We start from the raw sequence: 288,358 nt of genomic DNA on the forward strand, positions 1-288,358 counted from the left end.
ACACAAGCAAGTGATTGGTTTGGAAGGACAAAGACTGGAATATTGAATATAGAAAGCCACAATCTTGAATTTATTTATTTATTTATTTATTCAAATTTCTATACCACCCTTCTCCTTTCGGACTCAGGGCGGTGAACAGCCAGATAAAAAACATCTATACAAACATCACAGTTAAAAAATAAAGTTAAAATAATTTATAAATTTGGCCCATAATTTAAAACTTGTCAATTAAAATAAATATTAAAATTTTAAAACTAACCCTAAAATCAGGAATTTGGTTGGCACGCATATTTATTTTATGAAAACAAGGTTGATAAAGTATTTAATAGTCATATACTTAGAAGCTCCTTGATGAGAGTATGGAAGAAGCACCGATTCAAATGGGATTATAAAATACCGTTGTGGTTGGATCTTGGTCATATTATATGGAATATAAATATAAAGTCACTTGGGGGGTTTTCATATAAAGAAGTACTTTTTAATGATGGGGGCAGATGGCAACTAAAGACATTGAATACACTGTTGGAAGAGGGGATTAATTTAACTTGGTTACAGTATAATCAACTTCAATTGAGATGGAGAGAAGATCAAAAAACTGGTTTAATGCTGCATGAAGAAGAATTGGTTAGACAGATAAAAGAGAAAGGCCCAATGCATATTAAGAGGATTTATAATGTTTTGTTAGAGAGAGATTCAGAAAATGAATTGGTTAAAGATTGTATGATAAAATGGGCGCAAAATTTTGGAGAACCAGTTATGATGGAAACATGGGAAAAAATATGGGTTCAGAATGTTAGGTTTACACAGTCGCAGAATTTAAGGGAAAATTTTTATAAAATGTTTTATAGGTGGCATTTAGATCCTAAGAAATTGTCATGTATGTATCCTAATGTTCAACCGAAGTGTTGGAGATGCGATTGTTTAGATGCTACATATTATCATATATGGTGGACATGCAAGAAAGTTAAGGCTTTTTGGATAAAAATTTGGTGGGTTATGCAAAATGTTTTAAAGAAAAAAATTCAATTTTCTCCTCATTTGTTCTTATTGGGTATAGTCAAGGGTTTTTCAGTGGGTGAAACAAAACTGATATTGTATATGGTGACAGCAGCCAGGTTTTTGATTGGTCAATATTGGAAAAGGGTTGATGTGCCTACAATTCAAGAATGGACCTTGAAGATAGCCAGTTTCACAGAAATGGAGAAGATATCAGCATACTTAAAAGACCAGACTCAAGAGAGTTATGTATGGGAGTGGAAAACTGGATAGATTATGTGCAGAATAAATACCAAACCAGGAAGTACCAGATAGTTTTTAGCTAAATGTTGTGTAGAAATATATAGTTTATAAGGGGCGAAATAGTTTATTGTGATGTAAAAATTTATAGTCCACAGGGAGGGGAATAGAGGGGTGGTAAAGTATGACATAATATAATATGGATGGATTTCACCTTGGGGAAGTCATGGGGAGGGAGGGTTTGGGGGGGTTGGGGAGGGATGGGGGGGGAAAATGGGGGAAAAATTTGTTGTTTGTAAAACTTTTCCAATAAAAAAAAAAAAAGAAGCCCTCTCTGGATCTGGCTGTTTTGGCTAACTACTGTCCAGTCTCCAACCTTCGCTTTGTGGTGAAGGTTGTTGAGAGTGTGGTGGCGCGACAGCTTCTGCAGTACCTGGATGAAGCTGTCTATCTAAATCCGCTCCAGTCCGGCTTCAGGCCTGGGCACAGCATGGAAACGGCATTGGTCGCATTGGTGGATGATCTCTGGAGGGCTCGGGATAGGGGTTGTTCCTCTATCCTAGTCCTGTTAGATCTGTCAGTGGCTTTTGATACCATCGACCATGGTATCATGCTGCACGGGTTGGAGGGGTTGGGGATGGCGGGCACCGTTTTACGGTGGTTCTCCTCCTATCTCTCTGACCGGTCGCAGTTGGTGTTGGCAGGGGGGCAGAGGTCGACCCCGAGGCGCCTTGTTTGTGGGGTGCCGCAGGGGTTGGTCCTCTCACCCCTCCTGTTCAACATTTATGTGATGCCGCTGGGTGAGATCATCCGTGGTTTTGGGATGGAGTTCCATCAGTACGCTGATGATACTCAGCTGTACATCTCCACCCCAGGCCATCGCAATGATGCCCTTGAAGTGATGTCCCGGTGCCTAGAGGCGGTGCGGGTCTGGATGGGGAGAAACAGGCTCCGACTCAACCCTTCCAAGACCGAGTGGCTGTGGCTTCCGGCGTCCCGATATAGCCAGCTGGTGCCATCACTGGCTATTGGGGGTGAGTTACTGGCCCCCACGGAGAGGGATTGCAACTTGGGTGTCCTCCTGGACGCACGGCTGTCTTTAGAAGAGCATATGACGGCCGTGGCCAGGGGGGCTTTTTATCAGGTTCGCCTGATTCACCAGTTGCGTCTCTTTCTGGATCGGGACTCCTTACGCACGGTCACTCAGGCACTCGTCACTTCCCGCCTGGACTACTGTAATGCTCTCTACATGGGGCTCCCCTTGAGGAGCACCTGGAGGCTCCAACTGGTCCAGAATGCGGCCGCGCGGGGGATTATGGGAGCGATGGGGCGCTCCCATGTGACACCCCTACTGCACGAGCTGCATTGGCTTCCGGTGGTCTTCCGGGTGCGCTTCAAGGTGTTGGTTACCACCTTTAAAGCGCTCCATGGCTTAGGGCCTGGGTACTTACGGGACCGTCTTCTGCCACCGATAGCCTCCCACTGGCCAGTACGCTCCCACAGAGAGGGACTCCTCAGGGTGCCGTCGGCCAGACAATGTCGGCTGGCGACCCCCAGGGGGAGGGCCTTCTCTGTGGCAGCACCTGCCCTCTGGAACGACCTGCCCCCGGAGATACGTAGGATACCAGATCTCCGTGCTTCTCGCCGTGCCCTTAAAACTTTTTTATTTCATCAAGCTGGGCTGGCGTAATCCCCCCTTAGATATTTTTAGATATTTTTAACTGTAAATTGATTTTAGTTGGGGTGTTTTAAATTTATTGGGCCAAAATCTGTTTAATTCTTTTAAAAATTTTAAATTTTGTATGTGATGTTTTTATTCTTGGCTGTTCACCGCCCTGAGTCCAGCAGGAGAAGGGCAGTATAAAAATTTAATAAAATAAAATAAATAAATAAATAAAGCCTGAACCAAATTGCTGGGACCTTGGTTGAGGTCCAAGACCAAATAGATTCTTTGGCAGAAGTGGTCTTACAAAACCGGCGTGCCATAGACCTTTTAACAGCTGAGAAAGGTGGTTTGTGTGTATTCCTGGGAGAAGACTGTTGTTTCTACATGAATAAGTCAGGTGTGGTCAGAGAGATTGCCAAGGAATTGCAGGACCGGGCATCCAAGACGGGTCAGAGGTTACAAGCAACGGACATGTGGTTTTCTTGGTTGCCTGGGACCGGCTGGATTAAACAGATGTTATTCCTGTTGTTATGTGCCATGGCAGGCCTGGCCTTTATTCCTTGCGCAATACCTCTGCTCAGACAGTTAGCTATGAGGTCAATAAAGGAGATAAGGGTTGAGAAAGAGTTGGTTTTGATGGAAAGCCTTATTGACCGTAAGATTGGCTCTGATCCCTTTGATGAAGATGAAGATTCTGATACAGGCACATATGTACAACTTGCAACTGGGGGAACTGGAGAAAGTGCCTTCAGAGATTGAGATTTGAAAGACATATGTATATGACTTTCAAATATACCATATATACATATATATATATACATATATCCAGTGGTGGGATTCAATTTTTTTAACAACCGGTTCTGTGGGCGTGGCTTAGTTAGGGGTGTGGCTTGGTGGTCATGTTACCGGGTGGGCGTGGCTAGCTGGTCATGTGACCGGTGGGCGTGGCTATCTGCATAGGGACTACAGAGGGCTGAAAAAAGTCATTTCTGACTGGTCCTCGCACTTTTGACCGGTCCTCGCACTTATGACCATCCTCACATTTATGCCCGTTGCGGCATTCTTAACAACTGTGTCACTCATTTCACAACTGCTTCTCTTCATCATGGTGACAAGATAGGGCAAAAACATAAAATGTGAGGACAGTCGTAAGTTCGAGGACTGGTCAAAAGTGCGAGGACCAGTCAGAAATAATTTTTTCAGCCCTCTGAGTAGTCCATATGCATAAAAGGATACAGCAATAGAGAGGGATGAAGGAAGGGAAGGGAAATTAGAGTAGGAGTGAGGGTAAGAGAGGGAGGAAGAGAGGAGGAGAAGGAGAAAGGAAGAGGAAGTAGGGAGGAGAAGAAGAAGGGGAGGAAGAGAAAGTAAGAAGGAAAGAAAAGAGAGAGGTGGTAGGTTTGAGGAGAAAGATTGCTGTACAATAAAAAAGATGAAAGGGAAGAAAGCCAACCCCAAACAAATATAAAGATATTAAGATAAAGAATGAATTGTTAAACTTTAAAGAATAAAAGAGAACAAATATGAATAAATAACAATAATTAGAAACACACATACAAACATACAATGTATTTTCTTTGAACAGTATTTGGCTGGTTCACAAATTTAAACAGTGTTTAGTCATTTCAATTAAATTTACAATTTCTATATTTCCTTTTTGCCATATTTATTCCTCATCTATTTTTGTAAAAAACCAATATTACCCTTCATCTTCATCTCTAATCTTAATCGAATTCAATTTTTCCCTTCTATTCTATATTATACCCCTTCCCATTGTCATCTATTTTTATAACCATCCTCACATTGGTTAATTATGTAATATTACAGTTGTTTAATATAAATTCAACATTTTAATATAAATCAATTAGTTATATAACTACCTTTTTGTATATTAATCAATATGAACATGAATATTCCAATTATTTCCATGCAATCCAATTTCTTACAAATCAATTAATTATATTTACCAATAATAAGAAACCAAATAATTTCCCCCATATATTCCTCCAAACCACAACTTAACCATTTCTGCTTTCAACACAATATACAATTAATAGTATCTCAATTATTACAATTCCCTAGTTAAATAGAGCTTTTTTTCTTTTGTGTTTTAAAATCTTGAACTCTCCTCTTTTTCCCTAAATTTCCCATTGTTTGCACCTACCTTTTTTGGTGAGGAAAAAGAAAAAGAAATCTCTCTCTGCTTCATTTTGCCACGTTGCAACAACAGCAAAGCCAACATCCTGCTTTACTTTCTGTTTCGTTTTTCAGCATAGCTAGGGGAAAAAAAATCAGCACTCTTTGCAAGGAAGCAGCAGAGCCCTGAGCAAAACAGCTGAGAGCAAATCAGCTGAGAGTCGGGAGCTGATCTAAGCAAGGGCTAATTAGCCTATGCTGAAGCTCCGTGGGCCAATAAAATTACAAAAAAACACCGAACCCTTTGTTAAATTGCTGGTTCACCCGCCCCTCGCCCACCACTATTTATTGGCAATAAATAGTGGTGCAGAGGGGCGGGGCAAGGGGCGGGGTGAGCCAGCAATTTAACAAAGGGTTCGGCCGAACCCCCTAGAACTGGCAGAATCCCACCACTGCACATATCCCATATGTATTACTTGTCTTTTTCCTTCTCACTACTATATATCTTTATCCTGAATTGATTATGTTATGCCAAATAATATATGCTTGCATTGCTGATTTAAGCTTTGTAATAGGTAAGACTCAATTGTAGCCAAAGAAAATAGAGTCTTAAAAGGGGGGGGGGTGTAAAGTAGGATGTAAAGTGAGATTTGAACATAAGAGTGAAATGATACGGGGTGTGGATTGGATGACCTCTAAAGGTCCCTTCACCTAGCTATTGTAAGAGACATTTTCTGAGTTCAAACTGTCAAACCACAGAGTTAGCTAGCTTTCTCACTTCTGTGTCTAAGCGCAGAACTAAAACCACATAAGTCAATATGAAACTAGTATTTCCTGCATGATACCTGCGTCTCAGACGCAAGATATAATCAGCTTTTCTGCTTAGCAATAGGGGGCCTAGCCAATAGGAATGATCTAACATATTTCCGTATTTTACTGCTTTTGAAGACTATAAGAATGCGTGTCTTAATCAGAAAGTTGTTCAGATGTTAGATGGTTATCTTTTCTGTTTGAACCTTTGGCCAAAATAAAGCTTCTCTTGATCTCGAAGTCCGAGTCCTTTGATTTTCTGCAACAGGGGGTCAGAGGAAGAGTCACATGTGAAGATAGGACCCAGGTGTGGATGTAATGGACATGAGTGTGAGGAATATGAATTCTGAAAAAACATTTTCTCTTGTCTTCATTTCTTTGCCTTAGATTAGAACAAACAATTAAGCAGCTTTGCTCCTCTCTCTCTCTCTCTCTCTCTCTCTCTCTCTCTCTCTCTCTCTCTCTCTCTCTCTCTCTCTCTCTCTCTCTTTCTCTCTCCAATAGTAGGAGGGGGGAGGGGGGCAGCACAGTTTGCTTCAGCTTTGTTCCTTTCTGCTTCTCTACAACAGTATTGCGGGCAGTGGTGAAATCCAGTTTGCTGCCCGTGCATGCATGCTGTGCGCCAAATGTGTGCATACGTGCACATGTGCAGTGCATGCCAAACGCACACTGCATGCACACGTAGTGCAACCGAACACACGCTCTGCACACATGCGCAATGTGTGCCAAATGCACACTGCACGCACACATGCACAGTGCACACCGTGCGCTTCGTGTGGAAAAATCAGCTGTTTGAAGGTAAGTAGAACAGTGAGGTGGAGGGAACAGCTGTGCCGCACGATTTAGATTCGCTAGGAAGCAGGATTTCCTGCTTACTAGTGAATATAAATTGCATGGCACAGCTGATCGTTGGAAATACCGGTTCAGACGAACCGGTAGCTTTTATTACTACTGGTTTGCCTGAACCTGTGCAAACTGGTAGCATTTCACCCCTGATTGGGGGGGAGAAAGGGGGAGTGGGGGGGCTGCCTTGAGACAAAGAAACTGCTTTTCTTCTTCTGTGCTTCTCTGCAATAGTACGGGGGAGGAATGGGGGGGGCTGCACAGTCATAGCAAGGCAAGAAACAAGCAACTTACCTGTCAAACCACTAAGCCAAACAAGAATAGCTCACTTATAAGAAAAACCCCAAAACCACATAGCCGGCACATGAAACTAGGACACTTTGCAAGATACCCGTGACCTGGGGTGAGTGACAGGTGACGTGTCATTTAGCTACTTTGCATAGCAAAGTAATTTCTTGGCCAAGATGGGCTGCAGGGCCCTCTTTATATACTGGCTGCTTAATACCATGTTTCCCCGAAAATAGGACATGTCCCGAAAATAAGGCCAAGCCTGATTTTTTGGGTGGGCCTAAATATACACCCTCCCCCGAAAATAAGCCCCCCCTCCCACACACACACATGCACACACAGGTCCCTCACCCCCCAACCCTCCCAAGGCACCCACATCCCTGTGAACTCCTGTGCCCCCTCCCCTTTCGCCGCCCGTGGCACTGACTGTAGGCCTCGAGTGCCTGCTCCTGTGCCATGGTGGTGGCCCGCCCGCTCTTGCCCCTGCACAAAGTTTGCATAGCCTGCGCTAGTGAGCCCCTGCCATAGCAGCCCCAGTGCAAGCATCGTCGCCCCGGGGCTTCCAGAGAGGCTTCCATGCGCGGCAGGCAGTCACAGAGGCCTGGCGCATCCCGCAGCTGGGATGGCTGAGGCACTGCAGGTGTTGCTGCTGCCGCCGCCGCCACCTGCAGAGGCCCGGTGGCCCCCTGCAGCCAAGCTCAGCCGCAGGTGAGGAGCATTGGCCATGGCTGGGCCAGCCGAGCTGTGTCTGTCGGGGCTGGCCTCGGTGCGGCTGCCTGGCATCTCACTGCCAGGTGCCTGGAAAGAGTAAACTGGACCTGCGATCGGAGCGGAGAGGAGCAGGGGGGATGGGGAGGTCTCCGGCGACCGTCACCATAGAATGGGAAGCACACTCCCAGAGCGGCCACTTTCCTGGCTGGGGTTTGGAAGCCGCAGAGGCAGAGTTTGGGGGAGAAAAATAAAGACTTCTGCTGCTTCTGCTGCTTTCCTTGCATGCAGCCAAAAGCAGAAGCAGCAGAAATCTTTCTTTCTCTCCCTCAAACTCTGCCTCTGCAACTTCCAAACCCCAGCCAGGGCATCGGCCGCTCTGGGAGTGTGCTTCCCACTCTATGGTGATGGCTGGAGCTGGACCCTGCAGAGAGAGCTCACCCAGGCCGTGGCTTCCACGCGGGTGCTGTTGATGGGCACCGATGGCATTGGCTACGAGCTCCTCAAGGACCTAGTGCTCACCAGCTTTGCCCACATCGATGTGATGAGGCCTGGGAGCCGCGTGAGCAGGGGACAGGCACTTGCGCGTCTTGGTGCCTTCAGGCCACTCATGTTCTACACACACACCCCGCGGGAGGGGAGGAGCCCACTCTAAGAGAGTGACCAGAGTGACCAAGTCTTCCAGAGGGCGTGACGTTCGCACCAGAATCATGTCCTCTTTAAATAAGTAAACTATCCCTTCTTCGAGACCCCCCCCCCTCCATACTCTTCACTTGAGGAAGAGGGGAAAGTGTCGAGGGAAGAAAGCCGGTGCTCCGGCAGCCTCGGGAAAAACGTTTAACAGAGTAACAGACTGCCAGAGCTCCAGCTTTCTTCCCTCAATCCTTTCCCCTCCTCCTCGAGCGTAGCAGCTGCTCTGAGCCATTGGCTGAAACTGGGTTGTGTGAACCGATCCAGCTCCGAGTGTTTATCCTGCCTCACTAGGACCGAGGGAAGAAAGCCGGAGCTCTGGCAGTCTGTTACTCTGTTAAATGTTTTTCTCCTCCTCCTCAAGTGAAGAGTATGGAGGGGGGTCTCAACGAAGGGATAAAGTTTGCTTATTTAAAGAGGACACGCTTCTGGTGTGAACGTCATGCCCCCTGGAAGGCTTGGTCGCTCTGGTCGCTCTCTTAGAGTAGGCTGCCTGCGAGCAGTTGAGATAATTTTGAAAAGATCTTTGAAGCCTGCCCTTCAGTTGCTTTCGAGTTTGGAAAAACGTTTAACAGAGTAACAGACTGCCAGAGCTCCGGCTTTCTTCCCTCGATCCTTTCCTCTCCTCCTCAAGCAAAGCAGCTGCCCTGAGCCATTGGCTGAAACTGGGTGTTAGGAAATTGTTATTGCCCAACTGGTTGGTCAGGAAATATATAAACCAACATTGTGTGTTTGTAGCTAAAAGTATTATGTAGCTTTAAAAACTGTGTTGCATCATCATGCATTCTGATTGGCTGAGCTCTGTAGCCAATGTACTTAAGGAGAGCTGAATTATGGTTTGCGTGGACACTACACCATTTTACCTGCTGATATGCTTTAACTCTATATTTGATTTCTCTGCATGATCATTGCTTGATCATGGCTATGTAGGAAGAAATATCCTTCTGGGTTCTGCTCCAAGTGGGGAAAAAGACACTGGAAACATGGAGACTGCTTGGAAAGATGGTTTAATGGTGGACAGGATCACATGGCTTGAGTTCCTGAACAGAAAAAGGGCAGATACAGCGAGTCTCCGGGTTTTATGCTCTCTCTGGCTTTGAACTTCCTGGGGCCCAGAAAGAGTATCCTGATTGGTTGTCAGACTCCCAGGGGGTGGGGGTCTTAGCTAGCCTTGCTGGCTGATGTAATCTTCCCAGGTGCCATGTGGTGAGTTTCTGTCCTAGATGGGTCCCATTGTCTTGCAGATGAGGTCCATTGACAAAGATTGAGTTTCTGCCTCTGGCCCATTAACAAAAGGGTGGGGGCAGGAAGGTGGGAGCTGCTTTGTCTTTAAAACATGCTTCTCCATTTCTCATCCAGGGAAACATAATATTCTGCCTTTTTAATATTTCCCAAAATATTTCATTCTTCTAGGAAAGGAGTGGGTGCTAACTTCCTACAATCCCTACTTTTTTTTTTTTCAAAATGTGAGTTTTGAAACAAGTTCTTGGCAAAAGATTAAAATTTATCAGGTCAGGGAGCCTTAATGTGTGTTTTTAATTGTTCTAATGCAAAGGGGAAGGCATTGATAGGGGCAACAGAAAAGGATTCCTTCAGTGGCTTCCAAAAGCTTTCAACCATGGAGGTCTAGCAGCCAGGGGAAAACTTCTGGTAAGAATTTTACAGTATCCAATTTCTATGCCAATTAATTTCAGATTTCAGATACCACTTTCTGTGAGCTTCCAGTCAGGTTTCAAGCAAACACATGTCCCAAAATTTTCCACAGCCATAGTTTTCCTTTAAATTACAGGCTGCCCATTTCCAAGGGTTGGTTACTGAACCTGCCCTAGCTCTTACTTTAGTGCATCCAGGATTTGTGAGTCCAAATTGAGGTTAGCCAGTGTACAATCCAGGCTTTTTTTTTTTTTTTTTGTATTATTACACACAATGAGCCCTGGGACTTCGACTCATGAGACCACCTGCACAACATATCTTTCTTTATTGGGCAACTGGGTAGCATCATTTGTGAGTCACAGTCAGGGCTTGGGTTTTGGATATCACTTTTCTGCTATCTCTTCAAGTGAGGGAATTGCCTGAGGGGGATGCCCCCTCCCCCATGGAATTAGCAGGGAGATATGACTACTTGAGCTTTTAGTGCCACAGAGCAAAAATCAACCTAGGAGAAGCTTTGTGTGGAGGTAGGTGAAGGGAATAATTTCAGTCTAATTCTGAATGGTGTGTCTCTCTGTGTGTGCATGTGTGTGCAGCTACTTCTAAAATACAAGCAATACAGGCATTTTTTGACAAATTTCCCACCCACCAGACAGAAATTTAAGGTGTACATAACTTGCAGTGGCAACCACTCCCAAATACAATTCTTATAATAAACTGATTACAATATAAATGAGACAAGAAAGAAAACCTTACAATGAATTTCCACCCTCCCCCATAGTCTCTCCAGATTGTCTTCTGGGGATTGAAAAGAGTCTTTTGGTCTTTACTTATACATCTCAGGGTCTTTTCTTTCATGTCTGCTGGGTAGCATGCTTGGTGGTAAGGCTGGTCAGTCAGGCTTGGCAAGGTCTGCTCCACTCTGGTTGCTGTGATGACTTTCAGTGGAGGCTGGATTCAAACCCAATTCCTGGTTCAAACAGATGGAGGGTCTCCTCTTGAGGCAGCATCTGGATCCATGTGCTCTGCTTCCACAGTTGCAGAGTCATCTGTGCAGGGCTGAAAGACATGAGAAGAGGGTCCCCTCCCCCCATGTGTGGGTAATCTTCCCAGGAAAGGCATTGTAACAGGATTAGAGATGGGGGGGGGGTTAGATAACTTGCATGCAGAGTTCAAAAAGAAACAACACAACAGTATTGCAATTACTAAACAGATAATGCAGTTTCAGCAAAATGGAGACACAACAGATGAGAAAGAAAAACTGGATTCACATACTTCGGGAAAGAGATGAACAGGTAAAACCATTTAAACACATACAGTAAATGCAAGACTGAATTTTTTCTTTTCTTGTAAATGAACGTAAAACATTTCCTCATAAACTTGAGTTGTTACTTTAAGATACAGAGAGGGAAGGAGAAAAAAAATAGAAATAAAATGAAAAGTTCTCTTTACTCTGTTCTTGTTGGTCAGACAAATACAGGGCAAATGCTCTTTGTTTCTTTTTTCTCTCTCCCCCCCATTTTTCATTGCTTTCAATCTTTTTTCTTTTTTTTCCTCTAACAATTTCAAATTCTTGTCTCTAGGGATCAGATACATTTTACAGTTACAATTACCTCGACAGTGCACAAAGACTTAGACATACACACATAAAAACGAGGAGGACAAAAAGAAGAAAACAGAACTCTGAGATTTACACACATACTTGTTGAGGGTAAAACTGCCCTCTGCAAAGTGGTGCAACGGACCAGACAGCGAATAGATACGTTGCTTAGCAAAACACACAGATACTCACAGACTCTGAACATTTAAAGAAAAATAAAAAGTCTTTACTTGTAGTAGAAAAACAAACTTGGCTTCTCAAAACAAAGATAATACTTCTTCAAATAATCACGGTTCAACACAAAAACATAGTTTGCTTACAATTCCAGTTCTCTTCAGTAACACAGACACAGTTCCTTTCAGCAGTTCAACCTTCTAATAGCAGGATCAGAAGTGAATGAACTTCCTGCCTTCTTTTATGTCTGCTTAGCACAGCCAATTAGTAATCTTGTAGCAGTTAAAGTTACAGAACATAGTTTTCTATATATTACCTACCCAACCGTAGGATAAGCATCCAACAATACTGATCATTCCTGCTATAAATCTCAGTTAAATTAGGGAAGGCACAAATCTTAACAAATATACCACGTGTCGAGACTCACGTTCGCTCGACACATCTGAGGATAGGAAATCGCTGGGGTGAGATTTATTGTGGTGGATTGGATGATAGAGCTCCTTATTCTAGGTCTAGCGTGGCTGGATCAATGGAAACCCCATATACGGTGGAAGGAGGGTTTCCGAAAGCTACGGCTCATTGTAGGGCCAGAACCAGAGCCTACTACCAGGGCCAGAACCTATTACCTACCCAACCGTAGGATAAGCATCCAACAATACTGATCATTCCTGCTATAAATCTCAGTTAAATTAGGGAAGGCACAAATCTTAACAAATATACCACGTGTCGAGACTCACGTTCGCTCGACACATCTGAGGATAGGAAATCGCTGGGGTGAGATTTATTGTGGTGGATTGGATGATAGAGCTCCTTATTCTAGGTCTAGCGTGGCTGGATCAATGGAAACCCCATATACGGTGGAAGGAGGGTTTCCGAAAGCTACGGCTCATTGTAGGGCCAGAACCAGAGCCGGAAGAACATGTCAAACACATTAGAGGAAAGGTGAAGGGGGATTTGGGGTACCCGGAAGTGTATAAGGACCTTAGTCAAGTCTTCAATGAGGAGGAATGTGAGATGTTACCCCCCCCGCCATAGACCAACTGATTGCGCGATAGAACTGATTCCAGGGGCCAGGCTGCCGAAATCCCGAATGTATGCCATGACGCAGAAAGAACTGGATGAACTCCGATGATATATAGACAAGAACCTGGCATGAGGGTTCATCCAACCCAGTAGATTGAGCATGGCTGCCCCTGTCTTATTTCGGGAAAAGAAAGATGGGGGTCTACGCCTTTGTGTCGACTTTCGAGAATTGAATGCTGTGTGTATTGAGCATCTGTACCTGTTACCGTTACTTAAGGACCTGCTGGCCATGTTATCCACAGGCCAGATCTTTACGAAACTGGATCTCCGTGAGGCGTACTACAGAATACGCATAAAGGCAGGTGACGAGTGGAAGACCACCTTTAATTGTCCTCTCGGCAGCTATAAGTTCAGGGTGATGCCTTTCGGGTTACAAGGCGCTCCGGCTGTGTTCATGCAGGTCATCAATGAAGTGTTGTATGAGCATTTGTACCAGGGTGTGCTTGTGTATCTCGATGATATTCTGATATATACACAGACGATGGAAGAACATGTACAGCTGGTCCGTTCAGTATTAACCAAATTGTTACAAGCTAAACTCTTTATTAAACTGTCAAAATGCGAGTTTCATTGTACACAGTTGGATTATCTAGGATATCGTATTTCGGGTGACGGAATAGAGATGGACCCTAAAAAAGTGAAAACAGTTCTGGAGTGGCAAGCACCTACAACAAGGAAGCAGTTGCAAAGTTTCCTTGGCTTTGCCAATTTTTATAGACAATTTATTCCGGCTTTTGCTCAGGTGGCCCTACCCCTAACCGATTTGTTACGGACTAAACATACTGGATTGAAGGCAAGGCCTGGCCAAGCACTAACGTGGACAAGCGAATGTCAACATGCATTTGAATGCTTGAAATCTCTCTTTTCATGCGAACCAATACTGAAACATCCTGATCCAACTCTAACATTCATTGTGCAAGCTGATGCCAGTGATGTGGCTGTTGGAGCCGTATTGTTACAGAGAGCTAAAGATGGTGTCTTACATCCTTGTGCTTACACATCTCGGAAATTAACATCAACGGAACGAGGGTGGGCCATCTGGGAAAAGGAGGCATTCGCAGTAAGGTGGGAACTACTTACGTGGCCACACCGCCTAGAAGGAATTGGCACCAAGTTTGAAGTATGGACCGATCATAAAAACTTGGAGGCCCTGCAAACTCCATGGAAGTTGTCACCAAAGCAAGTTCGATAGGCGCAGTACTTCCAACGTTTTAATTTCGATCTGAAGTATGTACCAGGGGGAAAAAACTTCCTGGCGGATGCCTTATCGCAAATGCCTCAATTCCACAGCAAGAGAGAGGAGGTTGTCCAGGCTATGATACCTGGTCATGGAGGAGACCAAGTATCTCCTCATGGAGGAGAGGCGTGTTCACGAACCAAGGAACCCCAGCAATCATGGCACAGTGACCTACGCTTAGCGTCAAGCAAGGACCCTTGGCTTAATGGACACAAAATGTTATTAACTCATCGGGACGGGATTGCATGGATGGGGTCCCGCATATATGTACCTGCTACGTTACGAGTACCTGTATTACGACGCTGTCACGACTCGAAAGCAGCAGGCCATTTCGGGTTCTTTTTTTTTTTTTTTTATTGAAAAAGTTTTAAAAACAAACATATTTTCCCCACAACCCCCCACAACCCCCCCAACCCCCCCCTCCCCCCCCGACTTCCCAGAGCAGAACACAAGGTATTTCTATTGATCTTTAACAATAATCTAAATTGCATAACCAATCATTAAACTAACATCCCTATAAAAAAAAATTCTTAACCCCCCATATATAAAATCCTATTTCTTAAACATAATACTTCTAATGTCACTTATATAACGCTTATACAAATTAAAAAAATCATTCATAAGCTATTTGATATTTTTTGGTCTGATACTTATTTTGTATATAATCAATCCATCTTCTCCAGTCCTGTATGTACCTTTCTTGTGTGTGATCCTTCAGATATGCTGAAATTTTAGCCATTTCAGCTAAATTAGTTACTTTCAATATCCAGTCATCAATAGTAGGCAAAAAGTCCTTCTTCCAGTATTGTGCTACCAACAATCTTGCTGCTGTTATCAAGTTCAAAATCAATTTAGTCTCTGCAACTGTACAGTCCGTAGTTATACCCAGTAAGAACAACTGTGGAGTAAATTTCAGTCTCTTTTTAAGAATATTCTGCATCACCCACCAAATCTTTATCCAAAATGCTTTGATTTTTCTACAAGTCCACCATATATGATAATAAGTTGCATCATCACAGTCACATCTCCAACATTTAGCTTGCACATTAGAATACATACATGATAATTTTTTAGGATCTAAATGCCATCTATAAAACATTTTATAAAAATTTTCTCTTAAATTTTGTGCTTGTGTAAATTTCACATTTCTAATCCAAATCTTTTCCCAAGTTTCCATCATTACTGGCTCTTGAAAATTTTGTGCCCATTTAATCATACAGTCTTTAACCAATTCCGTCTCAGAATCTATTTCCAATAAAGCATTATACAACCTTTTAATATGCATTTGTTTTTGATCTCTAATTTGTTTTACCAAATTCTCCTCATTTTGCACAAAGCCAATTTTTTGATCTTCCTTCCATCTAGCTTGAAGTTGACCATACTGAAACCATGTATAAATTATACCTTCTTCTCTCAGTATATCTAAAGATTTCAAATACATTACCCCCCTTTCCATAATAAGAAGCTCTTTATAAGTAATCACCTCCTGTTTTTGTTCTATACTTATATTTTCTATTGCATGTCTAGGATTTGCCCATAAAGGTATCTTATAATTTAACTTATATTGATATTTTTTCCAAACCCTTAACAAAGCATTTCTTAATATATGAACCTTAAATACTTTATCCACTTTTTTGTCATATAGCAAATAGGCATGCCATCCATATAACAAATCATAACCTTCTAAATTCAAAATTCTCCCCTCAGTTAAATTAAACCAATCACTGATTTGTGATAAAACCGCTGCTTCATAATATAATCTTAAATTAGGCATTTTGAGACCCCCTCTTTCACGTGTATCTTGTATAATTTTCATTTTTATTCTGGGTTTTTTCCCAGCCCAAATAAAAGTATTAACACCTTTCTGCCATTCTCTCAGATTTTCATCTTTCTTAAGCACAGGTATCATTTGGAACAGAAATAAAAATCTAGGTAAAACATTCATTTTAATTGCTGCAATTCTTCCCAATAAAGACAACTGTAATTTTTTCCAATTTTCCATATCCTTCTGTACCTTCTGCCAAAGTACCTCGTAATTGTTTTTGTATAATTTTGTATTTGAAGCTGCTATATATACCCCTAGATATTTAACCTTTTTAACTATTTCAAAATCTGTTAATCTTGCTAATTTGTCTCTTTCAAATGTAGTCATATTTTTAACTATCATCTTTGTCTTATGTGAATTAACTTTAAATCCTGATACTTTCCCATATTGATTAATTATATCCAATATGTATGGAGCCGACTCTATAGGTTGAGATAAGGTAATAACCAAATCATCTGCAAAGGCTCTTAATCTGTAATCTTGTTGTCTAATTACAATACCCTTCAATTTTTGTGAATCACGTATCTTATTCAGTAATACCTCCAAAGTCAGCCATTTCGGGTTCTTAAAGACTTTACATTTGGCATGGCATCAGTTTTGGTGGCCACAGTTGCATAGCAACGTGAAATAATATGTGAAGAGCTGTACAGTATGCGCTACAAATAAGTCTAGACCTGGGCGGCCTCTGGGGTTATTACAAACCGTTGCAGACCCCATGCAACCTTGGGAAGAGATCGCTATGGACTTTATCATAGACCTTCCTGACAGTCACGGAAACACTGTCATATGGACTGTGGTCGATCTCTTCTCCAAACAGGCCCATTTCATCCCTTGTAGTGGATTGCTATCGGCCCGGAAACTGTCCAAGATGTTTGTACAACATGTCTACCGATTGCATGGAGTCTCTCACCATATCATTTCTGATAGGGGTGTTCAGTTTATGGCGAGGTTTTGGCGCAGTTTCATTACGTTGATAGGCTCATCGCAGGGGTTGAGTACAGGTTTCCATCCCTGTACCAACGGAGCTGCTGAATGCGCGAACGCTATGGTAGAGTGTTACTTGCGGTGTTACGCGTCCTACCAACAAACTGATTGGTCGGACCTACTGCCCTTTGCCGAGGTAGTTTATAATAACACCGTACATCGGAGTACCGGGATGACTCCCTTTAGAGTGGTGACGGGCAAGGAGTTCAACGCTATTCCTGAACTGGATGTACAGAGTCAGGGACAAACGTCCCCAGAGGAATGGAGTGTACAAATAAAGGAATTATGGCCACAAGTGAAAGCTGCACTGACCAAAGCAGCCGAGGAATATAAAAAACAAGCTGACCGCAAGAGAGCAGACCATAAACTGTTCCAAGTGGGGGATCGGGTTTACTTATCCACCAAATACATTAAACTAAAGGTCCCATGCAAAAAGTTGGGTCCCCAATATCTGGGTCCATTTACGATTACTAAAGTAATCAATCCGGTGGCCGTAGTTCTCAAATTACCACCCTTCATGGGTAAAATCCATCCTGTTTTCCATAGTAGCTTACTAAAACTTGTGGACGGCACTATGGAACCAGAACCTCCTCCTGGTCCAATACAGGATGAACATTATGAAATTGATGATATCCTTGACTCCCGGTATTGTAGGGGTGAACTGAGATACCTTGTAAAATGGAAGGGGTACCCTCTATCGGAGGCCTCCTTGGTACCCAGGGCTGACCTCCATGCCACAAGGTTACTGAAAAGATATCATGTCAGAAATCCTCAAAAACCCGGTTCTGCTACCGGGACAACAGTATGAACAACACTCTAACTCCCTTCTTTTGTGTTTTGCAGGTGGACTCCTGGTAGAGGGGGCCGCCTGTCAAGACTCATGTTCGCTCGACACATCTGAGGATAGGAAATCGCTGGGGTGTTGGAGATGACAGCCATGGGAATGCTGGGGCGTCGGAGAAGACAGCCATGCACGGAGATGCACGGAGGCTGTTACCGGCTGGAGATGGGGGGGTATGGGGCTGCATGTTGGTGGTGGGGGTGCTATGGTAAGTTAGGCGGTCGGTCACCCCGCGGCTGGGATAGACATTCGCGGTGGGATTCCCATTGCTTTGGTGGGAAAGGCGAGGCGAGGAGCAGATGACGCTGCCCTTGCCTGATATAGAAATCAGGAAGTACGCCCGATTGGCTGCAAGGGTGTCGCGGGATATTTAAAGGGCGTTGGGAGGTGGCGGGTTCCAATGCCGACTTCATGTTTGTTAACAACACTTGAGCTTGACTCTACCCAACTGGACTCGAAGATTAAACCTGGTTTGGACTGTAACCCTGTTTTGAACTCGTTATTCTCGACTGAGTATTCCAGTTTGGTGAGCAAGCTGAGACCTCGTGGTTACATAGAAGACAGAGAGACAAACAAAACAAACAAAACCCCCAACATTCCTATTTATATATTTCCCTTTTCTTTCAAGTACCTTTATTTAGCCAAATTTGTCTCCTGGTGTTATCTCTTAGCAGAGCCCACTTTTTTACACAATTTTCTCAATTTCTTTATTCTCATGCCAGCTAAAACTGGCACCCGCCTGGCGTCCCAGGCCTCAAGCAATGCTTCCAGGGGGCTACCCTCCACCTGCGAGCTACCACTTCCCATGACCCTTGGAATGTACGGTTCACTTTGGCTTAGCCGGGTGGGTCACCTGCAGTTTTCAGAACACAAAAAAATTCTGGGAAGGACTTTGATTCCCTCACAAAGTATGTGCCCCTTCCTACCGAGGGAATTCACCTGGATTTTTGGATCAAAAAGGTAATCCGTGAGGACCAACTGCCCCCTGCAGTGGTACTGGCACCTCCTTACTCTATTTGCAACTAACAGGGCTATGCTTTCTTGAAAACACTGGAGATTCCCTTTACTTTTTATTACCCTTTTCACTTTCACTTGACATTCGCTCGGCTTCCGTTCCTTTTAAACACAAAGTCCCACATTCAGCGACCCACCCACCCCACTTTCTCTATCCCACCGGTCATGGCTTGGTGGAGCTAGTGGTAGGCAGAGGTGCGGCTAGAGGTCGCTCAAAGAGGTGGAACCAGACTGTTGTCCAGGTGGAATCCCACACACACACTTCCTTCTTCCCTAACAGAAGGTCCTGTGCTCTGGCAAAACCCCCATGCTCTCCAGACTGTTGGTCTTTCTGCGGTTAGGAAATGCACAGAGGAAGCAAGATCCAGCTGTGATTGGGAGAAGGGCCTTCACTCACACACATGTAGGCATACACACATTTCCCATGCTTTTCCATGCTTTAAAATTAAAATTTAGAGGTACTCACCTTCTTTCCAAGTAGCCTTTGAGCTCAACACTCAAAACCCCTTTAAAACCTAGTTCCAAATGGCCAAGGTCCATGAAAACTTACCCACAGACTCAATGGGTCTGCTGCTAGCAAGGGAGGCTTGCCTGGGCCTGGTCCATTGGTTAGGTTAGCTTGGAGTCCCTATTATATATAAATGCCTAACGTTGCTTCCCCATGGCAGAGTAAGGGTTAACCCCACCCATCCACCTAGACCTTCCCCTGATCCCTCCTTATCTTGGCCCCGCCTCCCAGGTATATAAGGTGTGGTCCAGGGATCCAGATGTACTTCCAGACATATACCTGTAACAGAAACATCTGATTAATAAAGAACTCTGATTCAATTGCATTTCGTGTTGGAGTCATTGGGTAAGATCCTTGGAAACACTTCACAGATTGGTAGCAGAGGATGGTTTACCCACAACTCACAGAAATGGCAGAATCAGGAACCCAATCCAAAGCAGAAAACAGGATGTTCACCAGAGCCTACACAAAACAGATGGAGGAGCTGCAGGCTCTCAAAAGCACCACAGCGAGAATCGACCCAAACGAGCGTGAGCAGGAACATGACCCGAACCTACTGCTCTGGGACGAGGAACTGAGAGAGGAAACCTGCAGCAGCGAGAGAACAGAGCCACCGGGCAGAGATGACTTCCGATCGACCATTCTGAAGATGCTGGAAGCGCCCGCCAGCAAAGAGGAGCTCATCGCGAAACTCCAAGGCCTTCTGGAAAGCCATGGAGCAGTGATGAGCACCCAGGAACCAGAAAATGAAGTCGCCAGTCTGGCAAGGGAAAGGCTTTCCCAAGCTGAAGCTCCGGACTTGGAGGATTTCATTTCTGCGCCATGCTCCCGGTGGCCATCTTGGAATGGCCGACAACCAATGGGGAGCCGAGATTCAAAAGAAATGGCGCGAACCTGCAGGGACTACAACACGAGTGGGGAAGAACCCGAAAACCACACAGAGACAACAACGCAGGCCTGCAAGGGCCCACCTACTGGGCCCAAAGTGGAAAAAGCGATCGAGACTCTTGCGGCAGCACTCGGCTCCGCATTCAAGCCTCCCGCGCCTGCAAAGAAACACCCCGAGGCACACCAAAGCCAGAGGGACAACAGGGTGGCCACCGGAACCCATGCAGCGACCCAGCCGACACTCCGCGAGACAATGCGCTCAGAAAGCGACCACCGGAACCCGATCACCTGCAGGATCGATCAACCGCAGGATTCGCACTCGCCACCCGCTGCACCAACTACACAGGACCCGGAAATAAGAAGGCAAAGCAGCTACTCACCAGCCGTGCGACCCCCGCCAGGCTTCTCCACTCGTCCAGAGACCACCCAGCATCGTCCAGGATCCACCGCCACCACCACTGCCGTCACCGCCACCGCACCACTGAATCCAGGGGATCCTCGACTTATGTCCATCGCTGCCGCCGTGCCGCCAAGCTCCAGAAGTCCTCGACCTGCGACCGCTTCGCCTCCTCACCTCTTCCCGTTCTTCGCCGGAGACCCAGGGGCCCAGCCATGGCATCCGTCATCCAGGGAGGGCTACGGGCCCGCCAGGGGTGAGTCCAGCCTTCCACCGGCAAGCCTAGGCCTAGGCCTGAGAGCAGCAGCAGAGAGCTCCTCACCCGACGACCTCCGGCGCGAAATGAGCTTCGCGCATGCCCAGTTGCCGCCTGTAAAAAGAGAGAGGAACATAGAGATAAATGCAAGGAACATAGAGATAAATCCATACAGACTAGCAACTAGCATTCCCCCGGCATATTGCGAGTTCCCTCACCTACAAAACCATGGACAGCTCCAGACTGTGAGTAATTTACCATACAGCTCAATGACTTTGCCAGCTGATTTCCACAAACTAAAACTAGATGGGACTAATTTCTTAGAATGGAATCATCAGCTCCAAATTATCTTTCTAAGGGAAAATATGTTATTTTTACTTAATGATCCACCTAGAAAACCCTGGACCTTTGATATAGATTGCCTGCACCACAGGGCTTATTACTTGTTAATGGCAAGCCTATCACCCAGCCTCTACCCCAGCCTTGGCCACTACTTGACTGTGGCTGAGATATTGCAAAAAATATTTAACTTATTCTATAGCAAGAGTGCAGCCACAACCACCAAGATCTCTAGAGAGTTCTACTCAGCCAGGCACAAGGCTGGAACTCCCATGGGCAGAACTTATACAAGGGGGGAAACTATCTCTGAAGATAGTATGAAATAATAATAATAATAATAATAATAATAATAATAATAATAATAATAATAATAATAATAATAATAACAACAACAACAACAACAACAACAATAATAATAATAATAATAATAATAATAATAATAATAATAATAATAATAATAATAATAATAATAATAATAATAATAATAATTTTATTTCTATACCGCCCTTCTCCCGAAGGACTCAGGGCGGTGTACAGCCTATTTAAAAACACAAGACAAAACATCAATTTAAAATTTAAAATTATTAAATAAATTTGGCTCCATTTAAAACCCCAGAAATTTAAAATACCCCAATTTAAAATTATCATGTCGATAGCCCAGCCTGGCGGAACAACAGGGTAATATAATTATAAATTCCCTGGACTCTAGTTGGGAGAACTTCATAATGCAACTGGATAGCCTCAACATAGAGCACCTCTCTTTAGAAACACTTACCAACAGGCTGATAGTGGAGGATAGCTTAAGAAGGGACCGCTCCACGAGCCGCAGAGAGAGTAGACCAATAAAAAGGGTAGAGTTTCAAACCAGGGATCACAACACCCCCGAATGCTTCACCTGCGGCTCCAGAAATCATTATAAGAGAGATTGCCCCAGAAACCAAAGGGACAGAGACTACAATCACCGCAGGGAAAGGCAAGGCCGGAAGTCAGGGTTCCCAGACAGGCACTCACCAGACAGCAGATTCAGGCGCAGGGACTCCCCCAACCCCAGAGACAGGAGGGGACATAGGGACAGTTCCAGGGATAGTCAACCAGGGTCACTGTATGGCCTTGAGGACCATCAACCCACACACACACAGCCAGGGAAAGGGAACACGTGGCTCATCGATTCAGGAGCCACCAACCACACCACCAACAACAGGAACATACTAACATCATTCACACCAAAGACGTACCACATTAAGGTAGCTAATCGGGACAAGGTATTGGTAACGGGAGAAGGGAACACACACATAAATGGGATAGGGAGAATAGAGGGGGTACTGCTCATACCCGAGATACCTCACAATATACTGGCTACACTCAAGCTCAGCAAAGACTTGGGCATTGAGACGACTTTTAAGGGAGGAAAGACATACATGACAAAAGGCAATAAGGACATAGGCAAAATCATCATCGAAGGGGGGCTCACATACTTACAACCCCAAGATTACCCAAACACAAATGCACAACCAGAAAATAGGGAAGGCAAAACAAGTACCCCCGGGGAGACAAAAGAGGATAAGGCTGGGCACACCACTGAGGACAAACACACTTCTGACACAGCACACAAGGGGAGGCCATCTATTGGCAAACCCATCCATGATGAATGCGCCCATCTACTTCATAGGAAGTTGGGCCACGCCAGTTTCCCAATTGTACAAAAAATGACTGAATGTTCAAACGGTTTGCAAGTAAAGAACTGTAACAATCACCTAGAGTGTTCTGTGTGCAAATGTTCTAAGCTAAAAACAAAACCTAAACCAAAAAAGGCCTCTCGCACCACCAATTCGACCTTTCAATTAGTACACATGGATTTGGTAGGTCCCATGAAACCCTCTATTAAGTATAAAAAGAGGTTTTTTCTAACTATAGTTGATGACTTCAGTCGTTACGGGTTCGTATACTCACTCAATCACAAAAATGAGGTGTTCCAAAAGTTCAAAGAATTTTACAGGAGGGTAGAAACACAACACAACACCAAAATAAAACAAATAATGACAGATAGAGGGTCAGAGTTCCTATCAAGGGACTTCTCCAATTGGATAAAGAAACATGGAATACTACATTTTACTTCTTCGCCGTTTTCCGCATTCCAGAACGGAGTGTCGGAACGAAGGAATGGCGTATTACAAATTATGGTAAGATGCCTATTAGAAGACGCAGGGCTGGGGCAACACTTCTGGGCAGAGGCACTCACATACTCAAACTACACCCTGAACAGGCTATGGTCAAGTGTGGTAAACAAAACTCCCTATGAGGTTATGTACAACAGGAAACCCCAAATAGCTCACCTACACATATTTGGGGTCACAGCGGATGTACATATACCGAAACAATTAAGGCGAAAGGGGGACAAGGTATCAAGGAGACTAAGATTTATGGGATACGAGTCCGGGACAAAAGGGTACAGGTTTATTGACAAGGAAAATAAATTTATCGTATCCAGAACAGCAGTGTTTCATGAAAACACAAACTGGTCAAAAATACATCTCAACGAAGTGTTGTCCAGGCAGGAAGTCACAGACAATGTAAGGGTCACGAGTAGACTAGACACAGCTGTAACAGAGGCACACGGGAAACACAAATCCAAACACCAAGGGGTAGCCACCAAGGGATGGAAAGAGGACCACCCCGTCATAAAGGTAGATGCACTCACAGAAAAGGAAGCCAAATACATGCATGACACAGAAACACTACCCAACAGGCCCGTCAGACACAACAGGAACAAAATGCCAAAAAGGTTTGAAGATTACGTACTTTCAATACACACAAACACCACGACACCCAACTCTTATGAAGACATTCTTAGGTTGCCACGGGAAGAAAGGATTAGGTGGGAGGAGGCCATGGAGAAAGAGATGAACAGCCTGAGAGAGCTAAATGTGTATACTCCATCCAAGGTACCAGACAACAAGGTACCCATTGGGACAAGGTGGGTTTTTAAAATCAAGGAGCTTGAGGACAATAAGACACTGTACAAGGCTAGGTTAGTAGCACAGGGGTTTGCACAAAAATACCCAGAGGACTACACCGATACATATTCACCCACGGTCAGGGCCGAGAGTGTCAAGAGCGCCCTGGTGATAGCAACAATTCTAGGACTAGAAGTTTACCAATTCAACGTGCAGACAGCCTATCTTCACATGAAACTAGACAAAGAGATCTTTGTCAGGGCACCCCCCGGAAGAAACACACAGAAGGGGGATACCTGGTTGTTAAACAAGAGTCTGTATGGGCTGAAGCAATCTGGTAAGAGGTGGTATGAGTGCCTAGCAAAAATTCTCAGGGACATGGGATTCACAGCCACCTCCGCTGACCTATGCTTCTTCACCAAAAGGGAGGGCACATTCATTGAATATGTGCTTGTTTATGTGGACGATATTTTATACTGTGGCCAGCACAAACAGAAATGTGATGATTTCACTGATTAGTTGGGGAAGCATTTTGCACTAAAAACTCTGGGGAAGGTAAACAAGTACTTGGGTGTCCAGATCGACAGAACACAGAAAGGGTTCAGAATCTCCCAAAAGGAGAAGATATTGGAACTATTACACAAGTGCAACATGAAGGATGCAAATTGACTTTTTAAAACACATGAACGAAGAAGGTGAGACATTTAAGGACAATACCCTCTATAGGTCTGTCATTGGGTCCCTTCTATATATAGCCAACTGGACTAGGCCAGATATCCTCCTAGCGGTCAACCTCTTGTCTAGGCACATCAGCGATCCAAAAACGTACCACTGGGAAGGTGTAAAACGCGTGCTCAGATACCTAAAGTACAGCATGGATGCCTACCTAAGCCTAGAGCCAGTGAGCTCCAAAGAGCCCATATTAACCTGCTATGCTGATGCTGACTGGGCAGGCGACACGAAGAGCAGGAAGAGCACATCTGGCTATGTATTCCTCATCAACGGCTGCCCAGTGCACTGGTACACCGGGAAACAAAACCTGGTGGCCACATCTACAGCAGAAGCAGAATACATCTACCTCTCCAAGGCAGCCAACAACCTGACGTGGTTCGATGACCTGCTCTCCAACATCTGGACTGAACCAGCCTACCCGATAGTAATACATGAGGACAACAAGGCAGCAATAGATATATCCATGGCAGATGCAGTGGGCCAGAGATCAAGGGATATAGACATTAAGCACAAGCACGTCAGACAGTTAACGAACATTGGCTTTATCAAGGCCATACACTGCGAGACTGTTGAGCAAATCACTGACATCCTGACCAAACCTTTGCAGAATAAACAGCACGTCTACCTAACTTCAAGACTAGGTGTACACACACAAAATACACACACAGCTCCAACTGTTAGGCATTTAGAGGGGGATTTGTTACATATAAATGCCTAACGTTGCTTCCCCATGGCAGAGTAAGGGTTAACCCCACCCATCCACCTAGACCTTCCCCTGATCCCTCCTTACCTTGGCCCCGCCTCCCAGGTATATAAGGTGTGGTCCAGGGATCCAGATGTACTTCCAGACGTATACCTGTAACAGAAACATCTGATTAATAAAGAACTCTGATTCAATTGCATTTCGTGTTGGAGTCATTGGGTAAGATCCTTGGAAACACTTCACAGTCCCATCTGGGTCACCAAATTGTAGGAAGAAATATCCTTCTGGGTTCTGCTCCAAGTGGGGAAAAAGACACTGGAAACATGGAGACTGCTTGGAAAGATGGTTTAATGGTGGACAGGATCACATGGCTTGAGTTCCTGAACAGAAAAAGGGCAGATACAGCGAGTCTCCGGGTTTTATGCTCTCTCTGGCTTTGAACTTCCTGGGGCCCAGAAAGAGTATCCTGATTGGTTGTCAGACTCCCAGGGGGTGGGGGTCTTAGCTAGCCTTGCTGGCTGATGTAATCTTCCCAGGTGCCATGTGGTGAGTTTCTGTCCTAGATGGGTCCCATTGTCTTGCAGATGAGGTCCATTGACAAAGATTGAGTTTCTGCCTCTGGCCCATTAACAAAAGGGTGGGGGCAGGAAGGTGGAAGCTGCTTTGTCTTTAAAACATGCTTCTCCATTTCTCATCCAGGGAAACATAATATTCTGCCTTTTTAATATTTCCCAAAATATTTCATTCTTCTAGGAAAGGGGTGGGTGCTAACTTCCTACAGATATTTATTGCTTTTCTAATATTTATTGACTGTTTTTATATTGAACTTTGTTCCTGATTGAAACTAAAGAAGATTTGTTTTATTGTATTTTTCTACAACTGGTAAGAAGACTTTATATTGGAAAAATATCCCTGGACTAATCTTTATCTCACTTTATATGTGTATGACTTGGATTGTTTTTGGACTATGATTTGGCTTTTTCCCTAAAAGTAAGATATTATCAAAACCCAGTTTGTTTGTATGTTAACTGTTATTATCCACAATCATTCTCAGTCGCTTTCGTGCATAAACTCAAAGGGTACTCTGCTCAATAACCCACAACATCGGTTATTCAGTCAATTCAGTGATGCGGTGGATGTGATGGGCCGGTGCCTGGAGGCTGTGAGGGTCTGGATGGGAGTCAACAGGCTCAGACTTAACCCAGACAAGACCGAGTGGCTGTGGGTATTGCCTCCTAAAGACTATGTTGACTGTCCATCCTTGGTTCTGGGGGGGGGGAGAAATTGTCCCCCTCAGAATGGGTTCGCAATTTGGGTGTCCTCCTAGACTCACAGCCAAGATTAGAGCAACATCTGACTAGGGGGACCTTTGCACAGGTTCGCCTGGTGCACCAATTGCGACCCTACTTGGATCGGGAGGCTCTCCTCACAGTCACTCATGCCCTTGTCACCTCATGGTTAGATTATTGCAACACGCTTTACATGGGGCTACCCTTGAAAAGTGTTCGGAGACTACAGTTGGTCCAGAACGCAGCCGCACGAGCTGTCGTGGGTGTACCTAGGTACACCCACATTACACCAATTCTCCGCGTGCTGCACTGGCTCCCTATTGGTCTCCGGTCACAATTCAAGGTGTTGGTTATTACCTTTAAAGCCCTACATGGCTCAGGGCCAGGGTATCTTCGAGACCGCCTTCTACCGCATAACTCCCAATGACCGGTAAGATCCCACAGAGTTGTTCTCCTCTGGGTCCCGTCAGCTAAACAATGCCGGCTGGCAGGCCCGCAGGGGAGGACCTTCTCTGTGACTGCCCCAGCTCTCTGGAACCAGTTACCTCCTGAGGTCCGGACCATCCCCACCCTATTGGCCTTCCGAAAAGCAGTGAAGACCTGGCTTTTCCGGCAAGCCTGGGGCCGTTGATCTCGCTCTTGCGATCCGGCGAGATCCGGCCATGAATGGTGTGAATGAGTTTTAATGTTTTTAATGTTTTTAATTCTTAAATGTTTTTTATAATGATTTTAAATGCATTGTGAGCTGCCCTGAGTCTTCGGAGAGGGGCGGCATACAAATTGAATTAATAAATAATAAATAAATAAATAAATTAGCCAAGAATATCCTTAACACAGGGTTGAGTGAACCAATCCAGCTGAGTGTTTATCCTGCCTCACTAGGGGTAAACTAAGAGTGGCTGGTGGGGTTGGGAGAAAGAAGGGGGAAGGAAGAGAGTTTGGATCGGTTTCCTGCCCCCCTTCCAGCCCTCCCATCTTTTCCCTTGGAAAAACGTTTGCCTCGTCGATTCCCCCACCCCAGGAGCAGGGAAGTACATACTCCCAACCCTCCCAGCATCCTTGTGAGAGGAGAGGAGCTCCCCGATCGCTCACACACGCGGCTTTGGCTGCTGCCCGCCTCTCGTCTGGCACCCACAGTGAGGCAACTGGGGAGACGCCCATATCTTTTGCGGCAGCAGCAGTGGCAGTAAAGCCGTTGCCCCCCCTCCCCCAGGACTGCTGCTCCCAACTTTGTCCTCTCGGCCTTGGTGCTTTTACCTTACATGGCAGCAGTGGTGCCTCTTCCTGGCTGCACCTTGCAAGCCAAAAGTGCAGCCCGGCAACACCCAAGTGGGGGCTGCACGCTTTTGCCCCGGCAACACCAGTGGAGCCACAATCTGCTAACTGCCACGTGAGCACCAATGTGTGGGCCTGCCGCCCAGCCAGTGCAGCCCGTCCCTCTCGGGGACTGCAAGCTGGCTTGCCCCAGTCGGCCTGGCTCCCAACCCCGCCAGCCACTCTTACATTACATGGTGGCAGCGCCTTCTCCTCCTCCTCCTGGCCATGCCTTGCAGGCCAAAAGCACAGCCCTACTCCCCTGAGCGCCCAAGCCGGCCAGTTGCTCTTGCCTTTCCCCCTGCAGTTGCCACTGTTGCTGCTTTTCTGGAGCAGAGGAGCTGCGCAGGAGAAATGCCGGAGACAGCGCGCCGGCCATTGCCATTGGTAGTCTTTGCATGCGCATGCGCGCCAAAAACCAGGCGACCCAGTGGCCGATGCGCATGCGCATTCCTGAAACAGGAAGATCATGCACTGCTCTTCCAGTTTTGGGCGCTCAGGTGCACATGAATACAAGCTGGCTGGCATGCCAGAACCCAGAAGACCAACAGGTGACGGCTCCGCGTGCCCAGAAAGATGGCTCTGCATGCCACTTCTGGCATGTCTGCCATAGGTTCGCCATCATGGGATTAGGGCATACCGAGCTCCTCCTAAAGAGGGCGCCATAGGGCCAATCAATTCAGCATGCACTAACTGCAATACTCTGTTTGCTTGCCTTGGGCTTTTCTTACTTACAGGATACACCCTGGACTTTGACTCCTTACAAACAGTGCAATCTAAATACACATTGCATTTCTTTATCCTAAGTCCCTCAGCTAGGCATCTTTTGCAGTACTCTAACACTTGCATGCCCCAATCTTCTGTGCAACAAATGTACACAATTGTCATGTGTGGGAGCGTTTGTAAGTGTTCGTGCACAACTATTCTTCTGCCTTCCTAGTATGTACAGACCATCCTGCTTAATTCCTCATGCACGGATCCTTCCACCTTTCCTGATGGAGTACTGTCCTCCTGTAAACAGTATTTCATAACTCTGACTGTCTAACTACATCGTATAACGTTTCTTCTATCTCAGGTACATAGACTTTACCTTCCCCTTTAACAGCAGATCGTTGACCATTAGCCAAACTAACAAATGTTTGCTTAGCTGGTCTCAAACCAGAAAACACTTGTGGGTCATTTGCAATATGCTGACTCGCCCCACTGTCCAACAACCAAGTGTTCCTGGTGTTTTCAGACGCTGTTGCTGCCAGGGAAAATGACGATGAAGAACCACTCCTCATGTGTTGAATAGCCCTACGCCCTTGTCTCGCTGCTCCTCTGTTTCTCCTCTCAGGACAGCGTCTCTGGAGATGCTCTGTAGAACCACATGTGTAGCACCACTTCACTGTGTAAACTGTCTCAGCTGCTCTACCGGCATCCTGGGATATTGCAGATGTTGGCCTGTGCTGAGTGTCTCTTCACTTTCCTGGTCACCTCTCCAGCCGTTTCTGTTCTTCCTTCAATAATCAGCCAGTCAAATATGTCATGATTAAGTCCCTCTCTTGCATGGACTCTAGGCTAGTCACAAGAACGTCCCATGAACTGTCCAATGAACTGAGCACCACATACACCTTGTGTGCCTCAGTAAACATCATTCCTCTTTCCTCTAATGCCAGAAATGTCTTTCTCATAGCCTGCAGATGTGTGGGCATGCTCTCCCCTGGCTTCAGTTGTGCTTTATACAGTCTCCTTGTCAGCAACACTTTACTGCCCACAGTCTCTCTAACATACACACTGCACAAAGCCTCCCAGCACTCTTTCACAGACTGGAGACCCCTCACGTGTATCAGCTGACTGTCCTCTAAAGCTGTTCTGACCTAGGCTTCCTTAGAAAGTAAACAGCACAAACGTAGTCCTGGCAAACCTCTTTACTTCATGCGGCTGTAAATTACTTTCATTTACAGTCCGCAAGGCCTTTCAGAGGAAGGTTATCAACACCCACCTATCTCACGTGGAACGCTGCCAAAGAGCTAATTTCCAGACGCAGGGTAAGGCCAACTTGGCACAGAGTTACAAACAGAAGTTTCAAATCTTGAATCAGCCAGATGAACTACAGTAATTGCTTCCTGCAAAAGCTCACATCCTGTTCACTTCTCTTTTATGTCTTATGGGAGGGGGCAATCATCTCCAATCCTTACTCCCAAGTTGACCCTGTTTCCTTAATTGTTCCTGTCTCCTGGCAGCTCTGCGCATGCACACGCTAGGAACAGGCTCACGCTGTTCTTCTGCCTCACTGATGTCAGATTCTGGAGACTCCGGAGGCAGCAAAGAATTACCAGCTGGCCTTGGCCCCCTCTCTGCCTCCAACTCAGAGCCATCGTCCTAGCCTTCCCCAGACTCCAGGACTGGCCCACGATCCTCCCCAACCTCTTCACTGTCCGAATCTGCTGCCAGCTGTGCTGGCTGCTGGCAGGCCACAACAAAAGCCAGTATTATGCTGGCTAATGCCTTTTCATTTCTTTTTTTTTATTATTTGATTTATATGCCGCCCTTCTCTGGAGACTCAGGGCGGCTTACAATGCGTTAAGCAATAGCCTTCATACTTTTGTATATTTTTATACAAAGTCATCTTATTGCCCCCACAATCTGGGTCCTCATTTCACCTACCTTAGAAAGGATGGAAGGCTGAGTCAACCTTGAGCCTGGTGAGATTTGAACTTGCAGTAATTGCAGGCAGCTGATGTTAATAACTGTTAATAACAGTGCTTTAGTCTGCCGCGCCACCAGGCTCTTCCTTTCTTCTCTGGTCCCCATCATCCAGGAATGCTGGTGGATCAGTAACTATTGTCCACAATTCCTCCCTTCTGTTGTGACTCCGACCCCCAAGCCCGTCTTATCAGAGGGAGAAGACTCCGAAAGTGAAGGAGAGGAGTTGGCAAGGCCTCTCTCTCCAGGACCCTCCTTTCTGGCAATGCCTCAAGTGTCCTCCGAAGGCCAAGAGATAGGCCTGGAGCCAGACACTTCCAAGCAGCCGCAGTTAGACAGCGACGGAGATGAGTCTTGGCTGGATCCCCGACAGTGTCGGAAAGACAAGCGTGCACAGCAGAGAAGGAGGCGTGCCAGAGATTAAGCTGAGTCACTGGACCACACCCCACAGGGGATAAAAGGGGGTGTGGTGGCCATTCAGGCCTTGTGACGGACAAAACTGAAAAGCTAGCAAGTCATACTGCGTTTCTGGAACTTCGTTATATGCCCTCCTTGGATTTATTATGGACTGGACTTGACAATTCTTTGGCTTTGTGGACTTATTTTGGTTTATTGGAGGAGAAAAACCTCCCTTTGTGAGTAAAGTCTTTGGCAGGCAGCTCCTGGGTTGCTGCCAATTCTGTTTAGTTTAGTTTTAGTTTTAGTTTATTATATTTGTATACCGCCCTTCTCCTGAAGGACTCAGGGTGGTGAACAGCCATGGTAAAAACAATGTACAACAAAAATTAAAAGCTTATTAAAATAATTAAATCATTCGGCCAAATTTTAAACATCCAACTAAGATCATTTTAAAACCCCTATCAAAACCCGATTTAAAAACCTTTATCCTGTCAGTCCAGCTTGCTGGAATAATAGGGTCTTCAGAGCGCGCCAGAAGGCACGGAGGTCGGGGATCCTTCGTATGTCTGTGGGCAGTTCATTCCATAGGGCTGGGGCCCCCACAGAGAAGGCTCTCCCCCTGGTTGTCGCCAGCCTACACTGTTTGGCTGACGGCACCCTGAGGAGGCCCTCTCTGTGGGAGCGTATTGGTCGGTGGGAGGCAATCGGTGGCAGAATGCGGTCCTGTAGATAACCAGGTCCTAAGCCATGGAGCGCTTTAAAGGTGGTAACCAACACCTTGAAGCACACCCGGAAGACCACCGGGAGCCAGTGCAGCTCGCGCAAGATGGGTGTTACATGGGAGCGATGAGTCGCCCCCATTATTACTCACGCGGCTGTGTTCTGGACCAGCTGGAGCCTCCGGGTGCTCCTCAAGGGGAGCCCCATGTAGAGAGCATTACAATAGTCCAGCCGGGAAGTGACGAGGGCGTGAGTGACCGTGCGCAGGGCGTCCCGATCCAGAAAGGGATGCAACTGGGAGATCAGGTGAACCTGATAAAAGGCCCTCCTGGCCACGGCCGTCATATGATCCTCCAAGGACAGCCGTGAGTCCAAGAGGACGCCCAATTTGCGAGCCCTCTCTGAGGGGGGTAAGATCTCATCCCCAATAGCCAGCGATGGTGTCAGCTGGCTATATCGGGCCGTCGGGAGCCACAGCCACTCAGTCTTGGAGGGATTGAGTCTGAGCCTGTTCCTCCCCATCCAGATCCGCACGGCCTCCAGGCAGTGGGACATCACATCAAGGGCATCATTGGGGTGGCCTTGTACATTGTAGCAATGTACAACTGCGTGTCATCAGCATACAGTTGACACTTCACCCCAAAGCCACAGATGATCTCGCCCAGCGGCTTCACATAAATGTTAAACAGAAGAGGTGAGAGGACTGACCCTTGTGGCACCCCACAAGTGAGGAACCTCGAGGTTGACCTCTGCCCCCCCGTCAACACAAACTGCGTACGGTCAGAGAGGAAGGAGGAGAACCACCGTAGCACAGTGCCCCCACTCCCACCCCCTCTAGCCGACACAGCATGATACCATGATCGATGGTATCAAAAGCCGCTGAGAGATCTAGGAGGACCAGGACAGAGGAGCAACCCCTGTCCCAGGCCCTCCAGAGATCATCGACCAATGCGATCAATGCCGTTTCCGTGCTGTAACCCGCCCTGAAGCCCGACTGGCACGGATCTAGATAGACAGCTTCATCCAGGAATCGAGGAAGTTGTCGCGCCACCACACTCTCAACAACCTTCACCGCGAAGCGGTGGTTGGAGACAGGATGATAATTAGCTAATACAGCCGGGTCCAGGGAAGGCTTCTTGAGGAGGGGCCTCACCACCGCCTCTTTCAGCAGTCAGGAATTCCTTTGTTATCTCAAAGGAATTCCTGACTGCTGGTTTTATTAACTCCTGGCTGACTGTTTGTGTGCGTGTGTGAGATGGGGACAGAACACCTTCACAGGTACATTTATTTATTTATTTATTTATTTATTTATTTATTTATTTATTTATTTGTCACATTTCTATGCCGCCCAACTCCCTAGGGACTCTCCATCTTTACACTCCAGGAGAGGTAGTTTGTCTCATTCAGCCGAGACACCAAGAAACCTCCTCCCATTACGCCGACAGAGGCCATGTTGCCTGCTTTCTTTCACAAGCACTAACTACTAACAAACCACAATGCACAACCCCTCTGGCTCTGGTACAAGCTCTCACTGGGTTTCTCTTTTCTCTGGTCTCTCTAGTCACTCTGGCCTTCTCTCTGGACTGGGCCCATAACCTGTCAGAGTATGCTAATTGTCTTGTATTTCTTAATTCAACCCATTCCTTCATCCAAGTTAATGCTGCTGCATGGTAATACAATTCCCAATTGGGTAACCCAAATCCTCCACGTAATCTCGTGTCCTGAAGCATTTTTATGCTTGCCATATAAATTTCCTTATTATCTTATTAAGCTGTTGAAAATAAGTCTTTTCAATTTTTATCGGCACTGTCTGAAATATGAATAATAATCTTGGTAATATATTCATCTTTATTTTTGCAATCCTTCCCATTAGTGACAATTGAAGATTCTTCCACTTCTCCATGTCTTTCTTGATTTGTTGTTTTAATCTATAATAATTATCCTCTTTTATCGTTACACATCTTGAAGTTAGATAGACTCCTAAGTATTTAACTTTTTTCACCACTTGTATATCTAAATTCTCTTCTATCTCTCTTTTGTGTTTTTATGTAATATTTTTCACCAAAATTTTCGTTTTATCTTTATTTTTAGACCAGACATCTTTCCATAATTCTCTATTTGTTCTAGTAATTTAGGACCTGTTGTTTGTGGTTCCTCTAAGATGAATACTAAGTCATCCGCGAAAGCTTGCAGTTTATACTCTTCTTTTTTTATTTTCATCCCTTTTATCTCTTCATTTTGCCTGATATTTCTATTTAAAACTTCTAAGGTCAAAATAAACAGCAATGGTGATAGAGGACATCCTTGTCTAGTGCCCTTCATAATGCTAACATTTTCTGTCATTTCTCCATTCATCATTATCTTAGCAGATTGTCTGTGATAATTCATTTTTATAGTGTTTATAAATCTGTCCCCGAAGTCCATTCTCTGCAGCTGTTCTATCATAAATTGCCAGTTCACATTGTCAAAGGCTTTTTGGGCATCTAGAAACATCATCACCATTTGTTTTTCTGAATGTGTCTCATAATACTCCAAAGTATTCAAAATTATCCTCATATTGTCTCTGATTTTCCTTTTAGGTAAAAATCCATTTTGGTCTATATGAATAAATTCATTTAACAGTTTTTTTAATCTATTTGCCATTATTGAGGCAAAAATCTGATAATCCACATTTAACAACGACATTGGTCTATAGTTTTTTATCAATTGTGAATCTGTGTCTTCTTTAGGTATAAGTGTTACATAAGCCTCCCTCCATGAGTCTGGCATTCTTGCCTTCATTAAAAGTTCATTAAATAATTCCAACATTACATTGCTCATCACTTCTTGTAGTGTTTTATATAGTTCAGCTGGTAACCCATCCGGTCCTGGTGCTTTCCCATTTTTTGTCCTTTTATCGCTTCTGTTAATTCAACAATGATGATTGTTATTCTTTCTTCTAACATTCCCTTATATTGTTCTGGTATTTTAGGTAAATCTGATTTTTCCAAATATTTTATTATCTCTTCCTCTGAAATCTTTTCTTGATAATAGAGTTTTTCATAGTATTTTTGAGTTACTATCTTCTTTTCTTCATTTCTATAGTGTAATTTCCCCTCTTCATCTTGTAGATATTTTATTATTTTCTTCTCCTTCTCTTTTTTTAAGTTATATGCTGGTTTGTTTGCATTTTCAAAAAAAATCTGTTTAGATGCTCTTAATTTATTTGCTAATGATTCCTGTTCATTTAAATTTATTTCATGTTTTTTCAGTTCCATCAGCTTCTTAATTTTTTTATTTTGGATATCTTTTTGGAATTCTTTCTCTAAGTTCTTATACTCCTCTTCCAATCTTATCTGTTTTTGCCTTTTCTTTTTTATTCTTTTTATTTCTTTTTTCTTTTTTTCTTTTTTCTTATTTCTTTTTATTTCCCAAATATGTTATTGCCAAACCTCTAATATAAGCTTTCACCATATCCCATATGTTCTGAAGTGATGTATCTTCTTATTTATTTTAAAGAAAAATTATAGTTCTTTTTCCATAAAGTGCTGAAAGTCCTTTTCATTTAATATTGTTGCATTCAAAGTCCATCTTGTCTTTGTCACAGATAAATGCCTGATCTCAGATCCAGGACTGGAGGTAGGGGGGCTGGGCAAGCCGATCCCCAGGGTCCACCCTAACCCATTGACCCCTCCTTACCTTAGCCACGCCCCGGGGGTACTTAAGGTCCAGCCATGTGGTCCAGCCTCAGTTCCAGAGATGTACCTGCAAGAATGAGATGCCTGTGAATAAAGATTACTATTTCAAAGAGTAGCTGTGTGATGGAGTTATTGGGCTCGATCCTTGAACACCTATAACAAAATGGTAGCAGAGGATGGTTAAATAGCCCAACCAAACTACTCCAGGACATGCCAGGGGACTCCAAGCAAACGACCACAACGAACAGGGTGAATACCAGGGCATTCACCAGGAAGATGGCAGAATGGCCTGCCCAGACAGAAGCCACGCAAGGAGAGGCACCTGAGATGAACGGCCTACTCTCCCACCTGTGCACACTGACCAGACATGACGAGGGAAGCAAGGAACCCGAGAGCCCAGCAAGCGAGAGGAACAACCTAAAAGGAAGACTCCTAAAACTAATAGACTCGGCACAAAGCAACACCGACCTCATCGCGGAACTTCGGAGCCTGGTCGAGGGCTGCGAAGCAGCGAGTGAGGAAGATGAAGGCGAGTCAGACTACAGCGATGAAGACGCGGTAAGAAAAAACTGCCCCTGCCAGAAGCCCACCGAAAAGGCCGAAAAAGAATTCGTGCCCTTTTCGCGGCGGGCATCTTGGACGGTGACGTCACCAAAGATGGCCGACCAACCACCAATAGATTCCCGAGATTTAAATCTCATGGCGGGAATCGGGGCCTACTCGAAGGTGACCACCCAGAACCACAGCGGTGACTGGAATGGCCCAAAATCAAAACCCACAAGGTCGCCTACCGAGCTCGAGATCGATGGGGCAATAGAACTAATCACTGCAGCCCTCGGTTACCGGACATGTCCTCCGACACCACGTGAAGACCCAGAGGGATCACCAACCCGAGGGGAGCCAGCACCGACACCAACCCAGAGGGACCAACCACCACCGCGCAGGCCCAATACCACCCGCGACTCCCAGAAGGCCCACCCATGGGGACACCGGAGCCGGGGACAGAGCACCGAGGGCGATGGGACTACTCACCCAACCGGTGACCAGGACCAGGACCCGCGGGACCATCGACGGGCAGGGGACGACTATCGGCGGGCAGAGGACTCAGCCCGACACCAGGATACAGCCTCCACGCCAGGCCGGGCCATCTGGGACCATTCGCCGCCCCAACAGGACTCCCGACCTTCGCCGATGATCCATGCCGCTTTCCGGGGATCCAGACGACGACCCAAAGCCACTTTGACCAAGCGAGGCCAGCTAAAGAGGAACCGAAGGTCCATTCGGAAGATTGGGGCCTCCACCCGGGAGCTACAGGAACGAGCTCCTCACTCCACGGCTGCTGGACTGGAATGAACTTCAGGCATGCGCAGAGCCTACCTACAAGAGAAACGGAACGGAACATAGAGATAGACCGACGCAAGAACATAGAGGCAAGTCAGTACAGACTTGCAACAGTCATCCCTCTGCCTTATTGTGAGTATCCATACGTGCAAAACCATGGACAGCGACACAATGTAAGTAATTTAACTTACAATTCAGGGACTTTGCCAAATGACTTTCCTAAACTGAGACTAGATGGGGATAACTTTTTGGAATGGAACCAACAGCTCCAAGTCATCCTCCTGGGGGAAGACCTGTTGTTCCTAGTTACTGATCCCCCAGAAAAACCCTGGACTTTTGAATTAGACTGTGCTCACCACAAGGCTTACTACATAGTAATTGCTAGTATTACCCCCAGCATTTACCCCAGCATTAATCACCATCTAACAGCTTCAGAGATAATACAGAAAATGCACAGCCTGTTCCATAGCCAGAGTGTAGCAAGCACCACCAGGCTTTCCAGGGAGTTTTACTCAACCAAACTCAAGGCAGGGGCCCCCATGAGCGAACACTTATTGTCATTAAATGCCACCAGGGCTGAACTGATGCAGAGGGGGGAGATCATAAGTGAGAGAACCATGATTAGCATTATTGTGAATTCTCTAGACCCCAGCTGGGACACATTTATCACACAGATAGATAACCTCAGCTCAGAAAAACTCACACTGGAATCACTGACTAACAAACTCATTGCTGAGGATAGCATAAGGAAGGACCGCTCACTAAGCCATAGAGAACAGAGACCCAGCAGGAGGGTGGAACCACAGGGTAGGAGCCACAACAACACAGAATGTTACACATGTGGCTCAAAAAATCATTACAAGAGGGATTGCCCTAGGAACATTAAGGACAGAGATAGGCCACACTGGAGGGACAGGCCAGAGCAAAGGGCGAGATTCAATGACAGGCATTCGCCAGATAATAGACACAGGCATAGGGACTCCCCTAGCCCGAAGGACAGAAGAAGTTACAGGGACAGCTCCAGGGAGAGCCAAACCGGGTCACTGTATGGACTGGGGGACCAAGAACCATACACCGATCAGGACAAGGAAGAGGGCATGTGGTTACTAGACTCAGGAGCCACCAACCACACCACATACGATCAGAGCTCGCTAACTTCATTCATCAAAGAAAACTTTATAATAAAGGTGGCCAACCAAAATAACGTACAGGTGACAGGGAAAGGTAACACATACGTACCAGGGATTGGAGTAATTGAGGGAGTATTATTAGTACCAAACATACCCTACAACATTCTTGCCACCCTGAAGCTGAGTAGGGACAACAACATTGAGGTGACATTCAAAGAAGGGAAAGCACACATAACTAGAGGGGGCAAGAGCGTAGGGAAAACAGTAGTCAGAGGGGGTCTGCCATACTTTCACCCAGACAGAGACACACACCCAAAGGTAAACACCCACCTAAGAGCTAAGCCCAACACCGCACGCAACGGAAACGAAGAAAGCAACAGCGAGGAAATAGAGGGGGTTAGTCACACACACACAACAAATGGGCCAAAAGAGCAAGGGTCACCTGGGAAGGGGAAGCCATCAATAGGAAAGTTAGTACATGACAACTGTGCACACCTATTACATAGGAAACTAGGGCATATCAGCTTTCCCGTGGTACAAAAAATGATGGAATGCTCTGAAGGTATAAAAATAAAAAACTGTGAGAACTATCTCGAGTGTTCTGTTTGCAAAAGCTCTAAACTAAAAACCAAGCCCAGGCCCAAAAAATCAGTGCGCACCACCAACTCCATTTTCCAACTCATACACATGGACCTAGTGGGACCACTAAGGCCCTCCATTAAATACAGAAAAAGGTTTTTCTTAACCATAGTTGACGATTTCAGCTGCTATGGCTTCGTATACACCCTGAAACACAAAAATGAGGTGTTCCAAAAATTTAAGGAATTCTATGCAAGGGTAGAAACACAACATAACACTAAGATCAAACAGATAATGACAGACCGGGGGTCTGAATTTTTGTCAAGCGATTTCTCACACTGGCTGAAAACACGTGGGATACTACACTACACATCTTCTCTGTTCTCCGCCTTCCAGAATGGCGTCGTAGAATGAAAAAATGGAACGCTACAGAACATGATGAGGTGCGCACTAGAGGATGCAGGCCTAGGACAACACTTCTAGTCAGAGGCGCTCATTTATTCAAATTATACGCTAAACAGACTGTGGTCCAGTGTACTGAACAAAACTCCATATGAGTTGATGTACCAGAGGAAACCACAGGTGTCACACCTACATGTATTTGGAGTCATGGCTGATGTACACATCCCCAGGCAATTACGACATAAGGGAGACAAGGTATCCAGGAGATTGAGGTTTATGGGATACGAGCCAGGGACAAAGGGGTTCAAGTTCATAGACAGCAACAACAGATTCGTAGTATCACGAACAGCTGTCTTCCACGAGAACGCCAACTGGTCCAAGATACACCTCAATGAGGTGTTCCCTAACAAGGATGGACCAAAAGACAGCCAGGGGGAGGAGGAACACAACACAGGAGAGACCATAGAGCAGGGGAAGGACAAACCTAAAAGAAAGGGGATACAAGTTAAGGAGTGGAAGGAGAATCATCCCAGCATTAAGATAGACTCGCTCACAGAGAAGGAGGCTAAGTACCTACACGACACCGAAACGCCACCTGCCAGACCAGTCAGGGCAAACAGGGGTAAGGCACCAAAAAAGCTAGAGGATTATGTCTTATCTCTACACACTAACCAACTAATCCCCAACACATACGAAGACGTGCTGAGGTTACCGGAGGGAGAGAGGGCAAAATGGGAACAGGCTATGGAAAAGGAGATGAGTAGCCTAAGGGAACTAAAGGTATACACCCCCTCTGAAGTCCCAAAAGACAAGACACCCATAGGCACCAGGTGGGTCTACAAAATTAAGGCATTAGAGGGAAACAAAGTCCTCTATAAAGCCAGACTAGTGGCACAAGGGTTCGCCCAGAAGTACCCAGAGGACTACACAGAGACATATTCCCCTACCGTCAGAGCCGAAAGCGTGAAATGCGCACTGGTGATCGCATCATTACTTGGCCTAGAAGTACATCAATTCGATGTACAAACCGCTTACCTACATGCTGAACTCAACAAGGAGATCTATGTAAGAGCGCCACCCAGCCAAAGTACCAAAAAGGGGGAAACTTGGGTCCTGAACAGAAGTCTATACAGACTAAAACAATCAGGAAAACGTTGGTACGAGTGCCTGTCCAAAACCTTGAAATCCATGGGGTTCTCAGCCACCTCAGCAGACAACTGCTTCTTCATTAAGAAGGTAGGCAACTCCATTGAATATGTTTTGATATATGTAGACGATATATTGTACATTAGTGACCAGACCAGCAAATGCAATGACTTTGCTAATGAGTTAGGGAGACACTTCTCGCTAAAAATACTAGGTAAGGTGGACAAATACCTGGGGGTACAGATCACAAAGACAGACAAAGGTTTCCAGCTCTCACAAAAGGACAAAATATTGGAACTCTTGCAGAAATGCAACATGGCTAATGCCAAAACGTGTGAGACACCAATGCAGTCGGACTTTATAAAGGACATGTATAATGAGGCTGAAACATTCAAGGACAATACACTATATAGGTCCACCATAGGTTCACTATTATACATTGCGAACTGGACAAGGCCCGACATCACCCTGCCAGTTAACTTATTATCTCGGCACGTAGGTAACCCCACCGCATACCATTGGGAGGCAATCAAGAGGGTGCTAAGATATCTAAAACATAGTGCTGACGCCTGCCTATCCCTAGAACCTGAAACAGCCGCAAGACCTACACTCACTTGCTACGCTGACGCTGACTGGGCTGGGGACGTGAAAAGTAGGAAGAGCACCTCAGGCTATATATTCTTCCTAAACAACAGCCCAGTTCATTGGTACACAGGCAAACAGAACCTGGTTGCCACATCCACGACAGAGGCCGAATACATATGCCTATCCAAGGCCGCCAACAACCTGGTCTGGTTTGATGACCTGCTCACAAATGTTTGGACTGAACCAACCTACCCAATCACTATCCACGAGGACAATAAGGCTGCAGTTGAAATATCGAAGGCTGAAGCAGTAGGCCAGAGGTCGAGGCATATCGACATAAAACACAAGCATGTCAGACAGTTTTCAAACATCGGGTTCATAAAGGTCATACATTGTGATACTGAAGAGCAGACAGTGGACATATTAACAAAACCCTTACAAAACAAACAGCATACGTATCTAACATCCAAACTGGGCGTTCTCCCAAGGACAACCTCTCAGGTGCACACAATCCAAGGGCATCCAGATCAGGCATTTAGAGGGGGTTTTGTCACAGATAAATGCCTGATCTCAGATCCAGGGCTGGAGGTAGGGGGGCTGGGCAAGCCGATCCCCAGGGTCCACCCTAACCCATTGACCCCTCCTTACCTTAGCCACGCCCCGGGGGTACTTAAGGTCCAGCCATGCGGTCCAGCCTCAGTTCCAGAGATGTACCTGCAAGAATGAGATGCCTGTGAATAAAGATTACTATTTCAAAGAGTACCTGTGTGATGGAGTTATTGGGCTTGATCCTTGAACACCTATAACAGTCTTTTCCTTCTTTCCTTTCCATATTATTGTCATTGGGCTATGGTCCGCCCAAATATTTGAACCAATATTTACTTCTTGTTTATTATCTATAAGTTCTGTTGAGATCCATATCATATCTGTCAGCCTTGGAAGCCATATTAGGCCAGAAGCTTCAATGCTGCTACCTCCTCATGTGTGGGAAAGTAGGAGGGGGGATTTAGGAGAGAGGAGTTAGTAGACATAATAGCATTTTTCCTATCGGTCAAGGTCAGGGCGGTCTAGCATCTTGAGGAGGAGTGGTCAGGGGCTGGGCCGAGGCGAAACCGATGGTGATTGGAGCATGTGACCGAAAGGGGAGAAAGGGGTTGGTTTTGGGAGCTTTGTATTATTGAAGGAAAGCCCGGGTTTTTCAGATTCGGGATTTCCCAGATATGCCAGTTTTGTCGAGTGTCAAACAACCCCTTGACACAATATCCTGGGGAATATGAAACACCTGAACATGAGCATCTGTGCAGATCCAGAATGAGATGGAACAGACCCAGAAGAACACACACGGTGGAGGGGGTGTTATAGCGTGTAGGATGGCACGGTGATATTAGGTGATGGACGGTATAAGGGAAAAGGGGGGGGGAATAAATCCATCAACGTCAAACAGATCCCAGTGACAGGAGAAGATAGTAAAAACCCGGAAGTAAGGGCGACCTGTAGGTAGCCAGAATGGGATAAGCAGCACGGTTACTTTAAATTTGTAATAGAGCAAAGGAGGGGCGCTTGAAGGGCGTAGCCAGAATGGGATAAGCAGTGCGGTTACTTTAAATTTGTAATAGAGCAAAGGAGGGGCGCTTGAAGGGCGTTCTATAAAGCCGGAGGCACGGGAGAAACAGCCGTCTCCGACTTTGCTTCTCACCAAAGAACTTCAGCGCTTACTGTTTGACCATCGTGTAAGCTATGATTAAACCAGATAGAGTCCTCTTCTGAGCATGAGTGTGTGTGTGTTTATCCGGTGCAGCACAGGTGGTTCCAAGTGGGGCTGACAGAAAGTCGGAGACCCTTTTTCTTTTCTTGTACTGAGAACGGGAGCAGCTGCAATGGCAGAAGGAACGGTGGATGATGCTTTGGTGTTGGACTTGGGGGCGGAGATGGAGGCAGAGGTGGAGGAGAGCGCGGTGCCTGAGGCATGTTGCAAACAACAAGTAGTACGCCCCAAACAGAGAGTGGTGTTGCCAGTGCCAGAAAGCAAGCAAGAAAGCCAGGACTCATTGGGGACAGAGGCTGTTCAAACATCGTCTGGGAACTGGTGGCAAAGTAACCGCACTGCTTATCCCATTCTGGCTACGCCCTTCAAGCGTTCTATAAAGCCGGAGGCACGGGAGAAACAGCTGTCTCCGACTTTGCTTCTCACCAAAGAACTTCAGCGCTTACCGTTTGACCATTGTGTAAGCTATGATTAAACTGGATAGAGTCCTCTTCTGAGCGTGAGTGTGTGTGTTTATCCGGTGCAGCACAGGTGGTTCCAAGTGGGGCTGACAAGTTTACCTATTGCTAGTAAAGAGAACTTTGGAAAATGCCTGCTTCCGCGTCTTTACTGAGAGTCGGGGGTTTTCTGGAACGCTGACATTATCCCGAATCTCTTTAATCTATCCTTGACCACGATAAATGTCTAGTTGAATAGAAGGTATATTGATTTTCTTTCAAGTGTTTTTGTCTCCAAATATCTTGAATACTGAACTCTTCTATCATTGTAAAAAAAGATTTCGGCAATATTATTCTGGATTTTTTGTTTGTCTTCATTGTTTTATAGTCCAGATCCACATTTGTTACAGCATTAAAATCACCCATTATACATATATATTCATAGTCCAATTCTAAATTTTTTCTGTGTAATCTCTGATAAAATTCTTCTTGTTTTTCATTTGGTGCATATATTGCTATCAAAAGTATTCATTTAAAGTTCATTTTTATTTCCACCATCAGAATCCTGCCATCTTCATCCTCAAAAAGTAATTTAGGTTCTAATTTTTCTTTGAGATACAACACCACTCCTCTTTTGCTTTGTTGTATCAATGATGTAAATAAAACTCCTAACTTTGGATATTGTAATAATTTTAAATGTTGTTTTCTAATATGTACTTCTTGTAGACATATAATGTCCATCTTCAAGCTATTTAATTTAGATAAAGTTCTGTTTCTTTTTATCACCGCATTCAGTCCATTTACATTTAAAGATATTGCTTTAATTTCTTCTTCCATGTTTTACTTGTTACTAGTTTTTGACTTCATCGCCCTTGTCTCTCTTTGTTCCATTGGATCTTTGGATCTCGCTCCTTCTCTTAGGGCTCTTTCTTCCTTTGCTTTTTCATCTTTGTCTTTCTCTTCACCTTTTTGCTTTGTCTCTCCTACTGCACCCAAATCTTCTAGTGGTCCACAAAATTGTTGATAAAATAATTTTGCTTTTTCAATGGAGTCAAGTCTATGTCTTTGTTCTTGCCATGTCACCAAAATTCCTTCAGGTATTAACCATCTAAAACTCACTCCTTTGAGTATTAGAAACTTTGTTAGAAACTGATATTCTCTCCTCAAATCTCTAACTCTTCTAGGTATTTGTCTTAATACCACAATTTCTTTATCTTTGTGTTTCAGTGCTTTATTTCTTGCTGCTTGTAATATCTCTGTTTTCACTGCCTTCTTCGTAAATCTTACATGTACTTCTCTCGGTAGTTTGTTCCTCATTGCATATCTTGTGTATACTCTAAAAGCTTCATCAATCTCATTTAAGATCTTTTCCTTGGATTGTTCCAAAACTTCTGATAATATCTCAGCAATCATCTCAGGTAAATTTTCTCCTTTTTCTTCCTCTATATTTTGAAATCTTAAGTAAAACTCAGAATGCTCCATCTCCAACAGGATAATTGTCTTCTCTTGCAATTTGTCAGTTGATACCAATTTTTCTTCTAATTCCTCAACTTTCTTTTCTGTCATTTCCGCTTTTTCTTCTACTTTCTGGATTCTCTCTTCATTTTTCCCAATCATGGCTTTCATTTCTTTTAATTCCTGTTTTAAATCATCATGAAGCGATTGCATATTTTTTTTTAATTCCATCATCTCCGAAGTTTTCTGTGTTTCTGTCGATGAGGGACTTGCTGTTGAGTGTAGATGTGATATAAATTTCTTCATATTTATAATCCTAATCCTCCTCAATGGTTGGATTAGCCCCCCCCAAAAAAAACAACTAAAAATAAAATACAAAAATTAGAAAACAAAAATTCCAATCAACCACCTCCCTCAAAAATCACATTTCCGGACTTCCGGTGGCTCCGCCGATGCCGAAAGACGCTCCCTTGTGAGCGCCAGACCCAGGACTCCGTTAGAGCCGCTAGAACAGCAAAAATCAGCTGTTCAGCGGCTTGAAAACTTTCCCCCTGGGAGAAGGGGGAAAGAGAACTGACGGGGTGGGTAGAGCTCCCCAAAAGCCCCAGGTTTCTTTTTAAATCTGGGGCTTAAAGGGTGAGAGCTCCCCGGGAAGCCCGTCATTGCTCCGGACCTGGGACGTTTCTGCTTCAAGCAGAACTAGGCGTCGCGACCACCCCAGCAACTCAACTTTAAGGGAAAAAAAAATTTGGACTTGAATGCTGGCAGAGCAAATACAGGAGAAACTAAAATGGCAAGTACTGAACTTTAACTCCGAAAAATCTATCACTTCCCTCTGATTTTCTATGGGAGAAAGGGAAAGTAAGATGGCGTTTGATTCTAACAAGGGCATGGAGAAGTGAAAGTTAGTTACAAAGTATCATGTGGTGCTGAAAGCCCCTGTTTAAAAGAAGAGGATTTTATTTTAAAAGAACTTTTATTTAAAAAGACTGGTACCATTTAAGTACTGGAATAATTGATTTAGTTGTTGGAAAAGTATAAAGTGAAAATCTTATTAGGGAAAAAAAATGGCTGGCTTTTTTGAAAGTGATGAAGGCTCACCATTACATACATCAGTAAATACACAAATACTGACTGTGGATCTCTTTGAAGAAATTTTAGAATCATTTACCTCCACGTTTGTGGAAAGAATGGAAGGGCTTTTCAAGAAGGACTTTACACAAATTCAAAACAAAGATACAAGTGAAGATATTGTATTGTTCCAGTTGCCAAACAACAAGGAGTTGCTGAAGGAGGAGGTGGACGAAATAACTCAGTTTAATGTGCCTTTGGAAAATGAAATGGAGGTTTTTCAAATTAAGAAGGAAAGGCAGAGAGGCTTGAAGGAGCACAACCAGGAAACAATGAGAGACATTTCTTCAGAGGCTTTGACACAGACAACTGGAAAATTGTCAGGAGGCGTTGGGATTTCTTATATAAAAAGGAAGATTCGAAGTGGAACTTTACAACTTTTTTACAAAAATGGATTCCCAATCGCAGTTAAAGAGGTGTTTTTACTGAAAGGAATTACTTTGCGAAGAGAACAGGATTGTAAGGTTCAGCAACTTCAGTTAAAAATCCAAGAATTTATAAAAATAAAAGAAGGCGGAGGAAAAAGACTGAAGCAAAAGGTTCGCAAAAAAGTCAGGAAAAATGGAGAAGGAAAAATTACAATCCTCTTTTTTAGGGAGGATAATAATAGTGAAAAAGAATGATTATACCTGTATAAGTTATATTATAGGGAAAATGAATGATTTACCTATATTTAGGGACATGATTTGTTTTGAAAAGTTACATTAAATAATGTTATGGCTGAATTGTTATGAATTGGTGAAGAATTTATATAAATTTATGGGTTAAAAGAAAAATATTGTGGATGTAAAAATTATGGACAGTGTAGATCATTCAATATAAATTTATGGGTTAGAAGAAGGATATTACTTAAACTTTTATATGTTGTTTTAACTTACATTAATACCATATTAAAGAATGCTTTGTTGAAGAATAAATATAAACTTGTGGGGTATAAGGAAAATATAAATGGTGCAAGGGTTGAGGGAAGGTTTTTGACAATATTTTTTATGGATATTAAACAGTGAAGATGTTATTTGATTATACGTAGAGGATTTGTAGAGAATAAGATGAATAAGTTTATGTAAAGCTACTAAGCAAGGAATGTTTTCAAGAAGAATTAATATAAGTTTATGGGGTAAAAAGTAAAAATAAGGTTTCTACAATATATTTTATTTGAGATTGGTTAAAATATTTTGTTAAGGTGTTAATATATGTAAGGGTTGGAGATCTGATGTTTAACTGTAACTGAGAAAAGTAAAAATAAGGTTTTTACAATATATTTTATTTGAGATTGGTTAAAATATTTTGTTAAGGTATTAATGTATGTAAGGGTTGGAGATCTGATGTTTAACTGTAGAAGAAAGAAGACTTGCTTATTATTGAAGAATGGACAAGAATGAAGTTGGATTGATTACTTTCAAGCAATAATTGGCTTAAATAGTTATATTTAGATATGAACAAGGGGAGTTAAAGTGCGAGAGGGAGATAAATCTATAGATAGTTAGCTTATGTTTTTTTTTTATGTTTGTTAAATGCTATACCCTGTATTTGCTCTGGGAAGTCAAGGGGGTGGGAGGGTTGGGGCGGGGGGGGGGGGGAGGAGAGGGGGAAAAATACGTGTAAACTTCTTAAAAAACTTTTCAATAAAAAAAAACCACATTTCCAAATACCCCAACAGAGAGAGAAAAAAAGAGAGAAAAAATTCAACTGCCAAAAGTAAAAGATAAAAATACAAATACAAACAACCAAAAAGGAAAAATTTTGTTCTGACTCTTCCAGTCTTAATCCAATTTCTTGTCAATCTAGGTCTTTTTTTAAAAAGGCATAGAAAAAAAGTCCCTAAAAAAAATAGAAAACACAAAACACAAAATAGAGTGCCTTTCATCCACCAGCAAAGATCAAAACAAGGAACTTCAAAGCAGTCACCAGTCAGTGAGTAATAATAATAAAAGATTAAAAGCCAAAAGGAAAGTCCAAAATCCAATCTTCTCTCTTGCACATCTGTTTTATTTATCAGTCAACCAGAATGTCAAGATCAACTATAGTCAAATTTTCTTCCAAGTCAAAATATTTTTCCCTTCTGCCACTAGGTGGCACCCGCAGACTAGCTTTCAATAGAACACAGTACTTTCAATCTTTTAAACTCTTTAAGAAAGATATTCAAAGTTCCTCTTGTCAATTACCACCATTCCACCATTTCAATAGAATGGGATTCAATCATTAATTCATTTATTTATTTATTTTTAGAAACTTTATTGAGATTTTTTAAAGAACAAAAAAGAAATAAAAAGAAAAAACAAACAAACATTCAAACAATAACGTAGAACACATAAATATAATATACATTTTCAATTTGTATCGGATGTGCAGTGTTTTAACTATTTACATAAATAATACTTGGTGACATTTTAACTCACTTTTAACCAATATTTAACACACCTTTAGGTCTTTCTTTCATTTTATCATGAAACCACTTGTACCACCTTTCCCACACCATATAGTAAACTGACTTTTCATCATTTAATTCATAAGTTAATTTAGTCATCTCTGCGCACTCGAGCATTTTCTTAATTGTAAACTCTTCTGGTGGTTGAATTTTCTCTTTCCAGTACTGTGCGTATGCCAATCTAGCAGCTGTAATTATATGGATCATTAAATGTGTCATTTCCTTTCTATATGGCTTCTTTATTATTCCCAGGAGGAAAATCTCTGGTGTTAATTCAATATCTTCATCAGTTATTTCATATAACCACCTCCTAATTTTATTCCAGTATCCTTTTGCTTCCGGGCATGTCCACCACATGTGAAAGAAGGTGCCTTGACCGTGGCCACATTTCCAACAATTGGGATGTATATTGGGATATATCTTCGCTAGTCTGGCCAGGGCTAGGTACCATCTATGAAACATTTTGTAATGGTTTTCCTTATATGCCACCGCTCTAGTCAATTTAAGATTTCTGTTTCATGCCTCCTCCCATTCCCCAAAATTTATATTACGCCCTATATTTTTCTCCCATGCAATTATTTGATTCTTCGTGACGTCTTCGAACTTATCATCGCTTAATAAATAATTATATAGTTTTGCCAGAATCTTTTTATTTGTTCCCATCAAGACTTTATCCAATCCATTTGGTCCCAGTTCTAGACCGTATTGTTCTTTGTCTCTCTGATATCTGGATTTTACTTGTGAATAGATCCACCAATCTAAAGTTATTCCTTGCTCTCGTAAAGTATCATTTGGTTTAAGTCTCCCTCCTTTGTCTAGAATATCTTTATATCTGCCCATTTTCTCCCTCTCCCACCTATTTGGGTTTCTCCATCGTTGAGAGCCAATTTGGGATTTTTTTGTAATGTTTTTGCCTAATCTGGGTCCATGTTTGTATCAAGGAATCTCTAATTTTATGTCTATGGAAATGTGTCTTCCTTTTCTTCTCCGTTTCCCAGATGTGGGCGTGCCAGCCTTTTTGCAAGTCATGGCCTTCTAAGATAAGAATTCTCTTATTTTCCAGGGTGATCCAATCTCTTATCCAAACTAGCTTGGCTGACCTGTAGTATGTTTCCCAATCCGGGAGTCCAAATCCACCTATATCTCTTTTGCCCCTTAAAATTTTAATGGAAAATCTCAGTTTTTTCCCCTCCCATATAAATTCTCTAATGATTTTGTCTAATTCTAGAAAGAATTTTTTATCTAAATTTATCGGTATATTTTGGAATAGAAATAATATTCTGGGGAGGATGTTCATCTTAATTGTGGCTATCTTGCCCAAAAGTGATAATCTTATTTTTTTCCAGCTATCTAGGTCTTGTTTTATTTTTCTAATTAGGGGGATATAATTATCGTCTTTCAGGGTCGAACATCTTGATGTAATCCAAATTCCTAGGTATTTAATTTTTTTGGCAACCTGTAATCCTAGTACTTCTATCTCATTTTTCTGGCTCTCAGTTGCGTTCTTGATCAATACTTTGGTTTTAGTTTTGTTCAGTATGAAGCCTGCCACCTCTCCATATTTACTTAATTCCTCCAATACTTTAGGTCCCGACTCTATAGGGTCTTCAAGGATTAGGGCTACATCGTCCGCAAATGCTTGTGTCTTATAAGTCTCCTTCCTGATCTTCAATCCTTTTATTTCGTCGTTAGATCTAATTTTCCGTAGAAGGACTTCTAGGGCCAGAATAAACAGTAAAGGGGATAGGGGACAACCTTGCCTTACTCCCTTGCTAATTTGGAATGTTTTAGTCCTATCCTCATTAATTCATTTAATCCCAATTTCTTATTTTTTAAGGGATTACTTTTCTTTTCTCAATCACAAAAAAAATATATAAGGAAAAAAAGGCTTTTCCTTTCTCTTTTCCGCTGCCAGATTGCCGGATGTGAGAGCAAATACACACCCGCTCTCACTCCTCACTCTCAGCCAGTCTATTTCATCTTATTTAATTTCCAGGTGGATTAAAAGGGAAACGTCTTTTATAAAAAATCAGAGTCTCTCTCACCTTGATGTCTCACGTTATTTTTCTTTCTTCCTCTTTCATTGCAGCTGCCCCAGCTTCCTAGCGACTTCTATGGTCACTTTCGCAGCAGTCCGGTTTGAGGAGCTTCTTCTGGTTCAGCCAGGGAGTTTGTGATCCCCCTGTGCTGACCAGTCCATGCTCCTCTTGTTTGTCGTCCCTACAGGATGACTTAGGTCACTTAGGACCCCTGGACTGCAGAGAAATCGATGGGTCTTCAAGAGACCTTAAAGAGCCCATCTTGCCACCGCGACATTGGCCACGCCTCCAACAGTCATAATTATTGTGTGTATAAGATTTATTATATGTTTTTAAAAGAGATTGTACCCAGACCAGAGGTGGGTGTCACATAATGTAACAACCGGTTCACCCAGAACCAAAAATGTGAGCGTGCGGCATCAAACACACGGTGATTATATAGGATGGGATAGTGCCGGGGCGGGTAGGTGGGCCCAGCTGCTGGTTGGAACTACCGGTTCACTCAAACCGGTCCAAACTGCCAGCAGCCCACCTCTGACCCAGACAGTACACTGCTGTTGTGAATATGGAAATTTTATATATAACAAAGAAAATTGCATAATAAATAATAATAAAAAAGGAATGCTTGACCGTTAAAGTGATGGGTAATGTTGGAAGTAAAACCTGGTCCGGTTCCTAGCCAGGAGAAAGATGCTGGAAAAATGAATTGGAAGCAAGCTGCAGGAAAGAAGGTCTCCATTTATTTAGGAATCAGAAGCGAAGTGACATAGCAGCCAGTTCTGGGACAGCTGACAACCTGGTCTGGTGAGTGGATGGATTTTTGTATTATTTTGGGGCTGTGTGATTAAGATTTCTGGGTTGTTGGGCAATAGCTTCAAGTTTGTGTCTTTGGTTATTCTATTTGTGGTGGCTTGGTTTCTATTGTGGCTGAGAGGTCATGCCCTGTCCTTGAGGTCGGGTGGGGGAATGCAAATTTGAGTGGCATTGTCTTTATATGCTTAATCTATTAGTTTTCCACTCTCTGTGCTAGCTGTAGCCAGCAGCACTTTGCCTATGAATAGGCTGCAGCTGGCAATGCTTTTGTTTATGAATGGAGCCATCCAGCAACTAAGTATCCATTCACAGAAAACGTTCCACTTTTATGAATGGATACAAGTTTTCCATTCACAGGCCCTTTGGCTTATTGTGAAAACTGCTCCAGGCGATTTCCTATTAGTGGGAGGATACAAGTCAGCTCTTGTCAAGGGGAAGCCCTCATAAGTGGGTTGGGCTGAGGGAGAGTGACTGGCCCAAAGTCCCTTTTCAAAACACCTTAATACCCCTATCAAAACTCTAACACTACAGAAGTGTTTCTGTAGCTTTTATCCATCAATACATTAAAAAGCACATCATATCATCCTTGTCTTATTCCCTACTCAGGTCTGAACCATCTGCTAAGCATGCCATTTACTCTCATACATGCTCTACTTCTGTCACATACTACTTTTACCACATTCAGAAACCAACTTCCAGCTGCAGCCTATTTATTTTATTATTTTCTTCTTTCCTCATCCATACCCTTCTCAGTTATCTGCTGAAGAGCAAAAGATTTGCAAGTCCCAATTTTTTCTTGCTGTCATTTTTTGTATGCTTCAGATCAGAATTCTGCCAAACACATTAATCCCTCTGCATTTTTAAATCCACTCTTGTTATCTTTCCCTTTGTACATGGAGTATTAGTGGCAGTCTTCCAATTGTCAAGCCCAAATATGGTTTTTACACCCTTATTAATATTTCTCTAATTACCGCAGATATACCTTCAGGCTTACTATTTTTCAACATGTGAATAACATGTATTACTTTCTTTTCATCATTTTTGGTTTTGGACACAAAGATTTATAGCATTTCTTTCAGTTTCCCTCTGACATATCATTTGAGAGCCATGCTGGTATAGGGGTTAGAATGCAGTATTGCAGGCTAATTCTGCTGACTGCCGACTGCCAGCAGTTCAGCAGTTCAAATCTCACCGGCTCAAGATTGACTCAGCCTTCCATCCTTCTGAGGTCGGTAAAATGAGTACCCAGATTGTTGGGGGCAATATGCTGACACTGTAAACCACTTAGAGAGGGCAGTAAAGCACTGTGAAGTGGTATATAATTCTAAGTGCTATTGCTATTATTCCTATAGAGTAGTGATGGCTAACCTTTTTGCCATCGTGTGCCAGGAGCGGGGGGAAGGTGGGGGGGGTTGCGCACGCATGTGCCCACACCCATAATTCTATGCGGCCCGCACCTGCGCATGTGCATGCGACCCCCCCGCTCCCCCTGCTCCTAGTACGTGATGGCACAGTGGGCCCATTTTTTGCTCTCCCCAGGCTCCAGAGCCTTTCTAGGAGTCTGGGGAGGGCGAAAATGGCCTTCCCCACCCCCCCACCTGGAGGCCCCCTGGAGGCCAGAAACGGAGGGCCTCCGGGGGGGGGGAGGCTGTTTTCGCCCTCCCCAGGTTCCTAGAAAGGCTCTGGAGCCTGGGGAGAGCAAAAAATGCCCCCCTCCGAGGCCCTCCAGAGGCAGGAAACAGCCTGTTTCCCTACTTCTGGTGGGCCCAGAAGGCCTGAAAATCAGCTGGCGTGTGCTGGAGCTGAGCTCGTGTGCCCACCGATATGGCTACACGTGCCACCTGTGGCATGTGTGCCATAGGCTCACCATCACAGCTATAGAGTCTCTACAATACTCCTTGAAGCATTCTCCTTCTAGTTTTCGATCATCACGTTTTGATCCATTCCCTTTCCATGTTATGTATAAATAGATGTGCATTAAATCACATATTTGAAACATATTTTTTTATAAGCAGATGCTCATGAAAGAGCCAATATTTGCATTCTTTCTTGGGTCTCTGAATGACACAATCACTTCTATCCTGTCTCATCCTGCATCTACCCATCCATTCATTTCGCATAACAGAATATTTTTCTCTTGCCTAAATTCATCCTTGGTTCTTCCATTATCACTATTCATTGGAATATAACAAGCAGTTTTGTTTGTACCCACAATCTAAATGACACAAGTTCAAACCTTATGATAAACATTTTAGAACCTTCATTCATAATTAAATCTACACTTTCGCAAGTTTTGCATCTTTGCATGTATTTGTCAAGTCAACTCTACACAATCAGATCACTTTTATTCAAATCTACTAATACTCCCCCTTTCTTAGTTTCAAAGATCTACAACATGTATTTTTTTCTTTCCTTAATTCATTTAATTTTATGCTATTTACCATTTATACATTTTACATTTTAGTCACAATTTTCCATATGCTATGGTCATCACCACATTGGCCCACAGATACTATTCTCAACCATCCATCATGGCATTGGTCAATCAAGGCTTTCATATAATGTTTTATACTGAGATGAAGAATAGGTTATCAGTCTTAGCTGCACCTATGTCATACATATAGGACATGGGTTGGGAAAAGCTCTAATGGAGTAATATAGCTAGCGGATGCTTGGTTATTTCTTTAGGGAAGGATGGAAATCTGAATCAACTATGACCAAAATTTATGAAAACAAGGAGAAGGAATATCTTGAGCCACACCAATTTAATAACCAGGTACACACATTTGGTTATAGCAGTAGAAATAGTGTAGTAAATTCCTTGCTTTCAAAATTTTCCCCTCCCCTACTTCTCTATCCATATGGGAATAGGAAAGAGAAATGAGGTGGGAGTTGAGAGCCTAAGTTTCTTCTGACAGAGACATCAGTAACCTTGCTCCAAACTAGAAAGTACAGAACAAGAATTGTGTTTAATAATAGAAAGGGTGGCTGGAACCTTTGCCTACCTTTGGCTGGAGCTTCAATAGTATGTTTAGAACTGGAGACAGAGTCATATTTTAACCAGCTGCACATTCCTTTGTTATCAGTTTAGAGCTGGGGTCTGCAACCTTAAACACTCAAAGAGCCATTTGGACCCGTTTCCCACAGAAAACAAGGAGCCACAAAACCGGGATGGGCAACTCGCCCTCCCTCCCTTTCTCTCTCATCTCTCTCTCTCTCTCACCTTTCTCTCTCTCTCTCTCTCTCTTTCTCTCTCTCTCTTTCTCTCTCTCGCTCTCTTCCATCTCTTTCTCTCTCTCTTTGTTTCTCTGTTTCTCTCTCTCTCTCTTTCTTTTTCTTTCTCTTTCTCTCTTTCATTCTCTCCCTCCCTCTCCCATCTCTCTCTTTCTCCCTCTCTTTCTCCCCCTCCCTCCCTCCCTTCCTCCCTCTCCCCAGTGAATAACTGTAAGGAAATTCGGCCACGTTGTCAGCATCAGCTTTCCTGCTTTAGCTGCCATAAGAAACGGGGAGGGATTAGGTATGGAGCAAAGGGGGGGAAGAGAGCAGGAGGGGGTTTGTCTTTGGGTGTTTCCAATTTAGAGTACTCCCTTTTGGACTACAGGGGGCCCCGGCCGTATTCATGCAGTTGATCAACGAAGTGTTGCATGAGCATCTATATAAGGGGGTGTTGGTCTATTTGGACGATATTCTAATTTATTCTGACAACATGGCCGACCATATAAGATTGGTTCGAGCGGTCTTGAATAAACTCAGAGCAGCTGAACTCTATGCTAAACTTTCTAAATGTGAATTCCATCAAGACAAAATCGACTATCTTGGATATCGTATATCGCATGAGGGAATAGAGATGGACCCGGAAAAGGTCCGGGCAGTAATGGAATGGGCCGCACCACGCACCCGTAAACAGTTACAGAGTTTCTTAGGGTTTGCTAACTTTTATAGACAATTTATCCCCTCTTTCGCAAAAATCGCACTGCCAATTACAAACTTGCTCAAAACCAAAGGGGAAATAAAACCCAAACCCTCGAAACCACTAGAATGGACTATGGACTGTCAGGCCGCTTTCGAAAAACTGAAACGGTTGTTTGCAGCTGAACCTGTGCTCAAACACCCCGACATAGAACAACCTTTTGTAATACAAGCGGATGCTAGCGACGTTGCCGTAGGAGCGATACTCTTGCAAAAGAATGAGAATGGAATATTACAACCTTGTGCTTACACATCCCGTAAACTATTTGAAACAGAAAGGAGATGGGCCATATGGGAGAAGGAAGCGTTTGCAGTTAGATGGGCGCTGTTAACATGGAGACAATTTTTAGAAGGGGCAAAACATCCTTTCGAGGTGTGGACTGACCATAAGAATCTAGAAGCATTAAAAACACCACGCAAATTGTCACCCAAACAGGCACGCTGGGCCCAACATTTCAAGCGTTTCAATTTCACTTTACGTTACCTTCCTGGGGGAAAAAATTTCATGGCAGACGCACTTTCCAGATTACCACAGTACAACAGCATAAAGAAGGAACTGGTTCAACCAATGCTCCCCTTAACGCAATTGGCAACACCTGTCACTACCAGAGCGCAGAGTAAAACCGATCCAGAACTCTCAGGGGATTTACTCGAAAAGTTACGAGAAGCACTAAAAGCTGACGAGTGGTTTAAAATCCACTCGAATGAATGCACACTTCGCGATGGACTAGCTTGGGTTGGATCAAAATTGTATGTTCCGGCCACATTAAGACCAACCGTATTGCAATATGCGCACGATGCCAAAGCCGCAGGACACTTTGCGTTTGTCAAAACTTTACATCTTGTTAAGAGGCAGTTTTGGTGGCCTGCACTAAAAAAGGACATACAGGCATATGTGGCTAGCTGTCCAGTATGTGCCTCGGCTAAAAGACCTCCAGGAAAATCCCCTGGATTACTGCAAAGTGTGGCTAGACCGAACGCCCCATGGAAGGAAATATCTATGGATTTTGTGGTGGACTTACCCGACAGTGAGGGCTGCACTGTCATTTGGGTAGTAACTGATTTGTTTTCCAAACAAGTACATTTCATACCTTGCTCAAAGATCCCTTCAGCAAAAACCCTCGCAAAATTATTTATTCGGCAGATTTACCGACTACATGGGTCTCCGAAAAGAATAATTTCTGATAGGGGTGTGCAATTTACTTCCAGGTTCTGGAGAGAATTTTTAAGATTGATAGGCTCCGCACAGGGGTTGAGTTCCAGTCACCACCCTCAGACAAATGGTGCTTGTGAAAGAACCAATGGGGTGCTCGAACAATACCTTAGGTGTTACGTGAATTACCAGCAGGACAATTGGGTAGACTTGTTGCCATTTGCAGAAGTGGCGTATAACAATTCTGTGCATAGTAGCACCGGATTCACCCCTTTTAAGGTTGCATCGGGCCAGGATTTTGTACCCATTCCCGAGTTACCTCAAGATGATCCCCAAAATCCCTCTTTGATAGATTGGATGGAACAATTAAGGAGCACCTGGACAGTGACTCGGAAGGCATTAGATGAGGCACACCGAGCTCATAAGGCACAAGCCGATAAGAAAAGGTCCCCAGCTCACATTTACAAAGTGGGGGATAAAGTCTATTTGTCTACCAAATACTTACAAACCACCCAGAGGTCAAAAAAGCTGGGGCCTAAGTATGTAGGACCATTCCGGGTGATTAGACTGATAAATCCAGTGACAGTTGAATTAGAATTACCAAAAACCTTGAGACGGATACATCCGGTATTTCATGTTAGTTTATTGAAACCTGAACACTCATCTCCCCTAAGGGTTGATCATAGCAACCCCCCAATTCCCATCCTCATAGAAGGGGAGCAACATTTTGAGGTTAAGGAAATCTTGGACTCTAGAAAACACCATGGTAAAGTCCAATATCTGATTGCCTGGAAACATTTTCCACTATCTCAGGCTGAATGGGTGAATAAACGGGATGTCCGAGCTCCCAAGAAAGTACAACAGTTCTATGCCAAATACCCTGATAAACCTTGATCATTGTATATATTCTGTTTCTCTTTCTCTTTTTCCTTTTAATTAGGACTAACGTCTCTTCTGCAAGAGGGGCCGAATGTCAGCATCAGCTTTCCTGCTTTAGCTGCCATAAGAAACGGGGAGGGATTAGGTATGGAGCAAAGGGGGGGAAGAGAGCAGGAGGGGGTTTGTCTTTGTAGGAGGGGACTTCGTGGGAATCGAAACTGGATTTCAGAAGGGGATGAGCGACCAACTGTCTCGACATTCCTGATGGATGACGCTGCCAGACGTGTTGCCACCTGACCTTTGGAAGACCTTTAGATTGGCTGAGAAAATATAAACACAAGGGGGGGAAGAAGCTTAGTAGATGCATTTCGCGCGTTTTGGTCACTTCCAGCTTTTCACTGGGATGTTAATCTTTTCATATTCAGTAAAAGTACCAAATTCTTCAAAATGCTTGAGTTTGGGGTTTTCTTTCCTGGATACTGAAGGAAGCATACCTGACACACGTTCTCTTTGTCTCTGGAAAGATACAAAAATAAACCTTGCATTGCAAAAGGAGTGACTGTCAAGCTGTTACATCACAGCACCATGAGGTTTCCACCTTAGATCGCCGCACGCACTTCAGAGAAGCATCATCCCAAGCAGCAGCACACTCACACAGGCACGCATACGTTGTGGTCTACCAGCAGCCTGCAGAGCTGGTGGACCTCAAAGTCACGGTGCATTTCAAAGGCAGCAACTCATGTCTGGAGGTGCTGAACAGTGTCCCACTGTGAGAGCCAGGCCAGGCCTCCTCCACCATCCGACTCACCAATGGGGGTGCTTCTGCTGGGCCAGCAGCCCCCCCTCCCACTGGGCTTTTGTGCTTGGCACTCAGCCAGGGGAGGGGAGTGCTTCCCCATGCCACCCCCTTCTTTCTCTTGGTCCTGATGAGGGAGGAAGGCCAGGCTTGGGGGATGGCCCCCACCCCACAAGATCCGCCCCCACCATTCTCTCCCAGCCCTCTTTGCTGGCAGCAACAGCAAATGTACCACGACGAAGGCAGAATCCTGTTGATGCACAAAGGCAAGTACAGGGGTGCTTTGCTCCCGCACTAAGGCTCTGCCCATTGCCACCGCCACGACAGGGCGACAGCTCTTTTATCCTTCTGCTGCGACAGGGCCACAGGGAGCCACAGCAGAGGGGTGAAAGAGCCGCATGCGGCTCTGGAGCCGTGGGTTGCCGACACCCAGTTTACAGAAACATTTAGTTTAGTGTTCACATAAGAGCCATGAGTACAAGACTAGTAAAATCTCTGCAATAGGAACTTGTGCGATTTTTTATTTATTTTATTTTATTTTATTTATTTGATTTGTATACCGCCCTACTCCCGAAGGACTCAGGGCGGTGAACAGCCAACAATAAAATACATAAATACACAAAATTTAAAAACCCGATAAAATCAAATTAAACTTTTTGGCCCAGACAAATTAAAATACCCCAATAATTTAAAAACAGATTAAAATTTACATATTTAAAAAGGGAAGAGATCAGGCCAAGCCCGCTTGATGGAATAAAAAGGTCTTCACAGCACGGCGGAAGGAGCGCAGATCCGGGATCCTCCGTATCTCCGGGGGGAGCTCATTCCAGATAGTAGGTGCCCCCACAGAGAAGGCTCTCCCCCTAGGGGCCGCCAGTCGACACTGTTTGGCTGACGGCACCCGGAGGAGTCCCTCTGTATGAGAGCGTACTGGCCGGTGGGAGGCTATTGGTGGTAGTAGGCGGTCCCGTAAATAACCAGGCCCTAAGCCATGGAGCGCTTTAAAGGTGGTAACCAAAAACTTGAAGCGCACCCGGAAGACCACCGGGAGCCAGTGCAGCTCGCGCAGGAGAGGTGTTACATGGGAGCGCCATGTCGCTCCCATTACCACCCGCGCGGCCGCACTCTGCGCCAGTTGGAGCCTCCGGGTGCTCCTCAAGGGGAGCCCCATGTAGAGAGCATTACAATAGTCCAGGCGGGAGGTGACAAGGGCATGAGTGACCGTGCGTAACGAGTCCCGATCCAGAAAGGGACGCAACTGGCGAATCAGGCGGACCTGATAAAAAATCCTCCCGGTCACGGCCGTCAAGTGCTCTTCTAAAGACAGCCGTGAATCCAGGAGGACGCCCAAGTTGCGAGCCCTCTCTGTGGGGGCCAATGATTCGCCCCCAATAGTCAGTGATGGCGTCAACTGGCTATATCGGGACGTCGGAAACCACAGCCACTCGGTCTTGGATGGGTTGAGCCTGAGCCTGTTCCTCCCCATCCAGATCCGTACGGCCTCCAGGCACCGGGACATCACTTCAAGGGCATCGTTGGGGTGATCCGGGGTGGAGATGTACAGCTGGGTGTCATCAGCGTACTGATGGTACTCCACCCCGAAACCACGGATGATCTCGCCCAGCTGCTTCACATAAATGTTGAACAGGAGAGGTGAGAGGACCGACCCTTGTGGCACCCCACATATGAGGGGCCTCGGGGTCGACCTCTGTCCCCCTGTCAACACAGACTGCGACCGGTCAGAGAGAAAGGAGGAGAACCACCGCAACACAGTGCCTCCCACCCCTAACTCTTCCAACCGGTGCAGCATGATACCATGGTCGATGGTATCAAAAGCCGCTGAGAGATCTAACAGGACCAGGACAGAGGAGCACCCCCTGTCCCGAGCCCTCCAGAGATCATCAACCAACGCGACCAATGCCGTTTCCGTGCTGTACCCGGGCCTGAAGCCCGACTGGAACGGATCCAGATACGTCGTTTCATCCAGGTGCCGGGGAAGCTGTTGCGCAACCACACTCTCAACAACCTTCGCCACAAAACGAAGGTTGGAGACCGGACGATAATTTACCAACATTGCCGGGTCCAGGGAAGGCTTCTTGAGGAGAGGCCTCACCACCACCTCTTTCAAGGCGGCAGGAAAGACACCCTCACCCAGCGAAGCATTTATAATCCCCTGGAACCAGCCTCGTGTCACCTCCCGAGAAGCCAGCACTAACCAGGAGGGACACGGGTCCAATAAACAAGTGGTCGCGTTCAGTCTACCAAGAATCCTGTCCACATCCTCAGGGGTCATAGGATCAAACTCATCCCAGATAACATTCTCAAGACCTGCCCCAGTCCCTCCCCCTGAGACTATCCAGTCGGAGTCCAGATCTTCCCGAATCTGAGCGATTTTGTCATACAGATATTGGACAAAATCCTTGGCTCTACCCTCCAAGGGGTCCTCCCGCGCTTCCTGGTGGAGCAGGGAGCGGGTCACCCTAAACAGGGCGGCCGGGCGATTATCTGATGACGCAATAAGAGCAGCAAAATAGCTACATTTCGCTGCTTTTATCGCCACTAGGTAATTCCTAATATGAGCTCTTACCAGTGTCCGGTCAGATTCAGAAAGACTGGCCCTCCAACTACTCTCTAGGCGTCTTTTCCGGCGCTTCAACTCCCTCAGCTCCTCAGTGAACCAAGGAGCTAAATGAGATCGGCGCCGGGTCAGAGGCCGCAAAGGCACGACCCGATCCAGAGCTCCAGCGGCCGCCCTATCCCAGGCGGCCACTAGGTCTCCAGTCGAGGCGTGTGCCAGAGCCTCAGGGAATGGCCCAAGCTCCATCTGGAACCTATTCGGTTCCATCAGGCGCCTGGGGCGGAACCATCTTACCGGCTCTGCCTCCCTGCGGCGGGGTGTAGCGGTTTGAAGGTCGAGACGAAGGAGAGAGTGATCAGACCATGACAAGGGCTCGGTGACTATATCCCCTATCTCGAGATCACTCAACCACTGTCCAGAGACAAAAACCAGATCCAGCGTGTTTCCCCCCGTGTGGGTAGGGCCATGAATTAACTGGGTCAGGTCCATGGCTGTCATGGAAGCCATGAACTCCCGAGCCACCTCAGATGCCTCACCAACGGACGGCAAGTTGAAATCCCCCATGACCATAAGCCTAGGGGTCTCAACCGCCACCGTGGCGATGACACTGAGTAGCTCGGGCAGGGCTGCTGCCACATGGCAGGGAGCCAGGTATGTGATCAGCAAACCCATCTGAACCCCGTGGCCCCATTTCACAAGGAGGGATTCACAGCCGGCCGTCTGAGGAACAGTGGCCTCCCTCGGTCTCAGACCTTCGTTAATAATAACCGCTACCCCCCCCGCCCCTACCCTGCAACCTCGGCTGATGGAATGCGCGGAAACCTGGTGGGCACATTTCAACAAGAGGGACCCCCCCCCTCTTGGCCCAACCAGGTTTCCGTAATACCTGCCAGGTCCGCTCCCCCCTCCTGAACAAGATCACAAATGAGGGGGGCTTTATTTACTACAGACCTGGCATTGCATAACATCAGACGGAGGCCAGGGCCCTGAGGATCTGCGCCACCTGGAAAATGAGTGAAGCTTTGTGGGCCGGAGCGCACCACCGCTCGAAGACAGCGGGCGCGCGCTCCCCTAACACGATATGGCCCCTTGCTCCCGCCATATCTACCCCTCCCACCCACAGTACTGATGGTAAAAACCTTATCTGGATGAACTTTATCCCCCCTCTTGACCCCGGGCCCCCCACCCCCCATGCCGTGCTCCACAGCCTTACCTGGCCCTCCCCTTAGTGGGTTATCCCCCATACCCACGGCCTTACTTCTGATCCAACCCTCCCCCCCCCGGAACCCCTTAAGACATTTGCTAAAACTTTATCTAAAAAAACCCTCAACCCCCTCTTCGTGACATGCCACCTCTCTGGGTTCCAAAGCCCTTCATCGAGGTAGGCCTTCGATAACATGGAAGGCCAGGCTTGCGAGAGGGGGGAGTCTCGCAAGGCAAAGAGCTCAGCCGGTGAATACATTCCTGCAAGTTCGCTTGGGGAAATAGAGTCAGGCTAAGGATTCAATGATGGTACATTTAAAAGTCCAGGAGAGACAGTTCACCATTTTGGCGCTGATCAGAACCGGGGCTCCACTGTCCTCTCACGGCAGTGGAGAGGAGTCTCAAGCCGATGCCCTGAAAAGCAATGACCAAGCCACCCTCTCACGGCAGCTGGTATCGACAGGTCTAATTCAGTGGCAATAACAGCAAGGTGACTCCCTCGGTGACCACACCCAGGCTTAAGCCTCTCCTCACAGCAAGGCATTGTAAATGTGACTGGGACTGATGATATAGCCGGAAACCGGGGGTCAATTATAGTCAGGTCAGGTCAGGGGTCCAATAAGTCCAATGCAGTCCAGTGCCGGTGCAGATAAGGTCCAGATCAAATGGCCACGGCCCCGCCCACGCCCATAACCAGGCCGCGGCGGGGATGATGATGATGATGATGATGATAATGATGATATCCATTCAGTCATGTCCTACTGTTGGCGATTCCATGGGCCTGGTCTCTCCCCATCTTCCGATTTTGCACTACTTCTTTCAGTTTTTCTAGGCTCTGGCTGGTGTCAGAGAACCATGTTCTTTGATGGCCTGGTTTTCTTGAGATGAATCTATATACTGTACTATTAAAAATCTTGTGTCAGTACCCTTAAATTGGGCGAAACAGTGCACCATAGGGTAAAACTTAGGTCAACAAAGGTACCTCAAATGGGCTATGTTACGGAATGTTGGGACCATTTACTCCCAAGGGAATGAAATTTGGAAAAGTTGTGGCTGCTTCCAGGCCTGAGGAGAGGGGGGTGCAGCCAGTACATTGTTCTGGGGCCCATGGAGCTCAAAGGGGGCCCATGAAAGGGATTTTTTTTAAAAAAATTACAAAACCAAATTTTTAAAAAGAAAAACAATATTGGATATATACTTCATACTGTATACTTTGTGTGTATAGCAAAACCGCCTTGCAGCCTTGTTTGACATAACCTTTATTAATCTGAAACTCAGTGAACAGTTATTTATGTAATTTATTGAATTTTAATTTCATTACTTATTTATTTAAGTTTGCAAGTTTAGTTTCATTTTGTTTTATCTTTACCTTTATCTTTTATTAGATTTATATACTGCCCTACTCCCGAAGGACTCAGAGCGGTGAACAGCCATAAATAAAACAAATATAATATAAAATTTAAAAACAGTTAAAAAACATATTAAATAGATTTGGCCCGCTAATTAAAACACCCCTATTTTTAAGAACAGATTCAAATTAAAATTAAACCATTAAAAGGGTTAGGCCAGCCCCGCTTGCTGGAATAAAAAGGTCTTGAGGGCACGGCGGAAAGTGCGCAAATCCGGGATCCTCCGTATCTCTGGGGGGAGTTCGTTCCAAAAGGCAGATGCCCCCACAGAAAAGGCTCTCCCCCTGGGGGCCGCCAGTCGACAATGTTTGGCCGACGGCACCCTGAGGAGCCCCTCTCTGTGGGAGCGTACTGGCCGGTGAGAGGCTACCAGTGGCAGAAGGCAGTCTCGTAAATAACCAGGTCCTGAGCCATGGAGCGCTCTAAAGGTGGTAACCAATACCTTGAAGCGCACCTGGAAGACCACCAGGAGCCAGTGCAGCTCGCACAGGAAAGGTGTTACGTGGGAGCGCCATGTCGCTCCCATAACCACCCGCGCGGCCGCATTCTGGACCAGCTGGAGCCTCCGGGTACTCCTCAAGGGGAGCCCCATGCAGAGAGCATTACAGTAGTCCAGGCGGGAAGTGACAAGGGCATGAGTGACCATGTATAAGGAGTCCTGATCCAGAAAGGGATGCAACTGGCGGATCAGGCGAACCTGATAAAAAGTCCCCCTGGCCACAGCCGTCAGATGTTCTAAGGACAGCTGTGTATCCAGGAGGATGCCCAAGTTGCGAGCCCTCTCCATGGGGGCCAACGACTCGCCCCCAATAGCCAGCGATGGCGTCAACTGGCTATATCGGGACGCCGGAAACCACAGCCACTCGGTCTTGGATGGGTTGAGCCTGAGTCTGTTTCTCCCCATCCAGATCCGTACGGCCTCCAGGCACTGGGACATCACTTCAAGGGCATCATTGGGGTGGCCCGGGGTGGAGATGTACAGCTGAGTATCATCAGCGTACTGATGGTACTTCACCCCGAAACCACGGATGATCTCACCCAGCGGCTTCATATAAATGTTGAACAGAAGGGACAAGAGGACTGACCCTTGTGGCACCCCACACACAAGGGGCCTCGGGGTCGACCTCTGCCCCCCTGCCAACACAGATTGCGACCGGTCAGAGAGAAAGGAGGAGAACCACCACAAAACGGTGCCCCCCACCCCCAGCTCTTCCAACCAGCGCAGCATGATACCATGGTCATGTTCTGTCCCCGTCCCACACGCACACACACCAACAGACGTCCAAGAGTTAAAAACCAAACCAGCCAACAAAATCCTTTTCCTTATGATAACGGAACTTGGCAGCAACCTAGTGGCTGCCTGCCAAGAGTTTATTACTTACGAAGGGAAGAGATAACTTCTCTCCGCTTCTGGTACATCAAAGTAAAATGCTCAATAATTACAGAGTAATTCAAGTCCAAATATAATCCAGCAAAGTCTATAGCAAAAGTCCGGCAATGCAGAATGGCGTGGAAGTTTTCAGCTTTGTTCGTCACAAGGCTTGACTGGCCACCACGCTCCCTTTTATACCCTGTGGGGTGTGGTCCAGTGACTCAGCCTAATCTCGGGCACGCCTTTTCTTCTGTTGCGCGCGCTTATCTCTGCGATGCTGGCGTGGATCCAGCCAAGACTCATTACTCTCATCACTGTCCACCTGTGGCTGCTTGGACGTGCTTGGCCCCGGCCCTATCTCTTGCCCTTCGGTGGACACCTAAGGCATTGCCAAAGAGGAGGGTCCTGGAGAGGGAGGCCTTGCCAACTCCTCTCCTTCACTCTCGGATTCCTCTCCTGCTGATGACACAGGCTCAGGTAACGGAGCCACAACAGGTCGATGGTATCGAAAGCCACTGAGAGGTCTAATAGGACCAGGACAGAGGAACAACCCTTGTCCCGAGCCCTCCAGAGATCATCAACCAACGCGACCAATGCCATTTCCGTGCTGTACCCAGTCCTGAAACCCGACTGGAATGGATCTAGGTAAACCGTTTCATCCAGGTACCAGGGAAGCTGCCGCGCCACCACACTCTCAACAACCTTCGCCACAAAGCGAAGGTTGGAGACTGGACGATAATTTACTAACACTGCTGGGTCCAGGGAAGGCTTCTTGAGGAGAGGCCTCACCACCGCCTCTTTATTATGAATTTATTATGAATATATGTTATATTTCATTTCAGTTTATGAATGGTTATGAAATGTCATCTCAAAAATCTGGAGCTCAAAAGCACAAGGAAAAACAGAAACATGATGAGATTAATAAAAAGGGGCGACAAACACTTTTTCAATTTAAATGCAAAAGAAGCGAAACTAACCAAAATGAAACTTTAAATTCAGAACAATGTGAGACAAGTGCAGAACTGAAACAAAGGTTGAAATCTCATGAGGCCAAGTTTGGATTTTCAAGAAACATCAGATCAAGTAAATTCTCAATTTAAAAATTTAGAGAAACAATTGAATGTTAGTGATGAGAGTACTTCACTGTCTACAGAATCTGGGCATGGCAGACATAGTGAAGAGAAGAGTAGGTCAAATACTGGAATTGATATTGGACTTCTTATAACAGATGTGCCTTCTCAATGTCATTTATTTTGAGATAGCATCGAAGTCTGACACTCAATTGGATATAGAAAACTATGTTATTAAAGGTCATACTGGCTTTCCTAAAACATTTCCCAAAGATATAGATAACCAGTTTTCTCCCAAGAGTATTCTAACATTTCAAAGTTTAAATGGTGAAAAACATGACCAAGATTGGCTTGTCTGGAGTGAAGTTAAGCAAGCATTATTTTGCTTTCCTTGTTGATTATTTTGGAACAAGATTTGTTGCAGCATTAGCTCAGCATCTAAGTCTATGGTTGCATCAACAAAAGGATGGTCAGCAGCTAAAAAGTGGCGAAAATTATGTATTCACATCCCAGAACATGAGAGAAGCAATAGTCATAGGCAGTGCTATCTGGCTTGGCAAGAACTAGAAAGACGGTTGTCATCTGGCAAGTGCATTGGCAGTCTATTGTAGGCATCAATTGAAACAGAATCTGTCAAGTGGTATAACATTATGAAAGGAATCATTGATGTTGTACTATTCCTTGGTGAACGGTCATGTTCACCAAGGAATAGAGGCTATTGCTATAGTGCATTGTAAGCCGCCCTGAGTCTTCAGAGAAGGGTGGCATATAAATTGAAATAAATAAATAAATAAATAAATAAATAAATAAATAAATAAATAAATAAATAAATGTTTTTCACCATTTAAACTTTGAAATGTTAGAATATTTTCGGGAGAAAACTGGTTATCTATATCTTTGGGAAATGTTTTAGGAAACCAGTATGACCTTTAATAACATAGTTTTCTATATCCAATTGCTTGCTTTGCGTGGCAGTTCCCAGCACATTGGTGAAAAAGACAATGGAAATTTTCTGGGAGTCATAGAGTTGTTGTCTCATTGGCATCAAATTCTAAAAGAACAGATGTTGCAAGTTAAAGAGTCACAAGAAAAGGAAGAACAACTTCAAGTACATTATCTCAGTGCCGATTCCCAAAATGAGTTAATTGCTGAATGTTCCTCACTTTTAAAGCAATGCATGTTGGAGGACAGAAAAACAGCAAAGTACTTTGCTGTTATTGTTGATTCCATGCCAGATTCATCCCATATTGAACAAACAGCATTTCTTTTGCGTTATGTAATACCATATGAAAACCAGTATGAAATTGTAGAAAGATTTTTACAGTTTGTTGACACAAGCCATAAAACAGGATGTGACATAGCACAGATGATAGTAGAAACATTGAAAGAACACGATATACCACTGTCGGATTGTCGTGTATTGGCTGTTCTCTTCACGGCATGTCTAACACACGATGGTCAGACCGTGTTGAAAGTATAAAGCCCTTTGTGGCCCACCTGCCAGGCATCAAATTAGCATTAAAAAACCTCTTGAAGTTGAACCTACAGTAACTGTGAAAACAAGAACAGAGATTAATGGAGCTTTATTTGTGTGATAATGTCTGTTGTATGGTACAGAGTATGTTCCGTTTCAAGTGGCAGACTGCTTGGCACAGACAGATAAACTCCACGGAAAGGGTATCAAGCAGATTACTCTTATTCATCAGGCATTCTCTAAACAATAACTCACAGTCACTGAAGAGATTTTTCTGAGGTACACATAATCTGTTCCCAATTCACGTAGGTGAAACGAGGTAGTTTGTCCCTGTGTTGAGGGAGCAAAGAGCTCCCAGTAGGGCTGAAATTAAAAAACCCCGCTAGTCTACATGTAGCAAGTTAGCCCCGCAGCCAATCAGAAGTCTGACCCAGTGGCCAATCAGAAACACAAATGTGACCACGTGACATAAAACTACATTTCCTAAAACCAATCCCTTAAGGGGATGGTTCTTAATTCCTAAACTAACTACTTACTCTAACCAGCACAGAGTATTAGTTCCAGTTGATATCTGTAACAAGGTTATTCAGTCCAGAAATGCAACACTGGATATCAAAGTATCCAACTTAAAAAGCCTAATTTCAGAACTGACAAGTCTTCGGAACAGCTGGCAAAGTATGTGGAGCGAAGCTAAGCATGTTGCTTCTAATTTGTACATAGAAGTGAAACTCTCTGGAACACGGGATGAAGCAAAATGCAAGAGAAAGAGGTTCCATGATGAAGGTTGTCCGATGGCTCGGGGCTGCTACTACAGTGGGGTGGCGATGGGAATGGCGTGCGTGACGGCTGCTGTAGCAACCCACCTCCATGAACTGTCTGCCTTGGCGTTGGACCCACTGTCACCTCCACGACTCAGCTGTGAGGCGCTCTCACTGCAGCACGCCCAGATGGAAGGCAGAGGCCTCAGAATGATGTGGACAGGCTCGCCATGGCTTCCTCAGCTCAGCTGTGAGGCGCCCTCGCTGCAGCGCTCCTGGATGGGCGGCAGGCATGTCCGAATGGACATTGCGGCCCGGTTGCAAGAAGGACCACAACCACGTTTGTAGGCACCTGGGAGCCAAAGTGGGGGTGTGGGGATGTGGCTGGCCTAACCATCCGGACTTCCGGACCATGGAGCAGGGGATCACATGTGGGGGTGTGGCTGCTTGCCGGGATCGCATATGAGGGTGGGGCTGGGCTAATTGCTACATGGTTTGATTGCTTTATAAAGTGGTGGGGAGCACAGAGCGGTAGCTCTAACCATATTCTCCTTTCATTGATTGTGGTTGTCAGTATGTGCTGGTGTGGGTAAACAAGGTTCTAACATCTTCAGTGTTTGGAGTCCTTCATTTCTGATCAGAACCTGACAGTTTGTTAGAGCTCAAAGGCAAACAACATGGCTGAAGGTATAATACCGGGGTCGGAGGCTGCAGACTTAGAAGAGTCTGTAGCTACAATGGAGGTGACTGTACTGGAGGCTGTGAACCCAGCAGAGGGCATATCCCCAGCAGTCAGGCTGAAGGAATGCCAGGTTATAGGGCTAGGGCCTCTGAAAGGCCAGGAGGGTCTGGACGCTGGCCAGTGTGGAGCAAAGTAATGGTGGCTGGGGCCTTTGGGGATTGTGGATTATAGGGCCCCACCACCCAGAGGTCTTGTGCTCACCCCTTCTGGGGCCCATTTCTCCCAGTGGAGAGAGAGAAGAATATCGGATGATGACTGGAGCTATTCTACAGCTGTTGGCAGTCAGACAATAGAAGTCTTGCAAGAAATGTTTGGGGCTGTTGGGTTCAGAGGCCCAGGCCAGAGCAGGAGTTGGCAGGACTCCAAGATGGTGAGCCACCCTCCACAGTAGCCACACCATCCAGGGGCCATGCCTGGCCATCTCCAGGACCCCAGTGAGATCCAACAATATGCAGCCCAAGGGGCCTTGGGAGCGCAAGCCCATAGGACACAACCAGGGACGTCACAGACTGCCCGCATCCTTTATGGCTTGAGGGAGGAGGAGGAGAGACCTTGGGGTTACAAGGACCATGTTCCCATTCCCCATATCATGGCAGGGGCTGGGAAAGGCCCGCCAGTGGTAAGACGTTGGGACCCGCCAGTGGTAAGGGCAACTGTCAGGTATGCTTCCTTCAATATCCAGGAAAGAATGACCCAAACTCCATATTTTAAAGAGATTAGTACTTTTACTGAATATGAAATGATCGCAACCCTGGTAAAGCTGGAAGTGAGCAAAACGCGCAAAATAGCATCTAGTAAGCCTTCCCCCCCCCCCGTGTCCATTGATCATCATCCAATCCAAAGGTCTCCCAAAGGTCAGGTGGAATCATGTCTGGCAACGTCATTCATCAGGAATGTAGGGCAGTTGGTCAGCCGGCCCCTTTGGAGATTCAGTTTCGTTTCTTGGAAAGACACCTCCTGCATTGGAAAGACACCTCCTGCAATCTTCCCTCCCCTCGCCCCCTTAACTGGTCCCTCCCCTCCCGTTTCTTATGGCAGCTGAAGCAGGCAAAGCGGAGGCTGACAGCAACATTTAACGAGAGCCCGGAGAAGGTTGTCACTGCGTTTTTTATTTACCAGCTGAGCTTCATATTTCTGGACTATCTGACTCTCCGTACCTTGCCAAGAATTGTTATCAGTAAGCTACGTGCTTCCGCATTCCTTCACTTGCTTCACTCACTCTTTCCTTTGTTCTCCTGCCAGCAAGGTCCGGCTTGGACCGGCAGGAGACCTCGCTTGCCAAAATGTAACAATTACTTTTCTTAGTTAGTGAAGTGTTTTATTTTCTTTATAACAAATAAATGAGTTTTATTAGAAACCTTTCTCGCGTTTCTTTTCAGATTATTGCAACAAGGAATAAGCCTCGATTCATCTCCTCTAATCTAAACCAGGGTAATTAGTCCCAGAGCCAAACATGGGATTAATAAATGCCCTGACAAAGGTAGCCCTGTTCATTGGCCATGTATTAAACCATATGGACAGATATAGACACCTATATACCTCACAATGGGATCAGGTAATGGCTGTGACCTCAGGTGAGGTGGTGGTCAGCCCAACCGAAGGACCAAACACCAACGGCAGTGAGGAGGACGCAGAGTCTGACCCGATGGTGAGTATGCCAGTTAAGCCTTTCGTGATCCTGATAGTGGTAGAATCATGGAGACAAAGGAATTGCACAGCTTTGGTAGATACATGGTGCACCTGCTGCTTGATGAGCATGGGGGTCGCCACTAGTCTGGGGGTGGGACTCCAGAAGCTTTCCCGACCCATAAGACTTGAGCAGATGGATGGGTCATTGCTAGGAGGTCAGCCAGCCACCCACGTTATGGATGAGGTAGTCCTGGAGATGGGCACCAACCGGGAGGTTCTGTGGTTCGTGGTAGTACCGAAAATAACTGAGGACATAGTGTTGGGCCTAGCATGGCTGGACAAATGGGGCCAGATGATTTAGTGGTGGTGGTGGTGGGTTTGCCGACACCTACCCTGCCACTGCATGAGGGGTGGCCTCATGCCCCAACCCTAGGCCAGGGTGGAGTGGAGGCCATAGCGCAGTCACAGGAAAACGGGGGTTAAGCTACCCCAGGGTGTACGCAGATTTGAAGGAGGTATTCAGTGAAAAAGAATGCAACACTTTGCCTCCCCACTGCCCCACCAATTGCAGGATAGAGATCCTCCCTGGGCCACATTGCCGAAGCCCAAGATGTATTCCATGACCCCATAAGAGCTGAAGGAGATGAGGGGGTACATTGAAAAGAACCTGAAACGGGGGTTTATCCAGCCCGCAAGATCCCGGGTGGCCGCACCCATCCTATTTAGGGAAAAGAAAGATGGTGGCTTATGATTAGGGGGATCAACGCAGTATGCATGGAACACCTGTACCCCCTTCCGCTAATGAAAGACATGTTGGCCTGTTTGGCAGAGGGACGAGTGGAAAACCACCTTTAATTACCCCCTTGGGAGCTACCAGTTTAGAGTAATGCCATTTGGCCTGCAAGGCGCTCCAGCTGTGTTAATGCAGCTTATCACTGAGGTCCTGCATGAACACCTGTATAACGGGGTACTAGTCTACCTAGACGATATACTTATATACACAAAGACCATGGAGGAACACATCACCCTAGTACGCCAGGTCCTCAAGAAGTTGTTAGCTGCTCACTTGTACGTGAAACTGTCCAAGTGCGAGTTTCACCAGACTCGATTGGACTACCTAGGGTTCCGCATCTCACCAAATGGACCCCTCTAAAGTCAAAGCAGTAATAGACTGGCAGGCACCCAAAACCCGAAAGCAGTTACAAAGCTTTCTGGGTTTCTCCAACTTCTATCACCAATTCATCTCGTCGTTTGCCCAAGTGGCTCTGCCACTCACTGACCTCCTGAAAATGAAACACTTCACTAGGAAACCCCATCCAGGTTGCCCGATACAATGGACCATCAAGTGCCAGCCAGTGTTCGAGCGCCTAAAGGCACTGATCACGAAAGAACCAGTTCTCCAACACCCAGATCTGACTAAGCCTTTCATGGTGCAGGCTGACGCCAGTGATGTGGCAGTGGCTGCAGTCCTCCTACAGAGGATCAGGGAGGGGGCACTGCAGCCATGTGCCTATACGTCGCAAAAGTCAATGGAGACCGAGTGTAACTGGCCGATCTGGGAGAAGGAGGCCTTTGCGGTTTGATTGGTAACCTGGCGACACCTACTGGAGGGGGGGGTTTGCCCTTTGAAGTATGGACGGACCACAAGAACCTGGAGGCCCTTGGGAGATGGGAACTGTATTTCAGGTGGTTTAATTTCACCCTGAAATACATACCAGCTGGAAAGAACTTCTTGGCGGATGCCCTATCCAGGAAGCTGCAATATGACAGTGCTTGGGAGGAACTGGTGCAGGCGATCATACCGACAGAGCAGTCCCAAGTACTAGACTCCCAACATCCTCCGTCTGCATCCCAGCAGTGCATTAGAGGCCCCATTTCGCAGGCCATCCAGACCGCGCTTCTGGTAGACCAGTGGTACAAGGAGAACCGATCCCTACTTACCTAGAGAGATGGTTTTGCTTGGAAGGGGTCCAAGCTATATGTTCCCCAGACTGTTCGGTTAGAAGTACTCCAGTGCTGCCATGACGCCCACCCAGCTGGCCATTTTGGGTTCCTAAAAACCTTGCATCTAACCAACTGCCAGTTCTGGTGGCCCCATATGAAAAGAGATATAGAGGAATATGTAAGGAGCTGTGTGGTGTGTGCTACCATGAAACCCCAACCAGGTAAATCTCCAGGCCTGTTACAAACAGTGGCAGCCCCAGTGCACCCGTGGGATAGCCATGGATTTTATCGTGGAGTTACTGGAAAGTCGTGGCAATACAGTCATCTGGACCGTAATAGATTTATTTTCAAAGCAGGCCCATTTTATAGCCTGCTCCGGCCTTCCCACTGCCAGGAAACTGGCCAAGTTGTTTATTGTCCATATATATCGCCTCCATGGCATTCCTCAGAGGGTGTTATCGGATAGAGGGGTACAGTTCACCGCCAGATTCTGGCGGGACTTCTTGACTAGAGTCGGGTCATTACAAGGCCTGAGTTCAGCATTCCACCCCGCGACCAATGGGACCTCTGAAAGAGCCAATGCCATGATGAAGCGTTACTTGCGGTGCTATGTAAGACATCAGCAAACTGATTGGGCTGACCTGCTCCCGTTTCCTGAAGTAGCATACAATAACGCAGTCCATAGTAGTACGGGGTTTACCCCGTTCCAGGTGGCAATGGGCTGGGAGTTTGTGCCAATACCGGAGTGTGCTAGGGTGGCCTCAGCCAACGTGGGTATCCAGGGATGGATGGAACAGACAAGGAGCGTGTGGAGGGTGGTGAAAGAGGCATTAAGCCAGGCAGCCACAGAATATAAACAGCAGGCAGATAAAAAGCGATGGACACAACCAGTGGTGGGTTCCTCCCAGTTTGGCCCAGTTCGTGAAAGCCGGTAGCGGTGATGATATGATGTCACCGAACCGGTTCTCTGTCTTTGGGAGCTGGGCCCTCCCTCCTGCCCCTGCGTTATTCTGACCTTATATTTCTTCTTTTTTTGCCCAGCTGAGAGGTGCGGCAGAGCGGATTGCCGCACCTCAGCTGGGCAGATTCGCAACGTGCTTGCGCGAAGCGCTCGTTTGGTGTGCCTGCGAGCGAACTGAGCATGTGCGCGGAGATCGCGCGCAAAGTGTGCAACCGAAGAGGCGATTGCGTGCGAAGCGCGCACACAAAGAGAACCGGTAGTAAAGCCAGTTAGAACCCACCCCTGGACACAACCCCCATTCCATGTGGGGCAGCTGATGTATCTATCCATCAAATATCTGAAACTGAACCTGCCTTGCAAGAAACTCAGCCCTAAGTACATAGGGCCCTTCCCCATTGTATGGGTCATTAACCCTGTAACGGTACAATGCCATCTTCCCCAACCAGCCGCGACTCCAGGGGAAGGGCAGAGGTGTGGCGGTAGTCATTAAGGAAAGTCTTAGTCCTAAGGAGGTCACTGTTCCTCAGATAGGCGGGTGTGAATCCCTCCTTTTGAAATGGGACCCTGGAGTTCAGTCAGGGCTGTTGGTCACGTACCTCTCCCCCAGCTGCGTGGCCTCAGCCCTGCCTGCACTACTAGATGTCTTGGCCGAACTGGCGGTGGAACTCCCCAACCTTTTGGTTGTGGGAGATTTCAACCTGCCATTGGCTGGTGAGACATCTGAGTTGGTGCAGGAGTTCATGGCCTCCATGACGGCCATGGACCTAACTCAGATTGTACAGGACCCAACTCATATTGGAGGACACACACTCGACCTGATTTTTCTCTCTGGACAGTGGATAAATGATTGTTGCGAGGGGACTTTATCCATCGACCCTCTGTCATGGACCGATCATTCCCTCCTCAGGCTGGAGTTTCCCACGGCCATCCCCCGCCGCAGGGGTGCGGAGCCGGTAAGATGGTTCCACCCCAGGCGCCTGATGGAACCCGAAAGGTTCTTGAGGGAGCTTGGGTTATTTCCCGCCTCCTTAGCCCAAGATTCATCCGAGGCCCTTGTCGCAGCCTGGGAACAGGCTGTGGTGGGGGCCCTGGATTGAATCGCACCTTTGCGGCCTCTGATCTGACGCAGATCCCTGGCGGCTTCATGGTTCACCACAGAGCTCAGGGAAATGAAGCGTCAGAAAAGATGCCTAGAGGGTGGTTGGAGGTCCTCCCGATCCGAATCTGAACGAACACAACTAAGAACCTATATTAGGTCTTATCTTGTGGCGATGGAAGTGGCAAAACGTAATTATTTCACCACTCTCATTGCATCTGCAGAAAACTGCCCAGCCGCCCTGTTTAGAGTGACCCGCTCTCTCCTTAACCAGGGAGCGAGGGACTTGCAGGGCCGAGCTGAGGACTTTGCACAGTTTCTGCAAGATAAAATTGCTCAGATCCAGGCCGGGTTGGACTCTGACTGGACAGAATCCGTTGAGGAGATGGGAGCTAGTCTTGATGGGAACATCTGGGTTGAGTTTGAGCCTGTTTCGCTGGATGACGTGGACAGGATTATGGGTCAGCTGGGGTCCTCCACGTGTTTATTGGACCCTTGTCCCTCCTGGCTTGTTTCTGCAGCCAGAGAGGTGACTGGAGACTGGATCCAGGCTGTTGCCAACGCTTGAGTGGCAACTCAAAGAGGTGGTGGTTCAGCCCCTCCTTAAGAAGCCTAGCCTGGACCCTGACGTTCTTAACAACTACCATCCAGTCTCCAACCTTCACTTTTTAGCGAAGGTTGTTGAGTCCATGGTGGCACAGCAATTCCCTCAATTCCTGGAGGAAACAGACTACCTCGATCCTTACCAATCTGGTTTCAGGCGTGGTCACAGCACGGAAACGGCATTGGTCGCTCTAGTAAATGATCCCTGGCAGGCCAGGGATGGGGGTTGCTCCTCCATCCTGGTCCTTCTTGACCTCTCAGCGGCTTTTGATACCATCGACCATAGTATCCTGCTGCAGCGGCTCAGAGAGATAGGGATAGGAGGCACTGTTTTGCAGTGGTTCTCCTCCTACCTCTCTGGTCGCTTGCAGTCTGTTTGTGCGGGGGGGTCAGGGATCCTCCCAGAGGCCCCTCACCTGTGGGGTGCCTCAGGGATCGGTTCTCTCTCCCCTGCTCTTTAACATCTATATGAAAACGCTGTGTGAGATCATTCATGGTTTTGGGGTGAGGTATCATCAATATGCTGATGATACCCAGCTTTACATCTCCACCCCTGACCACCCTAGTGATGCCCTTTCCGTGATGTCCCATTGCCTGGAAGCGGTGCGGGTTTGGATGGGGCGGAACAGACTCAGACTCAACCCTTCCAAGACTGAGTGGCTGTGGATGCCGGCATCTCGGGATCTGGAGGTTCCAACTTTAATGATCGGGGGGAGACTCTTACTCCCTCCGATAGGGTTCGCAATCTGGGTGTCCTCCTGGATTCTCAGCTGTCCTTGGATGACCATCTGACGGCCGTAACCAGGAGGGCCTTTGCACAGGTCCGTCTTGTGTGCCAGTTGCGCCCTTTTCTAGACCGGGATGCCCTCGCCACGGTCACTCACACCCTCGTTACCTCTAGGTTGGACTACTGTAACACCCTCTACATGGGGCTGCCCTTGGGATGCATCTGGAGGCTCCAGCTAGTCCAGAATGCGGCCGCGCAGGTAATTACAGGGGCTTCTCGATACTCCCATGTAACACCTCTCCTGTGCGAGCTGCACTGGCTGCCGGTGGCGTTCCGGATTTGTTTCAAGATGCTGGTGCTTACCTATAAAGCCCTTCATGGCTTAGGCTCGGGGTACTTGCAGGACCATCTCCAGCTGCTCTCCCACCATCCTGTGCACTCTCACAGAGTGGGCCTCCTCAGGGTGCCTTCAGCCTAACAATGTCGGCTGATGGCCCCCAGGAGGAGAGCGTTCTCTGTGGGAGCCCCAACCCTCTGGAATGATTTGCCCACCGAGCTCAGGACAGCCCCCGACCTCCTTTCCTTCTGTCGTGAGTTGAAGACGTGGCTCTTTTGTGAACTTAACTGATCCGTTATGGTTGTACATTGTTATAATTTTAAATTGTTTTAATTGGGTTGTTGATTTTAATTTTATTGTGATTTGTATTGGATATTGTTTTTGTAAGCTGCCCTGAGTCCCTCGGGAGAATGGCAGCATATAAATTGCAATAATAAATAAATAAATAAATAAATAAATAAATAAATAAATAATAACTGCTAGGGAAAACCCATCCAGTTTTCCATCACAGCCTGCTCTGACCGACTCACATAGCTCAGATCAGAGGACCCATTGTTATCCCACCACCTCCTGTCATGGTGGGAGGGGACCAGCACTATGAGGTGAAAGAAATACTGGACACCCGGTGACACAGGGGAAGACTGCAGTATTTGATAATATGGAAAGGGTATCCACTATCAGAAGCCTCCTGGGTACCTAGCAAGGAAGTCAGGGCCCCTCGACTGACTGCCAAATTCCATTGGAAGCATCCAGGGAAACCAGGGGGGGTTGGCCTGGGGGACCACTCACTGATCTTTTTATTCCAGGTCCTGTCTCCATGGTAGGGGGGCCGCATGTCAGCCCCGGCGCGTCCCACGGCTCGGGGCTGCCACTATGGCGGGGTGGCGATGGGAACAGCGTGCATGACAGCTGCTGCAGCAACCCACCTCCACAAACTGTCTGCCTTGGCGCTGGGCCTGCCGCTGCCTCCATGACTCAGCTGTGAGGCGCTCTCACCGCAGTGCGCCCGGATGGGCGGCAGATGGCTCCGAATGGACATTGCAGCCCAGTTGTGAGAAGGACCATGACTGCATTTGCAGGCACCTGGGAGCCGAAGTGGGGTTGTGGGGATGTGGCTGGCCTAACCATCCGGACTTCCGGACCATGGAGCAGGGGATCGCATGTGGGGGTGAGGCTGCTTGTCGGGATCACGTATGGGGGTGGGGCTGGGCTAATTTCTATATGGGTTGATTGCTTTATAAGGTGGTGGGGAACACAGAGCGGTAGCAATAACAATATTCTCCTCTTGTTGATTGTGGTTGTCAGTATGTGCCGGTCAGGGGTGGGTTCTAAATTTTTTTACTACCGGTTCTGTGGCCGTGGCTTATTTTGTGGGCGTGGCTTGATGGTCATGTGACAATTATTTAAGATTTAGCAGAGGTACTGGTCTACCAGGCTTTTAACTGCTTGCAGAGCTGTACCGATCTACCCATTTATTTTTGCAGGCACTGATCTACTCATGTATTTTTGCAGGCACTGGTCTATCCATTTATTTTTGCAGGCACCGGTCTACTCATTTGTTTTCTTTTAACACTGATCAGCTGTAGGGCGGCCCTTTGAAGCCCCGCGGCAAGAGTTTAAACAGGTTTTTTCCCTCTAGCCATCAGCTGGGACTCAGGAGGCAGCAATAGATTGGGGTGGGGCCAAATAAAAGGTAAGAATAATGTGGGGGGGGGGGTGGGGGGGCAGAACCGGTTTGGTGACATCATATCATCACCGCTACTGGCTCGGTGGAACCGGGCCGAACCGGGAGGAACCCACCACTGGTGCCGGTATGGATAAACAAGGTTCTAACCATCTTCTGTTTTTGGAGTCCTTCATTTCCAATCGGAACCTGACAGCTACAGAAGAAGCAGATTTTTCAAAACAAGATGAAATGGATGAATCACCCGAGGAAGCATGTTTCAGAAACTGTCTTCTATGTAATATTGGATAATGTTATTGGTGGACTGACTGTTCGTTTCAATGCTGCAGTGAACATTTCTGAGAAGTTCAGCTTCCTCTGGAAGTACCTATCAATTCCTCAAGATGAACAGAAAGAAAAATCAAAATTATTGGCAGATCAATATCCTGCTGATATCAGTGAAGATCTTGTAATGGAGATAAGTCATTTGCCATCTGTTCATCAAGCAAATTTTGGAGAGGGCCAACTGAGTCCATTGGAGCTACTGAATTGCTTGAAAAGATACAAGCTGGAAGGACTCTTTCCAAATATATGTGTCTGCCTCCGTATTCTGTTAACAATTCCTGCCACTGTCGTCTCTGCAGAGTGCTCATTCAGCAAACTAAAGCTGATAAAAAATTATCTAAGATCGACTATGTCACAGGGGCGACTGGTAGATTTGGCAAGACTCAGTATTGAGTCTGATCTTGCAAAAACAATTGATTTTGATGATGTGATTCGCAATTTTGCCAGGAAAAAGGTTAGGAAAGCACCTTTGTTTAGCAGAATATGAATGCCATTACATCTCAACTATAATAACTGTTATGAGCTTGTAATAAATCTAGTATTAAATTCATTGCTTATGTATATTGTTTCATTATTGTTTATATACTAATATGTATTATTGTTTTTATTTTCTTTTACAGAAGTACCTGTCCTCTTTTTAATATATTTGCAAGTATGTCTGAATGTAATTAATAAATGTACAATTATGACATCATTGATTTATGTGTCCATGTGTAGGTGAGGGGGCCCATATTAGTCTTGTTCCAGCACTTAATAATCCTGACTTCCGGTTTGCCTCCCAACGCCGAAAGACGGTCCCGTTTCTGGACCGCCAGCCCCGCTGCCTGTTAGAGCCGCTTCAATCAAGAGAAGCGGCTTGGAAGTTCCAGAATCCTGCAGAAATCTTGGAAGAGAGTGGGTGAGAAGCAGGTTGAGCCCCTGTGAGCCCCCAGATAGCTATCGTTTGCTTCTGGGGAGGAAACAGGTGTGGCTCCCTTCCAGCTTGCCGAGACTCCGGACACCATGGGACGAGTCTGCCTAGCGCAGAACAAGGTGTCAGGAGCAACCTTTCTTTACTGAAAATAAAGCAATTCAAATTGCCAGGGTGGAAGAACAACTTGAACCTTAAAAACTGCAAGTATTACTAGCCCTGTGACTTATTTTAAAAACGGAAGAGTGAGTGAGTGAGTGAACGTCCCTTGAAAATGGTGCCTGGCTTCAGCGTTAACGAGCTGAAAGCGAGAGTGGATTTCAACTAGTTACAAAGTTGCATTGTCTGTAACAAGTGGAGGAAGAGAAAAGAAAACTCTTTTTAAAATAAGTCTGATTTTGCTTCAACCTCACCCTTACTCTGATTAAACCTGGGGGAATTTTTTAGAGGACTTTGTGGTGGAGGAAAGGGAAAAAGAATTTCTTTTTTTGGAAAAGCCAGCTTACGTGGCAGGATGGCTTCTAAGCAGACTAAACAGGAAGGAAAGGCGGCGGGGGGGGGGGATCCCCCACACGTAAGCCTGAACAGCAGCCTCCCAGCCAGCAGAGCCAGAAAAAAGAGTTTGATTTTGAAAGCTTAAAGGATTTTATTACCCAGGTTTTGGATGAAAAATTTAAAGAATCACAACAGGAAATTAAGCAGGAGATTAAAGAAATTAAAGAGGTGGTGCAAGAAAAGTATGATAAGGTGACTAACAAATTAATGACAGTGGTGACTGGACTATCAGAAGCAATTATTAAAACGGATGCTAAGGTGGAAGAATTTAAATCAGAAATGGATGTCAAAATGAAGGAGACTGATTATAAAATTTATGATGTTGACAATAAAATGCAGAGATTTGAAAATGAAATTACAATGATGCAGTTCAGGTCAATGGAATTTGCCATAAGGCTGAGAGGCATAAAAGAGAATGATAGACAAGATTTGAGACAGATTTGTTCTGATGCCCTTGTTGTGTTTTTAAAGATTAGCCCTGAAGAGATTTTTTGCAAAATTGATAAAATCTACAGAGTGAATTCGTGGGTGGCCAGACAAAGACAATTGCCTAGAGATGTGGTAATATATTTTACAGACAGAAGAATGAGAAATGATATTTTGCAAAAGTCTTTTCTCTCTACTGTCCAAGTGGAGGGAAGAGAGATAGGAGTTTATAAAGAACTATCACCTAAGATGTTAAAAGATAGAAAGGACTTTGGATTTTTGGTGAATGAACTAAAAAAACAACAAATTCCATTTCGGTGGGATGCCCCAACTGGTATAATCCTGAGGTATAATGGAGAAAGATATCGATTAAACACTGTTGAAAAGGCTGAAGAATTTTATTCTAATGTTTTTAAAAGGAGCTCGCCATCCCCACGTACATCTACTGTGTTGGAGATAAAGGAGAGTGATAAGGAGAAACAACTTCAGCAAGAGATGGAAGAGCAGCTTAAACAGGTGGAACCAGAGGTAATGGAAATGCAGGGAGCTACAGGAGGTTTTCTGGAGGAGCCCCTGCTAGACCTTCCTTCGAAAATTGTGATTGAACCACTTAAGACTACAAGAGATGTGGCTTTGGACCTAGCCCGGATGGCTGAAGCTAAAGATCAGTGTGTAACTCGAGCAATTTCTAAGCAACTTAAAGAAAGACAACAACAGGAAAGGCCCAAGCCACAACAATATAAGAAAGGAGCCAAGAGCAACATACAAGAATGTGAAGCCATGGGGGGAGCAAAGCCAAAGACTACCGATTCGGAAGATCTTCGGCAATTCTGCTCGTCGCTTCAAAAAAGTGTACATGACGATTAAGATCTTATCTTGGAATGTGAATGGACTGAACTCACCACAGAAAAGGAAGAAATTATTTACATATCTGAGACAATTTAATAATGATATAATTTGTTTACAAGAAACTCATGTTAGAACAAAAGATCAAAAATATTTGATAAATTCAAGATTAGGAATACATTTCATAGCCTCAAGTGTGGAAAAAAAGAATGGTGTGGTTATTTATATAAATAAAAGATTGTCAGCTAAAATTATAGAAGCAGATGAAGGTGGCAGGTTTATAGCAATTGAACTGTACACAGCAACTGCTCCAATTTTAGTGATTGGAATTTATGCTCCTAACCAACAACAGGATAATTTTTACAAACCTTTGCATTCTAAAATATTGCAATGGGACTATAGATCTATTTTAATCATGGGAGATTGGAATGGAGTAATTGATTTAAAAATAGATAAAAAGAGTTCGGCGAAGTCAAGGATTAAACTGCCACAGACTTTTTTTGATATGAAAGAAGATTTGGAATTAAAAGACATTTGGAGAATACATAATCCAAAAGAATTGGACTTTACTTTCTTCTCAGATAGACATAGGTCTTTCTCTAGGATTGATTTTGTTTTACTATCAACTGATTTACATGTAAAAACAAAAAGAACAAAGATTTTTCCAAGGACTTTAACTGACCATAGCCCGGTATGGATAGAAATTGAGCTGGAAAAGAGTGAGAGAAGATCATGGAGACTAAATGAAAATCTGTTTAGATATGAAAAAAATATAATAGAACTTAAAAAGCAGATGAAAGAATTTTTTGAAATGAATTTGAATAAGGGTACCCCTATTGAAATCGTGTGGGATGCGAGTAAAGCGTATATGAGAGGGGTACTCATTCATATGAACTCTAAACACAAACTGAATAGACAAAAGAAAAGATCTGAAATCGAAGCAGAAATAAAGAATAAAGAACAGCTACTTATAAAAAATCCAACAGATGAAAGAATACGAGGAGCTATAAAACTTCTGAAAGATCAATTTCAAATGCTTATGGCGGAACAAACAGCAACAAATTTACAATTTGCGAAACATAACACATTTTGCAACACTAACAAACTGGGCAGATGGTTGGCTTATACACTAAGGAAGAAGCAGAGTACACGGATTATTGATAGTATTGATATTGGAGGGAAGGAAATTTCTCAACAAAAATTAATTAAAGAAGTTTTTGTAGATTATTACACTAAATTATATGCCAAAGATGACACACAGAATGGACTTATAGAAGAATATTTAGAAAATAAAAGAGTTACAAAAATTACCAATCAACAAAAGGAGAGAATGAATTATCCTATAACAACCGAGGAGATTATTGCCACAATTAAACAATTGAAAACAGCTAAAGCTCCTGGGACGGATGGTTTAACTGCAGTGTACTATAAAACTTTACAAGCAGAAATGATTGAGCATCTTAAAGATTTATTTTGTAGTATACAACAAGGGGGTAAAATACCCCCATCATGGAAAACAGCTTATATTTCATTGATACCAAAAGAGCAAACAGGTCCTAAAAAACCTGAGAATTTTAGACCAATATCTCTTCTGAATAATGACTATAAAATATTTGCAAAAGTATTAACCAACAGGTTGATGCCAGTTATTCAAGAGGTGATTCATTGTGACCAAGCGGAATTTATAGAAGGCAGATACATGAAGGACAACGTAAGGCAAGTTATAGATTTATTGGAATATCTTGAGAAGAACACAGATCCCTGCAGTGCTGGTTTTCTTGGATGCGGAGAAGGCCTTTGATAGAGTGGATTGGAATTTTCTATTAAAGACTTTAAAAAAGATGGACTTTGGGGATCAATTTATACAGGCGGTTTCAGCAATTTATCAAGAACAAAAGGCACAGATTATTATTAATGGAAGTTTGACAACAGATTTTAATATTGAAAAAGGAACAAGACAAGGTTGTCCGTTATCCCCATTGTTATCTATTTTAACATTAGAAGTCTTGTTGAATACAATACGGGACTCGAGTATCTTGAAAGGAATAGTGATAAGGCAAGAGGATTACAGAATAAGGGCATTTGCAGATGATCTGGTTGTTACCCTAACACAGCCAATGGAATCAATAATCCAGATGAAAGACATTATAAAAGATTATGGTACAGTATCAGGATTTAGATTGAACCAGAAAAAAACTAAGATGATAGTTAAAAATATGACACAAGATCGAAAACACGAACTTGAAAGCAAGGCAGGTTTTGAGATAGTACCAAAGGTTAAATATCTAGGAGTTCAGGTTTTTTTTTTTTTTTTTATTTTTAATTTGATTTATATGCCGCCCTTCTCCGGAGACTCAGGGCGGCTTACAATGTGCTCAGCAATAGCCTTCATACTTTTGTATATTTTTATACAAAGTCAGCTTATTGCCCCCACAAACTGGGTCCTCATTTAACCTACCTTAGAAAGGATGGAAGGCTGAGTCAACCTTGAGCCTTGGAGAGATTCGAACCAGCAGTAAATTGCAGGCAGCTGTGTTAATAACAGGGTGCTTTAAACCACTGTAGTACCAAGGTTGAAGAATCTAATACGAAATTGTTTCAAAATAATTATGAGGTGTTGTGGCGAGACGTACAGAAAGATATGGAGACTTGGAAAAAACTGCAACTGTCTTTACTTGGAAGAATAGCAGCAGTTAAGATGAACATTTTGCCAAGATTTCTTTTTTTGTTTCAAATGATTCCGGTGCTTAAAAGTGATAAACAATTGAAAGAATGGCAAAGTGGATTGAATAAGTTTGTCTGGAACGGAAAAAAACCGAGAGTGAAACTGAAAATTATGCAAGATGTTCCAGAAAGGGGAGGTCTTAAACTTCCAAACCTACAATTATATTATGAAGCAGCAGCTTTGACCCAAGCAAGTGACTGGTTTGGAAGGAAAAAGACTGGAATATTGAATATAGAAAGTTTTGATCTTGAATTCGGTTGGCATGCTTACTTATTTTATGAGAACAAAGTGGATAAAGTATTTAAAAGCCATATACTTAGAGATTCTTTTTTTTTTTTTTTTTATTGAAAAAGTTTTCAAATACAAATTTTTCCCCCTTTTTCCCCCCCCCTCCCCCCCCCTCCCTAACCCCCCCTCCCCACCCTTCCCCCCCTGTGACTTCTTCGTAACAAAAAAAAAAACCCTAATTCATAACAGATTACTTACTCCCTCCTCAAAATACTGACCTTTACTTACTAAAAGTATTATAAATCCCCCTTTATCCATACATCTCAGAAAAGAAGAAGAGAAAAAAACAAAACAAAAAACAAACACATTATACTATAACTATTATAAAATAACTTCTAATTTAGCATAATAGTGTTTTATATCTATACATTATTGCAACAATTCAAAACCACCTTCCACTTTAAAACTATACGATAAGTCCTACTTTAATAACATTTCAAAGCGGGCTCCCCATAAAATCTAATTTAACATTTATTCCACTCTATCCATTTCCTCCACTCCCCTAAATGTATCACTTAAAAATCCCTTTTCTTAAACTAATCAATCTGTAGCTAGCTTATTCACCCACTGTCTTACAAATTTACCATACACAACAATTCTTGATATCTTTAATTCACTGCCCACACTACTTAAAAATATATATATATATATATTCCATTATATCTAGATAAAAAAAGAAAAGACAATAACTTTAAATTTATAGTCCATATAATATCTTCTTGAAGTCTTTCCACTGGATTGTTAGAACCAACATCCATAATAGGGTAACATAGCTTGCTGATGCAACAGTTTATTCAAGGTCTCCAATCATATCTGCCCCCATCAGTAGTAAACATCTTCTTATATATATAAAAGTAAAAACAACCACCCGAGTGACATTATAATTATATTCCATATAATAATAATTGTGGGTTTCATCAGGATTATTAATTTCCATCATCGTATTGGGTAACAACCCGATCTTCTGCATGTCCCAATGTGATTCTCTTGCCTTATAATTCAAAATAATTATAATATATTTATCAACACAAAAAGAAGTTTCAAAGTAGATAATTCAAAACCATCAATTTGAGGCTCTTTCCATGTCCCAAAATTACGGCAATGCAGAGATCTGCCACTATCCTCAGGATGATATTGACCAATGTGTCGCCTCCTCTATGTTTTCACATAATCATTCATATTTTAAAATCACTGGCTTCACTGTTGCTTGGGTTAGAAATTTCTATTTTTGCACAACCTATTTCTTTTTTGTTTTCTTTTTGTGGGTTTGACTTCCATCCTAATTTTTTGTGTCTCGCGTTTCTTTTTTATCCCTTGTATATCCTCTAATTGGTTTCCATGCTTGTCCTTGCCTTGATAAGTCATCACATTAAAATCAGATGGCACTTCTCTCGAATTTGTAGATAATCCAGCTGGGGTATCCGATAAATCCAAAGGCAATTTATCTGGTACAGTCTCTGTCTTTAGTTCCAGCTCCTTCTGCTTATCCTGTATTATATCTGAAGACGTTAAATTCATTTTCAACCTATTTTGATAAAATTCTTCCGCTCTTTCAACAGTATTTAACTGGTATCTTTCTCCTTGATATCTCAATATAATACCAACTGGGACGTCCCACCGGAATTGAATATTTCTCCTTTTTAACTCAGACACCAGAAAGCCAAATTTCTTCCTTTCCATTAATATCTTAGGTGGGAGCTCCTTGTAAATCCAAATCTTTCTTCCATACAATTGCAAATTAGAATTGAAGGAATTTTGCACAATTTTATTCCTAATTTCTTTATCTGAAAAATAGATTACCACATCTCTAGGCAATTGCCTTTGCTTGGCAGTCCAGGAGTTTATTCGATAAGCTCTGTCAATCCTACAAAACACTTCCTCAGGTTGAATCTTTAAAATCCCAGCTAGAAATTCAGAAGATATTTTCCTTAAGTCATCTCTGTTATTTTCCTGCAAACCTCTAAGTCTTATTGCATATTCTGTAAAATTATATTGTATCTTTAGAACCTCTTTTTCAATCCTCTGTTGCAGAGTTTCTACATTACCAGACTTTTGATCAGCATCCATTTTAAATTTTTCTTCTGAACTATAATCCTGAATATTTAACAAATCATTTTCAATTTTTTGAATTCTATTGTCCAATTTGTCTTGAATTTCATCCATTTTTGACTCTAGTAAATTAGCATTTGTTTCCAACCGAATCATGAATTCTGACATTTTTAAAATTTTTTGCTGCAAAAAGTCAAACTTGGATTTCACCAATTCCTTAGTTTCCTGCTTAAATTTTTCAAGTTGCTGATTCACAATCTCATCCCTTCTTTCAATCTCCTCTAAGAGAAATTCTATTATATTAAAATCAGGTTTCTGGGACTGAAGAGTTAAAACTTGTTCCTTTAAATTCTTAGTGGGGGAATCCCCCCCACCTATTTTTTTGTCTGACTTCACAAGCCTCAGTGCCATGTTTCCGCCTAAGCAGGCTTTGTTAGAAGAAAAAAAAAAACAAGACAAAAGACTTCCAGCCAGCAACAATCAGGCCTCCAGGGGAAAAAGAGAAAAACAAAAACAGGAGCGGAGTTTTGTCTACAAATGTAGCCAGTGGTATTTATTCCGCTACATTGTAATAATAAAAAACGGAAGAACTTTCCCTCTCAAACTCTTCTCCAGCCGCGGCAGACGCCATTTTAAAAAAAACCTTTTTTCCTCTTTCTCTTCCTCTATTCTCTTAAGTAATTTTTAAAAGATAAGTAAAATACTTGCGCTTCAGTATTACAGGTCCAGCTCACATTTTCTTTGAGTAATCTGTCAAATTCGCAGGCTTGCTTTTGACGCCTAGCTCTGCATAAGCAGAGGTCTCCCAAAGCCCGGAGCAGCGGCTGGGGATATGGGGCATCTCATCCGCTCCATCCCAAAAGTAAAAGAAAAACTTTTGGGACTCTGCAGAGAGTTCTACCCACCCCTGCCGGCTCTATCTCCGTTTCCTCATGGGAACGGAGTTTTTTCGAGCCGCCGTTCCGTTGTGAAGGCGGCTCTGACAGGCTATGGAAGCTGACGATCCCAAAGGAACGTCTGGCGGCGGCCAGCAGCAAACAGGAAGTCACTTAGAGATTCTTTAATGAGAGTTTGGAAGAAGCACCGATTCAAATGGGATTACAAAATACCGCTATGGCTGGATCTTGGTCATATCATGTGGAATACAAATATAATGTCACTCGGGGGGTTTTTATATAAAGAAGTTCTTTTTACAGATGCGGGCAGATGGCAACTGAAGACTTTAGAAACGCTGTTGGAAGAAGGGATTAATTTAACTTGGTTACAGTATAATCAACTTCAATTCAGATGGAAAGAGGACCAAAAAATTGGTATAATGATGCATGAGGAAGAACTGGTTAGACATATAAAAGAGAAAGGTCCAATGCATATTAAAAGGCTTTATAATGTTTTGTTAGAAAGGGATTCAGAAACTGAATTGGTTAAAGATTGCATGATTAAGTGGGCACAAAATTTTGCAGAACCAGTGATGTTGGAAACATGGGAAAAAATTTGGGTCCAGAATGTTAAATTTACACAGTCGCAGAATTTGAGGGAAAATTTTTATAAAATGTTTTATAGGTGGCATTTAGATCCTAAGAAATTGTCGTGCATGTACCCTAATGTTCAACCAAAATGCTGGAGATGTGATTGCCTAGATGCCACATATTATCATGTGTGGTGGACTTGTAAGAAAGTGAAGGCTTTTTGGATAAAAATCTGGTGGGTTATGCCCACCAGATTTTGATTTTATGAAAAAAATTCAGTTTTCTCCACAACTGTTTCTACTGGGTATAGTTAAGGGTTTTACATTGGGTGAAACAAAGTTGATATTGTATATGATAACAGCAGCGAGATTACTGATAGGTCAATATTGGAAAAATGAAGCTACGCCTACTATTGAGGAATGGACTTTGAAGATGGCCAGCTTTGCAGAGATGGCGAAGATTTCAGCATATTTAAAAGATCGCTCACAAGAGACTTATGAATGGGAGTGGAAAAAGTGGATAGATTATGTGCAGAATAAATATCAAACTAGTAAATATCAGATAGCTTTTAACTGAAAGTATTATATAAAGATAGAATATTTAAATTTGGTGAATGTGAAAAATATGCAGGGGTTGGAGGGGTTCAAGTTTTATAACAAGGGGATTTTGACTTGGATTATATTCTGTGGAAGTCCGGGGGGGAGGGGCGGGTTAGGGAGGGTTAGGGAGGTTAGGGAGGGTTGGGAGGGGGAAACTGGGGGGAAAAATGTAATTGTAAAACTTTTTCAATAAAAAATAATAATAATAATAATCCTCTCGGCAGCCCTGGCTGCTTCAGTGCTGCTGGGCTGCTGTGGTCACATGATCGTAATTTTCAATATTCTGTGACAGTTTCCCAGCCACTCGTGTAATTCCTTGCTCCCTCCCTCACCCAGCAGCAGCCACTTACCTGCCTGCTGGGAAGGGAAGGTGTACCTCTTGCACACCCTTACACACTCTCCCTGACTTATGCCACTTCCACGTGTCTTCTGTGACCCATGTGGAACATTTTGCACACTTCAGAGCACCCTCCCCAACAGTGCACCACCTCTTGCACATCCCCGCCCCCCATGTGCCCTCACTAACTCACATGGTACCTCTTGCACACTACCAGGCTCCCGTCCCAACCCATACCACCCACCCACGTGCCCTCCCTGACCAGCACAGCACCCTTTGCACATCCCTGTACTCCCCACACACCCTTGACCCATGCTGCCCCATGTGCCCTATTCAACCCCTGTGGCACCTCTTATGCACACCTGCGAACCCTTTCTGACACACACCCTCTCACTCCTTCCCCCACCTGGCAGCAGCCACTGACCTGCCTGCTGGCCTTGGACGTGCAACTTCTTGCTGGCTTTCCCACTGACTTTCTCCCTGCAAGCTTCCCACAAGCAAAGTAAGTGAGGAAGCTGGCATGAATTGGAGGGAGGGTCTCAGAAGTTCCAAGCAAGATGCAATCAAAACACAGCAGACTTTGTTCAGCTCTTTGAAGCACGCTGGTTTATTCACGTCGGCTTCCGGATACACACTGTGATTCGTAAAGACGAACGAAATCGGCGCTATGTTTCTCTAGGACCGGGCGTTTATATAGCCCGCCCGTTCATTACCTCCTTTAATACCACACCCCTGTTTATTACCACACCCCTCTTCATAACGTAGCAGCTCATCAGCGTGTTCTGGAACTTACTTCCATAGTGTCGTTTAGGAAAAGGCCCTAAGCCTTCCGCACCTGATACCGCCACCCCTCACCCCGCACACAGCTGCCTGCACCCAGTGCCACCGTCACCACGTATGTACATGTCCCCTGATGCTGTCATCGCGCGGTAGCATTGTCGAGTGTGCTGCGAGGCTCAACAGGCGGCTCCCCTTTCACCATGGGTCCCTCTGTAAGAGATAAATGAAAACCATTAGCACTCAACTGAGGTTTCTGAGGATTTGTTCTATGAAATCGCCGAACCAGTCGTTTGGCGTTTACGTCACTGTATGGTATCCAGGACGCCTCCTCCAATGGATACCCCTTCCACTTAACCAGGTAATGGAGCTTTCCCCTTTGTACCTTAGAGTCTAGGACTTCATCAATTTCATATTGACCCTCTGTGATCGGACCGGGACGATCAAAATGTTCTTGGGTTTGTTTAGCTGGTTTGAGAAGACTACTATGAAACACGGGGTGGATTTTCCCCAATAACGGAGGCAGTTTTAGTGCCACGGTGACAGGATTAATCACCCTTACCACTGGGAAGGGTCCTAGGTATTTCAGTCCTAGTTTCTGACTAGGGAGCCTCAGTTTGATGTATTTGGTAGATAGATATACCATGTCCCCCACCTGTAAGGGTTGAAATGAGGCTCGTTTTTTGTCTGCCTGGGATTTACAGTCAGGTCCAGAAATATTGGGACATCGACACAATTCTAACATCTTTGGCTCTATACACCACCACAATGGAGTTGGAATGAAACAAACACAATGTGTGTTAACTGCAGACTGTCAGCTTTAATTTGAGGGTATGTACATCCAACTCAGGTGAACGGTGTAGGACTTACAGCAGTTTGCATATGTGCCTCCCACTTGTTAAGGGACCAAAAGTAATGGGACAGAATAATAATCATAAATCAAACTTTCCCTTCTTAATACTTGGTTGCAAATCCTTTGCAGTCAATCACAGTCTGAAGTCTGGAACGCATAGACATCACCAGAAGCTGGGTTTCATCCCTGGTGATGCTCTGCCAGGTCTCTACTGCAACTGTCTTCAGTTCCTGCTTGTTCTTGGGGCATTTTCCCTTCAGTTTTGTCTTCAGAAAGTGAAATGCATGCTCAATGGGATTCAGGTCAGGTGATTGACTTGGCCATTGCATAACATTCCACTTCTGTCCCTTCAAAAACTCTTTGGTTGCTTTTGCAGTATGCTTTGGGTCATTGTCCATCTACACTGTGAAGTGCCGTCCAATGAGTTCTGCAGCATTTGGCTGAATGTGAGCAGATAATATTGCCCAAAACACTTCAGAATTCATCCTGCTGCTTTTGTCAGCAGTCACATCATCAATAAATACAAGAGAACCAGTTCCATTGGCAGCCATACATGCCCACGCCATGACACTACCACCACCATGCTTCACTGATGAGGTGGTATGCTTAGGATCATGAGCAATTCCTTTCCTTCTCCATACTCTTCTCTTCCCATCACTCTGGTACAAGTTGATCTTGGTCTCATCTGTCCATAGGATCTTGTTCCAGAACTGTGAAGGCTTTGTTAGATGTTTTGGCAAACTCTAATCTGGCCTTCCTGTTTTTGAAACTCACCAATGGTTTACATCTTGTGGTGAACCCTCTGTATTCACCCTGGTGAAGTCTTCTCTTGATTGTTGACTTTGACACACATACACCTACCTCCTGGAGAGTGTTCTTGATCTGGCCAACTGTTGTGAAGGGTGTTTTCTTCACCAGGGAAAGAATTCTTCGGTCATCCACCACACTTGTTTTCCATGGTCTCCCAGGTCTTTTGGTGTTGCTGAGCTCACCGGTGCATTCCTTCTTTTTGAGAATGTTTCAAACAGTTGTTTTGGCCATGCCTAATGTTCTTGCTATCTCTCTGATGGGTTTGTTTTGTTTCTTCAGCCTAATGATGGCTTGCTTCACTGATAGTGACAGCTCTTTGGATCTCATCTTGAGAGTTGACAGCAACAGATTCCAAATGCAAATAGCACACTTGAAATGAACTCTGGGCCTTTTATCTGCACATTGTAATTGGGGTAATGAGGGAATATCACACACCTGGCCATGGAACAGCTGAGAAGCCAATTGTCCCATTACTTTTGGTGCCTTAACAAGTGGGGGGCACATATATAAACTGCTGTAAATCCTACACCGTTCACCTGAGTTGGATGTACATACCGTCAAATTAAAGCTGACAGTCTGCAGTTAACGCACATTGTGTTTGTTTCATTCCAACTCCATTGTGGTGGTGTATAGAGCCAAAGATGTTAGAATTGTGTCGATGTCCCAATATTTTTGGACCTGACTGTATATGCGAGGGCTGCTTTATCTAAGGCCTCTCTGACCTGGTGCCATACCATATTCATTCTATCGGCCCACTCATGGGGCATGTGTGAGGTTGTCGGTGATTGGTCTAATTCCAGTATAACTACGAAGTCTCGTCCCATCGCTACCCAAAAAGGGGTGAGTCCCGTACTACTATGGACTGCATTGTTATAGGTGACCTCCGCAAACGGTAGTAAGGAGGACCAATCGGTCTGTTGATACGAGATGTAACAACGGAGATAGCGCTCTATCATTGCATTTGTCCTCTCTACAGCTCTATTGGTGCTGGGGTGAAATGCAGAACTGAGGCCTTGCATTGACCAAATAGCAGAGAGGAAGTTCCTCCAAAACCGAGCTGTAAATTGTACCCCTCTATTGGAAATGATGCGACGGGGTACCCCGTGTAACCTATAGATATGTAGTATAAAAAGTCTAGCCAGTCTACGAGCTGATGGCAACCCTCGGCAAGGAATAAAATGAGCTTGTTTGGAGAACAAGTCAATAACAGTCCATATAACCGTGTTCCCATTACTTTCCGGTAGATTGACTATAAAGTCCATTCCTATCTCCTCCCAAGGGTAAGTAGGCCTGGCTACGGTCTGTAATAATCCCAAGGGTTTTCCAGGCTGGGATTTGGCCTTCGCACATACAGAACAGTTTTGTGTGTATGTCTCTATGTCTTTCCTCATGTGTGGCCACCAGAACTGACGTCAGGTTAGGTGAAGTGTCTTAAGGAAACCGTAATGCCCGGCTGGTTTATTATCATGACATCGTTGTAACACCATTCCCCGGACCCCCTCAGGAACATACAACCTGTCCCCCTTCCACGGGAGGCCGTCCCTATGCGTGAGCAGGTGGTTATTTTCTTTAAACCACACATCAGTTTTCAGGTCCCTTCGTAACAACTCTTTCCATTCCGTCTGTTTCTCAGTTGTTGTTGCTGCTACAGTCTTACCACCATTGGGCACCATAGCTTGCACTACCTCATCCCGTTTGCTATGGAACTGCGGCATACGGGATAGAGCATCGGCCAGGAAGTTCTTGCCCCCAAGCATGTGTTTCAATGTAAAGCGGAAACGTTGAAAGTAATGTGCCCACCGAACCTGTTTAGGGGACAACCGTCTGGGGGTTTGTAACGCTATGAGATTGCAGTGATCCGTCCACACCTCGAACGGCACCTGGGCTCCTTCCAAGAGATGTCGCCAGGTGAGGAGAGCCCAACGAACGGCGAATGCCTCCTTTTCCCAGATAGCCCAGCCCCTTTCCGTGGGAGTAAACTTCTTGGATGTGTATGCACAAGGGTGTAACTGACCTTGAATATCGGCTTGTAATAACACAGCCCCTACTGCGACGTCACTCGCATCTACCTGTACTATGAATGTCGAGATCCCCTCGACACTCAGCACTATGGCGGTAGCTGTGGATCCTGGCGCCGTTAATGTGGAGTTGGTTCCTGGAGCTGCACAGACCTGGATCGGCGGAAGGGGCGTTGGGCGGGGTTGTCATTTGCACAGGTGATGGTAGGTGATTAGTATAAGTGATAGGCGGTCGGTCACGATGCGGTCGGAGCCAGGGTTTATTTTGACCGCCCTTCATCTGTTTTGCTGGATTCGCTGACTCACGCAGGGGCTGGGCTACGCTAAACCGGAAGGGCGTGTGAGCTGTTGTGATTATTGGGCGCGTTATTTAAAGGCGTTGGGAGGCAACCGCTCCCAACGCCGACTTTGTATGCCTTTGCATTGATTGTTTTCTTTGACGCTGACGGTGCTGACGACCGTTTGGAATAAACCGCTTACAACTATCAAGCCTTTGCAGCGTTTTTCCTTCCCGACGTCTCCAGACACGCAGCAGGAAGCTAGACAGAAAGTCGGCGTTTTGCATCCTTTTTTGCTGGTCTATCCCGTCGGGGCTGCGCCTGGGATGGCGGAAGGCACGACGGTCGGGTCACTGACGATAGAGGAAGAAACGGCGGATGACACCATGGTGGAGGCTGCTCCAGGTGTTCAGGTAGCTGAGGAGGGGGAGCTGCCAGTGGTCCGCCCTAAGGAGAAACTGGTGCAGGGAGAGGCAGCCTCTGTAGAAGACAGGGCTTCCGGCTCTAGTGGAATGAAACCTGATATGGGGGAATGGTGGCAGAGCTCTGCTCTCACCGGTTCGAAGCCCCTCTCTCCCCAGACGGGGGAAACGTCCTTTCAGGGGTGGAGGGAGCGAAGATGGTTGGACAACGAGGAATGTGATTGGAGCCATTCCACGGGACTAGGAGCTTCCACCCTGGATGTTTTACGTGAAAAGTTTGGAGAGGGGAGCTTCAGAGATGCTCCCTCCTGGCAACCGTGGGTGCCAACTCAAGAATCATGGCTGAGTCATGGGGAGGCCCGCAGCAGTTCCGGAACCCGTTTCCAGTTGGCAAGTCCGAAGCTCCGCATTGAAAGAGGGGTGTACAGACCCGGCAAGAGAGACCCCCTCCCCTCTGGTCCCACACCCTCGGTAGGGGGGTCCTTGCGAGGGGTGGATCAGGACCATGATGCCTTGCGACGGTCTGGGTCTCAACAGGGCCAAGGGGGACCCCGTGGTCCTACCCCTCAGCAAAGAGAGGTTTTCCAGGATGCCCGGCCGGGGCCCCCAGCCCCGCTTTGGATGCCGGGGGTAGGCGCCCCTCAACAACAATACTGGGGCCCTCCCACCATACAGGCCACATTTGATGGTAGTGCAGACAGGGTCTCTTTATTTTTGAGCCAAATACTAAGTTACATGGATCTTTACGGCCGTCTCTATCCGTCCCAGTGGGCTATGGTGGTTGCTATCACCACTGTCTTGACAGGTGAGGCAGCAGATTGGGTCGCTGATCTGCATAGCGACCATGCAAAAGAACTGGCCAGTGTGGGACTTTTCCTAGAGGCATTACACTGCCGGTTTGAAGACCAGTCCAGAACACAGTTGCTTGAAAGCGATTTGGTAGCCATTAAACAGGGGGGTCGACCGGCGAGACAGTATGTGAAAGAATTCCGCACTGTGGCTGGTCGGCTCCGTACATGGCCTGAACGTCTCCTAGTGCACCAATTCCGTCTAGGATTGGATAGAGAATTACGGCAAGCATGTGTTTATCGAGGACTGCCACCTAAGCTGTCAGAGTGGTTCAGCGCAGCGGTAGATTTAGATGTCGGCCTACGAGAATTCCGTACCCGGGGAGTGAGTAGTCTTTCTTTTCCCCCTCGTCGGCCCATGGAACGACCAGTGAGCCCAAAAGGAGTGAACACCTCCACACCTCGTTCTCTAGTCCCTGTGGGGAGGGGGACGATTCGTTGTTTCAGGTGTAACCAGTTGGGCCATCGTGTAGCCGACTGTCCCATACCTCCTGTTCCACTCACCACTACCCGAGGTCCACCACAGTCAACTGGGAGAGGCCGTGAACGGGCACGTTTGTCGTCAGAGAGGTCCAGAGTGGTTACCCCCATGGCGTCACGAGGTACCCGAGGGACGAATGGAGAGTCAGACGGGCCCCTCCACCAAGACAGTGTCCCACTGTTTCCGGATAGCAGCGATGATGAGGCGCCAGTTGATCCTATGGTAAGTGATCCTGTACATCCGTTTGTCATTCCAGTTACTCTGAGACACCTTCAGACTAAAAGGGCAATCCAATGAGATGCCCTGATAGATTCAGGGTGTACCCGGTGTCTCATCCGGAAAAGTGTAGCCAGAGAGTTAGGGTTGCAGTCAGCAAAATTACAAAATCCCATTCGTTTTGAGCAGATGGATGGCTCTCTCCTGGGTGGCACGGCTGCAACTCGGGTTACCGAGTTAGTGCGCCTGGAAATTGGGGAACATTGGGAGAACATTTGTTTTGTCATCGTGGATACAATAGTGGAACCTATTATTTTAGGTCTAGCGTGGTTAGATAAATGGAGGCCCATTGTGCCCATTGGGCACATCTTGAAATATGTATGCTAGGGGATTTTAATGGAATTGTAGATCCAAAGCTTGATTATAAGTGCGATATAACCAAAAAGAATAAAAGATCTCCCTTACCAAAGACTTTCTTTGATTTGGTGGATGAGATAAATCTAATTGACATGTGGCGTACCTTACACCCCCAGGACAGACAATTTACATTTTATTCCATCCCACAGAACTCCTGGTCCAGAATCGACATGGTTTGGGTTACTAGAAAATTGGCGTTAGAAATTAAGAAAGTTAACATGGGCACCAATACTTGGGCAGATCATAAGCTCCTTGAAATCAGTTGGTCCCATGATACGAAGAAAATACAACAGAGATGGAGCTTAAGGACCAATCTCCTAAATGAAAAGAGTTCACACTCAAATTGAATGAAGAAATCAAATGCTTCTTCTTAGAAAACGGGAATCGAGGGACAGCCAAAGAAATTGTGTGGGACACCATGAAGGCCTATGTCAGAGGAGTAGCTATTTCATATACTGCCTTTAAAAATAAGGAAAAAAGAAAGAGTAGAGAAGAACTTACTCAAAAATTATTACAAACTGAGGTTGAACTACAGCAACGACCGGGAGATGAGGCGACGAAACAACAGTGGTTGATGATGAGACATAGATTGAATCTATTGGACCAGGAGGAGATAGCTCAAAAAATAAGAAGATCTAAGCAGTATTGTTTCGAGAACGCTAACAAGTCGGGGAGATGGTTGGCATATAAATTAAAAAAAGAGAAGGAAAAAAACCAAATACTAGCTTTAGAAGACCCACAGGGCATCCTGTTGATGAAGGAAGAAGACAAATTAGAAAGCATAAGAAAATTTTATGAATGTCTTTACAAAAATGAAGGAATTGAGTTAAACAAGGTAGAACAGTATTTGTTGGAAGCCAACCTTCCTCAAATTTCGGAAGAAGAAAAGGAAATGTTAAATGAAAAGATCACCATAGGGGAGTTAAGAACCGCCTTATCCAAAATAAAGAAGAATAAAACTCCAGGCCCTGATGGTCTCCCCGGGGAACTATACCAAAAATTTGATGATGCCCTGAAACTGGAACTGTTAGAAATTCTAAATGATGTTATTGCTGGCATAACAATCCCAGACTCCTGGAGGGAAGCGTATTTGACGATCATTCTGAAAGAAGGTGCCGACCCGAAGCAGATCTCCAACTATAGACCTATCTCACTGCTTAACGCAGATTACAAATTATTTATGACTATAATAGCGGAGAGATTCAAGAAAATTCTAAACCGATGGATACATAAGGATCAAAATGGTTTTCTCCCAGGGAGACAGATTAGAGACAACTTGAGAACAGTCCTAAATACCATTGAATATTATGAACAACACCCTGGAAAACAGATGGCTTTAATGTTTGTCGATGCCCAAAAGGCATTCGACAATTTGAATTGGACCTTCATGATAAACCAAATAGATTTAATGGGATTTGGGACTAATTTTAGGAGGATGATAGAGAATATCTACCAAAATCAGAGGGCAAATATATTAGTAAACGGAGACAGAACCCAGACATTTCAGATCCAAAGAGGAGTCAGGCAGGGATGTCCCCTATCCCCCTTACTTTACATTCTAGCATTAGAGGTCTTACTTAGAAGGATTAGAGCAAATGAAGATATCAAAGGCTTGAAGATTAGGAAGGAAATATTTAAAACACAGGCTTTTGCGGACGACGTTGCCTTCATAATAGAAGACCCATTAGACACCGGCTCAAAATTAATGCAGGAAGTACAGAATTATGGAGAAGTCGCGGGCCTTAAACTTAATAAGAACAAAACTAAAATAATTGTGAAAAATATGAGAAACCTACAAATGAAAGAATTAGAAGATTTATTAGGCCTCCAGGCAGTTAAGAAGATAAAATATCTGGGAATATGGATTACGGCGAGACTCTCTTCATTAAAAGATGATAACTATATCCCCTTATTGCAGAAAATTAATCAAGACCTCGATAGGTGGAGGAGGCTTAAATTGTCCCTGACTGGTAAAATTGCGGCGATCAAAATGAATATCTTACCGAAATTTCTATTTCTATTTCAAAATATACCGATATCACTAGATAAAAAATTTTTTTTGGATTTGAATAAACATATCAGGAATTTTTTGTGGGAGGGCAAGAAATCGAGGATTTCTCTCAAGACACTTCAAGGGAAAAGAAATTTGGGAGGGTTCGGGCTCCCTGACTGGGAATTATATCAAAAGGCGGCAAAAATAATTTGGATAAAGGAGTGGATCAAATTACAAGAAGGTAGAATTTTGACACTAGAAGGACACGATCTCCTTGAAGGATGGCACGCTTACCTCTGGGATACAAAGGATAGGAGGAAAACTCATTTTTATAAACATAAAATTAGAGAGACATTGATTCGTACGTGGCTGGAAATTAGACAGAAGATATATACCAAGGTTCCTAGCTGGTTGTCGATTATGGATGCTCTAGTGGCCCCAAATAGAAGAGGGAACTATAAATTGGGCACATATAAGGATATCTTGGATGAAGAAGGGAAGCTCAAACCCTTGGAAGTATTGAGGGACCAGGGGTTTAATCTGGATTGGTGGAAATATCTCCAGATTAAGTCTAGATTTCAAGAAGATAGAGATAAATGTGGTATTGAAATGAAATATGGATATTTTGATAAAATTATTTGGGGACCAGTTAAGAAAATGTTATCGAAAATCTATAACTTTATATTAGATGAGGATAGAGCCGAGACGATATCTAAAAATCAGCTAAGCATTTGGGAGAAAAACTTAGGATATGGCCTTAATTTCAATGACTGGGAGATAGCTTGGAACAGGAATTTCAAAATAACGAAATCGGTAACATTCAGGGAAAATCACTACAAAATGTTGCATAGGTGGTACCTAGCCCCGGACAGGCTGGCCAAAATATTTCCAAATTCCTCTGCTTTATGTTGGAAATGTGGAAAGACGGTCGGCACCTTTTATCATCTGTGGTGGACTTGCCCTGAGACCAAAAAGTTTTGGTTAAAGATTCGACTCTGGCTCTCTGAAATAACGGGACAGGAGATAGCCCTGGCCCCGGAATCTTTCCTCTTAGGTATGACTGAAGATGGTCTCGACAACAATAAAACCCAACTGGCAATTCAAATTATTACTGCGGCTAGATTAGCCTTTGCGAAACTCTGGAAATCTAACTCTACCCCCTCTGAGGAAACATTAATAAATAAAATTCTAGAGTGTGCAGAGATGGCTAAATTGACGAGCGAGCTAAAAAATGAAGAGAACTCTAAGTACTACGAAGTATGGGGAATTTGGTATAACTGGTTAAAGAATAGGATAAAAATATGATAATAGGCTATGATTTGTTAGACACCCGAAATGGACTTAATTGTATAGAAATGTAGAGAATTGTATAGAATTGTATATCGTATAGTTATGGATGGAATTCACCTAATATTTGATCTATGAAATGTGTAAACACTGCACCTCGGATCAAGATTGTGATTGTACATTGTCTTTTTAAAATTGGAAAATTCAATAAAGTATTTTTTTTTAAAAAAAAAAAAGATAAATGGAGGCCCAACATATGGTGGGAAGGCGGTTACCAACACCTTAGATTAAGTGTCGGACCAGAACCAGAACCTGAAACCAGGGTTGGGCATGCGGGGTTGCAGAGAGATACTTCAGCTGACTCATCACAACTAGGATATCCTGCCATATATAAAGACCTAGCAGAGGTGTTTAACGAAGAGGAGTGTGAGGTATTACCCCCTCACAGAGCGACTGATTGCGCTATAGAACTAAAGCCGGGTGTTAGGTTGCCAAAGCCAAGAATGTATGCTATGACAAAACCAGAGTTGGATGAACTCAGACGATATATTGATAAAAACTTAGCCAGGGGCTTCATCCAACCCAGTCGGTCACACATGGCCGCCCCCGTTTTATTCTGCGAAAAGAAGGACGGCGGTTTACGTTTGTGTGTGGACTTTCGGGGGTTGAATGCTGTATGTGTCGAACACCTGTACCCTCTTCCATTAATGACAGATCTACTGGCTACCCTGTCAACCGGACGAGTGTTCACAAAGTTAGACCTACGGGAGGCGTACTACAGAGTACGTATAAAGCCAGGCGATGAGTGGAAGACCACGTTCAACTGCCCTTTAGGTAGCTATAAATTTAAGGTGATGCCGTTTGGTCTGCAAGGGGCTCCCGCTGTTTTCATGCAAGTGATAAACGAGGTATTGCATGAGCACTTATATCGAGGTGTCCTGGTATATCTGGACGATATTCTCATTTATACCAGGACGATGGAAGAACATACAGCGTTGGTGAGACAAGTACTGAGTAAATTGTTACAGGCAAAACTTTTCGTCGAACTATCTAAATGCGAGTTCCACTGCACAAAGTTGGACTACTTGGGCTATCGTATCTCAGAGAACAGGTTGGAGATGGATCCCAAGAAAGTGAGTACAGTACTAAAATGGCAGGCGCCTACAACACGGAAACAGCTGCAAAGCTTCCTTGGCTTTGCAAATTTTTATAGACAATTCATCCCCGCATTTGCGCAGATAGCTCTTCCTTTGACCGACTTACTTCGTACAAAAGAACTAGGTCTGAAAGCAAGACCAGGACAAATATTAGTGTGGACCCCCGCCTGTCAAAGAGCTTTTGACAGTTTAAAGACTCTGTTTTCCCAGGCACCAATATTACGACATCCTGACTCGACCTTACCATTTATTGTACAAGCCGACGCTAGTGACGTTGCCGTGGGGGCTGTGTTGTTACAAAGAACTAGTGACGGGGTGTTGCACTCATGCGCTTATACGTCCCGCAAACTGACAACTACAGAACGACGGTGGGCTATTTGGGAAAAAGAGGCATTTGCTGTGCGCTGGGCGTTGCTTACCTGGAGGCATTTGTTGGAGGGCAGTGGTACCAAATTCGAAGTATGGACGGATCATAAAAATCTAGAGGCACTTCAAAGCCCCAGACGCCTGTCACCAAAACAAGTACGTTGGGCACAGTATTTCCAAAGGTTCGATTTTGAGTTAAAATATGTGCCAGGAGGGAAAAACTTCCTAGCAGATGCTCTATCGCGACTTCCTCAGTTTGACAGTAAAAGGGAAGAGGTCGTACAAGCAATGATCCCTGATCATCAGCAGTGGGCTCGAACGGCGCATACCAGGTCCTCACCTTCATGGGAAGATGATCTACGTCGAGAAGTGATTACGGATGCCTGGCTGAAAGAACATGGATCGAAAGTGACCCACCGAAACGGTTTTGCTTGGATAGGAACCAAGCTGTATATCCCTGAATCATTAAGGCAGTCAGTGTTACAGAGGTGTCACGATGCAAAAACAGCAGGGCACTTCGGGTTTCTGAAAACATTACACTTAGTAAGACGCCAATTTTGGTGGCCGCGTATAAGGAAAGAAGTTGAACATTATGTAAAAGGGTGTAAGGTGTGTGCAATGACTAAACCTCGACTGGGAAAGCCTCTCGGCCTTTTACAGTCGGTAGCAGAACCAAATAGTCCCTGGGAAGAGATAGGTATGGATTTTATTGTAGACCTCCCGGAGAGTAGTGGCAATACGGTGATATGGACTGTAGTTGATCTTTTCTCCAAGCAGGCTTATTTTATCCCGTGTCATGGTTTGCCGTCAGCTAGGAAGTTGGCGAAACTTTTTATATGGCACATATACCGGCTACATGGTGCACCCCGGCGCATTATTTCCGACAGGGGTGTACAGTTTACCTCAATGTTTTGGCGCAATTTTGTAAAGATGTTAGGCTCATCACAAGGTCTAAGTTCTGGGTTCCATCCTAGTACCAATGGAGCAGCAGAAAGAACAAACGCCATGGTGGAAAGGTACTTACGCTGTTACGTATCGTACCAACAATCAGATTGGTCTGAATTACTCCCTTTTGCGGAAATGGCGTATAATAATACTGTTCATGGGAGTACAGGGGTCACGCCATTCCAGGTTGTTTCGGGTAAGGACTTTCCTGCGATCCCCGAATTGGCTCTCCAGGACCAGGATAGTGTGTCACCAGATAGTTGGGCTGCTCGTATTAAAGGTCTATGGCCCCAAATAAAAGAGGCGTTGGACAAAGCAACTGAAACCTATAAATACCAAGCCAACAAGAGAAGAGCAGACCACAAACCATTCGTAGTTGGGGATTTAGTCTATTTGTTTACGAAATATCTAAAACTACGAACCCCCAGTCGTAAATTGGGGCCCAAATACCTAGGGCCCTTTCCTGTTGTAAAAGTGATTAACCCCGTTACAGTGGAATTAAAACTACCGCCACTATTGGGGAAAGTCCATCCTGTGTTCCATAGTAGTCTCCTAAAACCAATAGATGTCATTCGGGAACAAACAATAAGACCAGGCCCAGTGGAAGGAGACCACTATGAAGTCGAAAATGTATTAGACTCAAAACTTAGCAGGGGAATACTGAAGTATTTAATCAAGTGGAAGGGGTATCCATTCGAGGAATCCTCATGGGTTACGGCTACGAATTTGAGGGCTAGTCGACTACTTGATCGGTTTCATAAAAAGTATCCACATAAACCTGGGCCCCGGGGTACTGATATACAACCCTAATATGAGGTTAACATCAATGTCGTTGTGTATTCCAGGAGGACACCTGGTAGGGGGAGCCGCCTGTCGAGATCCCCTCGACACTCAGCGCTATGGTGGTAGCCACGGATCCTGGCGCCGTGAATGTGGAGTTGGTTCCCGGCGCTGCACAGACCTGGATCGGCGGAAGGGGCGTTGGGCGGGGTTGTCATTTGCACAGGTGATGGTAGGTGATTAGTATAAGTGATAGGCGGTCGGTTTATTTTGACCGCCCTTCATCTGTTTTGCTGGATTCGCTGACTCACGCAGGGGCTGGGCTACGCTAAGCCGGAAGGGCGTGTGAGCTGTTGTGATTATTGGGCGCGTTATTTAAAGGCGTTGGGAGGCGACCGCTCCCAACGCCGACTTTGTATGCCTTTGCATTGATTGTTTTCTTTGACGCTGACGGTGCTGACGACCGTTTGGAATAAACCGCTTACAACTATCAAGCCTTTGCAGCGTTTTTCCTTCCTGACGTCTCCAGACACGCAGCAGGAAGCTAGACAATGAATGGTTTTGTTTGATCAGGATGTTGTAGTACCGGCGCCCCAGCAAAACAACGTTTCAAGGTCTCAAAAGCCGTTTGGCATTCCATCGTCCAGTCTAGGCACCGTCCCGGTCGCAGAGGCCCTTCCCCTTTCGTACGTAGGAGGTTTGTCAATGGCAGAGCAATATGGGCGAATGTTGGAATAAATTGACGATAGAAGTTGGCGAACCCGAGAAAGCTTTGTAACTGTCGCCTAGTCGTGGGGGCCTGCCATTCTAACAGTGTTTACTTTCATTGGATCCATCGCTATGCCATCTTTCAATATCCGATATCCAAGATAGTCTAGTTCTGTGCGATGGAATTCGCACTTAGATACCTTAACATACAAGTGTGCTTTTAGTAACCATTCCAGTACCTGACGGACAAGGCTGACATGTTCCTCCATAGACCTGGTATATATTAAGATGTCGTCCAGATACACTAAGACCCCTTGGTACAGATAATCGTGTAACACCTCATTAATTAATTGCATAAAGACTGCAGGAGTGCCCTGCAAGCCAAAAGGCATAACACAAAACTTATAACTACCCAACGGGCAGTTAAAGGTGGTTTTCCACTCATCTCCTTGCTTCACACGCACCCTATAATAGGCTTCCTGCAAGTCTAGTTTTGTAAAATACTTCCCGGTTGCTAATGCATCCAGTAAGTCCTTCATTAACGGTAGCGGGTATAGGGGTTCTATGCTAACCGCGTTTAAACCTGATAGTCCACACATAAACGAAGACCCCCATCCTTCTTCTCCCTGAACAATACCGGAGCGGCCATACGTGAACAACTGGGTTGTATAAACCCCCTGGCCAGGTTTTTGTAGATGTATTTACGTAATTCTTCTACTTCCCTTGGGGTCATGGCATACATGCGTGGTTTTGGCAACTTCACACCAGGTATCAATTCAATAGCGCAATCCATTGGCCGGTGTGGTGGTAATGTATCACATTCCTACTCATCAAAGACTTCTGCTAAATCTGCATATACTGCAGGTACTCCACTGGGACATACAGTATTGTCTAGCCCTAATGACACCCCCTGCCCCTTTGGCACCTCCTGTATAGTACCTGGCTCTGGGCCAATCGGTAACTGAAGTTTCTGGAAACCCCCCTCCCACCATATCGTGGGCGTCCATTTGTCCAACCAAGCCAAACCCAGGATTACGGGTTCAATCGTGTCCACCACCATGAAACGTATGTATTCCCAATGAGCCCCTATCTCCATTTTCACTAATTCAGTCACCTGGGTTGCTGGAGCTCCCCCTAGGGTAGACCCGTCCATCTGTTCAAATGTTATTGGGGGTTTTAAGGACCGTAACTGTATACCGAAACGGGTGGCTACAGATCACCTTATCAAACACCATGTACACCCAGAATCAATAAGGGCTTTGTGCTGTACCCGTATAAGTCCCTGTAGCGGGGTCAAGGTTATTGGGATAAGGAAGGGATGGATGGGATCACTTACCATCGGGTCGTTGGTCTCCTCCTCCTCATCACTATCCACTAGAACCACGGGGACTATCCCAGGATGTATAGCAGGACCCGTCTCCTTCGTTGTAGCTCCATTGGGGTTTTGTCCCAGCTGCGATAACCCCCTGGTCTTCTCTGGGGTTGGTCATCCTCGAGGTTTCCCACTAGATGTCAGAGTGTTTGGTCCGGTCGGTTGAGCTGGCGGTAGTGGGCACTCTAGAGCCCTATGGCCCGTTTGGTTACAACGGAAACAGCGTAATGGCCGCCGTGTAGAGTCGGTTACACGGGGATCAGGCTCTCCCCTTCCTGCTGTTCTGATAGGACCTGGCCTGTCTGGTTGTCGGCGGATGGGAATTGAGCCCACACTGCCCTTAATCTGGAATTCCCTTAGGCCAACATCCAAGTCAATAGCTGCCTTACACCACTCGGACAGACGGGGTGGCATACCCCGATATACACAAGCCTGCCTCAAATCGCGGTCCAATCCAAGATGGAACTGGTGAACAAGCATGCATTCGGGCCACCCCCACACCCTCCCTGCTAACCAACGGAACTTCTTTACGGATTCCTTCGCCGGGCGACCCCGTTGCTTCAGGGCTACTAGCTCCCCCTCGGCTACCTGGGTTCGAGTATCATCTTCAAATCGTGCTCTAAGGCCCTCCAAGAACAGCCCAACATCAGTGAGCTCCCGAGCATGATCATTATGCAAGTCCACCACCCAATCAGCGGCCTCCCCGGTTAGAGTCGTCGTAATGGCCACTACCATAGACCATTGGGTGGGATATAGACGGCCATATAGGTCAATATAGCTGAGTACTTGGCTCAGAAAGAGAGCCACCCGGTCGGGGTTGCCGTCAAAAGTGGTCTGCAAGGGGGGCAGTCCCCATACTGGTTGGGCCCCCCATACCCTGGGCTGTCCAACCGGGCCTGAAGGATAAGGCACCTGACTGGTTACACCCGGGCCTCTGGGACCTGCACCCCCCTGTCCTGGAGCTGGGCGAAGTGGGCCAGGTGCCATTCCCATAGCCATGCCTGCTGACAGTCCGACCGGTTGAGTTGCCGGATATGTGGCCGGCGGTTGGGAACTACTTAGAGAAGGGCCCACCCGCAACTTGGGGCTAGCCAAGTGGAACCGGGTCTCTTGTCCTGCGGAAGAGGTGTGCCAGCCGGTGCTAGGTTCTGTCCCCGTCATCCAAGGCTGCCACGATTGTGCATCCCGGAAGCTTGCTTTCCCAAACTGCTCCCAAAGAACCTCTATGGTGGATTGGCTTAAACCCGTTGAATAACTCCACTCTCCGTCGTCGTCTTCCACCCAACGCTGCTCTCTCCATCGATGAAACCATTCGCTGTAGGGAGGCGACGTTAGGTCTTTTGGGGCACCCGTCAGAGCGGCCAAAGCAGGGCTCTGCCACCACTCTCCCGATACTGCTTGGTTGGCCACGCCCCTCGCTGCTCCGACGTCCTTAGCATCCTTGCCCTGGCTGCGGCTTTGATAGCGTTCTTTCGGCTGAACCGAAGGTTTAGCCTCAGCTGGGCTTTCCTCTGATGCCGGTAGTCCTTCCTCCTCCTGGGGCGGTGGTGCAACAGTCGTATCCACCCCCTCTGCCATCCCGTAAGCCAGAGGTAGCGCCGATTTCCTCTCAGAAGTTCCGAGCAAGATGCAATCAAAACACAGCAGACTTTGTTCAGCTCTTTGAAGCATGCTGGTTTATTCACGTCGGCTTCCGGATACACACTGTGATTCGTAAAGACGAACGAAATCGGCGCTATGTTTCTCTAGGACCGGGCGTTTATATAGCTCGCCCGTTCATTACCTCCTTTAATACCACGCCCCTGTTTATTACCACACCCCTCTTCATAACGTAGCAGCTCATCAGCGTGTTCTGGAACGTACTTCCGTAGCATCGTTTAGGAAAAGGCCCTAAGCCCACCGCACCCGATACCGCCACCCCTCACCCCACACACGGCCGCCTGCACCCAGTGCCACCGTCACCACGTATGTACATGTCCCCTGATGCTGTCATCATGCGGTAGCGTTGTCGAGCATGTTGCGAGGCTCAACAGAGGGAGGGAAGGAGGGAAGGAAGGAAGGAAGGAAGGAAGGAAGGAAGGAAGGAAGGAAGGAAGGAAAGAAGGAAGGAAGGAAGGAAGATAGATTTCTGATGCTCCTTGTCAGCTTCCCACAAGGAAACTCAATGGGAAAGCTGGCAGGAATTTGGAAGTTGCTCCTGCTCCCATTGCTTTTTTGCCCACCTGTGGTCATTCTGTTTCTCTGTTTAGGTAAGGAAATATCTCTGAAACGATGACCTAACAGGGATGGATTGTCTAGTTGAATTCTAAAGGGGAAAAACAATCCAGTTATTGAGATTTCTGTAACTCTACCCTCTCCTCTCCTCTTCATTTTTTAAAAATGTTTGTTTTCTGTAGAGGTAAGTGCCATCAGCTCAATAGATGCCCAGGTGTGGCCCTTTTTGGAATGGAAAGCCTATACAGTGGGGACACATGTCCTGAGTTGTGTGCCAAGTTGGGTGGCTATATACTGAATAAATAAATAAATAAATATTTAGACAACTATAATTTACTCTATGAATCATCTCTGAAGATGATTTGGAAATTGCAGCTTGTCCAGAATGCAGCAGCCTGGTTTCTGACAGGGTATAATAGAATTTAGAGTTGACCTTGCAGAAGGTATGAAAGAGCCATTAAAGAAGGGTGAGATGAGAGATTGCACAGAGATGGAACAAAGCATAAGAAAGAAATAACCACACTTTGATACGTCACGTGATGCTGCTGTGACACCGTGAGTTTGACACCCTTGCCCTACAACAATGAAATTGCATTCTTGGAATCCCTGTAGTATCTGTTTCTTGCCTTGGCCTACCTTGAAGGGCTGACACTAAGCCTAAGGTGATTCAGCAGTGTAACATCCATGGTGAAATAGCTGCACTAGCTGCTAGTAGGTTTCTGGATCCAATTCAAAGTGTTAGTAGTCTTATTCTATAAATTGTCAGGCCTGGAAGCCATCTTTTGCATTGGGCCTTCAGGCCTGCCACATTTAGTACTGTGGGAAACTGGGAGGGGGGATTGTATGGAGCAGGGGTGATATATAGTCATAATAACATTCCTTTCTCAGAGAGTCAAGGACATCTTGCCCTGCACTTGGAGGGGTGTGACTGGGAGGCATCTCCAGTTGGGACGGTGCTGTGATTGGACCATGTGATGGACATGTGGGTGCTGGGCAGGGACCTGGACTTTCCTTTGGGTAAGGCAAACCTGGAAGCTTTCCAATTCAGGTTTTCCCAGATGTGCCAATATGACATCTCTAATAAAATGGAACTTTGAGGAACTTCAAGCCTCGGAGTCTTCTTTTGTTGGGGGTGTTACTTGGAAACCTGACATAAATCCTTACATGGCTTGGCTTCCAGGCTCTCAGGTATTTTCATGAAGACCATCTGTCCCACATGGAATCCACCTGTACTGGATACTCAACCCAAGAGGGGATGCTTCATGTCCCTTCTTCCATAAAATTTTTGAGTAGTACTTTGGAACAGGGCTTCTCAGGAGCTGCTCTAATGTAGATAATAAGGAAGATGACCTTGAAAGAGATATGCAGCAGCCATTGCCTAGACCAGGGCTATCAAACTCCCAGCCCACGGGCCGGATGCATCACGCACTGGCCACGCCCACACCCGGTTTACTGAAGGGGGAAAAAGTCCCAATATGTCACATGACGCTGCTGTGACAATGTGAGTTTGACACCCCTAGCCTAGACAAAAGGGACTGAACATTTTTAAAGTCCAGAACAGGGAAATAACATTTGGAAGTAGTCCAGGCAGACATACCGTATTTTTCAGAGTATAAAACACAGCAGAGTATAAGACGCACCTTAGTTTTTGGGGAGGAAAATAAGAAAAAAGCTGATTGGTGGGTGGATTGGCCTCCCGGAATACCCCCAATCAGCTGTTTCCAGAGGTGAATTTTAGCAACAGGTTCGTTGGTTGTGAGCTCTGTGCCTTGCTTTTTTTTTTCTGCCTCTGAAACTTCTGAAACTCTCTTTCAGAAAAAAACTTTTTTTTCTGCCTCTGAAAGCCTCCGAAAGAGACCTTCAGAAAAAAAAGGCTTTTTTTCTGAAGCTTCTTTCAGAGGCTTTTATTCTGAAGGACTACCTGTACTCTGTTCAATCTCCTTTCTTTGGTATTGGTATGTAGATTAACCTCTTCTGATCTGTTGGTCATTGTGTCATTCTCCAGATTTGTTAACATAGTTTGGTTAGAACCTTTACTGATTCTTCTTTTGTTGCTTGCCATATTATTTTAGATAAAAGCCTTTCACAGGCTTTTTTTTCTGAAGCTTCTTTCAGAAGTTTCTTTCAGCCTCTGAAATCTCCGTTTGCGAGGCTGGGCGGGGCTACATTCGGAGTATAAGATGCACCCAGATTTTCACCCTCTTTTTTTGGGGAAAAAGGTGCGTCTTATACTCAAAAAAATACGGCAGATGGAGAATTGGGCTCTGCTCAATTCAGCTGCAGCATACAATTACTGCATACAGTAATTGTTAGTCTCCATCTGTTATGTCCGTGCAGGCGTGAGCAGAGACTTTTCTTCTGCCACGCAGATGTGGGACATATTTTAATGTTATTGGTTAAAGGCTGATAGTTTTCCTTTAAAAGGGGTTATCAGCCGGAAATTGCATGTTGGTTTTTACTGAGTCATTGTCTGCAATAAACATGGCTGTTTGAAGTTTGGCTTCTCATCTGTATTCCTACTCCCACACATTCCATTGGCGATGAAGGAGGAATTGTTGGGCCCTGAGCCAACATAGAGATAAAAGAGGCACGCGTGAGTGGAGACTGTTTGTTTTGGAAAGAGAATGGCTAACTCACTACAGTTTGTTCCGTTTGATCCTGAAACACAGACGTGGGATTCTTATCTAATCCTTTTTGACTGTATATTGGAAGCTAATGACTATACAAATATCACAGACAATTGTAAACGAGCACTTTTTTTGAGCATTTGTGGAAAAGAAGTATTTGAGACAGTGAGGGCCCTCATTGTGCCCCAACCCCTGCAGACAGTTCCTTGGGACATATTATTAAGCAAATTGAGGGAACATTATGCTCCTCGACCATCTTGTATTGCTAGAAGACATGCTTTTTACCATAGGGACCAGGCGGAGGGTGAGTCTATCAGTTGTTATATGGCAGCCCTCAGGAAAGCAGCTATCTATTGTGAATTTAGCAACTTAGATGAAGCCCTTCGAGACAGATTGGTCTGTGGGGTTCAGGATGTTCGGTGACAGAGGCGATTATTGGCGAAACCAACATTAACGCTACAGACAGCAGTAGAGGAGGCGCAAGCCACTGAATCATCGAATAGATCGACGGAAGAGATACAGAAGTTGGGCAGCCCCCTGGTGGCTAGAAGGGGGGAAACCCTCCATCGGGGAGAGGTGGAATTATGGGAGGACACTGAAGATGAGGGAAATAATCATGATGATGTCCATCGGTTGAGAGCGGCTAGCAAGGAGTGTAGATGGAGAGAGGATCAAAAGTTGTTCTCCTCATATATAGGGTGAGGCGGAAACCATCCAAGAGCTATGTCTCGCCATAAAAACACCATTTGTAGATGGTGTGGGAAGAAGGGTCAGTTAGCACAAGTTTGCTGTGCCGCGTTGCTTGCCCCCCCCCCAACTGGACAGACTTCAATTAGAAATGGGGGGAAGCATGGCCCACCGATATTAAGAACCCCAAAGGATGAGTGTTTTACTATTAATACGGATGCTTGTCGTTCAGAGAGGGTGAGCAATCAAACCAGGATTCTGGGAAGTAGTAAAATTTACATTACTGTCCTTATTGCGGGATCTCCCTGCCAGATGGAAGTGGATACAGGATTGGCAACAACAATTGTATCCTGGCAGACTCTACAGAAATTGGTGCCACACGGAGCTGAGCGGAAGTTTATACGTTTATATTATCTGGGAGGAGTTTGATCCTGTGGCTCCCGAGGATGTGGACAGGGTTCTGGGTAGGATTAGTGCCGCCACATGTTTATTGGACCCGTGTCCCTCCTGGTTGGTACTGGCCTCCCGGGAGGTTACACGAGGCTGGCTCCAGGGGATTATAACTGCTTCTCTGAGTGAGGGTGCCTTTCCCGCCGCCTTGAAAGAGGCGGTGGTGAGACCCCTCCTCAAGAAGCCCTCCCTGGACCCGGCTGAATTATCTAACTACCGTCCGGTCTCCAACCTTCGTTTTGTGGCGAAGGTTGTTGAGAGTGTGGTGGCACGACAACTGCCCGGGCACCTGGATGAAGCTATCTATCTAGACCCGTGCCAGTCGGGCTTCAGGCGGGGGCACAGCACAGAAACGGCATTGGTCGCGTTGGTGGATGATCTCTGGAGGGCTTGGGACAGGGGTTGCTCCTCTGTCCTAGTCCTATTAGATCTCTCAGCGGCTTTTGATACCATCGACCATGGTATCATGCTGCAGCGGTTGAGAGGGTTAGGAATAGGGGGCACCGTTCTGCGGTGGTTCTCCTCCTTCCTCTCCAACCGCTCGCAGTTCGTGTTGGCAGGGGGGCAGAGGTCGACCTCGAGGCGTCTCGCATGGGGAGTGCCACAAGGGTCGGTCCTCTCGCCCCTTCTGTTCAACATTTATGTGAAGCCGCTGGGTGAGATCATCCGTGGTTTTGGGGTGAAGTGTCATCTGTACGCTGACGACACTCAGCTGTACATCTCCACCCCAGACCACCCCAACGATGCCCTTGATGTGATGTCTCGCTGCCTGGAGGCCGTGCGGGTCTGGATGGGGAGGAACAGGCTCAGACTCAACCCGTCCAAGACCGAGTGGCTGTGGCTGCCGGCGTCCCGATATAGTCAGCAGGTGCCATCGCTGACTATTGGGGGTGAATCTTTGCCCCCCACAGAGAGGGCTTGCAATCTGGGTGTCCTCCTGGATGCACAGCTGTATTTAGAACAGCATATGACGGCCGTGGCCAGGGGGGCCTTTTATCAGGTTCGCCTGATCCGCCAGTTGCAGCCCTTTCTGGACCGGGACGCCTTGCGCATGGTCACTCACGCCCTTGTCACCTCCCGGCTGGACTATTGTAATGCTCTCTACATGGGGCTCCCCTTGAAGAGCACTCGGAGGCTCCAACTGGTCCAGAATGCGGCCGCGCGGGTGGTTATGGGCGCAACTCGTTGTGCCTGTGTGACACCCCTCCTGCGCGAGCTGCACTGGCTCCCAGTGGTCTTCCGAGTGCGATTCAAGGTGCTGGTTACCACCTTTAAAGCGCTCCATGGCATAGGACCCGGGTACCTTCGAGACCGACTTCTGCCACCAATAGCCTCCCACCGGCCAGTTCGCTCCCACAGAGAGGGTCTCCTCAGGGTGCCATCGGCCAAGTTATGTCGGCTGGCGACACCCAGGGGGAGGGCCTTCTCTGTGGGAGCCCCAGCCCTGTGGAATGAACTGTCCCCGGAAATACGTAAGATCTCCAACCTCCGGGTGTTTCGTTGCGCATTGAAGACCCTGTTGTTCCGCCAGGCCGGGCTATCAACATAATGATTTTAAATTGGGGTATTCTAAATTTTTTGGGGTTTTAAACCAGCCAAATCTATTTAATTATTTTAAATTTTAATCATTGTTGTGCCTTGTGTTTTTAAATTGGCTGTACACCACCCTGAGTCCTTCGGGAGAAGGGCGGTATAGAAATAAAATTATCATCATTATTATTATTATTATTATTATTATTATTATTATTATTATTATTATTATTATACGTAGTCGTATTCGTTTGAGAGATTATCAAGGAAATAACATCCCCATTAAGGGTAGTGGAACATTCCACGTAGAATATAAAGACTTCTCCAGGCCACTTAAATTGGTTATTGTTGAAAGTGCACTGCCTAACCTCCTGGGACTGGATTGGTTTGCAGCATTGGGGTTAGAGATTACCGGGGTTCATAAAATCCAGGGAGAAACCATCGAAGAGTTGAGTAAAGAGTTCGTCGATGTGTTTGATGGAAAGTTGGGAGAATATAGGGGTACCCCGATATCCTTCAGTTTGGACCCCAAGGTGGCACCAATAAGAATGAAACCGAGGAGGGTGCCATTTGCACTAAATTTATTTATTTATTTATTTATTTATTTATTTATTTATTTATTTAATTAATTAATTTATATACCGCCCTTCTCCCGAAGGACTCAGGGCGGTGAACAGCCATAATAAAACAGTGTACAAAATAGAATTTAAAGGCAGATTAAAATAATTAAATCATAGCCCAAAGTTGACGAACAACTAGATAAATTGATTCAGCAAGGCGTACTGGAACCAGTGGACCACGCCAAGTGGGAGACCCCTATCGTGACGCCAGTGAAACCAGACGGGTCGGTCCGAATTTGTGCGGATTATAAATGTACGTTGAATAGGGCTCTTCAATATAATGCTTATCCGTTACCAGTGGTGCAATACTTGTTACATTTGTTGTGGGGGGGGGGTAAGATCTTCACAAAGTTAGATCTTGCTCAAGCATATCAGCAGCACCCTGTAGATGACGCCACTGCTGAAGCCCAAACAATCATAATGCATCGGGGGGTGTTCTGTTGTCGCCGCCTACAGTTTGGGGTGAGCGTGGCACCAGGGTTGTTTCAAAGCCTGATGGAACATTTGTTATATGGCATCCCTGGGGTTGTGCCCTATTTTGATGACGTGCTCATCTCCGCTACCAATAAAATGGAATTATTTGAATGACTATGACTAGTGCTACAAAGATTTCAAGAGGCTGGACTAAAGGTAAAGGAAGAAAAGTGTAAAGTAGCAGTAAATGAAGTTGAGTTCCTGGGATACCTGGTCGATGCATCCGGATTGCACCCCACCAAGGAGAAAGTACAAGCAATACAGGCTGCGCCAACACCAAGGAATAAGATGGAACTCCAGGCCTTTTTAGGGCTCCTCAATTTCTATAGTGTGTTTTTGCAACAAAAGGCATCTGTTGCTGAACCACTACATCGACTATTGGGGAAAAAGGTGCCGTGGGTATGGGGGCACAGAGAAGCAGCTGCATTTGTGGGGGTAAAAAGATTAATTTCCTCAGATAGCATCTTAGTTCAGTTTAATGAACGTCTGCCATTAGTCCTGACATGTGATGCATCCCCGTTTGGAGTCAGGGGAGTTTTGAGTCATCGCCTTCCAGACAATCGTGAGGCTCCAATAGCTTTTTTTTTCCAGGACATTATCAACTGCTGAGAGAAACTACAGCCAACTTGATAAAGAGGCATTGGCTGCGGTGGCTGGAATTAAGAAATTTCATGAGTATGTTTATGGAAGGAGATTTGATTTAGTGACAGATCATAAGCCACTTTTGGGACTAATTGCGGGGGACCGGCAAATGCCGCAGGTCCTGTCCCCAAGAATGACGCATTGGACAGAGTTCTTAGCAGCATATAGTTATTGACTTATACATTGACCCGGCATAGAACTGGGCCATGCTGACAGCCTAAGCCGATGTCCGCTACCTAATCTAGTGGAGGATCCAGCTCCAGCAGCATCAGTACTGCTGATTGAAACCATGCTGTGAAGTGGCAACCCAGTCGAGAAAAGATCGAACGATCATGCAAGTGTTAAACTGGGTGTGGAGGGGATGGCCTAAAGAGACAGGGAGTGTAGAGTTTAAGCCATTCTGGGCAAGGCAATACGAACTTTCAGTGCAAAACGGTTGCCTATTGTGGGGGAATCGGGTAATGATACCCTCAAGGCTAAGGAAATCATTATTAGAGACTCTACATGAAGGCCACCCCGGAATTGTAAGGATGAAGGCGTTGGCCCGTAGTTATCTTTGGTGGCCAAATATAGATAGAGATATTGCGGAGTGGGTGGCGTTGTGTCAAGCATGCCAGGAATCGAGACTGGCACCTCCTGCAGCACCACCACGGGACTGGAAAACACTGAAAGGCCCCTGGTCTAGAATACATCTCGATTTTTCAGGGCCAATAAAGGGGTTGTCCTTCTTAATTGTTGTGGATGCCTATTCCAAATGGCTGGAGGTGGCCATAATGAGGTCAACCACGATGGACGCTGTTCTGAGAGTATTAGACAAAATGTTTGTGACACATGGGTTGCCGGACGTGTTGGTATCGGACAATGGCCGCAATTTACGGCAACTGCATTCGAGGTATTCCTAGTAAACCGAGGAATACGTCACGCCCTGGTCGCGCCATTTCACCCCGTGAGTAACGGGCAGGTAGAGCGAATGGTGCGAACGATGAAAGAGGCCTTGACTAGAATGGGTCCAGGGGACTATCAGGAGAAACTTGATAAGTATTTGTTCAACCAACACATCACTCCCTGTGTAGCCACCGGAAAGAGCCCAGCTGAATTACTTATGGGTCGCCGGCTGAGAACAAATTTAGATAGAATACACCCCGATTATTCAACAGAAACCCTCACAGACTGGGAAAGTACAGTCAGGACCTTTGAGCAAGGTGATCTAGTATACGCCTGGAATTATACTGGTCAACCCATATGGGTGCCGGCACAGATTACAGATGTTACGGGTCCCTGTTTGTACCGGGTGGAGCTCGAGGATGGGTGCCTGTGGCGCCGACATATCGATCAGCTTTGGAGCCGAGTGAGGGGGACAGCCGTTAGGGAGCTGGAAGAAATAAACTGGGGTGGGAATCCACAAGAGTGAGAGGGACAACAACACAGTGAAAGGGTATCTGAAGGGCTGAGGCCAGTGCAGAATGAAACACCTGTTATTGAGGGTCCAGTGTCACAGAGCTCATCTCATTTTTCCCCATCTCCAACTGAGGGATATGTCCGGGGGGGCAGAGAGTATTTGTAAGCCATCTGATGTAGTTGAAGAATTGTCGAGAATGCAGTCGATGTGTGAGGGCCCGACAGAAATACAGGAGAGCCGCCAGTCGATGCACAGCCACTGTAGACCAATGTATCTGGATGATTATGTTTGTGGTATACGAAGTTTCCTCGAGGAAGGGGGAAGGGGTGTTATGTCCACGCAAGCGTGAGCAGAGACTTTTCTTCTTCCATGCAGGTGTGGGACATATTTTAATGTTATTGGTTAAAGGCTGATAGTTTTCCTTTAAAAGGGGCTATCAGCCGGAAATTGCATGTTGGTTTTTACTGAGTCATTGTCTGCAATAAAAATGGCTGTTTGAAGTTTGGCTTCTCATCTGTATTCCTACTCCCACACATTCCACCATCTGTAATATGAAACAATATATTGGAGAGTTTATGTCTCTGTTCTCTCTGTAGTATGCATTTGCATGGAAATATTTAACATTTATTTAATTTCCAACAAACCGCCCCCCCCCCCCGCATGTTAGTGTCAGGAAGAAAACCTTTCATTCTTCTGTAGTGTTCTTCTTTCCTTAACCTATAGCAGAGGTGAGCAAGTCACATAATCATGTGAAATCATTATAAGAATTACTTTCTGGATTTCTCTGTTGTCTTCCATAAGCATTTGTCACTTTTAACACTAAAAACAATCACAGCATCAAATGTAACCAGGAAATTGCTCTAGTTGTCTAATGCTTCTTTTTTGTATTGAGAAAATAGTTGGGAACAATTGTCATCTTGGATGTTCATGGCAGGAAATTAGTGATTAATCAATTGCTATCCAATTGTCCAGAAGTACAGGTTGTAAGAGAAACATTTAGAGCAGGGGTGTCAAACTCAAGGCCCATGGGCCAATCTGGCCTGCGGGGTCCTGAAATTCGGCTCATGCAGTAGGCCTGGAACTATGAAAGGACTGGCCCATGGTGCCTCTGCCAACGAAAACGGGCCACGTGCTGCCCCTATGCGGCCCGTTTTCGGCCTCCCTGGCCTCCTGCAGTACTCTGCTGGCCAAAAATGGAGGGGGTGGGGGGGGGAGGGGGGGGGGCGGGGAGGTGCTGGAGGCCGGATAGGCCTCCATGCAGCCTGTTTTTGCCTGGCAGAGTGCTGTTGGAGGGCATGGAGGGCGAAAACAAGGTGTAGGGGGGCCGTGCCCCCCGCCCCCTGTTTTGGCTGGCAGGGTGCTGTAGGAGGCATCTGACTCATCTCCCCCGCTGCTCCCTGCCCCCCCCCCAGCCCACAGAGAACTACAATGCTGATCCAGTCCTCAAAGAAATCCAGTTTGACACCGCTGATTTAGAGGCTTCATATTACACCTTGGATGTTCTGACTTCATTATCCTGCTTAAATCAACTCTTTTCAGTAAGTACACATCATGTTACAATGTTAAAGAGAGCAAGTCATCAGTCCACAGTAGGTGTCAAAATAATCTTTATTAGCAAAGTAACTAACAGCTTGGGGATGGGGTGGGGGTGGGGAATGCTTACATTTCCCCCCCTGCTACTTAACATGGGGTTTTAATAGTATGTTATTCTATGTATGTTATTCTATGTCACCCTAGAACAGGTGTCAGCAACCCGTGGCTCCATAGCCGCAAGAGGCTCTTTCACCCCTCTGTGGCCCTGTGGCCCTGTTGCAGCAAAGGGATGAAAGAGCTGTCGCCCTGTTGCAGCGGTGGTGATGGGCGGAACCTTAGTGTGGGAGTGAAGCACCCCGTATTTGTCTTTGCGCAGCAACAGGATTCTGCCTTTGTTGTGGTACATTTGCTGTTGCCGCCAGCAAAGAGGGCTGGGAGAGAATGGCGGAGGCGGATCTTGCGAGGTGGGGGCCAAGAGAAAGAAGGGGGTGGTGTGGGGAAGCGCTCCCCTCCCCTGGAGGAGTGCTGAGCACAAAAGCCCAGATGGAGGGGTGAGGCTGGCCCAGCAAAAGCGACCACATTGGTGAGTTTGACAGTGAAGGAGGCCTGGCCCAGCTCTCGCAGTGAGACACTGTTCGGCATCTCCAGATGTGAGCTGCCACCTTTGAAATGTGCCGCGCCTTTGAGGAAGCCAGGCAGCGATGGCTGGGGCTGTGGGGGAGGGACAGCAGAGGCATCAGGGCTGCTCTCTCCCCCCCTCAGCAAGCCAGGCATGGAGGAGCGCAGAGAGTTGCAGGCCGAGCGCTGGAGGGTCAGAAGGCGTGCTCCTCCTCCTGGAGCCGATTATGAGGCAGATCCACAATGAGACCTTGCCCCACTCGCCCCTGGCAACTCACTCGGGGCAGAGAGCAAGTCACGCGTCCAGCACCAACCAAGGCCGGAAGTAGCTGCCCGCCGTTCCCTGCTGCAGTCAGGCAGCAAGAGAAAGACAGAGACAGAGAGACAGATTTGGCTCGATTTGACTCTGTCTGCTCCCCTCTCTCCGCCTTTGCCCAGTTTTGCAAGGACTCAGCAGACGCTGCCTTGGTGATAGGGGGTGGGTGGGTCGTCCTGTACTTTGCCTGCCAAGTGTCTTCAGGGGCACCCAGGGACTATATTTTCTGCCCACTTTGGACCAAGTTGCAGGATGTGTATGCGTGCCTGTGTGAGTGTGCTGCTGCTTGGGATGATGCTTCTCTGAAGTGTGTGCAGTGATCTAAGGTGGAAACATCATGGTGCTGTGATGTAACAGCCTGACAGCCTCTCCTTTTGCAATGCAAGGATTACTTTTGTATCCTTACAGAGACAGAGACAATGTGGCCGAATTTCCTTACAGTTATTCCCTGGGTGTGTGGGTTGGGAAGTGGGGGAGAGGGAGGGAGGGAGGGAGAGAGAGAGAAAGAAAAAGAGAGAAAGAAAGAAAGAAAAAGACAGAAAGAGAGACACATAGAGAGAGAGATGAGAGAGAAAGAGAGATGAGAGGGAGAGGGAGAGAGGGAGAAAGAGAGAGAGAAAGAGAGAAAGAAAAAGAGAGAAAAAGAGAAAGAGAGATGAGAGAGAAAGAAATGAGAGGGAGAGAGGGAGGGAGAGAAAAAGAGAGAGAGAGAAAGAAAAAGAAAGACAGAGAGAAAGACAGAGACAGAGAAAGAGAGAGAGAGAGAGAGAAAAAGAGAGGGAGGGAGAAGGAGATATAGAGGGAGAAAGAGATGGAAGAGAGGGAGGGAGGGAGAGAGAGAAAGAGAGAGAGATTCCTGTTTCCCATAGAGAAGAAAACACTGGGAGGCACAAAACCTGAGTAGGCGTGGCTGGGGGGGGTCATATGACTGGGTGGGAGTGAGTGATGTCGAGTGCCCACACCCAGGAGAAGCAATCCTTAGATCCATTTGCACCACTTAAAGATACCAGCTGGTCTCACTCCCCTCATAAGATATCCTAAGGAAAGCATCCAGATTTAAGGAAAGATCACATGCCCCCAGAAAGGCAGTAAAAAAATCAGTGCCAAGCTTGCATCCTGACTCTTGGAAGTACACCCCAAAAGGACAGTGCCAGGAACCACTAAAGCAGTGAAGGAAGACCGCCTCCCCAGATAGAAAAAGAAACCATGAGGCAGGAAAAAATTTAAACACAATAGAAATAATTAAATCACAACAGTTTAAATCCTTTTAAAACCAAAACACAAGCCTTGTCTGGCTCAATGTCAGGGCATTTATTAATCCCATGTTTCGCTCTGGGACTAATTACCCTGGTTTAATTAGAAGAGATAAATCGAGGCTCCTTCTTGTTTGCAATATTCTGAAAAAGAAACGTGAAGAAAGGTTTCTAATAAAACTCATTTATTTGTTATAAAGAAAATAAAACACCTCACTAACTAAGAAAAGTTAATTGCTACATTTTTGAAAATAATTCTTGCCGGCTATCTCAGCCGGACCTTGCTGGAAAGAGAACAAAGGAAAAAAAGTGTGAAGGAATGTGGGTGGATACGGAAACACGTAGCTTACTGATAAGAAGTTGGCAAGCTACGGAGAGTCTGACAGTCCAGAAATGATGAGCTCAGCTGGTAAATAAAATAACGGAGTGACATTCCCCTTCTTTGCCAGTTGAGCGAATATCAGTACATCATCAAATAAGGCACATCTTTATACGCAGATACTCGTGTTGAGCTGCTGGAAGTGGTTTGTTGAGCATATCAGCAATTTGATCATGTGTAGATACATATTGCATTTTGACAAAACCTTTTTTCACTAAATGTTTTATGTTTTGATAACGGATGTCAATGTGTCTGGACCTAGAACCTGTGAAATGAGATTCAGAAATATAAACCACCGATTCATTGTCTTCCATCACGGTGATCGGTCGGATCGGGTGTGTCCAGATATCTGTGACTAAAGCATCAAACCAAGTAAGAGAATTACATGCATCTGAAACACAAGCATATTCAGCTTCAGTAGATGAACAAGAAACAAAATTCTGTTTACGTACTTGCCAATAAACAGGACATCCATTTAAGAACATCATATAACCTGAAGTACTTTTACGTGATTTCTTATCACTTGCCCAATCAGAATCTGCATAACAACTTAATTCTGCATAATCAGTATGTGTTGGTTCTAACAATAATTTCATGTGTTTGGTGTATTTTAGGTATCTCAATAATTTCTTAATACATGTCCAATGAAACTGTTTTGCCTTACCTACATGTCGAGATAAGAGATTAACACTAAGTGCAATGTCGGGTCTGGTCCAACTACTAATGTATAACAGTGACCCAATGACTGAACGATAAAGTGTTTGATCCTCGAACTCAGGACTTGCTTCTTGTGTCAAGTTGTGAAAATCTGTTTGCATGGGTGTCTTTGTTGTGTTAGCATCTTTCATGTTGCAATGATGCAAAACTTGTTCAATTTTATCCTCTTGTGAAAGACTAAACCCCTTCTGTGTTTTTTCAATCTGAACACTTAAATAAGTGCTAATGTGACCTAATGATTTCAATGTGAAGTATCTCTGCAAAGCTTTGGCAAAAATTTCACTCATTTGCTTATTTGGACCAATATAAACAATATCATCAACATAAACAAGAACTATCTCATATGCATTGTTAGATCTTTTTGTGAACACGCACTCATCAGTTTCGGACTTAATAAAGCCCATTGAATTTAGTTTGTCAGTAAGACATAAATACCACATTAAACCAGATTGTTTCAGACCATAGAGACTTTTGTTTAGGAACCAGGTATCCCCTTCTTGCTGTCGGAATCCTGGAGGACTTCTCACGTAGATCTCTTCGTCTAGGTCTGCATGTAGATAAGCCGTGTCAACATCAAACTGGAAAACTTCTAAACCAAGGATAGTTGCAGTTGCTAAAGCAATTTTTACACTCTCAGTTCTAACTGTCGGTGAGTAGGTATTTGTGTAGTCCTCAGGATAACGTTGAGCGAAACCCTGAGCTACGAGTCTGGCCTTGTATAGTGACTCACCATTTGGTTTCCTTTTGATTCTGTAGACCCATCGAGTGCCAATGACCTTTTTGTTTGCTGGAGGTTTTGCAGGTGTAAATACTTTAAGTTTCTTTAGACTGTCCATTTCAACCTGCATTGCTTCATACCATTTGTCTTGCTCTGAATCAGGGAGCTGCTTGATTTGTGTGAAATTATCAGGTGGAAGTGTAACATTGCAAATCAAAGGCAAGGGTGCTTTTGTCAGTTGCCAAGAATATCGTTGTGGAGGGATTCCTTTAGTGACCCTCTTGGAACGTCTCGGGACAACTGTCCAGTCTTCTTCTGCTTTGTCCTCGTCCTCACTTTCGTCGCTAGCGTCAGCATCCGCGGCTTGCAAAGATGGAACATCGGGTTGAGAAGAACCAGTGGAATCTTGATCATCAATCTGCGTAGCATCAGCAGTATCATCTCTAGGGAAAATAAACTCCAGGATCATTGGAATGAATCCTGGACCAGTCAATGTCTTCCTCAAAATTAGCAGATTGGGAAATCACAATTGAATGTTTAGAGTCAATAAATCTGCTCCATTTTGAGTTATCATCAATACCCATAAATCTCAGTCTCTTTGCTGTTGGACCTCCTTTTCTTCTTTGAGCTAAGGGAATGTTCACCATAGCGTATGAACCAAAAGTATGAATGTTTTTAAGATCGGGCTTGTAGCCATACAACATGAAGAAAGGAGTTTGATTTGTTACACTGCTCCAAGTACGGTTGACAATGTAATTTGCATATTTTATAGCTTCACCCCAGTATATCTTACCAAGGTTGGCGTCTTCTAGGAGACAACGCATCATGGTTTGCAGGACCCCTTGTCTTCGTTCTACGACTCCATTGTGAGCCGGTGTGTAAGGGGCCGAAGTCTGATGAATAATTCCATTCTTACGCATCCAGTCCTGGAAACGCTGAGACATGAATTCGGCACCATGATCACTCTGGATTCTGGCGATGCGAACTTGGTGTTGGGTAGAAACAAGGGTTGCAAAGTCTTTAAAGATCTGAAAGGTCTCTGATTTTTCTTTCATAGGATATACATATCCATATCTAGAGTAATTATCAACAATTGTTAGAAAATATTTTCTACCACCAAATGATGGCGGGAAAGGACCAACTATGTCAATGTGAACCAAATCAAAAATGCGTGTTGAAGAAGATAATTATACCCCATTAATTAATAAACTAAAACAAGATTTGGATAGATGGAAAAAGATTAAATTGTCACTTATAGGCAAAATTGCGGCAATTAAGATGAACATCCTCCCCAAGATGCTATTCCTATATCAAAACTTACCAGTGACCTTAGAGAAAAAAAATTTTTTAGAATTAAATAAGAACATCAGGGAATTCGTTTGGGAGGGAAAAAAATCGAGGATCTCACTCAAAATCTTATAGGAAAAAAGGAATGTGGGAGGATTTGGACTCCCGAATTGGGAAACGTATTACAGAGCAGCAAAACTGATATGGATAAGGGAATGGATCACTTTGGAGAATAAGAGAATCCTAACGTTAGAAGGCCATGACTTACAGAGAGGGTGGCATGCGTACCTATGGGACAAAGACAAGAAAAAGAAAACCTACTTCCACAGGCATAAAATTAGGGATTCCTTAATACAAACATGGGCGGGGATTAGGCAGAGATACTACTCAAAAGTCCCAAATTGGCTCTCAACGGCAGAGGCATTGATTTACCCCAACAGGTGGGGAATGGAGAAACTGTGCAGATATAAAGACATTGTCGACAGAGGGGGAAACCTCAAATCAAATGATACCCTGAGAGACCAAGGTATAACCCTAGACTGGTGGACTTACCTACAAATAAAATCAAGATACCAGAAAGATAAGGATGAATATGGCTTAGAACTAGGAAACAACGGATTAGACAAAATTTTGATGGGACCAGAAAAAAAAGCATTGGCCAAGTTATATAACTACTTATTAGATGAAGAAAGAGATGAGGATACAATCAGAAACCAATTGAGAGCATGGGAGAGCAACATTGGGCACAGTTTGAACTTTAACGAATGGGAAGAAGCCTGGAATAAAAACTATAAATTAACTAGAGCAGCCACATACAAGGAAAACCATTATAAAATGCTCCATAGGTGGCATTTAGCACCTGCGAGATTAGCAAAGATGTTCCCCAATGTACACCCAAATTGTTGGAAATGTGGCCATGGTCAGGGCACCTTCTTTCATATGTGGTGGACATGCCCCGAAGCAAAAAGATACTGGAGCAAAATTCAGAGATGGTTGAAAGACATAATTAAAGAAGAAATCGATTTGAATCCAGAAATATTTCTCCTGGGAATGGCAAAGAAAGGGTATGGAAAGGAAAAGGTCCACCTCCTAATACACATAGCTACAGCTGCCAGACTGGCGTATGCTCAATACTGGAAAAAGAAAGACCCACCACCAGATGACCTTATAATTAGCAAAATATTAGAGTGTGCAGAGATAAGTAAATTAACACATGAGATAAATGATGATGAAAATTCAGACTATGATACTGTGTGGGGAAGATGGTACGAATGGATAAATGATAGAATCAAAGAAGGAGAAAAAGGTGTAGAAATCAATCAGATTAAGGAAGGAGTAAAAGGCACAGAAATTAATTAGAAATTAATTAGAAATGTATAGTATAAATGACACCAGATAATTTTTCATGTATATATGTATAAACACTGCAAATCCGATGTCAAACAGAATTGTTATTATATTTTATTTGTGTAAAAAAAAATTCAATAAAGTATTATAAAAAAAAAAATGCGTGTTGACAGGCGTGTAGCGTGTTTGGGAATGGCTGCTGCTTTGGATTTGGCCTTCTTGCATACAGCACAATCCAAAAACACCTTACACCCCTTTAGATCCAAACCTTTTGCGAACTCCGGCATCTTCCTAAGAACACGGAAACTGGCATGCCCCAATCTTCTATGCCATTTGTGGATACACCTGGAATGCAAAGGTTTACCAGTTAGTGAATTCTCAACATTGACATTTTTATGAGGAACCTCAGGCTTGCTCTGAGCAACCTGTTTACCAATTCTCTTTTTGTTGGCTTTAGGACCCTTTGGAATAGCAACAGGATCTCTCTCTGGAGCATCTCTATCTGGGCCTGTGCTTTCCCTTTTTGGAGTTTGCATACTTGCCTGTGTTTGTGTTTTAGGCTTTGGCTTTAAGTAATAAACACCACCAATTAACATGGTTTCAGCAACAATATCTCCATCTTTAACTATGTAAGTTGCTTTTTCAAGGTGGTGAACCTGGAACTTTAACATTCTAGACAAGTGACACTGACTAAGCAAATTACTGGTTGCTGTTGGTATGTAATAAACATCAGGAATGAATGCATCGAGCTCTTCAACATAAACAGTTCCTTTTCCTTTGACCTGACAAGGATGATTTGAAAAAGAATAAAGTTCACGTAGTTCTGGTTCAGGCTCGTGCATCTCTGTAAAAAGTTCCTTTCTGTAGGTAACATGCAATGCTGCACCACTGTCCAAAGTCCACAGGAGTCGTCTGTCGTACTCTGGTTGAGGTTGTGGATCATTGGTTAAAGCCAATGTGGCGAGTGGAGTTTGTGGATCACGCCGGGGACCACGACGACCTTGTCTTCTGCCTCTGCCTCTGGAATCTGTTCCTCTGGGCTGGTGCGTGACGGGAGCTGGAACTCGTTGGGGACAATCCCGGGTGGCATGTCCCATACGGTTGCAGGTGTTGCATCTTGGCATCCTTGGAACGTAGGTCCTTCCTCGGAAGGGGCGTCTAGCTGGAGCTCTTGATGCGGGTGGTCCTCTCAAGTGTGGCGTGGCCAACATGAATGCCTCTTCTTCAATTAAAAGTCTACAGACATTGTCCACTGTGCGTTGAGCAATTGGGACTTGGTTAATTTTTGTAACAGCATCTTTCCATTCATAATTCAAAGAGTTAATAATGATGCTGATCATTTGAATATCTTCAATGTTATGGCCTCTTTCTCTCAATTCTGTTCTCAGACCTTTCAGTTTGGTCAAATGTCCTCCAATTTGTTCACCAGGTTTCAATCTCGAACCGTGGAGTTCAGACATGAGTAAACATGAAGATTCAATTGAGATAGGCCTGTAGCAATTTTCCAATTCAACCCAAATTTGACAGGCTGTTGTATTTGGTGGAAAAGTGACCTGCAGTTCAGTATCCATGGACATCAATAATGTTGTGCGAGCCCTTATCTCTAAATCTCGTATTGCAAAATTCCAAGGTTGAGCAGGAGGATTAAAAACCATAAAATGAGTGCCTTCTCTAAGAAGCAATAGTGTAATCTCACTGACCCAGGCTTTGTAATTATGTCCTGACATTTTTAGTTTTGACTCACCAGTTAGTGGAGAGACAGAAAATGCCTGGTGAGGAGCCTGCATTTGGTATGCTGGCTGTGCTGGCAGAAATGCCTGTGGTATTTGCTGTGCCTGTTGTGGACCTAAAAATGGTCTTGGTTGTGCCATTGGAGGTGGGCCAGGAGCTGGCCCTATTTGCACTTGTGGCTGGGGCACATATGCAGGCATTTGTAGCTGCTGTGGCTGATGCACTGGAATCTGCTGTATTCCAGTTGCCATTTGTGCTTGATCTGCAATATTGGCATGACCTGCTGGAGATGCAGTCATTTTCCTTTGCTGCATAAAGTTTGCCTGTGTTCCATCTAAAAGGACACCAACACCATCAGGGGGTGTTTGAGTTTGGGCCTGTGGAAACACTTGTGGCATTTCAGCTTCCTGTAGTAAATTACTTTCGCCAGCAGATGGTGCTGCACCTTTAGCTTTGGGCAGCTTTGCAGTTACAAGAAATGATTGTGTGGCAGGTTTATATGTAACTTGATCAGGGAGACTTTCATGTGACGTATGCAGTGCTCTTTGCCTTAATTGGCCTGACACAGAATCCACCAGGGGGAGTGTCTTTGGCTCTGGAGAAGAAGGCAATATGGCGCTTTTTGAAAATCTTAAGTTATCTCCCTTATCTTGCTCAAGCATAGATATAGCCATTTTTGCCTGGGATAGCTCCTGTTCATAGAATTTTATACGGTCACGAAAGGCTTTCATAGCCAGCTCATCCAGGGTGAGCTTAGAGCTTCGAGGAGAATAATGAATTGTTTCTCTTTCTGCGTGGGAGTAATTTTGCTCAGCAGTTTGCTTTAGCCTTGCACCGAGCGTTACAAATTCAGAAGGTTCTGGGGAGACAGTTTGAGAGCTGGCATAATTAGAAGGGGGAGTTACTGACCTCAGTCGTAGTGCTTCTCCTTCAAAAACAGCTTCTGTGTTATCTCCCTCCATTTCTGTTCCCACGGCTTTTTCTTGTTCCAGGCGTGTGGCTGTAGTAAGGGGCTGGAAATCTGAAAATCTCCTGTCTGCCACCTCTTCGTTGGAAAGATCAATCAAATCATTTACGAAGAGTGATCTTAGTTTCATTTTGCCTTTTTTCTTCTGTTTTGGCATTTTAGCAAAAATAATTAGCGTACCTCAGTAGCTAAAAACTAATTGCCTATGCGCTCTTATCAGAAATAACAAAACAAGGAAAAAGCCATAAATCAACCGTCCGAGTGCTACCAGATGTCAGGGCATTTATTAATCCCATGTTTCGCTCTGGGACTAATTACCCTGGTTTAATTAGAAGAGATGAATTGAGGCTCCTCCTTGTTTGCAATATTCTGAAAAAGAAACGCGAAGAAAGGTTTCTAATAAAACTCATTTATTTGTTATAAAGAAAATAAAACACCTCACTAACTAAGAAAAGTTAATTGCTACATTTTTGAAAGTAATTCTTGCCGGCTATCTCAGCCGGACCTTGCTAGAAAGAGAACAAAGGAAAAAAAGTGTGAAGGAATGTGGGTGGATACAGAAACACGTAGCTTACTGATAAGAAGTTGGCAAGCTACGGAGAGTCTGACAGTCCAGAAATGATGAGCTCAGCTGGTAAATAAAATAACGGAGTGACACTCATTGCCAGAGCTCACACCCCAGGCAAGCTCAAATGTAAACACTTGAGATAAGCCTAACTACAAAGAATGCAATTAGCGCTAGAATGTAGCAAAAGAGCAAACACAGTAGCTGTTGCTTGTTAAACCAATTACCAGAACAAATTGACACAGGAACTAGCCAGATTTCTGAAACTGCTTCTTTTCAGGAACAGAGATTAAGCTTTTTCCTTCCAACTGAAACTGAATAGGGGAAATTATCCCATCAATAAACACAGGATTAAACGTCACCAAGCACAGAATTAAACTTCACCAAAAACCAGTTTTAGACCAAAAGTCAGAAAGGGTATGTAAACTCACATTTGAATGTCAATCTTTCTAGCTAGCCAAGAAGCCTTGCTGAATGTGACTCATCTTGGTTCCTTGTCATTAAAAGCTTCTTTCGAAGCTTTGCTTCGTTATTCAATTATTTCTTCAAAGTGCTGATCGTTGCATCCCAGCTGGAAGCTCAGGCGACAGTAAGTCTGGGTGTACTGCCAAGAACCTTTAGCTGTTACAATGTAATAAGGGTTAACTGGAGAGGCAGTTTCTGTAAGCAGGGCAATAAAGATTAGGCTAGAAACAACACCAGAATGTTTCCTTCCTGCCTTCCTTACAGGATTAGCCCTGTAAAGTGGAAAAAAACAAAAGATTTCTTCCAACAACTGGTTCGCCGAACTCTGAAAGTTAACAAATGGTTCTCTCGAATAGGTGCGAAACGGTGCGAACCGGCTGAATCACACCACTGAACTGCACTGCATATTTTATACTTTCATTGAATAGTCTTCCGCCTTAGATTTACATCACAATAAAAATATAACTTATAATATAGTCTCACTTTATTTTTGGGACAAGTCATAATATGCAAAAAAGATACCATTCTCCCTAGGGTCACACATAATTAATTAATAAAATCCTAAAATAGACATTGTAACTATTAACAAAAGAATTCCAGTCTTGGTACCCTATAACCCAGTTATATTTTGTGAAGTTCTTTTTTAAAAAAAATAATATTTTATTATTACGCAATATGACAATCACATAACATACAACATACAACATATAAATATCTCCTCTTTTTTAAACAGTGTTTCTTCGTGGTCTTCTTTCCATTTTATATTCTTCTTCCCATCTCTCTCTTACTGTTTCATTTTTTTTTCTTTCCCCCATTATCCTTTTTCCTTTGGTTACATTGTATTTTCCAACTCTGATAATCTTAATTTTATACATTTCTATGCACTTGTTAAATACGTATTTTATACTTTTAATTATAGGCTTAATTTTATACATTTCTATATATTTGTTATATACATATTTTATACTTTTAACTTCTTCTCTGTAGTTATTATTCTTTATTTTTGGACTCAAGCCATTCATACCATTTGTTCCAAATTATATAGTAATCTGTCTCTTCTTTTTTCTTTAATTTCTTTTGTTAATTTGTCCATCTCGGCACATTCTAAAACTTTTTCTATCGCTTCTTCATCTGTTGGAGTCCTTTCCTGTTTCCAGTTTTGTGCATATGTTATTTGTGCAGCCATTATAATATGTAGAATCAGATATTTTATTTCTTTGGTGTATGTTCTCGTAAATATTCCTAACAAAAGTGTTTCCGGCTTTCTTTCAATTGGTTGATCTATTATTTTTTCTATCCATTTCTTTATATTTGTCCAAAAATTTTTTGCCGCTGGGCACGTCCACCATAGATGGTAATATGTTCCATGGGTTTTCTTACACTTCCAACAGGTTGATGTATTATTTGGGAACATCTTTGCAAGTCTTGTCGGTGGAAGGTGCCATCTATAAAACATCTTCAACTGGTTTTCCTTGTATGCCGCGGATAGTGTTAATTTTGAATTTACTTGCCACATTGTTTCCCACTTCTCCAAATCTATTGTATAATTAAAGTTTTCCGCCCATTTAATCATTGTGTCCTTCACTATCTCCTCCTCCATTTTGTATCGTAATAGAAATGTATAAATCTTACTTATTAGTTTCTCCTCTGTGCCTAATATAATTTTATCTAGTTCATGTTGTTCTCTTTGTATTTCATATGTTTTTGTGTCTTCCTTACATTTAGATTGGATTTGTGTGTATATCCACCAATCAATATCTCTGTTTAAATCCCATTCCAATTCTTGTTTTGATTTCAATTTTCCTTGTTGTTCTATTACATCTTTATACCTTATTATTTTTTTTTAGTTCTATTAAATTTGGATGTTTTAATGCTTCTGTCGGTGAAAGCCAGATTGGTATTTTTGTATAATGCTGTTTCTTAATTTTCAACCAAATTTGTAACAACACATTCCTTTATATATGTCTTTTGAAGTAAGTATGTATTTTATATTTTCCATCCCAAAGGAATGCGTGCCAACCCATTTATAACTCATGCCCTTCAATTGCTAATATTCTTTTATCCTTTAGTTCTATCCATTCTTTTAGCCATGTTATGCCAGCAGCTTGATAATATAATTCCCAGTCTGGGAGTGCTACTCCTCCTCTGTCTTTTGTATCCTGTAAAAATTTAAGTTTAATTCGCGGTCGCCCTCCCTGCCATATAAATTTGGATGTTATTTTATTTAGTGTTTCAAAAAACTTTTTTTCCAGTTTAATTGGTATGAACTGAAATAAGAATAAGAGTTTTGGCAAAATATTCATTTCAATGGTGGAGATCCTTCCCAGTAATGATATCTATAAATTTCTCCAATTATCCAAATCTTTCTTTATCTGTATTACTATTTTATCATAATTATCTTCTTTGATTGAGAAGCCTTTTCCCAATAGCCAAATCCCTAGGTATTTTATTTTCTTGGTTACTTGAATTTGTATAATGTTTTCCAAATCTTTTTCCTGTTTCTTTGTAAGATTTTTAGTTATTAATTTTGATTTATTTTTATTAATTTTAAGTCCCGCCACTTCTCTGAATTCTTTTAATTTCTTAAGTAATTTTAGTCCTGATTCTAGCAGTTCTTCTACTATAAACACCAAATCGTCAGCAAAGGCCTGAACCTTGTATTCTTCTTTCTTTATCTTTAAACCTTTAATATCTTGATCTTCTCTGACCTTTTTCAAAAGCACCTCCAGTGTTAATATATACAGAAGTGGAGAGAGTGGACATCCCTGCCTTACCCCTTTTGTTATGCCAAATTGTTCTGTAATGTCATCGTTCATAATTGCTCTTGCCGTTTGTTTTGTATAAATTTCTCCTATCATTTTTTCAAATTTTGTCCCGAATTGCATAAATTTTGTGAAGTTCTTAGTAATCTCTCCTTCAGGCCACACTTTCCATTATTTCTTTTTAATTTTACATAAATGTTCATCTTTTCATCATTATTAGGTATCACAAGTACTGGTAGATAAAACTTCCATCATTCATAGGATGTGTGGGATCCTTGGTGCTCTCTGAGCTTAGTTGTTTTCTTGCAGATGTTTCAGTATCAAACTAGGTAACATCATTAGTGCTTCTCTGCAAGAAGCAACCAAGCTCAGAAAGCACCAAGGACCCCACAGTTCACTCCTGAGCTACAAATATTCTATCAGTATTCATAGAAGGGGGGCGGCGTGGAGTGGTGGTGTTGCAGCCAGCTGGGCCCAAGATTGGCAGTGACAGCAGTGCACAGCTGATCTGCGCTCATCAGCTGGGTGGCAGCCAGCTATGGGTGTCCCGGAGCAGCAGCGATCAGTTGATGACCGGTTGCAGGTGTCCACCCAGCCACCCTGGGCAAGGTGTCCCGGGATGACCACCGGGTGGAGGGAATCACTGGAAATGAGGGGGAAAGAGGCAGCATGGGACAGAGGAGGATAAAAGGAGGAGGTTTGGCGGGAAACGGAGGAGAACAAAGATGGACGGAGGAGAGAGAGAGAGAGAGAGGTGTGAGAATACAGCATGGGACCAGGAAGGAAGGGGAGGAGAGACTGTATAATGAAGGGAGAGAGAGGAAAAAGGGGAAAAAGGGCTTACTGGCCTGGCCTGCCATCACCCCACTGTGTGGTCTCTGCTTGGTGAGACTGCATGAGGAGCGAGCGATGCACGAAGGAGAGACAGAGGGAGAGAACAAAGCCAGCAGGCAAGCCAGTGACCAGAGGGGGCACCAGAAGCACCAGAGGACAGCAGAGGTGAACTGAAGTGGGCGAGTGGAGGTGCATGGGCGAGCAACCAGAGGGGGCTAATTGCCAAGGCTAGGAACAGAGTGGGAGACATTGAGAAACCAGGCCAGTGCCTGAGAGCAAGGAAGAACCTAATTGCCTGGGGGAAAGGGACAGAGGGATCCGAATTCTAGTGGCCCTTTTGAGGCTAGTGCTATAAGAGGGGGATCATCCAGGATTTTCTCTAGTCTTTCCCCATAGGAGGGGTGATCAAACTCAGAGACATGAGCCAAATGGGAAAAATGGACTCCACTACCATCACTAAGTGGTGCGAAGAACAAAATAGCCCAGTAGAGTCCAGTGTAGTGATTGACATTCCTAGGAATGGTTGGACAGAGGATCAAATTTTACAAGTGCTGAGGGTCCTATAACCCAGACTAAGTGGTATTTTGTCAGGTACTGTAGATTTAATATCTGTAAGCTGATGTAAGGTTGTAAGTGGAGGCAACTGAAAGCTGATGCAATGAGAATGAGTCAGCATTTGGAATTGCCGGTTTAAGACTCTGATGGGGTCCACACAAGACTGTTACTGTTTTAAGAGGTGTTTATATATAGGAGACCATTAGAGGGCGTATCTCTCTCGTCGTGTATCTCATTGATCTCCTTGTGTCCGTAGCTGTATGATAAGGTATCTACCACATATATGTATGTATATATTTAGTTGTATATAAACCACTGTTAATTATCTAAAAGGCTCTGTGTGCTGTGTTTTTGCTCCTGGGTTTATCTCATAATACTAGTCACTCTGCAAAACTCTGACATATTTGTTGTAGATGCAAAGGTGGACCAGGACTCCTCCCACTCTTATGTGTTATTGGAGTGGAAGAGAATGATCCCAGCCTGCTTTGGGGGCGAGAGCCTCCAGTTAACAAAGGCATTAACGTACACATGCGCGAAGATGGCAGCAACCGGGTAGCTCCCGGGAGAGACGGGGTGGTGTTGGGCCATGCCGAGGGGTCTAAAGGTCATTAAAAACATCCACGACCCTAGCCCCGGCGAGAAGAGCTCCTGCCCAGCCTGGGGAGGGCTTTTACGCCCTCCGGAACATCGCAGCTGGAGCGGGAGCCGGCGTTTGGAGAGGTGCGTGGAAGCGCCGTGTGAAGGAGATGGCGGCAGTCGACCACGCCGAGGGGTTTAAGGGCCAGTAAAACATCTACGGCCCCAGCCCCTGGCGAGAAGAGCTCCTGCCCAGCCTGGGGAGGGCTTTTATGCCCCCTGGAACATCGTGGTTGGTGCTGGCGGCCAGCATTGGAGAGGCACGTGGAAGCGCCGTGCGAGGGAGAATGGTGGTGAGGATGGCAGCAGTTGGGGAGTTTAGTTTGTTTGAAACTTCTCCCCCTGATATTCGGGCTGCTCCCCTTGATATTCGGGCTGTGGAGACCTCTCCCATGTGAAGGAGACGGAGTGACAGAGATGATGGAGTCAGGAGGTGGGTGGCTGGGACGCTGGATGACGGCCCCCCCTCCTCCCCCCCGCCACTGGAGGCAGCGGATCTGAGGCAATAGCAGCAGATGACCATAGCCGAGATATGACAGCATGATGGTGGCCAAGATTTACTACATGGTGGAGGAGGTGATGTTGTTATCCTCCTCTGGGGATATTGCTCTCCCCCTCCCCCTCCCCCTCCCCCCCCGCAGGACTGCTTCCAGAACAATCACGCGGGACCTCCCCCTTATTCTTCATTTCACCTACGCCTTAGCCGGATAGAGAGACTATGGGGGAGCTGAGGGATCCATTTCTACTCCAGCGAAGGAGCTGTAGTAACACCCCTGGTATGACTACCTCCAGTGAGATCAGCCAGCGTGAGAGGGTGGCTTGACCATTGCCCCATTGGAGTGGAGAGGACATTGGACCTTCTCCCTGTCGTGAGAGGACAGTGGAGTCCAGCTCTATGAAATTCTATGAAATTCATCTGTAACCTGAAGGGTCTCTCTGGACTATGAACCCTGGACTGGCCCTCTTTTCCACCTTGGACTCGGACGTACAATGACGTACAAGAAAGCCGACCTGCTAGCATTGCGAGACTCCCCCCTCTCGCAAGTCTGGCCCTCCACTTTATCGAGGGCCCACCTCGATGACGGGCTTTGGAACCCCGAGAGGTGGCATGCAAAAACTAGAGGGTTGAGGGGTTTTATATCAAAACTTTTTGTAAATTTTTTTCGCAGAATTTGAGGGAAAATTTTTATAAAATGTTTTATAGATGGCATTTAGATCCTAAGAAATTGTCGTGCATGTACCCTAATGTTCAACCAAAATGCTGGAGATGTGATTGCCTAGATGCCACATATTATCATGTATGGTGGACTTGTAAGAAAGTGAAGGCTTTTTGGATAAAAATCTGGTGGGTTATGCAGAATGTTTTGAAGAAAAAAATTCAGTTTTCTCCACAACTGTTTCTACTGGGTATAGTTAAGGGTTTTACATTGGGTGAAACAAAGTTGATATTGTATATGATAACAGCAGCGAGATTACTGATAGGTCAATATTGGAAAAATGAAGCTACGCCTACTATTGAGGAATGGACTTTGAAGATGGCCAGCTTTGCAGAGATGGCGAAGATTTCAGCATATTTAAAAGATCGCTCACAAGAGACTTATGAATGGGAGTGGAAAAAGTGGATAGATTATGTGCAGAATAAATATCAAACTAGTAAATATCAGATAGCTTTTAACTGAAAGTATTATATAAAGAATATTTAAATTTGGTGAATGTGAAAAATATGCAGGGGGTGGAGGGGTTCAAGTTTTATAACAAGGGGATTTTGATTTGGATTATATTCTGTGGAAGTCCGGGGGGGAGGGGCGGGTTAGGGGGGGTTAGGGAGGTTTAGGGAGGTTAGGGAGGGTGGGGTCATGGGGTTCAGATGGGTTTGCTGATCACGTACCTGGCTCCCTGCCACGTGGCAACAGCCCTGCCTGAGCTACTCAACGTCATCGCCGCGGTGGCAGTTGATACCCCCAGGCTTATGGTCATGGGGGATTTCAACCTGCCGTCCGTGGGTGAAGTGTCTGAGGTGGTTCGGGAGTTCATGGCTTCCATGACAGCCATGGACCTGACCCAGTTAATTCATGGCCCTACCCACACGGGGGGAAACACGCTGGATCTGGTTTTTGTCTCTGGACAGTGGCTGAGTGATCTTGAGATAGGGGATATAGTTACCGAGCCCTTGTCATGGTCAGATCACTCTCTCCTTCATCTCAACCTTCAAACCGCTGCACCCCGCCGCAGGGAGGCGGACCCAGTAAGATGGTTCCGCTCCAGGTGCCTGATGGAACCTGATAGGTTCCAGATGGAGCTTGGGCCATTTCCTGAGGCTCTGGCACACGCCTCAACTGGAGACCTAGTGGCAGCCTGGGATAGGGCGGCCGCTGGAGCTCTGGATCGGGTCGTGCCTTGTGGCCTCTGACCCGGCGCCGATCTCATTTGGATCTTTGGTTCACTGAGGAGCTGAGGGAGTTGAAGCGCCGGAAAAGATGCCTAGAGAGTAGTTGGAGGGCCAGTCTTTCTGAATCGGACCGGACACTGGTAAGATCCCATATTAGGACTTACCTAGTGGCGATAAAAGCAGTGAAATGTAGTTATTTTGCTGCTCTTATTGCATCATCAGATAACCGCCCGGCCACCCTGTTTAGGGTGACCCACTCCCTGCTCCACCAGGAAGCGCGTGAGGACCCCTTGGAGGTTAGAGCCGAGGATTTTGTTCAGTATCTGTATGACAAAATCACTCAGATCCGGGAAGATTTGGACTCCGACTGGGTAGTCTCAGGGGGAGGGACTGGGGCAGGTCTTGAGAATGTTATCTGGGATGAGTTTGATCCTGTGACCCCTGAGGACGTGGACAGGATTCTGGGCAGACTGAACGCAACCACTTGTTTATTCGACCCGTGTCCCTCCTGGTTAGTGCTGGCTTCCCGGGAGGTGACACGAGGCTGGCTCCAGGGGATTATAAATGCTTCTGTTAGGTGTTTTGTGCCAGCCATGACAGTCTCTTCAAAGGCCACCAGATGGGGGCAAAGAGACACCTTTGATCTCACTGGTGGGTCAAGGGGCTCCGGCCCCTGCAGCCCCATTGGGGAAAGTTAATGGCCCTCCGGCCCCCTCACACACCTTGTAAGGGAGGGGCCAGGGGCCCCTATAAGAACCCCTGCACAGGGGCTGCTCTCTCCCTTTTTTACCCTTTCCCTTTTGCCTGCTCTTGTTCTAGTCTCCTATGGGACTGATCCATGGGCTCAATCCAGGCATGGATGCCTCCATGCCTGGGACCTTATTTTACTCCACTTTTACTTCTAAATAAAGACTTAATTTGGTTGCATCCTTGTGTGCTGACCTTTTCTTGGAAGCGCCCTCAACGAACCATCATTCTTCGTGAGATCCCTCACAAAGTGGTAGCTGAGGATGGTTTGAGGCAACGCTTCCAAGCCAGCAGAAGCAAGATGCCAGGAGGTTACAGCAAGAACCCCCAAGAGATGGATGGCAGGACTTCCCCAGTCATGACCAGGAGTCTCCAAGCAAGGTTGGCAGCCCTGCATCCAGTCCCTGATGCGAGCTTCAATCCAGAGGAGGGTACAGATGATCTCTATGCCCCCAGAGGACCCAGCGGAATGCAAGGGACCCCTTTGCATGCTTCCTTGCAGCTGCAAGCCACAGAGGAAGGCATGGAAGACCAGCAGTCCACCCAGGACTGCCTGGACCCCGGGGAGGAGGCCAGAGACCAGGCCACCCAGAGCGTAGACCAGCTCACTGGTGAGGAATGCAGAGAGCTGCTACGATCACTCCTAGCAACCCGAGGGACGTCAGGAGCCCAGCCACGTGGGACACCAGCGCAGGGGGCCTCTGGACACCGGGTAAATCCTTCCCCAGTGCCCAGGAGGCTCCCCAACATGGCGCTGGCCACCCTGGGGGCCCCCGGGGCCCCGGAGATTTTGGCTGGAAAATTCCTGCCAAATCGTGACCTGCAGCTTCCGGGGCCAACCGGAAGCAACATGGCGGCCCCCAGGCCACCTACTCCAGCGAGGCTTGGTAGGCCTCAGCTAGGCCACGAGGCCCAGCAATGGATGGCAGCCAGCCAAAGCAGCATGCAAACTGCTCGGGCCCCCCCACAGGCAAGCCTCAAAGTCTGCCCAGCTGCTCCTGCTGCAGCGGGCATCAGGGCTGCAATCCAAGTCCTGGTCGCAGCCCTGGAGGCCATGATGACTGAGGCCTCAACCTCGGGGGCAGCCAGCCTCCCTCAACACCCCCAGGGGACCAGCGAAGGGGGGGCGTCCAGTCCGGAGCCCCCCAGCCAGGACCCAGGCCTCCTGAGAGCCCCAGAAGAACCCCTGGGGGCTCCAGCCTTCCCAACACCCCCACCAAGGCAACGGAGGACTCACCTGGATGACTTCAGGAGGCCTCCAGCTGAGCCTCCCACCTCCCAAGATGGCTGCCTCCTCCAGAGTCTTCAGGACCAGCGGTGGGCCCCTCCAGATGATCCTCAGCATTTTCGGGCTTTTCCAGCCCCATCCTGCAGCCTTCGCCCACTGGTAAGTGTTCCAGTACCAGGGGGGCTTCCAGAAGACTCTTCAGAGCCCCACAGGCCTGGGCCCAGGCCTGGCTCTGAAGCACAGAGGGAGAGGTCCGCCCCAGTTGGCTCCTGGGCTGGAATGAGATGTGGGCATGCTCAGCAGTTCGCACATGCTCAGTTCGCTCCACCTGAAAAAGAAAAGAATAATCAGAGAAAAATACCTACACCGGCCAGCAGAGGGATCCCTCTCCCATTTACTTCAATGGAACCAAAGCAAAGATACCTTGGACATCAAAATATATCAGCATTTTCTGCCCCAGCTGTGTCTGTTCTCCCAAATAATTTTCAGAAATTACATCTGTCAGGGGAAAATTATAATATATGGAACAAATAGATTCAGGTATGTCTCTTAAAGAGGGGACCCTAGAAATGGTTTTAGACCCCCCCACCTTTCCCTTGGGGACCTCAAGAAGAGTGGTACCACAGGAGAGCCTATACCACTCTACTGAGCTCACTGGATGCTAAATTGTACCCTAGCATTCCAGATGGGCTCACAGCTGGTGAAATTTGGGGGTTGTTATATAGCTTATTTAATAGAGATAGCTTGGGCTCCACCACAAGACTCACAACAGAGTTCTATAACACCAAGCTAAAATTTGGGTCTAGCATGGCTGAGCAGCTGGGAAAATTGAAGGCCCTCAGGGCAGAACTGGTGCTCAGGGACTACCCCGTGACTGAGGCCAACATGATCACTGTCATTCTGGCATCCCTGGACAAAAGTTGGGGCAATTTTATTGTCTCACTAGAGGGAACCAGAAAGGAAGCCATGACTCTGTCCTACCTCACAGGGAGGCTCAATGAGGAAGACAGGAGGCGTAGAGATGCGGGAGAGTACACCAGGGCCACAACTCATCGCATCAACAGAAGGCACCAGAGTTCAGAGCAGGTTAATGCTCTACCCAAGTGTTTCATCTGTGGCTCTGAGGAGCATCTGAAGAAGGACTGCCCCCATTACCAGCAAGGACCTAAGCGTGGCTCCAATCAAGGAAGGGGCAGGGGGCAGAGAAGGGGGCCTGGCGGGGGCAAAGGTGGTGCTAAGGGCAATTTTGTGAATACTAGCTATTTCACTCCCGCCACAAAGGCTGATGGCCCTACTGGCCTCTCGTTACTGGACTCTGGGGCTTCATCTCACATTGCTAACTTGAGGCAAGGCTTTAAGAGGTTAAGGAGAATTAACTCCTCCGTTGAGGTTGCAAATGGTAACAATGCTTTGGTTGTTGGGGAGGGCACTGTCTCTGTACCAGGGCTGGGCAATGTTGAAGGTGTATTACATGCTCTCTCTATAGCCAATAACCTGTTAAGCATAACCAAGCTATGTGATGATGGCAGGGTGGAGGTATTGTTTCGCAAAGGGGGAGGTCATGTCACTCGAGAAAAAAGGGTCATTGGAAATGTTACCATTATAAATGGTTTGCCATATTTCTCCCCCGAGTACCCAGCCACAGGAGACAGCTCACAGGGTGCCACCCCAGAAGGGGCCTGCGCACAGAGAGAGAGAGAAAGGCTCCACAGCCAGCTCCCAGGCTGTCAAAGATGCACAAGACTGAGGCAGTGGTGCCCACGCCGCCTCAACCAGTACCACGGCCTTCCAAGGCCAATGTGGGCAAGAAACCCGAGCCTCAGCAGGCACCTAAGGCAGGTAAGCCCAAAGAAGGGCCTAAGGTGCCAGCACCACCCAAGGCAACCAGAGCCAAGGGGGTGTCAGTGGGAAAGCCGCTCCATACTAAATGTGCCCACCTCTTACATCGGAGGTTAGGCCATGCGAGCTTCCCAGTGGTTAAAAAGATGGGGGAATTCGCTGAGGGGATTCATCTCCAGGATTGTGAGGTGTTTCTGGACTGTGCCATCTGTAAGAGGGCAAAGAGGAAGGCCACCCCAATACCTAAGGTGTCACTGCGTAAAACTCAATACCCATATCAATTAATACATGTTGATTTGGTTGGGCCATTTACACCGTCCCTAGGAAAAAGGCAGTATTTCCTCACTGCCGTCGATGATTTCTCGAGGTACGGCCATGTGTATACCCTCACAGAAAAGTCTGAAGCCTTTGATGCCATAAAATCATTGTACAACTACATGGAAACTCAGTACAAGACAAAGATCGCACAGCTGCAGAGCGACCGTGGGGCTGAGTTCATGTCCCGAAAATTCCAGGACTGGATAAGGCACAAGGGCATACACCATTTTTGTACAGTGCCTTTTACACCTGCGCAGAACGGTCTGTCAAAAAAACGCAACGGCATTCTGCAGACCATGGTGCGCAGCCTGATTGCGGATTCTGGGGTTGCGGAATCGTACTGGGCGGAGGCGGTACACTACGCCAACTACACCCTGAACCGCACCTGGAGCAGCATTGTGAACCAGACCCCATATTTTCTGGTCCACGGTAGGAAGCCAAATTTGGGACACTTGCGTGTGTTTGGCTCCTACACTTGGGTGCACATCCCCAAGCAGCTGCAGAAGAAGGGGAGATCCATCTCCCAGAGACTGAGGTTCTTGGGCTATGCCCCTGGCTCCAAGGCCTACCGATTCCTGGGAGAAGGGGGCAGGACTGTGACCTCCCAATCTGCCTCCTTCGAAGAGGACTCCAATTGGACCCAGATCCACTCAAATCATCTGGGTCCATACATCAACCGGCCCAGCAAAGCTGCACTAACCATGACACCGCCTGCGACAACCACAGACCCTGCCACCGACGAGAGTGAGGAACAGGACGAAGAGGTCAGCCTACCTGATCCAGATGAGGAGGATGAGCCGTCCAGTCCTGAGGGGGAAGACACGCCATCTTCACCTGACTCTTCGCCTCCAGCGACGCTCCAGAGGCCCATGATGCCCAACGCCTGGGACCGAGGGCCTCCACATCCCAGTCGTGAACAGCCAGTCGGCAAGGAACCGGCAGAGGAAAAGGGTGGTGAGTGGCAGGAGGTCAGAAGGTCAAAGCGGTCCAACAAGGGGGTCCCACCAAAGAGAATTGACATTGGGCATGTCGCATCCGTCAACAGCTTCGTGGTCACCCCAAAGACTTTCTCCGACATCCAGGAGCTGCCCAATAAAGAACAGGAGAGGTGACATGACACCTGCTCACCCTCTCAGACATATTCACCATCACCTGTCATTGGCTGGCAAGAAGGGGAATTGTTAGGTGTTTTGTGCCAGCCATGGCAGTCTCTTCAAAGGCCACCAGATGGGGGCAAAGAGACACCTTTGATCCCACTGGTGGGTCAAGGGGCTCCGGCCCCTGCAGCCCCATTGGGGAAAGTTAATGGCCCTCCGGCCCCCTCACACACCTTGTAAGGGAGGGGCCAGGGGCCCCTATAAGAACCCCTGCACAGGGGCTGCTCTCTCCCTTTTTTACCCTTTCCCTTTTGCCTGCTCTTGTTCTAGTCTCCTATGGGACTGATCCATGGGCTCAATCCAGGCATGGATGCCTCCATGCCTGGGACCTTATTTTACTCCACTTTTACTTCTAAATAAAGACTTAATTTGATTGCATCCTTGCGTGCTGACCTTTTCTTGGAAGCGCCCTCAACGAACCATCATTCTTCGTGAGATCCCTCATAGCTTTGTTGGGTGAGGGTGACTTCCCCACCGCCTTGAAAGAGGCGGTGGTGAGGCCTCTCCTTAAGAAGCCTTCCCTGGACCCGGCAATGTTGGTTAATTATCGTCAGGTCTCCAACCTTCGTTTTGTGGCGAAGGTTGTCGAGAGTGTGGTTGCGCAACAGCTTCCCCAGCACCTGGATGAGACGACGTATCTGGATCCGTTCCAGTCGGGTTTCAGGCCCGGGTACAGCACGGAAACAGCATTGGTTGTGTTGGTTGATGATCTCTGGAGGGCTCGGGACAGGGGGTGCTCCTCTGTCCTGGTCCTGTTAGACCTCTCAGCGGCTTTTGATACCATCGACCATGGTATCATGCTGCACCGGTTGGAAGAGTTAGGGGTGGGAGGCACTGTACTATGGTGGTTCTCCTCCTTTCTCTCCGGCCGGTTGCAGTCTGTGTTGGCAGGGGGGCAGAGGTCGACCCCGAGGCCCCTCATATGTGGGGTGCCACAAGGGTCGGTCCTCTCGCCCCTTTTGTTCAACATTTATGTAAAGCCGCTGGGCGAGATCATCCATGGTTTCGGGGTGAAGTACCACCAGTACGCTGATGACACCCAGCTGTACATCTCCACCCCAGACCACCCCAACGATGCCCTTGAAGTGATGTCTCGGTGTCTGTAGGCCGTGCGGATCTGGATGGGGAGAAACAGGCTCAGGCTCAACCCATCCAAGACCGAGTGGCTGTGGTTTCTGATGTCCCGATATAGTCAGTTGACGCCATCGCTGACTATTGGGGGCGAATCACTGGCTCCCACGGAGAGGGCTCGCAACTTGGGCATCCTCCTGGATTCACGGCTGTCTTTAGAAGAGCACTTGACGGCCGTGACTGGGAGGATCTTTCATCAGGTTTGCCTGATTCGCCAGTTGCATCCCTTTCTGGATCGGGACTCCCTACACACAGTCACTCATGCCCTCGTCACCTCCCGCCTGGACTATTGTAACACTCTCTACATGGGGCTCCCCTTGAGGAGCACCCGGAGGCTCCAACTGGCGCAGAGTGCGGCTGCGCGGGTGGTTATGGGAGCAACATGGCGCTCCCGTGTGACACCTCTCCTGCGCGAGCTGCACTGGCTCCTGGTGGTCTTCCGGGAGCGCTTCAAGGTTTTGGTTACCACCTTTAGAGCGCTCCATGGCTTAGGACCTGACTACTTACGGGACCACCTACTACCATAAACAGCCTCCCACCGGCCGGTACGCTCTCATAGAGAGGGGCTCCTCCAGGTGCCGTCAGCCAAACAATGTTGACTGGCGGCCCCTAGGGGGAGGGCCTTCTCTGTGGGGGCACCTACTATCTGGAACGAGCTGCCCCGGAGATACGGAGGATCCTGGATCTGCACACTTTCCGCCGTGCTTTGAAGACACTCCTATTCCAGCAGGCCAGCTTGGCCTAATTTTCTCCCCTTCTTTTAAATTTTTAAATTGAAATTTTAATTGGTTTTAAATTATTGGGAATTTTAATTGTCTCGGGCAAAAATTATTTAATTTGGTTTTAATTATGTTTTTTAACTTTTGTATTTATGTATTTTATTTTGTGCCTGTTCACCGCCATGAGTCCTTCGGGAGTAGGGCGGTATACAAATTTAATAAAATGAAAATATGAAAAAATGATGTGAGGGGGTGGGTGATTCACCCAGTCCCACAGGCCAGGCATTTAGTGGGGACATTGGGCCCCACAGAGGAAGTTCTCACCCTGGTCACCAAAGGGGCATCAAGGGCAGGATTTCTCCAGGCTGGTGTCCATGTACACTCAGACTGGCAGCCATTGCACGGGGGCCAGATACAAGAGTACATCAGATGCTTGAACTGGCTTTTACATCAGATCGTGATGAGGAAGAGGATGGAGCTGGCTAAGGTAGATCAGGCCAGGATGAAGAAGCTTTCGCGAAGTTCTTTATGCAGAGACCCAGCATGGATGCAGCTAAAGACAAGAGGATTACCTTGGAGTACCACAAGCTCGTAAGGAGAGTTAGGGAAAGAGAGGCAGTAGAAGACAACAAGAAGGCCACAGCCAACTCACCACCAGACTTGCCCCCAGGTGTGGGTGTGGTGAGAACTGGAGACACCGATGCCAGACTCACTGTTATAGAAGCTCAAATATTCTGAGTAACAGAGGCAGTAGCCTCATGGACAGCAAGGGCCATTTCACACCTGGGTGGAGACCCGGCTGGGCCTGCCAATTGGGCAGGGCAGGCTCTTCTGCTTCAGCCGAGGAGCTGGTGCAAGTGGAGGGTGTTTATATGAGGGGCCTCCTGGACTCAGGCATGCAAGTAACGCTATTGTACCAGGATTTTATGACAGGCATCTGAAGCACCTGCCCCTACAAAAGCTGGACGATTTGAAATGCTTTTTTAATCATATTTTGTTGATACACCTCTTTACCTTTATAATCTATTTTCTCTATAATACATAACTTTTGTTTTTTCCTTAACATATATGCTAACCATCTACCTGGTTTGTTCGCATTGCAAAAAGTATTATGTTTAGCATATTGCAAATTAGTTGCAACCTGATCTGCCATCAACATATTAAACTGCCCTCGCAATAAAATAATTGCTTCTTTTATTTTCTTATCTGCTGGATTCAATATTAATGCCTGCTCTTTCTTTTTTATTTCCTCTTCTAACTCCATCTGTTTTTTTCCCTGTCTGCGTCTATATATATTATTCAAATGTATTAAAATACCTCTCATATATGCTTTGCTTGCATCCCAAACCATTTCCATGGGTGTATCCTTATGCATATTCATAACAAAAAATTCTTTCATTAATTTTTTACATTCTTTCACATTTTCCTCATATCTAAACAAATTTTCATTTAACCTCCAAGACCTCCTGGGACCCTTTCCATATTCCAGTTCCATCCAAACCGGGCTATGATCTGTTAAGATTCTTGGACATATCTTCGTCTTCTTCACCTTAGAAAGAAAATCATTAGTAATCAATATAAAAGGATTGATGCCTATCAGAGAAGAATGTAAAGTCTTGTTCTTCAGCATTCCGTTCTCGCCAGATATCTCTCAGTTCCATATCATCCATCATATCGAAAAAGGATTTAGGCAATCTAGCACGCGTTTGGATGTTTTGCAAAGACCCCTTTTTATCTTTTTGGGTATCCAGTACTCCATTCCAGTCACCCAGTAATATACACGATTTATAATCCCATTGTATTAATTTGGTATGTAAAAGCTTATAAAATTTTTCTTGTTGTTGATTAGGTGCATATACTCCAATTAAAAGTATTTTTCCCCTTCTATTAAAAGTTCAATTGCTATGTATCTTCCTTGGGCATCTGCTTCAATTAATTTAGCCATTAAGTCTTTCTTTAAATATATAACTATACCATTTTTCTTCTCTGGAGCAGATGCAACAAAATGTGTTCCCAATCTTGCATTTATCAAGTATTTTTGGTCTCTTGTTCTGATATGTGTTTCTTGCAGACAGATTACTTCATTTTTAATCTGTTTCAAATAATGAAATATTTTCTTTCTCTTTTGCGGTGAATTTAAACCATTAACATTCCACGTTAAAAATCTAGTTGCCATTCTTGGCACCTTGAAGCTTTTGGAGCGCCAACTGAAAATCCTCCTGAATTTTCATCTTCGGCCTTGCTCCTCCCACTGCTTCTGTTTTTGTAGTTTCTTGGATTATCATCTGCATTTGCTGTGTCTTTAATTCTTGTTCTTTACGTTTGGTTGCCGCTCGAGTCTGTCTTTGACCCTTTGATTCTTCTATTTTTTCAAATGATTCCAGAGCTTGAACAATGCCCAAAGGTTGCAGTAAATCTTCTTGAGTAATCAAGGCCCCTCCATGAACCTGTGCCTGCATTCCTTCCTTCCCCCCCTTTCTTGCCACCTCTGCTTCTTTTCTTCTCCCGGCTTCTGAAGACGGTGGGCATCCAGCCTTTAGTACATTGGTGTAAAAATCTCTTGCCTTCCAAACTGTATTGAGACGATATCTTTCTCCTGAATAATTCATCACTAATCCAGCTGGAACTTCCCATCTGTACTGTATTTGGCGATTTCTAAGTTCATTGACCAAAAAGGCATAATCCTTTCTAGCTATCAACATTTTGGGGGGTATTTCTTTCAGTACTAAAACCTCCTGTCCTACCACTTGGAGTTTATTTTTGTAAGAAACTTGTAAGATTTAATTTTGTGTCCTCCTCGTAGTAAAATAAATTACAATGTCTCTTGGTAATTGTCTCTGTCTGGCAACCCATGAATTAACACGGTAAATTTTATCTATTTGCCATTCAGACTCTACCTTTGAATCTCCAGTTATTTGTGCAAAAGCTTCTGCAAAAATCTCTCTCAAATTCTCTTGATTGTTTTCTCTCAAACCTCTTACTCTCAGGGCAAACTCCATCACTCTATATTGTATCATTGTAACTTCTGCATCTGCATTTTCCATCTTAGTTTGAACCTCGCCATTTTATTCTCCAAATTCAAATTGAACTGATTAATTTCTTCCACCCTTTCCTCCAACGATTCAGACCCTGAAGCGCCAAAACAATGTCTTCTCTAATTTCTTTATTTCGAATTTGAATTACCTCCTTAATTTCAGCCATCTCCTCAGACACATCTTTGATTTTTTCCTCAAAAACAGAGGTAATTTTTTCTTCCGAAACCAAGGCTTGCCTCTTTTTTTTTTTTAATTTTTTATTAAATAAACAAACATACATATACAGACGTAGACATTTAAACAAACTATACATAAACTAACTATACAGTAAGATCAAGTCATACGGCTTGAACTTTAAAAATAGAGCTACTTCGGTAATTATATATCCATATATCTATGTATATTTATCCTTCATCATGTATCAATATTTATACAACGATATTTCATTTTATTTCCTTATTTTTGTATCATTGGGTGGTATTCCCTTATTTCGTGTTCTTTTTATCTAACCAGTTGTACCATTTCTGCCAAATTAAGTAATAGTCTGAGTCTTCTTTTCCCTGTATCTCTTTGGTAAGTTTATCCATTTCTGCACATTCCATTGTTTTTTGTATTATTTTTTCCTCTGATGGTGTGTCCTCCAGTTTCCACATTTGTGCGAAAGTGATTCTAGCTGCGGTCAGGATATGTATTATCAAGTATTGTGTCTCTTTTTATAGTCCTTTGTCAGTATTCCTAATAGATATGTTTCCGGTCTGAGGGGCACTTTTTGGGTGGTGATTTCTTCCAGCTGATTTTGAATTGTTTTCCAAAATTTTTTGGCCTTTGGGCATGACCACCACATATGGTAGTAGGTCCCCTTCTGTGTTTTACACTTCCAACAGTTCTGAGTCGCATTGGGGAACATCCTTGCCAGACGTGCGGGGGGGAGATGCCACCTATAAAACATCTTGTATGTATTTTCTTTGTAGGGCACGGACATTGTCAGCTTAGTATTTACTTTCCACATTTTCTCCCAATTTTCTAGGTTAATATTATATCCAAAATTTTTAGCCCAAATAATCATATTTTCCTTCACCACTTCTTCTTCCAATTTGTATTTTAATAGATAATTATATATTTTAGTTATTAATTTATTGTCTGATTGCATTATAATTTTATCTAATTCATTTCTTTCTTTTTGGATTCCGAATTTTTTCATGTCGATTTTATATCTTGATTTTATCTGTAAATACGGCCACCAATCAATGTCCGTGCCCTGCTGTCTCAATTCTTCTCTTGTTTTCATTTCTCCCTCTGTGTTCAACAATTCGTCATAGGTTTTCATCTTGTCTATATCCATTGTGTTCAGGTAAATTTGGGCCTCCATGGTTGATAGCCATCTTGGGATTTTATCGTAGTGTTTTCTCCTTATTTCGGTCCAAATTTTTGCCAATGCTCCTCTGATATATTGTCTCCTGAAGTGCTCATGTTGCCTGGGTTTTTCCTCCCATAAAAATGCGTGCCAGCCTTTCGACAGGTCAAATCCTTCTAATGCTAGCATTCGTTTATCTTCGAGTGTCATCCAATCTTTGATCCAAGTTAAAGCTGTTGCAGTGTAGTAAGTTTGCCAATCTGGGAGTCCCAGGCCACCTCTTTCTCTAGTGTCCTGTAGGTGTTTCAGTTTAATCCTGGCTCTTTTCCCTTGCCATATATACTTTAATGTCATTTTATCAAGATCTTTGAAATATGATTTTCCTGGATTTATCAGTATTGTTCTAAATAGGTATAATAGTTTCGGTAGAATTGTCATTTTGATTGAAGCAATTTTGCCTAATAGCGATAGTCTCAATTTACTCCATGCCTCTAAGTCCTTTTGAATTTGTTTGGCCAATTTATTATAATTGTCTTCTTTAAGAGATGATACCTTATTGGTGAGCCAGATTCCTAGGTATTTTATTTTTGTTGTTGTTTGTATTCCTAGCGTCTCTTCCAATTCTTTCTCCTGGGTTTTTGTCAAATTTTTAGTTAGTAATTTTGTTTTTTGTCTATTAATTTTCAATCCTGCCACTTCGCCATATTGTTCTATCTTCCTTAGTAAATTCAATCCTGATTGTTTTGGTCTTTCTAAAATAAATACTACATCGTCTGCGAATGCTTGTAATTTATACTCCTGGTTTTTTGTTCTTAATCCTTTTATTTCATTGTCATTCCTGATTTCGTTCAACAGTGGTTCCAATGCTAATATATATAATATAGGAGAGAGGGGACATCCTTGTCTCACCCCCTTGGATATTTTAAATTGGTCTGTTGTCTCTCCGTTTATCCATATCTTTGCGGTTTGGTCGGAGTATATTGTTTTGATCATATTTAGGAATTTATCGCCGGTTCCCATTTTTTCTAATTGTAATGTTAAGAATCCCCAATTAAGGTTGTCGAACGCCTTCTGTGCGTCGAGGAAAAGTAAAGCCATTTTTTCATCTGATTTTTGCTCATAGTATTCCAGGATATTAATTATTGTTCTTGTGTTTTTATTGATTTGCCTATTTGGAATAAATCCATTTTGGTCTGGATGGATATAATCCACGATAATTTTCTTCATTCTCTGGGCCATGATTGATGTAAATAATTTGTAGTCTGCGTTTAGAAGCGATATGGGTCTGTAGTTTTTAATTTGGGTGAGATCTGAGTCTTCTTTAGGTATCAATGTAATAATTGTCTCTATCCATGATTTGGGAGTTTTGGCTTCTAGAATTGCTTCATTCAGGACTTGTAATAAAATATCATCTATTGGCTGGTGCTCAATTTTGTAAAATTCCGCCGGGATGCCATCTGGACCTGGTGTTTTATTATTGTTCTGCTTCTTCTTTGCTTCAATTAATTCTGACATCGATATTGGTCTGTTCAAGAGTTCTCTTTGAGTTTCCTTTATTTCTTGAATGTTGGTTTCATTTATATACTCTTTAACTTTTTCCAATTGGATTTCTTCCTGTGCATATAGTTCCTGATAGAAGTTTCTTACAATTCGCTTTTTTCCTCATTCGTATGCTGCAATTGCCCTTGTTCGTCTTGTAGCTGATGTATTAGTCTTTTGTCCTTTTCTTTCTTTAACTTATAGGCCAACCAACGTCCTGTTTTATTTGCGAATTCGAATTGGTTTTGTTTTGCCATTTTGATTTTCCTTGCTATTTCTGTTGTTGTTATTAAATTTATTTCATGTTTAATAAGGTTTATTTTTTCCTTGATCTCTTTCCTGTCGGGTCTGTTCTGTAATTCTGCTTCCTGTTTTGCAAGATCAATCAATAAATTGTTTCTTCTTTGCTGTTTCTCTCTATTTTTCTTCGCCTTGAATGAAATTGTTAGTCCTCTTATATATGCTTTTGTGGTATCCCATAGGACTTGCAGTGATGTTTGTTCCCTCTTGTTGATTTGGAAGAATATCTCCATCTCTTTCTTTATCATCTCTATGTATTCTCTATCTTTGATGATCTCTCTGTCCATCATCCATCTTCCTCTTTTTTGCTGGCCTTTCCAGACTATTGTTATAGGACTGTGATCTGCCCATACATTCGGTGTAATTTCGATTTCTTTTATGTTTTCTCTTAGTTCTGCAGTCATCCAGGCCATGTCTAGCCTGGACCAGGACTGGTGGGGATTTGAGTAATATGTATATTGTTTTTTAGTTTTATTCAGTTCTCTCCAGGCATCTTTCAGTTGTAACTCTTGAATCATATCCTTAAAGGTGTTGGGTAGTGTCTTTTTCCTAGATTTATTTTTTTTATTACTTTGGTAGTCATAATCCATATCCAGTTCTTTGAGTTTCACTTTCTACAGTCACTCTCTTAATTAAGTCACTCTCTTAATTAATCTTTTTTTCCTCTGTTAAATCAAGATGTATTATTGTAAAGTTGTAATCCACCGCTTACTTGTAATCCTTTTTTTTTTCTGTCGCTCGTTCCTTTCGCCAGTCAAATCTGCATTGTCACTGTGGATATTAAGCTTTGCTCCGATCACTGTCTCTCACCGCTTGCCTGACGATCTTGCCGCCGCTTTTTGGAGTCCTACTCTCACCAATGTCTTTAGATCCTTATGGTTATACCTTCGTATTTTGATAAACTTAGTCCTTACTGATGTTTCTCTTTGTAATCTTCGCTTCCACACTTATTGGTTGACAGCGCTCCGGCCAGCCAAGATGGCTGGTTTTTTCCCGGCTGGAGTTAGGGGGTTTTTCTCTGAACCTTTGGGGAGATTGCTGTCGCACCGAGGTCCTAGAGAATCCTCCTTTTCCTATCGACCTCTCCGTGGTCGATAGTGCCAAAAACGGCTTCCAATCAAGAAATTTGGAACTTCGGGGACGGAGCCTCGTTCCCCTCATTCCTTACACGCTGACGTCACCGCCGGAAGTCAAGGCTTGCCTCTTTAAAGCCTCCTGAAGGGCTTCAAGTGTCAGTATTTGAGGATCCACTGGGGCTGACAAAGTCTGCAATTTAGATGGTTGAGCCGGTGATCCCCCAGCACTTTTAGAAAGACCAGTTTTTATTTGTTTTGAAGACATTTTCTAGTTTTAAAATTGCACTTTTTTCAACAACCAAATCGATAAATCCAATAAATCCAATTAATTCCACTCCTCCGTAAGTATTATGGTTTGTTAAAAGTCAATACTGTGTTCTTTAGTCTTGAAATCTTAGTTCTTTTAAGGTAAAATCCATTAATTTTAAACAGGGCTGTCAATGTTGACAAACACTTTCCTCTTAACTTTCACTTTCCACACCCCTTTAGAGTTCCGGCGCCATTTCCTTTCCTCTTTGTTTTACAAAATAGCCTCAGAAGGAAGAAGTATAGATACAGAGTTAAAGTTCAGTACTTGCAATTCCTGTAACTCCTGTCTTTGCTCTGCCTGCTTTTGAATTCACTGTTAATTGTTGATTGCAGGGGTGGTCACGGCGTCTTGTTCTGCTTATAAGCAGAAGAGTCCCGGATCTGGAGCTCTGTCAGGCTTCTAGGGAGCTCTCACCCTCCAAGCTCCAGAATTATTCCTGGGGCTTTTGGGGAGCTCTACCTTTGCCCGGCTGCTCACCTCCCCCTCTTCTCCCAAGGGGAAAGTTTTCAAACCGCTAGACAGCAAATTTACACTGTCTTGGCAGTTTTACGAGATCACAGGGCTGACGATCCCAAAGGAACGTCTTCCAACGCCTGCGGTGCCACCGGAAGCATTTCTAGAATTTTATACGAGGTTGTATGCTAGTGATAGAATCCAAGGTATAGATATAGATAGATACTTACAGAAAGAGAATATTCCTATAGTTACAGAAGAGCAAAGGGAAAGATTGAATCAACCCATAACTTCTGAGGAAATTCTCTCAGTAATTAAGCAGTTAAAAGTTGGTAAGGCTCCAGGAACAGATGGATTGACAGCTGTGTATTATAAAAATTTGCAGTTAGAAATGGTGGAACCACTTATGGAATTATTTAGTAAAATACAATTTGGAGGAGATGTACCCCCATCTTGGAGAACAGCTTTTATTTCTTTGATTCCGAAGGAGGACCAAGACCATAGTCAGCCAAAAAACTACAGGCCTATATCACTTCTTAACACAGATTATAAGATTTTTGCTAAAATATTAGCAAACAGGTTAATGCTAGTTATGCAACAGATGATTCATAATGATCAATCTGGATTTATAAAAGGGAGACAAATGAAAAGTAATGTAAGGCAAATTGTTAATATATTGGAGTATTTGAGGAAGAATAACCAAGCCCCTGCAGTGCTTATATTTTTGGATGCGGAGAAAGCATTTGATCAATTGAATTGGCATTTTTTAATGAAAATAATAGAAAAGATGCAGTTTGGAGATTATTTTACCCAATCTATTAAGGCAATATACCAGAAACAAACAGCACAAATAATAATCAACGGTAGTTTAACAGAAACCTTTAAAATTGAAAAAGGAACAAGACAGGGATGTCCTCTGTCTCCGCTACTGTTTATCTTGATTTTGGAACTTTTGTTGAATAAAATACGTGGGTCAGATAAAATAAAGGGAATTAAAATTAGGCATTATGATTACAGATTACGAGCATTTGCAGATGACTTGGTTGTTACTTTAACCCAACCAGTGCAATCGGCTATAGGTTTAATGGATATAATTAATCAATATGGACAAGTATCTGGATTTAAAATAAACACACAGAAAACAAAGATAATAGCTAAAAATATGACTATAAACCAAAAAGAACTAGAAAGAGTAACACGATTTGAAATAGTAAAAAAGGTTAAATACTTAGGGGTTTATATTACAACTTCAAATGTAAAATTATATAAGTATAATTATGAACCATTATGGCAAAAAATACAGAAAGAGATGGACAATTGGAAAAAACTACAATTGTCCCTGTTCGGAAGAGTAGCAGCAATAAAAATGAATGTTTTGCCTAAGTTTTTATTTTTTTCAAATGACACCAATACTCAAAAAAGACGCAAATTTGGGGGAATGGCAAAAGGGTATTAATAATTTCATTTGGGCAGGGAAAAGACCAAGAATAAAATTAAAGATAATGCAAGATATACATGAAAGAGGAGGTCTCAAAATGCCCAATTTAAGATTATATTATGAAGCAGCTGCCCTATCAGCAGTCAGTGATTGGATTAATTTAACAGAAGAAAGAATTTTGAATATTGAGGGATATGACTTGTTATATGGTTGGCATGCCTATTTATTATATGACAAGAAGGTGGACAAGACTTTTAAAAGCCATATATTAAGGAATGCTTTATTACGTGTCTGGAAAAAGTATCAATACAAACTAAATGATAAGATACCTATATGGGCAGTACCCAGACATGCGATAGAGAATATAAATGTAGAACAAAAACAAGATGTGATTACATATAAAGAGCTTCTTAATATGGAAAGAGGTACATTACAGGTACATTACAAGTCTTTGAATGTATTAAAAGAAGAAAGGATAATTCAAACTTGGTTTCAGTACGGACAGTTACAAGTACGGACAGTTACAAATATTTACAAATATTTGTAAAATTCTCTAAAACTTTTCAATTAAAAAAAAAAAAGCTGGACGATTTGGAGATTTGGGGCATTGGAACTGAGTAGTTCCCTTACGATGGATATCTACCCATCTGGTTAACCACCACCACCACCACCCCGGTTGTTGGATACTCTGAAACCTTTGACACCCTGGCCATTGTATGTACTTGCCCCCCCGGGAGCTAGCCAGGGCTCCGATTGTCAAGACAAATACCAACCTAGTCAGACACCTGCTCACCCCTCTTTTCCTCGCAAATAATTCAGTGTCGAGGGACGTCCACCACACACTGTGGACAGTATACCAGCGCTTGGTTCAAGAGCAATGGGCCCCTGCAAAAGGGTTGGGAAGCCTGTGGAAGCTGGACCAAATGAGGAGGGTACTACAAGCAGGGGAGGTGATGTGCCTGTGAGTATCTGTCAGGTTGGACTGGGAGCAGCTCGGGCTTTACATTATCCTTGAATCTGACCCCAGAAGAGAAAACGGGCTGCAGGTAATCCCAGACGTGATTTCCATGAAGGCCTTGAGGCGAGCTCAAGGAAGGATCTGGGTCAGGGTGTTCTGCCCCAGCTACAGACCACAAAGAACGCAGCACACACAAAGTCCGTACAAACCTTAGTTTACTAATTAAGGACTACTAATGAGCTTTCTTAGTAGTTGTTCAAACACAAGTACAGTTTAAATCAGTCTTTTCTGAACAAGGGCTGTTAATTTAACTTCACTAACAGCCAACAAGAGTCCAAGAAATAATAACTCAATTCTGAGGTACAGTCTTTCAGATAACGGTAAGCTTACTGTGGTTGGCAGAATGCCCAGAAGCAATTTGCAGGAAAAATGATAAGAGAGAAGCAAGAGCCGATCAGATGTTTCTGTAGTCAATACGCGAAAGAATATGAACGAAGTTGTTTTCTGCAAATTGCCTCAGTTGTCGTCATTCCTTAAATCGGCTAGGGGAGTGGCCAATTAGCCCCAAGCCTTACTCTTGAGGAGACCTCCTCCTGAGGAACCTTTCCTGCCTTTTGGCAGCTCTGCACGCCCGTGCATTGAAAAGAGGCTCCTCCTCTTCTTCCTCTTCACTTATGGGAGCTTCTGGAGGTTCTGAAGGCCCTGGTTGAATCCCCGCCTCTGGCACCAACTCTTCTCCAGCCTCCTCATTGTCTGACTCGGGTGCCAGCTGCACAGGCTGCTGGTGAATCACCACACCAGCCTCCTCGCTGTCGGAATCAGCTACCAGCTGCACAGGCCACTGGCGGGCCAGAACACAGGGTTTCGAATGTTACTGACTCTCCAGTGAGGTTGAAGGACCAGATGTTGTTGGGACAAATAAGACCTGCTACCCCTGTTGTACTGCCCAATACAGAGGAAGGAGCTCAGGGTGAGAGTCCCTTGGGAGTTGGGCAGCATAGAAATGCGACAAAATAAATAAATAAATAAATTTCAATATAACAGTTCTACCTGAAGGACACTCAGCTCACCCAAGAGTGGTGGGAGAGGGTTAGGCCAACTTTGGAGGTGGCAACATTTATTCTTGAAGGATGAGTTTGATGTAGGATGCATAAGGAGTGCTCAACATCGAATTCAATTGCAGGAAGTTAGCCCATTCAGAGAGTGGATTCCCGGTGGATTCCCTTAAGCAACTTGGACGACCTCAGAGAGCAATCTGGCAGAATTGAAGAGGACTGGGATTATCCAATAATCTCGGAGCCCCTATGCCTCTCCCATAGTGGTGGTCCAGAAGAAGAATGGGTTCCTGAGAATGTGCATCGACTACCGTACTCTCAATTGGAGGACCATCCCGGATCAGTACACAACCCTTCAGATAAAAGACGCTCTACATTGCTTACTGGGGGCAAAGTGGTTCAGCATGCTGGATCTGAGAAGTGGCTACCACCAGATTCCCATGCATCCAGATGATCAAGAGAAGACTGCTTTCATTTGCCCCTTGGGATTCTACAAATTCAATTGGATGCCCCAGGGCCTATCGGGGTACCTGCTACCTTTCTGCGACTCATGGAGTGGACAGTAGGAGATATTAATTTGGTAGATGCGTTAGTGTACCTGGACATCATTGTCTTTGGTGAGACACTTGAACAACACTTGAGCACCTGGAAAAGGTCCTGACCTGGCTCCATGAAGAGGGGTTGAAGCTGTCCCTAGAGAAATGCCAATTTTACCAACCATCTGTCACTTACCTCAGGCATGTTGTGTGAGGGATCTCACGAAGATCGATGGTTCGTTGAAGGCACTTCCAAGAAAAGGCAGTATGCAAGGATGTAATCAAATTAAGTCTTTATTTAGAAACAGAGTAAAATGGGTTCCCTGGCATGGATGCATCCATGCCTAGGTTGAGCCCATGGATCATTCCTGTAAGAAGTTAGAACAAGAGAAAAGAAGAAGAGAAGAGAAACAGTCCCTGTGCAGGGGTTCTTATAGGGGCCCATGGCTCCTCCCTTACCAATGAGGCTGCAGGAGCTGGAGCCCCTTGACCCACCAGTGGGATCAAAAGTCCCTCTTTGCTCCCATCTGGTGGCCTTTTAAGGAACTGCCATGGCTGGCACAAAACACCTAACAATTCCCCTTCTTGCCAGCCAATGACAGGTGACGGTGAATATGAGTGAGAGGGCGAGCAGGTGTCATAGACATGCAGATACGTTGTTTACAGGACCAAACACAAACGCTTACACAGAAGGTTGTGTCGGTCAATGGGCACAGGTTTTGTGTACAGGTCAGCTAACTGGTCGGTTGTATTACAGTGTTTGATATCTATAAACCCCATTCTGACAAGCTGCCTGACATTCTTGTAGCGGATGTCTATGTGGCGGGATCTAGAGCCCACCGCATATGCCCCTGAGATTCCAATTGCAGCCGTGTTATCTTCCTGAATTTGGATGGGCAGAGTAGGAGGTGCCCAGATGCTCGTTACCAGAGCATTGAACCAAATCAAGTCATTTGCAGTGTCTGATAGGCTGGCATATTCTGCCTCGGCCGTGGAGCAAGAAACAAATTTTTGCTGCCTAACATGCCAATGGATAGGACAGCCATTTAGCAGTATGAGGAAACCAGAGGTGCTCCGTCTACTCTTGGTGTCACCAGCCCAATCTGCATCCGAGTAAGCGGAGAGCTGGGCCGGCTTCCCCTACTCTGGCTCCAGCATAAGGAGGGCATCGGCCGTGCCCCTGAGGTACCTAAGTACCCTCTTGACAGCATTCCAGTGGAATTCCTTTGGGTTTTCCATGTGCTTGGACAATAGATTTACAGCTAAAGCTATGTCAGGCCTGCTTCAATTGCTAATGTATAGCAAGGAGCCAATCACAGATCTATATAATTTGTTGTCTGTGAAGTCAGGGCTGTCTTTCTGATTGTGGCCATAGTAATCACTTTGTATGGGGCTACGCGTTGGGTTAGATTCTGCCATTTTGCATTTGAACAACAACTCCTCAATTTTTTTTTTCTGGGATAATGCAAATCCCTTTTTAGTGGCCAAGATATGCACACCCAGATACTTGTCAACCCGCCCCAAGGACTTCAGGGTAAACTTTTCCCCCAGGGCCTTGGCAAATTCATCACACCTATCCTTGCCAGGCCCTACGTATAGGAGGTCGTCCACGTAGACTAAAACCCGTTCTGTATTACCTTTGGTGTTACGTGTAAAAACACACTCATCTGCATGAGATGCCCTGAAGCCAATTCGCTCTAAACCCTTTTTGAGGCAGTCGTACCAGAGTTTCCCCGACTGCTTGAGGCCATATAATCCTTTTTGGAGTAACCATGTGTTTCCCCCCTCCTGCTGGTAACCAGGAGGGGCCCTCACGTAGATCTGCTGGTCCAAGTTGGCATGGAGGTAGGCTGTCTGGATGTCAAATTGGTAGACTTCCTTTCCCAGAACGGCTGCAGTTACGAGGGCGGCCTTGACGCTTTCTGCCCGGACAGTTGGAGAGTAGGTCTCTATGTAGTCCTCCATGTAGCGTTGGGCGAACCCCTGTGCTACCAAGCGGGCCTTGTACAGGTAGCAGCCATTGGCAAGTGGTTTGGCCTTGAAAACCCACCTTGTGCCAATGACCTTCTTCTCCTTTGGTGGTTGCCCGGGGGTGAAGACCTTGAGCTTTCTCAGGCTCTCCATTTCCTGTTCCATCGCGAGCTGCCACTTTTCCTGTTCTTCAATGGGCAGCTCCTGGATGTCAGAGAAAGTCTTTGGGGTGACCACGATGCTGTTGACGGATGCAACATGCCCAATGTCAATTCTCTTTGGTGGGACCCCCTTATTGGACCTCTTTGACCTTCTGACCTCCTGCCACTCACCACCCTTTTCTTCTGCGGGTTCCTCGCCAACTGGCTGTTCACGACTGGGATGTGGAGGCCCTCGGTCCCAGGCGTTGGGCATCATGGGCCTCTGAAGCGTCGCTGGAGGCGAAGAGTCAGGTGAAGATGGTGTGTCTTCGCCCTCAGGACTGGATGGCTCATCCTCCCCATCTGGACCAGGTAGGCTGACCTCTTCGTCCTGTTCCTTGCTCTCATCGGTGGCAGGGTCTGTGGTTGTCTCAGGCGGTGTCGTGGTTGGTGTGGCTTTGCTGGGCCGGTTGATGTATGGGCCCAGATCATTTGAGTGGATCTGGGTCCAATTGGAGTCCTCTTCGAAGGAGGCAGATTGGGAAGTCACAGTCCTGCCCCCTTCTCCCAGGAACCGGTAGGCCTTGGAGCCAGGGGCATAGCCCAAGAACCTCAGTCTCTGGGAGATGGATCTCCCCTTCTTCTACAGCTGCTTGGGAATGTGCACCCAAGTGTAGGAGCCAAACACATGCAAGTGTCTCAAACTTGGCTTCCTACCGTGGACCAGAAAATATGGGGTCTGGTTCACAATGCTGCTCCAGGTGCGGTTCAGGGTGTAGTTGGCGTAGTGTACCGCCTCCGCCCAGTACAATTCCGCAACCCCAGCATCCGCAATCAGGCTGCACACCATAGTCTGTAGAATGCTATTTCGTTTTTCTACAACACCATTCTGCGCAGGAGAAAAAGGCGCTGTATGAAAATGGTGTATGCCCTTGTGCCTTATCCAGTCCTGGAATTTTCGGGACATGAACTCGGCCCCACGGTCGCTCTGCAGCTGCGCGATCTTTGTCTTGTACTGAGTTTCTACGTAATTGTACAGTGATTTTATGGCATCAAAGGCTTCAGACTTTTCTGTGAGGGTATACACATGGCCGTACCTCGAGAAATCATCAACGGCAGTGAGGAAATACTGCCTTTTTCCTAGGGACGGTGTAAATGGCCCAACCAAATCAACATGTATTAATTGATATGGGTATTGGGTTTTACGCAGTGAAACCTTAGGTATTGGGGCGGCCTTCCTCTTTGCCCTCTTACAGATGGCACAGTCCAGAAACACCTCACAATCCTGGAGGTGAATCCCCTCAGCGAATTCCCCCATCTTCTTAACCACTGGGAAGCTTTCATGGCCTAACCTCCGATGTAAGAGGTGGGCACATTTAGTATGAAGCGGCTTTCCCACTGACACCCCCTTGGCTCTGGTTGCCTTGGGTGGTGCTGGCACCTTAGGCCCTTTTTTGGGCTTATCTGCCTTAGGTGCCTGCTGAGGCTCGGGTTTCTTGCCCGCATTGGCCTTGGAAGGCCATGAGGCTGGCTGTGGAGCCTTTCTCTCTCTCTGCGCGCATGCTCCTTCTTAGGTGGCACTCTGTGAGCTGTCTCCTGTGGCTGGGTACTTGGGGGAGAAATATGGCAAACCATTTATAACAGTAACACTCCCAATGACCCTTTTGTCTCGAGTGACATGACCTCCTTTGCGAAACAATACCTCCACCCTGCCATCATCACATAACTTGGTTATACTCAACAGGTTATTGGTGATAGAGGGAGCATGTAACACACCTTCAACATTGCCCAGCCCTGGTACAGAGACAGTGCCCTCCCCAACAACCAAAACATTGTTACCATTGGCAACCTTGACAGAGGAGTTAATTCTCCTTAACCTCTTAAAACCTTGCTTCATGTTAGCAATGTGAGATGAAGCCCCAGAGTCCAGTAACCAGAGGCCAGTAGGGCCATCAGCCCATGTGGTGGGGGTGAGGTAAGTAGTACACACAAAATTGCCCTTAGCACCACCTTTGCCCCCGCCAGGCCCCCTTCTCTGCCCCCTGCCCCTTCCTTGATTGGAACCACGCTTAGGTCCTTGCTGGTAATGGGGGCAGTCCTTCTTCAGATGCTCCTCAGAGCCACAGATGAAACACCTGGGTAGAGCATTAACCTGCTCTGAACTCTGGTGCCTCCTATTGATGCGCTGAGTTGTGGCTCTGGTGTATTCTCCTGCATCTTTACGCCTCCTGTCTTCCTCATTGAGCCTCCCTGTGAGGTAGGACAGAGTCATGGCTTCCTTCCTGGTTCCCTCTCACCAGCTGTGAGCCCATCTGGAATGCTGGGGTACAATTTAGCATCCAGTGAGCTCAGTAGAGTGGTATAGGCTTTCCTGTGGTACCACTCTTCTTGAGGCCCCCAAGGGAAAGGTGGGGGGTCTAGAACCATTTCTAGGGTCCCCTCTTTTAAGAGACATACTTGTATCTCTTTGTTCCATATGTTAAAATTGTCACTCCCGAGATGTAGTCTCTCAAAGCTATTTGGGAGTACTGAAGAAAAGGAATAAATAGGAGCAGAAAATGCAGATACATTCTGCTGTCCTTGGTATCTCTGCTTTGGTTCCATTGAAGTAAATGGGAGAGGGATCCCTCTGCTGGCGAGTGTAGGTATTTTTCTCTGATTATTTTTCTCTTTTTCAGCTGGAGCGAACTGAGCATGCCCAGAACTCATTCCAGCCCAGGAGCCAACGGGAGCGGATCTCTCCCTTTGTGCTTCAGAGCCAGGCCTGGGCCCAGGCCTGTGGAGCTCTGAAGAGTCTTCTGGAAGCCCCCCCATTACTGGAACACTTACCGGGGGGCGAAGGCTGTAGGATGGGGCTGGAAAAGCCCGAAAATGCTGAGGATCACCTGGAGGGGCCCACCGCTGGTCCTGAAGACTCCGGAGGAGGCAGCCAACTTGGGAGGTGGGAGGCTCAGCTGGAGGCCCCTGAAGTCATCGAGGTGAGTCCTCCGTTGCCTTGGTGGGGCCCCCAGGGTGGCCGGCACCATGTTAGGGGGCCTCCTGGGCACTGGGGAAAGACTTACCCGGTGTCCAGAGGCCCCCTGTGCTGGTGTCCCATGTGGCTGGGTTCCTGGCATCCCTCGGGTTGCTAGGAGCATTCGTAGCAGCTCTCTGCATTCTTCGCCAGTGAGCTGGTCTACTCTGGGGGTGGCCTGGTCCCTGGCCGCCTCCCCAGTGTCCTGGCAGTCCTGGGTGGACTGCTGGCCTTCCATGCCTTCCTCTGTGGCTTGCAGCTGCAGGGAAGCATGCAAAGGGGTCCCTTGCATTCCGCTGAGTCCTCTGGGGGCATAGAGATCATCTGTACCCTCCTCTGGATCGAAGCTCGCATCAGGGACTGGATGCAGGGTTGCCATCCTTGATTGAAGACTTCTGGTCACAATTGGGGATCTCCTGCCATCCATCTCTTAAGGGTTCTTGCTGGAACCTCCAGAAATCTTGCTTCTGCTGGCTTGGAAGCGTTTCCTCCAACCATCCTCTCCTCCCACTTTGTGAGGGATCTCACGAAGATCGATGGTTCGTTGAGGGCGCTTCCAAGAAAAGGCAGTATGCAAGGATGTAATCAAATTAAGTCTTTATTTAGAGACAGAGTAAAATGGGTTCCCTGGCATGGAGGCATCCATGCCTAGGTTGAGCCCATGGATCATTCCTGTAAGAAGTTAGAACAAGAGAAAAGAAGAAGAGAAGAGAAACAGTCCCTGTGCAGGGGTTCTTATAGGGGCCCATGGCTCCTCCCTTACCAATGAGGCTGCAGGAGCTGGAGCCCCTTGACCCACCAGTGGGATCAAAAGTCCCTCTTTGCTCCCATCTGGTGGCCTTTTAAGGAACTGCCATGGCTGGCACAAAACACCTAACATGTTGTTTCTGCAGAAAACCCATGAAGCTTGAGGTTGTCACTTCCTGGCCCAGACCCCAAAATGTGGCCAAGCTACGATGGTTCCTAGGGTTTTGCTCATACTATCAGAGGTTTGTCAAGGGGTTTGCAAGGATAGCTTATCCCCTCAATGACCTGTTGAAGAGTGAGGGAACAGATGATGTGCCTGGCTCTTCGGGCCAGCTCTGTCAGGATAAGGGGCTCAGGAATTCCCGAGAGCAGTGTGGACCAAGCAGTGTGATCATGCTTTCGGCCAGCTGAAGAGGAGCCTGACCAATGCCCCCATTTTGACTTACACAGACCCAATCTGACACTATGAGCTACATGTCGACACTAGCCAGGACGACCTTGGAGTGGTGTTGTATCAGGAACATGATGGACATTGGAGGCCTGTCACCTATGTCAGCAGGGGTCTCACTCCAGCCGAGAAGCACTGCCCCACTCATACACTAGAGTTCCTGGTGTTGAAAAGAACAGTGGTGGATAAGCTGAAAGCATTTGAGGTCAAGACTGACAACAACCCACTGATGTATCTCCTCACAGTGGCCAAGCTCAATGCCACAGGGAATAGGTGGTTAGCTGCCCTCTCTGCATTCCATTTCAGCCTAAAGTACTGTCCCGGAGTGGGGAACTGGGATGCAGATGGCCTATCAAGAAGGCCTGGTTTGGTCTTTGTCGTCACCAGACGGTCTTTTTTTAGACCGCCAGCCCCGTCGTCTGTAAAGAGCCGCTTCGAGAAAGCGGCTTGGAAAACTCCAAATCCAAAAGGAATTGTGAGGAGAGCCGGCAAGATCAGGTTGAGCCCCTGTGAAGCCCCCAGATTGCTTTTATTTGCTTCTGGGGGAGGAAACAGGCGAGGCTCCCTATCCAGCTCGCTGAAGCTCCGGACCTCTGGGACGATTCTACTTCGTAGAACTAGATGGCGTGACCATCCTTACAAGCGAAAACAAAGAGAACTTCCTAATTGAACAGAGTGAAATCGGGACTTGAACCTCAAAATCGCAAGTATTTGTGCTGTGCTGTGCTGTGCTAGCCCTGTGACTAAATTTAAGTGAGAGATTGAAAGCTTCTTGAAAATGGCGCCCGGCTTCAGCGCTAGGGAAAGCTGAAAGCGAAAGTGGATTTGCATAGTTATTTTAACACGCTACAAAGTATCACTGCTTGTAACAAGAGAAGAGAAAGGGAAATTCTCTTAAAGCAAGCCTGATTTTGACCTAATTTTATTTCTAATTTGACCAAACCTGGGGGAATTTTTTAGAGGATTCTGTGGAGGAAGAAGGGGAAAAAAGACTTCCTTCTTTGAAAAAGTTAGACTACGTGGCAGAATGGCTTCTAAACAGTCTAAGCAAGATACGAAGGTGGTGGGGGGGGATCCCCCACGCATAAGCCACAACAACAGCCTTCTAGCCAGCAGAGCCAGAGAAAGGAGATTGATCTTGAAAGCTTGAAAGAGTTTATTGCCCAGGCTTTGATGAGGCAAGATGAAAATATGGATGAGAAGTTTAAAAAATCTCAACAGGAAATTAAGCAGGAGATTAAAGAAATCAAAGAGGTGGTTCAAGAAAAATATGATAAGGTGATTAAAAAGTTAATGACAGTGGTGACTGGTCTCTCAGCTGCAGTTGTGCAAACTGATAAAAAAGTGGAGGAATATAAATCTGAAGTGGATGTCAAAATGAAGGAGGCTGACCATAAAATCTTTAATGTTGACAATAAAATGTAAAGGATTGAAAATGAGGTGACAATGATGCAATTCAGGTCTATGGAATTTGCTATAAGACTTAGAGGCATAAAAGAGAATACTAGAGAAGACCTGAGAAGGATCTGTGCTGATGCTTTAGCTGTGATGTTAAAGACTAGCCCTGAAGAGATTTTTTGTAAGATGGATAAAGCTTACAGAGTGAATTCTTGGGTGGCTAAACAAAGGCAATTGCCTAGAGATGTGGTGATATATTTTACAGATAGAAGAATAAGAAATGATATTCTGCAAAGGTCCTTTGTTTCTACTGTACAAGTGGACAGAAGGGAAATTGGAGTTTATAAAGAGTTGCCACCTAAGATGTTAAAAGATAGAAAGGATTTTGGATTTTTAGTGTCTGAACTAAAGAAACAGCAAATCCCATTCAGATGGGATGCTCCAACTGGCATAATATTGAAGTTTGAAGGAGAAAGATACAGATTAAATACAGTTGAGAAAGCGGAAGAATTTTATTCTACAGTTTTTAAAAAAGGTACAACATCCCCACGTACATCTTCAGTGTTGGAGATAAAGGAGAGTGATAAGGAGAAGCAGTTTTTTTTTGTTTTTTTTTTAATTTGATTTATATGCCGCCCTTCTCCGAAGACTCAGGGCGGCTTACAATGTGCTCAGCAATAGCCTTCATCCTTTTGTATATTTATACAAAGTCAGCTTATTGCCCCCACAAACTGGGTCCTCATTTCACCTACCTTAGAAAGGATGGAAGGCTGAGTCAACCTTGAGCCTTGGCGAGATTCGAACCCTGCAGTAATTGCAGGCAGCTGGTCTTAAGCAGCTTAATAACAGGGTGCCTCAAACCCTTGTACTACCAAGGCTCTTTTTGAACAAGAGACTGAAGAGCAGTGTAAACAATGGAAATGCAGGGGGCTACAGGGGGATTTCTGGATGAGCCCCTGTTAGATCTCCCTCTGGAAATTGTAACTGGATCACCTACAAATACAAGAGAAGTGGCTTTGGACCTGGTCCGGATGTGTGAAGCTAAAGATCAGCGTATAACTCGAGCAGCTTATAAGCAATTTAAAGAAAAACAACAACAGGAGAGGTCCAAACCACAAGACAAGAAGGGAGCTAAGGGTATACAAGCACGTGAAGCCATGGGGGGAGCTAAGCCGAAGACTATCAACTTGGAAGAAAGTCTTCAGCAAATGTTCTTATCGCTTCAAGAGCCTCCAGATGACAATTAAGTTTTTATCTTGGAACGTGAATGGATTAAACTCACCACAGAAGAGGAAGAAATTATTTAATTATCTGAGACAGTTTAACAATGATATCATCTGCCTACAAGAAACTCATATTCGAATACAAGATCAAAAATATTTAATAAATTCTAGATTAGGAACACAATTTATAGCCTCTAGCTCGGAAAAAAAGAATGGAGTAGTGATTTATATAAATAAAAGATTATCAGCTAAAATTATAGAAGCAGATGACTTTGGGAGGTTTATAGCAATTGAACTTTATACAGAAAATGGTCCAATTATGGTGATCGGAATCTATGCTCCTAATCAACAACAAGAAAATTTTTATAAAACATTGTATTCTAAAATATTGCAATGGGATTATGTGAGAAAAATAAGAATTATTCCTGTAAAAGCATAACCTGAGTTACGCCATTTTAAAATCATATTAAGGCTTTGTTTTACCTTGTATAACCTGATTATATAATTTAGCTGACATTTAAGAACATGAGAAAGGAAGTGTGTAATTCCTGTGTTTTTTTAGAGGATGTTTATCTTGCAGGAAATATGTTCTTGGGTTAACTTGTCCTTATTAATTAAAGGAAGTATGCAATTGATGTTTTTGAGGGGTATTTCTGTTGGGAATTGGGGAATTTCCAGGGTGGAATTATGTACTACATATGTTATATAAGATGTTATGTAAGATCTGAAACTGATTCCCAAGATACTTTATTGACGTGTATTCTGATGTTCCTGAAGACTATAAAAACTCGTGTAAATTGTTTTATTTCCGTCTTTCTCTATTCCAGAGAGAAAGGCCCTTTGCAAAGTAAATAAAGACTCTGTTCCAGGATTATTTTAGTCTCTGTCTCTTTAAAACGATAATGGGATTTACCTGTCGACCACAGATTACAGATCTATTTTAATTATGGGAGATTGGAATGGAGTAATTGATCCCAAAATAGATAAAAAGAGTATGGCAAAGTCAAGGATTAGACTGCCACAGACTTTTTTTGATATGAAAGAAGATTTGGAATTAAAAGATATTTGGAGAATACATAACCCAAAAGATTTGGACTTTACTTTCTTCTCAGACAGGCACAGATTCTTTTCCAGGATTGATTTTATCTTATTATCATCGGATTTACTTGCAAAAACAAAAAAAAACAAAGATTTTTCCAAGGACTCTAACCGACCATAGCCCAGTATGGATAGAAATTGAAATGGGAAAGATTGAGAGAAGATCATGGAGAGTAAATGAAAATTTGTTTAGATATGAAAAAAATGTAAATGAACTTAAAAAGCAAATGAAAGAATTTTTTGAAATGAATTTGAATAAGGGTACCCCTATTGAAATTGTGTGGGACGCGAGTAAGGCATATATGAGGGGGGTACTCATTTATATGAATTCTAAACACAGATTAAACCGACAAAAGAAAAGATTGGAAATGGAAGCAGAGATAAAGAAGAAAGAACAGTTACTTATAAAGAATCCAACAGATGAAACAATACGAGGAGCTATAAAACTTTTGAAAGATCAATTTCATATGCTTATGGCGGAACAAACAGCAATTAATTTACAATTTGCAAAACATAATACATTTTGCAACGCTAATAAACCGGGCAGATGGCTGGCTTACACATTGAGGAAGCGTCAGAGCACACGGGTCATTGGTAGTATTGAGATTGGAGGGAAGGAAATTTTTCAACAAAAATTAATCAAAGAAGCTTTTTTAGATTATTATACCAAATTATATGCTAAAGATGATATAAAGACTGGACTTATAGATAAATATTTAGAAGAAAAAAGAGTTATAAAAATTTCTAGTGAACAAAAGGAAAGAATGAGTCAACCAATTATAGCTGAGGAGATTATTGCCGCAATTAAACAATTGAAAACAGCTAAAGCACCAGGGACGGATGGTTTAACTGCGGTGTACTATAAAACTTTACAAGCAGAAATGATTGAACATCTTAAAGATTTATTTTGTAGTATACAACAAGGGGGTAAAGTACCTCCTTCATGGAAAGCAGCTTATATTTCATTGATACCGAAAGAGCAAGCAGGTCTTAAAAAACCTGAGAATTATAGACCAATATCTCTTCTGAACAATGATTATAAAATTTTCACAAAAGTATTAGCCAACAGGTTAATGCCAGTTATTCAAGAGGTGATTCATCATGACCAAGCAGGATTTATAGAAGGCAGATACATGAAGGATAATGTAAGGCAAATAATAAACTTATTGGACTATCTTGAGAAGAATAAACAGATATCTGCAGTGCTGGTGTTTCTGGATGCGGAGAAGGCCTTTGATAGGGTGGATTGGAACTTTCTACTAAAGATTTTGAGAAAAATGGACTTTGGGGATCAGTTTATACAGGCGGTTTCAGCAATTTATCAACAACAAATGGCACAAATTATTATTAATGGAAGTCTGACTACAAATTTTAGTATTGAAAAAGGAACAAGACAAGGTTGTCCGCTATCCCCATTGTTATTTATTTTAACATTACAAGTCTTGTTGAATACAATACGGGATTCAAACTTATTACATGGCATAGCTATTAGGCATGAGGATTATAGGACCAGGGCATTTGCAGATGATCTGGTTGCTACCCTAACACAGCCAATGGAATCAATAATTCAGATGAAAGACATTATAAAAGAATATGATATGATATCAGGATTTAGACTGAACCAGAAAAAGACTAAGATGATTGTTAAAAATATGACACAAGATCGTAAGCAGGAACTTGAAAGCAAGGCAGGCTTTGAAATAGTATCAAAAGTTAAATATTTAGGAGTACAAGTTGCAGACTCAAATATAAAATTATTTCAAAATAATTATGAGGTGTTGTGGCGAGAGGTACAAAAGGATATGGAGACGTGGAAAAAACTGCAGCTGTCGTTGCTTGGAAGAATAGCAGCAGTTAAGATGAACGTTTTGCCTAGATTTCTCTTTTTGTTTCAAATGATTCCGGTGCTTAAAAGTGATAAGCAATTGAGAGAATGGCAAAATGGACTGAATAAGTTTGTCTGGAATGAGAAAAAGCCGAGAGTCAAATTGAAAATTATGCAAGATGTTCCAGAAAGGGGAGGTCTTAAACTTCCAAACCTACAATTGTATTATGAAGCAGCAGCTTTGACGCAAGCAAGTGACTGGTTTGGAAGGATAAAGACTGGAATATTGAATATAGAAAGTCATGATCTTGAATTTGGTTGGCATGCATATTTATTCTATGAAAATAAAGTGGATAAAGTATTCAAAAGCCACATACTTAGGAACTCTTTGATGAGAGTTTGGAAGAAGCACCGATTCAAATGGGATTACAAAATACCGTTATGGCTGGATCTTGGTCATATCATGTGGAATACAAATATAATGTCACTCGGGGGGGGGGGTTTATACAAAGAAGTTCTTTTTATGGATGGGGCAGATGGCAATTAAAGACATTAGAAATACTGTTGGAAGAAGGGATTAATTTAATTTGGCTACAGTATAATCAACTTCAACTGAGATGGAAAGAAGATCAAAAAACTGGTATAATGATGCATGAAGAAGAATTGGTTAGACATATAAAAGAGAAAGGTCCAATGCATACTAAGAGGGTTTATAATGTTTTGCTAGAAAGGGATTCGGAAAATGAATTGGTTAAAGATTGTATGATAAAGTGGGCACAAAATTTTGCAGAACCAGTGATGTTGGAAACATGGGAAAAAATATGGGTTCAGAATGTTAAATTTACACAGTCGCAGAATCTGAGGGAAAATTTTTATAAAATGTTTTATAGGTGGCATTTAGATCCTAAGAAATTATCGTGTATGTATCCTAATGTTCAACCAAAATGCTGGAGATGTGATTGCTTAGATGCCACATATTATCATATGTGGTGGACTTGTAAGAAAGTGAAGGCTTTTTGGATAAAAATTTGGTGGGTTATGCAAAATGTTTTGAGAAAAAACTTCAGTTTTCTCCACAACTGTTTTTATTGGGTATAGCTAAGGGTTTTACATTGGGTGAAACAAAGCTGATATTGTATATGGTGACAGCAGCGAGATTATTGATAGGTCAATATTGGAAAAATGATGCTATGCCCACTATCGAAGAATGGACTTTGAAGATGGCCAGTTTTGCAGAGATGGCGAAGATTTCAGCATATTTAAAAGACCGATCTCAAGAGTCTTATGTATGGGAGTGGAAAAAGTGGATAGATTATGTGCAGAATAAATATCAAACTAGGAAATATCAGATAGCTTTTAGCTGAATGAATGTATTATGTAGGGATAGATTAATTGAGTTTTATGAAGGTATAAATAGCATACAGGGGGTGGAGGGGTTTAAGCTTCATAAAATGTATTTTTGATTAGGATTTTATTTTGTGGAAGTCCTGGGGGGAAAAGGGGAGGGTTAGGGAGGGTTTGGGGGTTTTTTTTGGGGGGGGGAACTGGGGAGAAAATGTATTTGTAAAACTTTTCAAATTAAAAAAAAAAAAAAAAGAAGGCCTCATGACCTTAGGGCCACTGTTGAAGAATGTGTGTCAAACTCAATGCTTGTGGGCCAAATCCGGCCCATGGGGTGCTTAGATCTGGCCTGCGGGGCCACCCTGAAAACAGCAAAGGACCAGCCCGTGGTGCCTTGGCCTGGCCCAGGCCGACCAGGCACTGATCTACAACCTGGTGGCGACCGTTTTCATTGGCAGAGTGCTGCAGGAGGCTGTCGCAGCTGAAAACAGAGCTCTGTTTCCATTGGCAGAGTGCTAGCAAAACAAACTACTAGCAAAAGTGGCATTTGATCACAAGGCAAGGAGGCACCAAGAAATGTTTCCCCTTTTGCATTTGAGCATCCAAGAAGGGACAGGAAGGGAGAAAGGGAAAGACGAAAGACAAAGAAAAAGGAGGAAAGATGGGAAGAGAGCAAGGAAGGAAAAAGAAAGGAAAATGAAGAGGGAAGGAAAAGGAAGGAAGGAAGGAAGGAAGGAAGGAAGGAAGGAAGGAAGGAAGGAAGGAAGGAGATTATAACAAGAGAGAGGGAGGAAAGTCCTGATTTAACACTTGGCCACCAGCAGCCCTGCTGCCCTTTCGCCATACCCTTGTCTCCTCCTCCTGACCTCTCCTGGTGGTCTCCCATTCTATCACTGAGGATGCTTTGGTTACAAAGCCGAGTCTTCTCGCATGGAGAGGGAGTGGGCCTCACTCTGACCCACACACTTTGCCCTCCCGCACACACTATGAGCAACCTGGCCAAGGAGAGAGAGTGCAGCAGCAGCTTCGAGGAGGAGGTAAGCGCAGCTGGGCACCCCCTCGGGGAAGCAGGGCTGGGCTGGACTGTGGGGTCCCGGTGCCCTGGGAGCTCAAGGGCCGGGCTGGGTGCTTGCCTTCCACTGCCTAGGGCTCTGGACAGCCTGTGCTGTCATCCAGGGGTCCTCCACATGGCCTGAGTGGGACGGCGAGGCTCCTCTGGAGGACAAGGGTTTGGCCCTCTCCCTGGTCTCGCCTTCCTCTGCTGGAGACAATGGATCTCCCCAGCCCCACCCGGGTCACCACAGGCGCCCTCAACACAAGTGACATCGAGCTGGCCATGCCCACCCTGGCCCCTCAAGGTCAAACACAACCCTGATGCGGCCCTCAATGAAATCGAGTTTGACACCCCTGGACTAGACTGACCCCGGATGGTATACAGGCCTTATATCAAGGGGTTTAACACCAGGCTAGAGAAGCAGCAGGGGCATAGGCTGTTGGGGTCACGGCTGTGAGTGTCCCAAATTTATACTGCAACCCTACCCAGGTGACAGGAGAGGGTTTGCCAATATTAACCAAGAAAGTTTTGAGAAGGGACCAGGCAGAAGACCCTCTCTGTGGCTTGACTATGAGGGCCCTGGAGAGTAGCTGTTGGGAGGCCCTGTTGACTGACTCCCTGAAAAAAGCTCAGCTGTTGCATAAAGAATGGGACCAATTACAGCTTCGTGGTGGGGTAGTTTATTGGAGGGCCCCCTCCGATGGCCTTGAGGAAAAGTGGTAGTTGTTCTTCCCTGAAAAGCATAGGGGAGCTGTCATGCCCCCCTCGGAGCCTGAATCTGTGGAGGAAGACGAGCCGGAATGGAGATCGAGGGGGTGGCTTCGTTGGCTTGGGAGGAAAATGAGGAGGAGCAGGCCCAGTCAGGCCAGGGCCTTTCAGAATTGGGATGGTTTGTAGGCAGGGAGGAAGGGGGGCAGGATGACCAGGAGAAGCTAAGCAGTGAACATGAGAGGCAGAACTCAGGCAATGAGTAAGGACCACCGCCTCCTGATCCTCGAGCACGGAGAGTGGAGAGAAGGCAAGAACAGCGCAGACCTGACTACTTGGGAGGAGAGCACCCTGCCTTTCTTCACAAGGCACACCTGGGGACTGAGACTTAAGGAGATGCTGTGGGGAGGGGCATTTGTTGGGAACAAATGCTGAATTCCTGGAGTGTTGAGTGCCAATGTTTGAACTTTCATGGATTCCTTGCATTCTTTCTGGATTTCTGGATTACTTGCCTGGCTCCTTTGCTTCCTGGACTCCTCGACTTGCCCTGCTGGATTTCTTGCTTTGCAGCTGTGGTGCTCACAGCGTTGGGCTGGACTATTTGCAGCCAGAGGCTGCTTGAGGGGTGTGTGTGTGTGATCACTTTGCTCTGGGACTTGCCAGAAATGTGGGAGTGTTTAGGGAAATTTGGAGCAATAAAGGGGTGGTTTGAACTGCCAGCTGCCTATATTGCCTCAGTGCTGTGCCCCGGGTCATCACAGGAGCAGTGTTGACTGTGTTACACAACAATCATGGACATTTGGGACCAGGGAGGACCTTCAAACTAGTGAGAGACCTGTTCTATTGGCTGTGCATGAGGGCGGAAGTTGAGAACTATTGTTACTCCTGCCTGTGCTGTATTCAGTGAAAGACCCTCCCCCCCCAGGGCCGCTCCAATGGGCCACCTACAGACCCAAGGACCGATGGAGCTAGTCTGCATGTCTGACTTTCTCTGCCTAGAACTCGATATCAGTGGACAGGGAAATGTGTTGGTGGCGACCAATCACTTCTCCTGCTACGTAAAAGCATTCTCGATGAAAGACCAATGGGCGGTCACGATAGCCAAGGTTCTGGTAGAGAAGTTCTTAATTCTCTATGGGCTGCCCCAGTGAATAGACTCTGGTCAAGGCAGAGACTTTGAGAGCAGGCTCATCAAACAATTGCTTGACCTGCTGGGCGACCAAGTGTTGCTGCAGAATCTGGGTATTCCTGAGAAGCATAAGCTGGCAGACCGGGGTGAAATCCAGCAGGTTCTGACAGGTTCTGAAGAACCGGTAGCGGAAATTTTGAGTAGTTCGGAGAACCAGCAAATACCACCTCTGGCTGGCCCCAGAGTGGGGTGGGAATGGAGATTTTGCAGTATCCTTCCCCGGCCATGCCCACCAAGCCATACCATGCCCACCAAGCCACACCCACAGAACCAGTAATAAAAAAATTTGGATTTCACCACTGTGGCAGACCAGTGGAGTTCTCAGCCTTATGTTGTCTGTTAGAAGCTATTTGGCTTGCCAGTGTACCGGATCTGACCAATGGGGAGTGTGGAGCCACCAAAGGCATGGCACCAGAACCCTATCCTACCTCTGAATGAGGTGGTACGAATTCCTCAGCAGCCCAAGCTCCAACCTGCTAAACTCCACTTGGTAAGGAAGGGTCCAGTGCTAGAGCTCTGCCATAGCTCCCTAACAGCTGATCAGCTGGGTGGCAGCTAGCCGCAGGTGTCCCATGGCAGCAGCACTTGACCAGTGACCAGATGCAGGTGACCAAGGGGCAGCACCTGGCCAGCAGCCGGGTGAGGCATCCCTGGATGTCCACTGGACAGAGGGAATTGCCGGAAATGAGGGGGGAAGACGTGGCACAGGACAGATGAGAATAAAAGGAGTTTTGGTGGGAAATGGGAGAACAAAGAAGGACAGAGGAGAAGGAGGAAGGGAGATGGAGAGAGAGAGAGAGAGAGAAAGAGAAAGAGAGTGAAGCTAGCAGAGAAACCATAGAAGGAAAAAAGGAGGACAGTGGGGACAAGCGGAGAAGGAGGCAAAGTAAGCAGAGAAAGAGGAGAGGAGAGAGAGAGAGAAGGGTGGGAGAATACAGCATGGGGTCAGGAAGGAAGGGGAGGAGAGACTGCATAATGAAGGGGGAGAGAGCAGAAGAAGGGCTTACTGGCCTGGCCTGCCATCACCCCACTGCATGGTCTTTGCTTGGTGAGACTGCATAAGGAGCGACTGATGCAAGAGGGAGAGAGCAAAACCAGCAGGCGAGCCAGTGACCAAAGGAGCACCAGATACACCAGAGGGCAGTGGAGGTGAGCTGATCCAGGCAAGCAGGTGAGCCAGTGACCAGAGGGGTCACCAGACAAACTGGAGCAGTGGTCACCAACCGGTGGTCCGCGGACCACTGGTGGTCCACGAGAAAATTTTGGTGGTCCGCGGAGAAATTTTTGGGGTGTTTTTTTGCACTCACCCTCAAACTATGGCCCCTGGGCCGGATATGGCCCCTGAGAGCAATTAATCCGGCCCGCGCATGGGAACACATGGCTGCACCGCCCACATCACCCCGCCCACACGCCAGCCCCACTCTTAAGGCCGAGTGCAAACCTCACCTTGACTAGAGCAGTGTGAGCCACACGAGTTGGAAGTGGAAGGTAAGACCAAGAGCTGAATGGCTGCCTGGAGGGGGGTGGGGAGGTTTAGCCGACTTTTGGGCCTACATCTCTCCTGCAAGGCCTCTGGGTGGGACTGTAGTCGTCACAGGACTGGCCCGTTGGTCATCCTGAAGCAGCTCCTCCACCCGGGTGGAGGTGCTGCTCCGGGATGACCAACAAGCCAGTCCTGTGAGTGAGACTATTACAGCTCTGGAATATGGTACGGGCCATGGCAGGGCTGGAAATCTCTAACCTGGGGTGGCACGTGCAATGCGCAAAAAGGAGCGCAGCCCTTGCCGTCCAAAATTAAATAATGGTGCTGTTGCGGTGGCTAGAGAGGGGGCAGCGCAAGCGGGCTGAAGCAGCGGTTGCGATGCCTGGAAGCTGCGGGAGCAAAGCACTACTAACAGCATTCCGCCTCTTTATATTTGCGCCAGCCGGTGGCGCAAGGCAGCCCTCATCTCCTACCGCTTGTGACTTGGAGCGGTAAACAGCGTCTGGTCCGGCGGGTAGCCGGATATTGCTCTCCATTATGGATGCCAGATCGGCCTCCTGCAAGCTCTTGTCTCTCGAGGAGCACTCGCTTGAAGCGGCGTGGGAAACTTTGGCCGGGCTCCTCGAGAGACAAGAGCTTGCAGGGGGCCAATCTCGCATCCACAATGGAGAGCAAAATCCTGCTTCTTCTCTCTGCTCTAGTGCGGCATCAGGATTCCGCCTTGGTATATTTGTGGTGCAAGGCAGCCCTCGTCTCCTGCTGCTTGGGACTTAAAACAGTAAACAGCATCTGGTTCGGGAAGCAGCCGGATTTTGCTCTCCATTGTGGACACCAGATCAGCCCCCTGCAAGCTCTCGTCTCTCGAGGAACCTGGCTGAATTTTCCCGCACCACTTCAAGTGAGCGCTCCTCGAGAGACAAGAGCTTGCTGGGGGGTGATCTGGTGTCTGCAATGGAGAGCAAAATCTGGCTGCTCGCCGGACCAGACGCTGTTTACCACTCTGAGTCCCAGGCAGCAGGAGACGAGAGCTGCCTTGCGCCACCGGACTGGCGCAAATATACCAAGGCAGAATGCTGTTGCCACGCAAAAGAAAGTAGTGCTTTGCTCCCGCAGCTTTCAGCCATCACAACTGCCACTTTAGCCCGCTTGCACCGCCCCCTCCCCCGCCACTGCAACAGCACCATTATTTCATTTTGGAGGGCGAGGGCTGCGCTTCTTTTTGCGAATTGCACGTTCCACCCCAGGGCAGAGATTTCCAGCCCCGCCACAGCCCGTCCCTTATTCCAGAGCTGTAGTAGTCTCACTCACAGGACTGGCCCATTGGTCATCCCGGAGCAGCTCCTCCACGTGGGTGCACCAACAGGCTGGTGTACTCCCCGGCAGGCCAGTGCACTCGGGTGGAGGAGCTGCTTCGGGATGACCAATGGGTCAGTCCTGTGACTACTACAGTCATGGGACCAACTTTCTCACCAATGTCAGCAAGCCAGTCTTCATTTTCCTTCACTCAGATTGACCAAGCTTCTTGAGAGAAGGAACACAAAAGAGGTTTTCAGGCTGGGTGCCTGGAGCAAGTGCTTTCTCTCGGGTCTCCCACCCAGAGGCCAAGAGAAAGTGCCTTGTCTGGACACACAGCACCCCAACATCAAGCTAAGTTGATTTTTTTGTTTGGTTTTAGGTTTGAATGGTTTCCATGATGAGTGAAAAGAAGCAAAGGAATATTCTGCATTTCTTTAGTAATACAAAAGATAATGTTACTACTGATAATAGTAGCAGTAGCAGTAACAATATGTGTACTTCGCTTAATTGTGAGCTGACCAAGGAATCAGAGCCTCCACAGTCCTCATCAGGCACCATTAGGAAGAACATTCAAACTGGAGGCGGAAAGAAGAAAAAACTCAAGGTATCAAGAAGATATGATTTGGTTTCCGGTGATGTCATTGTGCAAAGCAAGACGGACATGGAGCTTGCTCCTGCCTTGTTCTTGCAAACTTTCTAACCTGGGCGGCTTTCGTGCCGGCGGCAGCCCTGGAGAGGTGGCCGTAAGCGGAGAGGAGCAACAGCACGTGTGGAGTGGCGATCCTACGCGCGTAGGCGGATCTCTCTTGTCACAGGTTAGGAAGACGGCGCCAGTCATGGTGGCCCCAAAACGATGATTACCCCGTAATGGAAGGGAAACCCGATCGCAGGTGGGCAAGGAGCCCCTTTCTAATTTAAATTACTTTATTCTGAGCCGGATATTTGATCCTTTCTGATCCCCCTATTTTGAATGTGTGTGGCGGCGGAAAAGGAGCCAATCCGAGTGCCATCTTCTCTATTGGAGCTAAGAGGGGGAAAGCGGCTGTTTGTTTACTACCTCACGAACTTTTTGGCCATCGCTGAGCTGAGCTGAGACCGAAAGAGAAATTGTGAAAAGAGAATTGTGCCTGATTGTCTGAAAGCTTCTGGGTGGATCCTTCCCCCCCCCCCCCAATTAATGGACGGTGATTACTCTTTCTCTCTATGTGGATTGGGAACCATGGTTTGAATGGACAGATTCCCCCCTTTCCGGGGCTACTTTTTTCTGCTTGATCATCATTGACTGTATAGAACAGCATTTTGCTTCCCCCCAGTGGTGAACTTTAAAACTACAATATATGCTGAGCCTCCAGAAGATGAGAGATTTGAATGTACTTTTACACTTAACCGAATGAATTAACCCCCATTGATTACCATCTCTACTGACTAATATTGATTTGAACGTTTCGGAATATAATCTGTTTCTGGAATTGGCTAATTCAAAGCTGTTCTTCGATTAGGTAATTAACTAAATAAGCATTGAAATTGTCTAAATATTTGATTAAGTTATATTGATTGGTGATCAACCATTCTGGGGAATCTATGTAAATAGAACTGATTAATACAATTGGCATAATTAAATTCGAAAGTGATTGGACGTAGCCCTACAAGCAAGATGTCTAATGCAACAATTGTGACAACTACAAAAGTTGGGAAAAAAGTTTTGACACTACCAGTGACTGCCCCCCCCAGTTACACCTACATCCTCATCTTCATCATCTAAATCTTTGGACGATTTAGTTGCTGTGGGGGAAACCCCTACATTATCAAGCCTTCAGGGCATGTTGCAGGTAATGAACGAGGTGATGACAAAGAACCAGGAAGCTATCTCCAAGAATTTAGAAGATTTGATATCAGACCTCAAGGGGGAACTGGGAGCTGTTAGAAATGACATTAAAACGTTGAATGAGAGACTGGAGGGTGTTCAGGGGGTGTTGATACAGCAGGAAAGCAAGGTACAAGATGTAGAGAAGAGAGTGGGGCGGTGCAAAGAGAGACTGGAAGGGAATGAGAGGGAGCAGTTTTTGGTGAACAGAACTCTGGAAGAAGAGATTATCTTCCTCGAGATGGAAAAGTCAGCTTTTTACCTAAGGATACAGAACGTCATGGAAGAGCGGGGGGAACCCCTAAGAGATATAGTGGCAGATATTTTGGCTGGTATCCTGGATATAGGTAAAGAAAACGTCTTGAGAGACATAGATGACGTTTTCCACGTACATATGAGTTATGCTAGGAGACAGGGACTCCCAACAGAGGTTCATATTAGGCTCTCTAAGAAGGCCCTTAGGGAAGAAGTGATTCTGAAGGCAAGAGATAAAACGATAACATTTAAAGATAGACAGTTAATAATTCTGTAACAACTCCCCAGACGGATATGGGAATTGCGGCGAAATTACCACTTTCTAACTGCCCAATTAAGAAAACATAAAGTGCTTTATAGATGGCTACTGCCTGAAGGATTACAATTTACATGGGCAGATAAGAAGGTGAGAATTGACAATCTCAGAGATGCCAGAGACTTCCTTAGTAGACATCTTAACTCCTTAGAATCGGATGTGGGGGAAGAATCAGAGAGCAAGAGTGGGGAAGAATTATTAGAGGAGGAAGAGAGAGGTGAATCAGAGCAGTTAGGTGGGAAAAAGAAAGGAAGAGGACAGGCACAGATAGAGGTAGGAGCCGAAGGACTGAGCCAGAGAGAAACCAGACAAATAAGAAAGAAACTCCAGGTAGAGGGCAAGCAGGGGTAGCAGAAGGGAGAAGGGATGGGGGAGGAGATCCGTTTGATGTCAGTTAATATTAATGGGCTGAATGGTCCGAATAAGAGAAAAAAGGTCTTTAACAAATTAGTAAAAGCAGGTCTGAACATAATATGTCTTCAGGAAGTGCATGTGAAAAGAGATCATCTATACTTATTGAATTGTACTAAATTGGGTAATTTATATACATCTTTGGCGGAAACCAAAAAAAAGGGGTAGCAATTTATGTTCAAAAGCATATAAATTCCAGATTGATCTTTGCAGATGAAGAAGGGAGACTTTTAATTATCGAAGTAGAAATTTGCCACAAAAATGTTTATTGGTTTGTATTTATGCACCTAACGGGAACCAGAAAGATTTTTTCCAAAGTCTCTATAATAAACTGACAGAATATGATTATCCACATATTTGTTTACTGGGGGATTTTAATGCCATTGACGATAAAGATAAAGACTATATACCTGGAAACAGGAAACAGGAAGGAGGAAAGAGAACAATAAAGAAAAGACTGCCACCTGTTTGCCATCAAATACAAGAGGAATTTGAACTTAGAGATATATGGAGGGAAAAACATCAGGAAGGAAGACAGTATACATACTTCTCCCCAAGGCATTCATCTTGGTCGCGGATAGACGCAGCCTGGATGTCAGGGGAGCTGCGGCAGGGGATTTGGAAAGTAGAGATAGGTGTTAACGAGTGGGCAGACCATAATCCGCTCTGGATCATTTGGGGAGGTTTGAAAACAAGGCCCAGCTGGAGAATGGATGTGAGGGTCTTTAAAGATGAGCAATTTTTAACCTATGCAAAGGAGATGGAATTTTTCTTTCAGGAAAATAATAACGAGGATACAAATTTGTCGAATGTATGGGATACAGCTAAAGCAGTGTTTCGGGGTCTAGCGATAAATTATACAGCCGGGAAATAGAAGAAGGACAAGGCTAAACGAGATAAGCTATTAGGGGATTTGGCAAGAAGGGAGGCTGCGTTACAACAGGATCCAAGCAGTAGAGAATTAGGTATGAATTTGAAATTGGCACGTCATCAAATTAATCTCTTAGATCAGGAGGACCTAGAAAAGAAAATTAGATGGATGAAACAGCGACAGTTTGAAAGTGCAAATAAACCGGGAAGGTGGCTTACGTACCGATTAAAAAAAGAGAAGGAAAGGAAAGGAAAGGAGCAGAATTCATAACTTGAAAGACGAAAATGGTGATTGGATTGTAGAGGAAGAAGGGAAGAAAAGAGTAGTGCAGGAATTTTTTACTGATCTATATAAAGAAGAAGACAAATCCGAGGATAAAATAAGGAAATACTTAGAAGAATCTGATTTACTGAAAATCCTGGATTTGTCCAGGGAAATATTGGATAGAGAGATAACGGAAGGGGAAATTGAAAGGGTCTTAGGGAAACAAAAAACAGGGAAGACCCCCGGTATGGACGGCCTTCCAATGGAATATTATAAGGCACTATGGGAAGTTCTAGGTCCTCACATGGTAGAATTATTTAATGGGGTAATTCGGGAGGGATTGATTCTGGATTCCTGGACAGAAGCACTAATTACCCTCTTGCCGAAGGAAGGTAATGACTTGTCCCTGATCCAGAACTACAGACCGTTCTCACTTCTCAATGCAGACTATAAGCTATTTGCGGTGGTATTGGCAGACAGATTAAAAGGCTTTTTGAACCAATTTATCCACGAAGACCAAAACGGCTTTTTACCTCATAGGCAAATCAGAGACAATATGAGAATAATTATGAACATTCTAGAATATTATGAAACCCACTTTGATAATCAGCTGGCTTTGGTCTTCGTAGATGTGCAAAAGGCTTTTGATCGAGTGAGCTGGCACTTTTTATTTGGCCTGTTACATCATATGCAATTTGGGGAGAAGTTCATTCGGGCAATCCGTGCAATTTACTCAAAACAGTCGGCCAAAATTCTGATCAATGGAGATGTATTGGAGAACATTCATATTGAGAAAGGAACTAGACAGGGGTGCCCGCTTTCTCCGCTCCTATTCATATTAACATTGGAACCGTTATTGAGGGAAATTAGGCGAAATTCGGGAATAAAAGGACTGCATATTAAGAACCAGCAATATAAGTTACAAGCATACGCTGATGATCTTGTGTTTGTATTGGAAGACCCTCTTGCATCGGGCCCGAACTTAATTTATGAATTAGAAAAATATGGAACTGTGGCGGGCTTAAAAGTAAATAAGGAAAAAAACTAAGGTCTTGATTAAAAATCTGACAACAAAGCAGGGGAAGGAAATAGAACTGAATTTGGGATATCAAATTGTTAATAAAGTACGGTATTTAGGCATTCTATTATCTGCTAAATGTTCAACAATCAAGGAAGATAATTATTTGAAACTTCTCCAACGAACAGAACAAGACTTAGAGAAATGGAAGAAGTTGCAGGTCTCTCTGTTAGGTAGGATCGCGGCCATACAATCTTATATTCTCCCAAAATGGACATATTTATTTTACACAGCCCCAGCCAGATTGGATAATAATTTTTTTAAAAAACTAAATCAATGTGTTCTTAAATTTATTTGGCAGAATAAAAAGCCTAGAATTAAACTTAAAATGCTTCAAGAGGTGAAAGATAGAGGGGGATTTGGTTTGCCTAAATGGGAGTATTATTATCAGGCTGCAAATTTAGTCTGGGTAAGGGATTGGATTCTGCTGAGAAGGAGATGGCTGTTGGTCCTGGAAGGTTCGGGGTTGCAACAGGGTTGGCATTATTTCCTTTGGCAAGATAAGGTAAAAAAACATATGAGTTTTGCAGGTCATTATTTAAGGAATATTTTAATTGAAACATGGAGGAAAATTAAAGATAAATTCTATTCTCTGACCCCCTCCTGGCTGGTCCCGCTAGAAGCCATAACATATACTTCGCTATATAATAAAGAAAAACATCTACCTTATCGTGAGTTGCTTGATAGCCAAGGCTGCTTAAAAACAAGAACCGAATTAGCTTTGCAGGGAATGGAATTGGATTGGTGGTCTTATGCTCAGATTAACTCCAAATATAAAAAGGATAAGGAGCAAGGAGGTATAGATAAGACCCTGCAGGAGTTAGATAAGATCATATTAGGGAAGGAGGAAAAAATGCTAGCTAAGATCTACAAACTTTTAATAAGTCATTGGATAGGAGACGAGATTGTCAAAGACTCGATGATTGCCTTGGGGAGGAATATTGGCCACTCAATTGATTTGACGAAATGGGAAGAAATTTGGTCTAGACAATTGAAATTTTTTTTTTTAATTGCAAAAGTTTTACAATTACATTTTCACCCCTTTTCCCCCTCCCCTCTACCCACCCCGAACTTCCCATCCTCCCTAACCCTCCCTAACCCTCCCCTCCCCCCGGACTTCCACACAATATACTTATATCAGGTAAAAAAAACCCCTTAATATAAAACTTATATAAAACTTGAACCCCTCCCTCCTCCTTGTAAGTTTTTCATCTTCATTACACTGAAATATTTCTATCTTAAAATATCATTTTCAAATAAAAGCTATTTGGTACTTCCTAGTTTGATATTTGTTCTGAACATAATCTATCCACTTTTTCCATTTCCATTCATAAGTCTCTTGTGAACAGTCTTTTAAAAATGCTGAAATCTTCGCCATCTCTGCAAAACTGGCCATCTTCAAAGTCCATTCCTCAATCGTGGGCAAAACTTCATTCTTCCAATATTTACCTATCAATAATCTCGCAGCTGTTATCATGTACAATATCAACTTTGTTTCACCCGTAGTAAAACCCTTAACTATACCCAATAAAAACAATTGTGGAGAAAATTGAATTTTTTTCTTCAAAACATTCTGCATGACCCACCAAATTTTTATCCAAAAAGCCTTAACTTTCCTACAAGTCCACCAAACATGATAATATGTAGCATCTAAACAATCACATCTGCAACATTTTGGCTGAACATTAGGGTACATGCACGACAATTTTTTGGGGTCTAAATGCCATCTATAAAACATTTTATAGAAATTTTCCCTCAGATTCTGCGACTGTGTAAATTTAACATTCTGAACCCAAATTTTTTCCCATGTTTCCAACATCACTGGCTCCTCAATATTTTGTGCCCACTTAATCATACGATCTTTAACCAGTTCAGTTTCTGAATCCCTTTCCAACAAAACATTATAAAGCCTTCTAATATGCATTGGACCTTTCTCTTTTATATGTCTAACCAATTCTTCCTCATGCAACATAATACCAGTTTTTTGGTCCTCTCTCCATCTCAATTGTAATTGATTATATTGTAACCAAGTTAAGTTAATCCCTTCGTCCAACAGTGTCTGTAGTGTCTTCAACTGCCATCTGCCCGCATCTGTAAAAAGAACCTCTTTGTATAAAACCCCCCCGAGTGACATTATATTTGTATTCCACATAATATGACCGAGATCCAGCCATAGCGGTATTTTATAATCCCATTTGAATCGGTGCTTCTTCCAAACTCTCATCAAAGAGTCTCTAAGTATGTGGCTTTTAAATACTTTATCCACTTTGTTATCATAAAATAAGTAAGCATGCCATCCAAATTCAAGATCAAAACTTTCTATATTCAATATTCCAGTCTTTTTCCTTCCAAACCAATCACTTGCTGAAGTCAAAGCTGCTGCTTCGTAATATAACTGTAGGTTTGGAAGTTTAAGACCTCCCCTTTCTGGAACATCTTGCATAATTTTCAATTTCACTCTCGGTTTTTTCTCGTTCCAGACAAACTTGTTCACTCCAGTTTGCCAGACTTTCAGTTGCTTATCACTTTTGAGCACCGGAATCATTTGAAACAAAAAAAGAAATCTTGGCAAAATGTTCATCTTAACTGCTGCTATTCTTCCAAGTAAAGACAGCTGCAGTTTTTTCCAAGTCTCCATATCTTTCTGCACCTCTCGCCACAAAACCTCATAATTATTTTGAAACAATTTCATATTTGATTCTGCAACCTGAACTCCTAGATATTTAACCTTTGGTACAATCTCAAAACCTGCCCTCCTTTCAAGCTCATGTTTACGATCTTGTGTCATATTTTTAACTATCATCTTAGTTTTTTTCTGATTCAGTCTAAAACCTGAAACTTTACCATAGTCTTGTATAATGTCCTTCATCTGGATTATTGATTCCATTGGCTGTGTTAGGGTAACAACCAGATCATCTGCAAATGCTTTTATTCTGTAATCCTCTTGCCTTATCGTTATACCTTTCAAGATATTAGAGTCCCGTATTGTATTTAACAAGACTTCTAATGTTAAAATAAATAACAATGGGGATAACGGACATCCCTGTCTTGTTCCTTTTTCAATTTTAAACTCTGTTGTCAAACTTCCATTAATAATAATCTGTGCCTTTTGCTCTTGGTAAATTGCTGAGACCGCCTGTATAAATTGGTCCCCAAAGTCCATCTTTTTTAAAGTCTTTAATAGAAAATTCCAATCCACTCTGTCAAAGGCCTTTTCCGCATCCAAAAAGACCAGCACTGCAGGTACCTGTTTATTCCTCTCAAGATATTCCAATAAATCTATTACTTGCCTTACATTATCCTTCATGTATCTACCCTTGATAAATCCCGCTTGGTCATCATGAATCAACTTTTGAATTACTGGCATCAGCCTGTTGGCTAGTACTTTTGCATAAATTTTATAATCAGTATTAAGAAGAGATATTGGTCTATAATTCTCCGGTTTTTTAGGACCTGCTTGTTCTTTTGGTATCAAAGAAATATATGCTGTTGTCCATGATGGGGGTATTTTACCCCCTTGTTGAATATTACAAAACAAATCTCTAAGTTGTTCCACTATTTCTGTTTGCAAAGTTTTATAATACACTGCTGTCAAGCCATCAGTTCCAGGAGCTTTAGCTGTTTTTAATTGTTTAATTGCTGCCATTATCTCCTCCTCTGTTATAGGATAATTCATTCTTTCCTTTTGTTGATCTGTAATTTTTGTGACTCTTTTATTATCTAAATATTTTTCTATAAGTCCATTCTGCACATCATCTTTAGCATATAGTTTAGTGTAATAGTCCACAAAAGCTTCTTTAATTAATTTTTGTTGAAAAATTTCTTTCCCTCCAATGTCAATATTATCAATAGTCCGTATACTCTGCTTTTTTCTTAAAGTGTAGGCCAACCATCTGCCCGGTTTATTGGCATTACAAAAGGTATTATGCTTCGCATATTGTAAATTTGTTGCAACTTGTTCCGCCATAAGCATTTGAAATTGGTCTTTCAGAAGTTTTATTACACCACGTATTCTTTCATCTGTTGGATTTTTAATAAGTAGCTGTTCTTTATTCTTTATTTCTATTTCCAATTCAGATCTTTTCTTTTGTCGATTCATTTTGTGTTTAGAATTCATGTAGATAAGCACCCCTCTCATATAAGCTTTGCTCGCATCCCACACAATTTCAATTGGGGTACCTTTATTCAAGTTTATTTCAAAAAATTCTTTCAAATGCTTTTTAAGTTCTTTTATGTTTTTTTCATATCTGAACAAGTTCTCATTCACTCTCCAAGAACGTCGCTCATTCTTAGCCATCTCAATTTCTATCCATACTAGGCTATGGTCGGACAAAGTTCTTGGAAGAATCTTTGTTCTTTTTGTCTTGACAAGTAAATCATCTGACAACAAAATAAAATCAATCCTAGAGAAGGATCTATGTCTGTCGGAAAAAAAAGTATAATCCAGTTCTTTTGGATTATGTATTCTCCAAATATCTTTTAATTCCAGATCTTCTTTCATATCAAAAAAAGTCTGTGGTAGTCTGATTCTGGATTTCACCAAACTCTTTTTATCTAGTTTAGAGTCAATTACTCCATTCCAGTCTCCCATTATTAAAATAGATCTATAGTCCCATTGCAATATTTTAGTATGTAACATTTTATAAAAATGATCCTGTTGTTGGTTGGGAGCATAAATTCCAATCAGAAGAATTTGGCCATTCACTGTAAGCAATTCGATTGCTATAAACCTACCATCTTCATCTGCTTCTATAATTTTAGCTGTTAATCTTTTATTTACATAAATAACCACACCATTCTTTTTTTGCGAAGTTGAAGATATAAAATGTGTGCCTAGTTTGGAATTTATCAAGTATTTTTGATCTTGAGTTGTGATATGAGTTTCTTGTAAACAAATTATATCATTATTAAATTGTCTCAGATATACAAATAACTTCTTCCTTTTCTGTACCGAGTTCAACCCATTCACATTCCAAGATAAACACTTAATCGTCATCTTTATCTTTATGGAGCAACGAGCAGAATAACCGAATATCTTCCGGAATCTTCGGTCTCGCTCCCCCCATGGCTCCAATCTCTTGTGTGGTACTCTTAGCTCCCTTTTTGTCTTGTCTTTCCTGTTGTTGTTGCTTTTCTTTAAGTTGCCTAGATTTTGCATGAGTTATGCGCTGATCCTTAACCTCAACCATCCGAACCGGGTCCAAAATTGGAGAAGATTCCAACAGGGGCTCATCCAAGAAACCTCCTTCCGCACCCTGCGTTTCCTCTAGCTCCACCTGTTTTGACTGTTCTTGCGGTTCTTGTTGAAGTTGCTTCTTGTCACTCTCCTTAATCTCCAGAACTGTAGATGTACGTGGAGATGGTGTTCTTTCTTTAAAAATAGTAGTGTAAAAATGCTCCGCCTTCTCCACAGTATTCAAACGATGTCTTTCTCCCTTATATTTCAGAATTATGCCAGTTGGGGTGTCCCATCGAAATGGTATCTCTTGTTTTTGCAGTTCTTTTACAAGAAAGCCAAAATCTTTTCTGGCTTTCAGCATTTTAGGTAGTAGTTCCTTGTAAACTCCAATTTGTGCACTCCCCACTTGCACAGAAGTAAGAAAAGATTTTTGCAGGATGTCATTTCTTATTGCTCTATCCGTGAAGTATATGACCACATCTCTAGGCAATTGTCTTTGTCTGGCCACCCAAGAATTCACTCTGTAAATTTTGTCTATTTTGTAAAAAACCACATCAGGATTAATTTTTAAAATCCTTGCCAGAGCATCAGCACAAATCTGTCTCAAATCCTGTCTGTCATCCTCTCTGATTCCTCGTAACCTTATGGCAAATTCCATTGCCCTGAATTGCATCATAACAATTTCGTTTTCAACTCTCTGCATTTTATCATCAACATCAGAAATTTTATAATCATTGTCTTTCATCTTAACATTGACTTCTGATTTAAATTCTTCCACTTTAGAGTCAACTTTAATAATAAATTCTCCAAGGCCAGACGCCACCTCTGATATTTTTTTAGTCACCTTGCCATAATCCTGTTTCACCATATCTTTAATTTCATTAATTTCCTGCATGATTTCCTGTTGAGATTTTTGAAGTTTATCATCTATTTCCTGTTGGGATTTTTGAAATTTATCATCCAAAGCTTTAGAAATAAATTCTTTTAAATGTTCAATATCAAAGTCTTTTTTTTTGAGTCTGTATCTGTTGAGCAGGGGGAAGCTGCGTTTCATGTTTATGTGTGGGGGATCCCCCCCCTGTTGCCTTTCCTTCCTGCTTCTTTGAAGCCATCCTGCCACGTAAGCTAGTTTTTCTGAAAAGGGGGGTCCTTTTTCCTTTTCCACCTCCACAGAGACTTCTAAAAAAGTCCCCCAGGTTTAATCAAATAGAGACTGAAGTAAAGCAAAGTCAAATTTTTTAAAAAAGGAATTTTTCTTTAAATAGAGCAACTTTGTAGCAGCTTTGTAACTTTGTAGCAAAGCAGGATGACTTCACAAATCCACTCTCACTAGCTCGTTAACTCAAATGCTGGGCGCCATGTTTTTTCAAATCACTTTCACTCACTCGCTTTTTCTCTTGAATTAAAAAGTCAACAAAGCACTAATACTTGCAATTTTCAAGTTTCTGGATTCAAGTTGGTATTTCCGCTGCTTGTTAAGGTTGGTTCCTTTCACTTTAAATGTTTGCTGCAGCCGGCTTGTTCTGCTGAAGGCAGAATCATCCCACGCCGCCCGGAGTCTCAGCAGGTTGGGAGGGAGCCGCGCCTGTTTCCTCCCCAGAAACAATTCCCTGGGGGGTTACAGGGGCTCGACCTGTGCCCTGCTGTCTCTTCTCCTTCAATCCTCAGGATTTCGGAGTTTTCGAGCCGCTCCTCGATCGCGGGGCGGCTCTACAGGTGGCGGGGCTGGCGGTCTTTAAAAAAACACCGCCGTCGCCGAAGCTCACAAACCGGAAGTGACAATTGACAATTGAATAGACAATTGAAATTTTTGATGCCAACTGCTTATAAGGAAAATTTGTACAAGATGGTGTACAGGTGGCACCTCCCTCCTGCCCGATTATCCAAAATGTTTCCTGGTCTCTCCCCAAACTGTTGGAAGTGTGGGGAGCTAGGTATTTATTTCCATGTATGGTGGACCTGTCCCAGGGTAATTGAATTTTGGAAACTTATTCAGAGGTGGTTGTTAGAAATTACTGGATACAAATTACAATTGAAACCTGAACTTTACTTACTAAACATTAGGCCAGATAAAATAGGCACTAACAAATGGTATCTGATTGTCTATATTACAACTGCAGCAAGAATATGTCTCGCCCAAAATTGGAAGGGAAAAGACCTACCGTCTGAAGATTTGATTTTAGGGAAAATTATGGAATGTGCAGAAGCCAATAGGCTAACAAAAATTTTAAGAGATCAAAAAGATTCCGCATATTTCCAATGTTGGGACCTATGGTATGTTTGGTTAAATAACAGAATAAAAAGAGGACAATGTTAGCTTAGTTTTTATTTCTCATTTGTATATTTGGATTGAAGGTAATGTATTGTGTAAGGTTCTCACCGCGATCTGTTTGTTGATAAATTTTCTGTCTGTATTTTTTTTAAAGAAATAAAATTTATCAAAAAAAAAAAAAAAAGAAGATATGATTTGAACTACTTGAACTTTGGATTTATTCAAGAACCTGGTAGTGAACTGGATCCACGGCCACTTTGTGTCATGTGTTCTGAGAGTTTATCCAACGATGGCATGAAACCTTCGAAACTCAGAAGACACTTGCACTCAAAACACCCGGATTTGGCTAACAAATCATTTGAATATTTTCAATGAATGCGTGAAAATATGCAAAAGCAAGTAAGTGCTTTAACAAAAATGACAGTTGAAGATAAATCCTTATTAAAGGCTTCTTTTCTGATAGCACTTCAGATTGCAAAAAATAAAAAGCCATATACGATTGGAGAAGAATTAATTAAGCCTTGCATGTTACAAGCCTGTGAAGAGGTTTTGGGAAGGCAGGCTGTTCAGAAACTGAAAGCAATTCCTATGTCCACTACAACTGTCAAGTGCAGAATTGAAGACATGGTTGAAGAAGTTGAAAATCAAGTTATAAAAATGGTGAAAAATTCACCATTTTATGCAATTCAACTTGATGAATCAACAGATATAAGTAATAAGGCACTTCTCCTTTGTTTTTTGAGGATTGAGTGTGAAGGAGAGTTACAGGAAGAACTGCTTTGTTCACTCAACTTGCCAGGTAGAACAACTAGCTCTGAGATTTTTGAAGCACTGAATAGTTATTTCCTGGAACATGGAATTGAATGGAAAAAATGTATTGGGATATGTACAGACGGTGCCGCAAACATGACTGGACATCTTTCAGGAATTGTTGCAAAGGTGAAAAGTGTTGGTCACCCAGACATTTTGTCTACACACTGCATTATACATCGTGAGCAACTTGCAGTGAAAAAAATGTCCCCCGAACTACACGAAGTATTATCAGATGTTATTAAAATTTTAAATGAAATTCGGCACAAAGCACTCAATTCTCGAATGTTTGAGGCACTTTGTGAAGAAATGGGTTCCGAGTATACTCACCTTCTTCTGCACGCTGAGGTGAGATGGCTGTCAAGGGGCAAAATACTAACCCGACTGTTCGCCCTGTGCGAAGACGTTAAATTGTTTTTCTACCAGCAAAATAATACAAAATTTCAAGAACTCTTGTCCGACGATGAGTGGGTAGCCAAGCTTGCATACCTGGCAGATATTTTTTCGCTGTTAAATGAACTAAACATATCTTTGCAAGGATAATTTAAGGATGTGTTCACACTATGAGGCAAAATGGATGCTTTTCAAAAGAAAATATTACTGTGGCAAACACGATTGGCTGAAGAAGATCTGCAGATGTTTTCAAATTTTGATGAACATATGAGAGAGAAGGATGTCAACCAGCAGGTGATAACCATTGTTCAACAGCACTTACACTCACTCACAGAATCTTTTGGTCGTTACTACCCAAAGAAAGAAGATACCAGACATGGCAATATGTGGATAATAGATCCATTTGCAGCAACCATTGTGGATAACAATTTAAGTATGCATGAAAAAGAAAGCCTCATCGATCTATCATCCGATGACAGTCTCAAAGCTAAATTTCAGTTATCCATATCAAGATCTCATTTCTGGCTCTCCATAAAAAGTGAATACTCATTGCTGAGTGAAAAAGCAATGAAAATTTTGATTCAATTTTCAACAACATATTTGTGCGAAAAGACATTTTCATCTGTCACAGCAATTAAAACTCGGTACCGGTCTCGGCTTGAAATAAAAATGACTCTCCATCTTGCAGTAACGTCATTGGAGCCAAAAATCCATAAACTTATTTCAAACAAGCAGGAACAAATATCACACTAAAAATGTGTAATACTTAAATAAGCTTCAATTATTTTGTAATAATTACACTAACCCTAATAATGTTACAACTGAACAACCTTTAGATTTTGTTATGATTAAATAAGCATTTACTATTTTGTTATAGTTAAATAAGCATTTATAATTTTGTTATATTAAATAGGTGCATTTCATATTGTTAAAATGGAAGTTCTATGATCATTATTTTACAAATATATTTATCTTTTAAAAAAAAATTCATATTAGTGGTTTACGGGATTTAAAATTATGAATTAGTGGTCCGTGGGATTTAAAATTATAAATTTGGTGGTCCGCGGGATTTAAAATTATGAATTTGGTGGTCCCTGAGGTCCAAAAGGTTGGGGACCCCTGCACTAGAGGACAGCAAACTGAGCTGGGTGAGTAGAGGTGCATGGGTAAGCAATCAGAGCGGGCTGATAGCCAGGGCAAGGGATAGAGCCGTGATGGCGAACCTATGGCATGCGTGCCACAGGTGGCACGCGTAGCCATATCAGTGGGCATGCCAGTTCAGCTCTGGCGTGCATGCGCGCGCCGGCCAGCTGATTTTCAGGCCTTCTGGGCCCACCAGAAGTAGGAAAACAGGCTGTTTCCTGCCTCCGGAGGGCCTGGGGGGGTGGGGAAGGCCCGTTTTTCTTTCTTACCTGGCTCCAGATCCTCTCTATGCATCTGCAGAGGGCGAAAACAGCCTTTCCCACTCCCACAGAGGCCTGAAACAACCCATTTCCCAACTCCCGGTGGGACAGGAAGTGACATTTTTTGCTGTCCCCAGCCTCCAGAGACTTCTAGAGAGGCTCTGGAGGCTGGGGACAGCAAAAAAGTCACTTCCTGTCCCACCAGGAGTTGGGAAATGGGCCGTTTCAGGCCTCTGGGAAGTGGGAAAGGTTCTTTTCACCCTTCCCAGATGCATAAAGAGGATCTGGAGCCAGGTAAGAAAGAAAAAAGGGCCTACCGGGCCATCACGTGCCAGGAGCAGGGGGGGAGGGTTGTGCATGCATGCGCAGGTCAGGGCACATAGAATTATGGGGGTACGCACGTGCGTGAACCTCCCCCACCCCCCCCTTCCTGGCACGCGATGGCAAAAAGGTTAGCCATCACTGGGATAGAGTAAGAGACATTGAGACGCCAGGCCAGTGACTGACAGTGGGGAACAACCTAATTGTCTGGGGGAAAGGGACAGAGGGATTTAGACACTAGTGGCCCTTTTTTGGGGTAGCGCTACAATAGGATCTCCCATTAATCTATGCAGAATGGGAGTAAGAAAGAGGAAGTCCATCAGCATCAGTATGTCATTCTTCTTGGAACCTGGGGGTGGTGGTGGGGGGGATTTCCAACTTCTCTGTGTTCTATTTCAGAAATCAATGAAGTCAACTCTCTTTCAAATTGCCCTTTGCTCTGAGAGCAGAACATACAGTATTTACATTACATTGGAGTGTAATGTAAATACTCAAAGTGTAAGCAGTAAAATTCACTAAATGATTTCTCAATTCAACTCCTTTTCACTTGGCTTTGTGTGTCTATGGAGATTCTCTGTCAGAATAGTGCTGGAAGGGACCTTGGAGGTGTTCTAGTCCAGCCCCCCCGCTCAAGCAGGAGATCCTATACAATTTCAGACAAGTGGCTGTCCAGTCTCTTCTTAAAAACCTCCAGTGATGAAGCACCCACAATGTCTGAAGGCAAGCTGTTCCACTGGTTAATTGTCCTCACTGTTAGGAAGTTGCTCTTCAATTCCAGGTTGCTCCTCTCCTTGATTAGTTTCTATCCATTGTTTCTTGTCCTGCCCTCTGGTGCTGTGGAAAATAAATTGACCCCCTCTTCTTTGTGGCAGCCTCTCAAATACTGGAATACTGCTATTGTTAGGTTGGGTGAATGAGGACACAGCAAGCCAGGCAGTGAGTGACAACAGCTCTTTAATGTAGGGTGAGAACCCAGCGACTGACCCGGGGAAACAGCTCCCCTTATATACCTTGCAGCTGTGGTGGTCAGCCAATCAGCTGATGGCTAGTTGATTCAAACTTCCCACCAAAACCTATATACATAACACTCCTCCCCTCCCAGAAGTCACTTGGGGTGGACATTAGCATACGTAGTCCCTCAGGTGACCAGGGTGTGTCCACACCCTAGTTGACCTGCGCAGTTCAGTTGGAGATGTGGCGTCGAGCGGGTCGGAGGAACTCCCTGTTTCTCCCTGCTCCGCCAATGGAACCTCCGAGAATTCATTGTGAGCGGCGACTTCTTTGGCTGGTCGATCTTCCGCGATGGGGCAGCGCTGGATCTCGGGGCCGACAGCTAAGTCCTCCGCTTGACTCGGGCTTGAGTTAGTTCTGGAGTTCTGTTGGTAGTTAGGGAGCGATTCGTCGAAGATATCTTCTGTGTCGGTGGTTAAACGCTTCTGTAACTGATCAATGTGCTGGCGCCAAATCCTCCCATCTCCCATGTCTATCCGATAAGACTTGGGCCCGGTTACCTCTGTAATTATCCCGGTTTCCCAGAGGGGCCCGTTCCCGTAATTTCTTGCGAATACTGGCATTCCTATTGTGAACTCCCTAAGCTTCATCTCTGCCCCTCTGAAGTTGTCAGGGGAATAGCTGGGGTGTAGCCTCTCTAGGACTCCTCGGAGCTTTCTCCCCATTAGAAGTTCCGCCGGGCTCCGGCCTGTGGCGGTGCATGGTGTGGCATGTTGGGCCGTTAAGAATTTGTCTATTCTTTCCTGCCAGTCCCCGGGGCCTAGGCATGAGATGGCTTCCTTAGCTGTTCTCACAAATCTCTCCGCCAATCCATTGCTAGCCGGATGAAACGGGGCGGAGAGTACGTGTCTGATCCCCAACTCCGCCAAGTACCCCTCAAACTGTGTGGCCGTGAACTGGGGCCCGTTGTCTGAAACTAAGGTGTCCGGTAGGCCGTGGGTGGCGAACAACTGCCTTAGCTCCCTAATGACTGCGTCGGTGGTAGTGGCTTTCATAAGTCTAATCTCCAGCCACTTTGAGAAGGTGTCCACGATGACCATAAATACCTGCCCGTGGAATGGGCCAGCAAAATCTATGTGGATCCTAGACCAAGGACCCTGAGGCCGCTCCCACTCCCTTACTGGTGCTGTTGGGGGGTCTGGCCTAGACTCTTGGCAGGGCTGACATTTCCCCACCCATTCAGTTATGTCCTTATCCATGAGAGGCCACCAGACGTAGTTCCTAGCTAACCCCTTCAACCTTACAATCCCGGGGTGCCCCTCATGCAACAGATTCAACACTTTTTCCCTTAGGCACAAGGGAACAATGACCCAATCGCCCCACAATAGACAATCCCCTTGCATTGTCAGCTCACCTCTTTTCTTAGCGAAGTGTTTGAATTCCCCGCCCTCAGTCTTTTCTGGCCACCGCCTCATGACCCAACTCGTGACTTTACGAATCACGTGGTCTTTGGTTGAAGCCCTTGCCACCTCTGCTGAAGTGATGGGTCCCGAGTCCAAGATGTCAATCAGCAGGACTGGGACTCCGGGTGTGGGGTCTTCTATTTTGTCCGGTAATGGGCAACGGCTGAGGTCGGTGCTTGAAAGAGTCTGGGAGTAGTAGGCGATGGGTGCCTCTAGACCGTTTGGTAGTCTATGGCTCAGGACAGCCCCCACACCAAATGGGGATGCGTCACAGACTAGAACAAGGGGAAGCGTAGAGTTGTACTGGATTAGAAAACTCTCGGCCGACAGGAGTTTCTTTACGGCGGCAAACGCGATAGCCTCAGCCTTCCCCCAAACCCATGAGGACTTTTTGGCCAACAGTCTGTGCAGGGGCTCTGTTATTGTTGCCTTGTCCTTTAGGAAAATCGCGTAGAAGTTCAATAGTCCCAGGAACACTTGTAGTTCCGCCTTGTCTTTGGGGGTGGGAGCCTCTTGGATCGCCCTAAACTTGCTCTCGGTGGAGTGTATGCCGGTTCCGTCTACCCGATACCCCAAGAATTCCACAGAAGGGACTGTGATCATGCACTTGTTGCGTTTGACCCTGAGTCCTGCACTTCTGAACTTCCCTAGAACTTGTCTAAGTCTCTCCCCTAGCTGTTGCTCGTCTTCTGCGGTGATGAGTACGTCATCAAAATATGAGACCACCTCAGGGATCCCCTGTAACAGTCTCTCCATGGTGCTCTGGAACAGTCCAGGAGCTATGCTGACTCCGAATTGGAGCTGGGTACACTTAAAGGCACCTCTATGCGTAACTATAGTCTGTGCCTCTGTGGTAGCACCATCTACAGGGAACTGCTGATACGCCTGCGCCAGATCGAGTTTCGCGAATATCTTGCCGGGCCCTAGGGAATGCAGCAGATGGTGTACGATCGGAACCGGGTAAGCGGTCTGTTGGAAAGCCTTATCGATCGTACACTTATAGTCCGCGCAGATGCACACAGACCCGTCAGGCTTAACGGGGGTCACTATTGGGGTCTCCCACCGGGCATGATCGACTGGCACTTAGCACCCCTTGCTTAATCTATTTGTCCAGTTCCACATCTATCTTGGACTTTAGGGCGAATGGTACCCTCCTGGGCTTCAACCGGATGGGGGCAATATTGGGGTCGAGGTTGAACGAAATAGGGGTCCCCACATACTTGCCAAGTTGCTCGTCGAACATGTCCTGGAACTCCTGCATCAGGTCGTCCTTCAGGGTGCTTCGCACGTTGCGGACTCTGGTGAATCCCATGCCCAGGGCCCTGAACCAGTCCATGCCCAGGAGGCTTGGGAGCTTTCCGCTGACTATGGTGAGGGGAAGCTTCTCCCGGAATTCTCCGTACTCTACCTGGAACTCACCGATTCCTTCCATGGGGATGCGGTTCCCCTGGTAATTGCGCAGTCCGAGCTGCTGGTGCTGTAGGTGCCATTTCTGGATGCTGGGGACGGCCTTCCGTAGCTTGTCCCAGGACATGATGGTTATTGGAGATCCGGTGTCGATCTCCATAACGCACTCATGCCCCTCGATTTCGACTGTCGTGTAGGTCTTCTCCCCAGGGATGTGCAGGTCCGGCCGATTCGAATGGTGCAGGCTTCGAGGTCCTCGGATTTCATGCCGTTCCTGTGGCCACCCTTCTGATTGGTCTTCTTCTGCTGCGCCGTCTCTGGTTGGCTAGCGCTGCTCCGTGACTTGTAGTTAGGGGTCTGCTTGGATCTACAGACTCTAGCGATGTGACCCTTCCAATCACATTGCCGGCAAATGGCGTCTCGGAACTTGCAGGTATGGCGCGGATGGGGTCCCCCACAGCTGGCACAGGCGTCTCGGTGACCTTGCCAGTCCTGCCGGTCATGTTCGGTTCTGCAGACCTCTTCATCCGACTCCGCCTCACTCTCAGTGCCTACGGTCTCTTGATGAACTGGTGCTGACCTCTGTGCCGTTCTGACCTGTGTCGCCCCCTGTAGTCTCTCGGCTGCTTTGGTAGAGGATTCTTGAGCCCTTGCCTCATCTAGTGCGATATGTAACGTTATATTCGTCTTTGCGAGCAACCTCTTCTGCAAGCGAATATCTCTCACTCTGCAGATTAGTTGCTCTAGGAGCATCTCATCTAAGTCTCTGTACTCGCACTGGTTTGCAGCCTTGCGCAGGGCAGCGATGTACTCGCTGATCGATTCCCCTTCCTGCTGAACGCGTTGCCGGAACTGGATGTACTTCAATGGCGTCGGGGCGTAGTGGTCCTTCAGCAGCGCCTGGAGCGTTTGCCACTAGATGGTGTGGACCGAGTTCGGTTCTGACAGGGCTTCGGCCATGTCGAACACCTTGGGTCCACAATGGCTCAGGAACAGGGCTTTCTTCCGCACGTCGGGTAGCCCCTGTAGATCGCTGGCCACCAGGAAGCATTCAAAGCGGAACCTGTAGGATCCCCACTTCTCTTCTGTTGGGTTGAAAGGCGCTGGCGGTACGTAGGCAGACATCGTCAGTAGATTCTCCAGGTACTCCGCTCGCTCGCCTGGCTGGATTCGGGTTTGCAGCTCTCTTGTCGGCTCGTGGCTTCAGCTCTTTCCGTGGCTTCTGGTCTCAAAATCACACCTTTGTCGCCAATGTTAGGTTGGGTGAATGAGGACACAGCAAGCCAGGCAGTGAGTGACAACAGCTCTTTAATGTAGGGTGAGAACCCAGCGACTGACCCGGGGAAACAGCTCCCCTTATATACCTTGCAGCTGTGGTGGTCAGCCAATCAGCTGATGGCTAGTTGATTCAAACTTCCCACCAAAACCTATATACATGACAGCTATCATGTCCCCCACAGTCCTTCTTTTCTCTAGACTAGCCAAACCCAAATCCCAAAACCATTCTTCATATGTTTTAGTCTCCAGGCCTTTAATCATCTTAGTTGCTCTTCTTTGCACTTTTTCCAACGTCTCAACATATTTTTTGTCATGTGGTAACCAAAACTGGATGCAGTATTCCAGGTGTGGTCTTACTAAGGCTTTATAAAGCAGTATTAATACTTCACATGGTTTTGATTCTATGCCTCTGTTTATACAACCAAGCATTGTATTAGCTTTTTTGGCTGCTGCCGCACACTGCTGACTCATGTTTAAGTGATCATCCACTAAGACTCCAAGGTCCCTCTCACAATTACTGTTTTTGAGCCAGGTGTTGCCTAATCTGTACTGGCGCTTACCTTGTGAAGATCTGCAGAGTTCAGGAGGTGGGGGAAAGGAAAAAGAGCAGGCCTCTCTTGCTGGGTCATGTGGGAGAATTCCAGAAGCATCTTTTTCCTTTTCTCATCCTCAGCACACGTTTTGAAACCTGAGCTGCTATAAATCTCAGCAAAGGAGCCCTTCCCCTTCCCTCTGCATCGCCTCTTTACCTCTTAACTCTGCATTGTTTGTTCTCTGTGTCCACAGAGGCAGTTCAGGTTTCAAAACACTGAAAGCTGAAAGGCTTTTTCCATCCAGCCACACTGTTGTCCCCAATTCGGGTCTGAGCCTGGTGCTGAAGCCAATGATGGATGCCAGACACGAGGTGCAGGTTTTCTGATTGCTTTTTATTAGAGTACTCCAAGGAAAAGGACTCCTGGCCAAAATGCCAAGAACCAAGAACAAAGGATTAAGTAAACTTTATACATTTTCACCAAAAGAGAAGGCGGGACAAGGCGAGATAATAAGAAATATCATCTAATAAACATTTTAGTAATAATTCTACAATTTGTTCTATTGGTCTCTAACTGTCCCTATTCCTAAGCCTTGGCTAATGAATGCCCCAGGAGTTATCTAAAACACATTTTATTGGCTGCAGGCCATTGCTATTCCTAATTTTTAGCTGAGGCCTGCAAGTTGTCTAACTCTTGTTACTTTTATCAGCTTTCTAACTATCCAGAATTGTTACAAGATTTACACATGCATATTTCCTGTAGATAAGCATTCTTTATTCTTTCCAGACACACTCCACAATTACAGGCTTCCTGATTTACTTTCAAGTGTGTATCATGACCTGGCTTTATTTTAGCATACAGCCCATCATCCCCCCCCCCCCTTTGAATCTGAAAATGATTTAATTTTCCAAGATTCACCCAACATCAATATATGTGTGTACTGGGAGACCCCGTAGTTTGCTTACAGGTGGAAAGGCAAAGAAGAAGGCATTGTAATGCACAACAGATGATTAAGAGAACAATGTCTATGCCTGCCAGGGTCATTATTAGGTTTTTAACCAATTGAAATTAGGCAACTGTTAAGGAATTAACAGAGTAACCCTTGAGTAGCAAGGGTGTGCACATGAAAGCGATTGAGAGTAGTTATGAATAAACAGTCAACACACAGATACACTGAGTTGTGTTTACTTTCAGGAAATAGTAAGGCACAGTCCAATAAACAGTCCAGGTCATACACATATAAAGCAGGAGATAGCAAAACGACAGTCCAGGGATAATCCAATAACAAAGTCTTCTTACCAGTCGTAGTCATTCACAATAAACAGTTCTTTTGGATTTGCAAACAGTAGCATACAGAGATATCAGAGAGCAAGAACAGCAAAGAGAAACAAACCATGTTTCTAGCTCCCTCTTAAGGACATTGGCTACAGAGCTAACCAATCAGGACACAGTATGATGCAATACAGCATTCTTAAAGCTATATTGATGGTTTATATATTGCCAACCCAACAAGTTAGGTAATAATCATTTCCTAACAGCAACCATCTTGTCAGTCAATGCCACCAGCCTTTCCATTCGTCCATGGGGGGGGGGGGTTTGCAGCTAACTTTGTGATGTGTGTAGTTCAGCTGTGGAATTCCTCTGATTTGTCCAGAATATGCACACAGCATTGTTGTCCAAGTAGTGCACACATACCTCCTTAGGATGCCAATACAATATCTAGAGCCATTCTATTCTAAACTGTCATTTTCCGAATAGCTTCTTGTTCTTTTGCTGCAGCAATAAAAAACTCCCCAGTCTCATTTGCTAGGATTTCCTCCACTGCTTGTATACGATACATGGCATTATTGAGGGACCAGAGCTCACTGAACAAAGTAAGGGGTTGGTAGTTCTTCAGGTACTTTCTGGATTGTTCAATGTCCCTATGGTTTCTAATCTTTCTTTCAGGTAAAGTGGGTATAATATAGGTGTCAGGTTTCGATGCTATCTCAAAATAAATGAATTTCCAAACTGCCGATCTTTGAGGAAATTTTCTCTTTATTGAGCATAGTGATCTGTCCCTGGCTCTTTCGTGGTCAGCACTGACCTTTGCCCCCCAATCCCTCCCTTTCCGATCCCCCATTCTCTGCGTCTCATTGGCTATCTTCCAAGCCACTCTCCTCATCCCATCTCCGTCAGATCACAGGAATGTCCCCCCTCCTCCCATCTCCGAGGAAACAGAATCTTCAAAGGAATTAAGTAGGCAAAAGTTCAAGCTTCTCCTCTCTTTTCATATGTCAGTGCTGGAACGCTGACATCCGGCCCCTCTCCCTTAATTCTCCCAGTGAGGCCTGCACGAGACAAACAACAAGTCTCGGCTTCCCTTGGTCTGTGATCGCAAAGACACAAGCAACACGCTCGGAGGCTGGAGTAACTTGGTTTATTTGTGACAATCAGCTCATGCAGAAGTCGGAATGCTAATGCGAATCAAAGACGCGGCTACCGCACGCTTCGCCCAGCGTCTTTTTATATGGTCCTGCCTAAAGGCAGGCAGCTGTGCGGAGTTTCAACTTCCCGCCATCCCTCCTCGAGCGCACACTGATGACGTCATCCACGCTGTTCTCGTTTATGCTGCCTGCCTCCGTGTCCTCCGTGTTTCTGTTACACCCCCACGAGCCCCGTAAACACCCGTGCGCTGAAATGCCTAGTCGCCAGCCTATCCCATCACCAGCACCCGTGCAGCCTGCCTCAGTCCCCCCCCCTGTCAGGTAAGACGTCCACGGTTCAGCGGTCCTGCTCGTGGTGTCGAGTGCTTCTTGACACTCGACAGGCGGCTCCCCCTACCAGGTGTCCGCCTAAGGGGAATAGAAAACAAACAGTGGTTAACATTCATACATCGGCTGCGGTTTGCGGGGGTTTTCCTTATGGAATTTTCGTACCAACCACGGGACGTTCACATCCTTTTGTTGAACCCACGAGGCCTCTGTATCGGGATACCCTTTCCACCGGACTAAATAGTGTAAGTAGCCTTTTTGTATTTTTGCGTCAATTATGTCTTTAAGTTCATAGTGTGCTCCTGCTACTGGACCTGGGGGTGTTTGGGGTGACCTAGGGGGTACGGTTACCGGTTTCAACAGACTTGAATGGAAGACGGGATGGATTTTTCCAAGTATAGAGGGCAATTTTAACATAAAGGTTACCGGGTTAATGATTTTTAGTATGGGAAACGGGCCTATATACTTGGGACCTAATTTTCTACTTGGTAACCGTAATCGTATATATTTGGTCGATAAATACACTAAGTCTCCAATTTGGAAAGAGGGACATGTAGCTCGTTTTTTGTCGGCCTGGAGTTTATACTCCTCGGCTGCTTTAGTGAGTGCTTTCTTTATCAGAGGCCATGTCTTCCGTATATTAGCCGACCACTCCTGGGGGGTCATTGGTTGTGGAGCTGGGAGGTCTAGGTCAGGGATAGCTGGAAAGTCTCGTCCCATAACAACTTGGAATGGGGTATATCCGGTGCTTCGATGCACCGAGTTGTTATATGCTGCTTCAGCGAATGGTAGATAGTCCACCCAGTCTCTCTGTTGGTATGACACGTAGGAACATAAATACCATTCCACCATGACATTTGCTCGCTCGGCTGCCCCATTTGTACTGGGGTGATATGCTGAACTGAGGCCCTGTGTTGCTCCGATGTCATGAAGGAAACCTCTCCAGAATTTGGCAGTGAATTGCACTCCTCTGTCCGAAATGATTTGTTTAGGCGCTCCATGTAATCGGTATATATGCTGAAGGAACATCCAGACTAGTCGTCTTGCAGATGGCAAGCCTTTACAGGGAATGAAATGGGCCTGTTTTGAGAAAAGATCGACTACCGTCCAAATCACTGTATACCCTCTACTATCAGGGAGCTCTACAATGAAATCCATGGTGATTTCATCCCATGGCCTGCATGGGTCTGCCACTGTCTGCAGTAGTCCTAACGGTTTTCCAGGACGTGGTTTGGACGTAGCACATATGTGACACCCGTGGACATATTGGTCTATCTCTTTCCTCATTTTGGGCCACCAAACTTGTTTCCTGGCTAGATGTAACGTCTTCAAGAACCCAAAATGTCCCGCGGTTTTGTTATCATGACATTGATTCAATACTCTCTGTCTCAATGAAACGGGGATATACAACTTGTCCCCCCACCATATTAATCCGTCTCGGTGGGTGACAGAGGAGTGGTTGTCTTGTACCCACCTATCCATTTCTAGTTCTTTCCTCAGTGTAACTAGCCAGTCAGTAGTTTGTCGAGTCCCTAGAGTATGCGCTTTCACGGGCGGAATCACAGCCTGCAAAACCTCATCCCTTTTGCTCCTGTACTGAGGCATCCGTGACAAAGCATCAGCCAAAAACATCTTACCTGGTTTGTTTGCTGGTTTGTACACGAGAGAAAACCGGAAGCGCTGGAAGTATTGTGCCCATCTGACCTGTTTCGAGGATAACTTTCGAGGGGTTTGGAGTGCCTCTAAATTCTTGTGGTTTGTCCAGACCTCGAAAGGTTTTGTGCTTCCTTCTAGTAGGTGCCTCCAAGTCTGCAATGCCCACTTCACGGCGTATGCCTCCTTTTCCCAAATGGCCCAGTTTCTTTCTGTTGTTGTAAATTTACGCAAGGTATATGCACAAGGCTTCAAATCACCGTTTGTGTCCTTTTGTAAGAGTACAGCCCCCACGGCTACATCACTTGCATCCGCCTGTACGATGAATGGCTGTAACGTGTCTGGATGTTTTAGCACGGGTTCTCTGGCAAAAAGGCGTTTGAGACGTTCAAATGCCCTTTGGCAGTCAGATGACCAGTGTAGCACATATCCTGGCCTGGGTTTCATTCCAGGTGCTACGATACCTTTCGTTCGTAGTAGCTCGGTTAGAGGCAATGCTATTTTCGCAAAGGACGGGATGAAATGTCGATAAAAGTTTGCAAACCCTAGAAAACTCTGTAATTGTTTGCGTGTTCGTGGGGCTTGCCATTCCAATACGGCTGCCACCTTTTTCGGGTCCAACTGAATCCCCGTATCACTAATCCGAAAACCAAGGTAATCTATCTCTCTCCGGTGAAAGTCACATTTCGAAAGCTCAACAAAGAGGTGTGCATCCATCTCGGAAAAGCACTGGTGCTGCGAGGTGTGACCTACTAGGACGTATAAAACCCCTCGCTAGGTTTTTGTCTATATAGGCGCGTAATTCCGCTAACTCTTTCGGGGTCATCGAGTACATCTGGGGTTTCGGTAGTCGAGCCCCGGGGACGATCTCGATACCACAGTCCGTATCCCGATGTGGTGGTAGTACATCACATTCGTCCTCGCTAAACACGGGTCATCATACACAGGAGGGTACTTCTGCTGGGGCGCTGTTTCATACTGGAGCGTGACACAAGGGTCTTCTACGATTGGGAGTCTTAGTTTACGGAAACCCCCCTCCCACCAGATGTGTGGCTGCCACTTATCCAACCACGCAAGACCAAGAATGATCGGCTCTATCATCTGTATTATCACTATGAACCTGATGTGTTCCTGATGGGCCCCTATTCGCAAATTCACAGGTTCCGTTATACTAGTGGTGGGTACTCCCCCTAGAATGGTGCCATCCACCTGTTCGAATTTAATGGGGTCGCGTAGCGTTAGAATCTGGAGGCCTAATGTCTCTGCTATGGACCAGCGGATGAGGCACCGGGTACATCCGGAATCTATCAAGGCGTCCTGATCGCACTCTCGGTTGGTTGCGGGGTGCCTAAGGGTCACCGGAATTAGAAACGGGCAGATGGGATCACTCACCATAGGGTCGTGTACGTCCTCTTCGGTATCACTCTCTCCAGTAGCCTCAGGCACGCGAGCGGTTCCTGGTAGACCGCCCGTGGCGGAATGGGGTGTTGTCTCTAACAGAGATGTTTGGGTAACCGCTCTGGACCGTTCCAGTGTCCGTGCAGACCGGTCCTGTGGTGTAGTACTCGGGCCCGGGGGCCGTGGGGTAGACATCCGGGGCGGCGGCACCGGACATTCAGCTGCTCAATGCCCCTCCTGGTTACACCTGAAGCAACGGAACGGTCTTCTGCCCGCCTCACCGCTTGCGGGTCCAAATAAGGGGGCTGTCCGAACCATGCCCCTGTCACTGGGCCGGCCTATCGGCCCTCGTCGTACTTGGCTTTAGTTGACATTACGAGGCTTGAACTCTCGCAACCCGACGTCCAAACTAACAGCTGCTTTGTACCACTCAGACAGGCGGGGTCCTAGACCCCGGTACATGCAAGCCTGTCTGATGTCTCTATCAAGCCCTGACTGGAATTGATGGATCAGGAGGCGTTCCGGCCAAGAGCGGAGCTTCCTGGCTAGGTTACGGAATTCTTTAATGTAGTCCTTCGCTGGGCGGCCACGCTGTCTAAGGTTCACCAGTTCTCCCTCGATGACTTGCGTTTGGGTTTCGTCCTCAAATCGCTTCCGTAACGCCTCCAAGAACAACCCTAGATCCGTCAATTCGCGGGCATGTTCACTGTGTAGGTCAGCGACCCAATCAGCAGCTTCGCCTGTCAATACCGCTGTCACAGTGACCACCATGGACCATTGCGATGGATACAGCCTACCGTATAGGTCCATATGGCTTATCACTTGGCTGAGAAATAGTGCCACCTTTTCTGCGGTGCCATCAAAAGTAGCTTGTATCGGGGGTAAGCCCCAGGGAGTCTGATGAGGGGTCCATGGCCCGTGCCCCCACATCGGCACAGGGTCTACCTGATGTGGCTGCGGTGGTCTGAGCCCCGGACCGGGTTGGTTCTGCTGGTCGCTTCTGCCGTGGTCTGCCCCCCTCTCCCTGCGGGGCTGTGACACAGCTCTTGTGGGAGCGTGCACGCTGTCCCCACTAAATGACAGGACGGCGCTAGAACTCGGGCGCTCTCCGCTTACCCGCTGTGTGCGTTGGTTGCGCCGCTCGGGTTTGAACTTCGGGCTAGCAAGCCGGAATCTGCTGTCTGAGCTGCCTCCCACCGTACCACCGTACCAGGAACCAGACGACTCCACTGTGGGTGCCCACGGTTGCCAGGAGGATGCGTCGCAGAAACTAGCCTCCCCGAATCTGTCACGCAGAACGTCCATAGTGGATACCCCTGGGCCAGTGGAGTAGCTCCACTCCCCTTCTTCATCTTCGACCCACTGCCGTTCCCTTCAGCCCTGGAACTGGGTGCATGCATAGGGTGGGGCTTGTATACGCGTCCCGGTTGTCCCCGGCTCGTGCAGCTCCCACTCCTCACGCCCCACCTCCGCCCGCAGCTCCACGGTACTGTCCCTTGGCGGCTCTCGTCGTTTTGGCCGCACCACCAGCTGCTCGTCTGTCTCAGTCACTTCAGCGATGGCAGTATCCCCCGCCGCTTCCTCATCTCCCAGCATCTCCAATGGCAGCGCGTCCTCGGCTACGCCCTCGGCCATCGCGCCGTTCCGGTATCCAGACCAGGTGAAAGGGGGAGGTAGCCGCGTCTTCCTCTCGGCTTCCCTCGGTCTGTGATTGCAAAGACACAAGCAACACGCTCGGAGGCTGGAGTAACTTGGTTTATTTGTGACAATCAGCTCATGCGGAAGTCGGAATGCTAATGCGAATCAAAGACGCGGCTACCGCACGCTTCGCCCAGCGTCTTTTTATATGGTCCTGCCTAAAGGCAGGCAGCTGTGCGGAGTTTCAACTTCCCGCCATCCCTCCTCGAGCGCACACCGATGACGTCATCCACGCTGTTCTCGTTTATGCTGCCTGCCTCCGTGTCCTCCGTGTCTCTGTTACACCCCCACGAGCCCCGTAAACACCTGTGCGCTGTAATGCCTAGTCGCCAGCCTATCCCATCACCAGCACCCGTGCAGCCTGCCTCAGTCCTCCCCCCCGTCAGGTAAGATGTCCACGGTTCAGCGGTCCTGCTCGTGGTGTCAAGTGCTTCTTGACGCTCGACAGCAAGTTTAGTACCATTACCCCATCTGAGGGTGTGTCCCACCCCCTCCCGCCTTGTTCGGGTGATCTGCATGGAATTTAGCTATAAGGCGGTCTGCTTGGATGTTCGTGCTCTTCACCCAGGAAGCTTCTGACAAGGGGTAACCCTTCCACTTAATTAAATATTGGAGGTGCCCTCTGTGCCACCTCGAATCAAGAATTCGCTGTACTTCACAGTGAGTGTGGCCCCCAATGATCAAGGGCCCTGGGGGAACACGTGGCACCGGCCTTAAAGTTGACCCCACCACAGGCTTCAGGAGACTACTGTGAAAAACGGGGTGTATTTTCCCTAGTAACCAGGGCAACTGCAATTGTACTGTGACCGGGTTGATTATTTTTACTATAGGAAATGGTCCTATAAATTTCGGGCCCAGCTTCCTGGTCGGGAGCCTGAGTCTTAAATATTTGGTGGAGAGGTAGACTTTCTCTCCTACTCGGAACGGTCTTTGTGGGGCTCGGTGCTTATCTGCTTGTTTCTTATAAGACTGTAGTAGGCAAAAGTTCAAGCTTCTCCTCTCTTTTCATATGTCAGCGCTGGAACGCTGACATCAGGTGGGTGGGAGGAGCACAGTTACATAACATATCATATGGTCTCATCCTGACAGTTGTTAAGTCTATTTGTCTTAATATCTTAGCCTTCACACACACACACACACACACACTGTTAGGTGTTTTGTGCCAGCCATGGCAGTCTCTTCAAAGACCACCAGATGGGGGCAAAGAGACACCTTTGATCCCACTGGTGGGTCAAGGGGCTCCAGCCCCTGCAGCCCCATTGGGGAAAGTTAATGGCCCTCCGGCCCCCTCACACACCTTGTAAGGGAGGGGCCAGAGGCCCCTATAAGAACCCCTGCACAGGGGCTGCTCTTCCCCCTTTTTTTTGCCCCTTTTTACCCTTTCCCTTTTGCCTGCTCTTGTTCTAGTCTCCTATGGGACTGACCCATGGTCTCAATCCAGGCATGGATGCCTCCATGCCTGGGACCTTATTTTACTTCACTTTTACTTCTAAATAAAGACTTAATTTGATTGCATCCTTGTGTGCTGACCTTTTCTTGGAAGCGCCCTCAACGAACCATCATTTTTCGTGAGATCCCTCACACACACACCAATCATCTAGTGGTAATAATTGGGTAACTCTCCTAATTCTAGTGTGGGTAGCTACAAATACCTTTGGGGGAAATTTTGTAAGTGAGAGAACACCTATGGGAGATGGTAGTTCTCCTCTCACGCAACTATGGTTCTGGAGGCTTTTGTTTCCAGAACAAGAACTTAAGTCCCAGTTCTTCTACTGAGGAAGTCACAGGCTGTGCAGTCCAAGAATCAGGAATGGCAGATCGTGGGTATTTCTTCACTCTGGAAGTGATCTATCCAAAATGCCAGGCCTTCCACTTTTAGTGCCATATGGGTGGTCAGAAGCACTTGAAACCGTCCCTTCCACTTCTCATCCAAGGAGGTTGTTGGTCCTTACAGCTTCACAAGCACCCAGTCTGCAGGCTGAAATGGATATACTGGATGATCTAGTCCAGGGTATTGATTTTCCTGCAGATAACGGGAAAGAAAATTCATAACCCCAGTGAGTTGTCTTACATATTGGTACAAGGTCAGTTCGCCCACCAGTGGGATGGACCTCTCCTCTGCCTTTAGGGAGGGTCTCAAAGAGGCTCAAGCCTATTCACTTTCGAGGTGCAATGTGAAGCCCTAACAACATGAGTGGCAAAGTTTGCGGTGAGGACAGGTGAGCCTCCTGGCATAGCTTAGCTAGCTGTTGTAATTGTAAATCATTACATTTTTCTGCCATAGGACTACTTGCCAGGTGGTAGACTGAGTAAAGCTTCCAAGTGATGTTTAACTGTTCACACAAACCTTAGCTGTGAAATATGGGTCACAATCAAACGATATACTATTTGGCAGCCCAAACCTAGGAATAATTTCTTCCAGTAGGACGTTTACTATTTCATGCTCTTTTTAGTCCTGCAAGCAAAAGCCTCAGGCCATCCTGTGAAGGTACATTCTAGTCCCAAAACATACTTAAAACCTTGCTTTCTAGGTAATACAGTGAAGTCTATTTCCCAAATTGTCCCTGGGTAGTTGCCTTTCAGTTGGACTCATAAAGGTGGGTGCCTGGCTACTTTTGGATTATTTCTGGCATAGATCAGACATGCTGCTACAGCTTGGGAGGCAGCGGAATAGAGACCCTTGCCTACTACACAGCATGTCACAAAGTCTACCAGTGCTTTTGACCCCCAGTGTGTGCTAGCATGTATTTGTTATAAATGAATCCTCTGAGGTGTATTTGGTAGAATAGGTCTGCCCTCTACTTTCCACCATCCATAATTCCTCTCCCTGCCTCCAATTGATGTGGCCCATGTCCTATCCTAGGGTGTATAAGAGAGTGGAGAAGTGGGTATGGTGAAATAGGAATTAGGTAGGCTGTTAATTCTAAGTGTCGTAGGGCGGCTTCCTTAGCAGCTCTATCTGCAGCCCAATTTCCTTTTATGTAAAGGGGTATCTTAGAATACCCCTTGACATGTAAGACTGCTACTTGTTTTGGTTGCTATTAATGTTTGTCCCACAGCTAGCTGTAAGGCTCTAGTTAGAGTGACCTGTTCAGCTAGTTGGGTAGAAATGTTTACTGGTAATGGGTTGACTTCTACAACTTCCCATGGTGTGACCACTGCATATCCTGCCTTTCTCTGGCCTTCTACCATAAAGCTACTAGCATTCATAGTCAGCATTTGGGATAGACTGATTACAAAGATTGAGTCTACTGGCATAGACTGAATCCACCACCTGTACACAATCATGATGCAATTCACCTGGAGCAAGAGTGTAGCTGGATGGAGTACCTCTAATTGTATGGATGGGGAATCAAGCAAGAGGGTCTGATACTTGGCTTGACGTCCCCCAGTCATCCAAAATGCTCCCTTTACTTCCATAATCTTTTGAACTCCGTTTGGGACTTTTACTATGAAATAAAGTGATAGTGTTAACTGCTGAGCTTCTTCAGCTAGCAGGGCTGTTGCTACCACTGTTCACAAGCCATCCCAATGCCACAGGTCTTTGCCATGAGCCTAATTTTTGGGTGAGAACTTTCATTGCAATGCCTTCCCATTCATGTACAAAGAGAGTAAAAGGTGTAGTGGGGTCTGGAAGCCCCAGTGCAGGTGCTCCAGTGGTGGGTTCTTCCCGGTTTGGCCCGGTTCAGCCGAGGCGGAAGCGGTGACAATATGATGTCACCGAACCGGTTCTCTTTGTTTGGGAGCTGGGTCCTCCCGCCCCCCCCCCCCGTGTTATTCTTACCTTTTATTTGACCCCGCCCCCAATTTTTTGCTGCCTCCCGAGTCCCAGCTGATCGGCTGGAAGAAAAAAAACTGTTTAAACTCTTGCCATGGGGCTTCAAAGGGCCGCCCTACAGCTGATCAGTGTTAAAAGGCAGTGTGCTGGTAGACCAACAAATGGGTAGACCAGTGCCTCCAAAAACAAATGGGTAGACCAGTGCCTCCAGAAACAAATGGGTAGACCAGTGCCTCCAAAAACAAATGAGTAGACCGGAACGCTCCAAGAACAAATGGGTAGACCGGTACAGCTCTGCAAGCAGTTAAAAGCCTAGTAGACCAGTACCTCTGCTAAATCCTAAAGAATTGTCACATGACCATCAAACCATGCCCACAAAATAAGCCACGCCCACAGAACCAGTAGTAAAAAGTTTTAGAACCCACCCCTGAGGTGCTCCCATACGATAACTCTCTATTTGTGTGAATGTTTGTTCGCATCATCTAATCCCGTGATGGTGAACCTATGGCATGCGTACCACAGGTGGCACGTGGAGCCATGTCGCCTGGCACACCAACTCAGCTCTGGCCAGCTGATTTTCGGGCCTTCTGGGCCCACCAGAAGTAGGGAAACAGGCTGTTTCCTGCCTCCGGAGGGCCTCCGAGAGGGTGGGGAAGGCTGTTTTCGCCCTCCCCAGATGCATAGAGAGGATCTGGAGCCAGGTGAGAAAGAAAAACGGGCCTACCGGGCCATTGTGTGCCAGGAGCGGGGGGGAGAGGGGTCATGCACACATGCGCAGGGCGGGCCGTATAGAATTATGGGTGTGGGTACATGCATGTGCGAACCTCCCCTGCCCCCCCCCTTCCTGGCACGCGATGGCAAAAAGGTTAGCCATCACTGATCTAATCCATTCAAATATTTTCCCATCCCCTCTTTAACAGCCTCATAAAGGGGCTTGACAATTAATCAAAAATTAAGAATCCAAATTCTACAAAATCCAGCCATCCCCAAGAATCCCAATTGTTTTCTATTAACATGGGGCTTTAATGGATTGCTTTCCTCCTTAGGCTAAAAGTCTCCAGCTGTCCTGCAGAGATGCCATACCCTAAGTTTTTTACCTCCTGCTGTGCAATTTGGGTTTTTGTTGTTTCAGGCACATTATAGCCTTTCCTGAAGCCCCAACAAAAGGTATCTCATCGGTAGCCCAAGAAGCAATAGGTCTGTTAAGGACAGATCTACTGGCTCCTGTATCTATTAACATCTTATGTTTAGATCCCCCACTTTGGACTTCCATCAGGGGTTGGAGAGTTGGGGGAGCAATAGCTCCCTGCCCCTGGCCTCTTCACTCTTCTTCTTCTGCTCTCATGGCTATAGCCATCAGGCATCCATTCTTCCAATATCCTTCTTTCCTGCATATAGCACACTGGTTGGGTCCCAAGGGGACCTTTCCTCTTCCATGCCCATACTACTTCAGATTCCCTGAACTCCCACTCCACACCACCTCTTCTGGTTTGTCCACTTCCTCCCCCCCTTTTCCTGCCTAAGGGCGTCTGAAGATAGTGTTTCGGCGAGCCTTCTGAATTTTTTCTTATTTCTTCTTACCCTCCATTAAGCTATCTCAACCAATTCTGAAATGTCTTTCCACAGACCTCCTTCTACTTTCTGTAACTTTCTTCTAATATCCTCTGCTGACTATGTTAAGGATATTGTTGTGTTACCAACCAGCAGAGTAAGTGCACAGAGAAACGGTACTGAGAGCAATGAATACAATACATACAAACTGGTTTAACAAAGCTTTTACTTTGTAGTGGAAAACAATTGCATAGTCTTTTTAATCAATCCAAGTCTTTAGCCATTCAAATCAATCCAAAGTTACAGATATCTTCTTACCATACAAACAGCAGTAGGTAATAAACAGCAATTCAACGCTGGTAACAAATCACGATGATAGCATATCCATCCACAATGAGAACCCCTTCATACATGATGAGAGCAGGTCCAACAACGATGAGAGCAGGTCCAACAATGACTATAGCTCAGCTCCCTCCTTATATACAGTTTACACTAGTAATTATCCACTTAGGATAAGTGGAGTCAGCAGTGCAATGACTCAACAGTACAATTAGGATAATTGCAGTCAGCAGTCAGTCAGCAGTCATTAGTCATTACAATGACTCAGCATTACAGTCAGTCAGAGGTCAGTCAGCAGTCATTAGTCATTACAATGACTCAGCATTACATCTTAAAGTTACAGAACTCATTTAAAGTTATAGCACACATATATTGCCTGGACAACTTGTTAGGCTTATACCATATCCTAACATTCTCCCCTTTGGACAGGCTAATATATCCCTGTTCAAATTCTCAAGCCATAGCTTTTGCAACACATTTTATGTTTAATTGCACCCTGCGCTTTGGTGAAATTATCAGCAACATAGTTTTCAGACATACAATATTCTAACTGAACCATATTACTTTGAATACTCTGATGAACGTTTAGATAATGAATATCAGTATATTTCGATTTTGTCTTAACTGCTAAATTTGTTGCCATTTTTATAGCAGCTTGGTTATCCTCATAAATTACGATAGGATAATCTACCTTTAATCCAACATCAATCATTAATTGTTTATAGTAAATCAAATCAGTACATACTAGTGACAAGCATGAAAATTCTGCTTCCATAGTGGATAAACTAATATGTTTCTGCCTTATTGACTTCCATCCTATTAAACAATTACCTAACATTATCGCAATACCTGATGTAGACTTTCTGGTAGTCAAATCAGTAGTGAAACTAGCATCAGCATATGCGCTCAGTGTAAGATCGCGGTTAGGTTCTAAATATAATGCATAATGCATTGTCATCTTTAAATATCTTAATATCCGCTTTGCGGCCTGCCAATGCCTATCTGTTGGCTCTGCATTATACCTTGCTAATTGGTTTATGCTATACGAAATATCAGGTCTCGACCAATTGCTAAGATACGAGAGACTCCCTATCAGCGATTGATAGATCTCCTTACTAAATCCAGGACTTTGGATTTCTTCATGTTGAAAATCCTGTGCCATTGGCGTTTTAGCTGGCTTACATAGCTCCATGCTATAGCGTTTCAACATCTGACTAATCTTGCTAGACTGTGACAGTTTATACCCTCTAGCAGTTTGAACAATATCAAGACCTAAATAGTGTCTAATATGTCCTAAATTCCTAATTTTGAATTTCTCTTGTAACTGTAACAATATCCATTGCTTCCTTGTCAGTTTTAGTTACAATCGCTATATCGTCCGTGAACAATAGCAAAAATGATACTAAACCATTATTCTCTCTTTTAAAGAAACATTTGTCTGCTACACCTTCCTGAAACCCAATATTATTCAGCTCTTTCACTATACACTGGTTCCATTCAAACCCTGATTGTTTTAAACCGTAAAGGCTTTTATTTAATTTCCAACAATCAGTTTGATCGTTTGTTTTCACTCCTAATGGCTTCCTCATATAAATGGTATGTCTTAATGGAGCATGCAAGTATGCCGTCTCCACATCTATATGATTAATAATGTACTTATTCCTTGCCACCCACACTAGCATTGTTCTTAACGTGCTAGCTCTTAAACTTGGAGCAAACACCTCATCGAAATCCTTCTCCGTTTGAGCAAAACCTTGAGCTACAAGGCAAGCTTTATGGGTTACTGTCCCATCTATTCCTTTCTTTACTTTATACACCCATCGACAACCAATCAATTTCTCTCCAGGTGGTAATTTCACATCCTCATAAACACCCAATTTAGTTAATGAGTTTATTTCTCTACTCATTGCCTCCTCCCATGCATTTTGCTCTTTTTCAGGATACAACCTAATATCCTCATAACTTGAAGGTTCTATGTTAACCTGACAAACTACAGTTGCTTTATACCTATCAGGTGGATGTCTTTCCCTACTGGATCTCCTAGGCAATACAGGACTCATTGCAGGTGATTCAATTTCATCCTCCCCTAAAACTACCTCCTCTTCTTCAACTTTGATAGAAGAATCTATATTATCTATATCCTCATCAGGAGTATCATTACTCATTTGATGCTCAATGCTAACACTATTGTCATCCTGTCTATAATCTGCACGCTCAAGTTTCTCCCATCCTTCGTGCTCTAGAAATTTTGCATTTGCACTACAGTAAACACTAGTAGTTCCCTGTGCCCAAAATCTAAAAGACCTATGGTTTGAATCATAGCCAACAAAAAACATTTTTCTGGCTCTTTTTTGTTCCTTCCTTCTCACAGTAGATGGAATATGCACCCAAGCAGGGGCTCCAAATGTGTGTAAGTAACTAAGATTTGGTTTCCTCTCATGCCATAATGTAAATGGTATTTCACCAGTAGATGAATGTACCACATTGTTTAATACATGGTTAGCACACATAACAGCCTCACCCCATAATGTTTCAGGCAAACCAGAATCTGCCAACATTGTTCTAGTCATGGCTTGTAATGTTTGACCCCTTCTTTCAACATAAGTGTTGTGTTGTGGTCTATATGGTGCATACCGTTTATGCTGTATTCCTGCCTCTCGCAAAAACTTCTCTAACCTTTGGTTAGTGAATTCTGTACTGTTATCTGTTACTAAGCACATTATTTTATACTTCTGTTTCCTTTCAACAAATCTCAGCCAGTTATTTATATGCTGGAATGTTTCACGTTTCGTTTTCATAAGATAACAGAATCCGTACCTAGAGTAATGGTCTACTATGCTTAGAATATAGCAGGCACCTCCAATACTAGGTTTCTTGGGTCGAATCAAATCTACAAACACGACTTCTAATGGCTTTTTGGTTTTAAAACCATTATAACGATTTGCTGGTGTTACCTTACTCTTTTGCTGATTACAGGCATTACAATTCAAATACTTACTGCATGATTGTAGTTTTATCCCTTCTGATAGCTGAACTGTTTTCTTTAATGTCCTGAAATTTATATGCCCTAGTCTCCGATGTAATAGATGAATACATTCATCATGTGGTTTATCATTCCTGTACACCGACTTAGTATTTGCCACTAATACTGGGTTTTCTCTTAAAATAAATAAATCATTTTCTAATATTGCAGTAACAACCGTTCCATCTTTTTCAATTATACATTTATCATTCTTAAACATTACTGTAAACCCAACTTGCAATAATGATTTAACAGAGAGCAAATTATACTTTAACCCAGGAATATATAACATAGGCAATGGTTCATTACTAAATGACCAACGTGCAACACCCTCTCCAGCTACCTTAACCTTCCAACCATTTGCTAATCTAACATGTTGGTTACTCTTATTCATTTTCACAAAAAATTTTCTATTCTTAGTAATAGATTGAGAAGCACCACTATCAACCACCCACCAATCCTGGTTAACATTAGTTGTTGAACTGGATATAACTAAATTACAACCCTTCTTGGGTCTATTATTATCCCTAACAGACATTTTCTTATTCTTACAATACTTAGCTATATGCCCTTTAGCCCCACAAGCAAAACATCGTTTTACAACATAGGCAGTTGAATACATTTTGTCTTCTTTTGGTTGGTTTACTCTCAACTGATCCCTTTCTTGTCTTCTTCTGGATTCTTCCAATAACCTACCGGTTACGCCAGCCAATGTGAGGTCATCTCTGGTCAAAACCTCCAGTGAAGAAACATAGTCATCATAAATATTGTCCAGAGAAGAAAGAATTATATAAACTTGCTGTAGTTCCAAGAAAACGAGTTCCTTTTCATGCAGCTCCTGGAAAATTCTGGTCATGGATTCCAAATGAGCCATCATATCTCCTCCTTTAAGAAGATGTTGCTTAAACAATTTCCGTGTGAAATTTATATGAGCACCCACAGTGTCACAAACATATGGTCTCTTCAACTTGGTCCAACACCTAGCAGCAGACTCTTCACCATGAATATGGACAAGTTGCTGGTCACTCAGTGTCAGTCCAATTATGCAAAGAGCTCGTTCGTTGTCTCTGGTAAATTTGGCTAATTTCTTCGCATCGTCATCGTCATCAGGATTCCATGTTGTTACATCCGGTGGATTATTTACTACGTCCCACAGTCCTTCTCTACGCAGAAGTAGATTACATTTTGTAGACCAGGATACATAGTTTGTTCCATCCAGCCAGGTTATCATGGAGATATTTGATAACTGTTCTTGTGCCATCTTCACTTGGATTCTTTATTACAAACACAGTTTTCTGTATTATTCACATTAAATCTCAGTTTTGCTCTGAACAATCCTAGTTAGTTCTGGTTGGCTCTGGGCCCATAACCAATGTTAAGGATATTGTTGTGTTACCAACCAGCAGAGTAAGTGCACAGAGAAACAGTACTGAGAGCAATGAATACAATACATACAAACTGGTTTAACAAAGCTTTTACTTTGTAGTGGAAAACAATTGCATAGTCTTTTTAATCAATCCAAGTCTTTTGCCATTCAAATCAATCCAAAGTTACAGATATCTTCTTACCATACAAACAGCAGTAGGTAATAAACAGCAATTCAACGCTGGTAACAAATCACGATGATAGCATATCCATCCACAGTGAGTACTCCTTCATACATGATGAGAGCAGGTCCAACAATGATGAGAGCAGGTCCAACAATGACTATAGCTCAGCTCCCTCCTTATATACAGTTTATACTAGTAATTATCCACTTAGGATAAGTGGAGTCAGCAGTGCAATGACTCAACAATACAATTAGGATAATTGCAGTCAGCAGTCATTAGGTATTACAATGACTCAGCATTACAGTCAGTCAGCAGTCAGTCAGCAGTCATTAGTCATTACAATGACTCAGCATTACATCTTAAAGTTACAGAACTCATTTAAAGTTATAGCACACATATATTGCCTGGACAACTTGTTAGGCTTATACCATATCCTAACAGACTTCCCTATAAAAATCATGTTTATCACTTTCTAATTGTCTGAGGCTTCAGGATCTAAATCAGTGTATTGCCTGAAAGCCTGGTATATTCTTTCAAGAAAAGTCCTCAGGACTCTCATCTTTCTTTTGCCTTATTTCATATACTTTTGCAAGATTCTTAATTTAGGGAACTCCATTTTGGATTCCATACAAGACTAAAGATTGAGAATTCTGTAGCCTCATATTGTCCCCATCATCATCCAGATCCCATTCTGGCTCCGTGAGGGGGCATTCCCAGCGGTTGTCATTCTTATGCTCTTTTTTTTTTAACTGCTGCTCCATTGCCGCCGCCCCCCCAAGTCTCTGTTAGATACTGACAGTCTGAAGGTTCCACTCAGGTCCACTGATTGAGCGGGAAAAATACTTGTATATGATTGGTTGAATTCGCTGACAACTCTGAATATAAGAGCAAGCTGTCAGAGAGGCAAGCTGCTGGATTGTACATAGTTAACGAATAAAGAGCTGTTGTCTGAAGCCTGTTCCAGTCTCTTCCTTCACCCAACTTAACACTGGCGACAAAGGTGGGATTCGGGAAGAGCTGAAGCAAAAAGAGCTGACAACGAAACATCCAGCCAGGTGGACGAAAAGGAGCGGCTGCCATTTTGCACACAAAATTCGAATGAGTGAAAAGCGGCAAACATGTCTGAATTCCACCCGCCTACGCCCTTTGATCCGACAAAGGAGCACTGGGACATGCATATGACCTGATTAGAATGCTTCATTGAAGCAAATGACCTCCTTGGGTTATCGGACAACCATAAAAGGGCACTCTTCCTCAGCCATTGTGGCCACAACATGTTCGACATGGCAGAATCTCTGTCCAAACCAACTCTGGTACAATCGGTACCATGGCAAGTACTTCAGAACATACTGAAGACTTACTATGCCCCGGCATAGATCATGAGACGCTATGAATTCCGGCATCGAATGCAGAAGGATGGCGAGTCCATTAACCAATATATGGCAGCACTTCAAAAATCTGTGGCTCTGGCAAATGGATGGGGAAATAGCGGGGCTCCTTGGACCCCCACAAAAACCCCATCTACTAAGCCACCGCCGGCAGGTCTGCAGACCTACCCTGTCCTGGAGGGACGGGGGATTAGAGAGGGACCCCTCGGACGGCCGAGAGGAATGGGCAGGTTCCTTGGGGCCGGAGGATTGCCCTCTACACCGGCAGTGGCAAGAGCGGCAGCCATGGCGGCTGCCCCAAAGCTTCGGCAACTGGGACAAGGAAAGTGCAGGAGGAGATGCAGGAGCAAGGTGTTTGAATGCCGGGTGAGTAGGATTAGCCCAGGCAGGAACAGCCTTCAAATAATTGAGTACTAACAATGCCCTGGCCTTAATAGCGGCTAAGAACTACTTGGGCAAAGGATTTAAAGCAATTAACAAAGAGAAGACCCATCAAAGGACAATAGCATTTATTGACTGCTTTTAGAATTAATCTTCCTTTGGATGGATTTATAATTTGATATTTTTCTAATCTTTAATGAGAATGGATTATTTTTGAAGAGGGAGAAGGAGAAGAGAAAATAAGTAGAATGTCTTTTTAAAGCTATGAGAAATAACAAGTGGAGGAAGTGAAAATGGCTCCCTGCTGAGAAATGAAAGTGGAAACTGCAAACTGTGAACTGCTTGCTATTTAAAGAAGAAACTTTGTATCTTGTTTCCCAAATTGGATTACTTTGAGGAAAAACTAAGGAGACTTGATTTTAGATGTACTTAATCTGTTTTTGGACTACTTATGGATAGTTGGAAAGAAGAAATAAATTCAAACACTTAAAACTGCTGATTAATGGCGTTCCAACAAAAGGGAAGGGCAGAGCGACAGAAGAAGACATGATGGTATCATATGTGGAATACAAAAGAACTAAATCCTTTAGTTTTTATAAACTTATTGATATTGGAGCTGAAAGGAAAAAGTACGGACAGATTGGAGAAAGGAAAAAAATGGAATATACTGGGTAGCAAGATGAGAAAAGTACTACACTTTGATTAAAATGGATGTAATGTTTTCTATGTAATTGATGTCCAAACAATGTAAGGAGGAGACTTCCTCTTTTTTCTTTCTCTCTCTCTCTCTTATTTTCTTTTTCCTTTCTTTATTATTCTCTTGTTTTATTCCTCTCTTTTTTTCTTTCTTTCTTTGAATCTTTCCTTTTGATTTCTTTTGCTATACTTTTATTCCTTTTTTCTTCTCCCTTTCTCTTTCCTTTTTTGACTTTTCATTATTATTATTGAGAGAAGTGATTTTCAAGGTGGAGAAAATGTGATAATAGGAAAACTATAAGAAATATGAAGATTATGAATGAATTTTTGATTACTAATAAGAATTCTTGATGGATTTAATGAATACAGAAAACTGTTTCTTTAAAATGGTTTAAAATATTGTCCTTTATAGAAAATAAGAAAATGTGAATGAAGCTTTGAATATTAACAGGAATTGTTTATAGATTTTATGATTATTTTTAAAGCGGGAAATGTCACTATAGAAAAACTATAAAAATGTGAAGATTTTGAAAGAATTTTTTTAAATATTAATAAGAGTTCTAATGGTTACAGAAAATTGATTTGAAAGTGGTTTAAAATGTTGTTTTTTCATAGTAAATAAGAGAATGGAAATGAATTTTTGAATATTAATAAGATTTGTTTTTAGATTTTATAATTATGGTAAATTGGTGTTTCAAAATGGATTAAAACATTGCTTTATATAGAAAAACAAGAAACAAATACGAAATGGGAGAAACTTAAATAAAATTAATAGTTTAGGAGAGAGTAGGAGAGAAGATATACATTAAAATGCATTATTATTTTAAATTGGTAAGGAAGTATGATTTTGATGATCAGATGATTAAAGCTAAATTGTGAATTAGTTAAATATAAGGTTAGGAGTGGAGGAAAGCATCCCTGGAGAACAGCTGATTAGGCTGTGAACCAGCCAAAAATAAACTTAGGAGGAGCGGAGGAGGCAACACTGGAGAGCAGTTAGAGCCAAACTGTGAACCAGTTAAATATAAGGTAAGGAGTGGAGGAAAGCACCACCGGAAAACAGCTAACTAAACTGTGAACCAGCCAAAAATAAACCTAGGAGGAGTGGAGGAGACAATGCTGGGGACCAGTTAAAATCAACTGTGAACCAGTTAAATATAAGGTAAGGAGTGGAGGAAAGCATCCCTGGAAAACAGCTAATTATGCTGTGAACCAGCCAAAAATAAACTTAGGAGGAGAGGAGGAGACAATACTGGGGAGCAGTCAAAGCTAAACTGTGAACCAGCAAAATATAGGTTAGGAGAGGAGGGAAGCATCCCTGGAAAACAGCTGAAAAGCCGTTATCCAGCTAAAAATAAACCTAGGAGGAGTGAAGGAGAAAATGTTGGAAAGCAGTTAAAACCAAACTGTGATTCAGCCAACAAATAAGGTTAGGAGTGGAGGAAAGCATCCCTGGAAACCAGCTAATTAAGCTGCAATCCAGCCAAAAATAAACCTAGGAGGAGTGAAGGAGATATCTTTGAAGAATAGTTACTGATTTTGAAATGTTTTTAAGAGAGGAATAAAATATTTTATGTTGATTGTTAGATGTGATTTAAAAGAAATCACATTGATTTGGGTCTTTGAAGTAAGGAGAATATATGAAATACTGATTGTTAAAATGATAAATGAATATTATAAAGAGCTGTTTAGATTTGAAGTTTAAGATTTAGGGTGATTACATAATAGAATGTTAAATGTTAGAATAAAATGCTAGATTGAATGACAAAAATTGGGTTTAGATTTGTTCTGTTTTCTTTTTCTTTTTTCTTTTTCCATTAAGATGTTAATTGATGAAATTTGGAATTTATACTTATTTTATACCGGATCAAACCCTTGCTCTAAAAAGATGTTGTTTTATGCTTTATGTCAAAAATAAATAAATAAATTTTCAAAAAAAATAATAATCCGCAGCTCACTGTGAATTTAGAGATTTAAATGATATTCTTCTAGATCAACTCATCTGTGGGGTGCAAGACCTCCGCCTGCAACGATGACTACTAGCTAAAACAAATTTGACTCTGCAGGCTGCACTAGACGAAGCTAGAGCCTCAGAATCGTCTAACAGAGTGGCTGAATCACTACAGAAGCTTGCTGCAGCTTCGGCGGCCGCTAAGCCTATGGCCACCATAAACAAGGGCCACTACCAAGATGACGAGTCCGAAAGTAGCGAGGACGAAGTCTATCACACCGATAGGCGGAAGACTGCCAAACAAGAGAATAGACAACAACTATGCGCTAGCTGTGGGGGCCAGCACCCTAGGGCATCCTGGTGCTACCGGAACGCCATCTGCCGGAGATGCGACAAGAAGGGGCATTTGGTGAGGGTTTGCCAGGCAAATCTGCCCACCACCTGCAGGGCTACCCCAGAGGCCGCCAGACCAGAAACCCCGAAGCCATACAAGAGGGACATGTGGAAACCGCGGGGCTGAAAAAACAGCTGTAGGACACCTGAGACCAACCAGACAAGGATTGACAAAGCAAGCACCCCCTGTCAGAAAAAGCTTATGGTGACCGTGCTGATCGAGGGGTCACCATGCGAGATGGAGATCGACACGGGGTCTTCGGTGACCATCATCTCCTGGCAAGCATTGAAGAAAGCAGTTCCTAGCCTACAGAAGGGACAGCTGACACGCCAACAACTAAAACTCAGTGACTATCAGGGGAATCACATTCCAGTTCTCGGTTGCAGATCGTTTAATGTGAAATACAATCAGTTCCAGGGAAAGCTGTCATTGACAGTGGTTAGCGGAGACTTCCCGAATCTGCTCGGCCTAGACTGGTTCGACTTCCTCGGGTTGGGGGTAACCAGCATCAATGCAATCGCCAGCACCTGTGCAGACAACCTGATCCGAGAGTTCCAGGATGTTTTCAGCCCGGAGCTTGGCAAGTATGTGGGTACCCCTCTTTCATTTAGTCTGGACCCCAACGTTGCACCTATCCGCATGAAGCCCCGGAGGGTTCCCTTCGCCTTGAAACCCAACATAGACCTTGAATTAGACAAGCTAATTCGGCAAGGCATTCTCAAACCAGTCGACCACGCAAAGTGGGAGACCCCCATAGTGACTCCCGTAAAAGGGGATGGGTCAGTGCACATCTGTGCTGACTATAAGTGCACATTAAATAAAGCATTTCAGCAGAGCACCTACCCAGTGCCAGTCATCCAGCATTTATTGCACACTCTGGGGCCTGGCAAAATATTTGCAAAACTCAACTTTGCGCAGGCATACCAGCAACTGCCTGTAGATGGTGCCACTGCAGAGGCGCAAACCATTGTAATGCACAGAGAGGCGTTCAAATGTAATTGTTTACAGTTTGGGGTTAGCAATGCCCCAGGAATTTTTCAAAGTATAATGGAAAGGCTATTACAGAAAATTCCTGGGGTAGTGCCATATTTTGACAATGTGTTAATTACATCTAGTGATGAGCAGCAACTATGCTCCAGACTATGGGAGGTGCTGATAAAATTTCGCACCGCAGGCCTCCAAGCTAAACGTGACAAATGTCAAATTGGAGTCTGCAAGGTCGAATTTCTGGGGTACAGAATAAACAGGGAGGGCTTACACCCCACCAAAAGCAAAGTACAAGCCATCCAGGAAGCCCCCACCCCATGAAACAAAACCAAACTACAGGCTTTTCTGGGCTTGCTGAACTTTTACAGTGATTTTCTTAAAAATAAAGCAACAATTGCTGAGCCCCTCCACAAATTGCTGTCAAAAAAGAGTTTTTGGGTCTGGGGGCGCAAGGAAGCTGCCGCGTTTGAGACGGTGAAGCAACTGCTCTCTGAGGAGAGTTTCCTGATCCAGTACAATGCCACTCTACCCCCTTGTTTTGGTTTGCGATGCCTCCCCGTTTGGCGTGGGGGCGGTCCTCAGCCATCGGCTTCCAAACAGTACCAAGGCCCCGGTCGCCTACTATTCCAGGACTCTGTCCAGTGCAGAGAGGTCTGCCAAGGAAGCCTTGAGCCGGTTGGCACCTGGGGATTGGCAAGCCCGAGTAGACAAATTCCTCCTGTACCAACACATAACGCCCAGCGCAGCAACAGGGAGAACCCCGGCCAAATTGCTAATGGGTCAAAGGCTTTGGTCGGTCTTAGACCGGCTTCACCTCAACTACGCCCCAGAAACAGTAAAAGAACAGACCAGCCACACCAGATCCTTTAGCATCGGGGACCTGGTGTTCACAAAAAACTTTACCGAAGGACCCCTATGGCTACCTGGCAATAAAGAAAAAATAACAGGCCCCAGGTTGTACATTGTTAGATTGGATGACAGGCGACTATGGAGGCGGCACATAGACCAACTACGAAGCCGCCTCTGCCCTAACACACAAAACCAAGAACCAGTCAACTCTAAACTAAAATTCGATCCCTCCTTAGCAGACTCAAGCCCAGCGGAGACAAAATACGTACCTGAAGAACCGGGAATCCAGCAACGCTCCTACAGCGAACTGGTCCTGGCCGACTCTGACGCCCCGCCTGAAAAATTCCAGGAGTTTCCATGGGAGACTCAAGAGGCAACAGCAGGCACAACCTCTCAGGTTGCTGCCGCCACACCTACTGAGCTGCGCAGGTTTGGAAGGAGCAGTAAACGCCCCGCCTACCTGCGTGACTACGTATGCAAAGTGGATTGGTCCAACTAAGACGGGAGGGGTGTTAGATACTGACAGCCTGAAGGTTCCACTCAGGTCCGCTGATTGAACAGGAAAAATACTTGTATATGATTGGTTGAACTCACTGACAACTCTGTATATAAGAGTGAGCTGTCAGAGAGGCAAACTGCTGGATTATACATAGTTAACAAATAAAGAGCTGTTGTCTGAAGCCTGTTCCAGTCTCTTCCTTCACCCAGCTTAACAGTCTCTGTTCCTCTGGTGTTAAAAGGACATTTGTTAGGATATGGTGCATGCCTAACAGGTTGTCCAGGCAATATATAAGCATAGAATATGTATTCTATGACTTTAAGAAGTACTGCTGAGTCATTGTAATGCTGAGTCATTGTATCCTGATTGGATAAGCTCTGTAGTAACTGTATTTAAGGAGAGCTTGAATGTAGTCATTGTGGACATGCCACCATCGTGACCTGTTATCAGCGTGAACTTGCTACTATTTATTACCTACTGCTGTTTTGTAATTTCTACTTGATCTCTTACATGGTCTAATGTGATCATGGTTTATTTATTCTGTTTTTAAGAACTATTTATATTGTTCCTGTTTGATCCTTCTACTACAAACTGGTTTGTTTTTCACTACAAAGTAAAAACTTTGATGAACCAGTTTATATGTATTTTATTCATTGTTGCTCTCAGCACCGTTTCCATGTGCTCTGTGCTCTGCTGGTTGTTAACACAACAATATCCTCAACAACATCCATCAATGTCTGAATGTCTGCCCAAGTGGGGTTATGTGTCCTTATAATAGATAAGAACAGAGAGTGCATTTTCTCTAGGTCTTCCCTATAACTGGGATTTTGTTGCTTCCAGTTATAAAGGCCTGAAGTAGAAAATGGTGTGTAGCACTCGACAGAATCTATTTCCTCCTCCTACCACTATATTTTCTCTGAGTGGAGCCTGCATCTCCGGTTTCAGTTTTAAATGAGATTGGATGGCACAAGAGTCACTCACTGTTTGATTACATTGTTCCTCAGCCTCCCCCCTTTTCTGGGATCTCCTTGTCTGGGGCGTCCCATTCCATGGGTAAGTAGGGGGTGGCAGACCAGTCTCAGAGTCCTCCAGTATAACCAGAGGAGCACTGGGTTTCTTTATAAGAAAGGGAATCAAAATAATTAACCCCTTTCATAGTCTGGGGATAGTTAGTCAACACACACAGGCATTTAGACATCAGCATACTTACACATTTATCCTTCATTCAAACTGCTTGCATAAAAAAAATTCCACATACAAATATTTCCTTTCATACTTTCTCCAGGCAAACCAATCATTATTTTAGGGAGCTTTCACAAGCCAATGAACTCCATTTTTCCAAATCCTTTTTATTTTTTTAATAATAATAATAAGGCCTTTTTGTTTATTGTTATTAGAGGGTCTTGCTCCTCTCCCAAGTCTTGGAAATGACACCACATAGAAACACATATACACTACCTCCACACTCCTCTAACAGAAATTGACTATTAACAAGTTTCACAAATAAACCCAAATATTGTATCTCTGTCTGTCTCTTTTGTTTCTGCACCCCAACGATGCCCTTGAAGTGATGTCCCGGTGCCTGGAGGCCGTACGGGTCTGGATGGGGAGGAACAGGCTCCGACTCAATCCCTCCAAGACTGAGTGGCTGTGGCTGCCGGCGTCCCGATATAGTCAGCTGGTGCCATCGCTGACTATTGGGGGCAAGACATTGGCCCCCACGGAGAGGGCGCGTAACTTGGGTGTCCTCCTGGATGCACGGCTGTCTTTAGAAGAGCATATGACGGCCATGGCCAGGGGGGCTTTCTATCAGGTTTGCCTGATACGCCAGTTGCGCCCCTTTCTGGATCGGGACTCCCTATGCACGGTCACTCATGCCCTCGTCACTTCCCGCCTCGACTACTGCAACGCTCTCTACATGGGGCTCCCCTTGAGGAGCACTCGGAGGCTCCAACTGGTGCAGAATGCAGCCGCGCGGGTACTTATGGGGGCGACATGGCGCTCCCACGTGACACCTCTCCTGCGCGAGCTGCATTGGCTTCCAGTGGTCTTCCGAGTGCGCTTCAAGGTGTTGGTTCTCATCTTCAAAGCGCTCCATGGCTTAGGACCCGGTTACTTACGAGACCACCTTCTGCCTCCGATAACCTCCCACCGGCCAACACGCTCCCACAGAGAGGGCCTCCTCGGGGTGCCGTCTGTCAGGCAATGTCGGCTGGTGACCCCCCCCGGGGAAGAGCCTTCTCTGTGGGGGCACCCGCCCTCTGGAATGAGCTACCCCCAGGGATACGACTAATCCCGGACCTCCGGACCTTCCGCCGGGCCCTGAAGACTTTTTTATTTCAGCAAGCTGGGCTGGGTTAAAAATTTTTTAATTGGGGAATTTTATGGGTAAGGGGTTTTAAATTGGAGAAGCCAAAGATAATTTAATTTCGTTTTAATGTATTTTAATATTTGTATTGTGTGTTTTTAATTCTGGCTGTGCACCGCCCCGAGTCCTTCGGGAGAGGGGGCGGTATAAAAAATTTAATAAATAAATAAATAAATAAATAAATAAATAAATAAATAAATTCCATATTATGAGGTCCCAGAAACTGCCAAATATTGCCTGGATTGAGGCCAGACAGACATACAATAATGAGAAAAGGCTGCCTTTGATCCCTATATCTAATCCTAATATCTCGAAATGAGGCAATATACAACCCATCAGCATATCTTTGGACACCTTCCCTTTTGGCAACTCTGTCACCTCTCGACTGGATGCCTTTTTGTTACCAGTTTCCCATTTCAAAGCCAGATCTCAGGTGGATTCCTCTTATCCCCTGGGATGTCTCCTGTCCAGTCTTTGCCTTTGTTTGCCTTTTACTTAGGGCTGGATCTCGGGTGGATATCCCTTATCCCCTGGGACGTCTCCTGTCCAGTCCTTACCTTTTCTCCACATTTTGCCTCTTTCTTTTCCTCCACCGGTGATTGTTCCTGCTCCTTGCTTTCTTCAGGGCTTCAGCCTTTGAGTTCAGTTAAGAAGCCAACAAGGATCTTACCGAGTCTGGACGTTCATTTAGACAGTGGCTCATTGCATTCAATCAATCCACTCTATGCATCAGTGAGACACGCGGATCTCTGCCACACCCCTTACTTTTCAGAGTACTCAATCACTGTCAAAAGACTCATGAGCCCTGAGGGTGGCTGGCAGTGCAGAAACACACAGTCTTGGTCACCGACTGGGAGTTTTATTACAGAGCATTCACACACCTTTCAGCCACTAAGTCTTACCCATCCAGGGGCCTTCCTCTGGTAGTTGTTGGTGTCTTCCAATTGAATCCAGGCATAGAAGAAACAATGATAGCATGGGCAAAGAATTTTGGATACACTATAGAATTGGAGAAATGGCAACAACTTTGGGAAAGAAACTATAAATTAACAATGGCAACAGCTTATAAAGAAAATTTGTATAAGATGTTTTATAGATGGCATATGCCACCAGAAATGTTAGATAAGATGTTTAAAGATAAATCAGCTAAGTGTTGGAAATGTCATCAGTTGCTGGGATCATACTATCATATGTGGTGGTTGTGTAAAGAAGCAAAACATTATTGGGTGAAAATACAAACATGGTTAGAGGGAATGTTGCAGCAACATATAGAGTTAAAGCCAGAGATATTATTACTGGGAATTTTACCAGAGAATTACAGTAAAGAAGATACATATTTGATCATTCATATAATAACAGCAGTTAGAATTGTATTTGCACAAAATTGGAAAGCAGATAAAATCCCATTGGAAGGAGAAATTATAAAGAAAATTTTAGAATGTGCAGAAATGAATAGATTAACATTGAGAATAAAAGATAAAGAGGAGTCGATGTATTTCAAGACATGGGAAAAAATTTATGATTGGTTAGAAAGGAAATATGAATAAGGGTATAGAGATAAAATAGATAGAGAACAGATGGGAGAAAACAATTAGAAAAATAGATACCCAGATGATGCCAAGTAAAAGGAGAAAGTGGGGGGGGGGGTAAAAGGGGGAAAAAGTGAAATATTATAGAAATGTACACAAATGATGAAATAAAAATAAATATTAATTGAATAAGAAATTGAAATGAAAATAAAGATAATTAGCAAATCGGGGCTGCTCGAATACCACTTTAGATTGAACTGAAAAGGGAAACAACAAGAGAGAGGGGAAGGAGTAGAGAGAGAGGAAGGGAGGAGAGGAGAGAGGAGAGGAGAAAGAAGAAAGGGAAAAGGAGAGGAAGAAAAGGGAGGGGAAAGAGGAGTAGAAGAGAAGGTTAGAAGGGGAGAAGAAGAGAGGAGTGGGGGAAGGGAAGGGGAAGTAGGAAAGAGAAGGAGAGGAAGAATGAAGAAAGTAGGAGGAGAAAGAGGAAGGAAAAGAAGGGGAGGAGAAGAAGAAAGGTAGGGGTAAAGGTAAATGGTAAAAGAGCAGCCCCGAAAAAATAAAAATGAAAAATGAAAGTTAAAAGATAAGATGAATGAAAAATGATGGATAAATGAGTGTACATGTAAATGTGAAATAAAAATAAAAAACTTTTTTGAAAAAAAAAACAAATGGGAAAAGATTCATATAACACACAGAAGACAGCTGAGAAATTAGAAGGAGTGGTGGAGGGGACAAAGCAAACTAAATTACAAAAAGATAAAAATAAGTCAAAAGCAGATAAAAATACTGAAAAGACAGCAAAAATAAATACTAAAAATCAAATAGACTGTGAGCTACAGGAAACCAGCATTACCTTTTAAGGAATAAAACAGAGACAATGAACAAGCCAAAAGCAGTTTATTACGAACCTTTGCAAAAGGGTTCTCTCCTGGAGGAGAGAGAACAATTCAGTGCTGTGCTTACATGGTTTAAATACAGTTTTCAGGATACAGAAGTCCAATACAACAGGATACAAATGGTTCCCCAGAGCATTAGTTTCAGGTCTTATATAACATATTTGGCACATGTTCCGCCCTGGAAATTCCCATTATTCCCGTTAGAAATACCCTACAAAAATACCCCTGATGTCCCATGTTACTTGGTATCGTTATTTGTGGACTTCCCCTTCTGGAATGGGCAGGCCCCAAACAAGCCCATTTCGGAATTTACCAGAACATTTATTTCCTCAAAAATATGCATCATATATCCTGCAAAACAAGCATCACAGAAGCAAAACAGTTCCTCTTCTCATGTTCTTATTGCTCGGTTATATAATCAGGTTATACAAGGTAAAATAAGGTACTTAAAATGGCGTAGCTCAGGGTATACTCTTCACAGGAATAATCCTTATTTCTCTCATAGACAATCCCTTAAGAGCTTATAATAGAATAGAGAAAAAAAAGGAAGATCTTTCAAAAATAATGAAAGGGTTATGGACAGTGGTGGGATTCTGCCGGTTCTAGGGGGCTCGGCTGAACCGTTTGTTAAATTGCTGGCTCGTCCCGCCCCTTGCCCCGCCCCTCCGCACCACTATTTATTGCCAATAAATAGTGGTGGGTGAGGGGGGAGCCAGCAATTTAATAAACGGTTTGGTGTTTTTTTGTAATTTTATTGGCCCGCAGAGCTTCAGCATAGGCTAATTAGCCCTTGATTAGATCGGCTCCCAACTCTCAGCTGATTTGCTCTCAGCTGTTTTGCTCAGGGCTCTATTGCTTGCTGGAGCAGATTTTTTCCCCCCTGGCTATGCTGAAAAATGAAACTGAAAGTAAAGCAGGCTGTTGGCTTTGCTGTTGCTGCAACATTGGAAAATTAGGCAGGCAGATTTCTTTTCTTTTTCCTCACCAAAAAAGGTAGGTGCAAACAATGGGAAATTTAGGGCAAAAGAGGAGAGTTCAAGATTTTAAAACACAAAAGAAAAAAAGCTCTATTTAACTAGGGAATTGTAATAATTGAGATACTATTAATTGTATATTGTGTTGAAAGCAGAAATGGTTAAGTTGTGGTTTGGAGGAATATATGGGGGAAATTATTTGGTTTATTATTATTGGTAAATATAATTAATTGATTTGTAAGAAATTGGATTGCATGGAAATAATTGGAATATTCATGTTCATATTGATTAATATACAAAAAAGGTAGTTATATAACTAATTGATTTATATTAAAATGTTGAATTTATATTAAACAACTGTAATATTACATAATTAACCAGTGTGAGGATGGATATAAAAATAGATGACAATGGGAAGGGATATAATATAGAATAGAAGGGAAAAATTGAATTTGATTAAGATTAGAGATGAGGATGAAGGGTAATATTGGTTTTTTACAAAAATAGATGAGGAATAAATATGGCAAAAAGGAAATATAGAAATTGTAAATTTAATTGAAATGACTAAACACTGTTTAAATTTGTGAACCAGCCAAATACTCTGTTCAAAGAAAATACATTGTATGTTTGTATGTGTGTTTCTAATTATTGTTATTTATTCATATTTGTTCTCTTTTATTCTTTAAAGTTTAACAATTCATTCTTTATCTTAATATCTTTATATTTGTTTGGGATTGGTTTTCTTCCCTTTCATCTTTTTTATTGTACAGCAATCTTTCTCCTCAAACCTACCACCTCTCTCTTTTCTTTCCTTCTTACTTTCTCTTCCCCCCCCTCTTCTTCTCCTTCCTACTTCCTCTTCCTTTCTCCTTCTCCTCCTCTCTTCCTCCCTCTCTTACCCTCACTCCTACTCTAATTTCCCTTCCCTTCCTTCATCCCTCTCTATTGCTGTATCCTTTTATGCATATGGACTACTCAGAGGGCTGAAAAAGTTATTTCTGACTGGTCCTCGCACTTTTGACCAGTCCTCGAACTTACGACTGTCCTCACATTTTATGTTTTTGCCCTATCTTGTCACCATGGTGAAGAGAAGCAGTTGTGAAATGAGTGACATGGTTGTTAAGAATGTTACAATGGGCATAAATGATGACCAGTCATAAGTGCGAAGACCGGTCAAAAGTGCGAGGACCAGTCAGAAATGACTTTTTTCAGCCCTCTGTAGTCCCTATGCAGATAGCCACGCCCACTGGTCACATGACCAGCTAGCCACGCCCACCCAGTCACATTACCACCAAGCCACACCCCCAACTAAGCCACGCCCACAGAACCGGTTGTTAAAAAAATTGAATCCCACCACTGGTTATGGATGGATATTCAAAAGATGCAGTAGAAGGATATATAGATATATAATAGAATTTATTATAAACATAAATATGTTAAGATTAGGAGGTAGAACTGACTATTGGGGGCGAGTCTTTGGCCCCCACTGAAAGGGCTCGCAATCTGGGAGTCCTCCTGGATAGGCAGCTGTCTTTGGAGGAACATCTGACGGCTGCTACCAGGGGGACCTTCTGTCAGGTTCGCCTGATTCGCCAGTTGCGGCCCTTTCTTGATCGGGATTCCTTGTGCACAGTCACTCACGCCCTCGTCACCTCTCGCCTTGACTACTGCAATGCTCTCTACATGGGGCTCCCCTTGAAGAGCACCCGGAGGCTCCAACTGGTCCAGAATGCAGCAGCGCGGGTAGTGATGGGAGCAACATGGAGCTCCCATGTGACACCGCTCCTGCGCGAGCTGCACTGTCTCCCGGTGGTCTTCCGGGTGCGCTTCAAGGTGTTGGTTATCACCTTTAAAGCGCTCCATGGCATAGGGCCTAGCTATCTGCAAGACCGCCTGCTGCTACCAATAACCTCCCATCGACCCGTGCGCTCCCACAGAGAGGGCCTCCTCAGGGTGCCATCAGCCAAACAATGTAGGCTGGTGACCCCCAGGGGGAGGGCCTTCTCTGTGGGGGCTCCTACCCTCTGGAATCAGTTGCCCCCTGAGATAAGGAGAATCCATGACCTCAATGCCTTCCGTCGTTCCCTTAAAACCCATCTGATCCGTTTGGGGGTACACTGGTATAATTTTAAATCGTTTTTTAATTGGGTTACTGATTTTAATTTGGTATTGTATTGTGATTTGTATTGAAGTTGTCATTTTGTAAGCCGCCTTGAGTCCCTAGGGAGAAAGGCGGCATATAAATCACAATAAATAAATAAATAAATAAATAAATAAATAAATAAATAAATAAATAAATAAATAAATAAATAAATAAATAAATCTTTTCCAGCAAGCCGGGTTGGCTTAAGAAATTTTTAAATTCTTTTAATCAGTCTGTGATTTCTTAACTTTCGGGCCAAAATTTATATATATTTTTAACTGTTTTTTAATATTTGTATTCTATGTTTTTATCTTGGCTGTACACCGCCCTGAGTCCTCAGGGAGAAGGGCGGTATATAAATTGGAAATTAAATTAAATTAAATAGAAGACTAGGACTAGGTATATCTAAAGGTATTATTATGATTAACAGGATGTAAAAAGTATATTGGAAAATATAGTTTTCTTTTTTTTTAAAATAAATTTTTATTGAGTATAAATATTAAAAAAGACATAACATAACATATACACAACAAACATTTATACAACATATACACAAAAAGATTATGATTTCTTCTTAAGCATTTTTTCAAAGTGACATTCTACAATTCTACTTATAATATATTTCTTCACCTCTCCTTAATCTAATAACATTTTTTTTTAAATCGGTAATATTTCCCCCTATATTTTTTGTTTATTTCTCATTTTTAACCATTTATACCAATTATTCCATATTTTGTAATAATCTGATTCTTCTCTTTCTTGTATTTCTTTGGTTAACCTATCCATTTCAGCACATTCTAAGATTTTTTCTATTACTTCTGTTTCATTTGGTGTTCTTTCTTGCTTCCAATTTTTTGCATAAATTATTCTTGCAGCTGTTAGTATGTGAATTGTGAGATATTTGATATCTTTAGGATATGATTTGTTAAAAATTCCTAATAAAAATGTTTCTGGTTCTTTTTCTATCCGTGTTTCTGTTATTTGTTCCAACCAATTTTTAATGTTAGACCAAAATTTCTTTGCTGCTGGGCAAGTCCACCATAAATGATAGAAAGTCCCTTGTGCTTTTTTATACTGCCAACAAATCGGGCTATTTTTAGGCTGTATTTTTGCCAGTCTGGTTGGAGACATGTGCCACCTATAAAACATTTTCAGTTGGTTTTCCTTGTACGCCGCTGCTTTCATTAATTTTATGTTTACCTGCCAGAACTTTTCCCATTTTTCCAAAGGTATTGTATGTTTGATGTTTTGAGCCCATTTAATCATTGTTTCTTTGACTGTCTCTTCTTCCAATTTATAGCGTAGAATAAATTTGTAGATTCTATTAATTAATTTGTTTTCTGAGTCTAATATAATTTTATCTATTTCTTGTTTTTGGTTATGAATTTCATATGTTTTTATATGTTCTCTGTATTTGGATTGTATTTGAGTGTAAGTCCACCAGTCTATTTCTCTGTGTAAGTCTGTCTCCAATTGTTGTTTTGTCTTTAATTTGCCTTGATAGTCAATTATATCTTTATATCTAATTATTTTTGTCTTATCTGTTAGATTTGGGTGTCTAATTGATTCTACCGGCGATAACCAATTTGGTATCTTCATATAATGTTATTTTTTAATTTTAAGCCAAATTTGTAGTAATGAGTTTCTTATTGTGTGTCTTTTAAAATATGAATGTGTTTTGTATTTTTCATCCCACATAAAGGAGTGCCAGCCAATTTGGAGTTCGTGTCCCTCAATTGTTAAAGTTCTAGAGTCCTTTAGTTCTATCCAATCTTTGACCCACAATAGTACTGCTGCTTGATAGTATACCTCCCAGTCAGGGAGTGCAGCTCCTCCTCTATCTTTTGTATCCTGAAGCAGCTTAAATTTTATTCGTGGCCTTTTCCCTTGCCATATAAATTTAGATGTTATTTTATTCAGCTTTTCAAAAAATGATTTGTCTATTTTTATTGGGGTAACCTGAAACAAATATAAAAATTTAGGTAGAATAGTCATTTTGATGGCCGAGATTCTTCCTAGGAGTGAGATATGTAAATTTTCCCATTTTTCTAAATCTTTCTTTGTTTGTTCTAGTAGTTTGTCATAATTATTTTCTTTAATTGCTGACGTTCTTGTGGATAACCAAATTCCTAGATATTTTATTTTTTTCGTTGTTTGGATTTGTATATTATCTGTCAATTCTTTTGAGTTTCCGTAAGGTTTTTTACAATTAGTTTCGATTTACTTTTATTGATTTTTAGTCCGGCCACTTCTCCAAATTCTTCTATTTTTTGGAACAGATTAGGTATAGATTCCATAGGATTTTCTATCAAAAACACTAAGTCATCAGCAAAGGTTTCCGTGCATTTCATCAGCCAAGGGCCCAGGGGAGGGGTGGGGGAGTGGCGGTGATTATTAGGGAGAGTCTTTGTCCGAGGAAGACCACTGTTCCTCAGATAGCCGGATGTGAGTCCCTTTTTGTGAAGTGGGGCCGTGGGGTGCAGATGGGTTTGCTGACTACGTACCTGGCTCCCTGCCACGTGGCGGCAACCCTGCCCGAGCTACTCAACGTCATTGCTGGGGTGGTGGTTGATACCCCCAGACTTATTGTCATGGGGGATTTCAACCTTCCATCCACGGGTGAGACGTCAGAGGTGGCTCGGGAGTTCATGGCTTCCATGATGGCCATGGACCTGACCCAGTTAGTTCAAGGCCCCACTCACACAGGGGGACACACTCTGGACTTGATTTTCATCTCTGGTCAGTGGTTGAATGATCTTGGTAGAGGGGACCTAGATATTAAACCCTTGTCATGGACAGATCATTCGCTCCTTCACTTGGACTTTCCTACCGCTTCCCCCCACTGCAGGGAGACAGAACCGACCAGATGGTTCCGTCCCAGGCGCCTGATGGATCCCGAAAGGTTCCTGACGGAGCTTGGGCCGTTTCCTGAGACTCTGACACACGACTCGACTGAAGAGCTGGTGGCCGCCTGGGAGAGTGCAGCCGCCGGAGCTTTGGATCGCATCATGCCTTTGCGGCCTCTGACTTGATGCCGATCTCAATTGGCTCCTTGGTTCTCTGAGGAGCTGAGAGAGATGAAGCGTCGGAAAAGACGCCTAGAGAGCATTTGGAGGACTAGTCAATCCGATTCCGACCGGACACAGGTGAGGTCTTATATCAAGACCTACCTAGTGGCGATAAAAGCGGCGAAATCTAACCATTTTTCCGCTCTTATCGCATCTGCAGAGAACCGCCCAACCGCCCTGTTTAGGGTGATCCACTCCCTTCTTCGGGGGGGAGTGCGGGAAGATCCCTTGCAGGGTTGAGCTGAGGAATTTGTGCAATTCCTGCATGATAAAGTCGCTCAGATTCGGATATCGGATATGCAGTGTTTTAACTATTTACATAAATAATACTTGTTGATATTTTGACTCTGTCCTAGTCCTATTAGATCTCTCAGTGGCTTTTGATACCATCGACCATGGTATCATGCTGCAGCGGTTGAGGGGGTTAGGAATAGGGGGCACCCTTCTGCGGTGGTTCTCCTCCTTCCTCTCCGACCGCTCGCAGGTTGTGTTGGCAGGGGGGCAGAGGTCGACCTCGAGGCACCTCGCATGGGGAGTGCCACAAGGGTCAGTCCTCTCGCCCCTTCTGTTCAACATTTATGTGAAGCCGCTGGGTGAGATCATCCGTGGTTTTGGGGTGAAGTGTCATCTGTACGCTGATGATACTCAGCTGTACATCTCCACCCCAGACCACCCCAACGATGCCCTTGATGTGATGTCTCGCTGCCTGGAGGCCGTGCGGGTCTGGATGGGGAGGAACAGGCTCAGACTCAACCCATCCAAGACCGAGTGGCTGTGGCTACCGGCGTCCCGATATAGTCAGCAGGTGGCATCGCTGACTATTGGGGGTGAATCTTTGCCCCCCACAGAGAGGGCTTGCAATCTGGGTGTCCTCCTGGATGCACAGCTGTATTTAGAACAGCATATGACGGCCGTGGCCAGGGGGGCCTTTTATCAGGTTCGCCTGATCCGCCAGTTGCAGCCCTTTCTGGACCGGGACGCCTTGCGCATGGTCACTCACGCCCTTGTCACCTCCCGGCTGGACTATTGTAATGCTCTCTACATGGGGCTCCCCTTGAAGAGCACTCGGAGGCTCCAACTGGTCCAGAATGCGGCCGCGCGGGTGGTTATGGGCGCAACTCGTTGTGCCTGCGTGACACCCCTCCTGCGCGAGCTGCACTGGCTCCCAGTGGTCTTCCGGGTGCGATTCAAGGTGTTGGTCACCACCTTTAAAGTGCTCCATGGCACAGGACCTGGGTACCTTCGAGACCGACTTCTGCCACCAATAGCCTCCCACCGGCCAGTTTGCTCCCACAGAGAGGGTCTCCTCAGGGTGCCATCAGCCAAGTTATGTCGGCTGGCGACACCCAGGGGGAGGGCCTTCTCTGTGGGAGCCCCAGCCCTGTGGAATGAACTGCCCCCGGAAATTCGTAAGATCTCTGACCTCCGGGTGTTTCGCTGCGCACTGAAGACCCTGTTGTTCCGCCAGGCTGGGCTATCAACATAATAATTTTAAATTGGAGTATTTTAAATTTGTGGGGTTTAAAATTGAGCCAAATTTATTTAATTATTTTAAATTTTTAATCGATGTTTTGTCTTGTGTTTTTAAATAGGCTGTACACCGCCCTGAGTCCTTCGGGAGAAGAGCGGTATAGAAATAAAATTATTATTATTATTATTATTATTATTATTATTATTATTATTATTATTATTATTATTATTATTATTAGCCTGGGCTTTGTATTCTTCTCTATTGATCTTTAAACCTTCAATTCTTTGATCTTCTCTGATTTTTTTCAGCAGGATTTCCAATGATAGAATGTACAGTAAGGGAGAGAGTGGGCAGCCTTGTCTGACTCCTTTTGTTATATTAAATTTATCTGTTATGTCATCATTCATAATTATCTTTGCTGATTGGTTTGTATAGATTTCTGCTATAATTTTTCCAAATTTTTCCCCAATTTGCATATTTTGTAATTGTTCAATCATAAATTTCCAATTTTGGTTATCGAAAGCTTTTTGGGCGTCAAGAAAAACCAACGCCGCCTGCTTCTCCGGATGTGATTCATAGTATTCTAGAGTATTAAGTACTATTCTCATATTGTTCTTTATTTGATGTCCCGGCAGAAATCCATTTTGGTCTGGGTGTATATATGTATTTAGTACTGATTCAATCCTTTCGGCCAAAATTGCTGCAAATATTTTGTAGTCGGCATTCAGTAATGAAATAGGTCTGTAGTTTTGAATTAACTGGAGGTCTGTATCTTCTTTTGGAATGATTGTTATTATAGCTTCTGTCCATGATTTTGGTATTTTGGCTTTCTCGATGGCTTCATTGTATAATCGCAACATATTTTCTCCCAGTACTTCTTGCATTGTTTTATATATTTCTACCGGTAGCCCATCAGGTCCCGGTGTTTTATTATTTTTTTGCTTTTTCAGTACTTCATCTAATTCTAATTTAGTTGTTGGCCTATTGAGGATTTCTCTTTGTTCTTCTGTGATTTTTGGCATTCCAGATTTTCCTATGTACTGTTTTATCTTGTCTTCCTCTACTTCTTCTTGATTATGTAAATTCGCATAAAATTTCTTAATAATTTCTTTTTTGGCCTCTTTACTATGTTGGATTTCCCCTTTATCATCTCTCAGTTGGTATATCGGTCTTTTTTTCTGTTCTTTCTTCAGTTTATAGGCTAGCCATCTGCCCGTTTTGTTTGCGTATTCGAAATAGTTTTGTTTCGCCATTTTTATTTTTTGAGCTAGTTCTGTTTGGTTTATCAAATTCAATTTATGCTTAGTCATTTTCCATTCTTCCTTTATTATTTTGTCCTGAGGCTTTTCCTGGAGTTTTTGTTCTATTTGTTTTAGGTCTTTCTCTAATTTCTCTAATTGTTTTTTCTTCTCTTTATTTTTTTTCCCTCATATATGCTATTACTAGGCCCCTTATATATGCTTTTAGGGTATCCCATGTATTTTGTAAAGAGGTTTCCTCTATTTTATTTATCTGAAAGAATATTTTTATTTTCTTTTCCAACATCAAATTAAATTCTTTTTCTTTACATATTCTTTGATTCATCGTCCATCTCTTACGTCTTCTTTCCCCTTTCCAGTTTATGAATAGTGGATTATGATCTGCCCATTGGTTTGTGCCTATCTCAATTTTTTCTACCTCTACTTTGATATTTGGGGTCATCCATGCCATGTCCAATCTTGACCAGGAATTATGCGGATGGGAGAAAAAAGTATATTGGGCCTCCTCTTCATGTGTTTCCCTCCATACATCTGCCAAATTTAGTTCTTCAGCCATAATAAAGAATTCTTTTGGAAGTATTTCTTTTTTCCTTTGTTTTTTTTTATCAATTTTGTAGTCCTTATTTGCATTTACTATTGCATTATAATCCCCTATTACACAAATATCTTCATATTCTAACTCTGCTAATTTTATGTGTAGATCTATAAAAACGTCCTGTAGTTTTTGGTTAGGTGCATAAATCACTACAATTAACAGGAAAATATAGTTTTCAAGGACTATAAATTCAGGAGACTTAGAGATACTGTATAATCTTGGGACTGATTAAATCTTATTGACAACTGGTTTTATTGGTGTTTATAGAAAATTGAGATATTGAAAATGTGGTGGGACACTGAGTGATATTTATAATATTAATGTCAGGCTTGCCTCTGTTCAAAACTCAAGAAAGGAAAACCCCAACTCCATGTTGGTAGAGAAAGGTACTTTTACTGAGCATGAACTGAATGCAGCGAAAGAAAAGCAAAGTCTGAGGCAATAGGCACGAAAATTACATATTGAAGGCATCCCCCAAATTCCTCCCCCCCACAGTCCCAGGTTGAATGTCCAATCCACATCTCCCCAAAATGTCATGTAGGGTACTTCTTTAGGCAGCCCCATCTGTCTGGTATGCCGGGACGGTTGACCTTGACAGTTATCAGCTCTCCACCAGCTCACCTCCCCCCCTCCCAAATACCTACAATGCCTCCCCCCTCCCATTACAAAGGCAGCCGAAAGCAAGCAAGCATCATGAGGCTGACAATTAAAATATTGGGGTTAATAAATATATTGTATAAAGAAATGTTATTTTTTTTTATTGAAAAAGTTTTTCAAATACAAATTTTTCCCCCTTTTTCCTCCCCTCCTCCCTAACCCCCCTCCCCCTCCCATCCCCCTGTGGCTTCTTCAAAGTAAAACCCAAATTCATAACAGATTATATAATACTTTACCATCCCCTTGCTCCATCCCCCATATGCTGACCCTTTCTTTCTAATAATATTATTATATCCCCCTTATACTATACATTTCAAAATAACATTCTACTATAACATTATATAATAACTCCTAATTTAGCATAGTAATATTATTATATCCCCCAATTTAACAATTTCTACTCATAATCTACTCTTTTTCTCCTCCCCCATACATATATCTCTTAAATCAAATCTTTTTTGTATATTAATATAACATTTCAAAGCAACCTTCCACTATAAAACTATATAATAAATCCTAATTTAACATTTATTCAACTCATAGTCTGCCCATTTCCTCCACCCCCATAGATATATCTCTTAACTCAAATCTTTTACATATATTCATATCTAAACATAATATCCCTTTTCTTCAACTAAACAATCAATAAGGTAACCTATCTCCACCCACTTTCCTACAGGACTACCATACATAATAGTTCTTGATATCTTTATTCTTCTGCCCACACCACTAAGAAGTATTCCCTTATATAAATAAAATCCTCAAATGACTTTAAGCTTGTAATCCATATAATATCTTCTGTAGTGTCTTTCAGCTGGATTGTTAACTCCATCACCCATATTAGGGTAACATCACATCCTAATTCCAACAGTATGTTCGGTATCTTCAATTACCATCTGCCCCTATCAACAATAGATGTCTTGATATATAAAAAACAACCACCCGAGTGACTTTATATTTGTATTCCATATAGTGTCTATAGTAGTGTCTTTCATCTAAATTATTAATTCCAACCACCGTAATAGGGTAACAACCAGATCTTCTGCGTGCCCCAATCCCATAACTCTCTTGCCTTGTAGCTCAGCATAAATGTAATACATTTATCAAAGAATCCAAAATAGATAATTCCAATCCATTCAGTTTAAGGCCCTTTTCACATCCCAAAAGTACAGCACTGCAGAGGTCTGTCACTCTCCTCAGGATAATATAAATCAATACTTTGCCTCAGCTATCTTTTCATATATTCAATCATCTCTTAAATAACTGGCATTACACTGTTGTTTAGTTTAAAAGTTTTTGTTTTTGTAAGACCTGCTTCTTCTTTTCTTGACTTTTTGTGGGTTAGATCTCCATCCTGATTTCCTTTCTATAAATTGTGTATCAACTATTTGGTTTTCATGCTGATCTATAACTTGATCTTGTTGGGTTTGCTTTTGTGGCTTAAATCTCCATTCTGGTTTCTTTTCTATGAGTTGTATGTCAACTGATTGATTTCTATGCTGGTCTGTAACTTGATAAATCATCACATTAGAATCCAAAGCCACCTCTCTTGTATTTATAAATAGTCCAGCTGTAACCTCTGAAGGAGAATCCAGAAGCGGCTCATCTACAAAGTCCTCTGTAACTTGTTGTTTTTCCATTACTTCCATCTCCTTCTGCTTATCCTGAATTTCTATCTCTTGTTGATTTTGTTTTTCTTTATTCCACTCATGTATTATACATGAAGATGTTGAACCCATTTTAAGAACCTTATAGTAAAATTCTTCCGCTTTTTCAACAGTATTTAGTTGGTATCTTTGTCCTTGATATCTCAATATTATTCCAACTGGGACATCCCACCTGAATGAGATGTTTTGTTTCTTTAGCTCAGTCACCAAAAATCCAAATTTCTTTCTATCTTTTAATATCTTGGGCGGCAACTCTTTATATATCCAGATCTTTCTTCCATACAATTGTAGAGTGGAATTAAAAGATTTTTGCACAATATCATTTCTTATTTCTTTATCTGTAAAATAAATCACCACATCTCTAGGCAATTGCCTTTGCTTTGCAATCCAAGAATTTACTCTATAGGCCTTGTCGATCTTACAAGATACCTCCTCAGGATGAACCTTTAAAATCCCAGCCAGAACTTCAGCAGTTATTTTTCTTAAATCATCTCTATTATTTTCCTGTAACCCTCTCATTCTAACCGCAAATTCTGTGAGCCTGTATTGCATCATTGTAACTTCTTTTTCAATCCCTTGTTTTATATTTTCTGCATTGTAAGTCTCGTGATCAGCTTCCTTTTTAGACTTTACTTCAGAGCTATTGTCTTGAATATTTATCAAATCATTTTCCATTCTTTGTATTTTATTGTTCAAATTATAAATCTTATCATCAACTTCCTCCATTTTAGACTCTAATAACTTGATATTTGTATCCATCTTTATAACTATTTCTGAAAAAGCATTAGTCACTGTTACAATCTTTCGTTGTAAGTTATCATACTTTAATTGTATGAATTCTTTAATTTCCTGCCTAAATTTTTCAAAATTCTGGTTCACAATCTTGTCATGTCTTGCCATTTCCTTCAAAACAAATTCTTTTAAATTAAAACCATTCTTCTGAGTCTGTAAACTCGAAACTTGTTCACATAATTGTAAATGGGGGAAACCCCCCCCCCGCTGCTTGTTTGTCCGGCTTTGTTAATTTTAACGCCATCCTGCCACACAGACAAACTCTTTTTAAAGAAAGAGGACTTCTCTCCAAACAAGATCAATATCAAATCTCCAAGAAAAAAAGAAACTTAGAATAGAAATTTTTCTTTTCTCTATTCTAGCCAGCACTGTTTGTTCCGCTACTTTGTAACTTGTTACGGAAGGACTTTCACTTTCGGCTACTTCTCAAGCCTCAGCGGTCGCCATTTTAAGCTCTTTTTTTTTCCTTCACTTAGAAACGCTTATAAAATCGTTAAAAATACTTGCAATTTAGGGTCCCAAGTCCAGATCTCATCCTCTTTAATTAAACAATCTGTTGTTTTTCATTGAAAGGTTTGATCTCGACGCCTGGCTCCGAAAAAGGCAGAGGTCTCTCGAAGCCCGGAGCAGCGGCGAAGGAAATAGGGAGCCTCATCCTGCTTCGTCCCCAAGAGTAAAAAAAAACCTCTGGGGACTTCACAGAGGGCTCTACCTGCCCTCGCCTGCTCTATCTCACATTTCCTTATGGAAATGGAGTTTTTCGAGCCGCCTTTCAGCTGTAAAGGCGGCTCTTTACGGGCGACGGGGCTGGCGGTCCCAAGGGACCGTCTGACAGCGACGGAAGTCAAACCGGAAGCCAAGAAATGTTATTGATGTTTACATATACTTTGGGAAAAAGTGATAAAAAATAATAAAGAGAGAATAGTATTGGTTAAAGATAATGAAGTAAGAACCCCAACAAATGGGAAAAATAAAGAAATAAGTATAAATTGGGAAAATAGTATAATATAGATTGATACATAGGAGAATATATTGAAGTTGGAAGATAAAAATTCTGTATATGTAGTTGTATTATTACTGTGAGCACTGTGTGAAAAATATGTTAACCCAGTCACTACACTGTCCACAAAAAACGTTGGTTGTTAAAGAAAAACTGCAAATAAAAGAAAGCAAAAGACTGGATGCACCTTCATAGAGGGGGTAATTGAAAGTGGAAGGAGACAGGATTGATTTGTTGGAGAACCTTGAATGGCCCCACAAATTTAGCATCTAGCTTCTTGGAAGGTCTTGTAGATGCTAAGAATTTGGTAGAGAGCCAGACCTTGTCCCCTACTGCTATGGGTGGCCCCTCCCATTGGTGGGCATCTGCCACCTTCTTGTAAGACTGCTTTGCTTGATCGAGCTGCTGCTTCAATAGGGCTTGGGGCAGTGAGTTACTCCTGTAAGAAGTCAGCTGCTCCTGGGATGGTTGAGTCCAGTGCGGGGTGGTCTGGCAACATTTTTTTTTTATTGAAAAGTTTTACAGAAAAAAAAAGAATTTTCTTCCCCCCCATGTTCTCTCTCAAATTTTGTGCTTGCGTAAATTTAACATTTCTGACCCAAATCTTTTCCCACGTTTCCATCATCACTGGTTCCTGAAAGTTTTGTGCCCATTTTATCATACAATCCTTAACCAATTCCGTTTCTGAATCTATTTCCAATAATGCATTATACAACCTTTTAATATGCATCTGACTTTGATCTCTAATCTGTTTCACCAAATTTTCCTCATTTTGCATAACACCAATTTTTTGATCTTCCCTCCATCTAGCCTGAAGCTGACCATACTGAAACCAAGTATAAATTATCCCTTCTTCTTTTAATTCATCTAAAGATTTCAGTTGCATCTTACCCCTTTCCAAAAGAAGAAGCTCTTTATAAGTAATCACCTCTGTTTTTTGCTCTATACTTATATTTTCTATTGCATGTCTGGGATTTGCCCATATGGGTATCTTATAATTTAGCTTATATTGGTACTTTTCCCAAACCCTCAGCAACGCATTTCTAAGTATATGACCCTTAAACACTTTATCCACTTTTTTTTCATATAACAGATAAGTATGCCATCCATATAACAAATCGTAACCTTCTATGTTTAACATTCTTTCTTCAGTTAAGTTAAACCAATCACTAATTTGTGATAAAGCAGCTGCTTCATAATGCAACCTTAAGTTAGGCATTTTAAGACCTCCTCTCTCACATATATCCTGTATAATTTTCAGTTTCACTCTTGGTTTCTTCCCACCCCAGATGAAAGTATTAACCCCTTTCTGCCATTCCATCAGATTTCCATCTTTCTTAAGCACTGGTATCATTTGAAACAAAAATAAAAACCTAGGTAGTACATTCATTTTTATTGCTGCTATCCTTCCCAGTAATGATAGTTGTAGCTTTTTCCAATTTTCCATTTCTTTCTGTACTTTTTGCCAAAGAGCTTCATAATTATTTTTAAACAGTTTCGTGTTTGAGGCTGCAATATATACTCCTAGATACTTAACCTTTTTAACTATTTCAAACCCCGTTATTCTCCCTAAATCTTCTCTTTGAGTTATGGACATATTTTTAGTTATCATCTTTGTCTTATGTAGATTTACTTTAAATCCAGATACTTTACCATATTGAGCTATTATGTCCAACATATAGGGAGCCACTTCTATAGGTTGAGATAAAGTAACAACCAGGTCATCTGCAAACGCTCTTAATCTATAATCCTGCTGTCTAATTACAATTCCTTTTATTTTATCAGAGTCACGTAATTTATTCAACAAAACTTCTAAAGTTAAAATAAACAACAATGGCGACAAAGGACAACCCTGCCTAGTACCTTTCTCAATTTTAAACACATCTGTTAAACCTCCATTAACTATTATTTGTGCTGTTTGTTCCTGATATATCGCTCTAATTGAATGTATAAAATACTCCCCAAAATGCATTTTTTCTATTATCTTAAACAGAAATTGCCAATTCAATCGATCAAATGCTTTCTCTGCATCCAAAAATATGAACGCTGCAGGGACCTGGTTGTTTTTCTCCAAATATTCCAATAAATTTATAATTTGTCTAACATTATATTTCATTTGCCTCCCTTTTATAAAGCCTGATTGATCATTATGAATTGTTTGTTGCATAACTGGCATTAGTCTATTCGCTAATATCTTTGCAAAAATTTTATAATCCGTGTTCAAAAGTGAAATTGGCCTATAATTTTCAGGTTTAGTACAATTTTGATCTTCCTTCGGGATCAGTGAAACAAAAGCTGTTCTCCAAGAGGGTGGAACTCCTCCCCCTAATTGAATTTTACAAAATAGAACTTTAAGCGGTTCTACCATTTCAAGCTGTAAATTCTTATAATAAACAACTTTTAATCCATCTGTTCCTGGAGCTTTCCCTATTTTTAATTGCTTAATTGCATCAATAATCTCCTCAGAAGTTATTGGTTGATTCAATCCTTCCCTCTGTTCCAACGTTAATTCAGGAGTATTCCCTTCCTTTAAGTATCTATCTATATCTATACCTTGTATTGAGTCACTAGCATATAACTTTGTATAAAATTCTAAAAAAGCCTTTTTGATCATATTCTGTTGGTAAACTTGCTTACCTCTAAATTCTATTTTACCAATGATTCGTGATTTCTGTTTTTTCCTCAACATGTAGGCCAACCACCTACCTGGTTTATTGGCATTACAAAATGTATTATGTTTAGCATATTGTAAACTAGTTGCCACCTGATCAGCCATTAACATATTAAATTGCCCTCATAGTATATTTATTGTTTCTTTTACTTTCTTGTCTCCTGGATTAAATATAAGTAATTGTTCTTTCTTTTTTATTTCTTCCTCTATCTCTTTCCGCTTCTTTTGTTGTTTTAATCTATATTTATTATTCATATGTATTAACATACCCCTCATATAAGCCTTACTAGCATCCCAGACCATTTCCATAGAAGTACCCTTATTCATATTAATAACAAAAAATTCTTTTCATTTGTTTTTTAAGCTCTTTCACATTTTCTTCACATCTAAATAAATTTTCATTTAACCTCCAAGACCTCCTTTCTCCCCTCTCCTGTTCCAATTCCACCCAAACCAGACTGTGATCAGTTAAAGTTCTTGGACATATCTTCGTCTTCTTCACCCTGGAAATAAAATCATTTGTGGTTAGTATAAAATCAATCCTGGAGAAGGATTGATGTCTATCAGAAAAAAAAGTAAAGTCTCTTTCCTCCACGTTACGTTCTCTCCAAATATCTCTCAATTCTATATCTTCCATCATATCAAAAAAAGATTTAGGTAATTTTGCACGTGTTGAGATCTTTGATAAACTTTTTTTATCTTTCTGTGTGTCTATTACTCCATTCCAGTCACCCATTAATATAAAAGATTTATAATCCCATTGTATTATTTTAGTATGTAAAAATTTATAAAACTTGTCTTGTTGCTGATTAGGGGCATATATTCCAATTAAAAGCATTTTTCCAGTCTGTGTTAATAATTCAATTGCAATATATCTTCCTTGATCATCTGCCTCAATTAAATTATCTGATAATCCTTTCCTTACATATATGACTAGCCCATTTTTCTTCTCTGGTGCTGATGCCACAAAATGTGTACCTAGTCTTGAATTTATCAAATATTTTTGGTCTAATAATCTAATATGTGTTTCTTGCAGACAAATAACATCATTGCTAAATTGTTTCAAGTAATGAAATACTTTCTTTCTTTTTTGTGGTGAATTTAGGCCATTGACATTCCAAGATAGGAATTTAGTTGCCATCTTTAACCTTTCGAAGCCGTATGAGCATCAGCTGAAGCTCCTCCTCCACCTTACTCTTCAGCCTAGCCCCCCCCCAACTGCTTCTGTTTTTTGAACTTCTTGAGGTAAATCTTGGGATAGTTGCCTTTTTGATTGTTGTTTTTGAAGTTTATAGGTTGATTGGGTCAGTCGTTGTGCTTTCGGCTCTCCCTTCTTAGGTGGTTCCAAAGTTGAGGGTAAACCCCCAAGATCCAAATCTTCTTCCATGATAATTCCTCCAGCTGCAACCTCCACATAAGTTTGTATCTGCTTTCCATCTTTTTCTTGTTGTATCATCTCCATTTTCTTCCTTCCCCCCCCCTGGTGAGGGTGGGTATCCAGCCTTTAAAACATTTACAAAAAAAATCTTTTTCCTTCCAGACTGTGTTTAACCAGTATCTTTCTCCATTATAAGTCACTATTAGACCAGTTGGAACGTCCCATCTGTATGCCACTTGTTGATTTCTCAGCTCATTTACCAAAAAGCCAAAGTCTTTTCTACTTCTCAGCATCTTTGGAGGAATCTCTTTCAAAACCACCACCTCTTGTTCAGCCACCTGAACTTTATTCCTGTAGGAAGCTTGTAAAATATCATTTCTGATCCTCCTGGTTGTAAAATAAATCACCACATCTCTTGGCAGCTGTCTTTGTCTTGCCAGCCAGGAGTTAACCCTGTAAATTTTATCAATTTGGCTTGCCACATCTTCTGGTCTTTCTTTAATTATCTCTGCAATAGCATCAGCACAAATATCTTTTAAATTTTCTTTGCTGTTTTCTTTCAGGCCTCTCAATCTCAAAGCAAATTCCATGGATCTGTATTGTAACATTACCAGTTACAATCCACTTTCTCTGTTTTGGTCATTACATCTCCCATTTTGCTTTCCAAATTTAAATTGGCTTGATTGATTTCTTCAACTTTCCCATCAAGCTGGATAACAAGGTTTGACAATCCTGATACAGCATAAACAATATCATCTCTTATTTCATCGTGTTTTTCTGCAACCACTTCTTTAATTGATCTTATATCCTCCTCAACTTTCTTTAATTTCCCTTCCACAAGTACTGTTAAATTATTCATTGCTGTGGCTTGATTATTCATAGCTTCTTTCATTGCTGTTGCTTGATTATTCATGGCTTCTTTCATAAATTCTTTAAAATCATTAAGTGCAGCCTCCTGACTCTGTGAATCAGCCAGAAGTTGTGCTTTCTGTGTCACCACTGACATAACTGGAGAACCTCCCCCTCCCTTAACAACTCCTGGTTTCACTTGTTTAGAAGCCATTTTCCCCCCCTTTTAAAAAGATCTCTTTTTTTTTTCCAAAGCCACAAAGTCCCTTAAACAACTTTAAAATGTTTATAATTTATAGTCTCTAATTTATCAGGCAAGGTAGTTTTTTTTTCTCCACCAGCTCTCACTTCCCAGCAGTTAATAAGCAGCTAATCCACTCTCCCAGCGCAAAGTTCTCAATAAGCACTTTCGTTTCTGGCTTTCACTTTCAAAACTATAACAAAGATGCCATCTTCAGCCTCCAGCTCAATGAAATTCAGTTTGAAACAAAGTAACTTCGGAGTTAAGCTCTGTACTTTTAAGGCTTGTTCTCCTGTTTCCGCTCTGCCTGCGCTTGTAATCAGTCAAACTCACTTTTGACAGCAGGATCGGATCATGGCTTCTCACTCTGCTTTCACAGAGTCGTCCCGGCTTCGGAGCTTCTTGGCGGGCTGACTGGGGAGCTCTCACCCTCCAAGCCTCTGGAAATATTCCAGAGGGCTTTCGGGGAGCTCTACTCTCGCCCACCGGCTCTCCTCTCCTTCTTTTCCCAAAGGGGAGGTTTTTCAGCCGCCAGACAGCTGATTTACGCTTTCAAAGCAGCTTTTACGAAGACACAGGGCTGGCGGTCTAAGAAGACCGTCCACGAAGCCTGCGGTGCCAACCGGAAGTCCCCTGGTCTGGCAACATTTTCAGGTGTGTGCCATACATAGCTTGAAATGCTGTTATTGAAGTCGATGAGTGGAGCGAGTTGTTATAAGAAAATTCTGCAAGGGGTAATAATGATGGGCAGTTGTGTTGGCTGTAGGAGCAATAACGCCTTAAATATTTTTGGAGATGTTGGTTAGTTTTCTCTGCTCTGGTTAGTTTTCTCTGCTCTGTGTCTCTGGGTGATGGGCTGAAGATAGGCTGACTTCGACATGCAGGAGCTGGAACAGTGCCTTCCAAAAACAGGAGTGTAAATGTGAGCCTCTATCTGAAATCAAAGTCAAGACCATGCCATGGTAGTAACACCAAGGACCTCTCCTGCGCGAGCTGCACTGGCTCCCGGTGGTCTTCCAGGTGTGCTTCAAGGTATTGGTTACCACCTTTAGAGCACTCCATGGCTTAGGACCTGGGTACTTACGAGACCACCTTCTGCCACCGGTAGCCTCTCATCAGCCAGTACGCTCCCACAGAGAGAGGATCCTCAGGGTGCCGTCGGCCAAATAGTGTTGACTGGTGGCCCCCAGGGGGAAAGCCTTCTCTGTGGGGGTACCTGCCCTTTGGAACGAGCTCCCCCCGGAGATATGGAGGATCCCGGATTTACGTACTTTCCGCCGTGCCCTCAAGGCTTTTTTATTCCAACAAGCGGGGCTGGCCTAACTTGTCAACTTGCAAAGCTTTCAAGTTGCCATGAGCAGGAGGGAGGGAGAACTGAAGTGAATTCCATACATTCTTTCTCACCGGAATCAGAAGGAGGGAGTTAGGTTTCACAGCCAGCCAAAGTGGTTAATTGGAGAATGTGATTTATGACATGGCCAGAGAGGAGGGGAGAGACAGGGTCATAGGGGAACGTAAATCTACGAAGGTTCAGTCCTGACTGCATCCGAGTATTGCCGGAATGGTGCTCCCAATAAATGAATATATTTCCTTTGAAGTTTGGATCATGGCTCATGAATTAATTAGGGCATCTTTCAGAAACTTGACAGAAGTACGAAGACAGTTTTGGTGGCCCCACATGAGAAAAGACGTAGACAGTTATGTGAAAAGTTGTACCATCTGTGCCATGATGAAAAAACGACCAGGAAGACCTCCCGGGCTGCTGCAGCCAGTAGCTGAACCGACGAGGCCACGGGAGGAGATTGCAATGGACTTTATAGTAGAACTGCCGAGGAGTGGTGGAAACACAGTGATCTGGACTGTAATAGACTTATTCTCCAAACAGGCACATTTTATATCCTGCAGCGGGCTACCCTCAGCCCGCCAGTTGTCCAAACTGTTCCTGAAACACATCTACCGCCTGCATGGAGTACCCAGAAGAATCATCTCCGATCGAGGTGTCCAGTTCACAGCAAAATTCTGGAGAGAATTCCTACAGTCCATAGGGTCATCCCAAGGCCTCAGCTCAGCATTTCACCCGAGCACCAATGGGGGGGCAGAGAGACTGAATGCCATGGTAGAGCAGTACCTGAGGTGCTACGTGAACTATCAGCAGTCCAATTGGGCGGACCTCCTGTCTTTCGCTGAGATTGCGTATAATAATGCTGTTCACAGTAGCACGGGGCTAACTCCATTTAAGGTAGTGAGTGGCATGGACTTTGTCCCAATGCCTGAGTACCCAAGGGAGCCTCCCTCCTCAGTCAGCTTGACCGATTGGATGCCGACACTGAAAGCAACCTGGGAGAATGTCAAGAAAGCGCTAGCTAAAGCAGCACAAACCTATAAGAAACAGGCAGACAAACACCGAGATCCCCAAAGACCATTTCAATTGGGGGAGAAAGTTTACCTCTCCACAAAACATTTGAGGTTAAAACTTCCTAGCAAGAAATTGGGACCAAAATTTATAGGACCATTCCCCATAGTAAAGATAATCAACCCAGTCACAGTGCAATTGAAGTTGCCCCAATTGCTAGGGAAGATACACCCGGTATTCCATAGTAGCCTCTTAAAACCCGTGGTCGGATCGACCCTGAGGCCACTACCCCGTGATCCCCCAGACCCCGTGGTCATAGGGGGCCAGACCCATTATGAGGTGCAGCAAATCCTCAATTCGAGGTGGTACAGGAGGCAACTCCAATATTTAATCAAGTGGAAGGGTTACCCCTTATCAGAGGCATCTTGGGTAAAGAGTCGAAACATCCAGGCTGATCGCCTTATAGCCAAATTTCATGCAGAAAATCCAAAAAAGCCTGGTGGGGGGTCACATCCCTAAACTCTGCATCTGTACTCGAATTGTTTTGCTTTGTGCAGGTCACCCTCGGGAAGTGAGGGGAGCCGAATGTCAACTTGCAAAGCTTTCAAGTTGCCATGAGCAGGAGGGAGGGAGAACTGAATTCCATACATTCTTTCTCACTGCAATCAGAAGGAGGGAGTTAGGTTTCACAGCCAGCCAAAGTGGTTAATTGGAGAATGTGATTTATGACATGGCCAGAGAGGAGGGGAAAGACAGGGTCATAGGGGAACGTAAATCTATGTAGGTTCAGTCCTGACTGCATCCGAGTATTGCCGGAATGGTGCTCCCAATAAATGAATATATTTCCTTTGAAGTTTGGATCATGGCTCATGAATTAATTAGGGCATCTTTCGGAAACTTGAGTTTTAATTGTTTAATTTTAATTTTAATTTGTTTTTAAAAACAGGGGTGTTTTAATTAGTATGGGCCAAATTTATTTAATATGTTTTTAAATTGTTTTTTAAATTTTATAGTGTATCTGTTTTATCTTTGGCTGTTCACCGCCCTGAGTCCTTCGGGAGTAGGGCGGTATATAAATCTAAATAAACTCAAACTCAAACTCAAATGGTCTAGAAAAAACTGGGCTGTGTCTTTGGCATTGGGTAAACCCTTGCAGGGTATGAAATGAGCCATCTTGGTGAAAGGATCTACCACCACCAAAATGACAATAAAGCTTTGGACAGGAGGTAAATCAGTAATGAAGTCCAGAGAGACTGTATGCCATGGGGGGGGGGGGGGGGTGTCGGGAGCAGCTGCAAGAGCCTTGCCAGCTTCTGATGGAGGGGCTTGGCCCTCCTGCATGTGTGGCAAGATGCCACGAAGTCCTTGATGTCTGTGGTCATCTTAGGCCACCAGAAGTCTCTTAAGGTTCTGTGTAGGGTGTCAGCCCTGGAGCCATCTTTACTTGGAGCTTCAGGGCTGCCACAGGGGTGGATGGGCAAGCTGTGGGAAAAGGAAAGGGGTGTGTGGAGACATTGTGGGGTGTATAGCCATAACAACATATTTTTCCATGGGAGTCAAGGATGTTTAGCCTGCACCTGGAGAGGCTTGACTGGGAGTCAATTACAGTTGGGAGAACAACCTGATTGGACCATCTGGCAGCCATGTGGATGCAGGGGAAGGAACTTTGACTTTACTTTGGGTGGGAAAAACCCGGGGGCTTCAGATTCAGGTTTTCCCAGATGTGCTAATATGACATCTCTAATAAATTCAAGCTTTGAGGAAAATGACAGCCTTGGAGTTTTGATTTCATTGGGGGTGTTACTTGGAACCCTGACATTAACCCAAATCTGCTTTTAAAACCTACCAAGCAGCTCCCCGTGCTGTGGGTTCACTGTCTGGGGTCCTGAACCCCGGGCGCATTCCCAGACTACCGGGTAGCGCAAAGACTCAGGGAAGATGGGGGAGAAAACAGCAACCATGGAGGGAGCCACCAGGACTAGCTTGGAGATTGTCTGCGGGACCATCTGCTACCCCTTGGCAGCTGTGGTAACTGAAGCAGAGGCTGCAGAGGCTGAGCGTTGGCAGGGCGCCTGGCCCAAAGAGCTGGCACCCTGGCAGATTGCACAGATGGATCCTTCCAAGTGGGGTGAAGCCACGGGACTCCCACCACCCCAGGAGTCGGTTGGCGTGGTGGCCTTCCAGAAGACCCAGATCGCTTCAGGACGAGCCAAGTGCACCACAGTCTTCGAGTGGAGAGCAACGAGACCCCATGAGCTTAGCGAGTCCAGAGAGTGGGGCCTGCAGCCACCATCTCGAAGCCAGTCACTAGTCGGGCTCCCAGAGAGGTTTGGTCAGCTCAACATGGACAGCATTGCCCAACTCCCCCCAAGCAGCCAGCCTGGTTGGGTACTGACTCAGCCCATGTTCACCTTCCCAGGCCAAGGCGGCACGACTGTCCAGAGTGGAACCTCTGCATCATTCCACTTAGCGCTAAGCAGACCACGTCAGAATCTTCTCCACTGGGCCCAGTCTACTGGGATGACAGCTCCAATGGGAACTGGCGCCAGCCAGCAACAGGGGCCCCTGGGTCAATCCAGCCTGGAATTGTAGAGGGTGACCTGAAAAACAGCCTAAAAACGGCCCGGAAATTGCCTGAAAATGGCCCTAAAAACAGCCTGAAAATGGCCCGAAAAACAGCCTGAAAATGGCCCAAAAAACAGCCCAAAAATGGCCCAAAAACTGCCTGAAAACAGCCTTATTTCAGGCCATTTCTTGGTCCATTTTCAGGCTGTTTTTCAGGTTTTTGGGCCGTGTGTAGTGGGCTTCAGTAGGCAAGAACCAGAGCAGCATAGCTGCAACATTTTCAGGCTGTTTTTCGGGCTGTTTTTGTCGAAGCGTGAATCAGCTCCGTTCCCCCCCCTGGGGAAACTGTAATTAATTAGAGGTGACTGAATCTTGTTTTCCATGGTGCATACTCCCAAAGAAAGAAAACCCGAAGTATATAGTCTAAGAAACATTTTATTATAAAAGTACAAAACTAGCTAACTACATCTTACAGGACAGTTATCTCACACGGACGGACAAAGGAAGTAAGAAAAGAAAGAATGCAGACATGTGCAGTAGTTCAGATGTCTCACAAGACCAGCCTTATCTCAGCTACAGATAAGTCCCCTGGCCAGGCTACCGTAAGTCTTAGAATGGGAGCTCAGCTGGCAAACACATAACGCAGTGACAACCCCTTCTTTGTCAGTTGAGCGGACATCAGGTACTGCCATCAAATAAGGCACATCTTCTTCTTTTTTTTTTATTGAAAAAGTTTTACAAATACAAATTTTCCCCATTTTTACCCCCCCTTCCCTCCCTAACCCTCCCCAACCCTCCCCTCCTCCCATGACTTCCCCAAGGTGAAATCCGTCCACATTATATTATGTCATACTTTACCACCCTTCTATTCTCCCCCCTGTGTACTATACATTTTATTCATAATATTAAGCTATTGTACCCCCTACGTACTAAAATAAGGCACATCTTCTTATGCAGATACTCATGCTGTGCTGCTGGAAGTGGTTTGTTGAGCATGTCAGCAATCTGATCATGTGTAGGCACATACTGCAATTTTACAAAACCTTGTTTCACTAATTGTTTTATATTTTTTAACGGATGTCAATGTGTCTGGACCTAGAACCCGTGAAACGTGATTCAGAAATATAAACCACAGATTCATTGTCTTCCATCACGGTGATTGGTCAGCTCGGGTGTGTCCAGATATCTGTGACCAAAGCATCAAACCATGTTAGAGAATTACATGCATCTGAAACACAAGCATATTCAGCCTCAGTAGATGAACAAGAAACAAAATTCTGTTTTCACAAATGCCAGTAAACAGGACATCCATTTAAGAACATCATATAACCTGAAGTGCTTTTACGTGTTTTCTTATCACTCGCCCAATCAGAATCTGCATAACAACATAATTCTGCATGATCAGTATGTGTCGGCTCTAACAATAACCTCATATTTTTAGTGTGTTTTAGGTATTTCAATAATTTCTTAACACACGTCCAATGAAACTGTTTTTCCTTACCTACATGTCGAGACAAGAGATTAACACTAAGTGCAATGTCGGGTGTAGTCCAACTACTAATGTACAACAGTGACCCAATAACTGAACGATAGAGTGTTTGATCCTCGAACTCAGGACTTGCTTCTTGTGTCAAGTTGTGAAAATCTGTTTGCATGGGTATGCGTCCTGTATTAGCATCTTTCATGTTGCAATGATGCAAAATTTGTTCAATTTTATCCTCTTGTGAAAGACTAAACCCCTTCTGTGTTTTGTCAATCTGAACACCTAAATAAGTGTTAACATGACCTAAAGATTTCAATGTGAAATATCTCTGCAAAGCTTTAGCAAAATTCTCACTCATCTGCTTATTTGGACCAATATAAACAATATCATCAACATAAACAAGAACTATCTCATACATATTATCAGATCTTTTTGTAAACACGCATTCATCAGTTTCGGACTTAATAAAGCCCATTGAATTTAGTTTGTCAGTAAGACATAAGTACCACATTAAACCAGACTGTTTCAGACCATAAAGACTTTTGTTTAGAAACCAGGTATCCCCTTCTTGCTCTCTGAACCCTGGAGGACTTCTTACGTACATCTCCTCATCCAGGTCAGGATGGAGATAAGCCGTGTCAACATCAAACTGGAAAGCTTCTAAACCAAGAATAGTGGTGGTGGCTAAAGCAATCTTTACACTTTCAGTCCAGACTGTCGGTGAGTAAGTATTTGTGTAGTCCTCAGGATAACGTTGAGTGAAACCCTGAGCTACAAGTCTAGCTTTCTACAATGACTCACCATTTGGCTTCTTTTTGATTCTGTAGACCCATCGAGTGCCAATGACTTTTTTGTTTGTTGGAGGTTTTGCAGGCGTAAACACTTTAAGTTTCTTTAGACTGTCCATTTCAGCCTGCATTGCCTCATACCACTTCTCTTGCTCTGAGTCAGGAAGATGCTTGATTTGTGTGAACTTATCAGGAGGAAGTGTAACGGTACAAATCAAAGGCAAGGGTGTTTTTGTCAGTTGCCATGAATATCGCTGTGGAGGAATCCCCTTTGTGGCCCTCTTGGAACGCCTCGGAACAACTGTCCATTCTTCTTCCGTTTCGTCCTCATCTTCACCGTCGTCGCTAGCATTAGCATCCGTGGCTTGTGAAGACGGAACATCAGGTTGAGAAGAACTAGTGGCTGGAACATTTGCCTGTGAATCTCGATCATCAGACTGCGTGGCATCAGCAACATCATCTCTAGGAAAATAAACTCCAGGATCATTGGAGTGAATCCTGGACCAGTCAGCATCTTCCTCAAAATTAGCGGATTGGGAAATCACAATTACATGTTTGGAGTCAATGAATTTGCTCCATTTTGAATTATTGTCAATACCCATAAATCTCAACCTCTTTGCTGCTGGACCTCCTTTCCTTCTTTGAGCTAAGGGAATGTTCACCATAGCGTATGAACCAAAAATATGGAGGTTTTTGAGATCGGGCTTGTACCCATACAACATGAAGAAAGGAGTCTGATTTATTACACTGCTCCAAGTGCAGTTGACAATGTAATTTGCATATTTAATAGCTTCACCCCAGTATGGTATACTGAGGTTGGCGTCTTCTAGGAGAAAACGCATCATGGCTTGCAGGACCCCTTGTCATCTTTCTACCACCCCATTATGAGCTGGTGTATAAGGGGCCAAGGTCTGATGAAGAATTCCATTCTTACGCATCCAGTCCTGGAACCGCTGAGACATGAATTCAGCACCTCGATCACTTTGAAATTCTGGTGATGCTTACTCCGTGTTGGGTATAAACAAGAGCGGCAAAATCTTTAAAGATCTGAAAGGTCTCAGATTTTTCTTTCATAGGATATACATATCCATATCTAGAATAATTATCAACAATTGTTAGAAAATATTTTTTACCATCAATTGTTGGCGGAAAAGGACCTACTATGTCAGTGTGTACCAAATCAAAAATGCGTGTTGACAGGTGTGTAACGTGTTTTGGAATGGCTGCTGCTTTGGATTTGGCTTTCTTGCAGACAGCACAATCCAAAAACACCTTACACCCCTTTAGATCCAAACCTTTTGCGAACTCCGGCATTTTCCTAAGAACACGGAAACTGGCATGCCCCAATCTTCTATGCCACTTATGGATACACCTGTAATGCAAAGGTTTACCAGTTAGTGAATTTTCAACATTAACAGTTTTATGAGGAACCTCAGGCTTGCTCTGAGCAACCTGTTTCCTAATTTTCTTTTTGTTGGCTTTAGGAGCCTTTGGAGTAGCAACAGGATCTCTCACTGGAACATCTCTCTCTGGGCCTGTGCTCTCCTCTTTTGGAATCTGTATACTTGCCTGTGCTTGCGGTTTAGATTTTGGCTTTATGTAATAAACACCACCAATTAACATGGTTTCAGCAATAATATCTCCATTTTTAACTATATAACTTGCTTTTTTGAGGTGGTGAACCTGGAAGTTTAATACTCTAGACAAGTGACTCTAACTAAGCAAACTACTATTTGCTGTTGGTATATAATAAACATCAGGAATGAATGCATCGAGCTCTTCAACATAAACAGTTCCTTTTCCTACGACCTGACAAGGATGATTGGAAAAAGAATAAAGTTCACGTTGTTCAGGTTCGGGCTCGGGCTCGTGCATCTCTGTAAAAAGTTCCTTTCTGTAGGTACATGCAATGCTGTGCCACTATCCAAAGTCCACAGAAGTTGTCTGTCATATTCTGGACGAGGTTGTGGATCGTTGGTTAAAGCCAATGTAGCGAGTGGAGCTTGCAGATCATGCCTGGGACCACGACGACCTTGTCTTCCGCCTCTGCCTCTGCCTCTGCCTCTGGAGTCTGTTCCTCTGGGCTGGTACGTGACGGGAGCTGGAAATCGTTGGGGACAATCCCGAGTGGCATGTCCCACACGATTACAAATGTAGCATCTTGGCATCCTTGGAACATAGGCTCTTCCTCGGAAGGGACGCCTCGCTGAAGCTCTTGATGCGGGTGGTCCTCTCAAATGTGGTGTGGCAAGCATAAATGCCTCTTCTTCGGTTAAAATTCTGCAGACATGATCCACTGTGCGTTGAGCAGTAGGCACTTGATTAATCTTTGTAATGGCATCTTTCCATTCATAATTCAATGAGTTAATAATAATGCTGATCATTTGAAAATTATCAATATTATAGCCTCTTTTGCCCAATTCCTTTCTCATTCCTTTCTTTTTAGTTAAATGTTCTCCAATATATTCACCAGGTTTCAATCTCGAACCATGGAACTCTGACAAGAGCAAACATGTAGATTCAATTGAAACAGGCCGGTATCATGTTTCTAATTGGTCCCAAATTTGTTGGGCAGTTGCATCAGGTGGAAAAGTAACCTGCAGTTCAGTATCCATGGACATCAATAATGTTGTGCATGCTTTAGTATCTAAGTCTCTTATTGCAGGAGTCCATGGCTGGTCAGGAGGATTAAACATCATGCAATGGGTACCTTCTCTATGGAGCAAAAGTCCAACCTCACTGACCCATGCTTTATAATTTAGTCCTGAACGCTTTAATCTTGAATCACCAGCCAGTGGAACAATAGAAGTTGCCTGTTGAGGAAACACCTGTGGTACCATTGGAACCGGCGCTGGTCCTGGCTGAGCGGGCTGTGCAGGTAAAGGCACTTGTACTTGAACCTGTGGTTGCTGTACTTGAATCTGTGGCTGCTGTATTCTGGCTGCCACTTGTGCATGAGCTGCCATATTAATATGGCCTGCTGGAGACGCTGGCACTTGTCTTTGCTGCATTAAGCGTTGCTGTGCCCCATCTAAATTAGGAATTAGGACAAAAACGTCATCAGTACCACCAGGAGGTGCTGATGATTGAGCCTGTGGAGGCTCGGTTGCAGCCTGAAGAACTGATTGATTTAGAGACATCGTTGAAATAGTTTTATGTAATTTTCTTAACTGCTGTTGCATCGTTCTGTGGATTTCAGCTTTATCTTGTAAATTACTTTCGCCAGCAGGTGGTGCTGCAGTTTCAGGCATCGCAGAAAACCTTTCTTCTCTATCAACATCATGTGAAATCTGAGAAGGGACAACATCACTAGGCACATGTGACATGTACACAGCTCTCTGTTCTGATTTGCCTGACACAAGACCTGTTGTGGCTCCATCCTCCGAGCCTATCTTATCGGAGGAAGAAGTCTCCGAACATGAAGGAGAGGAGACGGCCAGGCCTCCCTCTCCAGGACCCTCCTCTCTGGCAATGCCTCAGGTGTCTCCCGAAGGAGAAGATATTGGCCAGGAGCCAGGTGTTTCCGAGCCGTCGGATAGTGACAAAGAAACATTGTGGTTGGACCCACGCCAGCGTCGGAGAGACAAGCGTGAGCAGCAGAAAAGGAGGCATGCCAGAGATTAAGCTGAGTCACTGGACCACACCCCACAGGCTATAAAAGGGAGTGTGGTGGCCATTCGGATTCTGTGACGGACAAAGCTAATCTCTGGCGAGGCACTTGCACCTTCAGACACAACACCTATTTGGCGTGGATTTAATTACAAACTGGACTATTCAAACTGTGTGTATTTTTGTCTGTATTATCGGAGTAAAAGCTCTTGGCAGGCAGCCACAGAGTTGCTGCCAAGTTCCTTATCACTGACGTTGTGTGTTTGAAGAGTTTCTTTAACCCTCGGCTGGCTGGTTGGGTGTGTGCGAGGTACGGGGACAGAACAAGACCCTCCTGGGGGTGTGGCTTTGGCTTCGAAGAAGAAGCCAAAATGGAGGACCCAGGAATTTGAAAAAGACGAGAGTCCCTCTTATCTGGCTTAAGTATAGAAACTACCGCTTTTGCCTTGTGCAGCTCATGTTCCAGAAACTCTATTTGATCACAATAACTTTGCACAGCCTTATCATGCAGAGTTTCTTCAGGGGTAGGAGGAGAATAGTGAATATCACCTCTCTCTGTGGGTAAAGAAAACTCAGCCGCTTGTGGAATTTTAGGTTTGGCACCAAGCCTTTCAAATTCCTGGGCTTCGATAGGAACTAATTGGGGGTATGAAGAAAGATAAGTGGGCGTCACTGACCTCAGCACGTCTTCTTCAAGAGCAGCTCCCCCAACAGCACCTCCATCCAGTCTGGTTGCTGAAACAAGCGGTGTTTGAAAAATTGAGAGCCTGTGTAACATTCTTTTCGCTTCTTCATGAGAGAGATCAGAGAGATCAGAGAAATTTATATCTTCAGCAGAATGCGTCCTGTATTTTTCTTTGGTGTATTTCTTTTTTTTCTTTGGCATATTTGCAATAAATAATCAGCGTTCCGCAGTCGCTGAAAACTAATTGCCTAAATAGCCTATTCGCTTATCAGTTGAGTAACATCCAAGGAAAACAAAATAAATCAAGCCAAACTCTGCTACCATTGTCGAAGCGTGAATCAGCTCCGTTTCCCCCCCCTCGGGAACCTGTAATTAATTAGAGGTGACTGAATCTTGTTTTCCATGGTGCATACTCCCAAAGAAAGAAAACCCGAAGTATATATTCTAAGAAACATTTTATTATAAAAGTACAAAACTAGCTAACTACATCTTACCGGACAGTTATCTCACACGGACGGACAAAGGAAGTAAGAAAAGAAAGAATGCAGACATGTGCAGTAGTTCAGATGTCTCACAAGACCAGCCTTATCTCAGCTACAGATAAGTCCCCTGGCCAGGCTACCGTAAGTCTTAGAATGGGAGCTCAGCTGGCAAACACATAACGCAGTGACAGTTTTTCCGGCCGTGTTTCAGGCCGTATTTCAGGCCATTTTTTGGGCTGTTTTCAGGCCGTATTTCAGGCTGCTTTTTGGGCCATTTTCAGGCTGTTTTTTCTGGCCGTTTTTCTGGCTGTATTCAGGCCATTTTTGGGCCGTTTTGAGGCTGGTTTTGGGGCCATTTCCAGGCTGTTTTTAAGGCCATTTTCAGGCCGTTTTTCTGGACATGTTTCATGCTGTTTTTCGGGCCATTTAAAAAAATGGCCCTAAAACAGCCTGAAAAACAGCTGAAAAATTCAATAGTCGTAAGAAAGACTGCAGTTCTGTCTTATTTTTTGGTGTAGGGGCTTCCTTAATTGCCTTCAGCTTGCTGGGGTTTTTTTTTTTTTGCAAAAAAAATTATTTTTAAACAAACAAAACATAAAACATCCTTCATCCATTACAATTTCAAGCAGTGTGTTGATCGGTTACAAATCCCTTGTGCTTCTTCCCCATAATCATATTTAATAATTATCTAATTTCTCATATTATCAACCTGATATATATCTTTATATCATTATTCTCGTTTGTCATTTATTTAACAATGGCATTATCACTCCAAAAAAATATTATTTTCACATATTATATTCTAACATTCATTTTATATTTCATATTTCATTTCCATGTTTTATTATCTAGCCATTGGTAAAATAAATCTCATATCTTATATAAATCTTATAATATTATAATATCTTATCTTCTTGTTCTCTAATTTCAAATGTCAATTTACTCATTTCAGCACATTCCATGATTTTCCTAATAACTTCATCTTGCATTGGCATTTTCTCATTTTTCCAGTTTTTAGCAAACACAATTCTAGCCGCAGTCAATACATTCACAATCAAATATCTTAATTCTCTATTTTTTTTTCTTTAATTTATATGCCTCCCTTCTCCGGAGACTCAGGGCGGCTTACAATGCATTAACCAATAGCCTTCATACTTTTGTATATTTATACAAAGTCAGCTTATTGCTCCCACAATCTGGGTCCTCATTTCACCTACCTTAGAAAGGATGGAAGGCTGAGTCAGCCTTGAGCCTGGTGAGATTTGAACTTGCAGTAATTGCAAGCAGCAGTTGTTAATAACAGTGCTTTAGTCCACTGTACTACAGGCTCTTATGTATGTTTCTGGTATAATTCCTAATAAAAAAATCTCTGGTTTTAGGCACAAACCAATGGGCAGACCACAATCCACTATTCATAAACTGGAAAGGGGAAAGAAGACGTAAGAGATGGACAATGAACCAAAGATTATGTAAAGAAAAAGAATTTAATTTGATGTTAGAAAAGGAAGTAAAAATATTCTTTCAGATAAATAAAATAGAGGAAACCTCTTTACAAAACACATGGGATACTTTAAAAGCATATATAAGGGGCCTAGTAATAGCATATACGAGGAAAAAGAATAAAGAGAAGAAAAAACAATTAGATAAATTAGAGAAAGACCTAAAACAAATAGAACAAAAACTCCAGGAAAAGCCCCAGAACAAAACAATAAGAGAAGAATGGGAAATGATTAAGCATAAATTGAATTTGATAAACCAAATAGAACTAGCCCAAAAAATAAAAATGGCGAAACAAAACTATTTCGAGCACGCAAATAAAACGGGCAGATGGCTAGCCTATAAACTGAAAAAAGAACAGAAAAAAAGAATGATATACCAATTGAAGGATGATAAAGGAGAAATTCAACATAGTAAAGAGGCCAAAAAAGATATTATTAAGAAATTTTATGCGAATCTATATAATCAGGGGAAAATAGAGGAAGATAAAATAAAACAGTACATAGAGAAATCAGGAATGCCAAAAATCACAGAAGAACAAAGAATTACTCTCAATAGGCCAATAACCAAATTAGAACTAGATGAAGTACTGAAAAAGCAAAAAAACAATAAAACACTGGGTCCCGACGGGCTACCGGTAGAAATATATAAAACAATGCAAGAAGTATTGGGAGAGAATATGTTGCGATTATATAATGAAGCTATGGAGAAAGCCAAGATACCAAATTCATGGACAGAAGCCATAATAACACTCATTCCAAAAGAAGACACAGATCCCCAGTTAATACAAAACTATAGACCTATTTCATTATTGAATGCCGATTACAAAATATTTGCAGCAATCTTGGCAGAAAGAATTAAATTAGTATTAAATACATATATACACCCAGACCAAAATGGATTTCTGCCGGGATGCCAAATAAAGAACAACATGAGAATAATACTTAATGCTTTAGAATACTATGAATCACACCCAGAGAAGCAGGCAGTGTTGGTTTTTCTTGACGCCCAAAAGGCCTTCGATAACCAAAATTGGAAATTTATGATTGAACAACTACAAAATATGCAAATTGGGGAAAAATTTGGGAAAATTATAGCAGAAATCTATACCAAGCAATCAGCAAGGATAATTATGAATGATGACATAACAGACAAATTTAATATAACAAAAGGAGTCAGACAAGGCTGTCCACTTTCCCCCTTACTATATATTCTATCATTGGAAACCCTGTTGAAAAAAATTAGAGAAGATCAAGGAATTGAAGGTTTAAGGATTAATAGAGAAGAATACAAAGTTCAAGCCTTTGCTGATGACTTAGTGTTTTTGACAGAAAATCCTATGGAATCTATACCTAATTTGTTCCAAAAAATAGAAGAATTTGGAGAAGTGGCTGGACTAAAAATTAATAAAAGTAAATCGAAGCTAATTGTTAAAAACCTTACGGAAATCCAAACAAAAGATTTGATAGATAATATACAAATCCAAACAACAACAAAAATAAAATATCTAGGAATCTGCTTATCTACAAGAACATCAGCAATTAAAGAAAACAATTATGATAAATTACTAGAACAAACAAAGAAAGACTTAGAAAAATGGGAAAATTTACACATTTCATTCCTAGGAAGAATTTCGGCCATCAAAATGATTATATTACCTAAATTTTTATATTTGTTTCAGGTCACCCCAATTAAAATAGATAAACCGTTTTTTGAAAAGCTGAATAAAATAACATCTAAATTTATTTGGCAAGGGAAAAGGCCACGAATAAAATTTAAACTGCTTCAGGATACAAGGAGGAGCTGCACTCCCTGACTGGGAGATATACTACCAAGCAGCAGGACTATCGTGGGTCAAAGATTGGATAGAATTAAAGGACTCTAGAACTTTAACAATTGAGGGACACGAACTTCAAACTGGCTGGCACTCCTTTATGTGGGATGAGAAATACAAAACACATTCATATTTTAAAACACATACAATAAGGAACTCATTATTACAAATTTGGCTTAAAATTAAAAAACAACATTATATGAAGATACCAAATTGGCTAGCACCGGCTGAATCAATCAGACACCCAAATTTAACAGATAAGACAAAAATAATTAGATATAAAGATATAATTGACTATCAAGGCAAACTAAAGACAAAACAACAATTGGAGATAGATTTACACAGAGGAATAGACTGGTGGACTTACACTCAAATACAATCCAAATATAGAGAGCATATAAAAATATATGAAATTTATAATCAAAAACAAGAAATAGATAAAATTATATTAGATTCAGAAAATAAATTAATTAGTAGAATTTATAAATTTCTCCTACGCTATAAATTGGAAGAAGAGACAGTCAAAGAAACGATGATTAAGTGGGCTCAAAATATCAAACACACAATACCTTTGGAAAAATGGGAAAAGTTCTGGCAGGTAAACCTAAAGTTAACGAAAGCAACGGCGTACAAGGAAAATCAACTGAAAATGTTTTATCGGTGGCATATGTCTCCAACCAGATTGGCAAAAATACAACCTAAAAATAGCCCAATTTGTTGGAAGTGCAAAAAGGCACAAGGGACTTTCTATCATTTATGGTGGACGTGCCCGGCAGCAAAGAAATTTTGGTCTAACATCAAAAAATGGTTGGAACAATTAACAAAAACACAGATTGAAAAAGAACCAGAAACATTTTTATTAGGAATATTTAACAAATCATACCCTAAGGATATCAAATATCTCACAATTCATATATTAACTGCTGCAAGAATAACCTACGCAAGAAATTGGAAACAAGAAAAAATACCAAATGAAACAGAAGTAATAGGGAAAATTTTAGAATGCGCTGAAATGGATAGGTTAACCAAAGAATTACAAGAAAAAGAAGAATCAGACTATTATAAAATATGGAATAATTGGTATAATTGGTTAAAAATTAGAAATATACAAAAAATATAGGGGATATATTACTGATTGATACATATATATGTAATAAAAATATTATTAGATTACAGAAAGGTGAAGGAATATATTATAAGTAGAAGTGTAGAACGTCACTCTGAAAAAATGCTTAAGAAGAAATTATATTCTTTTTGTGTATATGTTGTATAAATGTTAGTTGTGTATATGTTACGTATGTCTTTTTTAATATTTATATTCAATAAAAACTATTTTAATAAAAAAAAAAAATCTCTGGTTTAAAATCTATGTGTTTTTTTATCTTTTTTTCCAACCATGTGTGGATTTTAGTCCAGTATCTTTTAGCTTCTACACATGTCCACCACATATGGTAATATGAGCCCGGTATCTGATGACATTTCCAACACTTTTCAGATTTGTTCTTGAACATTCTGGCTATTCTCGTTGGGGGTAAATTCCACCTGTAAAACATCTTATACAAGTTTTCCTTATATGCTGTTGACGTTGTCATTTTATAATTTTGCAACCACAATTTTTGCCATTTCTCTAAATCAATTATTGTTTCTTTAACTTGTTCTTCTTCCAATTTTACCTCTAATAAATAACCATACAATTTTTTAATTACATAGTCATCAGAGCCTATTAAGATTTTATCTAAATTAGTCAAAGTGTTGTAAAGACCTTCTGTTTTACAATCTTCATCATATCTAGAACGTATTTGCAGATAAGAAAACCAATTCATCTTTAAATCTTGTTCTTCCAGTTCTTGCTTCAATTTAAGTTCACCCTTTTCATCCAATAATTCACTATCTAACAATTTGTTCCCTTCTAAATGTTGTTAAATGTGAAAATGCTTCAATCGTTGATACCCAGACTGGAATTTTCAGATAATGTTGTTTTTTAATCTTCTCCCAATTTAATAACAAAGCCTCTCGTATGTAGTTTCTTCTAAAGTACCCCTGTGCTTTTGTTCCCTTATACCATAAAAAAACATGCCACCCCAACAACAAGTCATGTCCTTCTAAAGTCAATAATCTGGTATTCCTTAACATTATCCATTCTTTAATCCACATCAAACTTGTCGCTTGATAATAAAGTTCCCAATTAGGTAAACCAAAACCCCCTCTCATTCTAGCATCTTGTAACAACTTTAATTTTATCCTTGCCTTTTTTCCCTGCCAAATATATTTTAACATTATTTTGTTCAATTCTTCAAAATAATTTTTCCCCAATCTAATTGGAATCGTCTGGAACAAGTATAAAATTCTAGGCAATATATTCATCTTAATAGTTAATATCCTCCCTATCAGTGATAATTGTAAATTTTCCCATTTCGCCAAGTCTGTTCCAATCTGTTGTTTGAGTTTATTATAGTTGTTCTCTTTAAGTGTGCTACATCTTGCTGTCAAGTATATCCCCAAGTACTTAACCTTATTTGTGACCTGCATCTTTGATATTTCCGCCAATTCTTCTTTTTGTTTTATTAACATATTTTTTGTCAAAATCTTTGTTTTGTCTTTATTAATCTTCAAACCTGCTACTTTTCCAAATTCTCCTATTTTATCTATCAGTGTAGTTATTGATGCTAATGGTTCTTCAAGAATAAAAAACAGGTCATCTGCGAACACTTGCAATTTATATTCTTCCTTTCGAATTTTCATTCCTTTTATCTCTTTTTCTTCTCTGATATTTCTATTTAGCACTTCTAATGTTAATACAAACAACAGAGGGGACAGTGGACAACCTTGTCTCGTACCTTTTTTTATCTCAATAGAATCTGTCAATTCTCCATTTATCATTACTTTTGCTGTTTGTTTATGATATATGGCTTCTATTGCTTGAATGAATTTTCTGCCAAAGCCCATCTGTTCCATTTGAAGTAACATAAATCTCCAGTTCACATTATCAAAAGCTTTTTGTGCATCTAAAAATATCAAAGCCATTTGCTTTTCAGGATGGGCCTCATAATATTCCAACATGTCCAGAATTATTCTCATGTTGTCTCTAATCTGTCTCTTTGGCAGAAACCCATTTTGGTCAGCATGTATAAAGTTATTTAAATATCTTTTGAGTCTTTCTGCCAGTATTGAAGCAAAGATTTTATAGTCTGAATTTAGCAGGGATATAGGTCTGTAGCTTTTAATTTGTTGTGGGTCAGTATCCTCCTTAGGAACAAGTGTAATATATGCTTCTGACCCAGCTGAGCCGCACAATCATCAGAGGCTTTTTTTTTACTTTTAAAAGCATTTAAAAAGGCTTTCAAAAGGCTCTGACGATCCCAGCTGAGTTGCCTGATCGGCAGAGCCTTTTTTTCTTTTAAATGCCTCTGACGATCCAAGCTGAGTTGCCTGATCGGCAGAGGCATTTAAAAGAAAAAAAGCCTCTGCCGATCAGGCAACTCAGCTGGGATCATCAGAGCCTTTTGAAAGCATTTTTTTACAACCTCTTCACCTAAGAGGTTGTAGAAAAAATGGTTTTAAAAGTAAAAAAAAAAAAATGGCCACACCCACCCAGTCACATTACCCACCACCACCACCAAGCCACCCCCACAGAACCTGTAGTAACAAATTTTAGATTTCACCACTGAGGGGGAGGGAGAAGGATCTGGGAGTGGGAAGGGATTGGGAAGAATGTGAACAAGGAGGGCTTCCCGGCTCAGGGAAGGCTCGGAGTCTGGAATCCAGAGCACGCCTTTCCCCTTTTCTCTTGCTGTGCCTTTATTTCCAAACCCCCTCCAGTCCACTCGCTTTCCCTAAAAACGGAGCTCTTGGTCCGAAGCAGGCGGTGTGTAACAAAAGCAAGATTTAAAGAAAACAAAGTTGAGCTAGTTTGTAAGGAAAACTGCACCGAAGTGGCACAGTGGTTAGGGTGCAGTACTGCAGCTACTTCAGCTGACTGCTAGTTCAGCAGATCAGCGGATCAAATCTCACCGGCTCAAGGTTGACTCAGCCTTCCATCCTTCCGAGGTGGGTAAAATGAGGACCCAGATTGTTGGGGGCAATATGCTATTTAGTATACTGTCTTTGGTGTAAGCCACCCAGAGTCCTCGGAGAGTGGGCGGCATAGAAATATGAATAATAAAAAATAAAATAAAATAAGTACTGTCAAGGTTCAGTGCAAGCCATACTAGTATTCCAAACTAATGAGTCTTAATGTCTGGTTAAAATGGGTAGTACTTCCATTTAAAAAAGAAAAGCATAGCTCAGACTATTGCTATGTTTTTTTGCTCCTATATTCTGTTGTTTAGGTATAAATTTTGTTAATGTAGAAATTTTACTTACAGCCTATTAAACAACGGAGCTAGCTGTCTGCCTGCAATCATGTGTATCTATTAGGAGTAAATCCCACTGAAAGAGAGTAGCCTTACTGCCAAGTAAACATGCATAGGCTTTACGTAGTTGAGAGATAGGGTATCAATTAGTATCAGGTGTATTACAGAGAGAAATGAGAACTTCTGTAACAACAGATACTTTGTCCCCAGACCAGGTGTGTGTGTGAGTGAGTGAGTGAGAGAGAGAGCGAGACAGACAGAAAGAAAGAAAGAAAGAAAGAAAGAAAGAAAAAAGAAAGAAAGAAAGAAAGAAAGAAAGAAAGAAAGAAAGAAAGAGGGAAGGAGAGAAAGATAGAAGAGAAAGAGGAAGGAAGGGAGAGAGAGAGAAAAAAAAACCTCTGTGCTATTATTTTTAATTGTTCCATTATTTATCATGTGTTAATCTTTGACTTTTAGGCTTGCTGTCAAACATCAGCCATAATACTAATGACTGTTTTGAACAATATGCAGGTTGTATTACACGAATGGCTATTTTATATGTGAAATTATGACTGAAATATTTCTGCACCTATATTGGTTCTCACTGTCAGGAAGTTTCTCCTTAGTTTTAGGTTGCTTCTCTCTTTGTTCAGTTTCCATCTATTGCTTCTTGTTTTGCCTTCTGGTACTTTGGAAAATACATTGCCACCCCCTTCTTTCTGGCAGCCCCTTAAAAGCCTGTTGCCTATCACACTCTTGGGCAAAGCATGTGAGCCATTTCCTCCTTTCAGTGGTCCATGAAAGTACAGCTATAGTATGTAGATAATAAAGTTGAAAAAAGGTGAACAACATTTTTACAGAACTATAGATACGTTGAGGCTGGGTGTATTTATTTTTATTTATTTTAATTTGTATACCGCCCTTCTCCAGCAGGACTCAGGGCGGTGAACAGCCAGAATAAAACAGAACATACAAAATTTAAAAACAGTTTAAAAAATAATTAAATATTTTTGGCCACAATTTAAAACAACCCAATTAAAATCAATTCAATTTAACCGAAACAGTGGGATCAAGCCAGCCCGGCTAGGTGAAATAAATAAGTTTTCAGGGCCTGTGACAAGGAATGGCTGGGAAGGGAGGGGCCAGGCGAGGCACCCCTTGATGTGAGTGACATTGAGTTGGCCACACCCACCCAGTCATATAACCATCAAGCCACACCCACTGTCACATGACCATCAAGCCACACCCACAAAATAAGTCACGCCCACAGAACCAGTAGTAAAAAATTTTTAGAACCCACTCCTGATCTCATGGTATCAGGGGACAGCCCACAATGTTTTGTGCTGTACTCACCACCCTCTGTAATGTTTTTCTATCCACGGCTGTCAGACCAGCATGCCATACCGTGATGCAATAAGTGAGGATGCTTTCTATTGTGGACCAGTAAAAGGAGGTCATCAGTTGTTGTTCCACCCTGTTTTTACACAAGACCCTAAGGAAATGGAGTCTCTGTTGGGCCTTCCTGACCACCTGGATCCTGTTGTTTTTCCAGGTGATGTCTTCGCTGAGATGGACTCCCAGGAATTTAAAGGAGGAAACTCCCTCTACACAGCCCCTCTCAATGTAAAGTGTGGCAGGTTCCTCTCTCTTCCTCTGGAAGTTCAACACCATCTCCTTGATCTTGCTGATGTTCAGGTGCAGGTTGTTTTTTAAGCACCATGTGGAAAGTTTTTGAACCTCCCCCCTGTACGCTGTTTCGTCTCCACCTGTAATAAGACCCAGTATAGTGGTGTCATCTGCAAACATAATGATCACAGTAGATGGGTCTGACGGTACAGAATTGTGTGTACAGTGAATACAGGTATGGACTGAGCACGCAGCCCAGTGGGGAGCCAGTGCTAAGCTTCAGAGGGGTGGATATGACAGACCCAACCCTCACTGTTTGTGGCCAGTCCCTCAGAAAGTCTTTGATCCAGTCACAGATGGAAGAGGGAAAATCCAAGTCAGTCAGCTTTTCTATAAGGATGCTTGGCAGAATGGTGTTGAAGGCCGAGCCATAGTCTATGAAAAGCATCCTGACATAGTTCCCGGGTTTCTCCAGATGGCTCGCTACAGAATGTAAAGCAGTAGCTATGGCTTCGTCTGTCGACCTATTCCCCCTGTAGGCAAACTGATATTTGTTGAAGTCCAGTGGGAGGCATGTCCTAAGGTGTTGGAGAACCAATCTCTCGAAGCATTTCATCACTACAGACGTTAATGCGATAGGTCTGTAGTCATTTAGGCAGTTAATTGCTGTTTTCTTTGGGACTGGGACAATAGTGGCTGCTTTCAAGCATGATGGAACACAGGCCGTTTGCAGGGAGATATTAAAGATCCTTGTTAGGACCCGTGCTAATTGATCGGCACAATTCTTTACCACTATCCCCAGCACCCCATCTGGGCCTGCAGCTTTGCAAGGATTCACAGCCTTCAATACAGCTCTCACTTGGTGTTCGTAGAGAGTGAGTGGCTGGGAATCCGAAGGGCAGCGGCTACGGGATCTGGTCTTTTCACCTTGTAATGGGCGAAGAAGGTGTTCAACTCCTCTACTAATGTAGATAAAAGAAATAATGTGAATAAAAAAAAGGAAGCATACAGAGTCAGATATATGAGCTCTAAAGGGCCCTCTCTATTCACATTATTATAAGAGAGGAAAGTGCTTGTTGGAGATTACATTAACAAACAGTTAAATCTCATTAAGTGGTAATATATCTTCTGAGACCTAGATGTCACGAAAGGACTGCCATATGGAAAACATCTGAGTGACCTCACTGTGAATGACACAAAGACATATATGTTACAAAGAGTTACTTAATCCAATAAATTTACCCAAGGACAGTAGTAAATCTCCCATTAGCAACTCCGAGCACTTAGGAAAAGTTGTGTGGCTAAGATAATTTTATAAACTAAGATTAATGGTTTAAGTAATTAGATGAACATATTATCCAATGTATGTAACCATATAGGGAAAATCGGATGTATGATCTCATGTTAACCATATAGGGAAAATGTATGATCTCACTGAATCCTTTGTCTTAGAAATGTATAAAACCGTTGTATCAGAGTTCTTTCTTTGTTCAAAGCTTCAAGTACAAAACTGGCTCTGAACCTTGCGCAATAAAACTGTCTCTGGCTGACCCAGGAATGTTGCTTGGTCCTTTCATTCCACAACATTTATGGCACCCTGGCAGATGGGACTAAGGAACAAAGAACTTTTGTTCTGCCAGACAGCCTGCCCCAGCGGGAATCGATGCCTCCCCAAGGAAAATCCACTGGCCGGCCATTAGGACTCCTTTGAAGTCCACAGAATCTTTCGGTGGGGGGGTGCCGTGAAATCGCTGGTGAGCAGACTAGTCAAGGATCCTTAAAGGTTAGCCAGACACAGAGACCTCAACAAAAAAAAAAAGAAAAGAAAAGAAAAAGAAAAGAAAAAGAAAAAGAAAAAGAAAAAGAAAAAGAAAACCTTAAAATGCCTACAGGTAAGTATAAGTCAGGGAGTTCAAGTCTCTCTGTTAAGAAGTACCCACCAATTTAGTGGTGAAGAGGGGGCCTGATCACCCCCCTAGGAGACAAGGTGTCGTCCTAAAGTCTCTAGTAAGGAATTAAGGAATTAAGTATTGTGTGGGATTGTCTGGGTGGTTAAACCCTTGTGGTTCTCATTGACGACTGTCGGAACATCCAGCATCATGAACCAAGGGTAGTGTTGTTAGGATGGGTGGTACTAAAAGAGAGACCCCCTTGATTACTCAAGTATCAGGCAGAGTTTGCTAGGGTCTGTTTGATGAAATCTAAAGAGAGGGGAGAAAGAAAACCTTATGCAATAAAAATTAAAAAAAATGTGTGTGATCTTATGTGTGGTAAGAGAAAAGAACTAATTGCAGTGTTATAAACATTCTGATAAATTGACCATTCTTAAAAAGCCAGAGAACCCTGAAAGAACTAAGAATAAAGAAGAAATTGTTTACTGTTCTTCCCACCCGGGGTTTAGCAGGCAGTAAAAAGGTAAAGCCTGTCTAAATGGGAAGACTCAGATAATTTGACTTGATCAATTTGGTGTGATTTCTGTTAAAATTAAAACACACACACAAAAAAAAACCCCCCAACCTCCACAGGTCTGGAAATGTTTGATGATAGGTGTGCATGTGTATGTATGTAATCATTTCCAAACCTGCAGGGAAGATGAAATCCTCTAATAATAGTGGCTTGTGAAAAAGCTCACTGAAATAATTGTAATGATTGGTTTGCATGAAGTGGGATTTTTGCATGTGAGATTGGTGTACGCAAGCAGTTTGATTGCAGTGTGAATGTGAGTGTGTTGAGGGTAAAAGTTGGTGTGAATGTACTTTGATTCCCTTTCATATAAAGAAACTGTAAGTTGCAAGGTTTTGTTGTTGCTATTGTGAAGTAAGTAGAAATTTGTGGAAAATGACTGTGAGGATGTGGGAGACTAGAGAAATGCAGAACGTGTTGCTTTGTTGGAAGAATGCTGAGTGAAGGGGGAGTGAGGCTTGTCTGCTTGATGTAAAATATTTTTTTTCCTCTCCCTCCCCCCTTCCTTTGGAGGAGAGAAGCAGGAAAAGGGTGGGCTGCGGGCTTTTCATCATCATCTCTCTCTCTCTCTGCTGAATAAGCCTGAGAAAGGAGGGGGATGTGGGTGATCGGCTCATGCAGTTGTTTCGGTCTCTTTAATTTGCATATACAAGCTATACAGATATATTTTCTTTTCTGCTCTGAGTAAGATTTTTTTGAATCTAACTTGCATTTTACTAAAGACAGAGAATTGATGCTAAAGTTTGATCCAAATATATTTCAGATTTGTTTGTTTGTTTGCTTGTTTGTTTGTTAGCAGCATAAGTGGTTGCCCTTTTAGAAATTGTTACAGAGATGGGTTACAATAGTAGAAGGGTGAGAGGAAGTTTTAGTGGAAGTCAGAAAGTTGCCTTTAAGTTCCTCTGCACAGACTTGTGCTGACTTGGAAATCAGGATGGCAGTGATAGGAGGAATTGAATGTTTTATAAGAAGAAGGAGTTAGAGAAAGTAGAATTGATGGAAGGGAGAAGGTATGTGATTTGTTTTTGGAAGGTTATGGATGTTGTATAACCTTTGGACGGGGAAGGAAGAAAGGAATGTGAGAGTGGAACCAAGTGATAATGGGAAGAAGTGGTGATATGGGCAGGGAAGACAGTGTTAAAGAGTGCCCGATCCAAAGAAGAGGAAGTGGTGTTTTTAATTGACAGAGATCAGATTAAGTGGACAAAGCATTAGAATACACTTAATTAGTGAAGGGAGTGTTGGAAGATATGAGAAGCTCAATATTAAAAGAGCAGGGAAATTCCCCTAAAGAAAATAAGCAGAAACTCAGGCAGAGTTTCAGCCCCCACCTTTACCAATGGGCCATTAAGAAGCTGAAGCCACCTTATTTTCCACAACAAAGGAAGAAAAAGAATTACAGGGGCCTGCAACATCCAAACAGATGTGGGACACAGGAAAGAAAAACAAACACCCAAAAAGGAAAAGAAATCAAGCCAAAGTAATTTAAACACATGAGGAGAGAAAAAAAAAAGAGATATTCACTAAAACACAGAAATAGCAAACTAAATAATTATAGGGAATGAACAACTACAAAGGGCTAGGAAAAACATAGTGGACTATAAAACAATTACTTATTTGCCAGATCCAGGACAGAAGAACCTAATCACAAACAAAAACAGGATTTAAACACCATAAAACAATCACACACACAAATCAAAGAATTCACACGCCAAATCAAAAGACTTTAAAGGGTCACATAGAAAATCAAAAGATGTTTTAGGATATAAAAAAGGGTTACTCTTACAGTTAAGACAGGCTAGCCTCAGAACGTTGTGCTTGTATTTGTTTCTTGCCTGCCTTCCTAGAAACAATAAACTGATTGTACTCTCAAGCAGCTGACCTCCAATCATTTCGCCCAGCCGGGAGTTTTGAATTCAGGAAGGGGAAGCTCTGCCTTTCAACAATCCTTAAAGGAAAAGGCTTCTTTTTTCCTTCCAACAGGAGTAGGAAAATCACTCCTGATAGAATAGAAGGGGTGGCGTCTCAGCCTCTATCTATAAACAAGCAAGAATTAAGGTAATTCTATGCAAAATTAATTGAATCTGGACCTTGGAGTTTGAAATGGGAGGGACACGAAAAGTGGAAGCCTTGAAAATTTGAAACAAGCTTTAACCAAGGCTCCTGTATTAAGTTTACCAAATTTGGAAAAGCCATTCAATCTCTTTGTAAACACAGAAAATTGAATTGCACAAGGGGTGTTGGCTCAGAAAGTAGGAAATATGCAGCAGACAGACTTGATTTTAACTACAGATCACAATTTGAATCAAGCACAGTTCTTAGCCAACACCAGATCAATGGATCAGTTTGGATTAGAACATTATTGTGCTGAAGTAATTGATTTACAAACAAAAATAAGACCTGATTTGGAGGAACACCCCCTGGAGAAAGGAGAAGCAATTTTTATAAATGGTTCCTCTAGGGTGAAGGAGGGAGTATGGAAAAACGGATATGCTGTTATAAAAGGACACACTAAAGAGATCCTGGAAACAAGGGGTTTGCCTCGAAATTGGTCTGCTCAAACCTTTGAATTATATTCATTAAATTAAGCTCTATGGATAGGGAACCTGGATAGCTCAGTAGACAAATGCATTGTAATTTAACTCCAGCTGTCTGTAATTAGTAAGTTTGAATCTCACCAGGCTCAAGGCTGACTCAGCCTTCGATCCTTTCTAAGGTAGGTAAATTGAGGACCCAGTTTGTGGGGGCAATAAGCTGACTTTGTAAAATATACAAAAGTATGAAGGCTATTGCTTAATGCATTGTAACCCTGAGTCTCCGGAGAAGGGTGGCACATAAATCAAAAAAAAAAAAAAAAGGGGGGGTGCTCTATGCATCTTGGAAGGAAAAATAGGCAAATTCCACGTATGCATTTGGGATAGTGCATTCATTTGGCAAAATATGGGTGGAGTCATTGGGGAATTCAAGCTATTGTAGATGAACTTTTAAAAAGCTATGGTTGTATTGGGATATATCCTTTAGTAACATCAATTATAAACAAATGTTTGATTTGTAAAAAGGTGAATGAACAAGCTGTCAGGAAACAACAGATGGGTGGGAGACCACCAGCTTTAAGACCATTTCAATGTATTCAAGTGGATTTTACAGAAATACCAAAAGTGGGGAGAGTAAAATATTTATTGGTCATAGTGAACCACCTCACAGGGTGGGTTGAAGCTTTTCTCTGCAGTAATGCTACAGCAACAGTGGTGTCAAGAGTTTTATTAGACCCAACCTAGAAAGATTATCATCATCAAGTTATGTCAGCTGGCGACGCCCAGGGGGAGGGCCTTCTCTGTGGGAGCCCCAGCCCTGTGGAATGAACTGCCCCCGGAAATTCGTAAGATATCTGACCTCCGGGTGTTTCGCTGCGCATTGAAGACCCTGTTGTTCCGCCAGGCCGGACTATCAATACAATAGTTTTAAATTGGGGTATTTAAATTTATTGGGGTTTTAAATTTGAGCCATTTATTTAATTATTTTAAATTTTATATCATTGTTTTGTTTGTGTTTTTAAATAGGCTGTACACCGCCCTGAGTCCTTCGGGAGAAGGGCGGTATAGAAATAAAATTATTATTAAAATTATTATTATCATATGAACTGTTGTTTGGAGTATTTTTCACTACAGGAAGCATATGCATTGATTCCCTGGAAACCAGAGACAAAGTATTGAAACAATATGTGTATAAACTGTCCAGATATTTTAAAGTTTTTAGGAAACAAGTACTATTAGCCCAAACACCACCTTTGAAGTTTCCAGTCCATAAATTCCACCACGATTATTGGATGTTGATCCGGAGCTGGAAGGAAGTTAAACCCCAAGTGAAAGGGCCCGTGCCAGCCCCAAAGAAGTGGAAGGTGGAATCTCACCAAGGAGATCCATTGAAGTTGACAATCCAAAGAACCCAATGGACTGGTGGGCAGTAACCAGTGGGAATAGCGTTCTTCATCATCTGGACTATTTTTGTATTTTTCTCTTTTTTAGGATTGAGTGGTTGCCTATGCTGTTTCCCAACTGAAGAGGACTACAACTGATCAGATTCCATTGCGCGCTCTCCCAGATGTATTGGTTTTGTAATTGTGCTTTTAAGACCTTAGAAGGAAGATTCTGGATCCACTGGATGAGACTGAAGCCCGCAGACCAGAGTGATCCAGTCACATACCAGGTAACAAAAACTGACAGGCCATTGGTGCTGAAGTTCAAGAAGAATACACCCTGCTGAGTCCTACCGGCAACGGACTCTCAACGCACGGTGGTGATCGTCAGCCTTGCTGAACCACCCCGGAAGCTGGTTCCCCGCGCACGGCCGAAGCTTGGAACAGAGGAAGACAACATTCCATGACTGTAGTTTGCAATGTAAAATCCATTAACTGTAATAGAATCCAGTGTGCACTACTTAAAGACACTCATGCTTGAGGAAGATTGGGTGTGGGGACTCTGGGCAACAGCTACTTTAGCCCTTCTATTGGTATTGTTTTAATACGATTGATATTGCCCTACCCCAAGTTACGCATACCCCTAACCCTCTTCCTGACATGGTGAATTTATAAACTACGGGTCTTGCGCTCTTAAGGCCTTGTGGGTGTAGAAATTAGGTCATTATGATTTATTTATGGCTTTGGGTACTATTAGCTAAAGGTCTAGTGAGTGATACTATCTTGAACAGTAGTTCCCAATGTTGCATCAGTGTCCAAGAAATCCCCCTTGTCTCTGCGGAAGGATTTGAAGATGTCAAGAATCCCAGGGGACCTAGCAGCATCAGGACACTGAATGGGGACACTTTGGGTCAAGTCCACTCCCGCCAACAACGTGGCATCAGAAGGTGGAGTGGGTACCTTAGTCCTAAACCAACCCCTAGACCTAAGGTTAAAAGTTTGACAATCCCAGTAAAGGGAGGAATAGAAAAGGAGAACGGACCCCTACAACAATTGAAAAGAGGAGATTGCATATCAGGGATACTGGAATTGGGTCGAAACCTTGTTAAATCATAGGATCACCTTCCCTGTGTGTAAAGAGACATCAGAAACCTGGTAGGCCTATAGGATCCCTGACAAAAGAACAATGTCCATCAGAAGTGTACCTTGGTCCTAGAATGAACCTTAGGGATGTAAAACTAACCAAATATCTTTTTCCTTCTGCACACCACTCACTTTCTCATCACCACCAACTGCCATCATCACAAGATGGGGAGGATGGAAGGGGTCCTGGAATGTATCCAAGGAAAGGTGCACCAGTCTGTTCCAGCCCCCTCGCTTCACTATCTGGCTCTCCATTAGGTCCAACACAGGTTTATGTGTCTTCTTTCCCCCTGGAATACTACCTCCCGGTATCTTTTTGAAGGTCCAATCCTCAGAGATAAGCAAAAGGACCCTTCACTAGAAGTCCCATTACAGCCGCTTGCTGGAATGTTTGTGGCGGGGACTTTGAGGGTCTGGACTAATGAAAAGAACCATCGGACACATGCTTTCTCCATGAACATAGGCGTATGTGTAAGGGAAAAAGGAGTTTTCTTCTTCTGAGGGAAGGATGTGTATTTATGTTTGCCAACAAATTGGACCGGAACATGCACACTAGTACACCTTTTTTCCTAAAATAGGTGTTGTCAGTGGAGAACATACCATCCCTGTTCCTCTCATGGGGCATGTTCAGAAACGGGCACCAATCCTAGTCCCACTATTAGTAATCATGGGGATAGGAACTGCAGTGGAACAGGTGTAGGTGGAGTGACACACTCAGTAATACAGTTTCAGCAATTATCAGAGGAGCTCCAAGAAAGCCTGAACCAAATTGCTGGAACCCTGGTAGAAGTCCAAGACCAGATAGATTCATTGGCAGCAGTGGTCCTACAAAATCGACGTGCCTTAGACCTCCTAACCGCAGAGAGAGGAGGTATGTGTGTATTTCTGGGAGAAGATTGTTGTTTCTATATGAATAAATCAGGTGTGGTCAGAGAAATTGCCAAGGAATTGCAGGATAGGGCATCCAAGATAAGTCAGAGGTTACAAACAACTGACAGGTGGTTTTCTTGGTTGCCTGGATCCGGCTGGATTAAACAAATGTTATTCTTGTTGATATGGCTGTGGCAGGCCTAGCTTTTATTCCTTGTGCAATCCCTGTGCTGAAACCTCTGTCCCCCTGCCAACACGAACTGCAAGCGGTCGGAGAGGAAGGAGGAGAACCACTGCAAAACGGTGCCCCCTATTCCTAACCCCCTCAATCGCTGCAGCATGATACCATGGTTGATGGTATCAAAAGCCACTGAGAGATCTAATAGGACTAGGACAGAGGAGCAACCCCTGTCTCGAGCCCTCCAGAGATCATCCACCAATGCGACCAATGCCGTTTCTGTGCTGTACCCCTGCCTGAAGCCCGACTGGCTCGGGTCTAGATAGATAGCTTCATCCAGGTGCCGGGGAAGTTGTCGTGCCACCACACTCTCAACAATCTTCTCCACAAAACGAAGGTTGGAGACTGGACAATAGTTGGCTAATTCAGCCGGGTCCAGGGAAGGCTTCTTGAGGAGGGGCCTCACTACCGCCTCTTTCAAGGCGGCAGAAAAGGCACCCTCACTCAGAGAAGCACCTATAATCCCCTGGAGCCAGCCTCGTGTAACCTCCCAGGAGGCCAGTACCAACCAGGAGGGACACGGGTCCAATAAACATGTGGCGGCACTAATCTTACCCAGAACCCTGTCCACATCCTCGGGAGTCAAAGGATCAAACTCCTCCCAGATAACATTCTCAAGATCTGCCCTCGTCTCCTCCCGTGGACTCATCCAATCGGAGTCCAAGCCATCCCGAATCCGAGCGACTTTATCGTGCAGGAATTGCACAAAATCCTCAGCACGACCCTGCAAGGGATCTTCCCGCACTCCCCCCCCCCGAAGAAGGGAGTGGGTCACCATAAACAGGGCGGCTGGGCAGTTCTCTGCAGATGCGATAAGAGCGGAAAAATGGTTAGATTTTGCCGCTTTTATCGCCACTAGGTAGGTCTTGATCTAAGACCTCACCTGTGTCCGGTCAGAATCGGATTGACTAGTCCTCCAAATGCTCTCTAGGCAACTTTTCCGACACTTCATCTCTCTCAGCTCCTCAGAGAACCAAGGAGCTAATTGAGATCGGCATCGGGTCAGAGGCCACAAAGGCACGACGCGGTCCAAAGCTCCAGCGGCCGCCCTTTCCCAGGCGGCCACCAGCTCTTCAGTCGAGTCGTGTGTTAGAGTCTCAGGAAATGGCCCAAGCTCCGTCAGGAACCTTTCGGGATCCATCAGGTGCCTGGGACGGAACCATCTGGTCGGTTCTGTCTCCCTGAGCGGGGGCAGGCGGTAGGAAAGTCTAATTGAAGGAGTGAATGATCTGTCCATGACAAGGGTTTAATATCTAGGTCCCCTCTACCAAGATCATTCAACCACTGACCAGAGACAAAAATCAAGTCCAGAGTGTGTCCCCCTATGTGAGTGGGGCCTTGAACTAACTGGGTCAGGTCCATGGCCGTCATGGAAGCCATGAACTCCCGAGCCACCTCTGACGCCTCACCCGCAGATGGAAGGTTGAAATCCCCCATGACAATAAGTCTGGGGGTATCAACCGCCACCCCGGCAATGACGTCGAGTAGCTCGGGCAGGGTCGCTGCCACATGGCAGGGAGCCAGGTACATAGTCAGCAAACCCATCTGCACCCCACGGCCCCACTTCACACAAAGGGACTCACATCCAGCTATCTGAGGAACAGTGGTCTCCCTCGGACAAAGACTCTCCCTAATGATCACCGCCACTCCCCCACCCCTCCCCTGGGCCCTTGGCTGATGAAATGCACAGAAACCTGGCGGGCACATATCGACGAGGGGGACCCCCCCCCTTGGCCCAACCAGGTCTCTGTAATACCTGCCAGGTCCGCACCCCCCTCCAAAATAAGATCACAAATGAGGGGGGCTTTATTAACCACCGACCTGGCATTACATAACATCAGCCGCGGACCCTGGGCCTGAGGCTCTACACAGCCCAGGACACGAGTCACGCATTGGGGGCCGGAGTGCGCAATCGCTCGGAGACAGCATGCGCGCACCCCCGACACTTGATATGACCCCCTGCGCCCATCATACCTGCCCCTCCCACTCATTGTTTCAATTACACAGCCCTTTCTGTCGTTCCCCTGCCCCTCGGTTAAATTTCCTTTCGCGACCCCTCTGCTGCAGCTAATCGACCCATCATCCTGCGCAGTCGCTATCTGGACCCCCCCAGGTCCACTTTTACAACCCCCACCCGCCCTCCCGGGTCCCTCTAAAATTTTCCTTAAAATTTTTGCTAAAAAACCCCTCAACCCCCTCTTTGCTCATTAAGTGGTAATATATCTTCTGAGACCTAGATGTCACGAAAGGACCGCCATATGGAAAACATCTGAGTGACCTCACTGTGAATGACACAAAGACATATATGTTACAAAGAGTTACTTAATCCAATAAATTTACCCAAGGACAGTAGTAAATCTCCCATTAGCAACTCCGAGCACTTAGGAAAAGTTGTGTGGCTAAGGTAATTTTATAAACTAAGATTAATGGTTTAAGTAATTAGATGAACATATTATCCAATGTATGTAACCATATAGGGAAAATCGAATGTATGATCTCATGTTAACCATATATGGAAAATGTATGATCTCACTGAATCCTTTGTCTTAGAAATGTATAAAACCGTTATATCAGAGTTCTTTCTTTGTTCAAAGCTTCAAGTACAAAACTGGCTCTGAACCTTGCGCAATAAAACTGTCTCTGGCTGACCCAGGAATGTTGCTTGGTCCTTTCATTCCACAACACTACCATTGAGGCATCAGTGTTGACCTTGTTCCTCGTGTTGCCCTTATAATTAGATGCTGCAGTCCCTGCCACACTTGCTTCGGGTTGTTGTCTGCTAGATGGTTCTCCACCTTGTGTTTGTATTGTTGTTTTGCCATCTTAATGCCTCTTCTGAGGTTTGCCCTGGCCTCTCTATATCTCTCACTGTCCCCTGCCTTAAAGGCAGAATCCCAGGCTCTCAGAAGCATCCGCACCTCGACAGTCTTCCAGGGTTTACAATTCCCATAGACTCTGATGCACCTGTCTGCTGTTACACTGTCAATGCACACTTTGATGTAAGAGAGTACGGCATCAGTATATTCATGCAGGTCTTGATGTTCAAATAAACTCCACTCAGTGGTTGCAAAACAGTCCTGCAGCTGACTGAGAGTGACCTCTGGCCAGGTTTTAACCATTTTCATGGCTGGCTGAGTTCTTTTCCTGAGAGGGACATACTTTGGGCATAACAGGAGTGAGATATGGTCGGATGTACCCAGATGGGGAAGGGGAATTGCTCTGTATGCCTGTTTCAGGTTGGAGTACACACAGTCTAAAGTGTTCTTCCCTCTGGTGGAGAACTGCACATACTGCACAAACTTAGGGAGAACTGTCTTTAGGCACGCTTGATTGAAGTCCCCAGCCATGACAAAAGCACCCTCTGGATGAGTTTGCTGCTGCCTGGAGATGATGTCATATAGCTTAGAAAGTGTCATGCTGACATTGGCATCAGGTGGAATATAAACAGCTATAATGATTATCACAGTGATTTCTCTAGGCAGATAAAATGGCCTACATGTGACAGTCATCAGTTCCACATCTGGGGAACAATACGTATAAGCTATTCTGCTGTTATCACACCAGTTACTGTGTATATAGATACAGAGTCCTCCTCTCTTGCTCTTACTGGAGTCGCCATTTCTGTCGAAGTGATAAGTAACACAGCTTGTCAACCTCCTTATGCATGGTCACTCATGCCCTCTGTGAAGGGGAAGAGGTTTGGGGGTTCGACTGGATCGTGGCCCGATACGCACACAAATGCACCAGCATGGAAGTTGACTAAGAAGTCTAAAAAGACTATTTTAATAAAACACATAAAAACAAAACCTACAAGAAGGCATCAACAGCCCAAAAGATTCTCCTCTCAGCAAAGTCCATTTAGCAGTCTTCTCCTGCAAGTCTTCTCAGGAGCAAGGCAGTGACTCAGCTCTTTGCAATGGCTTCAGCTCCGGAGGTAGCTGCTGCTTGGCATCTCTGCAGTTCTCTCTCTGAAGATCAGCAGCTGCGAGGCTCCCAGGATCAGCAGGCTCTGAGGTGAGGAGCAGATCTCACGAGTGGCTGTAATTCTGCTGCTACTTATATACTGGCCAAGTAGCCGTTGGAAAGCACAGGAAACTCAGAGCCAGGAAGCTGTGCTCTGATTGGTTCATTCAAAACATGCAAACTAAACAATCAATTAGTTGCAGCAAAATGCTCAGAGGCTTTTCCTCTGACACCCTCGTTACTTCCCGCCTGGACTACTGTAATGCTCTCTACATGGGGCTCCCCTTGAGGAGCACCTGGAGGCTACAACTGGTCCAGAATGCAGCCGCGCGGGTGATTATGGGGGCGACATGGCGCTCCCATGTAACACCTCTCCTGCGCGAGCTGCACTGGCTCCCAGTGGTCTTCCGGGTACGATTCAAGGTGTTGGTTCTCACCTTTAAAGCGCTCCATGGCTTAGGGCCTGGATATCTACGAGACCACCTTCTGCCACTGATAACCTCCCACCGGCCAATATGCTCCCACAGAGAGGGTCTCCTCAGGGTGCCGTCAGTCAAGCAATGTCGACCCCCAGGGGGAGAGCCTTCTCTGTGGGGGCACCCGCCCTCTGGAATGAGCTACCCCCAGGGATATGAATGATCCCGGACCTCCGTACTTTCTGCCGGGCTCTGAAGACTTTCTTGTTTCAGTGAGCCGGGCTGGCTTAAAATTTTAATTGATTAATTTTATGGGTAAGGGGTTTTAAAATTGGAAAGCCAAATTGGATTTAATTATTTTTAAATTGTTTTAAATTTTATACTGCATGTATTTTAACCCTGGCTGTTCACCGCCCCGAGTCCTTCGGGAGAAGGGTGGTATAAAAAATTAAATAAATAAATAAACCCCACTGCCGCATCAGGTACAGATGGATGTAGCCAGGTCTCCATTACAACCATCACACAGCTTTCATGGAGAAGCCTGTTTTCTGCCATCTGCAGCTCTAATTCATCAATTTTGTGGACGAGAGATCTGGCATTTGTCAAAAAGACACTAGGCAGTGCTAGTCTGTGAGGCTGCTTTTGAAGCTGAGTCAGCAGACCAGCTCTACAGCCGCGCTTTTGTTTCCTCTCCTTTTGCTTTCATCTGCACCTCCCCGACCCGACAACAATCCATGGAGATCCTGGAGGCCTCACCATGCAGTTTGGTATGTTGTGGGACTGCTGAAAATCACTGGTAATTTCAGATTGATTTGCGAGCCCAATGTTTAGCAGCTCTGTGCGGATGTATGCAAATTTTGCCCCTTGCACTACACTGTGCATAAACATCCATACACACATTATTCCAAGCACCACACACCAGTATCGGGACCCCAGGGCCGCTGCGTGTGAACGCACCGCCATCTTGTGGCCAAAAAAATAGCTAGTGTTCAGACTAGCTATGCTAAAAAGAACAAACTCCCAAAGTAGGTACATGTAAGATTCATGAAAAAAACAATAAGAGCAGAAATCCTTAAAAAAACAAAAGAGGAAACCCTGAAACATAAAGGAAGAGAGATTGTGGTCCTAAAACAAGTACCCAGAAGAGTTAGAGACGTGCGGAAGCAGTATCAATTTCTGACAGGACAGTTGATCAAACACCAAGTAAACTTTAGATGGCTGATACCAGAGGGAATTTTGGTTACCTGGAATGATAAAAGACACAGACTGGACTCTCTAGATAGTGCATATGAATTCTATAACTATTACTTTAAGCCACATGAGCAACAAACAAGAAGAGAGGAAGTAGAAAATAGAGGACAAGAGGAATTAATGACAGATTAAATTACGGCTAAGCAACAAGAAGGAAGTGAAGTTGAACAAAAGAGATGAGCAGAACGAGAAGGAACAAGAACAAAGGAGCAGAGAGAAACAAGAGCAACTAGAATGACAAAACCCACTTATAAGTGACACAATTAAAGAAGAAACAAACCTACTATCAATTAACATTAATGGATTAAATTCTCCCATGAAAAGGAGAAAACTATTTACAAAACTGCAAAAAATGGACTTAGACATAATTTGCTTACAAGTACATATCAAAAGACAATATAATAAACTCTTAGAGTACCCCAAAATTGGGAAACTATTTCTCATTGGCACAACAAAAGAAAAGCGGGGTGGTCTCAATTGTCACACTAGAGGCAAGAATACTTTAGACCATTGCTACACAACACTAAAAGATGCTTATCGGTCCTTATTTATTTATTTATTTATTTATTTATTTATTTATTTATTTGTTTGTTTCCATTTCTATACTGCCCTTCTCCAAATAGGACTCAGGGCGGTGAACAGCCAAAGTAAAAAAAACAGAACATACAAAATTTAAAAAACAGTTTAAAATAATTAAATATTTTGGCCGTAAATTAAAACAATCCGATTTAAAATCAATTTAAAATTTAACTCAAGCCAGCCCAGCTAGTTGAAATAAATAGGTTTTCAGGGCCCGACGAAAAATCTGGAGGTCTGTTATTGTACGTATCTCTGGGGGGAGGTTGTTCCAGAGGGTGGGCGCCGCCACAGAGAAGGCTCTCCCCCTGGTAAGCTCCCCCTTACCACGAGCAGCTGTGAGACACACTGATCATTGCATGATTCACCTTGTACCTGCTTACAGGCAAAGACTTAAAACCACAAAACCAACAATTAAATCAGTGAAGACATGGACGGAGGAGGCAAAGTTAAAGCTACCGGTCTGCCTTGACTGCACTGATTGGAATATTTTTGAAGCTACCTCTGCAGACCTGGATGAACTCACAGATACTGTAACATCATATGTCAGTTTTTGTGAAGACCTATGTGTGCCGACCAGAAACCTGTGAATATACAGTAACAATAAACCTTGGTTCACAGCTAAACTTAAGCAGCTACGTCATACCAAAGAAGAAGCCTACAGAAAAGGTGATAAAATGCTGTACAATCAGGCCAGAAACGTATTAACAAGGGAGATCAGAGCAGCAAAAAGAAGCTACTCTGAAAAGCTAAAGAATCAGTTCTCAACAAATGAACCAGCAAACATGTGGAAAACTCTTAAAAATATCACTGGTTATGGCAAACCTCCTTCCCAGGCTGAAGGAAATCAACAACTGGCAGATGACCTGAACGTGTTTTACTGCAGGTTTGAAAGGAAACTACAGCCACCTATCACCACAACCCCCATCTCAGACACACCAACAACAGCCAAACCTCCTACAACTGACCCCATCCCATTGGGTTCACAACTCCTAGTGATCACAGAAAAGGAAGTGCAAGACCTGTGGGGGCACCTACCGTCTGGAATGAGCTCCCCCCAGAGATACGGAGGATCCCGGATCTGCGCACCTTCCGCCGCGCTGTGAAGACTCTTTTATTCCATCAAGCAGGCTTGGCCTAATCTCCTCCCTCTTTTAATATATAAATTTTAAATCTGTTCTTAAATTATTGGGGTGTTTTAATTTGTCTGGGCCAAAATGATTTAATTTGATTTTAACTGGTTTTTTAAATTTTTGTATTTATGTATTTTATTGCTTGGCTGTTCACCGCCCTGAGTCCTTCGGGAGTAGGGCGGTATACAAATCAAATAAACTAACCAAACTAACTAAACTAACCTATTTCACAGACAAAAGCAGGAAAAGCTCCAGGCCCAGACAAGATAACTCCTTCTTGCTTAAAAGTCTGTGCTGACCAATTGGCCCCCATCTTCACCCATATCTTCAATAAATCACTAGAGATGTACTATGTTCCTTCTTGCTTCAAACACTCTACTATCATCCCAGTGCCGAAGAAGCCCACCATCAAGGACATGAACAACTACAGACCAGTTGCTCTAACATCTGTAGTTATGAAAACCTTTGAAAGGCTAGTGCTGTCTCACTTGAAAACCATCATGGATCTGCTGTTAGACCCCCTGCAATTTGCATACCGAGCAAATAGATCAATAGATGCTGCTGCTAATATGGCTCTGCACTACATCCTACAACATCTTGAATCTCCAAAGACCTACGCAAGGGTCCTGTTTGTAGACTTTAGTTCAGCATTCAACACCATCATTCCAGACATTCTTCTAACTAAGCTAAACCAGCTAGCGGTACCTGAACACACTTGTAAATGGATCATAAACTTCCTAACAGACAGGAAGCAGCAGGTGAAGCTAAGCAGAATCACATCAGATACCTGTACAATTAGCACAGGGGCCCCACAAGGCTGTGTGCTCTCTCCACTTCTCTTCTTTCTATATACCGATGACTGCATCTCAAATGATCCATCTGTTAAACTACTGAAGTTCACAGATGACACAACAGTGATTGGTCTCATTTGAGACAATGATGAATCCATATACAGATGGGAGGTTGAACAACTAGCCTTGTGGTGCAACCGGAACGATCTGGAACTGAACACACTCAAAACCGTAGAAATGGTGGTGGACTTTAGGAGAAACCCTCCCATACTACCACCTCTTAAAATACTAGACAACACAGTATCAACAGTAGAGACCTTCAAATTTCTAGGTTCTACCATATCGCAAGGTCTAAAATGGACACGCAACATCAAAAACGTCATCAAAAAAGCACAACAAAGAATGTTCTTTCTGCGCCAACTCAGAAAGCTCAAACTGCCCAAGGAGCTGCTGATCCAGTTCTACAGAGGAATTATTGAGTCTGTCATCTGCACCTCTATAACTGTCTGGTTTGGTTCTGCAACCCAACAAGACAGACACAGACTTCAGAGGATAATTAGAACTGCAGAAAAAACAATTACTACCAACCTGCCTTCCATTGATGACCTGTATACTGCACGAGTCAAAAAGAGCTGTGAAAGTATTTACACACCCCTCACATCCTGGACATAAACTGTTTCAACTCCTACCCTCAAAATGACGCTATAGAGCACTGCACACCAGAACAACTAGATGCAAGAACAGTTTTTTCCCGAACCCCATCACTCTGCTAAACAAATAATTCCCTCAACACTGTCAAACAATTCACTAAGTCTGCACTACTATTACTATTAATCATCTCATCGTTCCTATCACCCATCTCCTCCCACTTATGACTGTATGACTGTAACCTTGTTGCTGGTATCCTTAAGATTTATATTGACTGTTTCTCTGTGACTATCATTAAGTGTTGTACCTTATGATTCTTGATGAATGTATCTTTTCTTTTATGTACACAAAAAGCATATGCACCAAGACAAATTCCTTGGGTGTCCAATCACACTTGGCCAATAAAGAATTCTATTCTCTCCATTCTCTATTCTCTTATACATCAAAGAAACAATAAAAGCCAAATCTATATACACAGACGAAGAAGGGAGAATATTAATGGTGGAAGTAACAATACACCACAAACAGGTACTCTTGACAGTAATATATGCAGCAAACAACAAGCAAGAATATTTTTATGAGAAACTCCAGGAGAAAATTGCAGAACTGGACTATGAAAACATTTGTCTAATAGGAGACTTTAATGCAATCACAGATGTAAAGCTAGATTACAGAAGCAGTAAAATAAATAAAAAGGCAAGGAAAACCCTACCAAAGTATTTCTTTAAACTGGTGGAGGAAATGAACATTCAAAATAGATGGAGAGAAAGAAATCCAGAGAAAAAACAATATACATACTACTCAAATAGCCATCAATCCTGGTCAAGGATAGCTATGGCATGGATGACACCAGAGCCAAGGTGGCGCAGTGGTTAGAGTGCAGTACTGCAGCTACTTCAGCTGACTGCTAGTTCAGCAGATCAAATCTCACCGGCTCAAGGTTGACTCAACCTTCCATCCTTCCGAGGTGGGTAAAATGAGGACCCAGATTGTTGGGGGCAATATGTTGTTCATGTTGTCTTTGTTGTAAGCCGCCCAGAGTCCTCGGAGAGTGGGTGGCATAGAAATACAAATAATAAATAAATAATAAACTAAATACTAATGTACAGGAAACAGAAATAGAACCAAATATATGGACAGACCACAACTCAGTCAGGATTAAATGGAAAGGATATAAGAAAAAAGTGAGATGGATGTTGAATCAATCCATATTAAAAGACAAGAAATTCATACAAACAATAGAAAAAGAAATGACATTCTTCTTCAAAGAAAATAGAAAGGAAGAGACCTCATTACAAAACGTATGGGACATAGCGAAGGCATACTTCCAATGACTAGCTATTTCTTATATAGGAAGGAAAAATAAAGAAAAGAAGCAACAAAAAAAAAACCACTGGAGGGAGAGTACAACAGATTAGAACTGGAATTGCACAAAAAGCCACAAGAAAAGAAGCTCAAAAATCAAGTGGAAATAATAAAACACAAACTGAGCCTACTTGAAAAAGAAGAACTAGCACATAAAATTAAGAGTATAAAACAGAACTTCTTTGAAAATGCTAATAAACCAGGAAGATGGTTGGCATATAAACTAAAAAAAGCAAAAGAAAAAAAAACCAGATACAAAAGCTTGATAGATGAGAAAGGTATGCTACAGCATTAAAATGACAGTAAAAAAATGATAATCCAGAACTGCTATGAAAATCTGTATGACCAAGTGAACTATCGGAGGATAAAATAAAACAATACCTAGAAGAGGCCAGGTTGCTTAAAGTTCCTGAAGAAATAAGATCTACACTAAATGAAAGGATAACAATGTGAAGTTTCCAAAAGATACCCTAATTAATTCATGAGCCATGAGCCATGAGCCATGAGCCAAACTTCAAAAGAAATACAGTCATTTATTAGGAGCACCATTTTGGCAATATTCGGAAGCAGTTAGAACTAATCCCACATAGATTTACATTCCCCTATGACCCTGTCTCTCCCCTCCTCCCTGGCCATGTCATAAATCACATTCTCCAATTACCCACTTTGGCTAGCTGTGAAATCCAACACCCTTCTTTTGATTGCGGAAGAAAGCATGTATGGAATGTAGCTTCTGTTAGGAAAATCAATTAGCTCTATCAGTTCTCCCTCCCTCCTGCTCATGGCAACTTGAAAACTTAGCAAGTTGACAAACAATATTTGAATTAACAGAGGCAATTAAGAGACAGAAGAATAATAAAACTCCAGGACCAGATGGCCTACCGGCAGAATTCTATAAACAACTACAAGATTCCCTGGGACTATTACTCCTGGAAGTTTACAATGAAGTCTTACTAAATGCTAAAATACCAAAATCCTGGATGGAAGCAAATATCACCCTCATACCAAAAGAAGACACAGATTTATCGCAGATTAAAAACAATAGACCCATCTCACTTTTAAATGTGGACTATAAAATTTATACATCAATAATAGCTGAAAGGTTGAAGAGATTCCTGAATGAATTTATACATCTAGACCAGAATGGTTTCCTGCCGAATAGACAAATTAAAAACAATATGAGTTTTGTTCCATACATTTTGCCATGCATCAAGCTGAATTGTTGTTCCAATATTTCTCCCCCAGGCAATCATCGTGTCCTTTACAATCTCATCCGCCATAAAATTGGACAGAAGAAAATTGTAAACATTGGAAATAAATTTCCTTCGGCCACCTAGGAGAAGCTTGTCAAACGTTTGTAAATGAAGGGAAATACCATGTTCCTGTTTATCCCTAGCGAATCTAGTTTGAATTTTCACATAGGACCACCAGTCTATGTCTAATCCTCTAGTTTGGAGATCGGCTTTCTTTTTATACGGGGTTTTTTACTCTGCCAAATAAATTTGCTTAGAATTTGATCTAATTTCCTAAAAAAGTTTTTATCCAATCTTGCAGGAGCCGTTTGGAATAAAAAGATCCATTTCGGTAAAACATGGGCTTTTATCGCGGCAATTCTACCCAAAAATGAGATCTGAATATGCCGCCATCTTTCCACTTCATTCGCTGTATCTATTAATAATTTGGAATAATTGAGCTCTTTGATAGAAGAACATCTATTTGTAAGCCAAATACCTAAGTATTTAAGTTTTTTGACACAATTAATCCCCATAATACTTTGGATCTGTTCCTTTTGGGCACCTAACAAATTTTTTGTTAACATTTTGGTTTTGTCCTTATTGATTTTTAATCCCGCTACCTCCCCGTATTCATCTAATTTAGTAAGTAATTTTAGTCCCGTAATAAGGGGATCTTCTAATATGAAAACCAAATCGTCGGCGAATGCTTGGAGTTTATATTCTTCCCCTTTAACTTTTAAACCCTTAATTTGGTGGCGCAGCAGACTAATAGCCTGTTATTAACATTCAGCTGCCTGCAATTACTGCAAGTTCGAATCTCACCAGGCTCAAGGTTGACTCAGCCTTCCATCCTTTCTAAGGTAGGTAAATTGAGGACCCAGTTTGTGGGGGCAATAAGCTGACTTTGTATAAATATACAAAAGTATGAAGGCTATTGCTTAACGCATTGTAAGCCGCCCTGAGTCTCCGGAGAAGGGCGGCATATAAATCAAATTAAAAAAAATATATAATTTCCGAATCCTGCCTAATCGTCTTAAGAAGTGGTTCAAGTGTTAAAATGAAAAGCAGCGGTGAAAGAGGGCATCCTTGTCTGGTACCTTTATAAATCTGTATCTCATCTGATAGTGATCCATTAAACAGTAACCTTGCCGACTGTTTAGAATAGATGGCTTGAACTGCCCTTGTAAATTGAGACCCAAAACCCATCACTTCCAATTGTTGTATTATAAAATTCCAGTTGACTCTATCAAAAGCCTTTTGGGCATCCAGAAAAATCATTACCATTGGTTTATCAGGGTGTGTCTCATAATATTCTAAGGCGTTCAATACTACCCTTACGTTATCTCTTAGGTGCCTATGAGGTAGGAAATCATTCTGATCTTGGTGGATAAATCGGGACAGGAACACCCGGAGTCTCTCAACTAGTATTGTCGCAAAAATCTTGTAATCCACATTCAGGAGCGAGATTGGCCTATAGTTCTGGATCAGAGTTTTATCTGTATCGGGTTTCAGGATTAGGGAAATGTAGGCTTCCGTCCAGGACTGGGGTATCCTAGAGTGTAATAAAACCTCATTAAATAGATCTTTGATGTACAAACTAAGTGAGTCAAAGACTCCTTTATAAAATTCACTAGGAATCCCATCCAGTCCCAGAGTCTTGCCATTGGCTTGTTTCTTGATAGCTACTGCTATTTCCCCAACTGTAACTTCTGCATTTAGAATTTCTTTACAGTAATCCGGAATCATCTCCAATTGTAGGTTCTGGAGATAACTCTTGACTTTATCTTCCTGATGAATTTCTTGGCTATATAAGGAAGTATAAAAATCTTGGGCCACCTTTGCTTTTTGCTCTGCAGTACCTACCAAATTTCCCATAGAGTCCTGTAAAAATTCAATCTTTCTAGATTCTGCCTCTTTTCTTAATCTGTATGACAACCACCGGCCCGGCTTGTTAGCATGCTCAAATTGGTTTTGTTGACATTTCCGAATTTTATTCGCCAAATTGTTTTGATCTAGGATAGATAACTCATGCCTAATCAAATCAATTTTCTCCTTAATCAAATTATTATGCGGATCTAAACATAGCTCTCCTTCAGCTTTCTCCAATTCAGCCATTAACTCAATCCGTTTGGCCTTCTCCTTTCTCCATTTGGTAGCTGTATATTTTATTACCAATCCCCTAACTACTGCTTTGGCAGTATCCCAAGTATTTTGAAGGGAAGTATCTTCTCTCTTGTTTTCGGCAAAAAAATGATCTAATTCTTTTTTAATCATATTTATAAATCCCTCATCTTTCATGATCTCAGCCCTCATAGACCATCTCGCTCTTCGAGTGGACCCCTTCCATTTTATTACCAGAGGGTGGTGGTCTGCCCATATATTCGTCCCTATTTCAACCGAATTTATGCCTTCTTTCAAATCTGATGTTGACCAAAACATATCTATCCTGGACCACGATCTATGCCTGGGGGAGAAATATGTAAAGTGCTTTTGCATAGGATGGAAGTCTCGCCAGACATCTCTTAACCCTATTTCTGTTCTTAGGTTATCCCATGTTTTGGGGAGTACCTTCCTATGCCCTTTTTTGTATTTAGGAAAACCCCTTCCTGGATCATAATCAATTGAAGTATCAGCAATCGTGTTAAGGTCACCTACTATGCATACATGCTCGTAATTTAATTCATTAATTTTCTTATGCAAATCTTTAAAGAAACCCATTTGATTGACATTAGGGGCGTATATATTTACTAACAATACTATTTTTTGGCCAATACTAATCTCTAACATCAGTGTCCTACCCTCTGTATCTGCATATACTTGACGTTTCACCAGGCCTCTCCGATCGTAAACGACAACTCCCCTTTTCTTCTGGTCGGCCAAGGATACATACAACTTCCCCAGTTTAGGTTAAATTAAAATCTTAGAATGGTCTTTCCTTATATGGGCCTCCTGCAAACATATAATATCGTAATTATCTTTTTGAAGTTTAGCCCAGACCTTTTTCCTCTTAGTGGGAGCGTTCAGGCCATTAATGTTAACGGAGAACAGGTGGAACACCTCATCCATACCTCTACTTACCTGCGTTCTTGAGTTTCTGGGATCTGGTCTCGATTTGGAAATTTGTTCCTCTTTCTTTTCCAGATTGGGCTGTATCTTTGTCATGTCCAATATGCTCTGTGGCTGTTGTTTCCTGGGTTACCTCTTCTTGGCTCTTACCTAGGTTACCACCTTCACTCTCTTGGCCACTAAGATTAGTATAGGCCTCCGTGAAGTCCTGCGCTTCCTGTATGGTTTCCAGTCTAACCTCTGCTCTTGCCAGGTAAACGTCAGGCCTTCCGGTAGAAGCCAGCGATAACGTATCCCTTGTTTCCTCAGCCATGTTGTCAAAAAATCATATTTCCTCCGAATGTCTCGTACTCGTCTCGGGAGCTGGGGCAATACTGTTAGTCGGTTATCTTTGTAGGTAAAAGCTTGGTCCCTCATTTTCCAAAACATTTCATCCCTTAGTGCTGTTCTGGTAAATCGAACATGGATCTCTTTAGGGAGCTTGTTGCGCCGAGCATAACTAGTATATACTTGGAACACATCGTCAATATCTCTTGAAACTTTTGCAAAATCTCTTCCAGTAATTCCTGCAACGATCTCTCCCATTAGTACATCCAGGAGCTCACCTTTCTCTTCAGGAACGTTCTGAAACCGTAAGAAATAGCCAGAACGATCCATTTCGAGGAAGATAATCTCTTCCTCGATTTTTTTATTAGCCAAGGCATGCCGGAGTTCGAGCCGCTCCATGCTACAGGTCACCTTCTCGGTCTTTATCTCGGAAGCTTGAATCCATTCCTCGTGATTAGTCAAAGTATTTTGGACCTCCTCAAACTTTGCATGAAACAGCCTTGTCTCAGTAGTTAATATTTCGACATTCCTCTTCAGCTCTTCCAAGGTCTTTGATGTTGACTCTTGATTTTTAATCAATGTCTCCTGTATAGACTGGAGAATATCTTGCGTCGATGTTTTGCCTGGAGTAGCCACGTCTTCAAACGATCTTCGTAATGTTACAGAGGTGGTGGCTGAAGATGAGGCTGAAGAGGTCGTAATTGCCTTCTTCTTCAAGGTAGTAGTCGTGGTAGCCATTTTGGATATTCCTAAAAAGTCTTTCTTTTTTTTTTTTTTTACAAATTTTTTATTGAAAATTATTAAAAAATACAGAAAAAAATATAATAATATGGATAGAATTGCAGAGAGTAATATAATACATATAGAGTTTTAAAGTATCAATTTTCGCCTGGAGAAAGTACAAACTTCCATTAAGTTAACTCATCAAAAGAAAGGAAGGTTTAACCAGAAAAAAATTTCTCAATCGTCATGCAGTACTCCTGGAAGTATTTACCCACGTTCACATTAAGGTTAATATTTTCGTTCTTCTTAAGATTTCTTTTTTTGCAGCCAAGCATACCATCTGTCCCAGCTCCTATATAACCCCGATTCTTGTCTATCTCGTAAAAGTCCAGTAAGCTTGTCTGCTTCTGCACAGTCCATGATCTTTGCAATTAACGTAGCCTCCGATGGGATATTTTTGGATTTCCATTCTTGCGCGAACGAGATCCTGGCTGCAATGATGATGTGGAGAGCGAGATACCAATTAGATTTGTTTACGTTCTCTGGTTTCATGCCTAGTAAAAACGTTTCCGGGTTCAAATCTATTCTACATCCTATGATTTCTAAAATCCATTTTTGAATTCTAGCCCAATATTCTTTTGCTCGGGGACAGGTCCACCAACTATGAAAGTAAATTCCCATAGCGGCGTTGCATTTCCAGCAAACCGGAGAGGTCCCCGGGAACATCTTCGATAATCTAGCCGGGGGCAGGTGCCATCTATATAGCATTTTGTATATATTTTCCTTATAGGAAACTGACATTGTTAATTTTAAGGTTTGCCCCCAGATTTCTTCCCATTTTTCAAGTTCAATCGAGTATCCCAAATTTCTCCCCCAGGCAATCATTGAGTCCTTGATGACCTCCTCTCCAATCCAGTCCATTAAGAGGAATTGATAGAGTTTGGATAATACCTTCTCATCCTTCCCCAACAAGATCTTATCAAGTTCCTGTAGAGAATTATAAATTCCTCCTTTATTTTTATCCTGAGCTGTCCTAGATTGGATCTGATTGTATGACCACCAATCTAGCTCATAGCCTAATTCCCCCAGCATATTTCGAGATTTTATTTTGCCTGAAGGATCCAACAGAGCTTGGTAGATTAGTGGTTTATTTCTGTTGTAAAGAGTCGGGTGTGTCATTGCCTCTAAAGGGGAAAGCCAAATCGGAGTCATCAGGTAAAATTTATTTCTTATTCGATCCCATATGGTTATCAAAACCTTTCGAATAAAGTGGTCCATAAAATATTTATGTTTTTTGGGCCTTTCCTGACTCAGATAATAGTGCCACCCCTGTTGCAAATTGTGGCCTTCCAAGCTAAGGATTCTCCTCCTCCTCAAGGCAATCCAGTCTCTGATCCAAGTTAAGACAGCTGCCTGATGATAAAGCTCCCATTTAGGTAGGCCAAATCCTCCCCTGGAAGGGGATTCTTGAAGCATTTTCAATTTAATCCTTGGTTTTTTATTCTGCCATACAAATCTACGTATACACTGATCTAAAGAATGAAAAAAATTTGTATCTACTAAAACTGGGGCTGTCTGAAAGAGAAAAATCCATTTAGGCAGGATATACGTCTTAACTACTGCAATTCTACCTAATAATGATAGCTGTAAACTTTTCCATCCTTCCAACATTTCTTTAGTTTGACTAAGTAGTTTTTGATAGTTGTCTTCTTTAATGGTCGAGCATTTAGATGAGAGCCAATTTCCTAAGTATTTTAGTTTTTTGACTATCTGGATCCCTAGTTCTTCCTCTAACTGCGCTTTTTGATTCTTCGTCATATTTTTAATTAGGATCTTGGTTTTATCTTTATTTAATTTAAATCCCGCTACTTTCCCGTAAGCCTCCAATTCCTGTAGCAAAATTGGTCCCGATTCCAAAGGTTCTTCCAAGACAAATATCAAGTCGTCCGCAAAGGCTTGGAGCTTAAACTCTTCCCCTCTGTTTCTTAGCCCTCTAATTCGAGGGCCTAAAAAGTCTTTCCAGGCAATCATACAACACCAAATGGTTTTACCGCCTGTTATCAAAATTCACTCTTGCTTCGCTATGTC

This window comes from Pituophis catenifer, unplaced genomic scaffold (genome assembly GCF_029215685.1).
Source record: "Pituophis catenifer annectens isolate HBS135680 unplaced genomic scaffold, rPitCat1.0.hap2 SCAF_5, whole genome shotgun sequence".
NCBI lineage: Eukaryota > Metazoa > Chordata > Lepidosauria > Squamata > Colubridae > Pituophis > Pituophis catenifer.